Source organism: Lithobates pipiens, unplaced genomic scaffold (genome assembly GCF_037356315.1).
Source record: "Lithobates pipiens isolate NorthernLeopardFrog02 unplaced genomic scaffold, aLitPip1_a1.2 Scaffold_16, whole genome shotgun sequence".
NCBI lineage: Eukaryota > Metazoa > Chordata > Amphibia > Anura > Ranidae > Lithobates > Lithobates pipiens.
Window position 1 is genome coordinate 635,796,801 of NW_027507748.1, and position 281,907 is coordinate 636,078,707.

At 44.1% G+C, this 281,907-nt stretch overlaps 1 protein-coding gene across 4 annotated transcripts; it reads right to left on the minus strand.

Moving 5' to 3' along the window:
• Nucleotides 1–35,297: 35,297 nt before the first annotated feature.
• Nucleotides 35,298–213,673, minus strand: FAM124A (family with sequence similarity 124 member A). 4 transcript variants are annotated; one of them, XM_077484235.1, is made up of 4 exons: nucleotides 213,575–213,673; nucleotides 122,151–122,182; nucleotides 61,993–62,729; nucleotides 35,298–40,668 (listed from the first exon to the last, which is right to left on the minus strand). In XM_077484235.1, exons 1-4 carry the CDS (start codon nucleotides 213,607–213,609, stop codon nucleotides 39,910–39,912), a joined length of 1,563 nt encoding a protein of 520 aa, XP_077340361.1. In that variant the 5' UTR covers nucleotides 213,610–213,673; the 3' UTR covers nucleotides 35,298–39,909. The 4 variants fall into 4 exon arrangements, with proteins under 4 accessions (XP_077340361.1, XP_077340360.1, XP_077340363.1 ...); XM_077484234.1 differs by lacking the exon at nucleotides 213,575–213,673 and adding an exon at nucleotides 180,998–181,169 and having other exon boundaries at nucleotides 35,298–40,665; XM_077484237.1 differs by lacking the exon at nucleotides 213,575–213,673 and adding an exon at nucleotides 180,998–181,162.
• Between the last annotated feature and the right edge of the window lie 68,234 nt (nucleotides 213,674–281,907).

Sequence of the window (281,907 nt, forward strand, 5' to 3'; positions counted from 1 at the left end):
CCCGGCCCTGGTGCTTACTGTTAATGCATAGCTCCCAACTGTCCCTGATTTGGAACACAGTCCCTCATTTGTTCCCTCATTTTGGTCTAATCCATATAGTTGTATATAAAATGCAATTTTTATTTTTCAAAAATTGTTTCCCAGTGTTAAACCTTTCATCCCATTTCTAAATTGCTGCATTTGTAATTTTCAAAAGCCAGTATAAAGGAATAGTAGTGGTACAAAAAAGAAGCACCTGTGGGTTTAACTAATCTTTTTTTTGTTTAATTCTCCTTTAAGGGGGCATGACAGGGATGTGTCCTATGCCTAAATATTTTTGCTAATCTGTGTCCTTCGTTTCCATCTCAAAAAGTTGGGAAGTATGTTACTGCTCAGGCAGAACTGTTGCAGTTCTGTCTCTCCTCTCCCTGCAGCAGATCATTGCTATGGTAATGTAGTTTTGTGTGATTGAGGCAGCAATAGATCACTATTAGAAGTGATCTGTTGCTGCACACCAGCATATGGGGTTCTGAATCTGGTCTTCAATCACCAGATCCAGACCTAAACCCTATTGAGCATCTGTGGGGCATCCTTAAATGGAAGGTGGAGGAGTGCAAGGTCTCTAACATCCACCAGCTCTGTGATGTAGTCATGGAGGAGTGGAAGTAGACTCCAGTGGCAACCTGTGAAGCTCTAGTGAACTCCATGCCAAGAGGGTTAAGGCAGTGCTGGAAAATAATGGTGACCACACAAAATATTGACACTTTGGGCTCAATTTGGACATTTTCACTGAGGGGTGTACTCACTTTTGTTACCAGCAGTTTATACATTAATGGCTGTGTTGAGTTATTTTTAGGGGACAGAAAATGTACACTGTTATACAAGCTTTACACTCAGTACTTTATGTAGTGGCCAATAACCCTTACTGGGCGGCCTTGACTTATTGGGCTTACCAGTTACCTTCTCTTGGCCTGCTCTTCCACGACTAGGGGTTCCCAGGGTTGATACCCAATGACTTGAACACTGGCATGGATAAAGTGCTTTTTAAAAGGTTTTATTTTGCAGTAGTAACATACAATAACTCACTCTCTCACGGGAACAGAGGGCACGGGTGAAGAACTCAGGCACCTTGAACTGCAGGTCTAGCAAAGTCTCTAATTCCACCCAGAGAGTAGCCACTCGCAGCTGGGTACTTCAAGGCTGAACAGATCTCTAGCCAGAGATCATGGCAGTCAGCACGTTGACTCAAAACTTGAAGCAATCCTATGAACGTATACAAGTTGTAACTAAGGGTGAGCAGGAACCTTTTTCCTCAGTAGCTGGAACGTTTCCCATCTCCTCAATGGTACTGGAAAAACATGAATTTGTCACTGTCCTTCCCAACTCAGTAACCAGGCACTTCCCAGGATGCTACTTGCCGGCCCTCCTCCGAAGAGTCCTCCCCGGTCACTTCCAAGCTGAGAGCACACCCGTACACCTTGAATCCTCCCTCAGTTACTGCGCCTCGGACCAGCAAGTTCCGAGACTCGGGAACAGACAGATCCCTACCCCAGACCAGGCAGGTCTATCAGGGGCCTCTAACAGGAACATGTTTCGGGGTGTTGAACACCCCGTGACCGGGACCCCTCACGGAGCTACCCCGGTCCTGGAACCAGAACAGACCCCACGGACCTCACAAACTCCTCTCCCCAAAGAACGTGACCCACACATCTTAAGTACCCCTTCCCAGACTCCCCAGCAGGCCCGGCACTCCCACTGATTGGTTCCGAGAAGGTTGATACTCAAAACGTCCAACCAGACCTGGTTCTGGCCTGTCATGTGCACCTCACTGCTCACATGTCCAGGCAAAACTTCCAACACAGCCCAGCCAGACTGATGTCAAGGCCAACCTACGTAACCTATTAACCCTCAGAACCCCTACTGTTCTGAAGCAAAAACTAAATTTACATGCGCATGACATTTTGTCCAAAATGTCATCCGCTACATTTACATTGTAGCAAGTGTAATTTCTTCAGTGTTGTCACATGAAAAGATATAATAAAATATTTACAAAAATGTTAGGGGTGTACTCACTTTTGTAAGATACTGTACTTGGCACTCAATCACTTTCACCCTGTTCTTCTTCAAAAATACAACAGTGGCCTTAGATGTGTGTTTTGGTTCATTGTCATGTTAGAAAAGTGCATGACGACCAAGGGCACGGAATGATGGTAGCATCTTCTCTTTCAATATAGAGCAGTACATCTTTGAATTCATGATACCATCAATGAAAAACAGCTCCCTGACACCAGCAGCACTCATGTAGCCCCACAGAAGGACACTGCCACCACCATGTTTCACTGTAGGCACCACGCATTTTTCTTTTTTGTACTTCTCCAATTTTGAAACACCATCCAATTTTGAAGCCCTCAGTTCCAAAAACATTTATCTTGGTCTCATCACTTCAGAGTAAAGAGTCTCAGTAGTCTTCTTCATTTTCAGCAAATTCTAGGTGGGCTTTTTTGTGCATGGGCTTTAGGAGAGGCTTCCTTCGTGGACGACACCCATGCATGCCACCTCTGCAGTGTACACCGTATTGTGTCACGGGAAACTATCACTCCAGTTTGGCTTTCTACTTCTTTAGCTGACTGCAGTGAACTTGCATGGCGATTTTCTTCAACCCTTCTCATCAGAAGACGCTCCTGTCGAGGTATTAACTTACATTTATTTTTGATACAGTATTCTGACTGATAAGTAAAGCTTTTCTCTTCCGTGTGGTGCCATTGCTGACAGCATGAAATGGGAGGGGTTTTACTTTAAGTAACACCCTTTTATATCAACTGTCTGCTGGACACCTGTTTAATGAATAATTACTCACTGGTAGTTGAATTCTTGTTAATTAGGATTTTGTTGTCTAAAATATAGCTTTGCTCCTAAGACTTTCATTGGGGTGTATTCATTTTTATTTTTACAACATGGTCTTGAATGAATGAATTTGTTAGGAAAAATACTACACACACACACACACACACACACACACACACACATATATATATATATATATATATATATATATATATATATATATATATATATATATATATATATATATATATATATTGTAGACATGTCACTGGAGAAGTGGTTGAGGGGGTGTACATCTCACCTAGGTTGCTACACAGTGTGAGATGGTAAGTCCAGGATGGATCAGTTTCTCAGCAGCAATATGCTGCTGAGTTGTTATTTAATCTTGCCGGGCCTGGGTTTATATGGAATGGCAGGTAGGTTTGGTAGAGGGACCTGTCATTCCACACCCCCCATCCCTCGTTCCAGTTCTGGGTTTTGGATCAGGTGAGCTTTGATCCTAATTAGCCTGGGAAGGTAAAGGCTCTGCTGGGCCTGCAGGTGTTTGCTCTCAGCCAGGGAAACGAACAGTCTGTGTGTTTGAGGAAGCTGCAAGCACAGCCACTGCTGGAGCTAAAATCCACCCTGCGATATCCAGGCGAAAGACGCTGTGTTTATAAGTGTCAGATAGGTGAGAAGAACCTGTTAGTAAGCGCCCAGCCGGGCTAGGTTGTTTGTTTTTGTTATTATTTTGTTCCTGTTATACACAAGAAGCACGGTGTTGCTGTATATTTTGTTTGTTGGACTGTTTGTACCACGAATAAACGCCAAGGTCTGCTTTATAAAGTCCAAGTCTGCTGTTAACTGTGTCCAAACACACCCTACCCCGGGAAGATCCCTTACAATTGGTGGAGGTAGCGGGCAACACGGTTGCTAGGGGCAACGGTGTGGACAGACTTGGCTACAGCTGCTGATGTCCTGGGTGAAAGCTGCAACTACACTCCAAGAACAGTCCAGCAACATGGAGGAGATGCTGAAGCAGTTTATGCAAGTGAGTTTGCAACAACAGCAGGCTCAGACAGAGGCCAATAGACGACATGAACAGTCCATGGCTGCACAACAGCAGATGCATAAGGAAGAGTTGCAAGCTTTGCGCCAAAGCCAACAACAACTTATCGAGCACCTGATAGTAAATCGAGAGGCGCCTGTGGTTGCTAATCCACCCACAGTGATGGGAGCCGCTCCAGAGATTTTTTTTGGGAGAAGGACTGTGCAGAAAGCGCTGCAAAAGATGACTGCTGAGGACGATGTTGAGGCCTATCTAACAGTATTTGAGCGCGTGGCTGAGCGAGAGAAGTTACCAGCCGCTGAGTGGGCAGAGGTAATTGCGCCCTATTTAACAGGTGAACCTCAAAAGGCCTACTATGACCTCAGTGAGCAAGAGGTTAAGGACTATACTCGGCTAAAAGAGGAGATACTTGCCCGACTAGGAGTTACTACTGCAGTCCGTGCCCGGAGGGTACGCAACTGGAGCTACAGTCTGGACAAATCAGCGAGGTCCCAGATGTATGACCTAATCCATTTGGCAAGAAAGTGGTTGGAGCCAGACACTTCTACTCCTGCACAAATCCTAGAGAAGGTCGTGATGGATCGCTACCTCCGAGCGCTTCCTACTGACCTGCAACGCTGGGTGGGACAAGGTGATCCTAAGAATGCAAACGAACTTGTCAACCTTGTGGAGAGGTTCCAGGCGACTGAGGACTACCTCCGTGATGTTCCTGCAACATCTTCACCTCCCCGGAGCGCCAGATCTGTGCCGTCAGCTGGTAAGAGACTTCCATCTATTGGGGGAGTGTGGAGGGGTGCTGATGGAGGGAAAAGGGCTCAAGTGGTGTCTCAGGGACAAAAGACTGGTGATGGTCCCGGGTGGCTAAGGGGCTCTGAAAAGGACTCCTTGCCAAAGAGACCAGGCCCTATCCAGTGTTGGAGATGCCATGAGGCGGGACACGTGTCGGCCCATTGCCCTCTTACCACTGAACCCATGGAGTGTGACGCTAGCCGGCGTCAGTCGCTGTTTGCGGAACCATCTTGTGCTGCAGTTCCTGGACTAGAGACTGAACCGCAAATCTGCAATATTACCATCAATGACCTTCCCGTTGAGGCGTTAATGGACTCGGGAAGCCTCGTAACCTTGGTGCATGCTAGCCTGGTGGCTGGGGACTTAGAGTCTAAAAAGCATATGAGTGTTGTGTGCATACATGGTGATACAAAAGTGTACCCTATAGTGCTGGCTAAAGTCGGGACTGAACAAGGCACCGTACAATATGAAGTGGGTGTGGTAAAAAACCTCATGCATAATGTAATATTGGGGCGCGATTTTCCATTATTCTGGGCTCTCTGGGAAAAAAGAAAAATCCCCAAAAGGAGTGGGGATACCTCTAAGGGGGTTGCTTTGTCCCCTGTGAATGATAGAAGTGTGCAGGATGAAAATGATTGTTCTCCTTTGCAGGTCCTGGCTGGGGAGGAGGAGGCTCCTCCCACTGAGAAAAATATACTAGACTTAGAGGTGTCTAGGGATAATTTTGGCGCTGCACAATTACAGGACCCCACTCTCAAAAATGCGAGAGAGCAGGTTGCTGTTATGAATGGGGTACCTCAGGAACCAGATGCTGAAAAAAGATTTCCACATTTTTCGGTGACTAATGATCTTTTCTATAGAGTCAATAAGGTTAAGGATGAGATTGTGGAACAGCTTCTGGTACCTAAGTCGTACCGGCGTCAGGTGCTTGACATGGCACATAACCATGTTCTTGGGGGACACTTGGGGACTGACAAAACGCGAGAGAGGGTTCTCCAGAGGTTTTTTTGGCCGGCGATATATGATGACATTAAAAAATACTGCGAGTCGTGCCCCACATGTCAGGTTAGTGCCCCAGTGTCACATTTTCGCAGTCCTTTGGTTTCGCTCCCTATTATAGAGGTGCCTTTTGAGCGTATTGCCATGGATTTAGTGGGTCCCGTGGTAAAGTCAGCTAGAGGACACCAGTATATTTTGGTAGTCATAGATTATGCGACCCGCTATCCTGAGGCTGTACCCTTAAGAAACACTGCATCTAAAACAATTGCACGTGAGTTGTTTTATATGTTCTCTAGGACTGGGATCCCCAAAGAAATCCTAACTGACCAAGGTACGCCATTTATGTCAAAACTGATGAAGGAATTATGCAAACTATTTAAAGTCTCACACATCCGTACCTCTGTATACCACCCCCAGACGGACAGATTGGTGGAGAGATTTAATAAAACTTTGAAACATATGTTGAAGAAAGTGGTGGGAAAAGATGGTCGTGACTGGGATCATTTATTACCCTATCTCATGTTTGCTATTAGGGAGGTGCCCCAAGCATCCACAGGGTTCTCACCATTCGAGTTGGTCTATGGTCGTCACCCTAGGGGTCTACTGGACATTGCAAAAGAGACATGGGAGAGTGAGTCCACCCCATACAAGAGTGTTATTGAGCATGTAGCACAAATGCAGGACCGTATAGCCACTGTAATGCCCCTGGTAAGGGAACACCTCCAGAGAGCTCAAGAGGCCCAAAGTAGAATTTACAACCGGTCCGCAAGAATCAGGACATTCAACCCAGGCGATAGGGTCCTTATACTAGTCCCCACTGTTGAGAGTAAATTCTTAGCGAAGTGGCAAGGTCCTTATGAAATTGTTGAAAAGATCAGTGAGGTGAACTACAAGGTGCACCAACCAGGTAGAAGGAAGCCTTTCCAAGTTTATCACATAAACTTGATCAAGCCCTGGAAAGACAGGGAATCCTTGGTGGCGACAAATACTGTTAATAATTTGTCACCACCAATCCCTCCAGTCAAAGTAGGTGATGCTCTATCAGTGTCACAGAAACAGGAGGCTCTGGAATTTTTACAAAAAAACAAAAACAAGTTCTCTGACCTCCCAGGGCGTACCCACCTCATCCATCATCACATTGAAACTGAGCCTAGAAGCAGAGTAAACCTAAAGCCCTATAGGATACCGGAGGCACGTAGGAAAGCCGTATCTGACGAGGTAAAACGTATGCTTGATCTGGGGGTAATTGAGGTGTCACAGAGTGAATGGTCCAGCCCGATTGTGCTAATCCCAAAGCCCAATGGAGCTTGGAGGTTCTGTAACGATTTCAGAAAGTTGAATGAGATCTCCAAGTTCGATGCTTATCCTATGCCCAGGGTAGATGAGTTGATTGAGAAGTTAGGTAACGCCAGGTACATAACCACCCTCGATCTCACAAAGGGCTACTGGCAGATTCCACTTTCTGGCGAGGCTAAAAAGAAAACTGCATTCTCCACCCCTGATGGGCTATTCCAGTATGTAGTGATGCCATTCGGGTTACATGGAGCGCCTGCAACTTTCCAGAGGTTGATGGACTTGATTCTGCGACCACATCGGGATTACTCAGCCGCCTACCTCGATGATGTGGTCATTTTTAGCCCTGATTGGGAAAGTCACCTCTGTAAGGTACAGGCCGTGTTGGATACCATAAGTGATGCAGGGTTGACCATAAATGCCGAGAAGTGTGCTCTAGCCCTAGAAGAGGCCAAATATCTGGGCTACATTGTTGGGAGAGGATTGATTAAGCCACAGCTAAATAAAATTGAGGCAATACAGAATTGGCCTAGACCCCTGACAAGGAAACAGGTTAGAGCTTTCCTGGGTATTACCGGTTATTACCGTAGATTTGTGCCGAACTTTGCCTCAGTTGCTGCTCCACTAACTGACTTGACAAAGGGCGGAAAGACAGCAATGGTCACGTGGACCCCAGAGGCCGAGAAGGCTTTCCAAAGCCTTAAGTCTGCCTTGTGCCAACCACCTGTGTTAGTTACCCCCAATTTCAGGCGAGAATTTCTGGTCCAGACAGATGCCTCTAACACAGGCTTAGGTGCAGTACTCTCACAAGTAGTGAATGGTGAGGAGCATCCGGTGACGTACTTGAGTAGAAAACTAACCCCGGCCGAGAAAAATTATGCCATTGTGGAGCGAGAATGTTTGGCAGTGAAGTGGGCCCTAGAATCTTTAAAGTATTACTTGCTAGGCAGGAAATTCAAGTTGGTGACAGACCATGCCCCCCTAACATGGATGAAGTTAAACAAGGAGAGAAATGCAAGAGTGACTAGATGGTTTCTGTCCTTACAAAACTTTAATTTCACTGTGGAACACAGGCCAGGGAAATTACAGGCAAATGCTGACGCATTGTCGAGGGTGAGTTGTCTGTGGGGACAAAAGGCTCAGCCCTCCGGTCTGAAAAAGAGGGGGGGGATATGTAGACATGTCACTGGAGAAGTGGTTGAGGGGGTGTACATCTCACCTAGGTTGCTACACAGTGTGAGATGGTAAGTCCAGGATGGATCAGTTTCTCAGCAGCAATATGCTGCTGAGTTGTTATTTAATCTTGCCGGGCCTGGGTTTATATGGAATGGCAGGTAGGTTTGGTAGAGGGACCTGTCATTCCACATCCCTCGTTCCAGTTCTGGGTTTTGGATCAGGTGAGCTTTGATCCTAATTAGCCTGGGAAGGTAAAGGCTCTGCTGGGCCTGCAGGTGTTTGCTCTCAGCCAGGGAAACGAACAGTCTGTGTGTTTGAGGAAGCTGCAAGCACAGCCACTGCTGGAGCTAAAATCCACCCTGCGATATCCAGGCGAAAGACGCTGTGTTTGTAAGTGTCAGATAGGTGAGAAGAACCTGTTAGTAAGCGCCCAGCCGGGCTAGGTTGTTTGTTTTTGTTATTATTTTGTTCCTGTTATACACAAGAAGCACGGTGTTGCTGTATATTTTGTTTGTTGGACTGTTTGTACCACGAATAAACGCCAAGGTCTGCTTTATAAAGTCCAAGTCTGCTGTGAACTGTGTCCAAACACACCCTACCCCGGGAAGATCCCTTACAATATATATCACACACACACACACACCCAAGGTGGGATACATCTGCCATTTGGTTAATAATAATAATTCCTTAAAAAGGATTATATCTGATGTGGCACTCCTTTCTTCCACCAGACATGTATCAAAAATTGGAGAAACAATCTCTGTTTTGGTTGAATTTGTCTTACTACACACATATTACCAAAAGTATTAGGACACCCACCTTTACACGCACATGAAATTTAATTGCATCCCAGTCTTAGTCCGTAGGGTTCAATATTGAGTTGGCTCACCCTTTGTAGCTATAACAGTTTCAACTCTTCTGGGAAGGCTGTCCACAATGTTTAGGAGTGTCTATGGGAATGTTTGACCATTCTTCCAGAAGCACATTTATGAGATCAGGCACTGATGTGGAAGAGAAGGTCTGGCTCGCAGTCTCCATTCAAATTCATCCCAAAGGTGTTCTATTGGGATGAGGTCAGGACTGTGCATGAAACTGTCCAAACTGTCTTGCTATGCTGATGCCTTAAGAGTTCCCTTCACTGGAACAAAGGGGCCAAGCCCAACCCCTGAAAAAAAAACCCACACCATAATCCCTGCCCCCCTCCACCAAATGGTTTGGACCAATGCACAAAGCAAAATCCATAAAGTCATGGACGAGCCTGACCTCAACCTGATAGAACACCTTTGGGATGAATTAGAGTGGAGACTGCGAGCCAGGCCTTCTCGTCCACATCAGTGCCTGACCTCACAAATGCGCTTCTGGAAACCATGTGGATAGCCTTCCCAGAAGAGTTGAAGCTGTTATAGCTGCAAAGGATGGGCCAAATCAATATTGAATATAGCAGGACGGACAGTAATATAATATATATAGAGGAGGACTGTCCCATAAATGTGATTCGTCAAAAGTCTAGATGGGATGGCAATGGGGTTGGGTCTGGATGGTGTATGATTGAAGTATAAAGGGCTGAACGAGTTAGAGAGCTATCTCTTGTCATTTGAGCCCAGCTACCAAAACAAAATCTGGAGGAAAGCATGGTGATAAGCATCTTTGATATTCTTGTATTATATGTTCTGGTGTTATATGCTTTGTAATCTTCCTTTAGTATTTTCATGTTAGCGTTTTCTTAGGAAATAAATAAGACTTTGTTTTATTATGCAGTATGCTTGGTTTCATAGCTAACCTTTTATTATAGTGATAACAGTAACACGTGATCAGAGTTTTAATAGACTAGTTAACTATAGGAACAGACAAGTTAATACATAGGTGCAATAGATAGTAGCAATCCGTAACCACACTTGAATAATATTTATTGTACCAAATACTTGAATAGTACATGAGGGTTGACTACAAAATCTTAGATATAATGTGCAGAACCGAGGCATCACCAAAACAGAATAAAGAAAAAATACCTTTAGAATTCTGGGGATTTAGGGAGAAAAAGCCTTGACACTTAAAGTGGAAGTAAACCCATGGATTTAAACAGTTAAAAAATAAAGGCATGCCGGGAATGCTAACTGCACATTGGCTGTGCTCTCAGCCAAACTATCTAACCATCCAATGGCTGGTGTCACAACGAATCACATGTGCAGCACCATAGCAGATGAAAGTTAAACAGAGGCAAAGATGGCAGCTTCCTTGGCTAAAAACGATAGGGGACTTTACTTCCACTTTGGTATTTTCCTTTTACCCAGCTAGTTTACTTTTTTTTCTGTTTGCCATTTATATTCTGGAACACAATACAGGAAATCGCCCTGGGACTTTAATGCGGTTAGCCAACAATTGACAGGGTAAATGCAGTCTCAAAATTTATTAAAATTGTCATGCAAACATAAACATGAATCATAGCCAAGCCACTGAAATGATACATACAGTAAAAAAAAATGACATTACACATATCATGGTATAAAATGTAAATTGCAAAGTACACAGGCATGAAAAGTAACCAAAACACATTTTGCAAGACCCTGTTCACTTCATCAGGGGTAGATGAATGTGTAGTACATCTGTAGGGGTTTAATGAACCAATTAAGTATCAACACAAAGATGGTAACGTGACAGTTAGTCAAAAGGGTCCATAACGCAAGGCCCTATACTCACCAAAGTCTGGATCAGACTACCAAATTCTGATTACCAGAGGTGGCAGTAATGAACACAAAGGACAAACCAACCCAACAGAGCATAAACGGGGGCAGACATGGCTGGGATGGGGCTGTGTGTCACCAAAGATCTCCCAATATCCATTAATAATGTCAACTGAAACATAAATGCATATGTATCAATAAATGCTGTCATAACAGCACAAGTAAAGTAGTATATATTATATGTATGTATATGCATAAACCACACCGGTTCAATAATGGTATGGGCTTAGAATATAGCAAACAAAAATAAATGGGGTGATAGAGTGTGTGTCCATCACAGAATATATCAAAGTCTATTGTATGTCTGCTAAAATAAGAATATATGTATATCAGTTGGTACTATACCAACAGAGTATTTTAGAGCTGTGGAAATTAAAGACTAATTCCTTGATTAATCGATTAATTTTTTGATCAATCAAAATTCTTTTGATTGGTAATCACCTCTCCGCCAGCTTTTGGGTCTTCAGGGAGTTCTGTCAGAGATCTGGTGACGTCACTGGAGTCCCCCCCCCTTCCAAGTGCCTCCTTCTGTTAATGAAGGGACGTTGAATTTCTGATTGAACGCAACGTGTACGGGGGAGGAGCTATGCATTACGTCACCCGCTGCTACCCTACTGAACTAACCTGATTTTCGGCTTTACATGCTGTGTTTTTATCATCTTTATGTGAGTAGTTTGTGTTTGAACACAAAAATGAAATCTTATACTTATGGGGTGAGCACTTAGATCTTTTCTTTCTACCCGTGACCTGTCGTCCTTGCTGAGATCTAAGGAGACGTGACAGAAGTTTATGGTCTGTGGTAACCCCTTTCATACCCGCTTGCATGACCACCTGTTTGCACAGGGGTCCATGCCATAAGGTGAGAGTGATTAGTTAGACTGGAGGTGGAGGGATTGTCAGCCTACTGTGGAAAAAAAAATACTTACATCAGTGCTACAGTTTCAATTTAAAACGTATTTGTGTGAACTGTGAAGTTAAGTCATGGATTGTGGAAACGAACTAGTGTTAGGTGATTGTATATAGTGTATACCACATTTACCACTGACTAATGCAGAGTTGCAAAGCAAGGAGATCAGCTAAAAGTAGTTGGATCTGTATGTGCGTTATAATTAATTAATCGAAATTAGTTGATTAATCTAAAAAATAAAAAAATAAAAAATTATTGAACACGAAAATTTTAATCAGTAACAGCCCTAATAATTTATATATATATATATATATATATATATATATATATATATATATATATATATATATATAATATATATATATATATATACACACACACACACACACACACACACTCTATTACTTTAAGAATTGATAATGCCCTTTTTTTTACTTTCCCTAGGTGTTTTTTTGTTTTTGTTTCGTTTCAATTCCTGGGAAATCAAAACTGTTGGATATGTTGTGATGACACAAACCCACAAATCTGCTCAAAGCCAACCAGATACTGCTGAAATCTTTTTTTTTGACAGCCACATGATGTAACCACCCAGTTAACTGTCCCCTTGCTACCAAGATGATATGAATGCTGATTGGACTAATCTATATGATCACACCTATAACACGCGTAGACCTTATGCATATTCATATTGTTAAACTTGATGTTTGCAAGTCAGAAACACTTTCACTTTTACTTGCTTATGTTGCAGAGAACTGTGTTGTGTCTCTCCACTGCAGTGTACTGTATGAATAAAGCACCTATTTCTTCTTTACAAAGATCTGGATCTACTATCTCATCTTAATATTTTGTTTTGGAGACTCCCTAACCTCCCTAACCTGATTTTGGAGACTCCCTAACCTGATTTAGGAAAAGGTAGATGGACTTGGAAACTCAGAGACAGTGAAATAAATAAGATGAATATGTAATGGTGTGTGCATGAATGAATCATGTGAGTGAACATAATGTCACACATTATGTTCACTCACATGATTCATTCATGCACACACTGTATATGGCAAATCATGCTAAAGTTAACCGCTTCAGACCTGGAAGATTTGGCTGCCGAATGACCAGGCCGTTTTTTTGCGATTCAGCACTGCGTCGCTTTAACTGAAAATTGCGCGGTCGTGCGACGTTGTACCCAACAAAATTAAGTTACCTTTCCCCCCCACATATAGAGCTTTTTGGTGGTATTTGATCATCTCTGCATTTTTTGCGCTATAAACAAAAAAAGCGACAAATTTGAAAAAAAAATAAAAAAAATTTGGACTACAATAATAAATATAATATTTTTTTTTAAAAGCTAATTTTTAACTCAGTTTAGGGTGGCCAATATGTATTCTTCTACATATTTTTTGTAATTAAAAAAAAAAAAAAAATCGCAATAAACATATATTGATTGGTTTACGCAACATTTATAGTGTCTACAATTTTTACACCATTGGCATTTATACAGCGACCAGTGCTATAAAGATGAATTGATTACTGTAAAAATGTCACTGGAAGGGAAGACGTTAACTACTAGGGGGCAATCAAGGGGTTAACGGTGTTCCCAGCTACATGATCTAACTGAAGGGGGGATGAGACTTGCTAGGGGAAGAGATAGATCGGTGTTCATACTTTGTATGAACACACAATCTGTCTCTTCTCCCCTCAGAGAACCGGGGATTTCTGTGTTTACACACAGAGATCCCGGGTTCTCGCTGTGTCCAGTGGGACGATGTGTAGGTGGCCCCACCTGTCCAGACAGGGCGGGGGCAGCAGGAGGTACAAGAGCCTCCCTTGTACACATCAAAGCTCCCAAGTAGGACGATGACCAACACCAACAGGGAATAGCACAAAGAACCTAGATCAACCCATGGGAGATGTGGTACCCGAGTGTTAGACCAAATGGCTGAAATATTTATATTTATTTATATGAAAAAAATATATATATATTATATATGACAAATTACATTTATTTTATTTAACATCAACGTTTATTGAAAAGAATCAATTAGACAAATTACATTTTAAATACCCTTCTTGTATACCTATATTTTTCTAGAGTTTATTTAACCACTTAAGGACCAGGCCTCTTTTTCAGACTTGGTTTAAAACAGTTTTTTTCAGACATGTTTAAAACAGTTTTTTTTGCTAGAAAATTACTTAGAACCCCCAAACATTTTATATTGTTTTTTTTCTAACACCCTAGAGAATAAAATGGCAGTTATTGAAATACTTTTTTTCACACTGTATTTGCGCAGCGGTCTTACAAGCGCACTTTTTTTGGAAAAAATTCACTTTTTTGAATAAAAAAATAAGACAACAGTAAAATTAGCCCAATTTTTTTTATATTGTGAAAGATAATGGTACGCCGAGTAAATTGATACCCAACATGTCACGTTTCAAAATTGCGCCCGCTCGTGGAATGGCGTCAAACTTTTAGCCTCAAAAATCTCCATTAGCGACATTTAAAAAATTCTACAGGTTGCATTTTTTGCGTTACAGAGGAGGTCTATGGCTAGAATTATTGCTCTCGCTCTACTGATCGCGGGGATACCTCACATGTGTAGTTTGACCACCGTTTTCATATGCGGGCGCTAATCACGTATGCGCTCGCTTCTGTGCGCAAGCTCGTCGTGACGGGGTGTTTTTAAAAAAAATGTTTTTTTTCTTATTTATTTTAATTGATTTTATTTATTTTTACACTGTTTTAAAAAATAAAATAAAATGGATCACTTTTATTCCTATTACAAGGAATGTAAACATCCCTTGTAATAGAAAAAAGCATGACAGGTCCTCTTAAATATGAGATCTGGGGTCAAAAAGTCCTCAGATCTCATATTTGGGCTAAAATGCAAAAAAAATAAATAAATCTGACATTTAAAAAATACCTTTAAGAGGTATGGGCGGAAGTGACGTTTTGACGTCGCTTCCGCCCTCCTATGGTATAGAGACGAGTGGGGGCCATCTTAGCCTCACTTGTCTCTATGCCCAGCAGATGAAAGGACCCGATCGCCTCCGCCGCTACCGACGGCTCCGGTAAGCGGCGGAAGGTGCGGGAGGGCGGCGGGAGGGGGGGTGGCACCTCTACCGCCGCCGATAGCGGTGATCTCGCGGCGAATCCGCCGCGGAGACCACCGTTATCGTACAGCCGACCGCCGCCTGAAGAGATGGATATCTCGGTTGTGGCAGCAGCTGCTGCCGTTACCGAGATATCCCTCTTCAAAAATAGGACGTACATCGTCGTGCGGCGGTCGGCAAGTGGTTAATTTTCCTCATTGTATTTAATTTTAAATATATGTTAAAAAATCCAAGGCTCCATGTTCAGAGCAGCTCCTTGCTATGACATCAGACGTTACATGGGCAACTTTGTCAAGAAGATCATTCTGCCCAACAGTACCTGTGAAAATTGACAGGCTGCTGGCACCCACTGCCCCTCTGCACATAGTTTCCCTCTCGTGTGCAATGAGAAAATAATGCATGCAGGGCCTTCACATTGCAGGGGTTGATTAACGGCAATCAGTGAGCTGTAACTGGCCTACAGGCCGTTGTTTGGGGACCACTGAATTAGAAATACCTAAGCACCTTTGAGCTTTTTAACATTTTAAAAAGGTTTGGAGCTTCCTTTATTCAAGCAGCACTGAATATATATTTTGCACAATAAAGAATAGCTTCAAACCTGGATCGCCTGTGTGCAATCTACATCTTGGAATTGTATGCACCTGTGAGACAAGCCTGCAGATTAGCACCAGAACCAGGATGGAGGCGATGCAATTAGTATGAGGCACATGCATTAATCAAAATCAAGCTCATGCAATTAATGACACTGTGCTATGGAAATGTCATTGAATTGACCTCTTTTGGAAAGTGTATTTATTGCTGTTTCAAATGTTGTGTTATTTGCTCAGCAGCTTCAAAGTACAGTGTAGAGCAGTGATTCTCAACTAGGGTTCCTCCAGGGGTTGCTAGGGATTCCTTCAGCATTGAGCAATTTTTGCCTCTCAGATAAGTTCCCACTCACACCATTGATCTTTTTAGCTATCTGTAAGGAGGTAATTCTTCCCAATGACCACAAGTGTAAGGACCATTCTTCCCACTGACCATCACACTAATGTATCATGAGTTGTATATTTCAAATTTTTAGCAGGGGTTCCCTGAGACTGGAGAACTATGTCAAGGGGTCCTCTGTGTTGAAAAAGGTTGAGAAAAGCTGGTGTAGAGTGTCAACAAAAAGTATACATACCTCCCAACATTTTGAGATGGGAATGAGGGACACCTACTAGCAGATGTATGTAGGCATAGGATACGCCCCCTGCCACACCCCCTTAAAGGAGAAACCAAAAAAAAAGAAGGTTAATTAAATCCACAAATCCTTTTTTTACAACTACTAATCCTTTATATTGGCTTTTAACATTTACAAATGCAGCAATTTAGAATTTGGATGAAAGGTTTTGTACTGGTGTAGCGGCCATAACCCTTTGCAGGGCGGCCTTGACTTTTTGGGCTTATCAGTTACCTCCGCTTGGCTTGTTCTTCCATGTCTAGGGGTTACTAGGGTTGATACCCAATAACTTTGGATGCTGACACCAATAAAGTCCTTTTGAAAAGTTTTATTTTGCAGGGGTAACATCCAACACAGTCTTGTATGGGAACAGAGGGCAAGGGTGAAGAACTCAGGCACCTTGAACTGCAGACATAACAAAGTCTCTAGTACCACCCAGAAAGTAGCCACTCGCAGCTGGGCACTTCAAGGCTGAACAAATCTCTAGCCAGAGCGTATGGAAGTCAGCACTTTGATTCAGAACTTGTAAAATCTCTGACCTTGAACAAGTTGTAACTGAAAGTTAACAGGAAACTTTGTCCTCAGTACCTGGAACGCTCTCAGTCTCCTTGATAGTACTGGAAAAAGCGTGGATTCGTTAATGTCCTTCACAACTCAGTAACCAGGCACTCCTCAGGATGCCAGCTTGTTGGCCCTCCTCCAAAGAGTCCTCCCCCGGTCACATTCACGACCTGTGGTGCCCCTCCAAGCCGAGAGCACACCCGGACACCTTGAATCCTCCCTCAGTTACTGCGCCTTGGACCAGCTGGTTCCGAGACTCGGGAACAGACGGATCCCTACCCCAGACCAGGCGGGTCTATTGGGGTAAACGACAGAAGAATGTTGTCGAACGCTCCGTGACCGGGACCCCTCACAGGGCTACCCTGGTCCAGGAAACAGGAACAGACCGCTAGGGCCTCACGAATGAACCACCCGCAACACGTGACCTCAACATCTTAAGTACCCCTCCCCAGACTCCTCAGCAGGACCCGGCACACCCACTGATTGGCTCAGAGGAAGCCAATACCCAAAACGTCCAACTAGGCCTGGTTCTGGCCGGTCATGTGCACCTCATTGTACACATGACCAGGCAGAACTCTAACACAGCCCAGCCAAACTGATGTCAAAGTTAACCTACATAATTAACCCTCAGAACCCCATTGCCGTTCTGAGGCAAAAACTAAATTTACAATCGAATGACACTTTGTCCAAAATGTCATCTGCTACACTGGGAAACGCTTTTTGAAAGAGAAAAAGTGCATTTTATATACATCTATATAGATCAGACCAAAATGAGGGTCAAATGAGGAGGAAAGAGGGCCAGAGGGACATTGCTCCAAATCAGGGACAGTTGAGAGCTATAAATATGTGAACCCCTTGTAATTAACTGTTCTTGTGCAGTAATTTGCTATAAAATGTGGTCTTATCCTCATCTAAGGCAGCCCATACATTAATCATTTTTTTTCTTTCACCCAGCCAAAACTTACTCTTCCCGTAAGTCTACCATACGTAAACCTTTGAACAGGTAGGGTTTCTATGGCAGAGCACCATGGAGGAAGCCTCTGCTCTCCAAAAATATAAATTGCTGTGTGCCTGAAATTTGCCAAAGGGCACCTTGCAAACCGCAAAGCTACTGGGAAAATGTTTTGTGGACTGATGAAACAAAAGTTGAATTGTTCAGGAAGAGTACTCAGCACTATTTATAGCACAAAAAGGGCACAGCTTACCAACATCAAAACATCTCAATGGTGAATCCTTGCCATCATGGAGGGGAAAATAAATTAGCAAATTTAACAAACTATCCTACAGGTTAATGTTATGCCGCGTATAATTGAGAAAGGAGCACGCTGGCTCCATACGGATTGCGCGCATGCTCAGAAATGTGTTGTGTTCCCCTGCATTTCTGACGTCACACGCTGTCTCCGCGAGCAGCTCTGCAGTCTGTCAGATGCGAGACACAGGCGGGTCTCGCAATCAAAATCATGGGCTCTATTGGCACTCCTGGACACGCTGATGATCACAGCTTTTATTCCTGTTTACGCCCAGCTTTCTGCTTGTCATATGTAAGTGACAGATGTAGCACTAACCCCCGAAGGAGCTGCTGATTAGATTGGGCCTGCACGCTACCAAGAAACCCCACTAACATGACTCAATTCCCTTGGCACAGCTGTGGTGCAATGTAATATAGTACAATATAAAACAATGCAAAGTACCTGTATTGTACCCTCAGGATCCACTGGCTTCACCTGGTGGGAAGAAACAGTACACCACACAACTGGATACTTAACCAGAAATATCTTTACTGCTAAATATTTACACAGGTGATTACAGGAATTGTGCTGTTATCCCAACGTAGGACGACAGCACAATATTATCAGTGTCAGTTGCTCTGCTGTGCCTCCGTGGAACTACAGGTTTCAGTGAGGCCTGTATGTGAGTCTAGCTGCGTGCAAAAGTTAACGGTGGGCCGCAACCCGCTCACCAACCGGATCAGAGTTCCGTGTGATCACTTTGGTCCGGTGGCTGTAGCTTGCCTTTCCGTCAACTGGGCCTGACGCTCTGTATCGCTCCGCTGAATCAATCTGGTTCTCCGATTCTCCGCTGAGTGTCTTTGGACCTTCTCAATCCGGCTACCGTCCTTCAGGCTCCGTCAGGTCACCTCACAAATAGGCTGGCACTCTGCATTGACTGTCGGCCGCTGGCTCAGAGAAACCTCTCCACAGATCCGCACAGGCAGGTAGCATGGTCCCAAGAGACCTAAAATGGACACTCGGGTCTCTTTTATCCACTACACAGCATGCACTGAGTAAAAGAATATGCATGGGTAGGTCACACGGACTCCTGGGTAACAAGGTCAACCTTCAAAACCCAAACAGTCACTTCCTGTACAAGTCTTTAGGTTGTTCTGAGGTGATAATAAACAGGTGTGTTACCCATATTTGGTCACTAGATGGCTCTGGTACGAAACCACAGTAATGTCCATAAACCTTACATTAAGCATACATACCCACATCGATAGGCAAGGATGTCAGCGCTACACAGATATTTGTAATAACATTGAAAACATTTGCAGTAGTTGAACTAAGATTGCTCTGGATTCAACTCCTGTCCTATTGAAGAGTTAAGCTGCCTGTGAATGGTGCCAAGTCAGCAGGATACCATACTATCTGGACAGACTGGGTCTAAGGAGGTACAGTATCTCACAAAATTGAGTGCACCCCTCACATTTCTGGAAATATTTTATTATATCTTTTCATGTGACAGCACTGTAGGAATGACACTTTGCTACAATGTAAAGTAGTGAGTGCGCAGCTTGAATAACAGTGTCAATTTGCTGTCCCCTCAAAATAACTCAACACACAGCCATTCATTTCTAAACCGCTGGCAACAAAAGTGAGTACACCCCTAAGTGAAAATGTCCAAATTGGGCCCAAAGTGTCAATATTTTGTGTGGCCAACATTATTTTCCAGCACTGCCTTAACTCTCTTGGGTATGAAGTTCACCAGAGCTTCACAGGTTGCCCCTGGAGTCTACTTTCACTCCTCCATGACAACATCACAGAGCTGGTGAATGTTAGAGAACTTGAGCTCCTCCATCTTTCATTTGAGGATATCCCACAGATGCTCAATAGGTTTTAAGTCTGGAGATATGCTTGGCCAGTCCATCTTTACCCTCAGCTTCTTAATCAAGGCAGTGGTTGTCTTGGGAGGTGTTTTTGGGGTCGTTATGTTGGAATACTGCCCTGCGGCCTGGTCTCCGAAAGCAGGTGATCATGCTCTGCCTCAGTATGTCACAGTACATGTTGGAATTCATGGTTCCCTGAATGAACTGTAGCTCCCCAGTGCCGGCAGCACTCATACAGCCTCAGACCATGACACTCCCACCACCATGCTTGACTGCTCACCTGGTTGCCACCACACACGCTGGCAGCACTCATACGTCTATTTCCCAAAGACAAGCTCTGGATATGATGCTGAGCACTTGCACTCAACTTCTTTGGTCGACCATGGCAAGGCCTCTTCTGAGTGGTTCCTTTTCTGTCAAACCACTGTTGGTTTTGGCCACCATACTGCAGCTCAGTTTCAGCGTCTTGGCAATCTTCTTATAGCCTAGGCCATCTGTATGAGAGAGTCAGGGCGATAACACCAAATTTAACATACCTGCTCCCCATTCACACCTGAGACCTTGTAACACTAACGAGTCACATGACACCGGGGAGGGAAAATGGCTAATTGGGCCCAACTTGGACTTTTTTTTACGTAGGGGTGTACTCACTTTTGTAACCAGTGGTTTAGACAAATCAATGGCTGTGTGTTGAGTTATTTTGAGGGGACAACAAATTTACACTGTTATACAAGCTGTACACTACTTTACATTGTAGTGTCATTTCTTCAGTGTTGAACTTGTCACATCAAAAGATATAATAAAATATTTACAAAAATGTGAGGGGTGTAAACACTGAGATACTATATGTCTATGCATAAAGCAGCATTTGAAACAGAACACTGGTCATTCCAGTTCCCAAATTGAGCAAACCCAAAAGGAAGCCCAGTTGAAGAGGGAAGCCCCACTCTCCCCCCCCCAATCACCACACTGACACTACAGTGCAGTAGGGTGTCCTTTGACAGGTAAGTCCATCACAATGTGCTAGTATGCAATGCATTGATGCACACATTATGTTATAAAGCTGCAGGGAATCTGGATTTAAAAAAAAAAAACTTGTTTAGTTTTGGATACCTGGAGAGGGACTACAACAACTGTCAGATTTGTATTGCTGTGTGTCTCCTTGTTAGGCTTCATGCACACGAGACGCAGATGCAAACTCTGCTGGACACATGTTTTTAAGTGCTCATACACACGGACGTTTTAAAAAACTGGCTGCAAAGCTAGCTCCGACGCCTGGAAAAATCGTCGTTAAAAACTCGATTTTTACCACGTTTTGCATTGGCGTTTTTGCGCGTTTTTTAGCGTTAGCGTTAAGTAGCGTTTTTAAAGAAACACATCTCTTGGCTTTAGCACTCAGAAAACAAAGAAAATATGTTGCGCGTTTGTGCGCGTTTTCCCGCGATTCGCGTTTTTAGAGCTCTAGCTCCACGCCACGGAACGCACTGGTCCTGGGTTTTTTTTACAGCTTAAAAACGCCTATGCCATTTGCAGCTCAAAAACGCCTAGGTGGGCATGAAGCCATAGACTAACATGGACAGCCGTTTTTAAGCTGCAAAAAAAGCTCAAAAAAGCGGCTGTAAAAACGTCCGTGTGCATGAGGCCTAAAAGCTGAAACCGGCGTTTAGAAACGCGCGTTTTGCCGCGATTATTACCGCGATTTAGCGGCGTTTTACCGCGTTTGCGTCTAGAAGCGTTTAGTTAAGCTAACATCATAGACCCTCCCCAGCTCAAAAAACAGTATTATTAACTATTTCAGCAAATTTGTGAGACCAGAGTGAGTAGCAGCAGCTGTGAGAGCTGCAGTGTACTTGTATTTAGCGTGTCACTTGCCACGGCACCTGCCACAAGTTGTGGATTGTCCACTTGCCACGTCACTTGCCACGTCATCTGCCACAAGTTGTGGATTGTCCAACTGCCACGTCACCTGCCACAAGTTGTGGATTGTCCACTTGCCACGTGACTTGCCACATCACCTGCCACGTCACTTGCCATGTCACCTGCCAAAAGTTTTGGATTGTCCACTTGCCACGTCACTTGCCATGTCACTTGCCACAAGTTGGGGATTGTCCACTTGCCACATCACCTGCCACATCACCTGCCACAAGTTGTGGATTGTCCACTTGCCACGTCACTTGCCACATCACCTGCCACGTCACTTGCCACGAGATGTGGATTGTCCACTTTCCACATCACCTGCCACGTCACCTGCCACAAGTTGTGGATTGTCCACTTGCCACGTCACCAGCCACATCACCTGCCACAAGTTGTGGATTGTCCACTTGCCACGTGACTTGCCACATCACCTGCCACGTCACTTGCCACGTCACCTGCCACAAGTTGTGGATTGTCCACTTGCCATGTGACTTGCCACATCACCTGCCACGTCACTTGCCACATCACCTGCCACAAGTTGTGGATTGTCTACTTGCCACGTCACTTGCCACATCACCTGCCACGTCACTTGCCACGTCACCTGCCACAAGTTGTGGATTGTCCACTTGCCACGTCACCTGCCACGTCACCTGCCACAAGTTTTGGATTGTCCACTTGCCACGTCACTTGCCACGTCATCTGCCACAAGTTGGGGATTGTCCACTAGCCACATCACCTGCCATGTCACTTGCCACATCACCTGCCACAAGTCGTGGATTGTCCACTTGCCACGTCACTTGCCACATCACCTGCCACGTCACTTGCCACAAGATGTGGATTGTCCACTTTCCATGTCACCTGCCATGCCACCTGCCACAAGTTGTGGATTGTCCACTTGCCACGTCACCTGCCACAAGATGTGCCACAAGATGTGGATTGTTCACTTGTCACATCACCTGCCACGTCACTTGCCACATCACCTGCCACGTCACCTGCCACAAGTTGTGGATTGTCCACTTGCCACGTCACTTTCCACATCACCTGCCATGTCACTTGCCACAAGATGTGGATTGTCCACTTTCCACGTCACCTGCCATGCCACCTGCCACAAGTTGTGGATTGTCCACTTGCCACGTCACCAGCCACATCACCTGCCACAAGTTGTGGATTGTCCACTTGCCACACCACTTTCCACGTCACCTGCCACGTCACCTGCCACGTCACCTGCCACAAGTTGTCGATTGTCCACTTGCCACGTCACTAGCCAGATCACCTGCCACAAGTTGTGGATTGTCCACTTTCCACATCACTTTCCACATCACCTGCCACGTCACTTGCCACAAGTTGTGGATTGTCCACTTGCCACGTGCCCTGCCACGTCACCTGCCACAAGTGGATTGTCCACTTGCCACATCACTTGCCACATCACCTGCCACAAGTTGTGGATTGTCCACTTGCCACGTCACTTGCCACGTCACCTGACACAAGTTGTGGATTGTCCACTTGCCACGTCACTTGCCACGTTCCCATGCCACAAGTGGATTGTCCACTTGACACGTCACTTGCCACAAGTGGATTGTCCACTTGCCACATCACTTGCCACGTCACCTGCCACAAGTTATGGATTGTCCACTTGCCACGTCACATGCCAGTCACCTGCCACAAGTTGTGGATTTTCCACTTGCCACGTCACCTGCCAGGTCACTTGCCGCGTCACCTGCCAGGTCACTTGCCACGTCACCTGCCACAAGTTGTGGATTGTCCACTTTCCACGTCACTTGCCACTTCACCTGCCACGTCACTTGCCACAAGTTGTGGATTGTCCACTTGCCACATCACTTGCCACCTGCCATGTCACTTGCCACAAGTTGTGGATTGTCCACTTGCAATTGCAATTGTTTAAAATATTTTTCTAATGGTTTTTCATCATTTGCAATCATTTTTGAGATTTTTAATGTAAAAAAAAAGGTCACCTTTAAAAACGCTTATAAACGAAAACGCGGCAAAACGCGGTAGCGGCGTTTTGCCGCGTTTTGCGTCTGAAACGTGGAAACTTTTGCGTCTGAACCCATTTTTTTGCTTCTGGAAAAACGAGGTTAAACGCAACTGCATAAAAACGGCAAAAAAACTAGACTGTGTGCATGAATACATAGGATAACATTGAATTTGGGAGCAGTTGAAAAAAGTGTCCAACTGCCTCTGAACACGCGTTTAACTGCGTCTCGTGTGCATGAGGCCTTAGGAAGCTTCACTCTCCATTTCTCCAGTTTACTGGGATTGCCAAAAGTGAAAGTGAAGGAAAATAAAGATTTTTGGGTTGTCACCAAAACAGGAATAGAAAAGAAACCTTCCAATGTGGACACTAGTTCTGGTGACAACCAGGGATTCCCTCACTTTGGAGGGATCTCCTTGCACGTCCTGTTTTAGCTATGGGACAGGAAATGAAGAGATATCTCCCCAATGGGACACAGACAGCCAAAAGAAAAAAAAAGAAAACGGATGGGTGTTATAACCCTCCCTTACTCCATACAAAATGTAAAACAACGTTTTAGCTTTTGTTCTACTTCTACATGTTTCTCTTTAGAGTACAGTTCCACTTTAAGCAACACATTTGCCAGACGCAGTTCTGGGTTAGCACGCTGCCCGATGTCCTAATTACCAACGGAAACACCCCTCCCTTTCTCCGTGGTGCCAAGTGTATTAATATTAACATACTTTATACAGTGCTGTAGAGGACGTTGTCTTATTAACTAATAACGATAACAGCAACATCAATATGAAATGAATATACTAAAGAATATGGATTATTTAGGTGTAAGTGTAATTCTGATCTAAAATAAATGAATTGTTGTTTGTTGTGTTTTCAAGAATAATAATTATCCTGTGCCCAGGAACCGCTTGGTGCGATATCACTCCGAGCTTAGAGCAATAGTCTGCTGCAAGCTCTTAATCTGTGCTTGGTGGCTGGCACTGAAGTGTTAAGATGTTCCAGTTTTTCCCTTTCATGTTTTTCCCTTCTCTGCTTCAAGGGGAAATCTTTGCCTAATAAGTTAAGATCTCACAGCATGTGCTCAAATTGTTGTGAATAGTAAGGGCAAAGCCCAGAAGAGGACATGGAAAATGCTACATGACAGGTGACACTTTGTATTTGAAAAAACATTTCAGTTCCCCGAAACATACAATGCTAAGTGATACTTTCATTATTAGAAGATAAACGTGCATTGTACAGAAATGGTCAGGAGTCGATAATGTGAGTGCCAAGCACAAAGACCGAAAATTTGGAAACTGCATCTAAAACCTCGTACACGCGATCTGATTTTCATCCGGGAATTGTGTGATGACAGACAGTTGGCCTAAAATCCGGCCGTTAGTACCAGGGGTCAAGTCCTGGGGAAAAAAGTATGGGAACTCCCACCTTTTTTTTTGGTGAGCTTTTTAGTCAGGAGAGCTAAAGAAGCCAGGTGTAAAGGTTCAAATGGTTGCCCCTGTAAGGCCGAGAGAACCAAATTCAGATCCCATGGACATACCGGAGGTTTAACTGGCGGTTTTGTCCGCATAGCCCCCTGGATAAAAGCCCGTACTAGGGAATGTGATGCAAGCGGTTTTTGAAAAAATACAGACAGGGCCGAAATCTGCACTTTAACTGATCTAAGGCCAGAAATAGCGGTTTTTGCTTTACTGGATCCCTGGGGATCCTTGACCTTAGGAAACAAGAAGGTGGAATCTCCTGAAACTCTAGCTTGTAGCCCAGAGATACTGAAGAGATCACCCACTTGTCCTGGATAGGGCCCTTCGCATGTGAACCAACATGAGAGACAAACGTGATGCTTGTTGGACGGAATCCAAAATCGCATCAATTATGAAACACAGAATGTGAGGCAATTCTGTATAATTTTCTACTTCCTCACTGGGAAGGAGCCCAAGCATCTGTTTAACCTGTTCCTTGAGGAACTGACACAACCCCACGGCTGCGACTGTAGGTTGCACCACAGTGCCAGCCATGGAAAAGGAGGCTTTTAATAAGGTTTCCAGCTTTTTATCAGTTGGATCCTTGAATACCTGCGCATTATCCAAAGGACAAGTTAGGTTCTTATTCACACAAGAAACAGCCGCATCGACAGATGGGACCCCCCACTTCTTGGTGAAACTTTCCTCCACAGGATAATGCATAGAAAACCTTTTAGGAGGAGCAAACAGTTTATCGGGATGTCCCCAATCCTCATACATCAATTTATCCATTAAAGGATGAATTGGGAAGGAATAGGCAGTCTGTGGGGCTTTCCTGACTCCCAGGGAAGAGACAGAGGACGTAGCGACTTCAGCAGCAGGCATTCTGAATGTGGTACGCACCAATTCAGTATAATACTGCACCTGTTTTCTGAGCGCCTGGGAGGAGGGGACTATCTCCTCTTCCTCTGACTCATCCGACTGCTCATGATCCCTATCCAAAGATAGGGATCCCTCCTCATTTTCAGAAGAATCATCTGAGAGAGGGATATCAGCAGAGGGAGGGGATCTACCCCTTTTCCTGCTATCTTTTAGGGAAGCAGAAATAAAATTCATGATTCTCCCTTCAAAACCCTCCAATGTAGCCCTAAGGGAGTCCTCAGTGACATAAACCGGGGCTGCGACATTAGGAGAGGCTGCAAAACCCGACAGGGGCACTGACTCGTCTTGAGAGGCTGGCTCCAGTCTTGCAGGGGGGGATGGTAATTTACAGGCACTTTTGGAACCCCTGACCTAGGCGGTGATTTACCAGTGCCCTTCTTACCTCCCCCTGAGACCCTCTTATGAGGAGACATAGTACTAGGCTACAAAGCAGAGGTACTAGTACAAGTGCAATCACTGTTGTGCTTAAAGTCTCACAATAATATATATGCTTAAATTGCACAACCTGATGCTGAGTAGGTGTCTAGGTTTGCCTGGATCCAATCCCCACGGATGCTTACTGCCCACAGCTCCTGTGTCTCCAATTACAGCCCCCTGACGCTCTGGGCTTTTAAAACTGCCGCCTGGCGCCTGCGCAGTACAGCTCCGTGCACACTGACGTGCACGGCTTGCAACCACACCCCCCTCCTCCATTAGGCCGGGAGCGCGCCCGGCGCGCGTGCACGAGGACCGCGGAATCCAGGGGGGGGAAGGAGAACCCAAAAACGGAGCTGCGTGGGACCCCTGAAGTGTTTACCTTATTTGTGGCAGGGACTGCAATGGAGACGTGAGTTAGCTGGAGAATCAGGCTTTCACTGAGCATGTGTATTGAAAAGGCATGTAAGTATGCATCAGGCTGCTCTTACTCCCTCTAGTGGTGGAAACCAGGTAAGACATACAACTACTCACAATGAAGAAATCCATTCATATAATTAAATATACAGGATAACTTCCCTTACCTGTCCCCGCCGCAGGAATTGCTGAACCAGACAAATTCCAGCCTTCACCCATCACGGCGGGTATTGTTAGCCAACCTTCAGGTATATCTGGGGATCTTTCTCGGAAGAACCTCCCACCTGGGCCATGTAGAAAGCTCTGCCAGAAACTTTCGTGCGCTCTGTATAAACAGTACACCAAGTCTGGTTTTCCCAGAGCCCAGTCTTCCAATGGAGAGGACTTACAGGCAAAACCTCGCTTCTTCGGCTGACGAGGCCCGGGTACCATACCATCTTGGGAGTCAAATATCGGCCCGAGGTATGGATCCTGTTTTATTGTAGCCCTTAGGCCCTCGCAGGGACCTTCATAGAGCTAAAGTTTTACGTGACCATCCCCATAGACACTGGCTAAAAAACTGAGGTGCCTCCCAGATGGGAGGGGTTATATAGGGGAGGAATTCTCCTTAATTGGGGTCAACCAGTGTCCAATCACCAGAGGTGCCTATATAACCCACTATGTAATGAAGCTCCTGTGTCCCGTGATGTATGATCAAGAAATACCTTTACTAATGCCAGCAACATAAGGAATACAAATAGGTAATGTTGATTGAGAGAGTATAATTCTGTTTTAAAGCCTAACTCCATCTTTTATTTCACTTTAAATATTCATTTGGACCAAGGTGACCTAAACAAACTATTGCCTTTACTAATTGCTGTGGCCGCTGTTAGTGCTATATAAACTGTATAGCATCAGCTATTTACATTATACAGTGCTGTGTTCCAGCAACTTCTCATCTGCTGTTAGAATAAAATTAAGTCAGGCGGAACATTGCTCAGGCATTCACAGGAAGCCTTGCATTTTTATCAATGAATAGGCTTCCTTTCACTGGCTGCTTCGAAGAGGCAGGCAGATGACATCACGATCTCTACCTCAGCCAATCAGAGGAAGCCTTTTATTGATAAAATATCTCAGCCAATCAGAGGAAGCCTTGTAAAATACCTTAGTCAATCATAGAAAACCTACCTCAGCCAATCATAGGAAGCCTTGTATTGATAATTATAAAATAGAAGGTTTCCTGCACATGGCTGAGTCTGACTTGATTTTGTTCTGGCAGCAGACAGGAAGTTCCCGTTCTGCTGATGGAACATATTGTTGTATACTGTATGTAGCTGACAGTTGTCACAGGACAATTTCCTCATTGAAAGATTTTTCTAGGAACTCAAAATTTTAGATTTACCCTTACCTTTTTTTACCTGATGACATCAAGGTAAAAAAAATCTTCTGTATGCAGCTCCCCATCAAAGCCCCCTTATATCTACCTGAGCCTCCCTCTGCTCTCTTTCTCTCTCCTCACAGGGCAGATTGATATTGCTATTGGCTCCTGCTGCTGTCAATCAAATCCTGTGAAAAGGGAGTGGGGGCTGAGCACAGTCCAGGATCAAGCCTGCAAGTGTGCTACATTAGGAAACGGCTTCCTGTGGTAGCACACCAAGATGAGGAGCCAGAAGCACAGAGGCTGCTCAATTGTTGGTTAATTACCAGTCATTTATTGTTTCCACATTGACTCACCTGGTTACCATTACCTACCTCATTAGTTCAGCCTACAGCCAGTCCTATTTGGCTATTTAAACAACTTTGTTCATTCTCTCCGTGCCCTCGCTTGGTCAACATTTCCAGTTTGTTCCTGCTGCGTTCCTGTGTATGACTTTGCCTGGCTGACTTCTAATTCCTGCTCCTGATTTTTGGCTCCTGACAACGCTGACTTCTGGTTCCCTGATCCTGACTTTTGGCTCCTGACAACGGTGACTTCTGGTTCCCTAATCCTGATTTTTGGCTCCTGACAACGCTGACTTCTGGTTCCCTAATCCTGATTTTTGGCTCCTGACAACGCTGACTTCTGGTTCCCTGATCCTGACTTTTGGCTCCTGACAACGCTGACTTCTGGTTCCCTAATCCTGATTTTTGGCTCCTGACAACGCTGACTTCTGATTCCCTAATCCTGATTTTTAGCTCCGGACAACACTGACTTCTGGTTCCCTGATCTTGGCTCGTCTGATTACCCTCTCTGGCTTCCAAACCTTGGCTTCTGTTTTTGACTACATTTCTGAACTATTGTTATTTTTGCTATTTTACACTAAAGGTGTGATTTTACCTGTATTGTCTGTTTTTGCCTGGTTTATGGTTCCTGACAGGACCCAAGAAGAGGAGGATCAAGGGCTCATCTGTGCACAGAGCAGGTAAGTATAATATGTTTGTTATTTAAAAAGAATAATAGGTTCACAATCATTATTTATACTTTATTAGATGGTTGAAATTCACACAAAATTACCATGTCTATGGCCAGCTTTAGGCCCTGAACTCATGGGCATTTTTCAGTCTTATCTTTTACATTTTAAGTGTGTCAGATTGGCAGGCGTTTCTGGAGCATTTAGTAAATTCACATGGCTTTCTTGAAACCTTGAACCCCTCTTCAGCTCTGGTCTGGAAGCATTAAATACAAATCCCAGTAGATCAGCCGGCTTTAGTTGTAGGCATCAGAGATACTTTCAATTCCTTGCTTTGGATTCCTGCTGTTTGCACCTCCTCGGTTATGTCTTTCTAATGCATTATTTACTAAGTCTGCTGGTCCCCTGCTCCAATACTCTGTGCCCGACCGAGGACTAGCTATGCTGTATTTCCTTCAGGTACTATTAGAATGTATTTTCGATCCAGACACACATAGCTGATAAACTGTATGAAGGCTGGCCTACTGTTTGTACAGGTTTATGCATATGGTACACAACTGGTGCCAACTGTACTGCACTTTCCCAGGGAGGCACTGCACATACTTGGGATCAAGGCAATGGGATCTAAGGGATTTACTAAAAGAGCAGCTCCCACCTTCATAGCCAAACAGAAATAATAAATAAATTCCATGGCTTTAACTTGATATGCCTTTGTCTAATTCTGCTTGTTTCTGGGATATAGTGCACATTTCTGCTAATTACTAGAAAATCTTTCTGATTATAATAATATGTCAACTTTACAGGATTTTATTCAATCGCTGTGTATAGCTGAGCTATCCCTTATTAATTATCTGTCTGCTTAGAGCTAAGGTTTTCATAGAACTGTTTGTTACAATTTGATCTTTCTTGATAATCCCCATGCACTGACAATAAAATAATTGCTCGTAGAAATGATTCCTGAGGCTGATTGCTAATTTATCAAGCAAAGCTGTTGACAGCTGGAGATAAATCATCCATAAAAGTGAATTCATAGTGTATGTTGTTGTTCTTCGCAGTCCTTAGCCAGAAGCCAAAAAATTAAATATGCCAACTGTCTCCTTTACAAACACCGGAGATCAATCACAATGGTTGAGTGCAAAGGAAGCCTGGACTAAGAGTATATTGACAATTAATTAATCTGAGGCTGTATTATACAGTATTTACATGTAGTGTATAAAACATACCCAAGTGACATTTAATTTCATACAGTTTCAGAAAATCACAGAAGCTGCAGACTGCCTGTGTAAGGTGATTTATTTTGATGTTAATTAAAGTGGTTGTAAACCTCAGACATGAACAAGGCATATACCTCTATAGCAGGGGTCTGAAAGTAGCAGCCCGCGGGCCGGACCCATTACAAATGGCCCGCATGCAGGGCCAATCCTGGGCGGGTGCATGGGGAGCACTGCGCAGTGGCTAGGAGCTTTCTCTCTCTCTCTCGTGTGTCCTCTCCCCTGCATGCTGCTGCAGTCCAGCATGCACAGCAAAGGAAACAGACACAGCACAGGAGAGCAGAGAGAACAGAGCGGAGGGAGGATCCGCCCATCGCCCCGCCCACCTAGGCTCTGATGATCGTTAAGAGCTGTGCTCCCTCGGAGGCTGTGCCCAGATCCAGGGTCCTGCTGCCACCTCAGGGAAGATCATGGCATTCTCGTGGTGCCCTACCACTAGGCCTATGTTGAGCCAGGACCTGACAGGAGGAGAGGACACGGGAGGCAGAAGATCAGGCCACCTAGCTGACTGCCAGGAGGATAGGTAAGTGAGCCATCACAACGGAGGCTGAGCAAAGTCCTTAGTGGGGTGACTGGGGTTGAAATTTGTGAACAGGTGGTATTTGTGAAGTGTTGGGGGGGTATTTGCGGAGTGTAGGGATCAGTACTGAGGGTTAATAGTGCGTCCGCTGACACCAGTGCTGGGGGTTAAAAGTGCGTCTGCTGACACCAATGCTGGGGGTTAATAGTGCGTCCGCTGACACCAGTGCTTGGGGTTAATAGTGCGTCCGCTGACACCAATGCTGGGAGTTAATAGTGCGTCTGCTGATACCAATGCTTTGGGTTAATAGTGCGTCCGCTAATACCAGTGCTTGGGGTTAATAGTGCGTCCACTGACACTAATGCTGGGGGTTAAAAGTACGTCTGCTGACACCAATGCTGGGGGTTAATAGTGCATCCGCTGACACCATTGCTTGGGGTTAATAGTGCGTCTGCTGACACCAATACTGGAGGTTAATAGTGCGTCCACTGACACCAGTGCATGGGATTAATAGTGCGGCCGCTGACACCAATGCTGGGGGTTAATAGTGCATCCGCTGACACCAGTGCTGGGGTTTAATGCTTGCCATTGGATTCCTCTTTCACTCCTCCATGACGACATCACGGAGCTGATGGATTTTGGAGACCTTGCACTCCTCCACCTTCAGTTGGAGGATGCCTTAAAAATACTCAATAGGGTTTAGGTCTTACCCTCAGCTTCTTTAGCAAGGCAGTGGTCATCTTGGAGGTGTGTTTGGCGTCATTATCATGTTGGAATACTACCCTGTTGCCCAGTCTCTGAAGGGAGAGGATCATGCTCTGCTTCAGTATCTCACAGTACATGTTGGCATTCATGGTTCCCTCAATGAACTGTAGCGCCCCAGTGCTGGCAGCACTCATGCAGCCCCAGACCATGACACTCTCACCACCATGCTTGACTGTAGGCAAAGCAAACTTGTCTTTGTACTCCTCTCCTGGTTGTCCCCACACATGCTTGACACCATCTGAACCAAATATTTTATAGTTTAATAGTTTATCTTGGTTTCATCCGACCACAGGACATGGTTCCAGTAATCCATGTCCTTAGTCTACTTGTCTTCAGCACACTGTTTCCAGGCTTTCTCATGCATCCTCTTGAGAAGAGGCTTCCTTCTGGGACGACAGCCATGCAGACCAATTTGATGCAGTGCGTGGCGTATGGTCTGAGCACTGACAGGCTGACCCCCCCCCCCCCCCCCCAACTCCTTCAACCTATGCAGCTATGCCGGCAGCACTCATACGTCTATTTCCCAAAGACAACCTCTGGATATGATGCTGAGCATGTGCACTTAACTTCTTTGGTCGTCCAAGGCGAGGCCTGTTGAGTGGAACCTGTCCTGTTAAACCACTGTATGGTCTTGGCTTAGCTCAGTTTTAGGGTCTTGGCAATCTTCTTATAGCCTATGCCATTTTTATGTAGAGCAACTCTTTTTTTTTTTTTTGGAACCTCAGAGAGTTCTTTGCCATGAGGTGCCATGTTGAACTTCCAATGACCAGTATGAAAGAGTGAGAGCGATAATACCAAATTTAACACACCTGCTCCCCATTTACACCTGAGACCTTGTAACACTAATGAGTCACATGACACCAGGGAGGAAATGTGACTAATTGGGCCCAATTTGGACATTTTCACTTAGAGGTGTACTCGCTTTTGTTGGCAGCGGTTTAGACATTAATGGCTGTGTGTTGAGTTATTTTGAGGGGACAGCAAATTTACTCTGTTATACAAGCTGTACACTCACTACTTTACATTGTAGCAAAGTGTAATTTCTTCAGTATTGTCACATGAAAAGATATATTAATATATTTACAAAAATGTGAGGGGTGTACTCACTTTTCTGAGATACTGTATAGATATCTATACATCTCAAGTATGCTTCACACAAGAGGTATGCAGGCTGTTATTTCTGACCTCTTCTGAAAGTGCTTGTTACCTGGCTGGCACTAACCTGGCACAAGTACAGAGATAAGGAATCCTAACTTTTTATTCGCTGTATGCTGGTTCTCTGGGTCTGTGACTCAGAATTTGTGAAGCCAGACACAGCCAAGCATTTAATATTTTCAGCAGAATGCCAATGTCAGCCCACTACCGAACCCCAGTCCCGTTACTAAGCCCTATCAAGATTTGGTGCCTTTGTTAGTGAAAGTACTGTATTTGAATTATATGTAAAGAAGCTAACACAATGTAAATAGTAAAATAATATTGTGTGAAAATGCCCGATAGAGGGGTCCTGCGTGACTCCAAAATCTTGTCTTTTTTTGTGATCTGATCATGCTTCAATAAAAAACTCTTGGACTCAACCTGAAGATATGTGGTGTGATGGAAAATATCTTCATTGTGGCTTTATGATCCACTCTCCAGCTGGTGGTTGCTACCAGTGGCGACTAGTGCTCCATCAGTCAGGGGGGCGGCACACCATACACCCCCCAAATCGCCCGCTCTTACCTTGTGCTGGCCCGCCAGTGGCGGCTTCCCCCCTTTGTGTCCCAGTCTCCTTGTCTCCCCTCTGCATCTTGAAGCCTACCCTGGCAGGGGATAAGTACAATGGGCACAGCAAACAGCAATTCCCGACTCCGTTTTTAGTTGCAGCTGGAGGGAGATGATAGCCTATAGAGCGCTCCTCCATGGCAGCTGGTGGGTCGTGGGTCTGGCTTCCCCTGCGTGACATCTCCTCTCTCCTCCTCAGCGACCAATCTGACCTCAAGACCAGCTTCCTGAATGGCTGGGAGGAGGTTCAGTGTGGCAATAGCGAATATTCATTGGTTATTGTCACACAACTAGGTGTGCTCGGTGCACAGTGCTGTACACCCCCGAGCCCACCCTTTTTTCGAAGCTTATTAGAGCCTCACTATATAGCAGGGTGATGAGACACCACTTCAAAGTTTTTTGACGTGATGGCTCATCACCCTGCTCACCAGTCTTATGCCCCATACACACGGTCGGAAAAAGTCCAATCGGATTATGTTGTTGGAAAATCTGATCGTGTGTGGGCTCTATCGCACTTTTTCTGTCAGAATTTCCGACGGAAAAAGTTTGAGAGCTGGATCTAAAATTTTCCGACAACAAAATCCGATCTTTTGTGGGCAGGTCCGCTCGTTTGGAAAGTCTGGCGACTTTCTGGCGGTTTGTCCGCCAGACTAAGTCCGCCGGATAGTCTGATCGTGTGTACGCGGCATTAGACTTACTTTAACCGTATGCAAATATATGGCCTCACTGCACTGGGCTTTTTTTTGTGGAACCGCATATTTGCGTATCTTCCTATGTGAGGGTCAAAGGTCAGGGTCAGTATTTTTTTGGACAGGATTTTTTTTTATTAGTATCAGTGTGTTTTAGGTAGGATAAAGAAAAAAGCAAAATGCGCACTATTATTTCTGGGCTGCTACAAACAAAAACAAACACATATGTGGTATCACTGCAAACATCAGGAGCAGGAGAATTTATTTTGGGTTCTTTCTTTGGTGGTAGGTTATGGTAATAACAAGAAATATACAGTTTAATGCAGTTTTATACAGATAATAAAAAAAACAGGAGATATCCATAACTACTTACCACCAAATGAAAGCCCAATTTGTCTTGAAGTAAACAAGGTATAATACACCTGGATACACAAAGTAGTTGTGACGATATGTACGGTTTTACTAACACATGTCAAAGTTGCAAAATTGGGCTTAGGTATTTAGATTTGTTTTATCATTATGCCGCGTACACACGACCGGACTTTCCAGCAGACTAGGTCCGACGGGATCAGTCTGTCACACTATCCAATTGTGTGTGGGCTAATCCGATCGTTTTTCATCTTAAAAATCCGAGGGACCTAGAAATAGAAGATGTTTCAAATCTGTTCGAATGACTCAATTCCTATCAGGAAAACCGTTCGTCTGTATGCTGGTCCGACAGACCAAGTACGACGCAAGGGAAGCTATTGGCTACTGGCTATTGAACTTCCTTTTTTAGTCCCGTCTTACGTCATCACGTTCAAAACTAACGGACTTTCAAACGCACTTAGTCCGTTCATGTGTGGCCAAGTCCGTTCATTCAGAAAGTCCGTCGGAACTCCGCCGAAAGTCCATCAGGAAGAACATCGGACCTAGTCTGCTGGAAAGCCTGGTCGTGTGTACGTGGCATTAAGACCAAAGGGGTTAATTGGTGCATGCGTTTCCTTTACTCATTTCAATATTACAACAAACCAAATTAAATGAATGAAAGAACAATTTACAATTTGGTTTCAGTTTACAATTTTATTAGTAAACATTTTGGTCGCTCCAGTTTCTCATTGCATAATATGAACCCCCAAGTATCTGTGATTATATAGTTCACTCTATTACAAAATCAGCTATACAGCTTCACTGTGCATTGTTACAACAAAATAAAGTACACTTTTATTATTTTTTTTCATTTTCTCACAATAGTATTATAGTATTTACATTGTGTTAGTTACTTTACATACATTTCAAATACTTTCACTAACAAAGGCACCATATCTTGATAGGGCTTAGTAACGGGACTGGGGTTCGGTAGTGGGCTGATATTGTTGGCATTCTGCTGAAAATATGAAATGCTTGGCTTTGTCTGGACCCAGCGCATCATGGATCACGGTGAATGTCGGCCGTTTACCATGTGATCACTGCTTCAAATGACGGAGTGATCACCGGTAAACAAAGCGGCGTTGTGAACGCTTCCTCTCTCTGTACCGATCAAACAGAGAGGGGAGAGATCAGGTGCTGCAGTGCTGTGGGCTGGATGTGTACTTCCCACAGCGCTGATATGTGACAATTCCAGCACTTATCCATCCCAGCAATACTCATCAATACTCATCTATCCATCCCAGCAATACTCATTCAGCCATCCCAGCAATACTCATCCATCCATCCCAGCAATACCCATCCAGCCATCCCAGCAATACCCATCAATACTCATCCATCCATCCCAGAAATTCTCATCAATACCCATCCATCCCAGCGATACTCATCAATACTCATCCAGCCATCCCAGCAATACTCATCAATACTCATTTATCCATCCTTCATCAGCAATACTCATCCAGACATCCCAGCAATACTCATCAATACTCATCCAGCCATCCCAGCAATACTCATCAATACTCATCCAGACATCCCAGCAATACTCATCAATACTCATCCAGCCATCCCAGCAATACTCATCAATACTCATTTATCCATCCATCCTCAGCAATACTCATCCAGACATCCCAGCAATACTCATCAATACTCTACCATCCATCCCAGCAATACTCATCAATACTTATTTATCCATCCATCCTCAGCAATACTCATCCAGACATCCCAGCAATACTCATCCAGCCATCCCAGCAATACTTATCAATATTCATCCATCCATCCCAGCAATACTCATCCATCTCATCAATACTCATCCAGCCATCCCAGCAATACTCATCAATACTCATTCATCCATCCATCCTCAGCAATACTCATCCATCCATACATGCTCAGCCATCCATACTCATCCATGCACAGCAATACTCATCCATCCATGCATACTCAGCCATCTCATCCACACTCAGCCATACCCAGCCTCAGCCATACACATCCAGCCATACCCGACCCAGCCATCCCACCTATACCCAGCCATCTCATCCACACTCAGCCATAACCGACCCAGCCATACTCAGCCATCCCATCCATACCCACGCAGCCATACTCAGCCATACCCAGCCATCCACATTCATGGCTCAACCATGATTAGCCATCCCCATCCACAGCTCATCCATGTCATTACAGTGCATCAAAATGTAATAGGTAGTCAAATTAGATTTGAAATGTATGCCCCTACTTTGAAATCTATGCCCAACACATGTTGGACCTCTGTATGTGGCCAGGCTGTGTAAAAGTCTCACACATGTGGTAATGTGGTATCGCCATACTCAGGAAGAGTAGCAGACAATGTTTTGGGGTGTAATTTTTGCCATGTACATGCTATGCATTAGAAATATTGTATAAATGGACAACTTTGTGTTAAAAAAATGCGTTTTCATTTTCTTTCCACATTTTCCAAAAAACTTGCAGAAAAAAATGTTCAAAAGACTTGATATGTCTCATAGATTATACGTTGGGGTGTTTTCTTTCCATAATGGGGTAATTTTTTGGGCGTTTTTATTGTCCTGGTGCTCCAGGGCCTTCAAAATTATAGAGGTACAGAGGTGGGCGGCACAGTGGTGTAGTGGTTAGCACTCTCACCTAGCAGTAAAAAGGGTCGCTGGTTCAAATCCCAACCACTACACTACCTGCCTGGAGTTTGCATGTTCTCCCTGTGCCTGCATGGGTTTCCTCCGGTTTCCTCCCACACTCCAAAGACATGCAGGTAGGTTAATTGGCTTCTGTCCAAAATTGGCCCTAGTATATGAATGGGGACCTTAGATTGTGGGCTCCTTGAGGGTAGGGACCAATGTGAGTGTGCAATGTACAGGCATAGGGGTAGCCACTCGCTCAGGTTGAACTGGATGGACTGGTGTCTTTATTCAACCTTACGAACTATAAACTATGAACTATGAATTTTATGTGTAATGTATGCTCCTAGAACGTCTGAAGGTGCTCCCTGCATGTTGGGCCTCTGTATTTGGCCACGCTGTGTAAAAGTCTCACACATGTGGTATCACCATACTCAGGAGGAATAATTGAATGTATTTTGGTGTGTAATTTGTGGTATGCATATTCTGTGTGTGAGAAATATCCTGATAATATGACACTTTTGTGAAAAAAAAAAAATCTTGTTTTGCAAAGAATTGTGGGAAAAAATTACAACTTCAAAAGACTCACTATACTTCTTTCTAAATACCTTGGAATGTCTACTTTCCATAAAGGGGTCATTTGGGGGGTATTTGTACTTTCCTGGCTTATTGGGGTCTCAAGAAATTAGATCGGCCGTCAGTACTTCAGGTGTGATCAATTTTCAGAGATTGGCAGTGGCACCATAGCTTGTGGACTCTAACTTTCACAAAGACCAAATAATATACACCAATTTGGATTATTTTTACCAAAGATATAGCAGTATAAAATTCGACCAAAATGTATTATGAAAAATTACTAATTTGCAAAATGTAATAACAGAAACAAAGAAAAATTATTTTTTTTACAGAATTTCCAGTCTTTTTTAATTTATAGCACGAAAAATAAAACACCCTACAGTGATAAAATACCACCAAAAGAAAGCTCTATTTGTGTGAAAAAAGGACACACATTTCATATGGGTACAGTGTTGCATGAGTAATTGTCATTCAAATTGTGAGAGCACTGAAAGCTGAAATTGGTCTGGTTAGGAAGGGGGTATAAGTGCCCAGTGGTCAAGTGGTTAAAGTGGTTATAAACCCTCCCCCACAACTTTGTCCCATGTAAATCAGCATAAAAAACCCTAATGAACACTGCTTGTAGATACCTCCTTACTTGCTTAGTATTGTTGTAATCCTTGTTGTTCTGTGGAATTAAGTCACTGAGCATGCCCAGATCTCCCCTGATTTAAGGCACACTCTCTATGTGCTTTCCTATCTGTTATCAGGACTTCCTACGGCACAGCTCTGAACTATGCTAATCACTCAGAGCTTCCTCCTACATACCATGTGACCTCACATACAGTCTAAACTGCAGCCATTACTGCAGTCTTATCAGCTGAAGCTGATAAGTCTGACAAAGGGAAACATTAGACATCGGCACAAGTAAATACTATGAAATAAACAAGTCAGCTATGAACTGGGAAGCAGGGTTACCATAGAAACATTGGATTGAGAAGGAGGCTTGGTTAACAGTACAGGACGTGCTCAATGTAAGGGCGGAAATACACTCCACTGTGGACTCAGAAAACAATACTTAAGATGGTGCTGCCTAACCCCTGGAAACAAGTTTTTTAAAGTTTCTTTAAACAGTAAGTAATATGTGATTTGGGCTGGATTACAGTGGCTATAGTCTGATAATGACTTATTATAATGGACTAAATGAAAAGAAGCATCAGAGTGGGAGAGTTTACTTCCTCTTTAAAGTAAACCTGTATCTTTAAAAACTTGATTTTCTATAGGAACAAAATGAAGCCACCCAGAGTTTGTTGCTATGGTTTGTTGTCTCCTGTGTGCTTTATCGCATAAGCCTTTAAAGAGGAACTGTAGTCTGTTCACATAATTTGCAATAAAAACATCTTTGTCATTCTGAAGCTTCCCTCCAACCACTTTGCATATTATTTCATATATACTGTGATTCTGTACTTGCCAAATATGCTGCAGAAATCTCCCTCCACTGAGTCTGACTGCATCCATGTTAACTGTGGGCAGCTGAAGCTGCTACCAGTTCACTTCCTGGATTTACACAGAGGCACACCTCCAGCTCTGCAGCTCTCATTGGTCCTCTTATGACTCACCCCCCTCCCTTCCAGGCAAACTCTCAGAGTGAGAGAGAGATCTGTGTATGATGTCATAAGCCTAGGCTTTTTACCAGACAAGAAAGAAGAAGTGGGATGTATAAGGTATTTACTGGCAGACAAAAAGTTTTACTTTCCAACGTTAAAACAACAAGGGCAGAAGATTTAACAGATGAAAAGTTGAAAAAATGACTGAAGGTCCACTTTAAGTTGTATAGGGAGCAGTATGTACACCATACAGTTTCCGATCCATGCTTCACACTGCCATCAATGCAGATGAAGATTTCACATGTGTATAATCTCTATAAAACAATCAATATTTTACATGTAAGACCAAAAATAATACTTTCTTTTTATGATATATGAAATGATCTCTTCATTCCTGGGATTATCTACAATGTATTCAGGACAGTAATACAGTTTATGGTACTATGACCAGGCTTGCCTTGGATCAGATATAAAACTCTTCCTCCTCTGTGCCGCCAGTCTCTGTCCCCTGCTTGGTGATCTCCACAGCACTCCAGCAATGGCTTTCATTGTCTTTCTTGAATTCTGTCAGAGAAGTAGAGCTGGAGATATTGGGGAACGCCGAAGATATCAAAGAACAGGAAGACTTTTCAGAAACGGAGTGGAAAGATTCATAGGAAAGCTCACAGAGCTTATGTTTTACTGTTGGTCCACCCTCACCATGTGAAGGCAGAGAAGGTTCTAAGTCACTGGATAAGCCATCCAGAGGCGAGTAGGCCGACATGACAGACAAGTCTGAGCTGGAAAGCTTCATTCCTGTGTCTACGTCAGTCTCTTGAGCCCCCTCCAGGTCGTCAATGTTGATCCGCGGGCTGCTTCGCCACACTGGCATCTGAAATGTTTGGGGTTCGTTTCTGTAAAACTGAGGGGGCTCGCTAAAGGGAAAGGATTCACATGAGGGGAATGAGCTCAGTGTTGGTAAACACAACAGTGACTTGCTGCGCTGGAACCACTGCGCTGTGCTGCTGCCACTCTTAGAACAAGGTGGCCCAACGTAGGTTTTACAGAAGTCTTGGTTGGAGCCATTGACGCCTGGAACCTGGCCGTTGCTTAGATGAGTCTTGGCTTTCTCATATTTCTGTTTTTGATAGGAAGGAATCACGTTGAATGGCGTCCCGTTACCATTTCTGGATAAGTAGCTTTGATGTTTCCACACAGATTTCCTAGTTAAACTGTGAACCTGCTACAAGAAGACAGAAAATGGTGTACAGTAAATTTAATAGGGGAGAATCAAGAAACATCACTTAAAATGGGTATTTTAAAGGGGTAGTAAAGCCTACCACTTTTTTTTTTAAATGCCCCCCCCCTCTTGCACTGCATACTTGCGCATTAAGGCAGACTTACCTTTCAACCAGTTCTAGTCCTGACCAAATCTGGCATTCATTTCCTACATATAAAAATCTGTTGTTTTTTTTGCTAGAAAACTACTTACAACCCACAAACATTGTATATATTTTTTTTAAGCAGAGACCCTAGAGAATAAAATGGTGGGTGTTGCATATTTGTATGTCCCACAATATTTGCACAGCAGCATTTCAAATGTAATTTAAAAGAAAAATGCACACCAGTGAATTTCAATGCGCAGAAGCACAATATAATACCCAATTGTTTTATAAAAGATTATTTTATGCAGAGCAAATAGATACCAAACTGTGCTTTAAAACTGTGTAGGCTCCTGGAACGGTACCAAACTACAGTTCTCCATAGATGCTTTCAAAGCCTTTACAGTTTACCAGTTTAGAGTTATACACGAGGTCTGGCACTAGAATCAATGCTCTCCCTTTGCCGCTCGTGGCAATACAGTACCTCACATGTGTGGTGCAATGCGCGCCGGACCGACGTTCACGGTCACCTTTGCGCTTGAGCACAAGGAGACAGGGACACTTTTAAAAAAAAATTGTACAAATTTTATTACTTATTTTAGTTACTTTTCTTTAACACTGTACTGTTATTATTATTGTTTATCAACTTTATTGCTATCACAAGGGGTGAACAGCAACCCTTGTGATAGCATTGGCTGTGACAGGTCCTCTTTATGGTGAGATCTGGGGTCTATTAGACCCCATAGTATTCCTCTGGCCTCCAAAAAAACATCAGATCAAACTGAGATTGGTTTGATTTGATGCTTTCATAGGTCGGTAATGTCTTGTTTACATGGAACTGAAACCGAAAGTGATGAAATCCCCGTTGCTTCTGGTTTCTGACGGCACACAGTGGGATGTGCAGTCATAATCCCGGAAAAACCACTTCAACCTTAGGCCGGAGCTCCCATTTTCACCCGGTCTTAATTTAGAGTTCACATTTCTCAGCCAATTGAATGTCCAGGACACGACAATGTAACTCTTGCATATGTGAATGGAGGTCTTCATTGTAGCCTGGTGCTCTGCATTTGAATGCCACAGTGACGTCATCAGCTAAAGATGATAAACATCTCTTAAATGGCACAAGTTTAGGAGATATTCCTTGTAACTACTGGTAAGATTTATTATAAGCTTACCTGTATGTGCAAATTGTAAATCATAGTTTACTGCTGCTTTAATTTTGTATGGTGAATGAAAGGCTGAATGAGGTATGGACTTCTCCCACAAACACCAGGGGCATATTAAACCCACCAGAATTTTCAGCTTGGTCTTAATGCCATGGTGACTGCAAGAAACTGACACCCTTTTTATGACCTTGTAAAAGGGATAATGACTCAGATGCCCAAAACACTGCTGATAAGGACATTGTATTTAACAATGGTAGCTCCTCTAATATTATAAAGCGGTTGTGTTATATATTCGCTTTTGGCACATTATAGATAGAAGCAAATAAGCACAGATCTATGTGTAAGCCCAAGATGATGCATGCCTTGTGCTTATTATGTACCTAGAATGGGGCACCTGCTCCCTCTAGTGGCTGCACATAAATGCAAGTTATCTAAACTGAAGAACAAATTGTAATATATTGCAGGGTCCCTGACAGCTGAGAATCAATGGCGCTAACTACAGCAGAGACCAGGGAGGTGGGAAGGGGGTCTAGTGTTAGGTCACCTTTACGCTTTTTCTTTAAAGTTGTACTAACCCTTTAACAGTCATTAGATGTGTCTGCATTCGTTTTCTTTTTTTTTTTCAGTTTTTTTTTTTCTGATTTTCACCTGGTAATTTTGCCAGTAACACATAAGTTCATTGTTTAGGTATTATGTAGACTTTAAAGCGGTGGTAAGCCCGGGTTAAAAAAAAAAAAACTTTTTCCCTGCAACACAATGTCATAATGTGCTAGTATGCATTGCACACTAGCACAATATGAGACTTACCTTAAAATGTAGCCCTCCAGCTTCGTGCTGTTGCTGCTGACAGGGCTTCCATCTTCTCCCAGTCTTATTTCTGGGTTTGTGGGCTCCGGGCTGTCTGATTGGCTGAGTCCCGATGACGTCACTCCCGCGCATACGCATGGGAGTCACTGTGTACAACACAGGCCTCTGATGGAAAGGCACAGTATGCCGTTCCCTAAAAGTGCATGCACTGGCGATGTCACTGCTGCTCAGTGGAATATCTCCTTACAGCTGTGTGTTTAGGAGATATTCATTTTATCTACAGGTAAGCTTTATTATAAGCTTACCTGTAGGTAAAAAGGGCATATATGACTTTACTACCGCTTTAAATAGGAAGCCTGTTCTAAAAAAAAAAAGCTACATTAGAAGCTCATTACAACTTAACCCCGTCCTGTCCACTCCGGCATCACTTTAACTGGGCTTGTACATGGGGGTTCGAGAAAGTCTGCTTAGTCATCTCTCCACTGTGATTGGCAGTCACAGTAGTCACATGATTGGGAGCTAGTCCTGCCAGTTCTTGATTATTAGTACAGACTGAGAGCTGTCCTTGACCAATCACATTTTTCACTAACCCAATAATGTATGCTAGCACTGCACAGAACTTCCAGCAGGTGGTGCTATATAGTAGGGTCGAAGAAAACTGAAAATTGTATACTTACCTTTCTGTAATTTTCCTTTCCTGGCACATCTTCATGGCAGCACACATTGGGTTGTGACTCCATCTCTACAACCTGACAGGACTGGTTAAACTATAAATTTGAAGGGGAGACACCCTGCTGCATTCTCTGTATATATCACCTTAAAACAGGGTGGGTTTCTGTGTGCTGCCATGAAGATGCCTCAGGAAAGGAAAATTACAGAAAGGTGAGTATACAATTTTCCATTTTCCTGATGCCTTCATGGCAGCGCACACTGGGAAATAACTCGCCAGTTGGGTGGGTGCAAGAAAATAATATTTATTCCTTATAATGCTGAAGAATTGACTCTAACAACTGATCTACCAAACTCTGCCATAGCTAAGTGAGCAGAGTCTGCTCTATAGTGAGTAATTAAAGTGTGTCTGGAGGACCAAGCCGCTGCCCTGCAAATCGTCTCCAGTGAGACCCTGCAATATGCTGCCCAGGAGGTTGCCACTGCCCTGGTCGAGTGAGCCCTGATGTCCTCAGGAATTGCCAGTTGGTGGATGGAGTATGCCTTCTTGATGGATTTGACTAACCAGGAGGCGATAGTACGTGATGTAGCCGCTTGACCTCGTCTGTTTCCGTGAGGGATAAGCATGAGGGAATCCGTCTTCCTAAAAGGCGTTCTAGCCGCAAGGTAACTAATGATGGTTGTTTTAACATCCAGTACATGAGGTTCGCCTTGTTCATTAGTGAAGGATGGAAGGATGATGTCTTGGTTATAATGGAAGGAGGTCGCTACCTTCGGGATGAAGTGCTCTGAAGGTCTTAGTACCACTCTATCAGGGAAAAACACTAAGTAGGGTTCCCTTGCCTTTAGTGCTTGGATCTCAGATACTCTCTTTGCTGATGCAATTGCGATGAGGAAGGATAGTTTCAGAGTTAAATCCCACAGTGAGATTGATTCAAATGGGGTAAAAGGAGGATTTGAAAAGGCATCAAGTACTACTGAGAGGTCCCATAATTGGGAACGTTGGTTTCTTGAGAGGTCTGATCTTCAGACAGGCTTTCAGGAATTGGATTACTTGAGGGTGTAATGCCCATGTAGTGCCTGTTTTGGCAGACAAAGCGCCTGTCAACTCCTGACTGGAGGAATTCTAAAATTTTTTTTTTTTTGCAAATCTGTTTATTGGAATTTCAGACAGTGAACAAGTAACCAAAAGCAAAACAAGACAGACAAAAACAAAAACAAAAACACATACATTGGTCACGATTAGTGTTACAGGCGTGACGTGTAAAGAGTTGCAATATAAGACAGTGCATTACATAAAAAAACATGTCGGAGAATTCAAGGCATCTCACCGGCCACAAAGAGCCGACTCCATGTGCAGTAGGATGACTCAGGACTAAACCATGCTACTCAGACATACAACATTTCCACTAGTGCATATTCCTATTCATTTACAAACGAAAATGCGTTAAGTAGGCTATGGGTCTGAGGCCGTGGAGGCATCCGCCAGCCAGCTGGACCAGACCTTGTCATATTTTTGCGGGCAACCTCTATTAACATAGCAGTCCTTGTAGAGAGGCAGGCTGTCGTTCACCAATTTTTTCCACAGGGAGAGAGGGGGAGGAGTGGGCTTACGCCAGCTGAGCGCAATGGCCTTGCGGGCATAGAAGAGAAGTAGCCCAGCTAGGGTGCGCCGCGCCACAGTGGGAATTAGCTGATCTAGCAGGCCCAGTATGCAAGTTTCTATAGAGAGTGGGAGCGATATGGAGGTGACCTGTGTAATGACCCCTAGTATCTCCTTCCAATAGTCAACAATGGCTGGGCAGGTCCAAAAAATATGAATGAAGTCCCCCGGTATTGTCCCACAACGCCAACATCCCGGCGGGGAGGCGGGGTTCATTTTGTGCAGTCTGTAGGGGGTGAAATATGCTCGGTGGGCCATCTTAAACTGTATCAGCCGATCTCTCAGGGAGACCAGGGATCTGAAGGGGAAGTCCCACATGTCATCCCAATCATCGTTATCAAAGGTGGGAATGTCTCGCATCCACTTATCTCTAAGTTTCCCCAAAGTAGGGAGGGAGGTCATTATCAAATGGGAGTAAAGTGTTGAGGTGGGCTTAGTGTCACAACTGGACTTGAGGAGGCCCTCCAATGCGGATTGGACAACCTGGGGGGGAGAGCTGGAGAACTGGCACCTGAAGGCATGGGAGAGTTGTAGATACCTAAAAAAATAACTCTGCGGGACGTTGAATTCAGAAATCAACTTGGGGAGTGGAGCCAGCGATTGGTCAGAAATCACCTGGTCTACTGTTCTAATATTGAATTTAGTCCAAGCATGGGGTTCAGGCAGTTTGTAAGACTGGAATTCTAAAATTTGAGGAGGTTCTGGCAGAATGGGATTCCATCCCCTCTGCTGTGCCATGGAAAAGAACTTCCCCCAAATTCTTGTGTAAGTGGTGTTGGTGGTAGTTTTCGTGGCCTGCGTCAGAGTCGATATTACGTCCCGAGAACACCCTTGTTCCCTCAGCCTAACCCTTTCAACTTCCAAGCCATCAGATGCAACCTCTCCGCATTGAGATAGGAGATCCAGGGTTATCGGAAGAGGAATTGGAGGCTGAAGACTGAGTTGCAACAGGGTCGTGAACCACGGTCTCCTCGGCCAGAATGGGATTACCACGTTTACTGTAGCTGAAAATCTCCAGAGCCTGGACAGGAACCTTGCAATTAGTGGAATTGGAGGGAATATATACCCCAACTTGAAATTCCCTTGGCTGTCATGTTCTTGACAGGAACCTTCGACACTTGATGTTCACAGGTGTGGCTGCTAAGTCGACCTCTGCCATTCCCCAAGTCTTCATAAGAAGCGAAAATGCCTGGTAGCTCAAGGACCATTTGTTGTTCGACAGCGTCTCTGGCTCAGATAGTCGGCTAACATATTCTGTGCAGCCGAGACGTATACTGCCCTCAGGTCTGTCAGATGTGCCTGTGGCCATTCTAAGATGGGATGGACTTCCTCCATCAGTGTGCGACTCCTGGTACCCCCTTGCTTCTGGATATAGGACACTGCAACTCTGTTGTCCATCCGGATAAGCACATTCTTCCCCCTGAAGAACGGTGCAAATGCCATGAGAGCCTGGAAAGCTGCCCTGAGCTCTATTATATTTGATACTACACCCTGGGCTTGAAAATACCATTGGCCTTGAGCTGCTTTATCTTGACAGTGAGCTCCCCAACTGCTCTGACTGGTATCCAATGTGACTAATTCTGGGCCTGGTGGAACTACCGCTCTGTATTTTCTGAGGTTGATCGAGTGTGTCCACCGCCATACCGATTGTTTCACCAATCTGGGAATGGAAATAGTCTGACGCATTGATACTCCATCCCACTGCCTCAGAAAGGAGATTTGCAGCACTCTCATGTGCCATTGTGACCACTGCACCATGGGTAGAGTCACAAACATGGACCCTAGCACACTCAAGCAGGCTCTGGCTGGTAGATGCCTTGCTGACAATAATTTCCGCATCTTCTGAATAAGAGGCTGCACTTTCTCTTGGGGAAGTTGTATGCTGTTCAATTTGGTATCCAGTTCCACTCCAAGAAACACCATAGTTTGTATGGATTGCAGATTGCTCTTCTTCAGGTTACCAGCCAACCAAAGTTCTGGAGAGTCGTAACATGCTCCAATGACAGAGCAGAGTTTCCCGACTTTCTGCTAAGAGAAAAATATAGTCGAAATTATGGTGTATTCACAGTCCCTTCTCTCTGAGGAAGAATCTTTTGAAAGGCAGGATGAATCAGGATATGTAGATGAGTGTCCGACAAATCTACCGATAGCATCCAGTCTCCCGGGTTCACTGTAGTAGTAGTATGGACTGGAGGCTCTCCATCTTGAAAGCCTCTATTTTGATCTTCTTGTTGAGGTTTTTTAAATCCAGTACTGGCCGTAAGTCTCCTGTCTTCTTTTTTACCAAAAATAAGGGGGAGTAGAACCCCTTCCCCTTTGGTATGATGGAACTTCTAGAATTGCTCCCTTTTGCTTCAATTCTGTTACATATTTTAGTAGTAACTTCCTTTTGTCTAGAGAGGACGGTGGTCTGGTTGATTGGAAGTGATTTTCTGGGAGTCTGCCCATAAACTTCCTCAAAAGTACTTTTGCTGTTCCCCAGCCAGGGTAGTCTTGGACTTCTGCACCCTCAGAAAAGAAGGTAGTGCATTTCTCCATTCTCTTTTAAATTCTCTGCCCGGGCAGTAGGATTTAGCTTCCCTGTATCTATCGGGGAGGTTGTGTATGACCCTTTTGGGCCTTGGGTCTCCTGTCGGAAGGAATCAACCCTGACTTTCCTCCCGTTCCCTTGGAGATAGCAGAGTCCAATTTTGACCAAACAGATTTGAACCATCGTTTGGGATTCTGCACCAATTCGTTTTTGATGCGGTGATGGCTACCCACGGTTTCAGCCATAAGGCCCTTCTTGCCATCACTGAGGCTAGCATTGCTCTTGCTGAAGACTTAATGATATCGACTGAGGCTTCCGCCACAAAGTTGCCTGCCAATTTAATTTCCTGAAGAGAGTATATTATCTTTCCCTGGCCAGTACCATCTTGAAGGGCTCAATCTATACTAGTTGCCCATCCTGAGATGGCACTAGCCACTGCCGCCATGGTAATTGCTGGCCTGCAAGCGCCCCAGCCGTGGAATATGCTTTTTTAATTTCAGATCCATTTTTTGATCGAGAACGTCCCAAAAGGAAACTGTGTCCTCGATTGGCAGCGTGACATGCCTAGCAAGACACATCAAGGAGGGGTCAACGACGGGTGTGTTAATCAAGGAATTGACTTTCGATTATTTTAAGGGGAAAATCTTTGCAAGTCAGTTGGTAAGACTGGACCACTTATCAGATCTTTCCCATTCATCTTTAATTAGATCCTCCAGCTCATCTATAAAAGGGAAGGATTCTGGTTCCTTTTTTAAATTTAGGAAATATTTCAGAATATTTTGAGGTTCCACCTTGTCTTCTTCCCAACTGATTGCTTCTTTAACTGATTTCACAAAAGGCTTGACTAAGGAGAAATCAAACCCTGCAGACACCTCCTACTCTTCATCTCCGGAGGAGGAATCTGACACTAGGGTACAATGAAAGTCTGCCGATTACGTGCTTGGAGCAGGCCTGTCCATTAGAGGTGCCGTTGTCTCCAGTATGGATTCCCACACTGACTCCCTTATGAGCTCTGTAGCCATCCTTGCATCTGATTCCTTCTCCTTTGTTGCCTCATTGAAGCATGAGTGGCAGGCTAACTTATCTGGAAAGGCGGGAGCGTCGCATACCCAGTAAGCATTTGCTGCAGGACGGGTGTGGCGGTTCTGGTCATGGTGCGATGAGGATGACCGTCTGTGGCGTGACCGGCTATGATGGGAGTGGCTGTGGCGTGAGCGGCTATGTCTTGATTGGCGGTAGTGGGAGGAAGATCTTGATCGGCTTCTGTGGGACCTCCTGCTTGAAGCATGACTTGATCTCCGTCTGTGCCTGGAGCTTGCGGCTCTTGACCTGATAGGGCTGCCAGAAACGCAGCGGAAATAAAAGAGAAAAAGGAAAAATAAAGTGTTTTTTTTTTTAAACTGCGAAGGTAAGGATGGGGCCTCAGAAAGCCCTGGGACAGCTGTTTGTAATCCTACCTGAAATTGAAGCAAATCCCAGTCTCCTGTGCAGCGACCAGAAGCATACACAGGAGAAGCTGGGCTTTTGAATCTGCCACCACAGCGAAAATTACACTTGTGCGCATGCGCAGAGGCGTCCTGTCCGTTCCGGCGCCATCTTGGAGAAGAGCAACAGCCTCTGACTGCTGAATTACCTCACTCTGCACATACGCAGAGTGGAGGAGGAGGTGCGGCAGCCATGACGGCTCCACAGGCCAGAGGACAGCAAGGCTCAGCAGCCCCGGAGAAAAATCAGGACAAAGAAACAGGCAAATAAAGAGTGGGACCACTGCAAAATAATGAAGCTTCTTTAAAGCTTACTGTGCCATCATATCTTCCAGATGCCCCCTGAGACCACCAGAATGGGGGTTCCCTCCACAGAAGCTCCTTTAGAGACTGTACAGGAGGGACTTCCAAACAGGCGAGGCTCGAACCTGCTGGGGCGAGTGCGGTAAGAGACCCTTTCCTTGGACTTCCAAATAGGAGAGGCTTTGTCCATCCAATCTGTCAGGTGAGGATAAAAAGGAGAATGTAGCGGGGTGTCTACCCATCAAATTTATAGTTATTTATAGTTAATCCTGTCAGGTTGTGGGGGACGGAGTCAGTGCTGCCACAAAGGTGTCAGGAAAAGAATATGCTACAATACAAAGCTTATATTCTATATCAGCATTTCTTAACCTTTTTAACATAGAGAAACCCTGGAAATACGGTCACCGATACATAATTTTTTTTTTTGTTCAACTAGCAGGGTTAACAAGACTTGTTAAATCATGTTGCTAACACATCAAAATGCATGTTAAAGCAGAGTTCCAGCCTGTAAAAAAAAAAAAATCACACACACAAATACAAATACTGTAGCTGCTGACTGGAAGGACACTTCCCGCGATGTCGGTACCCCAAGCTGATTTGTCAATCGGCTTCGGGTGTAGGCTCTGGCATTGCAATTAAGGGAAACCTTTACTGCCGGGATCCTACTGCGCATGTGTGAGTTGTGCTGTGCTTTCTGAATGGTCCCGTCATATTCTGGGACACCCACAGGTCCACGGGGCAACGGGGGTGGGGGGGGGAGAGAAGGGGCCGATGCAAATGACGGCAAGGTAGGACAGAAGTGCAGCTTCAAAACAACAGAAAAGATACAAAACGAAAAAAAAAAAAAAAAAATATCCAAAAACGTGGTGGGTGGGGTCCTCTATTGTTAAGGACCTAGTTGCATTTTAGCCTGGAACTCCACTTTAATACACTGCAATAGACTGATATGGGCCTCCAAATGGACTAAAACAGAAAAAAATGTTTTTTTTTTTCAAAATTCAGCACTGAGTTGGGAACAGACAACATTTTAATGGGAAGTTGGACACAACTTATTAAAATGCAACTGTGTGAAAAACTAAACTATACATTAACTATACTGTACAACATACAAACTGGTAAATTATTTATATATGTCTCGAATTCAGCTTTAATAATAAAGGGGTTCAACTGCCAAATCAGATTGGAAATGAATATCTGTTTTATTTGAAATCACACCACTGATGATAATGAATGCTAGTTAATGTAAAGGATTTGGTAAGATTAGTGTCATTCAGTAATTGTTAGCTTAATGTCAGTACTCACGGAAGATTATACTGTATATTCCTGCCACAAACACACACAGCACAGTAGTCAGTAGACACCTGCCTTTTGGGCCGTGGGGGGGGGGGGGGGGGGGGGGGGTTGTTATACTAGGCATCAAAGTTTACTTTTTTTAAATGTTATCATCTGCTGCTATATTTATTATGAGTAAAATCAAATGGGCATTTTCAGCTCAATGACTTTTATTTTACATTTACTAATTTTAGATCTACCAGTGCTGTGACATAAGGCTCCATGCACAATGGAGCTCATAAACTGCAGTTTATTGGAGTTTGGGCGTTTTTTTTAAAAGCCCATAAACTCCACTCTATGTTAGCCTATGTGTCCATGCACACATGGACGTTTTTCAGCTTTAATGAGCAGTGGAGTTTATGGGCTTTTTTCTGAACGCCAGAAATTCGCGTTCAAAGTGCCGTTTTTCACCGCCAAAAAACGTCAAACGCTGATAAACGCTCATAAACGCTTATAAACGCTCATAAACGCGCGTTAATTAGTGTTCAGCATTCTATTTTTTCAATGCATTGTGGGAGTTTGGAATGTACTGTGGGATTTTTGGAGTGTCCTCTGTGTATTTTTATTGAAAAAACGCCCATAAACGCTAACGCTAATAAACGCTAGTACAAAACGCTGTTAAAAGCAAGTTTTTCAACCAGCGTTTTCTGCCAGCAATCTGGCATCCAGAAAAAGCTTTTTTGAGCTTCAGTGTGCATGGAGCCTAATACTGGCTAATCAGCTGGGTCATGTATGAAATGCTATTTGTTCCACCTGTGGGGAGTATGTCATACCCTTCTACCATAGGTGTGAAGTGAAGGTGCAGAAGAATAGAGCAGCCAGATCTCAGAAGGTTTAGAGGGAAAAGGCTGGGCAGTAAACAGCACATTAGTAAAATATTGACGCACATATCTAGAGTTGCCAATGAGGCCAACTGAGGTGGCTATATGGGTAACGGATATTCCAAACCATAAGTGCAGCTCAGTAACACAGAGACTGATAAAATCACAGACATAGCCTTACTGATCTTCCTGCCCAGTTACTGCGTGTAAGCAGGTCAGGATCCCCTTAAAGGCTATATCCTTCTCCTGGGTGGAATGATGATGTGGAGTGCTCCTTTATAAGGTGGGAATGATCTGGAGTTCAAGGCTTACTTGGAGCGAATGGTTGACACCACCAGGAAAGGGAGTAAAGCTGAGGGGTTCTTCAGGGGAAGGGCTGTGAAGAACATTGGCCTTAACTTATGGGAACCTAGGCAATGAACTTGAGCTTGGGCGCGAGTAAACATTGCTCTTCCACAGTTTTGCAAGACTCAGTGATCGGACTGACTGACATGTTTTGCCTTACCATTATCTGGAAAGTTGTTACCACTTTTGCAAATAGAAGTCTCTGTGTGAGGCTATCCTGGGAATGAAGTGTTAAGTACACCCAATGTATGGAGTGAAAAGATAGGCACTTTACTGGTGCAAACTTGTGCGGCTCTGGAGTGGGAGGTGATGGAGAAATAGGAGTCCCCACCTGGCAATGATTGACAATCCCCTCATGTACAACAGGATGGTTGGGCTTTTGAAGCTTCTATCTAAACCAAGTAAAACATAGGCCTATGAGAGAGTACTCCACACATGAAGGGGTTGATGTGTACAGTTATCAGGAAGATGAGAAGGAGACATCTAGGAGTAGAATCCGTGCATGTGAACAGTATGTTGGCATGGACAGAACACAAGCATGATGCCCTGCTACAGTACAGGCAGAGCCCAGCTGCACATGTCTGCCATGTAGAAATAAGCTGAGGCCCCCTTTACAAGAGCCTGTGACAAAAAAATGGCCATAGGTTGGACTTGATGGACTTGTGTCTTTTTTCAACCTCACCAACTATGTAACTATGTATGTAACAACATCCACCCGTCACAGCCCTGCACATACCCATATGTTTCATGCAGTGGTGAGCTACTCAAATGCATGCTGGAACTGAGCGCCATCTCCCTCCCCAGTGATCAAAGAAATGTTCCCCCAACACCCCTAATTTCTGGAATATTTAACTGCTTCAGTGGGTGGCTGTCTTCTAAACATTTCCTCCTTTTTAAGAGTGAAGTTTAAAGATCCCTCCCTAGGGCATTTTAATGGCCAATCTCTGCAGACTGGTTGAGATCATGGAAAAATAAAAAGATGTTCTTTGGACTAAACTCTAAAACTGTCAATTGACACTTGCTAGCAGTTGTACACAACTTTTAGTACCATTAATAAAGCACCACCATACGGAAAATACTGGTAACTGTATATGGTTGCTACTTGTAGTTATAGTATAAGTATATTCATTTCTTCTATTTCACGTGACTTTATTTACATATTTTTTTCCCACATTTACAAGAAGTCCAAGCAATCCAGAAAAAGTAACAGTTGCAGGGTTGCACACTATGTTAGCCAGCCTATCATAGTGATGAGCCAATAGAAATACGAGGGAGGGCAGGGGGTAACACAAGTTCCAAGGTGTCACAGCTTCATCCGTCTTTACAGCCTGGCATTCGGCTATGAATCAGGGTATTAGGGACTGTTGCAGGTATGTGCCAGAAGCAGGTTTTTTTTTATGACAGGTTCTCTTTAAATTCTGCTATCTGTACTTTTTTCATGTTCAACTCGACTGTCACACAGTCTAATGCATAGAATAATCAGCTATGATATGCAACTAATTAGACTTTAAATGACCGATATCAGAACACAGAAATACTTTTTTCTGGCTGATGTAATGAGCTAACATACTTTGCACATTATGTACGTATTTTTTTAGGAATTCAACCCTAATACATTAATGGAAACTGTGTAAAAAATGTGCAAGTAGAAGAATGCATGGCCAACTTTTCTTATTAACAGAGGATATGACTTATAAGCACACAAAAAATAAGTAGTTTTCCTAACAGTGTGCTGTCAATATATTTAGCACATTCTAGATGTCCTCTGAACCAGGAGGGTAATTTCTCTAGCAGCCCTCACATACATATAAGAAGATTTGAAATGACTGAATAATTTCCTAAATAATATATTCAGCAGGTGGCTTAATCATATTTGAGCAATTCTCAAAGGCTGCGTAATAATGTATGAAAAGCTAACCAAACAATATGTACTTGGAACGTAGACATCAGTTACAAATATGAGGACACAAGATGTGTCTACCGGCAGTAATCACTATATAAATGAAAAACACAATATCAACAAAGGCGACTGATTTAAAGCGGAACTTTACCCAATAACAACTTAAAAAATAATGTTTCTTAATCGTACATCACAGGACACACAGCCATAGTAGTTACTATGTGGGTTATAGGCCACCTTCAGGTGATGGACACTGGCACACCCCAAGACAGGAAATCCACTCCCTATATAACCCCTCCCACTACTGGGAGTACCTCAGTTTTTTCGCCAGTGTCTTGTTATGGGTGTTGGCCACGAGTAAAGATGTACTGTGCTGAGCTCCACTGGAAGATTTCTTTGCTGGGGCAAGCTATGCAACCGGATCCATTCTAGGCCGAATTGAATGGTACCTGGGCCACGTGTCCGAAGAAACGAGGTTTTGCCTGTAACACTTCTCTTTTTAGAGAGCTGGACCCCGGGATCCAAAGCTTTGGTTTTTTCAGCCATAAAGTTTTACTGGTGGGATGCTTTACAGGTCGAGGAGCGTGGGTTCTCCAAGGGTCCCCGATTCCTGAAGGTTTGATAATGGAGCCCACTGTGAGGGGCGAAGATTAGGTCTGTCAGTTTTACCACAGAAAACCCTGCGGCGGGAAAGGTAAGTGGAGGCTTCTAAGGAATAAAAAAATTTCTTATGAAATGTCTCCTTTAAAAAAGTAAATGTCATGCCTAAGAGTCACCACTGGGGGCTGTATAGAGCACATACCTTGCCATGCTTTCCTCACGTTGAGCTCCTCAAACCTCCGGTAAGGTTGGGGGGGGGGGGTTTCTTCCACTAAATCACCCCCCACCTGGACCAAGCTTCCTCTCTTTTTAGAAAGGAGGAATCCAAAAATGATCAGTGATGCCCCTCCATTTCTTTCACTGCCTCTGCATGGCAGCCTGTCTCAGGTCTCCTCCTTGCCACCCCCCCCCCCCACACACACACACGCAAATGCCGATACTGCCAGATCGGAGGCCCACACACACGTGGGAAAACCTTATTTTGAAAAGAGAGGGGGGTGCAATGTGACAGAAAGGGGAGGGGCTTAGTGCGTCGTTAGTGTGCAGCAACGTCCAGTGTGGGAATATGTTTAAAAGCTCCTTTTTTGCTGGCTGCAAATGTAGGAGAGACACAAGAGCAAAAAGGGGCATATAAGAGGTTGGTAACACAGGCATTCCCATTGACACATTTACTACTAGCATTAGGCTGAGCGTTAATAGCAGTGGAAGTAGCTGAACTATTGCACAAGCAGTGGATGCGATTCTTCTGGTAGTACCTCTGCATTTGTGCATCGGGCTATGGTCAGAAGGGGGGCTAGAAACAGCCCAAAAAAGGGTTCAAGAGGGACTCCTTCAGCCTCAAAAAAGCCTAGAATCATCTCTAAAAAAAAAAAAAATGGCATCTTCCCCTGAGAGGTCTGACGTGGTTGATCAGGGTGAACCATCTGGGCCTTCAGATGTTGCAACTGTTTCCAACACTACAGCCCCTGTCTAAGTTATGGAAGAGTTTTTTTACTTAACCATATTGGGGTTAGAGCAGAAAATAACAGCTTTAAAGGGGTTGTAAAGGTAAATGTTTTTTCACCTTAATGCATTCTATGCATTAAGGTGAAAAAACATCTGACACTGCCTGCGCCCCCAGCCCTCCGTTTTACTTACCTCACCCCTCGAAAGTCCCACGCTTGTCCCCCGACGTCCTTTCCACCATTCAGCCTGGCCGCTGATTGGCTTGCGCTGCTGTCAATCACATCCACTGACGCGGAGCGCCGGGGGCGGGGCCATGTGATACAGCGAGCAGCTATAGCCGCCGTCTGTATCACAGGAGCGCGCATGCAGATGCTTCTCACCATGCGAGGGAGCTCGCATGAACGGGAGAAGCACCTGCGGGAGGAAGCAGAGACACCCGCCGAGGGACCCCAGAAGAGCAGGTTCGGGGCCACTCTGTGCAAAACGAGCTTCACATTGGAGGTAAGTATAACATGTTTGTTGGTTTTAAAAAAAATAAAAAAATCACTTTACAATCCCTTTAATCGCATCCCAGAATGGAACAAAATGCAATAGGTCCCCTTATTTTACCCAGGACCCTCAAACTGAGGAACCTGGGGCAGGAGATGATGAATTTCTCTTAGGGGACCAGGAACAGGCTGCTGACTCCTCTTCTGAGGGGTCAAATGCAGAAGGATCAGGTTTACAATCTGAAAGATTGTTGGTACAATCTCTTACTGAATTGGTCCGCTGCACATTCATGCTACCTTTAACTGAGTCAGTCAATAAGCCTACTTCTTGTTTGTGTTTGCTAAAGCCTCCCCAAGCTGTTTATGCTTTTCCTATCCATTCATTGCTGGAAAAGCTTATGTATTCTGAGTGGGATCACCCAGATAAGCAGTTTTACTTTCCTAAAAATTTTCAATGCTTTATCCTATGGAGGAAAAATGTAATAAAAAATGGGAAATCCCAGCAATTGACGCTGCTATATCCTCTGTGAATAAAAGTTTGACTTGTCCAGTAGACAATGCTCAAATGCTTAAGGATCCAACGGATAAGAAGTTGGAACTCCTGTTAAAAAACGCTTTCTCTGTCAGGGCCTGGCAGCAATTCGTGTATGTCAATCATTAAGAGACCAGTTTAAACAGGTGCTCAAGATTGTTCCTGATCAGCAGGCCCAGGAGTTGGCCGAGCTACCAGAGGCATTATGTTTTACAATAAACGCTATGAGAGATTCTATTCTCCAGGCCTCACGCCTTACGCTTGGGCTGGTGCATATGCGTAAATTATTATGGTTGAAAAATTGGTCAGCCGAAGCACCATGAAAAAAGCTCCTCGCTAGTTTTCCCTTTCGCGGTGAACAGCTGTTTGGGGATGATCTGGATAAAAACATCCAAAGAATTTCTAATGGGAAGAGTGTCCTTTTGCCACTTAGGAAAAGGAATAAGCGTTTTTCATTTAAACAAGCTTCTTCTCCAGTGCCAGGGGTATCAGCCTCCAGGCAGTCTCGACGGCCTCCACCATCAAGTTCAAGAGGTAAACCTCAGAGTCAAACCCAGGGACAAAAAAGGTCCTGGGGAAGGAAGCCTACAAAACAAAATACTAAGGCCTTCTTATGAAGAGGCGCCCCCGATTGCTCGAGTGGGGGGAAGACTTCTGCAGTTCTCAAGGATCTGGCAGGAAGCATGTCGAGACAAATGGGTGGCCTCCTCAATAACTCTAGGGTAAAAACTAGAGTTCCGAGAGCCCCCGTCTCCTCGTTTTCCCAGATCAAACATTCCCAGGGATCCAGAGAAAAAGAGGTCTCTCTTTCAAGCATTGGACCATCATTTGTCTCAAAAGGTGATATCGGTGGTCCCCATGGAAGAGCAGCGATTGGGGTTTTATTCAAACCTTTTCATGGTACCAAAACCGAATGGAGATGTCAGACCCATTCTAGATCTCAAAGATCGAAATCGGTTTCTGAATATCCGAGCTTTTCGTATGGAGTCAATTCGATCAGTAGTCTCCATTCTAAAAGGTGGAGAACTTCTAGCGTCAATCAACATTAAGGATGCTTACCTCCATGTACCTATTTTTCCCATTCACCAGAAATATCTACGCTTCGAGATTAGAAAATCTTAATTTTCAGTGTGTAGCTCTGCCTTTGGGTCTAGCTACTGCACCTCGAGTGTTTACAAAGGTCCTGGCTCCTCCTCTAGCTAGATTAAGGGCTCAAGGTATAATGATTCTAACTTACTTAGACGATCTGCTCTTGATAAACCAGTCGGTAGCGCCTTAGACCAGAGTTTGGTCACCACAGTCAGCTACCTGGAGTACCTAGGTTGGGGTCTTAACCTAGAAAAATCTTCCTTAAAACCATCAAGTAGATTGGAATACTTGGGTCTGATCATGGATAATGCTCAGAAGAGGGTGTTCTTGCCCCAGGCAAAGATCAGTGTCATAAGGGAACTGATTCAGGTGGTCAAAGCAAAGAATAATCCTTCTAATCAACTTTGCATGAGATTGTTGGGAAAGATGGTGGCTTCATTCAAAGCTGTCCAAGGGAAATGGTCCAAATCAAAAATTACCCTGTCCATCAATATTCTAGAGATTCGGGCAGCACACCTGGCCCTGAAGGCCTGGATGCTCAGGCTACAGAATTGTCCTGTCAGGATCCAGTTCAACAATGCCACAGCAGTGGCCTATATCAATCACCAAGGGGGCACGAGAAGTTGTGCAGCCCAGAGAGAGGCAGTCTTCATTCCAGGAATAGAGAATTGGCAGGCGGACTACTTGAGCCGCCAGCAGTTGTTCCTGGGAGAATGGTCTCTTCATCCCGACATCTTTCTGACAATATGTAAAAAATGAAGAATTCCGGATGTGGATCTGTTTGCGTCCAGGTTCAACAAAAAGATTGACAACTTTGTGTCAAGGACAAAGGATCCGCTGGCATGTGGAACAGATGCCTTGGTATTCCTGTGGAATCAGTTTTCACTGATTTATGCATTCCCTCCTGTTATGCTGCTTCTGCGACTTATTCGCAGGATCAAGCAGGAAGGGAAGTTGGTAATTCTTGTGGCCCCAGCGTGGCCCAGGAGATCTTGGTATGCAGAGACCATAAAGATGGCGGTAGGGTCTCTCGAAAGGTCCGATATTCCATCCTACCTTACAAATGCTAAATTTAACGGTTTGGCTATTGAGACCCACATTCTGAAGAAGCGTGGGCTGTCAGGTTCAGTGGTGTCTACCTTGGTTAATGCAAGTAAGCCGGCCTCCAGAGTCATATATTATAGAGTCTGGAAGGCATATGTCTTCTGGTGTGAATCCAGGGATTGGCACCCAAGAAAATATGTCATAGGTAGAATCCTTGACTTTCTACAGATGGGGTTAGAAATAAAGCTGGCCTTGAGTACTATCAAAGGCCAGGTTTCGGCCTTGTCGGTATTATTTCAATGACCACTTGCTTCACATTCTTTGGTTCGTTGCTTTATTCATAGGGTAACACGGCTTAATCCTCTGGTTAGGTCACCCCTGAACCCTTGGGACTTGAATTTAGTTCGGTCAGCATTACAAAAACAGCCTTTTGAGCCAATGCGATAGATTCCCTTGGTCCTCCTGACAAGGAAACTAGTTTTTCTGGTAGGCATATCTTCTGCAAGAATGGTATCAGAGTTGGCTGCTCTTTCTTGTAAAGAGCCCAATTTAATTATTCACAAGGATTAGGTAGTATTGCATCCTCATCCTAATTTTCTACCGAAAGTAGTATCAGGTTTTCATCTAAACCAGGATATTGTCCTGCCTTCCTTTTTCCCAGAACCCTGTTCTGCAGAAGAAAAATCTCTACATTCTCTTGATGTCGTGAGAGCTGTCAAAGTCTATTTGAAAGCAACTGCTCAGATTTGGCTGAAGGTCCTAAAAGAGGACAGCCAGAATCAAAATCTACTATTTCTAAATGCATTGACAAGTAATTGTTCAAGCTTATGGTTTAAAAAGGAAAATTCCAACTTTTCAAATTAAAGTGCACTCTACCAGGGCTGTTAGTGCTTCCTGGGCAGTGCATCACCAAGCTTCCATGGCTCAAATCTGCAAGGCCGCAACTTGGTCTTCTGTCCATACATTTACCAGATTCTATCAAGTATATTTAAAAGGTCATGAGGATATCGGCTTTGGGTGCAGTGTGCTGCAAGCAGCAGTATAAGCCCTCTGATGTCATGGTGCCCTAATTTTGTTGTGTTTCCCTCTCTTCAGTTGGCATTGCTCTGGGACATCCCACCTAGTAACTACTATGGCTCTGTGTCCCGTGATGTACGATTAAGAAAATAGGATTTTTATAACAGTTTACCTGTAAAATCCTTTTCTTTGAAGTACATTGCGGAACACAGAGGTCCCTCCCTTCTTTCTGGTATACACATGTATTGCTTTGCTACAAAAACTGAGGTACTCCCAGTAGTGGGAGGGGTTATATAGGGAGTGGACTTCCTGTCTTGGGGTGTGCCAGTGTCCATCACCTGAAGGTGTCCTATAACCCACATAGTAACTACTATGGCTCTGTGTCCCGTGATGTACTTCAAAGAAAAGGATTTTACAGGTAAGCTGTTGTAAAAATCCTATTTCTTTAGCAAGAAACATACACTCCACATTAATAATTATGCTATTAAAGTTAGTGTGTGCTGTAAATTGCTTACAGCATTGCTCCTGTTTCTGCTTGCTGGAGGCTGCCATTTTGTTGAAGCCTACAACCCCTGAACAGCAGGAAATCTTTATGCTGTCATAAGATCAGTTTCTACAAGTTTGGCACAGTGCCTAAAAATAGAGAGCAACTCAGCATGTGCAGAGCAGGGTGAGATAGTGTATTACTAGATTATAAACAGTACAGACAACTATTTTTAATGTTTTATATACCTGAAAAAGGTGCCAGCCTGAAGTCATCTAGCAGGACTACATTTTCTGATAAAGTTTCACTTTAAGCTGGCAACATACTGATTCAGTTGGTTCAGCAGCAATCTGCTGATTTCTGATCAGTTTGTGACTGTCCCTGCTCAATAGAAGTCGACTGATTGATCATTATCGATAAGGGGCTACAGCTACTGATCACTGTATTCTAACAGCAGTGGGTCCTGCTGTCAGAATACAATCTCCCAGTGAGAGGGATTCCACCATCCACCTTCTTTGATGGAGAAAGAGCAATATATAAACTTTTTACTTTGGGGTTTAGATATGCTTTGAAAGTCTTGCTGCTTCATGTCAAAGAAGATTTGACAACCATGTAAGCATGGAAATGTTGTGTAAAGCACCAATCAGGCCCAGCTACCAAAGGCTACAAGCACAATGAAGGATGGGTTATATTCTAATGTGTACCATGTTCCACCATGCTGCCAAAGGAAAGACTTTAATATCGAAACTCCCTCTGTTACTAGAACATGGGGTGAAGGATACAGCTTAGCAGCAGTAAATTCAGGCAGGAACAAATTAGGGTAGACACCCCTGATGTTCCGTTAACTTCTGCTCCAGATATAACTTTAATCCATATAATTCTTCTCCTGTCTCAAGTTTGACATCCAAGAAAGAAAAAAAAGGTCTGCAATGCAAAGTTTTCTCTATTACCTGTATCGAGGCTGGAGGTTCCAGGGTATTATTTGACAACATTTCTAAGTTTAAATAAAGGGTGGTATAGGGGACAGGAGACAAAGACTCTAAGAAGCTAAACTTGATGGAACATGCATCACCTTTTTTGTAGCTATGTAAAACATCCATCAGAAGACGTCTGAGTTGTTCCCGGAAACAGGAGTCGAATGGACATTTTCAAATGGAGACACTGGTTTTGGTGATAAGAACCTTGCCTTGTCTCCAGGACAGGCAAAGAAAGAAAATCTACCTGATAGGCCACAGACAGAATATCTCTCACCAGAAAATCCACCCAATGGAAGACAGACAATAAATAAATCTCATTTTTTACCACGGGTTTTAGTAGTTATACTATCCTTTCCCTTAAAAGCAACCCCCATCATATAGGTTTTCTTCTACATTAGGATAATAGGCTCATGTATATACTGGGGGAGGAAAACTTCCACTGTATTTCCAGGCCTCTCGGATATAAGCACAGGGCTTATAGATGCAACACTGCAGTCGTGTTTCCAACTCTCCCTTCCTACTTGGCCATTCACAAAGCAATGCCTGGGGCAAATCCTGGCATTGCAGTCCTTATCCTTGTTTATGTATAATTTTATGTGGAAGGATCATTAAAGGAAAAACCTGTGCTGCCATTACTGACCTCCTTATAAAAATGCTGGATGTCTGGACAAAATTCCTGACTTCAACACATTCTGAACCACTTGTCTGAAATAGGGATGCAGAAAATGAAACCAGAATTTAAATAATCAGTGGCTTATAAAGTTCTAAAAAAATTATAGCCAGTCAATTAGCATTTTTAAAAGAAGATGAACATGGCATAATTCAGATTTCTCTCCACTCAAGTTTGCTTTAATTTCACGTGCTTCTATCTGCCAGACATTAGTGCTCCAACATCAGAGTGAATGCTGATGACTATCCAGTATCTCATCAATCTTGTCTCGTGAAATAAGATGCATCTTCCCATTCAACAAGTCTACATTGATATTTACCTGTAAAAGTATTTTATTGCCATCGTGATCTTCAGTTTGCCATCTGCCTTCGCTGATTGGGCTGCACTGATTGGGCAAGAGAGGAATCAATTGTCCAAAGTCTTTTACTCTGAACTCCAACAACGAAGACTCTAAAGGCACCAGCGTTTGTCCCTTGAGAAGTCTTTTTAAAGAAAATTCAATATCAATGTCCATATTGGAGTAGATTGGAAATACACAAAAATCTGCTTTCTTCTTCCACACAGACTTTTTCAGGATCAGCTCATACATTTTCATCATGTCTGCAAAGTTTTCATAGCTGCAATAGATAGTGAAGCGGATGATCTCTTTCCCATAATGCACCTGTCTGATGGCCCACAGTGGGGTGCCGTATGCCAGAGTGAAAAAGTCTTGGTTGCATGGCATGTAAGGTAAAAATCTGCCATGGACTCTCTCTGTGTGATGGAACTGCCAGGGTGGTTTTTTAAAGCAATCATGAAGATGTAAGATTTGCTCTTCTCCATATTCCTCTTGTAAAAATAATATCACAGCAAGGGCAGGCTGGCACGAGAAGCCCTTATTCAGCTTCCTCTTCTTGGAAATCCTTCTTTCTGAAACACGAAACAACTGCAAATCAGGATGAATCCACGCCAAGAGTTTATCAATGGCATCCTGGAGACATTTTGATTCTCCGGGGTCTGTAATAATATGGATACTGACAAGGAAAGGGTCTTGCAAATCATCTACTGACAGCTCACCTATTAAGATAAATAACAAAATGTTAGCGACTTGTCTTCCAGAGTAACATTTAAAGATTGAAGTCTTGCCCTTAAAGTATATCTAGCCCCCCTAATACAAATTTAAATAAACAAATAAATTATATTACAGCTCACCAATCTTTAGAAATGGTGGCTGCATTCCTTTATATTTTTTTCCGCCCTTTTTTCCTTTATTTTTCATTTATTTCCCTTTTATTTGTAGCCTTTCAAAAACACACTTCTTGTCCTAGGGTAAAAATGCCTACTCACTGTACTTTATCTATGGAGCACGCTGCAGTTTTATCTCAAACAATGCTATCAGCAAGTGCGTTAGGACTACAGAATACCTCTCCCTTTCCTTTCATTAAAATAGAAGGGAGATATTCTGTAGCCCCAACTCACTTCCTGATAACACTAGTTGAGATCAGACCGCACACTACAGCAATGGATTTCTGCCAAGATCAACAAGTATTTTATGCATTTAACACAGATACAACATGCTTTCAATGGTATATTAATCAAATAAAACAGATAAAATATAGGAAATTCATTGTTAGGTTTTACATACACTTGAAAACAAATGTACTAGCATTTATCCACTTTATGGCTGTAGATACAGTGGGGAAAATAATTATTTGATCCCCGGCAAATTTTGCAAGTTTGCCTATTTACAAAGAAATGAAGGAACTATAATTTTTATCATATGTGTATTTTAAAAGATAGAGACAGAATATCAACCAAATATCCAGAAAAAAAATAAACACATGATACAGAAGTTATAAATTCAAGTAAAATAAGTATTTAACCCCCTACCAACCAACAATAATTCTGACTGGCTACAGTATGTGCTCATGTGATACACAGATTAGTCCTGTCAGTTTAAGAATGTGTTTGTAACGACAACTTGTTATGTGTACAAAAGGCACCTGTCAACAGAATCTCTTTCTTCCATTCAAACCCACCATCATGGGCAAGACCAAAGAGCTGTCAAAGGACATCAGGGATAAGATTGTAGACCTGCACATGACTGGAATGGGCTACAAGACTGTCAACGAGAAGCTTGGTGAGAAGGAGACAACTTTTGGAGCGATTATTTGCAAATGGAAGAAATACTAAATAACCATCAGTCATCCTCGGTCTGGAGCTCCATGCAAGATTTCGCCTCTTGGGGTAAGGATGATCATGAGAAAAGCGAGGGATCAACCCAGAATTACACGGGAGGAGCTTGTGAATGATCTCAAGGCAGTTAGGACCACAGTCACCAAACAAACCATTGGTAACACAATACGCCGCTATGGATTGAAATCCTCCACAAGGTCCCCCTCCTCAAGAAGGCACATGCACAAGCCAATCTGAAGTTTGACAATGAACATCTAAATGATTCAGAGAAGGATTGGCATCAAGGGCTGTGGTCAGATGAGACCAAAATTGAGACATTAACTTGACTCGCTGTGTTTGGAGGAAGAAAAATGCTGGCTATGACCCTAAGAACACATAGTTACATAGTTAGGTTGAAAAAAAGACACACGTCCATCCAGTTCAACCACAAAAAAATAAATAAAAAATAATAATAATATCATACAATCCCATATACCCAATTCTATACCCACAGTTGATCCAGAGGAAGGCAAAAAAATCCAGCAGAGCATGATCCAATTTGCTAAAGCATGGGAGAGAGGCAATCAGATTTTCCCCAGATCAAATTTACCTATAAATGTTAGTACCCAGTTATATTATGTACACTTAGGAAATAATCCAGGCCCTTCTTAAAGCAATCCACTGAGCTGGCCAGAACCACCTCTGCAGGAAGTCTATTCCACATTTTCACAGCTCTTAGTGTGAAGAAACCTTTCCGTATTTGGAGATGGAATCTCTTTTCCTCTAGACATAAAGAGTGCCCCCTTGTCCTCTTTGTTGACTGTAAAGTGAATAACTCGACACCAAGTTCACTATATGGACCTCTTATATATTTGTACATGTTGATCATATCCCCCTTAATCTCCTCTTATCGAGAGTGAATAAATTCAGTTCCTCTAATCTTTCCTCATAGCTGAGTTCCTCCATGCCTCTTATCAGTTTGGTTGCCCTTCTCTGCACTTTCTCCAGTTCCCCGATATCCTTTTTGAGAACTGGTGCCCAAAATTGAACTGCATATTCCAGAGGAGGTCTTACTAATGATTTGAACAGGGGCAAAATTATATCTCTCTCTCTGGAGTACATACCTCTCTTAATACAGGAAAGGACTTTGCTCGCTTTGGAAACCGCAGCTTGGCATTGCATGCTATTATTGAGCTTATGATCTACCAAAACCCCCAGATCCTTCTGCACTATGGATTCCCCCAGTTGTACTCCCCCCTAGCATGTATGATGCATGCATATTCTTATCCCCCAAGTGCATAACTTTACATTTATCAACATTAAACATCATCTGCCACATAGTCGCCCAATTAGACAGAGCATTGAGGTTGGCTTGTAAATTGGAGACATCCTGTAAGGACATTATTCCACTGCATAGCTTGGTGTCATCTGCAAAGACAGAAATGCTACTTTCCCTACAGTGAAGCACGGAGGTGGAAACATTATGCTTTGGGGCTATTTCTCTGCTAAAGGTACAGGCTGACTTTGCTGCATTGAGAGGCCAATGGATGGGGCTATGTATTGTAAAATCTTGGATGAAAACCTTCTTCCCTCAGCCAGAAAACTGAAGATGGGTTGTGGACGGGTCTTCCAACCTAGCCAGTGTCCAGACCTTTAATCCTATAGACCAATTGACAGCCAAGAAAATTTAGAGAAGATCTGTAAAGAAGAGTGTACCAAAATCCCTTTTTAGATGTGTGCAAATCTGGTAACCAACTACAAGAAACATCTTACCTCTGTGCTTGCCTAAGTTATGTTTTGCTTGGGGATCAAATACTTATTTTACTCACTGAACTGCACTTAATTTATAAAATTTGTATCATGTGTTTTTTCTGGGTTTTTGGTTGACATTTTGTCTCTATCATTTAAAATACACCTATGGTAAAAATTATATACCCTTCATTGTATGCAAGTGGGAAAATGTACAAAATCTGCCGGGGATCAAATAATTATTTTCCCCACTGTATAAGCTGTAGTCCAAAAGACATGATCACCCCAGTGGTCACTCTATAGAAATAAAAGTTGTCTCTTTGACTAGCATCAAACTCCTTTCTGTTAAAGGAGAAATTTGAGATGTGTAAAAAACCAAACATATATACTCACCTCCATGCTGCAGAATTGGTCTCATGCTGCAGTTATCCGCCTCTGGCTCTAAGACCGAGTGATCATATGACTACTGATCTCTCAGTTCTCAGTCAGCTCTGAGCAGAGAGAAGTGACTGTAAGTTACTGCTCTCTGCTCCTCCCCTCCAGCACACACTGAAGCACCAGGCTGGGGAGGGGGAGGGAGCGGCTGTCAGCCATGCGCTGAGCCAGCTGCAGATCAGGCATCTGGTTGGATCATGACAATATTGTTGGGATGCTTCCAGAGCCTAGAGCGGCTCTGTGACATCAACCACAGATGGTTTTAGCCCACTGTTGGCTGATTCCGGGTCACAGGAGAGCACAAGTAAGTACACTTCTGTGACCCACCAGAGAAGTATGACCAAAAAAGCTCAAGCCATACTTCTCTTTTAATCACTTAAAGACCGCCTACTGCCGATGTCTGCCAGCCTCCCACGATGGCTTCCTAGAGAGGCAGAGCAATGATCTGCCTATGTAAAAAGGTAGATTGCCATTCTGACAGGGAAAAAGATAGAGATCTTGTGTTCCTGCTAAGCAGGAACATTGATTTCTGTCATCTAGCCAGACCGTTCCCCACACAGTTAGAAAGCACCTCCTAGGGACACACTTAACCCTTGCCTGCCAGTGTCATTAGCACAGTAACAGTGCATATTTTTAGCACTGATCCCTGTAATAATGTCACTGGTTCCCCAAAAAAGTGTAAAAAGTGTCAGTTAGATTTCCGATTTTCCTGCAATAAAAATGCCATAAATATATCCCATAGTTTGTAGATGCTATAACTTTTGTGCAAACCAAACAATGTACGCTTATTGGGATTTTTTTACCAAAAATATGTAGCAGAATACATACTGGCCTAAATTCGTGAAGACATTTGATTTTTATACATTTTTTTTATTGGGTATGTTTTAGCAGAAAGTAAAAAAGATTTTTTTTTTTCAAAATTTTCACTTTTTTTATTTATAGCACAAAAATTAAAAACCGCAGAGGTGAACAAATACCACCAAAAGAAATCTCTATTTGTGGGGGAAAAAAGACATCAATTTAATTTGGGTGCAATGTCACACGGCCACACAATGGTCAGTTAAAGTAATGCAGTGCTGTATTGCAAAAAAATGGCCTGGTCATTACGGGGGGTAAAACCTTTTGGGGATGAAGTGGTTAAATACTGTTCTTCTGTTAAAGTGGAACTATACGCACCTCCTCTCCAATGATGCAACAACCTCAAGCCAAGGTTTTTGGCAACCTTGACTGGCCGTTTAGGGAGAACATAATCCTTGCACATGCGCAGAAATGAATTCATCCCATTATATATCAAAATTTTACACTGAGCTGCTTAGGTGCACCTCAGTTTACATTGTGAAGAAGACTGCAGATAGGCAGGTAAGAATCCTTTATTGCAAAAGAGACAATTTTTCTGAGCATGTAGCAAACATTTCTAATACCTATCAGACCTGCAAAGCCTCAGAAGAACAATAATAGTGTTTGGTATGTGACTGAACTAAACAGAAATGAATACCACACCTAATAATCAAGCAATTAAATGATTTAAAGCCCAATTCATGTCTTCCACACCCAACCACTACATGTCTAAACTGCAACTGGGCTTTAATATACCCCCACTTCTACATATAATAATAATCATACATAAAAGATCATTTCAGACCGGATTTGCAGATACTCAGCCAACATATTGGAAATGTATGACCCCCCTCCCAACCATTATCTGATTGTAGAGTTTTGCACTGATTGGAAAAAGAAGTTGCACATTTGCTGCATCTCCTCATCTATGAAGTTATCATGGGAATTTATCTTTGTTCTAATAAATGAACATCATTGGGGGTGCTGATTTTTTTTTGTCAGTCCACCTATTTTCCAAATAGAGCTTTTATCTTTCCTGATTAAAAATAAAGAGACAGCAATCTGTATAACATTCGGTCAGTTTGAGTGACATCAGGAGAGGATTGAGATGTAATTGGCACAGACAAGCCTCATAATGTGAGCTCTTATGGTATTTTCACCCTGTCATCTCACTTTCTCGGTGTCTCAGTGTGATCTGCCCCGGGCTGTTTAATAGTATGAAGTAGGATAAAAAACGAATGCTTTGTGAAATCGGTCAGAGACATTAGTATTCTGAGGGAACATCTGAATGTGTCATCGGGCTAGATGGTAAAACAAATAGCTTCAGAAGACCACCGTGGGACTGTACAAAGCCATCATTAGAAGCTAGAGTTACATAGACAGCACAGAAAATCTGCTTTTGTTGGGCCCTGCCAAAACTGAGCTTGGTGCCAAGAATAAAGAGCAGCATAGCTAATCAGCTCGTTAAGTAGAGCACTGTACACTTCACATCATCACAGCCACTTCTCTTGTTTTCCTACCTGCAATTAAGTGACTTTTCTAAGCTTTGTTCTCTTGGTGTGCAAGTCGTGATGAAGGGGCAGAGCCGACTATTCACGTCCTTGCATTCTGGATGTTTACTTATTTGGGGTAGTTCCGAAAGCTTTGAAATCTGTTCACATCAGGGTTTCTGCCTGATTACAGTTAAACTTTTCATTGCGCATTTCCTTGATACAAAAACTTTGCTTCTGACTTCTAATTACAGTTATACAAATAATGGCAAGATAGGCAAAAGTGCAAGTGTAAAGACACACATATTTAGTGCTACTCCTGTAGGAGCCGCAGGATTACTGTCCATGTCTTCCCCATAATCTTCGGCCCACATCCAGGCACACAGGCTCATTCACATGTTTCATCAATGACCAGTCTAGGGGTGTTGTTTTTTTTTCTTCATTTTTTGAGAACTTGGATAGGGTTGAGGGAATTTGTTGGGATACTGTAAAAACAAGCACTATGTACACTTGGGGACTTCTGCAGGACAAGCTATATGAAAGTCAGTGTTTGCAGCAAACAGTTCACTTCAGCTTTAACCTTCTCGCGGCGCCCGTGCTATAGCCAAATGACAGCTACAGCGTGGACCATAATTGCCGGGAAGCCATCAATAGATGTCCTCCTGTGCATGAGCTGCCTGCGCGCCGCCTGCGGGGCGTGCTCTGTGATCACAGAGTCAATGAGACTCGGCTGATCACAGATAGGAGTAAGGGGCCGATACCGGCCCTTTCCACATGATCAGCTGTCAGCCAATGACAGCTGATTACTTAATGTAAGCAGAAGAACGGCAATCGCCTTTTTTCCTGCTCGCACTGACCAATTACCACGGCCACCGGCTTGTGTCAGAGGGACAGCGGTCCCAAAGAAGGTGAAATATCAACTAAGTATCTGCGCCCACTAGTGCTGCCTGCCAGTGCCCACCAGTGCCACCTGCCAGCCAGTGCATAGCAATGCTGCAAATCAGTGCCCACCTGTGCTACTTATCAATGCCCACCTGTGCCACCTATCTATGCCCATCAGTGTTGCCAATCAGTGCCCATCATGATTTATCATCAGCGCCACCTATCAGTGTCCTTCAGTGCCACCTATCAGTGCTGCCTATCAGTGTCAACTAGCAGTACCCATCAGTGCCACCCATCAGTGCCCATCACTGCCACCTATCAGTGCCCTTCAGTGCCACCTGTCAATGCCCTTCAGTGCCACCCATCAGTGCACCTCATCAGTGCCCACCAGTGACTCCTTATCAGTGCCCATCAGTGCAGCCTCATCAGCGCACATCAATGAGAAATATTACCTGTTTTCAAACTTTTATAACAAACTATAAAACTTTTGTTTTTGAAAATGTTTAGTCTTTTTTTTTTCCGCTTTTTAGCAGTGATTAAATACCACCAAAAGAAAGCTTTTCTTTTTGGGTACAGTGTTGCATGACCATGCAATTGTCATTCAAAGAGTGGCAGCGCTGAAAGCTGAAAATTGGCCTGGGCAGGAAGGGGGTTTAAGTGCCCAGTAAGCAAGTGGTTAAGATAGACCCACAGCTGACTTTCTCTAGCTCCAGAGGGGTGGCAAAAGCACAAAAGTCCCCAAGATCTCATAAGCATCTGTACTCACACAAAGCCCAAGAACAGCTCACTGACTCCTTCTAACTTCAGAGTGACAGCTTACTCTGGTGATACCAGACCATATCTTCTGTGGACAGCCTCCGCTCAAGTCAGCTTTCTTTAGTTCCAGGGTCTCAGCATCCAGGCCCTCAGGTCGCCCACCTGAAGCCTCACAACAGCAGACATAACAGCAGCTTTGCCTAGGAGGGTAGCGTGCCCCTCCAGGCTGGACTTATCCATACACATGGGCCGAATGTCAGCCGGCTTCTTTTGAACTGGCCAATACCATCCAGGCTGTGTGTACAGGGCTTAAGTTTAATTATCTAATTTCGAGAACCTATCTATAACACATAGATATAAGAGAGATGATCCAGTTTATTTCAAATGTTGCCTGTGACCTCCATGTGATGCCCCTGCCCAATCTTTTTCAGGGGAATACTGTTTCCCAAGCTAAAGACCAGGAATTTTATTTTTATGAACACTTGTTTCCTATTGCATGAACATGGATAGTTGGGGATGGGAATGAGGTTCAGCCCAAAGCAGGAACTGAACTTTGTATGCTCAGTGCTTGCAGACCAGCCACATAATTGGTTGGTTGGCCAGCCCAACATGCTGCTGCAGAAGTGGCAGGCAGTAATTCAATTATTGTTGGTATTACTGCCACCAATAAAAGACACAAGACTCTGCAAGCCCTGTTTTATTACAGCTAAGTGGTAAGTGGAATACCTTCCATACAATTTGTATGGGTCATTTTGGGTCTCTCTTTTGTTATTGTTAGTTGGTTGCATAAATTACTGCTGATTCTGGATCAGTGGGTTTGTAGGTCCTAATTCTTCTCTTTTGAGTATTTTTTTACAGAACTGAAATCTTTTTTTCTTTGGACACTGGGTGACCACTGATAAAGTAAATCCTGCACATGAGCTCTGGTGTTACATTATCCCACAACTTGGGCTAAATTCTCAGCACACGGCACTGCCCATGCGCCACAGGCTGTGGACAATTAAAATAAAATTTACTGGCACATGAATGAAGGAACTTGGTGACAGCAGGGACATACAATTGCCCTTCTACCAGAAAACCCAACACACTAGCAATTTTTGAATTTTGGTTCCTCTTTAAGGTTTGCAGTACTATTTGCAAGCATCTCCCCAGTGAAAAAAAAATTGTATAGAAACCTAACATTTGGCCTCAACTTCTTTTAAGACTTTCAAGAATAGTGGGGCCCCAACTGCAGGAGCAGAGGGATAGGAATTCTGGGCAATCTCTTCTACAAACTGAATACCATGACTAAGGTCACATATTTAATAATAATAAGTTACAAAATAGCTTGGGTAGCAATTCTGTGTGTCATATAACTGGGGGTTCTCTTTAATGGCCACACAGATAGTCATTGAAAATGTCCACCCACACATACAATTATTAATAGGGTCGTAATATGCTACATCTGAGAAAATATTTTTCGTACATGTAAGGCTAGCTCAGGCACGTTAATATATGAGATGGGATTCAGTGGGCCTCATTCATCAGTGCCTGGGGACAACTGCAGTGTGTGTTGCCCATATCAGCCACTCAAACTCTCTTAATGTAGAACGAGGGAGTTTAAAATATATCTAGTTAATATAGACAACACGTACAACACATAGATACATAAAGCCTTCAATGCCAGGGGGCGCATGCGCGGCTTTCGATGATGGCGGCGGTGGTGTATTTTGGTTTCGTGCTGCCCTAGGCAAGAATAAAATCGGACGCCCCCCCCGCCATCTTAATTTGTCCCACCCCTTCCTTTCACATGAGCAATATGCGCTTGTCCGTTTTTTAGGCGGACCCATTCCACCTGTCTCCACATCCAAGTCTTAGGACCCGGCGTTGGTCAGGCAGAGTGACGTGATAGCCGTGGCTCGCGCATGGAAGTAAAGTCGCTGTAGATCCGAGGGGGACATGCAAGGAAAATAAAAATAACTAATTTTAGCTTGCACATGATTGGATGATAAAATCAGCAGAGCTTCCACTCATTTGAGATCTGCCCCTTAGATTTAGAGCGACTACACTTCCAAGTGTACTTTCAGTGCACTTTCAAGTGCACTTGCAGTGCAAAGTAGATTTGCTTTTCATAACTAACCCCCAAAGTTTACTACCGAAGTCAATGTACGTATCTCGGCTGGCTCCTGTTTGAAAAAGGAGACAACTCTTCAGCGATTATCTCTTCTCACCAAATTACGTAAGCTGAGGAGGTACTGCTTTCTTACCCCACAGTGGCTCGCCTTCGCACTGTCACTTTTCTTCATAATCAAATTAAATCTATGGACATGAAGAAAGTTGCTAAATCTCTCTTATGGGCGAAACTAAATTTTTAGTACTCAAATAAACCTCATAGAATGCTAGTGAATAAACCTCAAACCGAGGCCCTTTGCTTCTCCAGATTTTCTCATACAACCTAATGGGTCTCTCACGTATTGCCCATGTACTATTTCCAAAGTCTTTGGGAGTTTTACCATACCCTGTACAACTGCTTGAATTCTGACCCTGAATATCATTGCTCACAGACTAAATTTGACTCTTTCTTTGACTCCATATGTTTACCTAAGCTTTCCCCTTCCCACCTTTCTTCTTTGTTGCAGTTACCCCAGAAGAATTAGCCAAGGTTGTAAAAAACTTACCAGCTCATAATTCTCCAGGGTCCAGATGGATTACCGTATTCATACTACAAGACTTTTCTCCCAATTCTAAGCCCACATTTACTATCACTCTTTACTTCCTTAATGAAAGGTACCACTCCACACTCAAAATATCTCCATGCTCACATAACAGTTATCCCAAAACCTGGGTAAGACCCCTCTCTACCTGATAATTATCATCCTATAGCTTTATTCAGTTTGACTACAAAATATTTACTAAAATCCTTTGTGCCTACTAGACATGCTGGTGACAACACGAGGCGAACTATTGATCTGATTGACTTGCTAAACAAGACCTCTTCATAGCGGCACTCCGCGCTCTATATTCCCAGCCATAGCTGTATCTATTCGCTGACAACATCCTATTGACATTGACCAGTCCCTTTACTTCTCTTCCCAATCTGCACGACTTATTAACGACCTTTGGTCTTCTATTGGGATACAAGATTAACACTAGCAAGACAGATGCAAGACAGACCACTACATATCCCTCCACCAACACTCGCCATTCTGCAAAAAAACTTCCCATGTCACTGGTGTTCTCAATACCTTAAATATTTGGGGATCCACCTAACCTCCTCATACCCCACTCTTTACCAGGTTAATTTTCCTCCTCTTTTTAGGGAGGTTGATCACATTTTACATCCCCCACTTTCTCTCCTGGGCCAGATCAACATCCTTAAAATGTCTATACTTCCAAAACTCTTGTATTTATTTGAAACACTACCAGTCCCTATTCCAATGAAACAGCTGAAATCTATACAAAGATCTTGTCTTAATTGTATATGGCACGCTAAGTTACATTGCATTGCCAGTTCAGTGGTGTTTGCTCCCCCATTCCTGTGGAGGTCTGGCGGCCCCGGATCTCATTAAATATTATTATGCTACTCACCTCAGGGCGACTGTTTCATTGTCAACTAGAATGGTATCTAGTGGATGGTCCGAGATTGAAGTGAGCGTCACTTGCCCAGTGCATCCTTGTGCTATGTTATGGTCAACCTTGGACACATTGATTACCCAGTTAAGAAGCTTAAGTTTGAATCCAATGTTGTTTACTCTTTCTATATGGAAAAAATGCTCACACCGCTTCTCTCTTCTCCCCTATTCCATTCTGAGACTACAGCGGCTTCCACCGTGTATCTCTGCCCCTCCTCCTAGGCATCCAATGGGAGCGCCTGACCTTTCAGCCAATCGGGAAATGGATAACAGACCCTCGCTTCCTGATTGGCAGAGAGGCGGTTCAGTTTTAGAAAAGCAAACAATGCTTTGCGCTCCAAGTCCATCTTTTAGAGCCTGTGGCTCTAATCAGGTCCTTCAAAAAAACACCCCCGCCGCTGCAATTCAGGTGCCCGCCATCTGAAAAGGGGCCATACGCCTAAATAGGGGATAGCAGCAATGCATGGATCTATCCATTATGCATATAGGGGGTGGCTGCAGAGAGGGAGCAGTGCCCGTGAGCCCTTAATGGATGGACTGCCCTGTCCTGGTCACAAGTTGGTATTTTCCAGTTACGAAATCTGGTGCATCCACTTACCCATAGACTTTATTCCTTTCCAGAGCTTCAACACAAATTTCAGATCTCTAAGCAGCTTTTTTATACATATCTTCAGTTGAGACACTATTTCTCTTCTAAAACCTCTACTTAATCTCTAGATAAACCCACTTTGTTTGAACTACTATGCGCCCAAGACCCTAATCTAGCTCCCCTTATATCATCCATTTACCAATTCTTTCATGACCCCAAGCTGTTTCATAATATTTATCACTTTTATATTAACAAATGATCCCAAATTACTCAACGGGCAATTACACTTCCACATTGGCAAAACATATGGCACTCTAGATCTAGAGCCTCAAGGTGTGTGGAACAGAGAGAAACAGCTTATAATTATATTATATTTTGGTATAGAACTCCAGAGGTTCTTCAAAATTATAATTCTGAGGTTTCCCGGGTGTGTCGGGGGTGCTGTGGGCTCACCTTTTCACATATTTTGGGAATGCCTTATTATCCAATCATTTTGGTCATCCGTTCATTCTTTCATACAAACTCTCCTTGGGTTAACGCTTCCCATGGATCTAATAAATTTCCTCCCAGGCCTGCCTATTCCTGGCGTCTCCAAGCACATCAAGAAGCTGGGCTCCTTTAACCTGTTAACTGCAAAACAAGTCATTCCTTTCGAATGGTTATCAACTTCTACCCCCACACTCTCTCAAATGTTACAAGCTCTAACCCATATCCATAGAATGGAACATCTTCCTGCTATGGTACATGACTCTCTACCCCAATTTTCAAAATTGTGGGATCTATGGGACAATTCTGAGCTTAACCCGGAATCAGTATCCCAATTAACTATTTTTCCTCTACTTCCTTTTATATCACATTATAGGTGTCCATTTATGAAGAAGTGAAATCTATTCACTGCTTCATTCTCCGGCATTCTCAGTGGAGATCTTTCTTTATGAAGCGGAGTAGATCGCTTCACCTTCTGAGGAGTGAAGCTATCTACAAACGCTTCCAACGGTGGAGAACGGCCCCTGATACTGGAATCTCGTGAGACTTTACGAGATTACAGCACCAGAAATTCACCAAAAACACCAATATGTTAGTTTATTAAGCAGTGATAAATTATCAACGCTCAATACACTGACAGACAGCGTGGTTAATGTTAGTAAAATAACTACATTATATATATATATATATATATATATATATATATATATATGTATACACACACACAATATATAATATATATATATATATATATATATATATATACACACATGTATATACACACATATTATATTACATATATATACATATATATATATACACACACACACACATATATATATATATATATATATATATATATATAGATATACACATAAAAATGACAGGGGGACATGGTTACAGTGTTGGGGGGTCTGAACAAGGCATAAGGAAGTTAATTATCTTCCTCTTTCCCCTTCAGATCCCCCCAAGATTCTCTCTTCACTCCCCGATTGTCCACCTCTGAGCTGGTGAATTGGGGAGGGTGAATTCTGACACAGATCACCAGTGAAGTGCCGAGATCGCAGCGTCATAAACTGACAGTTACTGTGTCATTCTATGAGGATTCTCCATGTGTGGAGATAATCGGCAGGAGAACATGTTCAAATGCTTCTCCCCCGATTATCTCTGTTTCATAAACTGTTTATGGGCTGTGATCAGTATAAACGGACACGTGTAGTATGTTAATTTTCTATACTTCACCCCCCACCGTCTACCATGATGTAACCCCTTCCCTCCCCAATTAAATAGTTTTTTGCGGCAAGTTTGATCTTTCTTTTTACTGTTGAATTCAGTAACCTTCTACAGGCTAACCCCTCGAGCCACAATTAGCTTTATGTACTGGTTCATGTTTTCTATACAACTGCTCTATGGGTTGTTACCCTTATATTGTTTACAATATTTTCCATGTAGTTTCTGTCTATGTACATCATCATAACCTCCCCTCCCCAAGTCACTCTGGTGATGTACTGTATCTGATATGTCATGTATTTCAATGTTTTTCTCTTATGTTTGTATTATTCTGGAAATTTCCAATAAAAATACAATTGAAAAAAAAAAAAAAAACCTTCAATGCCGAGATTATGTCCCTCAGTCTATCTGACAGTATTGCAGGGCTGTGCTTTAGAAAATAACTAGAGAACTAAAGAATAACTAAAGAACTAAATTATAGTGCAGCTACTAACAGACTTTCCTCTTCTTGATTAAGTCTGTAGCAGGGAACTGTAAAAAAGATTGACAGAAGGATCAAACGCTCATATTCCACATCAAAGTCTAAAACCACCCCCAACTTCCTGAGGATACATTCATCCATTGTCGCAAGTCTTAAATAGATTTCCAATAATGTTGATGTTTCCCAAAACTGGAGATTTAGCAGATAAACATGAATTTGACACTATAAAATGTGCTTTAAATCTCCAGAATTGAGACAGATTTTCTATACACACGCAAGTGGTTCACAGGGGAACTGCTTAGAAGAACGGGGTGATTTGTATGAGGAAGCGGATTTGGTATCAAAGGTTCACAGTAATAAAAAATTAATCATCCTAAAAAATTATTTGCTATTGGAAAAAATATTAGGAAATGGTTAAAAATAAAAAGAAAGAGAGTTCAATATCTTTAGATGTTATGTTTCTTGTCACCATGCTCCACTGTTTTGCAAGCCCCCTGTCCCCCCTGGCTGGAGTGCGTTCACATGGGATTTTGAGCTCCAGGATTTGCAGGAAGGAATGGTGTTATCAACTATGCCTCCCAGAAGCATCAGAGTATGGTGTCCTTTTATGAAGCAGTGAAATCTATTCACTGCTTCATTCTCCGGCATTCACATAGGAGATCTTTCTCCTCTGTGTGCCACTATATGAAGCGGAGTAGATCGTTTCACCCTTGGAGGTGTGAAGCGATCTACAAACGCTTCTAACACTGGAGAACGGCCCCTAATACTGTAATCTCGTGAGACTTTACGAGATTACAGTACTAGAAATTCACTGATACACAGAGATGTCAATATATTAAGCAGTGATAAATTATCACAGCTCAATACACTGACACGCGGTGTGATTAATGTTAGTGAAATAAAGCGTCCCCCTACATAATATATACATGTATACACACACAGACATTATATATACATGTATATACACACACATTATATATATATATACATATACACATTATATGTATATATGTATATATATGTATACACATACATATGACAGGGGGACATGGTTACAGTGTTGGGGGGTCTGAACGAGGCATAAGGAAGTTAATTATCTTCCTCTTTCCTCCTCAGATCCCCCTGATTCCCTCTTCACTACCCCGGTTCTCCACCTCTGAGTTGGTGAATCGGGGCGTGTGAATTCTGACACAGATCACAAGTGAAGCGCTGAGATCACAGCTTCATAAAGTGACCGTTACTGTGTCAGTCTATGAGGATTCTCAGTGTGTGGAGATAATCGGTGGGAGAACAAGTTCAAACACATCTCCCCCGATTATCTCTGGTTTATATACTGTTTATGGGCTGTGATCAGCGGCGATCCTCTGGATCTCCACTGATCATTGCTTCATAAACGGACACCTAAGTATTCTGAGTATTTTTTTCACTGGAGGTCTGTTCACAAAATGAACTGTGTTTGCAATATGATCCTTTTGTTTGGCATTGAAGGTCTGCTTTAAACAGCTATATTCTAATCTTCACTGGATAAAAAAGTCATGTGGTTACATTAGTGTAGGTAACAGTTATACAATTTTAGTCATAGAGGGCAACAGAAAAATAAAAATATTGTTCATGCTTTTCATTGGCTTAGAATATTTTGTTGTGCTTAGTTCCCAACATCAGGCATGGTTTGATATTGGAATGGCAAACTCCCAGAGAAGCAAATAGTCTAAGGGGAACTGTTGCTGAGCTATAGACTCAAACAATGTGTACCGTATCCAGACAATGGATCTCCTTAGGGTGTTGAGGACAAAGAAATGAGAGCACAAAGGAAGAACCCACTTTCGGAAGAACCGAGGCCTTGTGTTTAAGATGTTCTGCTTCAGCAATCTAAGTGAGATCCCGATAACTGATCCAGTTGTGGTGAGATAGCTAAACTTACAGGTTAGTAGCTTGGCAGACAGTGACACAATCCAAATTACATACTGCAGATCGTAGAAAGCCTTAATTGAACACTTGTGTGTGTCTTTACAGTTGAACATCAAATAGGTAAAAAATGTGTCTAGCTTCAGCAGAATACAGTATGTGTGGTGAATTTAGACTACAGCAAGAAGATGAGTGGGATTACTTACACAGAGCATGTCCTAGCTCCCTTGTTACCTCCTCCCATGCTCGCCCGCCTTCACTTCTCTAAGGCCGCGTACACACGCGCGGACTGTTTGCCCAACCTTGTTCGTCAAACAGTTTCGGCAAACAGTCCGCTCAAAATTTGCATGAGCGGACTTGCCCACACACGAGCGGACTGTTTCAGCGAACTGTTTGCCAAACAGTTCGCTCAACTTTTGAAATGAACGGACTCGCCCACGTAAGGAGGAGGCAAATCCGCCCATTTCGAGCGCGTGTACAGGTAGGCGGGGCCCGCGAAGGAGACGTCGCGGGCTCCGCCGCCTGGAATGGGCTTAAAGGGGAACCCCAACGCCGAAAAAAATCGGCGTGGGGGTTCCCCCAAAGTCCACACCAGACCCTTGTCCGAGCACGCTACCCGGCCGGCCAGGAAAGGGGGGCGAGCGAGCGCGCCCCCCCTCCTGAGCCGTACCAGGCCGCGTGCCCTCAACATGGGGGGGTGCCTTGGGGAAGGGGGGGCCGCGCGGCCCCCCCACCCCAAAGCACCTTGTCCCCATGTTGATGAGGACAAGGGCCTCTTCCCGACAACCCTGGCCGTTGGTTGTCGGGGTCTGCGGGCGGGGGGCTTATCGGAATCCGGGAGCCCCCTTTAAGAAGGGGGCCCCCGGATACCGGCCCCCCACCCTATGTGAATGAGTATGGGGTACAATGTACCCCTACCCATTCACCTGTGAAATAAAGTACAAAAAAAAACACAACACAGGGAAAAAATATTTTATTGCACAGCTCCGGGGGTCTTCCGTCTTCGGGGGTCTTCTCGCCGGACTCCTCCGCTATCTGTGTGTAGCTCTTTTACTAGCGGAGGAGTCCGGCTTTCTTCCTCCCCGCCGCCGGCCTCTTCTCCCGACTTCGGGGGTCTTGTCCCCCTCTTCGGTTCTTCTGCCGGGCCACCGCGCCTTCTTCTAGCTCTTTTACAGGCGGTGGCCCGGTCTTCTGTCGCCGCTGCCTTCCGTTCTTCTGTCGCCGCCTTCGGTTCTTCTGCCGGGCCACCGCGCCTTCTTGTAGCTCTTTTACAGGCGGTGGCCCGGTCTTCTGTCGCCGCTGTCGTCGCCGCCGCCGCCGCCTTCCGTTCTTGTTCTTCTTCTTCTTCTTCTTCTTCTCCTGGAGATGTTGACTCGACGAGCTCTCCGGCCGGAATGCCAGAGCCGCGCTGTGCGGTCACTTATATAGTGACAATGGGGCGGTGTCACATGGTATATGTCACATGGGTTGGTCACATGGTGACCCCGCCCCCTTACGATGTCATAGTCCCCATGTGACATCAACCCATGTGACCAACCCATGTGACATATACCATGTGACACCGCCCCATTGTCACTATATAAGTGGCCGCTCAGCGCGGCTCTGGCATTCCGGCCGGAGAGCTCGTCGAGTCAACATCTCCAGGAGAAGAAGAAGAAGAAGAACAAGAACGGAAGGCGGCGGCGGCGGCGACGACAGCGGCGACAGAAGACCGGGCCACCGCCTGTAAAAGAGCTACAAGAAGGCGTGGTGGCCCGGCAGAAGAACCGAAGGCGGCGACAGAAGAACGGAAGGCAGCGGCGACAGAAGACCGGGCCACCGCCTGTAAAAGAGCTAGAAGAAGGCGCGGTGGCCCGGCAGAAGAACCGAAGAGGGGGACAAGACCCCCGAAGTCGGGAGAAGAGGCCGGCGGCGGGGAGGAAGAAAGCCGGACTCCTCCGCTAGTAAAAGAGCTACACACAGATAGCGGAGGAGTCCGGCGAGAAGACCCCCGAAGACGGAAGACCCCCGGAGCTGTGCAATAAAATATTTTTTCCCTGTGTTTTTTTCGGCGTTGGGGGTTCCCCTTTAAGCCCATTCCAGGCGGCGGAGCCCGCGACGTCTCCTTCGCGGGCCCCGCCTACCTGTACACGCGCTCGAAATGGGCGGACTTTCCGAGCGGGAACAGTCCGCTCATTTCGAAAGTACAGCGGACAGACCCACACACGGGCGGACTGTTCGCTCAAACACAGTTTCAGCGGACAGTTTTTCGGAATTTCCGAAAGACTTTGTACGTCCAACTGTCCACTGAAACTGTCCGCTGAAAGCCCACACACGAGCGGACTGTCCGCCCAAACACTGTTCAGCGGACAAGGTTGGGCAAACAGTCCGCCCGTGTGTACGCGGCCTAAATCCTCTCCCATCCTCTGGAGCTCCCTGCCCCCCGTATGTCCAGTCAGCCCCCACCCTGTCCACCTTTAGGTGATCCCTGAAAATGCATTTATTCAGGGAAGCTTATTCCACACCCACCTAAGAACTGTACCCGAGCCACACCTAACAGACCATCCCCCGCAGCTATTACCTTTTGTACCACCTCCCTATGTAGGTAGGCAAACAAACAGTAAATGTGTAACATGATACAAGACAACCTTCTCTGCGTAGGACAAGAAATGGTTCCTTGTAGGTAAAGGCTGCCAACTCACCCCTCAGAGGTGGTGGCAACAAGGAAGTCAACCTTGTGAGTAATAGTATACAGCTGAATATACCTGATAGGTTCAAATGGCGGTATATGAAAAGCTGACAGAAAAAAGTTGAGATCCTACATTGTCACTGGAGAATGACAGGGAAACTAATGTGCGCGTCACCCTATACAAAGGCCTTCACTAAGGAGTGAGAAACAAGCAGTCCTTAAAATGCTGAATTTGAGATTCAAATCTTTATGGTACTCAAGGTCAAATGCTGATCCAAACTACACTTTAGAAAAAATTGGATTATTTCCACAGTACTTTCTGGGAATTCATTTCTTTGCCTTGCACCACAAGTAATTAGCTTTTTCAGGTGCAATGGTAGACCTTGCGAGAAGTCAATTACCTATCCTTTGAGAGTATATGGATAATCTATCCCTTACGAACTGGGCTTCAACAGCCAAGACATTAGAGTCAGCAACCGAGAAGCAGGGTGGTAAACGGGTCCCTGGGACATAAGATCTCAATGATCTGGGAGAGTCTTCAGGAGTCTGATAAGGTTCGAGTACCACATTCACCTGGGTTTAATGTGATGAGAATCACAAGAATCCTGCAGAACAGGTGAGAAAGTAGTTTTGGAGTAAGAAAACCATATATCAGGTTTAACTGATTTCTCTGAGTCGCCAGGGCATTCATCTTCAATAAACTGGAGGATCTTGGATCTGGAGGCAAACTTGCTCAGTTGGTTGCTGAACCTAGATGACAGAAGGTCCATGTCTGGTGTCCTCTACCTCAATAGATGTCTTAAAGCACCTAAAGGTAAAGAGACTACTCTTGGGAGTCTAGACCCTAATGACTAAGGAAGTCTGTCAAATTGTCATGCCTGGGATGTCTGAAGTGGACAGGACTTAACATAAAGTTCTGCCCAAGCAAGAATCAGATCTGCTTCTCTTTGAACTGCAGGGCATTTGGTTCCTCCCTGACGGCTGATGCATGCCACCGTTGTAGCATTGTCTGTCTGAATTGTGGTCCAATGACCTTGCAATTGGCAGTCCAGCATTAAAGGGATAACACATATCGATCTGAGTTCCAGAATATTGAACAGGAGATGAGCTTCCTCTGGCAACTAAGTCCTTGCACCAAGAAAGCATTGAGGACTCCTTGGCTGGGATCGGTCATGAGACTACTAAAGATTACTAGAAAGAAAGATTTCCCTCACTACACTGCAGCACTGTGATCCACCAAGCCAGGGCAAGCCTGGTATTGTGGGTCAGGTGAATGTGGCAGTCCAGAGAATGAGCCTGCTTGTCCAAAGCTGCCAGAAATTTGGGCTGCAATGTTTAAAATGTTCTTCAGTCTGTTTAAAAAGGTAAATAATTCTTATCAGTATGAAATGGCTTGGGCAAGGAAAATAGGAAAGTGCCAGATGTGTCTATCTGAGAACCCCAATCATCCAGGGATTGAATACTGGCACTGTACAGCAGGTAAAGTAATTACAGATCTAATCTATGTCCTATAATGCTGCAAATGCAAAAGCAATACATCAATGATTAACTTGTGAATCCGAGAGCCCGTAAGAAGGCAATATATAGTCCTGGTTAAAACAGAGACTTGTGTAAATAGATATAGGCAACAATGACCAAGACTTGCACTCTATAACAGATCCACCCAACAGACAATATAATGTACACTCGGACCAGACCACTCCTGAAAAGTCCACCAAGCCTTGTGTAACAAAACACTTGGCTCATATTGCTAGGATTTCATCCACTAAAACTTCATGTGTGTCAGAAACCATGAATCAGACAAAGACAGAAGTACAGTTAAATCACATTTGTTTAATAATAATAATAATAATAAAAAGGTAAACAGAGTAAACATAGTCAAAATATAGCCAGAGTTCAGGAACCAAAAAGGATAGTCAGACAAGCCAAAACGTCAGGGACAGGAACACAGGAGAGCATCTCTAGAGATGTGACCAAGGCTAAGGCAGAGATCGTCTGAGGTGGACAGCTTATGAAGGCAGGACTGACAAGCAGGATATCATCAACAGGTGAATCACTGTGGAGGGAAAGGAGCTGGCAATTAGCCGACAGCTGAGCGGCCAGCTTTGTGAAGTAAGGGCTGAGCCCAGCCCTGACAATGTGTCCATAGTCTAGATCCATCCTTGTTCTCATGCAGGACTCAGACTGCTGTGTCAGTTCACCTGTGTAGCAGTTGTATAGTGGCTAGCGTGGGTTGGCATGCACTCCAGCTTGATGTGGGAGGTGAAGAGGTCTTGAAGGGGTGTGCCCTTTGACATTAACACGTTTTGTTCCTCCTACTCAGAACTTCCTCAGGATAAAAGGGGGAGGCTTTTTCTACTACATCAGACTTTCAATGGTAACCAATCACTTAAAGTGTTACTAATGCCACAACAATAAAATCAGTCTGTATATGCAGTAAAACTTGCTTGTTATACTCACTGTGGAACCTAAGGGGTTAATGATCAGCATTGTGTAAAAAGGCTGTTTGATCCTGTCTTCTCTGATCCTTCCCTTCTTGCACTGTCCCCAATAAGTCTACTGATAGAACAGAGCCTTGGAGGCACTCTGCACATGCTCAGTTTGGTGTGTATTGCTAGAGAGTTCAATCAATCAGCACTGTCCAGACAGAGGGTCAGGGGTAATGCAGTATCATAGGGCAATCAAAGAAGAATGAAAACTCCCCCTACAAGCTTTACCAGTGCTTGGCTGGACACTGATATAAGTCATAAGACTGATATAAAACTGTTCAGGAGAAAAGCAGTTAGCAGTTTCTATTTACTAAAATTATTGCATTTCCATGTTCTATGTACCGTGGGAGACCAGATATAGTGAATGCAGGGTCCTGAGTTTAGTAACACTTTAAAGCAACATCCCTATTCTTTATGTAGCGATACCTAAAAACAACTGGTAAATATCTATTACACTGCTAGATGCATCAAAACACTTGCAAGCATCCCACAAGTAAGAGTGGAGAGTCTGAACTTTGTCCTGTGGAACCTTGGACAGGGCTATATCCAGGACCAGGCCTAAACATTCCAAGCAATGAGTTGGTTCCAGCACTGATTTATGGAGATGCAGGATCAACACTAACCTCTGTAGGATCTGGACAGTCTGAAGCTTATTGGCTGATAGAGCCTGTGGTAGCACCTTGTCAGATGTAGTGGACAGACCAAAGGGAAGGGCAACAAACTGGTAACGATGTGTGCCCACTGCAATAGTGTTGATGAGCCAGGATAATTGTGACACACAAGTAGGCATCCTTAATATCTATGGAGGCCAGAAGGTCTTTTGGATGGAGGCCAGAAGGTCTTTTGGATGGAGAGAAGCAATCTCTAACTTGGCAGATTTCATGCAAAATGTTTGTATCTGAAGAAAGGTGTTGAGCACTGTGAGACCCTGTATGGGATGGATACCCCATTTGGCTTTGGAACATGGAAGAGGTTTAAATAAAACCCTTGGAACCTTTCCCTTTCTGGCACAAGGGCTATAAACTCTTGAGAGAGGTGACTCGCCAAAGCAGCAAGGAGGCCCACCAAACTTTGTGGGGATACTGACAAGCCAGACAATGTGAAGCAGGGTGGAGGCAGAGCCCAAAATTCCAGCTTGTAGCCAATGGATCTCAAGATATGTCCTTGGAGCAGACAAGGTTTGGAAGATGGACATAGCAGCAATAGCAGGTTGCAGGGCAGAGCATGCAAGGGGGAATAAGCCCTTGGAAAGGGCACCTAGCCTTTTGTCTTTACACTGGTATGTGATCCACAGGGACAGTCACAGTAGTGTTGGGACAGAAAATTCCCGGGGTCCAAAACAGGGTTAGTTACCACTAATGGTGTTGAGGAAGAATCTGAGGAGTCTTAGCGGGGACAAGGACAGTGGTCCAGGCTAACAGTGTCAGGTACCTTAGGGTGAACACTGCAAGATCCCTGGCTCTGTTACAGGATCTTAGGCTGGCAAGTCCCCCAGGACCACTGTCCTTGTACTTATGATTTTCTATACTAGGTTGTCAGCTAGATTTAAGGTTCCCAGTAACCAAGATCTGGCTGAATATGCTTAAACCAGGCTAAACAATTCGATTTTATAGCCTAGAAATACTTTTCTACCTAATGTTTGTAAGATAATGCCAAGTGTATAGAACTAAACTTATCACTCAGAAAATGCTTTCAAATGACTGAAGCTCTGCAAGTGGAAAACTTGAGCTATCTGTGCTGTGTGGGAAAGTGACTAATTTCCGGAGGCTATGGAAAAGTGTATGTTATCCATGTATGCTACAATAGTATAACAGACAAACACATGATTAATGCCATGCTATACCCGCTGGCCAAGGGAATGAGCCCATTTAACAAACAAACAGCATGCCACGGTAAAACTACCATTTAAGCTAAATGAAACAATCAGTCCTTTCAGACTTTTTCTTTTGAGTGTCAGAACTCAAGAAGATATATTAACTACTGAGAAGTCCACAATATCTTAATTTAACTTAACATGTGACCCCCCATACAACAATGGCTAATTAATTTTATTTGCACAGTTAGCTCAATGGGCACTGTGTATCTATTTGGCAGCATTCTCACAAGGCCTTCCAACACTTCCTAAAAGCACCCGTAGCGATTTTCTACCAGGCATTTAGGAAGGCTTTTTTCTTCAGATTAATGGCTGTGGCATTTTTCCTATAGATAAATAGGTTACATCTACAGTGTTCATGCATGCCTATGTGTTGAATCAGTGCAAAGAACAATGATGCACAGTAAAGCAAAGCAACCAATGACATTATCCTTTTTAATTGAGCGTAACAATGTAGTTTGACATGTGCTTTGTATCAGATACTAAATGTTGCTTATTGTGTAATGAAACAAACCAGCACAGAGAAGCATCTATCATAGGATTACTGCTTACCATTAAAATGGATGATGCACAATCACACATCAGCAATAAAATTTAGAACTGAATTTGCAGTTCTGATGATTATTCTTTATTATTATGTTCTTATGGTATTGCCCATGGAGAGGAAGTCTGTATCCAATGTCTGTGTGCAGCCATACAGGGAACTTTTACTGTTAACTAGAAAAAGAGAGAGCACAACAAGACGGACTATAATGGTACCTAAGCAGGATTTGCACCAAAGGTTAATTTCTAATAATTTTATTATTAATCAAAAAATATATTAAATACATATGAAAGTTAAAAATGCAGACATATGTTCATTTGCAGCTGAATGATCACAGTTGTACTTCGTGTCATATACGATGGTTGACGCGTTTCGCAGTTAGCTTCTTCAGAACCACACATGTATGACCAGAGAACCTTAAATGTAAGAAAAATATGGGAGAAACAGAAGGTAAGCAAGCAAAGTTATTTAACAGCATAATATGACTTACCTTCTGTTTCTCCCATATTTTTCCTACATTTAAGGTTCTCTGGTCATACATGTGTGGTTCTGAAGAAGCTAACTGTGAAACACATCAACCATCATATATGACATTAAGTACAACTGTGGTCATTCAGCTGCAAATTAACATATGTCTGCATTTTTAACTTTCATATGTATTTAATATATGCTTTGATCAAGAATAAAATTATTAGAAATTAACCTTTGGTGTAAATCCTGTTTAGGTACCATTATAGTTTGTCTTGTTGTGCTCTTTTTCTAGTTAATGTTATATGGGACGAGGTACCCCCTTTGCTTGAATTCTATATTAGGGAACGTATACTGGTTTTATACTTGTTTTCTTTATTTAATATAGTCAGGACTAAAGTAAACCATTTTAAATAATTTATTAGAATAGATTTGGGAGTGTTGGGAGTGTTGGTTGGCGGTCATTGAGAAAAAAACAAATGGAGAAGGCAGTGTTGAGGCCTCATGGATAGATGGTGTCTAAAGTGTATATCCAAAACTCCTCATGCCTGAGTAAACGGTTATATCAAGTGGCATCCCAATGTGGTTTCCAGACCTGTTCTACCCTTTAGACGGGGGCCTTACTCTCTTTATGACTGCATACACCTATATATGCGGCGTCCAGGATGTGGGCTTTAAACCTGGGCCTCTTTGTGCCAGGTTGGGATGCCTCTTTTCTGTATGGGGACGACTCTTTGCTGGATTGTGATGTCTCTCAGATCGCGTCACCGCACCCCCGTGCAATTTGTGCTCTAAAAATTAAGTGTTTTTATCTCTCCAGTCTGTGCTTGTTTTTTTTACAGCTAACATTAAATAAAATTATATTATGGCCACTGCTACCCAGGTGTTTTTTATATGAACATTAGTAATGAGCTCCAAAATGCTTGAGATTATCAGGTCCAGCAGAACATCATTTCGAGTTGGGACAAAATAAAGTATATACATATTGCAAAATAGGGAAATGCCAGGTGGAGAGGGATTATTACTCGTTAGCTCAAACAGAGAAGGAAAGTACTTTTTGTTTAAAAATGCGGTCTGTGTTAGCCTTATCCAGGCCACGGTCGCTCGTTATCTACTGCTGTGCGGTCTGGTCATCAACAGGCCACTCTTCTTATGAGATGCAACCTGGAGGCCCGCGGCCCACTGGGCAAACGTCTGATGTGCCCTATGGCCAGCCTGGGCCTGGGTATATTACTGACATGAACCACAAAGTTTCAAAATGTATATGGTCCAAAGAAATTTAGACAACATAAAAGTAAATAAAGCACCTAGACCAGATGGCTTACACCCAAGGGTCCTCAAACATTTGAACTTTGGTATTTTAAATCCGTTGTTTCTAATTTTAGGCACTCTTCAATGACTGGGGTGGTACCACTGGATTGACGTAAAACCAATGTATTGCTTATATTTAAAAAGGGATTACTAAATAATTACAGACCAGTTAGTTTAAAGTGGTTGTAAACCCTTTACAACCACTTTATACTGCAGGCAAACCTATAATTAGGCTAACCTGTAGCTACACTGGATATCTCCTAAACCTTCATGGTTTAGGAGATATCCCTCTATTTGCATGTGCCGATGTCATCGGTACATGCGCACTTAAGCAAACTGATGTAATGGCACATACGTGCCGTTGCTTCCATTGTACTGTGCCATTACCAGCGGCTCCCGCGAGCATGCCTGGGAGTGACGTCATCGCAGCTTCGGCCAATCACAGCGCCGGAGCTGCGATACCCGGAGGTAACCACCTGGAGAGATGTTGGCCGCCGGAACGGTGAACGAGGACAACTGCAGGGGCTTCGATCTCAAGTAAGTAATTCATAATGAGCTAGTATGCTATGCATACTAGCTCATTATGCCTTTGTCTTGTAGGTTTGTTTGGAGTTTTTTAAAAGGTTTTACAACCACTTTAACTTTTATAGTCAAAAAGATACTTGAGAGCTTAATAAAATAACATATAGAAGTGTTTTTGCTAGAAATAAAATGTTTTAAGCAATAGACAGCATGGATTCATAAAATTCTGAAATTGTCAAACAATTCTGATTTCTTTTTATGAGGAAGTAAGCAAAACTTAGACAAAGGAGTGACTGTGGATATAGTATATACACACACACAGTTCCCCACACACGTTGTCAGGACTAGGGATGAGCTTCGTGTTCGAGTCGAACGCATGTTCGACTCGAACATCGGTCGTTCGTGCGTTCGCCGAATTCCGAACGTTTGGGCCGTTCGCGGCAAAATTCGTGTGGCCCACAATGCACTGCGATGGCGCAATGCATTGCTGTCTCACGATTGGCCAAGCATGCACTGTGACCCCGCATGCTTGGCCAATCGCAGCGCCAGTAGCGGGAAGAGCAATGGTTGGTCACAGGCATCCTGCCTGTGGCCAATCATAGCTCAGACAGTGTAGTGCACGCCCCACACTATATAAAGCTGCCTTTCAGGCGGCCTCGTGTAGTGTTTGTTAGCATCTGAAGCAGTGGGTGTTCTGTGTACCTTCAACACAGTTACACACCAATCGTTTTTGGCTGATTTACTATTTTGCTCTTGTGTAGTGGTTACTGTCTGTGCCCTGACCGCAGTATACACCACTATATTCACCTCACCTATATAGCTAGTGATCTAGCTTTAATAATAGAGCTTGCAGTCAGTAGTGTTAGTGCGTGCTGTCTGCGTGCTCTGTACCCAGTACATACCACTATATACACCTACATAGCTGTTCTCTATTTGAGCCTGATTGTCATTTTCTGGAGTTATTGGAAGTTGTGTGTGCCTCCAGCACAGCACAGTATACAGCTGTATATGCCCCTTTAACTCTGCTGTTTTCTTGTTATTGTCTGCGTGCCCTGACCGCAGTATACACCGTGATATTCACCTCACCTATATAGCTAGTGGTCCATCTTTAACAATAGAGCTTGCAGTTAGCAGTGTCACTCAGGAGATAGTGCGTGCTGTGTGCCTGCTCTGTACCCAGTACATACCGCTATTATCCACCTACATAGCTGTTCTCTATTTGGGCCCGATTGACATCTGCTGGAGTTATTGGAAGTTGTGTGTGCCTCCAGCACAGCACAGTATACAGCTGTATATACCCCTTTAACTCTGCTGTTTTCTTGTTATTGTCTGCGTGCCCTGACCGCAGTATACACCGTGATATTCACCTCACCTATATAGCTAGTGGTCCATCTTTAACAATAGAGCTTGCAGTCAGCAGTGTCACTCAGGAGATAGTGCGTGCTGTGTGCCTGCTCTGTACCCAGTACATACCGCTATTATCCACATGCCCAGCGGTTGAATGCTAGCTTGGCTAAATTGCTAGCACTTCAACTGCTGCCTTTTCAGTTGGTAGATTCGGCCCCCTTCCGTGAGTTTGTACAATGTGCGGTTCCTCAGTGGCAGGTCCCCAAACGCCACTTTTTCTCACGGAAGGCAATTCCGGCTCTCTACCGGCATGTGGAAGGCAATGTCCTTGCCTCGCTGGACAGGGCGGTCAGCGGTAAGGTGCATATTACCGCTGACTCATGGTCCAGCAGGCATGGACAGTGACGTTACCTGTCTTTCACGGCCCATTGGGTCACTCTTCTGGCTGCTGGGAAGGATGCAGGACAAGGTGCAGTAGTATTGGAGGTTGTTCCGCCACCACGCCTCCAAAATGCTACTATTGGTTGTGACACACCTCTCTCCTCCACCCCCTCCTCTTCTTCTTCCTCCACGGCCTCTTCCAGTGCTCTGTCCTCAGAACCAGCGGTGCTCCGTAGGCGTTGCAGGGGCTACGCAAGTACGCAGGCAAAACGATGCCATGCCGTGCTTGCGCTGGTTTGTTTGGGGGACAGGAGCCACACTGGGGCGGATGTTTTGTCAGCTCTGCAGGGGCAGGCCGAGAGGTGGTTGACGCCACGCCAGCTTAAGCCAGGAATGGTGGTTTGCGACAATGGCACCAACCTCCTCTCCGCCCTCCGACAGGGACAACTGACCCATGTGCCCTGTGTAGCTCACGTCCTTAACCTGGTGGTGCAGCGGTTCTTGGGCAGGTACCCCGGCTTACAGGATGTCCTGAAACAGGCCAGGAGAGTCTGTGTGCATTTCCGCCGATCATTTAATGCCTGTGCTCGGCTGGCTGAGCTCCAAAAGGAGTTGAACCTGCCCAAGAACCGCCTTATATGTGACATGCCCACCAGATGGAACTCAACATTGGCCATGCTGCAGCGGCTGCACACGCAGCAGAGGGCCATCAATGAGTACCTGTGCGACTACGGCACCAGGACAGGGTCAGGAGAGCTTGGTTTTTTCTCACCACGCCAGTGGGGCATGATCAGGGATGCATGCACTGTCCTGTCACCGTTTGAGGAGGCCACAAGGATGGTGAGCAGTGACAGTGCATGCATCAGTGACACTATACCTCTTGTCCACCTCTTGGAGCATACGCTGCGTGGAATAATGGACAGGGCACTTGAGGCAGAACAGAGGCAGGAAGAGGAGGACTTCCTTGCCTCTCAAGGCCCCCTTTATCCAGACAGTGTTCCTGCTGTGCCACCCATCACACAGGAAGAGGGTGAGGAGGAGGAAGAGGAGGAGGAGGATGATTGTGTCAGCATGGAGGTGGAGGCTGGCACTCAGCATCAGCAGCAGCAGTCTTATAGGGATGATTTACAGTCCCAAGAAACACGTGGACTTGTACGTGGCTGGGAGGAGGTAGCTGCGGATCATGTTGTCCTTAGTGACCCAGAGGACTCCGGACCGAATGCCTCAGCTAACCTACGCTGCATGGCCTCCCTGATCCTGCAAAGCCTGCGGAAGGATCCTCGTATTCTTCGGATCAAGGAGAGGGACCATTACTGGCTGGCCACTCTCCTTGATCCACGGTACAAGGGTAAGGTTGCCGACCTTATCTTGCCATCGCAGAGGGAGCAGAGGATGAGACATCTCCGGGAGGCCTTGCAGAAAGCTCTGTGCAACGCGTTCCCAGAGACTGGGAGGTCACAAACTCCTGGTCCTGGACAACGTGTTGCTGAGGCATCAGTCAGAAGGAGCGGTGGAGAAGGTGGCCGTCTGACTGATGCGTTCAGACAATTTTTTAGTCCGCAGCCCCAAGGTATGATTGGTTCCAGCACCCATCGCCAGCGTCTAATTTACATGGTGCAGGAATACCTAGGGGCAAGGTCAGACTTGGACACCTTTCCCACTGAAAATCCTCTGGCTTACTGGGTCTTGAGGATGGATCACTGGCCAGAGCTTGCACAGTATGCAATTGAGCTCCTGGCCTGTCCTGCATCCAGCGTTCTTTCGGAACGCACCTTCAGTGCTGCTGGTGGCTTCGTTACCGATCACAGGGTGCGCCTGTCCACCGAATCAGTTGATCGACTGACCTTCATCAAGATGAATCAGTCTTGGATCACCCACAGCTACCAAGCACCTGAAGCTGATGTAACCGAATAATTTTTTTTGAAATACCACATCCCTTCAAGACTGCCTATGCTGATGCTGAGTGACTGTCCTGTTATGTTGATTGTCTATCCTCTTCCTCCTCCGCTGATGTTGGAAGAACATTTTTGGTTCTGGGTGATGCCAGCAGCCCAATTTTTCTGCCCCTGTTTAACAGGGGTGTTTAAGTACAATTTTTGATGCAATGCTTTGCAGCAGGGCTAATTCCTGCAAAAAAACTAGAGTGTATGGCAGAGGTTGCAGTGTGATGGCACCAGTGCCTAAGGCCCAATTTTTCTGCCCCTGTTTAACAGGGGCGTTTAAGTACAATTTTTGATGCAATGCTTTGCAGCAGGGCTAATTCCTGCAATAAAACTAGAGTGTATGGCAGAGGTTGCAGTGTGATGGCACCAGTGCCTAAGGCCCAATTTTTCTGCCCCTGTTTAACAGGGGCGTTTAAGTACAATTTTTGATGCAATGCTTTGCAGCAGGGCTAATTCCTGCAATAAAACTAGAGTGTATGGCAGAGGTTGCAGTGTGATGGCACCAGTGCCTAAGGCCCAATTTTTCTGCCCCTGTTTAACAGGGACATGTAATTACAATTCTTGATATAATATTTCACAGGAGGGCCCCTTCCTGTGCCCACCCAGAGTAACTGTGAGGACTTATAGTGTTGTGGCACCAGCACCACAACCACCAAAGGTCAATTTTTCTACCACTGTTCAACAATGGCATGTAATTACAATTCTTGATATAATCGTTCACAGCAGGGCGCTCCAGCGGCCACCAAGAGTCACTTTGAGGGCTTACAATGTTGTTGCAAAACCAACACCTTGTTCCGCCATTTCTGCAGAGCATATAGGGCAGGCCCCTACTTTCAAACATCCAATTTACAAACATCTCCTACTTGCAAACGGAAGGAGACAACAGCAAGTGAGATGAAAAAAGATGGACGACAAAACAAATTATACAGGGGTGATAACCCTTCCCTATGTTTTCCAAAAAGCTTAAAGATATTTTTTTTGACTGGAGCTACACTTTAAAAATGTACCGCTTGAAAATGACAAACAGATTCAACTTAACACAACAAACCTACACAGTCCCTGTCTTGTTTGCACCGCCTGTATACTGCTGTTCTGAGTATATAGGGCCTGGGGGCCACACGCATTTCCTTTTTTTAATATGGGTACGGGGTTCCCCTTAATATGCGTACAAGACCCAAATAGGCTGGTAATGGGCAGGGAGGGCTACCCATGCCATTTTTCTGAATGATTTTCAACCATATTACAGGAACCAGATATAACATTAAAACCGCAAGCAGTTTTAAATGGTGTTATTTCCGTTTAATGTCATTTTGTGCAGGGACTGTTCTAAACACGGGAAACACGTGGCACTTCACAGGCATACTATAGACACCCCCCAGGCACCATATTTAAAGGAATATTTCACTTTTTTTTTTTCACTTTAATCGTCATTAAAATCAGTGCTCCCGCCAAAACGGTAGTTTTTAAAACTTTTTTTTGCAGTGACCCATGTCCCCTGAGGCAGGAGGCAGATCGCCAAACCCTTTTTAGCACACTATCTTGCATATTAGCCGTTAAAATTAGCACTTTCCAATTCGAACGTTCGACTCCCATAGACTTCAATGGGGTTCTAACGTTCGTGCCGAACGCGGGGGTCGTTCGCAAGTTCTGGTGCGAACCGAACCGGGGGGTGTTCGGCTCATCCCTAGTCAGGACCCTGGTCTGCACCTGCAACCTCTGCTGTGTCTGGTGATGTCTCTTCTTGCTGAGCCACCTGGGATGCTGAACAGGTCAGTGGACAATTCCTTGAATGATCCTGTCTTGAACCTTGTTTCTCTTGAACTTTGAACCCTTTGCTCCTCCCTTGAACTTCCTATGTTGGCCCTGCCTTTGCACTTCCTGTTTGCCACATTATTGTGCTCTCTTCAGCCAATATCTCACTTTTGTCACTCATGCTGCCATCCATATCTTTGCTACCACACGTTACCAGCCCTTGGCTTGTTCCTCAACTATGCTTCTGCCTAATCCCAACCTGCAACTAGTGATGGACGAACTTCCGACGGGACGTTTCGCGAACGCGAAACGCGAACGGACACAAACGTTCGCGAAAACGACCGTTCGCCGCGGGCTCCATTGACTTCAATGGGAGGCGAATTTCGCAAACCTTTAGGTCGAATTTGCGGCCACGGGGTAATTATTAGGGGGTAGCACGTAGTCCCACCACCTGGACAATAGCATAATACATGTATGAGGTGAATTTGGGATCGATAACTACAAGCATTTTTTTTTTATTTGGGAAATTGTTCTGACAATTCAGGACTATGGAGCTAATGAAGGCAATGGAGGAGAGGGAAGGTCAGGGACCAGGGTAGGCAAACAAGAGGGTGCAGGAGATACAGAGCACTGACAGCAGCACCGTAATACAGAGCACTGACATCAGCACCGTGACATACAGCGCTGACAGCAGCTCCGTGACATACAGCGCTGACAGCAGCTCCGTGACATACAGCGCTGACAGCAGCTCCGTGACATACAGCGCTGACAGCAGCTCCGTGACATACAGCGCTGACAGCAGCTCCGTGACATACAGCGCTGACAGCAGCACCGTGACATACAGCGCTGACAGCAGCTCCGTGACATACAGCGCTGACAGCAGCTCCGTGACATACAGCGCTGACAGCAGCTCCGTGACATACAGCGCTGACAGCAGCTCCGTGACATACAGCGCTGACAGCAGCTCCGTGACATACAGCGCTGACAGCAGCACCGTAAGCAGCCCCAGGAGGAAGTCAGCACAGCACAGGGATGGTGTGATCCCCTCATAATAAGAACCCCCAGGAGGAAGTCAGCACAGCACAGGGATGGTGGGAGCCCCTCATAATAAGAACCCCCAGGAGGAAGTCAGCACAGCACAGGGATGGTGGGAGCCCCTCATAATAAGAACACCCAGGAGGAAGTCAGCACAGCACAGGGATGGTGGGAACCCCTCATAATAAGCAGCCCCAGTAGAAATATGACACCGCTCAACCTCTTCAAAGAGGAGGGTAGGGGCATATAGTACGGTGTGCTTTTTTGGGTCAGGGAAGTGAGCCAAATGAATTAAGAAGGTCTGTGTGCTTGATTCCAAAAATTGTTTATAGACATATACATGGTCTACTGATCACATGTGTTGAATTCCTCCGAGATCCATGCCTCATTCATTTTTAGAAATGTGAGGTAGTTAACACTGTCGTGAGCTAGGCGAGTACGCTTATCGGTCACAATCCCCCCTGCTGCGCTGAACGTCCTTTCGGACAGGACACTGGATGAGGGGCAAGCCAACAGTTCGATTGCAAATTGGGCAAGCTCTGGCCAGAGGTCAAGCCTGCCCACCCAGTAGTCTAGGGGTTCATCACTCCTCAGAGCGTCCACATCGGCCGTTAACCCAATGTAGTCGGACACCTGACGGTCTAGGCGTTCCCTGATGCTGGATCCGGATGACACCTGTCGATGGGTCGGCTGAAAGAATGACCTCATATCCGAAGTCACCAACACATCTTCAAACCGGCCTCTTCTTGCAGGCGCTGTTGGATTGGTACCCGCAAATCCTTCTCTGGGAGTGGGAATTGCTCCTCTGCCAGCGCACGCAAAAGCAGAATGCAGCATTTCTCGAAGCAAGGCCTGGAAGTGCTGCATTCTGACAGCCCTCTGCGACGGCGGTAACATTTCCGCCATTTTGTGTTTGTACCGGGGATCTAAGTACGTTGCCACCCAGTACTGGTCCTTGACCCTCATGCTTTTTATACGGGGGTCCCTATTAAAACACTGGAGCATGAAGGCCCCCATTTGCACTCAAGCGGAAGGTATGTGGTGGTGGTGGTGTTGTTGGTGGTAGTGTCTTTGGGGGTGCACATAGCAGAGAGTGAAGAAGAGGGTGCAGATCGAGAGGATGAGGAGGGTGCAGAAGAATAAGGCTGAGTGAGCCACTCAACCAAGTCTGGTGCGTCCTTTAAAGTAATTGAACGCACCTTCTGCAACTTCCCACTTTGGCTCAAGGCTGTTGCTCCTGCCCTACCCCTACCACCCCTGCGGAAGGGCCTGCCTCTTCCTCTGCCTGTCATTTTTTAAATCACCCTGTGACAAAACTCTTAGTCCCTATACCGCTGAAGGACTGCTGCAGTATAGGGCAGCGGTCAGCAGTAGTGCACGTCAACCCTATGTATTGTGGACCGATAGCGGTCCTTACAGAACAGCAGACTGTACTGCACTCAGGCCTATGTACCGTAGCACCCTATACCAAGTTACCAGTCCTTATAAAAACTTTTGTGGACCAAGCAGGTTGTGTGTTAGTGATTAGCAGACTGTACGTCAGTCCCTATACCAATGAAGGACTGCTGCAGTATAGGGCAGCGGTCAGCAGTAGTGCACGGCAACCCTATGTATTGTGGACCGATAGCGGTCCTTACAGAACAGCAGACTGTACTGCACTCAGGCCTATGTACCGTAGCACCCTATACCAAGTTACCAGTCCTTATAAGAACTTTTGTGGACCAAGCAGGTTGTGTGTTAGTGATTAGCAGACTGTACGTCAGTCCCTATACCAATGAAGGACTGCTGCAGTATAGGGCAGCGGTCAGCAGTAGTGCACGTCAACCCTATGTATTGTGGACCGATAGCGGTCCTTACAGAACAGCAGACTGTAACGCACTCAGGCCTATGTACCGTAGCACCCTATACCAAGTTACCAGTCCTTATAAGAACTTTTGTGGACCAAGCAGGTTGTGTATTAGTGTTTAGCAGACTGTGCGTCAGTCCCTATACCGCTGAAGGACTGCTGCAGTATAGGGCAGCGGTCAGCAGTAGTGCACGGCAACCCTATCTATTGTGGACCGATAGCGGTCCTTACAGAACAGCAGACTGTACCGCACCCAAGCCTATGTACCGTAGCACCCTAGACAGACCAAGTTACCAGTCCTGATAAAGAGCTTTGTGGAACAAGTGAGTTGTGAATGATTAGCAGACTGCAGCAGAAGGGCAGCAGTCAAGTATAATATTCTTTCTATATTTGGAAGAAAGAATATTATACGTGTACAAGCCTATTACCGTACCACTGATACCAGTCCTGAAAAGAACCTTTGTGGAACTAATAGTAACAGCAAGTCTTTAAAATTATCCTCACTGCCTGACACACTGCTTCCTGCCTGTCCCTATACAAATTGGCAAAAAAGAGTAGGCTGGAACGATTAGCTGGAACAGCTCTTTTGTGGACCTGATAGTAACAGCTAATGATGATGATGATGATGATGATGAAGAAAGACTAATCTGGCTGAGCTGTCCCTAAAATAGCAGCATACAGCGCTCTGTCCCTTTATCTAAACTGACAAAAGAAACTCAGGCTGCTGACCTAACACCTATACCAGTCCTGAAAAGAACTTTTGTGTACCAAATAGCTAGCGTTTTCTCTGTCCCTACTCCACACAGGATCCTTTCCCTACAGTGACAGAAGAAAGAATGTAAAATGGCCACCGGATCGGGTGTATTTATAGGTTAGGGGGAATGTCCAAGTGTCCATGAGCTGTCATGTCTCAATTGGTTGTCCTGTAACACATGATAAACGTGTCACGAAAGGTTAAAGTTCTTGTATACATTAAACACGTAAGTCCGCCGGGGCGAACGACGGAAAAAGGCGTTCGAACCCGCGGACGGCGAAAGTCGGAAATTCGCCGCGAAACGACCGCCGGGCGAACCGTTCGGCCATCACTACCTGCAACCACTTGTTATCAACCTGTGGCTTGTTTACTCACTATGCTTATTCTTCACTCCTACCTGCTATATGTTCTACTGGACCCTGAGTGAGTTGATCCTGAGGACCATGACCTTGTACTAACATGCAGCAAAACCCATGTCCACCACCAGGAGCTCTAATGAATACCAATTGGTGCTTAGATTTCGCACCTCAGGTGAGCCTGCCTCATGTAATTATCCTGTTGGTTGCTGGGAGCCTCTCAACTCCTATAGCTACATGGCTAATGCATAAGTTAAGGTGGGTACACATGGATTGAAATTCTGTCGGTTCAGCAGGGACTGGCCCAAATTTCGATCTGGTAGATCATCGACTTAATAAAAGTATGCAATTGCAAACTGCAGTATCTAGAAAAATACTTTCTTGTATTGGAAGAGGTAGAGACGCCAGAGAAAGAGAGAGACACCATTTCTCCCTATACAAATCATTAGTAAGACCTCATTTGGAATATGCAGTTCAGTTTTGGGCACCAGTTCACAAAAAGGATATTGGGGATTTGGAGAATGTGCAGAGAAGGGCAACCAAACTGACATGAGGCATGAAGGAGCTCAGCTATGAGGAAAGATTAGCCAAACTGAATTTATTATCTCTCTGAGAAGAGGAGATTGAGGAGGGATAGGACTTCCTACTCTACATACAGTAGGGGGTCCACATAGAGAACTTAGTGTAGAGTTATTCACTTTCATGTCATTACAGAGGACAAGGGGGCATTATTTATGTCTGAAGGAAAGAGATTGACCTTGTTTGTCATGTCTATTAATTAAACTAGAGGAACTAGATGTATTTTTTTAACCTAACTATGTAATTTAGTTTTTTTCATTTTGGTATCTTTTCCTTCTTTCAATTCCCACTGATTGTATGTCATATGTTCTCCATGTGAGAGGCACTCACACAGGAGTTTTTGGAAATTGGCAATTGTTACCAATTTTTAGCAGACCCCAAAGACACTGTGATGTCACAAATGTTTTTGCACATATGTTCACCAGTTTGGTGGGATTTCCTATACTATTACAACTGATGGGTAGGTACTAAGCTGAAAGGCTGTTAGGCAACAACACTGCCACTGCAAATTATTGACCACCCACATGGTATTTCCAGGTTTTGAGGCACATTTGCTTGGTTGTTTATATTGAATATTTCTCTGTATATACGTAATTCTTTCTGCGTAGCATTGCAGCTTTTTTTTTTTAAGATGGGGTTACGTCATTATGACATCACTGGGAGTGGGTGTTTTGTTCTGCATGCTCACATGTACAATGCCTTGAAAAAGTAGTCATACCCCTTGACATTTTCCACATTTTGTCATGTTACAACCAAAAACGTAAATGTATTTTATTGGGATTTTATGTGATAGACCAACACCAAGTGGCACATAATTGTGAAGTGGAAGGAAAACGATCTATGGTTTTCAACATTTTTACAACTAAATATTTGAAAAGTGTGGCTTGTATTTGTATTAAACCCCCTTGAGTCAATACTTTGTAGAACCACCTTTTGCTGCAATTACTGCTGTAAGTCTTTTTGTGTATGTCCCTACAAGCTTTGCACATCTAGAGACTCAAGCTCTGTCAGATTGTATGGCGTGCATCTGTGAACAACAATTTTCAAGTCTTGCCACAGATTCTCAACTGGATTTAGGTCTGGACTTTGACTGGGCAATTCTAACACATGAATATTTCTAGATTGTAAGCTCTAACAAACAGGGCCATCTGATCCCTCCTGTTTTGAACTGTATTGTAACTGTACTGTCTGCCCCAAAGTACTGCGCAAACTGTTGGCACTATATAAATCCTGTATAATAATAATAATAACAATAATAATAATGAATATGCTGTGATCTAAACCATTCCATTGTAGCTCTGGCTGTATGTTTAGGGTCATTGTCCTGCTGGAAGGTAAACCTCTGCCCAGTCTCACGTCTTTTGCAGACCTTAACAGATTTTCTTCTTATGCTGCGTACACACGACTGAACTTTCCGGCAGAATAGGTCTGACGGTCTTCCCGATGTACTTTCAGCGGAGTTCCGTCGGACTTTCCAAATGAACGAACTTGACCACACACAATCACACCAAAGTCTGAGGGATTCGAACGTGATGACGTACGACCGGACTAGAATAAGGAAGTTCATAGCCAGTAGTCAATAGCTGCCCTAGCGTCGGTTTTCGTCCGTCGGACTAGCATACAAACGAGCGGATTTCTACATAGGAACTGGGCCCGGCGGAAATTTTTTAAACATGTTCTATTTCTAAAGTCCATCAGATTTTTGGACAGCAAAGGTCTGATGGAGCCCACACACAATCGAATTGTCTGACGGATTGGTTCCGTCGGACCTTTGCTGTCAAAAAGTCTGGTCGTGTGTACGTGGCAGAGGATTGCCCTGTATTTGGCTCCTTCCATATTCCCATTAACTCTGACCAGCTTCCCTGTCCCTGCTGAAGAAAGCATTCCCACAACATGATGCTGCCTCCATCATGTTACGTGGTGGGGATGGTGTGTTCAGGGTTATGTACAGTGTCAGTTTTCCGCCACACATAGCATTTTGCTTTTAGGACAAAAAGTAAAATTTTGGTCTCATCTGACCAGACATGGCTTCTTGCAAACGGGACTTTTTATGGCTTTCTTTCAACAATGGCTTTCTTCTTGCCACTCTTCCATAAAGGCCAGCTTTGTGGAGTTCACAAATAACAGTTGTCCTGTAGACAGATTCTCCCACCTGAGAATCTCTGCAGCCCCTCCAGAGTTACCATGGGCCTCTTGGCTGCTGCTCTGATTAATGCTCTCCTTGCTCGGTCTGTCAGTTTAATTGGATGGCCATGTCTTGGTAGGTTTGCAGTTGTGCCATACTCTTTCCATTTTCACAGGATGGATTAAACAGTGCTCTGTGAGATGTTTAAAGCTTGGTATTTTTTTTATAACCTAACCCTGCTTTAAACTTCTCCACAACTTTATCCCTGACCTGTCTGGTGTGTCCCCTGGCCTTCATGGTGCTGTTTGTTCACTAAGGTTCTCTAACAAACCTCTGAGGGCTTCACAGAACAGCTGTATTAATACTGAGATTAAATTACACACAGGTGGACTCTATTTATGAATTAGATGGCTTCTGAAGGCAATTCATTCCACTAGATTTTAGTTAGGGGTATCAGTGTAAAGGGGGCTGAATACAAATGCACGCCACACTTTTCAGATATTTATTTTAAAACATGTTGAAAACAATTTATTATTTTCTTTCTACTTCATAATTATTCGCCACTTTGTGTTGGTCTATCATATAAAATCTCAATAAAATACATTTACGTTTTTGGTTGTAACATGACAAAATTTGGAAAATTTCAAGGGGTATGAATACTTTTTCAAGGCACTGTATATACAGTGCATGGTGGTGGGAGTGTCATGTTCTGGGGCTGAAGGAGTGCTGCCGCCACTGGGGAGTTACAGTTCATTGAGGGAACCATGAATGCCAACATATATTGTGACATACTGAAGCAGAGCATGATCCCCTCCCTTCGGAGACTGGGCCACAGGGCAGTATCCCAACATGATAAGGACCCAAAACACACCTCCATGACGACCACTGCCTTGCAAAAGAAGCTGAGGGTAAAGGTGATGGACTGGCCAAGCATGTCTCCAGACCTAAACCCTATTGAGCATCCGTGGGGCATCCTCAAACACAATGTGGAGGAGCACAAGGCCTCTAACATCCACCAGCTCTGTGATGTCATTGTGCAAGAGGACTCCAGTGGCAACCTGTGAAGCTCTGGTGAATTCCATGCCCATGTTAAGGCAATGCTGGAAAATAATGGTGACCACACAAAATATTGAAACTTTGGGCCCAAAATTGACATTTTGACTTAGGGGTGTACTCACTTTTGTTTACACATTATTGGCTGTGTTTTTATTTTGAGGGGACAGCAAATTTACACTGTTGTACACTCACTACTTTACATTGTCACAAAGTGTAATTTCTTCGGTGTTGTCACGTGAAAAGATATAATAAAATATTTACAAAAATGTGAGGGGTGTACTCTATTTTGTGAGATAATGTATACATGTTTCATTGCATTGTCACCTTGAGGAAGGGACCTTTGCGCTGCCCCAAAATGTTTGCTTATTTGACTAATGTGACATTTTACTAATAAATGAGTGTAAATGTTTGCAGCGGAGAGCTGGTGACATCTCATTGTTTTCCTTAGATAATTTGGGTGCTGCAGATGTCCACACATTATGAGCATGTGGCATGAGCATGCATGCTTGCATACATGTTTGTGCACCAAAAATAAAATCCTTATGTGGTTGGATTATGCCCGTGTATCTTATGTCTGTTGGCAGCTTAAGCCTGTAATACCTCCGAATGAGAGGCATTTTTATTGTTTCAGTGTATTTAGCTTCAGTCAGTGAGCAGAATAGACATTTACAAAGATCAGCTTGCAGCTTCCCGGAATTAAACTCTTTTGTCTTCGCCAGCCTGGCTTTTGTAGAAAACTGCAACACTCTTTAATCCCGACAAACGATTTGATGAGGAAGAACTAAGATAATTCCTACTGTTGAAAACCACAGCAGTCAGCACAGTAGTAGCATCACTGAAAGCAGCCTGCCAACTTCAAGCTACATGTGCCTCAACCATCCCCATTCATGTCAGGCCAGAGATAAACCACAGAGAGATAGAACATTACTACACTGGTCAGTAACTCTTACATAGCTACAAGCCACACAATAGGAAGAATCCATTGTAATAAAAGGCATTCCCTGAACATAGGAAGAGCACCACAGTGATTTCTACCATCCACTGTTGGTCATTCATGAACACTAGAGTAAAATGAAGCGGTTGCACACAGCGTTCATTCATGAAATCTGGAGCTAGTTGGGGGACCATATCCACCAATCAAATTCAGTGTATTATTTTCCCAATTTCCCAATTTAAAAGAAAGAACTAAAACCTGGCAAAAGCCTTCAGCTTGTACTGATTCTCATTGGCCAACCTTGGTTGAAAAAACAGAAGCAAAACCCCTTTAGCTTTATTTTCATTTCTCTAGTATTTTATTTTTCCTGGTCTTATATATTCAGGCAAAATAAATGTTGTTGTACATGTTTTCTATGTTAATACCCTATCATTATAGTACAATGATGTGCATAAACTAAATATAAGGAGGGTCATTTACTATGCTCTAACTGAAGCAGCAGCTACCAATCGTGCTAAGTAGCACAACTTTAAAGGAGTATTGCCAAAGCACTCCTATGCCCTGTCAGCTGACGTCACAGAGTTGGTCCAGGTTCTACAGGGATCCCGACAATAATGTTGAGATCATCCCAGATGCCTGACCGGCACCCCTGAAAGCCTGAGCCAGTCGCTCCCGCCTCCCTTACTAGCTTGGCGCTCCAGTAAGCTCTGGTAGGGCAGAGTACAGTCGTCCTGCTCTGTGCCAGCATGGACCCAAGAACTGAGCGATCAGTGGTCTTTGATGGCTCAGTTCTGGGTGTAAAGCTGGCGGGGGACAACTCAATGGTAGATGGAGGAATCCCCCTGCTGAGACATTGCAGCTCCTACTGCTCTCAGAATACACTGATCAGTGGCTCCAGCCGCTGATCAACCAATGTTTACCATGGACTTCTGTTGAGTAGGGACAGCCACAAACTGATTGGAAATTTGGCTGGTTCCTGCTGAAACCGATGAATTTGAATCAGTGTATGGCTAGTCTTACCTGTCTTTGCTACAATATCCATTGACAACATCACAATCTCTGATCATGCCCCAATCTCTCTTGAATTCCTGCTCCCCTTAGCACACTCCATCTAGATGCATTAGTGTCTCAATAACAGTCTTCTTTAATACCCATTGGTTATGGCAGACATCCGTTCACATTTGGGTTGCCCATAAGCCTTTTATCAAGGGCAGGCTGATAAAGCATAACTCCAAGCTCCAGAAGGCCAAACTTATTTATAGTTCAATCTTTTTATTAAAGTTTTCAAGTAACAAACAGGCTCCCCTAGCAAGGGAAAGATAACAGTCTACTTGGACAATAGTGGAATTTGAGTACGGTTAGGACACATAACAGCCATATGAAAAAAAAAATAAAAATCTCATGAGTAATTACTCCAGGGATGCACACCCGAAAATTGATAGGCTGTTACGCGATAAAACTGCATATAGGATCAAGTAGTTATTAATGGGCCAAAATGATTTATCTGCAAAATCTAACTGAGGTTCAATCACTTAAGCTCACCCACAAGCGCACAGAATTGGAGGAAGTTGGAACCAAACTGTTTTAAGCCAGAGACTCTGTCAGGACACTTTACCTGGGGAAGGTGAAAGCCACTTTAACAAAGTGTCGATCAGGGGCGGACTGACCATTTGGCCACACAGGCACTGCCCGAGGGCCCCGGGCCACTAGGGGGGCCCATCAGGGTTGCCAGCCTCAGTAAAAACAGGGACAGTATGTAAAAATCTGTGTTTTTTTTACATCTGTCTCTGAAATGTCCCTTGCCGACATCCTTTTGGTCTAAAAATCCAAAGATTATAGCTGCCCCACCTCTCCAGTACCTTCTCAGCCAATAGAAACATGTCTGTGTATACTGTGTGTATATGTATGTGTATACTGTTTGATTGTATACTGTGTGTGTGTGTATACTGTGTGGCCCCATAATCTCTGATTGCTTGGGGGCCCCATAATCTCCTATTGCCTGGGGGCCCCATGAGTTGTCAGTCCGCCTTGGTGTTGATGCATCTTTTTCGATATGGCATTAATTGTGGCAGGGCATGATTCCAACTCAGAGAACACAAAGTTGTTGTACTTGGTGCCATATAAAGATTGGTATTGGGGGCGTGGCCGAGACCGGCATGTGAGAGGACGTTCATCACGGAGCTCCCGCACCGATCCTGTAAAGATCCTCTTCCCAGCCAGCTAATACACCCGAAATCGGGCTGATCTCAGCACAGGGGATCCCACTGGTGTGCCTGGAACCGCGGCCGCGGTCCGTGGAGAGTATGATGACCCGAAAACACGCGGAGACCGGGACGCCAGATTCCCAACATGGCGCCGCAGCTCCTCTCTCACAGCGTGCTCGTGGCAAGGAGAAGCACAAGGATCCCGGTAAGGCTCCTAAGACCCCTACAAGCACAGCGAAAGACCCCCCGAGGGACATGTTGTACTATGCCCAGAAAATAGTGCCCCAGGCGGCCCAGGGGAGTGGGGAGAACATGTCTGCCACCCCTGCGGTGTTCCATACTCAGCAGGAGGAGGGGAGTGATGCACAGGGCCCTGTGGCGTCCCCCAGCCGGAGCCTTCCTACTATGGAGGAGGAGGATGAGGGAGAGGAAGCAGCTCAGCCATCCTTAGCAGACATACTGAGGGCAGTACAGCGATGCACAGCTTCAGTTCATACTCTGCAGGATCAGTTTGGTGGTCTGAAGGAAGAACTGGGGTTTATTAGGCATGACCTACAGAAAACAAGGGAGCGCATCACCGTGGCAAAAGGCCGCATCAGTGAGATAGAGGACAAGCTGACACCCCTGCTGAGAGACACACAAATTACAGCCAGGATTGCTAGAGCGAATGAACTGAAATCTGACGAAATTGAGAATCGCTTTAGATGGAATAATATCCATATTGTGGGGCTCCCCGAGAAGACGGAGGGTAGGGACCCCACGGACTTTGTTGGACACTGGCTGCTGGAGGTGTTTGGGAAAGAAGTGTTCACACCATTGTACTTGGTTGAATGAGCGCATAGGGTACTGCCATGGCCCCTTCCACCAGGTCACCCGCCCCGCACTATGATAGTAACGTTACTTAACTTTAAAGATAAAGAAATAGTACTGCGCCAGGCAAGAGAGCGACGCAATGTCCAATATAACGGGGCACGCATCTCATTCTATCCTGACTACTCAGCGGAGATACAGAAGCGCAGAGCAAGATTTACTGATGTCAAAAAACGTTTGCAAAGGCTTAGAGCGTCATACGCCATGTTGTTCCCGGCGAAACTGCGGATTACGGCGGGGGGCCAATCCCACTTTTTTGAGGTGGCTGCCGAGGCGTCCGCGTGGCTGGATGCTAATGAACACATTATCAGACAAGCGGGAAGAAATGCGGCGGAAGGAGATTGACCAGACCTCCACTTCAGCATGATTGTATAGCGTTTGTCATTACACCTTTGGGCTGGGAAGCCATTACCTACTGATTTTCCACAAGCGACGTGAGCAAGTGAAGTTATTTTTCACACAGTTAAGCAACACTTTGGTTTGGAACATTCAGTGGTTTAATTGAAGAGCCACTTGGAGTTTTTGGGTATGTTCAACCCAAGTTTTTTTGTACATTTTCTCTCGGTATTCCTCCCTTCTATTGAACGTTGTTTATCCCCTATTTTGCCGCATGGAGGGTCCGCTCTCACTTTTTGGAGAGGGCTACCCTCTCTGCCCCTGCGGGGTCCGGGACAATTTTTGCTTTACAGTTGTGATTTTTATTTTTATGTTTTTGTTCTGTTGTTACCGCAGCTTCAGCTCGAGTAGGAACCGGCAGGCGTACAGGAGGGACTGTGTTCTATGCTGTTTCGCCTTCCATGCCATGGCAAACTCAGTTTATTGGGACTCAGGTATCAAAATTTTGTCACACTTGGCGACCCACACATATGCACGCCCTAAAGCGCCTAGGGCACACACAAAGCCTTACCCTATTATGTTGATGAGTGACTATCTTCATGTGTAATGTACCTTTGTTGTCTTGGAACATTAGGGGCGTTCAGAATCCTCTGAAACGATCTATGGTTTCTACTATCCTTAGGAAATATTCCCCTGCCATTTATGCACTGCAGGAGACTCACTTGGTGCCAGAGATGATCTCCTGCCTGGGATTTTCCTGGGTGGGTAGTGCATTCCATTCCACTCACACCTCGTATTCCAGGGGGGTGAGTGTACTGGTACACCGGGTCATAGCTTTCCAACTGCTGGATAAATTGATAGATACTGAGGGGAGATATGTGATCCTACTGTGTAAAATTTACCAATTGCATTGTATAATTACTGCTGTATATGTGCCACCTCCTTTCACGACAGAGGTGTTGAGGATCATGCTGACGTACCAATTGGGTCACTCGGATGTACCCTTTATTATAGTGGGCGACTTTAATTGTTACATGGATCCAGTCCTGGATAAGCATCCACCTCCGGCGGCCTCCAACACGAGGGCTCGAACGGCACTGCGGAAGTTTACGGAGGAGTTTGGATGGGCTGATCCGTGGCGCAATCGTAATCCACTAGGGGAAACAATTTTCTTGTTTTTCGAAGACCCACCTCTCTCTGTCGAGAATTGATCTGTGTCTCTGTTCGCCTCAGGCGATCCAGTTCTTGGAGGATATTAGGTATTTGGTGAGGGGTATATATGATCATTCGCCCCTATTGGTTTCCTTGGTTGCCAAGCCGGCTACGGATTTGCCGAGGGCACCATAGAAACTCAATGCATTTTGGCTTAATCTATTTCCCTCCCATGACAGGGTGTTGACTGAGATCTCTGAGTTTTGGAGCCGACATGAGGATTACCCTGATTTAAGGCTTGTATGGGAGACATTTAAAGCACATCTTAGGGGACTCCTGATCAATGAGGTGGCGGAAATTAAATCCAATTCACATGCTATCAGGGAACAGACGGAACGACTGGTTAGCCGACTGGAGGCAGACTACATTGCTGACCCCTCTGAGACAGCAAGGGCGGCGTGGCTAGCCGCGCAGGAGGCGGTTACCCGGATCTCCAAGGAGGCGGCTGACAGGAAAAGATTTTTCCACAAGCAGGCCTTCTATGTGGAGGGAGAGCAAACGGGCCGTCTTTTGGCCAAAATTGTTAAGGTCTCCCAGACGTCCCCGTCTATTGGAGCGTTGCGCGCTGAGGGAGGGAGGCTGGTAAACACCCAAGCTAAGGTTATGACAGAATTGGTGGGATTTTACTCAGATTTGTACAAATCCAGGGCGTCTTATTCGACCACTGAATTAGGAGAATACCTGCAGGGAATTGATCTGCCTAAACTTTCTGACTCTCACAGAGCACTCCTGGACTCTCCAATTAGCTTGGAGGAACTGCAAGGGGCTCTTAGCCTCTTCCCGAACTCTAAGGCCCCGGGGGACGACGGTCTCCCAATGGAGGTCTTTAAACAATATGGGGAGGCAATTCTGCCTCGCCTATTGAGAGTTCTTAATTATGCAAGGGAATGCCAATGTCTGCCTGACTCCATGACCAGGGCCAATATTGTTCTCCTTCTAAAACCAGGTAAAGACCCCTTAGACCCGGGCTCATATAGACCGATATCCCTTCTGCAGAGCGATATCAAACTCCTGGCCAAGGTTTTGGCCTTGAGATTGAATGGGGTCATCTCCTCCATTATACACGCGGACCAGGCAGGTTTTATGCCCCAAAAGTCTACAGCCGTTAATGTCCGAAAGCTCTACCTGAATCTTCAAACACAAGGAGAGAATGTGGGTGATCGGGCCTTGCTCTCGCTGGACGCCCACAAGGCGTTTGATAGCGTGGAGTGGGAATACTTATGGGCTGTCATGGGTAAGTTTGGCTTCGGCGAAGGGTTTCCGTCATGGGTGAAGCTCTTATATTGTTCGCCTGAGGCGACTATAAGAGAGGCGGGACATGTTTCCGCCCCATTCTCCCTGCAGAGGGGCACTCGCCAAGGGTGCCCACTGTCGCCCCTCCTTTTTGCCGTGGCCATCGAACCCATGGCATCCTTGATTAGAGCAAATCAGAGGATACGAGGCTTTCAGTATGGGAAATTCCAGGAAAAATCATGCTATATGCAGATGATACCATGCTACTTCTGGGAGACACATCTGATTCCCTGCGGGAGGCTATGGAGACAATAGGAAAGTTTGGTGTGTATTCAGGACTAACTATAAACTGGACCAATCCTCCCTGCTGCTGCTGGATGCTAATCCGGACAGTGATGGTCGGATGATACACGGCGTGCCTGTGTCCACGGGTCTGAAGTACCTGGGTATACAGGTCACGTCGGATCCTCTTGATTATGTCTCCCTTAACCTGACCCCACTTTTAAATAGAATTCGAAATAAAACTAAAATTTGGTGCCGTCTTAAGATGTCACTGGTCGGTAGAGTCAATTTGATAAAGATGATCTTTATGCCCCAACTTTTATATATTTTGCACAATACCCCTATGGTAATCCCTCTGAAATTCTTTTGCGTTATTAACTCCATTTTTAGGGCTTTTATTTGGTTAGACAGACCCCCCCGGATTAAACTGGAACAATTACAACGGTCAAAGGAGGCGGGGGGGCCTCGCCCTCCCTAATCCTTGGGCCTACTACCTGGCAGCACAGGCACAACATATAGCAAGGGGGGACAGGGGAAGAGGAGGAGACCCTATGCTTGGACCCAGTTAAGGCCCTGATGTGCCTGACCTCTGGCCATGGTGATGTACCCTCGGAAATGGAGGCCTTGGCATACGCAAAATCAAATAAACGACTGCCCACCTATGCCCTTATGCAGAAAATTTGGAATAAACTACGACAAATGCAGGGGGTGGAGGGCTTCACTGAGTACAGCCCTATATGGGAGAATAAGCATTACGAGGAGTTGCTACTGCTGGATTGTGGTGCTCGGTGGAGGAGACACGGGGTCACGTACTTGGGCCAAATTTTTACAGCAGGGAGGCTGACTCCCTTCCCCGATTTGAGGGAGAGATTTCACTTGCCGCAGTCTATGCTTTTCTATTACTTGAAACTGCAACATGCAGTGAAGGCTCAAATGGGGGGGGGGGGGGGGGGGCATGGACTCTTTCACCAACCCCGATCTTCCGATCTATGGTTAATGTAACACAGTTTCAGGGTTTTATCTCCAGAACTTATTCCATGGTCCTCGCTGCCTGCCTCGGGGGATTCCCGCAGACGGCACTGAGTAAATGGGAGAGGGATTGTGGTACATTTAAGGAGGAGCAATGGGAGGAGGCCCTACAGGCAGTACAATACTGCTCACTAAATGTGGCCCACCGGCTATCTCAACTATATATTGTGCTCAGAGTTCACTACACGCCGGATAGGATGTTTAGGATGGGGGTGCGACAAGACTCAGATTGCCCTAGGTGTGCCAGGGATCACGGGGATTTGATCCACCTGCTGTGGAGATGCCCCAAACTACACCTATTCTGGACAGGGGTACTGGACACTATTAACAGAGTGTTTCAGATTACCATACCCTCAGACCCAAAACCATGTCTCCTTGGGATCCTGCATGATGTTTCCTTGGGGAACAATAGTGGACAGGCCGTGGCCAGGGCACTGGAAGGCGCCCGAGCCCCTTACACTGGGGGAATGGATCGCTCCAAATGGGGGATACTCTTAGGATGGAAAAGTACATTTTTCAACATAGAGGGCGTCCGGAAAAATTTGAGAAACTCTGGGCGTTTTGGTTGGATACTCCTGGCCTTTCACCGGTTGACTTAGTTCTTGACAGAATGCTGAGATAAGGGCTAGGGGAGTGAAATTAGAATGAGAGGGGCAGTGACTGTTAGACATCCACTGAAAATACATGACTCTGTATGGGTGAATCAGGGAACAGGTGAAATTTAATGCATTAATTGCTGTGGAGGCTGGGGCGCTGAGGCATGTGAAGTGGTGAAATAATTATCTGTATATTCCTTTTGTAAGGATGAACAAGTTTGTACACTGTGCCAAAGATTTGAACTTGAGATGTAAGCTGCAAGTTGTACTCAAATGTTTTGTTGTTACTTAATAAACTTTTCTGATTTAAAAAAAAGATTGGTATTGACAACATAATTCTTCTTCTCTGTACCTATCATGACGTCCCCGTATGCTCCCTGTCATTAAATATGTAATTCGCTCCAACTGCACTGATGGTGGAAATAACACATCTTTCCCACAGGCAACAAGCACAATGAAAAACAGAACCCGATAGTACTTCAATTAAAGAAATGGATGAGGGAACAGGCAGAGAACCGCATGTTCCATATTTTACCTATTATTTCATTTACCTCCAGGAACAGGGATAAAGCATTCAAAACAATGTTAATCTATATTTTATGAGAAGTTCATTTAACATGTGTTGCCTGAGGTGCTAGTTGAGATGTTAACCATTACATAAGAAATTAATATAAAGGCTTGAAAAGATGCAGTGACTTTCTCTCCAAACCCCACCTGCAATTGGATAGAAATGTCCGAAGGAGAAGTCACCAGGATGCCCACTAAGTAGCTGATCAGAATGGGACTACAAGTCCAGCAGACTCCATGAGCTCATTGTTCCACTTTTTCCTGTCAGCTGAAGGCATTCTAGGTAATTGCTCATCTTCAGAGAAGCTAGAACAAATCCCACTAGACAACCATGGCTGGATAAGCTCTATAACCCTGGTATCCTTACAGGACAACGTCTCCAATGCCACTAGTTTCCTCAATACAGTAAGCTTTGCCAACCACCCCAAGGGTATGGAACTTTAGCGCACAGGTATGGGCAGCTCGGCATTAGATTTTTACTGTTTCGGGCTGTAGACAGCAGGGATGCCACAGCTATCAAAGGAAGTAAATTAAGACCTGCAGGGGTGGGGGTTACATCTTATGCCATGTACACACAATCGGAATTATGGTCGGAAAAAGGTCTGATGGTTTTCACGACGGAATTCCACTCAAGCTGTCTTGCCTACACACGATCACACCAAATTCCAACCGCCAAGAACATGGTGACGTACAATACGTATGACGGGACTAGAAAAAGGAAGTTCAATAGCCAGTAGCCAATAGCTTCCGTCTTGTAGTTGAATCTGAGCATGCGTGAGTTTCTGCGCGTTGGAATTGCATACACACGATCGGAATTTCCGAAAGAAAGTTTTTCCGTCAGGAAAATTGAGAACCTGCTCTCAAATTTTTTCTGGGGGGAATTCGGCCAGCTAAATTCCGATGGAGCCTACACACGGTCGCATTTTCCGATGAAAAGCTCTCATCGGTCTTTTGCTGGCCAAAATTCTGATTGTGTGTAAGCGGCATTACTCTATTGATGGGGCCAGGGAGAGGGGCTGGGGGATTTTGCAACAACTGGGGACCTTCTGGAAAGGCCACAGGACACATAGTTTTGCAACTGTACATGTCTGCACTATTTTTACCTTGCAAATTTACACATATTTGCATTACAAATCGTTTTTCTTTAACCACTTTGTTTGCAATATGGCACTGCGTTACTTTAACTGACAATTGCGTGGTCGTGCGACTCTGTACCCAAATAAAATTTGTGTCCTTGTTTTTCCCCACAAATTGAGCTTTCTTTTGGTGATATTTGATCACTTCAGTGGTTTTTATTTTTTGTGCTATAAACAAAAAAAGAGCGTCAATTAAAAAATATATATATATATATATATATATATATATATATATATATATTTTTTTTTTTTTTTTTTTTTTTACTTTCTGCTATAATTCACATTCAATAAAAAAAAAAAAAAAAAATGTCTTCATTAATTTAGAGCAATATCTAAACTGCTACATATTTTTGGTAAACAAAATCCCAATAAGCGTATGTTGATTGGTTTGCGCAAACGTTATCGCGCTTACAAACTATGAGATATTTTTATGGCATTTTTATTTATTTATTTTTTACTAGTAATGGCAACGATTTTTTAGCTGGACTGCGACATTGCGGCAGACAAATTGGACACCTAACTGACACTTTTTGGGGAACCAGTGACATTATTACAGTGATCAGTGCTAAAAATATGTATTGTTATTGTACCAATGACACTGGCTGAGAAAGGGTTAACATCAGGGGCGATCAAAGGGTTAACTGTGTGCCTAGCTGGTGCTTGCTAACTATGTGGGGGATGATCTGACTAGGCAAAGACAGAGATCTTAGCAGGAACACCGATCTCTATCTTCTTCCCTGTCAGAATGGCAATTTACCTTGTTTACATAGGCAGATCACTTTTCTGCCTCTCTTGGGAATGACTGCAAGTGGCCGGCGGACATCAGGTCCACCAGGCCCGCTGATTGGCTCCCCCTCTGTCCAATCTGCGCTAATCGTGCCTCCAGCGGTGCACATGCCCCCTAGTGTCTATTACACTAAATGACGTACAGTTACGTCATTTTGCGCAATAGAGCCAACCTGCCGCAGTACAGGTACGTTACGCGGTCGGCAAGTGGTTAAAGTGAAATTCAAGTCAAAACATTTTTTTCATTATTGACAGTGCGTGCGTGAGGGTCAGTTTTTTTTATTGCTATGCTGTTGTTGGAGAGATTGTCCTAACTTTCTTTTGTGTCACTGTAACATGAAGGAAGACAATTTCTCTCCAACTAGGACAGAGACTTCTATCTGTATCCTTGATGGACAGTTACTTACCTCTTGTTTCTGTGACAAATATCATAATAGAAGTTCCTTTACGGTGGATTTTGTTAGATCCCTCTTGACACATTTGCTGGGGAAATTTTGAGGCCACATACATGCTGTATTCTCTATGATGCCTTTTCTCCTACAGGAGTTTAGCACCGGAAAACGCAGTAAAAATGTTAAGTTATTCTGGCCATTAGAATGTATTAACGCGCATAAATGTGTTTGTTTATGCACTTTTGAGCGTATTTATTGCTCAAAAGCTCCTCTTTTAAACGTAACTTTTGGTGGGGGTTTTTTCTGCCTCAAAACACCCCTGCCTCTAAACTCATGTTAGTACCTTTGGTGTGCATGGACACATAGGCTAACATAGGGGCAGAGAAAAAAAAAACTCTCAAACATCTGTAAAAGCTGTGTTTTTCAAGCTCGGGTGTGCAAAAGTCCTGTTACACTGTTTTAGTCTACTCATATGATATCACTTTAAAGTGGTAGTAAAGTCCCCCTTTTTTACTTGTATGTACAGGTAAGCCTATAAGAAGCCTGTAGCTACAGTAAATATCTCTTAAGTGTCCGCCGTTTAGGAGATATTTACTTTAGAAGCAGGCAGTGACCTAACCGACACATGTGCACTGCACTCTCAATGGACGGTATGTCGTTCTTTGAGATCGCTGTGCAGCGCTTGTCACTTCCGCACGAATTCCAGCCTAACACTAACTATGCTTAAATTGGTCCTTCTCCAGAATTTCCGTGCTTTGTCAAGCACTCTCTCTTCTCCCCTGCAGCTGCCACATACTGACACTTGCTGCTTCAACCTGGTTCCTCCCAGCTAACCCAGAACAACACAGCACTTGCTGGCTTCTTCCGGCTTGACTGCGATTGTCGCGGCAGGTGTACATCTGTGGACTAGAAGTGTTGTGGACTGTTCCCGTGGGTTTCCTTCTCTCAGATGAGCTTACCATCCTTTACCCGATGTGAGTGTTCTTATGTTACTTGCCATTGTACAATAAATATTGCACTTATGCCACGTACACACGATCAAACTATCCGCCCGTGTGTGGGCTCCGGCGGACTTTTTTCCCCCAAAAGTCCGGCGGACTTAGAAAGTAGTTTTAACTCAAAAATTGTCCGCCGGACTACAATCCGTCTGTGTGTGTGCTAGTCCGCCAGACTTTTGAAATGACAGGATTTTCCCGCACACGGAGGAAAGTCCGTTCATTTTGAACGCGGCTCCAGGTAGCCGGGACTAGTGAAGGAAGTCAATCTCACCACCTTCAGCGGCGAGATTGACTCATCGCTGGCCCCGTCACCTGGTATGGATTTAAAGGGGAAGCCCTACACCGAAACAACGGTGTGGGGGTCCCCCCCAAGGTCCATATAAGACCCTTATCTGAGCATGCAGCCTGGCCAGTCAGGAAAGGGGGTGGGGACAAGCGAGCGCCCCCCCAAGCTGTAACAGGCCGCGTGCCCTCAACATGAGGCGTGCTTGGGGGAAAGGGTGCAGCCCACCCACCCCAAAGCACCTTGTCCCCATGTTGATGAGGACAAGGGCCTCTACCCGATAACCCTGGCTGTTGGTTGTTGGGGTCTGCGGGCAGGGGGCTTATCGGAATCCGGGAGCCCCCTTTAATAACAATGTACCCCTACCCATTCACCTGGTTAAAAAAAATGGTGGTATGGCTCAAGGGGGGGGGGGTGCGCTCACTCGTCCCCACCCCGTTTCCTGACCGGCCACGCTGCGTGCTCGGATAAGGGTCTTATATGGACCTTGGGGGGGACCCCCACACCGTTTTTTCGCGTAGGGCTTCCCCTTTAAGTCCATACCAGGTGATGGGGCCAGCGACATGTCAATCTAGCCACCGAAGGCGGCGACATTGACTTCCTTCGCTAGTCCCGGCTACCTGGAGCCGCTTTCAAAATGAACGGACTTTCCTCCATGTGTGGGCAAGTCCGTTCATTTCAAAAGTACGGCGGGCTACATTTCAAAAGTCCAGGTCGTGTGTGGGCAGGTCCACTCGTTCAGAAAGTCCGGCTGTTTGTCCCCCAGACTAAGTCCACCGGATAGTCTGATCGTGTGTACGTGGCATTAGAGGCACTTTTTGTCTTTCCTTTTCATATTGTACCTCATAGTTGGCTTCACTCCAAAGAAAAGCTTTGCCCTTCGTGCTTGTCTTCTACTCAAGAAAACGCTGTCATCATCATCATTAAGACTTTTCATCCCTTTCCCATGGATGTTGTATTTCCCATATTTCCTGCCATGTACTCTTTTTAACCCATTTCCCATTTAGTGTATGTTTGCTATATAAACATCCTGTGCGCTAGCTTTTCCCATATTTTTAGGAGGTACTGATAGGCGGCACTAATGGGCACTGATAGGGGGCACTGTTGAGGCTGCACCGATAATCAGGGCACAGATGATCAGTGTAAATGATGTGCTGACAGCCTTGCCGGTTAAGAGCTATTCTTTACTCCCACAGACACAGCATGGGAGGAAAGGACTGCCAATAACAGGCAAGTTTGTTTACATGTGATCAGCTGTGATTGGACACAGCTAATCACATGGTAAAGGGCTGCTGTGATTGGCCCTTTTTGCCTATTTGGGATAAGCTGTCCGAAGGACACAGTGGTCGCAGAGCGTACCCAATGTGCACTGCAGGAGGCGAGCAGGGGGCAGGGTTCTGGGAGGACATCTATTGATGCCCTCCCACAACTTGGACGACCGCGCTGTAGCCATCTTTTAGCTATAATGTGGCCGGCAAGTGGTTAAACCCTAACTCCAGGCAAAACTCTATTGTTCTGCACAGTGTTGTTAGTCTAAAGCCTTGTACACAAGTTGGGATTTTCCGCAGACAAAATGTCAGACTTTTGTCCGAAGGGCGTTGGCCAGGAACTTGTCTTGCATACAAACAGCGAGGAATTGTTGGCCAACAAACACGAACATAGTGATGTATTAGGCGTACTATGAGACTATAAAGAGGAAGTTCAACTGTCATGCACCACCCTTTGGGCTCCTTCTGCTAATTTCATGTTTGTAGAATATTGCTGAGTGTTGATTCGCACTTTTCATTTTGTGTTTTTGAGTTTGTTTCTGAGCGGCTGTTCGTCAACCAGCCACGTTGTGGAATCGGAGGAGATAACGTGTTATTTATTATTGGCCTTGGAGTTATTGCTTTGACCCAAGTCCAGTCCAGTAACAGAAGGAGGAGGATTTCTTGGACCAGAAATTGGTTGCTTTATTAAACTTGACTAATTATGTCATATGCCTTTGCTGCGGGAGCTCCAGAAGAATAATCTGGATGATTATCGGAATTATCTCCGGATGACGGACCTCTGCTTACACCAACTCTTGGCATTGTTGACCCCCTATATTAAGAAGTAGGACACATGCATGAGGCTTTTATTTTATTTTTTGGTTGAATAATGATTTGATTTGGTATATTTTCTATATTTTTGGATGCATAGAATGCACTTTTTGGTTAAGTTCTATTGGCAGATGTCTAATATTATTTGTTTTCTTTTTTTAATGTACAATAAAAAAAATTGTGGAGAATAATACTTGGCTATGTGTTTTACTTCAAATGATAGTTTGGGAGTAGACTAGAGTAGATTTTAAAAAATACAATGTAAAATTAACAAGGGACACCAACATAGTTGTATCTTTGCTCTTAAAAATAACGGGATAATGGTGTGGTAACTTGCACTAACAAATTAAAAAATAACAAGCATAATAATATTATTCTTGATATCACTAGAAAAAAAAGCCTTTGAAAACTTGTTTGCCATAACTCCATCGGTATCACCAGCAAAGCAGCTTCATTACTAAAGAAGAAAAGAATTCTGCGCTTCATTTCGAGATTTAATAATGTGCCACGTCACAAGCCTACTAAACATTGTGTTATTTTTCCGCTATATTGTTGGTTTTATTTATTGATGTTGATATTATTTGCATCACTTTACTGTTTATTATATTCTCTAGGTCAATTTTATATAGAGAACATATATTTCCCTTATAATTCTGCTTGATTTATACTAAACATTGTGTTATTTTTTCCACTATATTGATGTTGATATTATTTGCATCACTTTACAGTTTATTATATTCTCTAGGTCAATTTTCTATAGAGAACATATATTTCCCTTAGGCCGCGTATACACGGTCGGATTTTCCGACGGGGAATGTTCCATGGGAGCTTGCTGTCAGGAAAGCCTGACCGTGTGTATGCTCCATCAAACATTTGCTGTCAGAATTTCCGCACACAAATGTTTGAGAGCAGGTTCTCAAATTTTCGGACAACGAAACTTGTTATCGGAAAGTCCGATCGTGTGTACACAAGTCTGTCGCACAATATATTTTCTGTGCTTCATTACGAGATTTAATAATGTGCCACGTCACGAATGTTAATTCTCTTGTAAACGCTAGTTTACAAGACCGACCGCTTCCGGCTCGAGAATGTGTGTTTGTACTTTGGACTTTTGTCTGATGGACCTGTGTACACACGATTGGAAAATCTGACAACAGACCGCTGTCCGCGGAAAATTTATAAGCATGCCATCCAACATTTTTCCACGGAAAATCCAACAACAATTGTCCGATGGAGCGTACAAATGGTCGGATTTTAGGCCAACAGTCTGACATCACACAATTTGTGGTGGAAAATCCGATCGTGTGTATGAGGCTTTAGGCTCGCTTCACACAGGGGCTACTTGTCCAGACGACTTCGCCGCCTGACAAGTCGCGCTCCGTTCTGTACAATGGAACCATTTTAATAGGAGCGACTCAAGTCACTCCGACTTAGAAAAAGGTTCCTGCACTACTTCAGGCGACTTGCATTGACTTCTATACAGAAGTCGTTTTGCAAGTCGCCGCTGATCGTGTGCAGGTCGCGGCGCTGCAAGTCGTGCCGCCCCTGTGTGAACCAAGCCTAACACTGCACACATACTTACAGAACAGAGAAGCAAGGTGATGGCCTGATTAATGTGCAGCTGTTCCTTTATTGTCCAATCACAGACAGGTTGGTCTGAGTGTATTTCTTAACTGCTGCAGAGGTCACATCCTACAGTAGCTGCCTGGCAGAAGTACCTGAATGACTCAACTAACTGAACACATAGTTACAAATCATTTGGCAGGTAAAACAGTTCATGTATATGTATTTTAAAAGAGAATTTAGCTTTTTTCCTGCCAAATCTGGACATATTCAATCATTTAGTGTTGTACGACATAAATGAGAAAAACATTACTTCTGGAATCAGCAATAGCCACATCACAAGCGTATGCACGGTTCATACACGTGACAGTCTATCCCTTCCACCACCGCTACTGCCCATCCGTCTGAGATCACATATGTGGCTCGCTGCTTAAAGCACTAAGCCATACGTCAGGTTTCCCCACTGGATATACAAGTCAGACTCTATTTAAGTGGCATTTATTTTTTAAATGACAATTTCTCTCTAAGCAGATTTGTCTATCTTCACTCATTAACTCACAGACCATAATAGGAATTAGCAAGTGAAAACACAAGGCCTGCTTTACTACTTATACAAAACAGGGATTATAATGGTTCATCTGCAATAGGGAATTCTGGGTAATGTCATGTGCTAGGTCAAAAGAACCTTCTGCTTACTGACTATCGTGTTAAAACACCAGCCATGATTTTAACCTTTTGATCTAAAATAGAGGTCCATCTAATGAGAAGATATGATAGACATTCATGTATTGGGAAAGACCCACTCTTTTCTTCCATGGGTGGAGAGTTAGCCATTGACACCGTTCACAGATCACTGGGCCTAAACGTATGCTTGGTGAAAGGAAAAAAACAAAAACAAGCATCTTTTTGTTTGGATGAGAAAAGCTAAATCCCAAACTATGGATAGCATCAGGGTTTGTATACAAGGGTGATCAAGGTTGGTCAATGTCATGTGTTCACCAGACCTTAAAGTATAACTACATTTTTTCATTCTGAATAGAGTGGGTGATAGTTAAAAGCTCTGTTTGTTTGTTTTTGCGCCATTACAAAATCCCTCCAAAATGACGGAACAGTCTTCTTAAGGCCCATACCCATGATCGGACTTTTTGACAACAAACATGCAAATTAGCTGTTTTGGCGCAACATCAGACCGTGTGTACGCTCCATCGGACAAACTTTTTTGCTTTTCATCTGACTTTTGTTGGCTGTGCAAAAGGACAAACTTTTTGACAACATAAAGCCCCATACACACTATCAGATTTTCTGCTGATTTTTGTCTTCAGATTTACCAAAACCATGTAGTAGAAGGGCCTGCCTGATTGCATAAACATTGAAACTCCTAAGGTTTGACCTCATATTATATGGTTTTGGTCAATTTGAAGACAAAAATCTGCAGAAAATCTGATAGTGTGTATGAGGCTTAAGTCTGATGGAGCAAAGCCCGATCGCGTGTACAGAAAACCATAGGACTTTTGTACAAAGTACAAACAGGCTTGCTTAGAACCAATGCAAAAGATCAGACAACAATACAGAAGTTGACCAAAGGTGGCACTGGAGTAATTGAACGTGCTCTTTTGAAGTGTCGTCAGTACGTTGAAACGTCACTACGTTCTTGTTTGTTGCCTAAAAAATCCGATGATGTGTATGCAATACAAACTTACAGCCAAAACCCTTTGTACAAAAGTCAACGGGAAAGTTTGTACAAAGTCCGATCTTGTGTATGAGGCTTTAGACAGTTGTCATTAAAAACAAAATGTGCCCATTGGAAGATTTGCCTCTATTCCTATTCTGGTGGCAACTTGAAACTAGATTTTCTACAGATTAAGACCCCATTCACACCTGAGCGTTTTGTAGCTTGAAGCCTGAAGCTACAAAACGCTGGAGGGGAAAAAATCCATTATTCTCAATGGAGATGGTTCACATCTCACTCCAAAACGCCTAAAGCCGAATGCCTGAAGCGCAAACAAGTTCTGGACCCTTTTTTGTAGCTCGAATCGGGCAGATTTGGGCGTTTTTCTTCTTTTTACATTGGTGACCTTTTGCCCTGCACAAAATTGCGGCAAAAAACGCTGCAAAATCGTGGTAAAAAACGCTGCAAATAACGCTATGCTCAGGTGTGAATGGGGCCTTAGTGTTGGTGACAGTGGTCACTAAGACAAAGGCTTAGGCATATTCTCTAAAGGGTAATGATGCACACTATGTTCCAGATACAGAAAAAAAACAAATAATAAAACAAAAAAAGTCACAAAACCTCTTAGCACAAATTTGGGAGCATGAAATTGTCCAGAAAGTCTTCATATGCTGACGCCTTAAGAGTTCCCTTGACTGGAACCAATGAAAACATACAGTAAAGTAATGCAAATAATATCAACATCGATAATTAAAACCACCATGTCTTTATGTTCCCTGGGGATGTCCCTTGTATAGACAAAATGCGAAGGGAGGAGCTAGTGGCCTATGAGATCATGACACCTGCTGGTGTAGCGCAGTGTGGTGTTTTTGAGCTTTTGTAACCTTGGGGTGATTTAATTACATGAAATAAATTGGTGTTTTTAGCAATATTACACTATGGTCCTTTGTATTTTCCGGTCAATCTTCACGCAGAGAATTGTGCTTTCTGGACAGCAAGCGGAGGACTTGGTGGGTGTGAAGGTTGTTAACATACTCTGGTGTGATTTGCGTTTAGTGTATCCTGCGCTAGTGATCTTGTATACTCTGGAGATCCTGGTAAGGTAATTCATATACACTATATTGTCAAAAGTATTGGGACACCTGCCTTTACATGCTCATGAACTTTAATGGCATCCTAGTCTTAGTCCATAGGGTTCAATATTGAGTTGGCCCACCCTTTGCAGCTATAACAGCTTCAACTCTTCTGGGAAGGCTGTCCACAAGGTTTAGGAGTGTGTCTATGGGAATGTTTAATCATTCTTCCCGGATCACATTTGTGAGGTCAGGCACTGATGTGGACAAGATGTTCTGGCTCGCAGTCTCTGCTCTAAATCATCCCTAGAGGCAACTCAGTTTGCATTGTGCGCTATACAAGTATTTCATTCATTCATTCAATATTAAACCTTACAGAGTAAACCTGGGATGCCATTAAAATTCATGTGCATGTAAAGGCAGGTGTCTCAATACTTTTGACAATATAGTGTATCTATGTCTGAGGTGGTTTGGGACTAAAACACGTGAAATTGTGGCATTTCATTTTCACACAAGATTCTACATCAGCCGCCTATTGGAGTCCTGAAACATTGTTTTGGGTGTAGACTTTTATTTTCACACAAGATTGTTTATAATGTAGTCCTGAATATTCCTTTTTGCGAGTAGACTTTCATTTCAATAATATCATTGTTTGTTTGATTTATACAAAAAATTGTGTTATTTTTCCACTATATTGTTGGTTTTCTTTATTGATGTTGATATTATTTGCGTCACTTTACTGTTTATTATATTCTCTAGGTCAATTTTCTACAGAGAACATATATTTCCCTTATATTTCTGCTTGATTTATACTAAACATTGTGTTATTTTTCCACTATATTGTTGGTTATATTTATTGATGTTGATATTATTTGCATCACTTTACTGTTTATTATATTTTCTAGGTCAATTTTCTATAGAGAACATATATTTTTCTTAGGCCTCGTACACACGGTCGGATTTTCTGACGGGAAATGTTCGATGTGAGCTTGTTGTCAGGAAAGTGCGGCCGTGTGTATGCTCCATCAAACAGCACAAAAATGTTTGAGAGCAGGTTCTCAAATTTTCCGACAACAAAACTTGTTACCGGAAAGTCCGATCGTGTGTACACAAGTCCGTCGCACAAAAGTTCATGCAGAAGGAGCCGCACTGGCTATTGAACTTCCTTTTTCTCGGCTTGTCGTGCGTGTTGTACTTCACCGCAAATTTTTGGCCAACATTTGAGTGATCGTGTGTATGCAAGACAAGTTTGAGCCTACATCCTTCGGGAAAAAAATACACGGTTTTATGTCGGAAAATCTGATCGCGTGTACGGGACATTAAGGATGATACAGATAACAATAAAAACCTAACAGAGCTTCTAATTCCTCAAAAAAAAATCTAGATATAAAATAGAATAAACATCTAAATAAAAGAGTTTTGGTTTCAGATGTTCTCTTGTATCTACTGAGTTTTTAAGCAGTAAATGCTTAATGCATGTGGATAAAAATGAATAGAACAAATGATGTATAAAACAAATGTGATAAAAAGCGTTTATGATTGGTTCTATTGTATCCATATTGACACACAATATACTCACTGCTTGTAGATGACATGCGGCTGTAGTCTGACCTGCAAGGCAAGCAATGAAATCTATCAGAATGGATGGCTTTCACTGAATTATTCAGAGACTGCTAAAATCACACTCACACTTTGAAATGATATTTTTCTTCCAGTGTTAAAATATTCATCTTATGTGTTAAAAAGTTTTATGCACACAATGAAAATACAGGCGCAATCATTCTGAGCTCTTATCTAATATTAGCAAAAGAAACAGTAGTCTATTGATGCTTTATTATCAAGCACATTAGAGATACTGAATGTAAATGACACTGTAAAAGATTTATTTTGTTCATCTTTCCCCAAGAGAAATGTATCCATTTTCACATCCACGCTAAACAGCACGGATTGAGGAATCTTGCCTATAGTATTGAGGCAGACTCAGCACCCACAGCTGCCTTAAAGAGGAGCTCCACCTAAAAGGGGAAGCTCTGCTTGTCTGCCTCCCCCCCACTGCCACATTTGGCACCTTATGGGGGGGGGGGAGCAGGTACCTGGCTTTGAGTTTGGCCCTCGCCACAGCTGGCCGACTGAGAAAGAGCAGCGCCATTCGGACATGCGTAGAAGGCTTCACTGGCGGTTTCCCTTACCTAAGATGGCAGTGCCAATACCAGAGAGCCAATTCAAGAATCAGTTTGGGTGAGGACACCGCGCAATTCCTGCACAGGTAAGTGCCCTAATAGCAAAAGTCAGCAGCTACATTATTTGTAGCTGCTGACTTTTCATTTTTTGGCAGGGGGCTGGAGCTCCTGCCAATTCAGCAGGAATCAGCCAAAATTGTATGGTCGGCTTAAAGGCTAAGTTCACCTTTTCTAGAATATATGCAGTCAAGGAGCCCCAGTAGATATGTAAAACTGTGTAGCTATGTAAAATGGTCATTAACCACTTCAATACTGGACACTTTTAACCCCTTCCTACCCAGGCCAATTTTCAGCTTTAATTGCTGGAAGGCTTTGAATGACAACTGCGCGGTCATGCAAAATATGTACCCATATGACATTTTTAGCATTTTTTTGTAGAGTTTTTCAGTGGTATTTAATAACCACTGGGTTTTTTTATTTTTTTGCTCAATAGAGGAAATTTTTTAAAAAGTGTTTTCTTTTTTATGTTATACGATTTTGCAAATAAATAATCTTCCTTCATAAGTTTGGTCCAAAAGTGTACTGCTATATTTTCTTTGGTGGAAATAACCCAAATCATTAGGTTATAGAAAGTTATAGAGTCCACAAACTATGGTATATATATATATATATATATATATATATATATATATATATATATATACATACGGTATCACACAAGAGTGAGTACACCCCTCACATTTTTGTAAATATTTTATTATATCGTTTCATGTGACAACACTGAAGAAATGACACTTTGCTACAATGTGAAGTAGTGAGTGCACCACTTGTATAACAGTGTAAATTTGCTGTCCCCTCAATATAACTCAACACACAGCCATTAATGTCTAAACCACTGGCAACAAAAGTGAATACACCCCTAAGTGAAAATGTCCAAATTGGGGCCAAAGTGTCAATATTTTGTGTGGCCACCATTATTTTTCAGCACTCTTGGCATGGAGTTCATCAGAGCTTCACAGGTTGCCAATGGAGTCCTCTTCCACTCCTTCATGATGAAATCACGGAGCTGGTGGATGTTAGAGACCTTGCGCTCCTTCACCGTCCATTTAAGGATGCCCCACAAATGCTCAAACGTGTTTAGGTCTGGAGACATGCTTGGCCAGTCCATCACTTTTACCCTCAGCTTCTTTAGCAAGGCAGTGGTCGTCTTGGAGGTGTGTTTGGGCTTGTTATCATGTTGGAATATTACCCTGTGGCCCAGTCTCCAAAGGGAGGGGATCATGCTCTGCTTCAGTATGTCACAGTACATGTTGGCATTCATGGTTCCCTCAATGACCAGCAGCATTCATGCAGCCCCAGACCATGACACTCCCACCACCATGCTTGACTGTATGCAGGGACAGCAAATCACAAAAATCGATCAATTCTGATGTACTGACAAGCTTTCCCTCAAATGGCCCCTTTTTGGAAAGTAGACAGTCCAAGGTATTTAGTAAGAGGCATGGTTTTATGAAATTGTAATTTTTTGTCACAAGTTTTGGAAAATGAAGAAATTAAAAAAAAAATGTTTGTTTTCTCAATGTTGTACATACTGTCATCGGTGCAGTACAGCATCATCATATAACTGGTGTGACAGTGATCAGGGACACTGACTGGTGACAGCATGTAAAAAAATAAAATAATAATAATACTTTTTTTTTTATTCTTTATATACAGGGACCAGAGCAATACAGTGTTACCATAGTAATACTGTACTACTCTGGGCAGGTGATCAGGATATATATATATATATATATATGTATATATATATATTTTACACACAACGATTGCTTATAATTGTGAATTTTTCAGTAATAAGCAACCATTTTTTCTAAATGAAAACTATTCATTTAGTGTTTACTATTGTGATTAGCTGTAATTGGCCCCAGCTAATCACATGGTGCAGATGGACTGATTGTCTGTACAGTGTGATCACTGTGACCAATCACAGAGCTCATCACAATAGTACACAATGAAAGGCATAAATCAAAGCCTTTCATTGTGTACAATTGTATGTGATCTTTTGTGATTGTCCACAACGATCACATGGTACTGGCAGCGGGCCGATACAGTGATCTGTCTTTGGCTGGTGACAGATCGCACTGGAGCCCAGCATGTGAGATGCGATCCTAGGAGGATGTCATAAGATGTCCAGCCAAAACAACAGGGCTCCTACCCAGCTGTCTTTTTTTAATAGGCTGCCTAATGCCCTGTACACACGGTCAGACATTCCGGCGACTAAATCCATCAGATTTTTTCCAACGGATTTTGGCCCAAACTTGTCTTGCATACACAAAGTTGCCGGAAAAATCTGATCGTTCGGAATGAGGTGACGTAAAACACGTACGATGGGACTATAAAGAGGCCAGTAGCCAATATCTTTTGTCTCGTAATTTATTCTGAGCATGCGTGGCACCTTGTGCGTCGGAATTGTCTACACACGATTGGAATTTAAAGGATCGGATTTTGCCGTCAGAAAATTTTAGATCCAGATCTCAAACTTTGTGTGTCAGAAATTCCGACAGAAAAAGTCTGATGGAGCACACACACAATCAGAATTTCTGACAACACAGTCCATTCGCACATTTTCCGTCGGAAAGTCCAACCGCGTGTACAGGACATAAGAAGGGGTAATTCTATCATATATGTAGGCCATCCCCCCGCCCCCCCAGAAGTCTGTCTGAAAAAATCCCAGTAAGCAACCCCCATGTCCTGCCTTATTGCTATGATGTGAAAACCATTTGTTCTTGGCTCTGTAATCCTGGGAGTAAGCGTACAATGTTTTTTTTCCCCATAGCAATAAGGCAGGTGTGGGGGTTGCTAACTGGTAGTTTTTGGAAGGGTCCCATTGACCTACAGGTATTTATTGAATATTTCACAAAGCTGCTCAGTTGCTCAGTTTTTTAATACCTACTGGGGCTCCTTGACTGCATAGGCTATTTCCTCGAAAAGGTGAACTTAGCCTTTAAAGAAATGGTAAGTTAGTACTTCTTTCAGACACTTTCACGTACAGTATGAATCACAAATTGTGTGTAAATGGAAGCAGACATTAAGTAGAATTGTGTACTTCTACCTGTCACTTTGGATCTTTGTGGTTGCCCAATTTAATTTACTTTGTATAAAGAAAATGTATTGATTTGATTTGATTTGATTACATGCTCATCTTTCCCTCTGTTGATTTACATTGTAAAGAGGAAAGCTTTGATATTCTATAATGACAAAACAAGACCACAGTGTCCCCCACCAAACATTTTCCACTCTGGGCTTATTTTCCAAAAATATAGTCATGAATATAAAAAGTACTAAACCAATATTGTATTTAGCAACCCTCATATTTAGTTAAGTATAATTTTGCGTAAAATAGAAAGAGTGAACCAACTAAATACATTTCTTCCATTGCAATACATTTTATTAAGATATAAAGGATCAATAAACACTGCACACATGATATATACATGACGTGTACACCACTTAGAATACAGCAGAACTGGTAAAACAAGATATACTGGTATCGTTCCTGTATTGTACTACCTAACAAACATATCTGGACAACATATAAAGATATATAGAGCTGTCTTATTAGTGGCTCCACTTGGATTATTAACATAATTATTAAAGTAGGTGTCAACTTTAATTGAATGACATTTAAGGCAGCCATGCATGGATCAAATATGGCTGGTTTAGTAGAGACTGACTGTATGGGCAGGCTGGTTGTACACAAGTTGTTTCAGAACCCGAAGTTTGGTGCTTTAAGTATTGCACAGGTTGAATGAAAATTGTTTTAACTAAGGCAGCACCATCCACATGCAGGACAACTATCATTACAAATATATATATATATATATATATATATATATATATATATATATATATATATATATATATTTTACATAGCAGATGTCCAAAAAATTAGGCATTAAGTGCATGGAGAAATACACAGTAACATCTTTGTGACGGACCGCTTGGTACTCCTCTTGGGTGCTTCCGTCGGTATACAGCTTCCTCCAGTCTAGAACCAGGTATTATAGCGGATTATTGCACTCAAGATCTATACAACACTAGCTTAGGTGCAAACTGGAACTGACTTTATTGTAAATTCACACAGAATATATACCATACAAGATCAGGTAAGAGCTTGATTACATTAACATAAACATAAACAGTATGCAAATAAGCCACTAGTCACTTAAAAAAGCCTAGGTGCCCAGACCGTTTGGCACCAGTTTCCAAGTCAGACCCAGTAAGTAAGACCTACGGCTGTCCAAGCCTGTAAAAGGATAAGCAGACAGACAGAAACAATAGGTGAGGCCTAGGAGGCACACAAAGTTCAGCTTTGATGGTCTTCTCTTTTCCACACGACAGTGTTTAGGTATGGTGATTGACTTTTTAAATACTCGGAAAGTGGGATGGAGTAGCAGGGGAGAATGGCAAAGGTGTGTATTGACTAAAAAGTGATAAGAATGTTGTTATTTTCAGAAACACGCTTCAAAGCAATTACAAAAGTATTGAATACTACTACCGTCATCAGTCAAATATTTTTGAACCGGCCTAATATCAAGCTTAGCTATGTACCAATAAAATTATACAGTGCAGGACCAAGCCCATCCTATCTCTCATTTGTCATGCATTTAAAATATCCAGTGGTATGTGGTCAATGCGCGAACTGAAAGTTGGTAGAGTCTGCAAAACCTTTGCCTCTGGTCCTCTCTAATGTAAATCGCCCCTGCTGCCATCCTGCGCTCCTGCCCACTACTGTCGCCCACATCAGAATCATGGGATGCAGAAAGGTCATGATGAGAGCATTTTATTTGAAAATGAAAGAGGACAAGAAAAGGATTCACTATGGTCAGGGAAAGGGGTAAGTGAAGGATACTAAAATCAGAAGAGCTTGGTCAAAGAGGACATCACAGAAAGCACACTACATTATAATCTAGTGCTACAACTTCCCACGTATCCTGGTATTAAGACCTTTCTGACTTCCTTTTTTTGGGATGAGTGCTACAAAATGTATATATGTTACAGATTGTGACAGACCCAACCAGGACAGGGGCTTTTGGAGGGGACTGCAAGGTAGCCTTTTGCCTACTGACTATGGGTCCTGGCTTTTGAGGGGGCTTGGAGGACTCTTGGAGTGGTCTTGCTTCAAATTAAGGTCCATGTCTCCCTGAAACACACAGACTCTGAGAACCTAGGATCTGGATACAGATTTGGAGCCTTTGTACCCATCATCATGGCTGCTTCACCCTCAACTAGACTGTGAGACTCAGAGCAGATGTTAATATACCGTATATACTCGAGTATAAGCCGAGATTTTCAGCCTCTTTTTTGAGGCTGAAAGTGCCCCCCTCGGCTTATACTCGAGTCATCGCTGTCTGCCCGCTCGATCAGCGTGTCGAGCAGACAGACAGCGGCCATTCTATTCAAAAGCCGCGCCTCCGGCTCCGCCTTCGCCTGTGATAGGCGGAACACTGAATTTCCCAGCAGCCTGTGTTCCGCCTATCACGGACATCGTATCATCCTCGTACTACGGACGAGGATGATACGACGTCTGTGATAGGCGGAACACAGGCTGCTGGGAAATTCAGTGTTCCGCCTATCACAGGCGAAGGCGGCGGCGCAGCTTTTGAATTTTACAATGGCCGCCGACGAAGAGGGCACGGGACGGAGGCAAGGCAAGGCACGGCACGGCACGGGACGGGACGGGACGGGGGCAAGGCAAGGCACGACACGGGACGGATGCAAGGCAAGGCACGGCACGGGACGGAGGCAAGGAGGCAAGGCACGGGACGGAGGCTCGGGACAAAGGTAGGCTGGACACACACACACACACACACACACACACACACACACGGATGGAGACACACACAGGGATGGATGGATGGATGGAGACACACACACACAGGGATGGATGGATGGATGGATGGAGACACACACACACAGGGATGGATGGATGGATGGATGGAGACACACACACACAGGGATGGATGGATGGATGGACACACACACACACAGGGATGGATGGACGGACACACAGGGATGGACGGACACACAGGGATGGACGGACACACAGGGATGGACGGACACACAGGGATGGACGGACACACACACAGGGATGGACAGGCATGTCTCACCCTCGGCTTATACACGAGTCAATAAGTTTGCCAGTTTTTTTGGGGGTAAATTGGGGGCCTCGGCTTATATTCGGGTCGGCCTATACTCGAGTATATACGGTAATCAGCTCAAAACAACCTGATGCTAGGGTCTCCTGATATATTTACTAAATTGTCTTTGCCCCATTGTGTGCCTCCTAGGTGTTAAGTAACCTGTTTCTGAATGTCTGCTATACCTTTTAGAGATTTGGACAGCCCTAGGTCTTACTGGGGAACTGGTGCCAAACGGTCTGGGCATCTAGGCTTATTTAAGTGACTAGTGGTTGATTTTGATATTTTATGCAACAGACAGCATGGATTCATGAAAGACAGAAGCTGTCAGACAAATCTGATTTATTTTTATGAGGAGGCAAGTAAAACCTTGGACAGAGGAGTGGCTGTAGCTGTAGTATAAAAAGCATTTGACACAGTTCCCCACACATGGCTAATGTATAAGGTAAAGCCAACGGGCTTTTGTAAATGGATAGAATACTGGCTAAAAGACCAAATTCAGAGTAGAGGTTAATGATTCATACTCTGAATGGTCTAGGATTATCATTGGTGTACCCCAAAGTTCAGTGTTGGGACCCTTACTTTTTAATAAATTATATAGGATCTGGGAGTAAGAGTACCATTTCAGTCTTTGCAGATGACACCAAGTTATGCAGTTATGCAGGATGGTGCCAAACAGTCTGGGCATCTATGCTTGTTTAACTGACTAGTGGTTGATTACAATAAAGTGAGTTCCAGTTTGCACCTAAGCTAGTGTCCGCTAGATCTTTGGTGCAATATTCCGCTATAATATCTGGTTCCAGATTGGAGGAAGCTGAATACTGATGGAAACACACAAGAGGGTGCCTAATTGGATATCTATGCACTATTATTTAATCGCTCCATGGGTACATTGCCTGGAGACATTTTTAGTTGACGTTTTTTGAGCTGCATGTTTTTTTATTCCTTTTCTTCTGTTTTTCTTTTTGTGTCTTTTTGTACTGTGGCCAAGAATTGCTAGCCAACAATATTCAAATAAGAAAAGTTGTATGTATAAAATTCCTTTAATAAAGTATCTGATTAAAAAAAAGGATGGGTCAAAAGATGAAATAAGCCTTTTATAGCATTTTCCTTCTACAAGAACTGCAGGATTGGTGGATTCCAAAAGATATGGACAGCTGAATTTTTATGCAAATCTTAACTTTTTCTGTGACCCCAACTCCTACAATGCCTCCTATTGGTCCTTTCATGTCATAGACAGCCACTGACCAACAGAAAGATTTGGGGCCCAAATTCTGCAGTAATGGTCAAGATTAGCATATAAATTCAGCTGCCTATATATTCCAGGATTGACCAATTTGTTTTCATATGTGGCTTAGGCTTTTACAAAATGGTAGCCTCTGCACAGTGCAAAATTTCAATTATCGAAGTTTGTTTTAAAGCATTTGAATACATTCAGCTGTAAGAAAGAAAGTGCTGTTTTAAAATACATGCATGTTTTCTTTGTTTAATACATGCTCTTCAGTTCCCCATTCTGATGGTATCATTAAGCTTAAATTCACTGAAAGCCGACTGAGAGAGCAGTAATCCTGGTTTTGTATTGCTCGCTAGTCACTGTACTTCACCTCGGAGGAATGTAACTTCTGTGAATGTACTTCACTTTGAATAGATGTCTGTTGGCACATCAGTTTTAGAGTTTCACTCTAAACAATGGCTTGACCGAAAAGACATTTCAAAGCCTTGGTCGCTTGGCTTTATTATGCTCTCTATGTCATGTTCTCATTTCGGAAAGCCGGTATTTCACTGAACAATAGAAAGTTATACATATTCTCCCAATCTCATCATTTCAATCTTTTGCTTAAGCATTTGAATATTATTTGAACATTGGGCTATAACCTTCATCTGTGGAACTCAGCATAGAGCTTAGTGAATTCTGCTGTAGAGATCAAGGATCCCCACTATGATCAAAGTCAAAATAGTGAAATAACGCTAGCACTCAAAAGTTTAGAATGAAAAATATCTTCACAAGCGGCATTATGATATTTCATTATTATCAAGGCTGTTTTAATCCTAAAATTCTAAATTAAAAAGCTATACCTGCTCGTTTCACCCGATTTAACCTTTCTATTGAGAATTTTCACACCATGGAATAATATAAATCTTTTGTGCCAAATTCAAAGACAAAATGCTTCAGAGTTAGTTTCAAAAAATATTTTCTCACCTGAATGCACTTCTAGAAAGGTGCCCAAAGAACAATGACATAAAGCTACAGGACAGGTGGAAGCTGGACACTGGGACCAGATGGGTTTGGAGGAAGAACCTCTTCGTCCTCTGAATGCCAGGGTCTGGGGGAGGGGCAAGCACGCAATTGGCTGCTAGGACATGGGCGGTCCTAGCAACCAAACTTTGGCACAGAGCCAGGCAGCGGTGGATGCTGTCAGCCACCATTCAAGAACAGTTCTGATTGCTGCACAGCCTGTGCTGCTAAAGTAGGGTCGCTGACTGGGTATTTGGATAGGACCCCCGGGGGGGGGGGTTGGGTTGGACCCAGCACAGCAGCAACTGCCTGTGGCTGTGCCCTAGGCAGCAGTGAGCCCTAAACGGCTGCCTAGTTCGCCTAGTGTTGACACCGGCCCTGGTTATGAGTCTAATCATTTGGATACTACTAGTTGTTTCAATCCACCATGTAATGGAGATGAACATAGGCAGACATGTTTTTTCTAAAGTGCAGCCTGTGTAGCAACCATAGCTCCCTCCACAGGTACTATGAAGAAGTGAATGCACAACAAAACAGGACAGGAAGTTTGTTATTTGCAGCATTACCAGGTGGAAATGAAGGGAAAAAAGCCTAAAAAGGAAAATAAATTTGCAGCCACCTCATAGGGCTCGGGGACATGATTTGCTAGCAGCAAGATCCTGCATAAAATCTTGTCCATACACTGTACGCATGTTATGTTTTGTACTAAGGTTTACATGTGTACAAAGTATCCTACAATGTATAGGACATAATATAGGGAACCTGACGCTTCAGCACATGCCGATCAGTGGTTCTCAGCCAATAATTTATGGCTGGCAACCGCGGATCATCGGAAAGCTAGGAGAGAGCTTTGTGTAATGTGCCGATTTTAGTTTCAACACATTCAACCCTTTGATTGTACCGGATGTTAGCCACTTCCCAGCCAGTGTCATTGGCAATTAGTCAGTTTCCACAAAGTTTCAGCTAGTGTCGGTTCACACTGAGGCAGCACAACTTGCAGTGCGACTGCCTCAGGCGACCTGGACACGACTGCTGCGACGACTTGCTAAACGACTTCTCTATAGAAGTCAATGCAAGTCGCCTCAAGCCGGCCCCAAAGTCGTACAGAAACCTTTTTCTAAGTCAGAGTGACTTCTGTCGCTCCGATTAGAACAGGCCCATTGTACAGAACGGGACGCAACTTGTCAGACCACGTTTGGAGGTCAAATGGCACTGTACATCACCCCAAAAACACCCCCATACCAACAGTGAAGTTTGGAGGTGGGAACATGATGGTGTGGGGCTGTTTTTTTTATCATACGGTACTGGCAAACTTTATGTCATTGAAGGAAGGATGAATGGAGAAATGCACCAAGACATTCTTGATAAAAATCTGCTGCCATCTACCAGGATGATGAAAATAAAACAAGAGTGGACATTTCAGCAAGACAATGATCCCAAACACAAAGCCAAAGAAACTCATTTGGTTTCAAAGAAAGAGAATAAAGCTGCTAGAAAGGCCCAGCCAATTATATGACTTGACTTGAATAGAAAATCTATGGAAAAAACTAAAGATCAGAGTTCATAGAAGAGGCCCACAGAACCTTCAAGATTTGTTTGTGTAGAAGAATGGGCCAAATTCACACCTGAGCAATGCATGTGACTAATCTCCCCATACAGGGGGTGTCTTGAAGCTGTCATTACCAACAAAGGATTTTGTATGAAGTATTAACCCCTTCAGCTCTGGAAGGTTTACCCCCTTCATGAGCAGGCCATTTTTTGCGATACGGCACTGCGTTATTTTAACTGACAGTTGCGTGGTCATGTGATGCTGTACTCAAATAAAATGTATGTCCTTTTTTTCACACAAATAGAGCTTTATTTTGGTGGTATTTGATCACATGTGCGGTATTTCTTTTTTGTGCTATAAACAAAAAAAGACTGACAATTTTTGGGGACCAGTGACACCAATACAGTAATCAGTGCTAAAAAAATATGCACTGCCACTGTACTAATGACACTGGCAGGGAAGGGGCGATCAAAGGATTAAATGTGTTCCTAGGGAGTGCTTGCTTAGTGTGAGGGAGGTTTTTGTACTGTGAGAAGGCAGAGATCCGTGTTCCTGCTTAGCAGGAACACAGGATCATAGCCTTCCCTTGTCACAGAACGGCAATCAGCCTTGTTTACACAGGCAGATCGCCATTCTGCCTGCCTCCCGAAAGATCGGTGTGACCCATGCACGCCTCAGACCCGGGAAACTGCAGAATCATGCACAGGTACATGATTCTGCCTAGAGCGGCCACCCTACTGCAGTTAATGTACGTGGGGCAGTCAGCATCTGGTTAAATAAATTACAGTTAGCGTGTTCAATATTTTTTCCCCTTCCCTTTTATTACACATAATTTATTTGTTTTGGTTTCTTTTTATGTATGGATTGCATGGATTGTTACTGACATGTGGTGAACATTTCATGTCAATAGCACCTTTAGAAATGATTACCGGATTTATTGGCATATAATACGCACTTTTTTCCCCTTAAAATCAGGGGAAAATCGCAGGTGCATGTTACACGCCGATCCCCATCGATTCCCCGCTGGTTTTGAGTGGAAGAGCGAGTGGCGCCGATATACATACATAGCCAAGTGTACTCGGCTAGTCTCAGCTCCGCTAACAGTCACGCCCACTCCTGCCCTATGATGGACATAACACAAGGACTGGGCGTGACTGTGAGTGGAGCCAAGGCTAGACGAGTACACTTGGCATGTATGTATGTATATCGGCGCCACTCGGCTCCGCTCACAGTCACGCCCAGTCCTGCCATTGGACCTGTGGTATGTCCATCATAGGGCGGGACTGCAAGAGGAGCCGAGATACACAGGACAGCTCTTTATATTTCGGCGTCGCCATATTTAAACTAAAATAAAGAATGTGATGCGCTGATTTCAAACCATACAATAATCGCAGTAAGCCACAAATGTGCGATTATAAAATTCTATAAAGTGCAACTGTGCGTAAATAAATCGGAAAATGCCTCTGTGCATATATTAAAGTGATAACTAGTGCCTAGACCATAAGGTGACTCTATGTGAAAAAAGACACAAATTTGTCATATAGACCAAAATCCATATATAGGGTGTGTAAACTTATTGCAATGTGTGTATAATGGAGCAAAGGCAAGTATCTGTGCATATATTAAAGTGATAACTAGTGCATAGACCATAAAGTGACTATGTGCAAAAAAACACAAATTTATCATATAGACCAAAATACATATATAGGGTGTATAAACTTATTGCAAAGTGTATAAAATGGAGCAAAAACAGGTATAAAAAAGAAAAACAGGAAAAAATATATATAAAATATTAGATCCAAGTGACCAACGTGATTAAAGGAAAAAATGTCCCATACACAATCAAATCAAATCGTGCAATTCGGTAGACACACTGAATAAACGTGCAACGTGCTGGGCAATCAATCCATCCGTGATGATCCGTGCAGAAAGTGCAAATGCTATGCAATTACCTCACTACTGTGGGTAAACAGCAAAATAAGTGATGGACACCAGGATGATTGCAGAAACGGCTGTGTAACACAATCTTTAGGAGACTTCTCTAACTTCCTCATGGATGGCAGGTAAACTCAAGGAAATGGATTAAAAAGGACCGCCATAGTGTAGTATTTCAAACATGTATCAATTTTATTAAAAAGGTTTAAGACTACTCACAAGCGAAGTAGAGGTAAGCACATATGACAGACAGCATAAAGTAAAACCGGATACGGACGTCACTTCCGGGTTCCTACGCGTTACGTCGTGCAGACTTCAACTGGGATCATTTTTAATAAAATTGATACATGTTTGAAATACTACACTATGGCGGTCCTTTTTAATCCATTTCCTTGAGTTTACCTGCCATCCATGAGGAAGTTAGAGAAGTCTCCTAAAGATTGTGTTACACAGCCGTTTCTGCAATCATCCTGGTGTCCATCACTTATTTTGCTGTTTACCCACAGTAGTGAGGTAATTGCATAGCATTTGCACTTTCTGCACGGATCATCACGGATGGATTGATTGCCCAGCACGTTGCACGTTTATTCAGTGTGTCTACTGAATTGCACGATTTGATTTGATTGTGTATGGGACATTTTTTCCTTTAATCACGTTGGTCACTTGGATCTAATATTTTATATATATTTTTGCCTGTTTTTCTTTTTTATACCTGTTTTTGCTCCATTTTATACACTTTGCAATAAGTTTATACACCCTATATATGTATTTTGGTCTATATGATAAATTTGTGTTTTTTTGCACATAGTCACTTTATGGTCTATGCACTAGTTATCACTTTAATATATGCACAGATACTTGCCTTTGCTCCATTATACACACATTGCAATAAGTTTACACACCCTATATATGGATTTTGGTCTATATGACAAATTTGTGTCTTTTTTCACATAGAGTCACCTTATGGTCTAGGCACTAGTTATCACTTTAATATATGCACAGAGGCATTTTCCGATTTATTTACGCACAGTTGCACTTTATAGAATTTTATAATCGCACATTTGTGGCTTACTGCGATTATTGTATGGTTTGAAATCAGCGCATCACATTCTTTATTTTATTTTTCAGTAGTGAGAGACAACTCATTTAGTGACTGCTGCTTTTTTCACTAGTTATTTTCACCTTTCCATAGAGCGCAGAAGTCTCTAGATAGCCATATTTAAACTGCAGTGACACTGACAAGGCTGCAATGTCACTGAGCAAGGCTAAAATGTCACTGGGCAAGGCTGAAAATGACACTGACAAGGCTGCAAATGGACACTGATAAGGCTGCATTGATGGTCTTTTTTCCTTAAAATTCCCTCTTAAACTTGGGGCGCGTGTTATACACAGATAATTACCGTATTTATTGGCATATAAAACGCACTTTTTACCCTGAAATAGAGGGTAAATCGTGCCTGCATGTTATACGGTATACGTTATATATGTTCTTTTAATAACAGGGGGCGGGGATCACCTGCCCCAGGGTGCCACTTATTGGGAGGGTGTCAGGCCGGCCACCCCGCCTCTCCTGGCCGAGGAACAGAGCTGCTAGTAAGCTCTGGGGGTCAAAGGACATTCCTGCAGTGCCAGCCCTTTGTGGTGTACAGTTCCTCATGTGTAGCTCGATGCAAAACTAAGCCTCTAATTACCATAATGCTGCTCGTTGTGGCTGCTCTCCTCCTCCCGCTCCGCCTCCTCCTGCTCCTCGTGTGTAGCTTTTGATTGGAGGAGGAGAGCGGTCACGTGACTGTCAATGAAACAGAGAAGAGCAGTCACGTGACCGGGTCCATGATAGAAAGCAGCGTTGATAATTAGAGGTATTTTTTGATTTGCAGTGGGTGGCACGGAAGGAGCGGTGTATGGGACGGGGCCGATGGGCTGTGAAGTTTTCTCAAATTTGGAGTGTGCATGCAGCGCTGGAAGTGCAGGGGGTCTTTATAATGAAAGGGGGCTATGTGTGTACTATGCAGGGGGTTTGTGTATTATGCAGAGGGGCTGTGTAAAGTTTTTTTTTCCTGAAACTTCCCTCTTAAATTGGGGTGCGTGTTATACGTTGGCGCGTGTTATACACCGATAAATATGGTAATAATTATTATATTTACCTAGAAATATGATAACGTGTTCAATACTTACTTATACACACACACACACACACACACACACACACACACACACACACACACACGTGTTTATCTTTCTGACAAGGTTAAAAAATTAAGGTATAAGCCAATAAGTAGCTCTCTATTTCTGTACAAATTTAAGTGACAATAAATGTACCATGTGTTTTCCTAGAAGCTGTACGTGCAAAGCTGTACGATGTAAACTAATTGGCTTATTTGTACTTCTTTGTCGCCAGCATTTGAGCCTCCGCTCATTATTCGGGCACTATTTTGGTCTAGTAATCTGCCTGTGGGTTTCACCAGCCGAGGGCATGTGGCAGCTTGAGAGTATGTTATAATGAATGCAGAGTAAGAGGCTGTGCATTTAAATGAATCATTGTCACCTAATAATGGTGAGTTTAAATCCCTGTTGGAAAGAGATGAATGATGTAGTGTCCGTTGAAATGGAAACGGCAACATACATTCACTACTTTTGAATAAAACTAGTTACACTTTTTTAGCATATGATCCTGTTTTATATTTTAAAATAATTATTTTCTTATTTTACTTATTCTATTTTCTTATTTTAATTAATTATACAGTTACGTTGTCCATTAGAAAGATAAAGGTCTTATCCAAGAACTTGAAGCCAGCTGGAATTCATTTATGCACGTTAATGTTTGCTCCCTGGTGTTTAGCTGCTTCTAACACATTGCAGTAGCCAAATGTCACAGACCATCTATAAGGTCTCATAAGTGACAGTGTGTTACTTTGCCCATTTTTCCTTTAATTAGTAGCAGATGGTTGAAAGATCAATGGTCCAACAATACTTTAAAATCACATAGGTTTGGAACAAAGAAAAGTCTCTGCTCACTCAAACGGGGGCAAAGTCTCTACTCCCATATAAGAAAAGTCTCTTCTCGCTCAGACAGGGGCAGCCATATTTGCTAATTATATATCCAGGCTCTGCTTCGTATTTAGTAATTCTGCACAATTGTTGTATTTTTCTGATCCTCTTATCTCACTGAAAATTCACCAGACCAGGATTGTCTGTCTCTATCCATATTCTTATAAACTATTTCTAAACCAGAATTCTGTAGGACCCTAAGGTTCCTCCAGAGGTTGCCACTGCCAGAGGTTCCTTGAGCTGTGAATTCCTATTCCCACTAATCACGAAAGTAATGCCGTGTACACATGACCGGACTTTCCGGCAGAAAAGGTCCGACAGTCTTCCCGTCTGACTTTCAGCGGAGTTCCGACGGACTTTCAGAACGAACGGACTTGGCCACACACGTGATGACGTAAACGGGACTAAAAAAGGAAGTGCAATAGCCAGTACCGTGTTTCCCCGAAAGTAAGACAGTGTCTTACTTTCTTTTTATCCTCAAAAGCCCCACTATGTCTTACTTTTGGGGTATGTCTTATATTGGAAAAAAATTGTCGAATTTTTTGTTTTAACCATAAAATTAACATTTATTAACAACCTGAACAGTATTGTATTCACCACAAAACAGTTTTATAAAAGGAAGTGCCAAGAATATCTTGTTACAACATTGCATAACATGTAAAACAATGAAAAATGGTAAGAACGAACAGTGGAATACTGGAAGATGAAACAGATTTATGTGTGATACAGTACCACCTGCTGTATTTAATCCAGTGTGACACCTGCTGATACCCACTGGGTTACATACAGCAGATGATACCCCAGTATGCCAGTGTGTATGTTTTACTGATGTATGATTAATACTGTGTGCATTACCGTATTTTAAGCAGGAGGCGGCAGTGACAAGTGCAGGGGACGGCGCGGTGACGTATGGAGAGGGGGGCTGCTCAGGCGTGGGCAGGAGGCGGCGCTCATTAAGATCAGAGGGAAATGGCAGACGCGGCGACGTATGGAGAGGGGGACGGTGCGGACGTGGGCAGGAGGCGGCGCGCAGCTAGATGAGAGGGAGGCGGCAATACCCCCGTGTTTCCCCGAAAGTAAGACATATGTCTTACTTTCGGGGTACGGCTTATATTAGCCGACCCCTCTGAAACTCCCGATATGTCTTACAATCGGGGGTGTCTTACTATCGGGGAAACAGGGTAGTCAATAGATTCCCAAAAGGAATTGAGATTTGAAACATATTCTAGGTCTGTCGGAATTTTATAACGAAAAACGATCGGATTAGCCCACACACGATCAGATTGTCCAACGGACAAATACCGTTGGACCTAGTCTGCCGGAAAGTCCGGTCATGTGTACGCGGCATTAGGTTCATTTTAGCAATGCCCCCTGATGGGACTACATTTTCAGCAGGGGTTCCCTGAGACCTGAAGATTATTTCAAAGTTCCTCTGGGGTAAAACGTTTGAAAAAGCCAGCTTTAATATAAGGAAACATTAACTATGTTCCTGGAAGCCAGGCATGGTGTAACCTTTGCCAAGCTTTAGGTCCCATAGGTTGTTTTGGGAGCAGCAGCTTTTATGCAATTAGAAAAAAAGGTACCTTTTGGCTCAAAATAATCAATGGAATTCACAAAGAAAGGTATACAATGTTCTTCATAGTTGCATCATGCCTCTGCAGGACAAATGTTTGTGCTTTGGGGTAACCACTGACATCTGTTTGTGGAGGCACACTGAGGCTAGGGGTGCAATGGATCAAAAAACTCACGGATCGGAACGTTCCTCAGATCAGAGTCACGGATCGGATCATTTTTCGGATCAGCAAATAATAATTGAATTTGCAAAAACCTGTGAAAATTCCACCACCATATAGTCCCCACTGTAATATCTACAATCTCCCCCACTGTAATATTGGCTGAGTATGGCTGGGAAAGGCTGAGCATGGCTGAGTATTGCAGAGTATGGCTGGGTATAGCAGAGTATTGCAGAGTATGGCAGAGTATTGGCTGGGTATGGCAGAGTATTGACTGGGTATGGCAGAGTATTGGCAGGGTATTGCAGAGTATTGGCAGGGTATTGCTGGGTATGGCAGAGTATTGGCAGGGTATGGCAGAGTATTGCTAAGTATTGGCAGGGTATTGCAGAGTATTGCATGGTATTGCAGAGTATGACAGGGTATTGCAGAGTATTACCCCACTGTAATATTCACAATCTCCCCCACTGTAATATTGGCTGAGTATGGCTGGGAACGGCGGAGCATGGCTGAGTATGGCTGGGTATGGCAGAGTATTGCAGAGTATGGCAGAGTATAGCAGAGTATTGGCTGGGTATGGCAGAGTATTGGCTGGGTATGGCAGAGTATTGGCAGGATATTGCAGAGTATTGGCAGGGTATTGCTGGGTATGGCAGAGTAGTGGCAGAATATGGCAGAGTATTGCAGAGTATTGGCAGGGTATTTCAGATTATTGCATGGTATTGCAGAGTATTGGCAGGGTATTGCTGGGTATTGCAGAGTATTGGCAGGGTATTGCAGAGTATTGCTGGGTATTGGCAGGGTATGGAGGGATGGCTGCTTCCATCCGATCTCTCCCCTCCACTGTACAGATTAGTATAGAGAGGGGAGAGAGGAACCGGTGTCATGACATGTCGGAGCGAACACATTGTAACGGCCTGGGTGTAGAAAGAAGGCCACCGCTTCGGAGCTAGACCAAAGCCGCAGCCTTTCCTAAGGTCGAGACTGCGGAGCGCTCCGCGGATCGCGGCATGTGCCGATCCGAGAGGGGTGGCCCGTTCGGATCACAGATCGGTGACGATCCATTGCACCCCTAACTGACGCCCTAGATCAGTGATATTTAGACTAATGCCCTTTGTTTGCCTTTATCCAGCCCTTGGAGCACTCACTATTCATCCCACTGATATAAGAGACTATTCAGCCAACTGAAAACAACAATGGGGCACAATTTCTCCCACTGACACCAACACTAGGGGAACTATTCCTCCCAATGATACCAATGATGAGGCACTATTTTTCTCCCTAATACCAAATGCGGTTATGTTTACTCTCACTAATGCCAGGAATAATTTACACTCCCACTGGCCACAGTCCGGCCCCTCTAAAGTCTGAAGGACCATAAACTGTTTAGAAAGTTTGCAGACCCCTGGTCTAGATTATTAGTTTGTGGAGGAACGCTCTGAATTACTTGTACATGAAGGAATCTGCTAGAACATGAATTCTCAACCAGGGTTCCTCCAGAGGTTGCTAGGGGTTCCTTGAGAAATGACCAATTATTCCTGCCTTTCAGATAAATTACTGCTGACACCATTGAAAACCAGATTTTAAATATTTTTTGATGGCTCGAATATAAATGTGCTGTTGCTTTGAGTCTAGAGCAGTGATTCTCAACTAGGGTTCCTCCAGAGGTTGCTAGGGGTTCCTTCAGCATTTGGCAATTTTTGCCTCTCAGATAAGTTCCCACTCACACTATTGATCATTTTAGCTATCTGTAAGGAGAAATTCTTCCCACTGACCATCACACTAATGTATCATGAGTTGTAAATATAGTAATTATTAGTAGGGGTTCCCTGAAAGCTCTTTCAAGCGTTACACTGAAAAGTTTGAGAAAGGCTGTGCTAGAAGATCAGTTTATAATCACATCATTTCAGTGATTATAGATTGTAGCAAATCTTTCATGGTTGAGGTAAGGGAGCAGGTGAATAGCTTTCTTCTTCTGGGTAGCATGCATGAGAGACTGAGCACTTTACAAAGGTGCTGATACTAGCAGACCAACCAGCACTACAAAATACATTAGTTCTAGTTAGAGATGTGAGAGTGGAAAGACATACTTTATATGTAGAATAGGACACTACTTTCTGTTAGAGGTAAAAATATGGAAAACAATTTGTACATGTCAGCTAGCAGTAAACTAACATCTTCTGGGACCTGTGTTGTGTCTCAGAAGATCGCTGGCAGGGAGGGGCTGCCTAGGGATAGAGGAGGAGTCGCCTAGGCGGCTTAGAACAGGAAGGAGAAATAACTTATTAAACAGATATAACAGGTATAGTCCCACAAGTTTGATATGTGTATGGTTACATTGGTCCAAGCTTCAAAAGATGCCATACCTAGAATTCTTCTTTAAAACGTTATTTTACTTTATTTAATGACTTTTTGATATTGGTAACGTACTGTGAGCTGTATGTGGGCGGGGCCCCTTAGCCCTGCGCATAGCGGTACCTTTTGCCATGAACGTGCTCACCAATACCTGGGACTTGGCAGAAACCACAGTTATGTGAAAATCTAACATTAAGGCAATTCTCCCACTTAGAGATGAGCCATAACACTGTGTACAGTAATTAAATCCAGACTTTCCTTGTAAGTGCTGTCCCATGTCACTACTCACACAGTAACCTAATGTATGTTGCCTTAGGAGGCACGCTGCTAAGTCTGTGTCCACTCCACCTGTCCAGCGTTAATTCACTCCCAGTAACAGAATGGAGTCCCACCGTGCACCTAGTGTGGACCTCATGTGTGCACTGGCTAATTCCTTCACTCTTGTACCCATGTGACCAGGTCGTGGATCGCTATAACGTGGGTTTGGTTCCAGTTGTTACTGGAAACAACCACTATGGAGGGATCCAGAACATTGACACCCTCACTACCAGAGGACCTGTCACTTGTACTAGGTACCACGCCTAACGACTAATTGATTTGAGCCTTGACCTAGTGCTTGGTTACTAATAGCAACTACACTGCTTCTCTTGCCTGACTTGCCAAGTAGACCTTCTGAGCTTCATACCTTACATGTGCCTTACAGACCCTGGTTCTATTGATATGCCAGAAACAACATGCACCCCTTTAAATAACTTCAGATCAGGCTCAGAACAGCAAATTTATTAAACAGCTTCATAGTCAGGGCCGGTGCACCCACTAGGCGGATTAGGCAGCCGCCTAGGGCGCACTGCCGCCTAGGGGCGCAGCCGACCCTTGCCTCCCCTTTCTTCCTCTTCTCCCACCCCCAAGCTCCCGGCAGAGCCACTGACAGGGGACCCGGGGAGCAAGGAGTTCAGTGCGGCGGGAGGGTGGTAGCCGAGCGCTGTAGTGTGCAGCTTCTCCCCTCTCCCTCCCAGGATTTCACAATGCTGGAGGGAGAGGGACGTCTGTGTAACAAGGCAGGGAGCCAATAGCGCTCCTCTTCTGAGTGGGAGGGCGTGGCTGCTGAGTTGCTCCGCCTCCCACTAACTCCTTAGCCAATCGTATTGTCCAGCCCGCCACATTTGACCAGAAGATGTTGGTCAGAGCAGGGAGGGATGGAGAGGACCCGACATACCTGAGCATGGGGAAGGTATGAGATAAAACCTGTCACAATGCTGGCTGCAGAAACGTATCAGTGTTCTCCTTCTCCTGTGCTGTGTTTAGGATATGCAGAGATCACACTGATCGGGATGACTTCCCCTTGTCTTCTCAAGCTGCTGCTTATCTGTGGTTTTATTTATTTACACTGAACACAGGACAGGAGAATGCTGATTAGACTTCTGCAAGACCTGCAATGACTGCTGTTTCTATAGCTATATGTGTCCATCCATGATTTGTTTGACCTTTTATTTATCTTTGAAGGAATTAGGTTGGTCAGGCCGGAGCGTCTCAGACCTGTTAACCATTTACTGTCCTCCTGTGCTTAAGAAATGACTGTTAGTTTTTTTTGTTTTTTTGGCACATTGTTATATCTTGTAAACTCCTGTTTACACATATTGCAGTGATCAATGTTTTTCCACACTGGTCACTGCTAGCCTAGGAAACGCTTGTACTATGTCCCCAGTCTCTGACCCTCTCCTGTACCCTGTCTGCAGTCTCTGACCCTCTCCTGTACCCTGTCTGCAGTCTCTGACCCTCTCCTGTACCCTGTCGGCAGTCTCTGACCCTCTCCTGTACCCTGTCTGCAGTCTCTGACCCTCTCCTGTACCCTGTCGGCAGTCTCTGACCCTCTCCTGTACCCTGTCGGCAGTCTCTGACCCTCTTCTGTACCCTGTCCGCAGTCCCTGACCCTCTTCTGTACCCTGTCCGCAGTCCCTGACCCTCTCCTGTACCCTGTCTGCAGTCTCTGACCCTCTCCTGTACCCTGTCTGCAGTCTCTGACCCTCTCCTGTACCCTGTCTGCAGTCTCTGACCCTCTCCTGTACCCTGTCTGCAGTCTCTGACCCTCTCCTGTACCCTGTCGGCAGTCTCTGACCCTCTCCTGTACCCTGTCGGCAGTCTCTGACCCTCTCCTGTACCCTGTCGGCAGTCTCTGACCCTCTCCTGTACCCTGTCGGCAGTCTCTGACCCTCTCCTGTACCCTGTCCGCAGTCTCTGACCCTCTCCTGTACCCTGTCCGCAGTCTCTGACCCTCTCCTGTACCCTGTCCGCAGTCTCTGACCCTCTCCTGTACCCTGTCGGCAGTCTCTGACCCTCTTCTGTACCCTGTCCGCAGTCTCTGACCCTCTTCTGTACCCTGTTGGCAGTCTCTGACCCTCTCCTGTGCCCTGTCCGCAGTCTCTGACCCTCTCCTGTACTCTGTCGGCAGTCTCTGACCCTCTCCTGTAGCACGTTTTGCAGTCTTTGACCCTCTCCTGTACCCTGTCGGCAGTCTCTGACCCTCTCCTGTAGTATTTCTGCAATCAAGGGGGGCTATAGGTATGTTGGGCGGTGAGGGAAGAGGGCTGTGGGCGCAGTGGGTGGTAAAGCAAGGGAGGCTGCAGGCACAGCAGATGATGGGGTCCCAGATGCAGTGGGTGGGGATGAAAGGCATGCCTAGGCACAAGTGATGGTTAAGGCGGGCCTGTAAAGAAAAATGTAATGTATAATTCAGGGCAAGGGGCTTCATAATCCAGAGCCCACCAAAATCTTCAGCACCAGGCCCATGATGCTCGTAATCCAGGCTGAGCAGTCGCACTTGCAATTGGCCCTGGTGTTCACAGTGAAATAATTAAAACTGACAGATTGTCACACAATACACACTGGGATCTGTGATCAAAGAGTGTGTTGTGCTATTATTTAATGACACTTCACAAAGCCATGCAGGGCATGTTTTTTTTTTGTTTTGTTTTTTGGGGGGGGCGCAAGTAGCTGGTCTTGCCTAGGGTGCAAAATAGTCTAGCACCGGCCCTGTTCATAGTACAGTCCAGCATGAATAGTAATACCATAGTGTCCATAACTACCTCTAACTGGCTGCCCAGACGTACCTTAAAAAGGTAGTAGTCCATCTTGGCATTCTCCATGCCTTGGTTGTTCTACGGAACCATGGTGCCTCTGACAGACTGCAAAGCGTAGCACTCCTTACAGCATGTCTCTTCCAATGTGGCCCATCTGAACCCGGCCTTCTCCCACATTTATATCACTGGTGAGTAGCCTGTATCCAAAAAACCCAGGAACTGAAGCACACACGTTTAACTCTCCCCCCCCCCCCCCCCCCAGCTTGGGCCAGCCACTAACTATCTAAAAAATCTGTAGGCAAACTGCTTACAAGTAATTATAATCATATTTAGCAGTGGTCCCCAGTGCTCCAAAATCTTCAGCTTTCTTATTCTCTCACAGCCCCCTGATCCTGTTTGGGGCCACATCACCTCCCAATGACAGTCAGTACAATGATCTCAGATCACACGCCACTCACCTTCTTCAGTCTCACAGCTTTATTAAGATATGTGGCAGAGATACTCCATCCTGTTCTTCCCCTCTCACGTTTCATCCCTCTGCTGGAGCTTAAACTGGTCTTACACTTGTACAATTTTGTTCAATTGTTAAAACATGAAAGTATAAAAATCACTCGACTGACCGTTCTATGATGCCTTCATGGACTCGACTAATTTAATTTCAATGTCTCAATTTTTGTAGAACCAAGAGTCCACTTTTGGGTTAACTTCCTCAAATGCATGCACATAAGACTTGTTACGATTTTTCTTAGCCGGGAGTGAATTTAGCGAATTAGAAATTTGTTCATTCCTATTAGATTCAACAAAAATTTTCCATCCTTGCTCTCGATTTTTATTTTTACTCTGGTTGAAACTTAAAGTGCTACTAAACCCAGGACCCTGGATTTACTATATCTGGTCAGTACACAGAACATGGAAATGCAATTATTTTTGTAACTATAAGCTGCTAAATGCCTTTTCTCATCAGCATTATATAGCAGTCTTGTGACTTCTATCAGTGTTCGGCTGAGCACTGGTTAAAGCTCAGAGGAGGAGTTTTCATTCTCCTCTTACTGTTCTATTAAAACTGCCTGACTCCTGACCCTCTGTCTGGACAGCATTGATTGGCCCTGTGCTGATCACATGCACCCTCCCAAAAAATAAAATAAAACACTCTCTAGCAATACACACCAAACTGAGCATGTGCAGAGTGCACCCAAGTCTCTGTACTATTAGCAGATGGATTGGGGACTGTGGAAGAAGGGGATTCGCAGGATGAACCCCTTAGGTTCCACAGTGAGTATAACAAGCATGCTTTACTGCATATACAGACTGATTTTACTGTTGTGGGTTTAGTAATACTTTAACTGTTAGATGATTAAATGAATGTTTGAAAAGGGACATCTTTTGAGCAAAATCCTACATGTGTCAGGCCAGCTTTAGTCTTAAGCCTAGTACACATGGGCTGAATGTCGGGAGGCATAGGCCAGTTCAATAGAAACCAGCCAACATTTGGTCTGTGTGTACGGCAGTTGGTCCGACAGAAGGGACATGACCGAAGATTATCTGCCGATCGGCATTCAATCAGCACTCTCAGAACTGATTGGTACATTCTGGTGGAGGGGCTCTACACAATAGCTGTAGAGATCACTGTACTAGCATTGCAGAGTTAGTGCAGAGGCTCCTCCTGAGCTGTCAGATTTTTTTCGTTCAAAAAAAAAAAAAAAAAAAAAAAAAAGCTAGTAGTGTCTACCAGGCTTTAGGGTGAATGAAGGTGAGCGGTATGTGGCGCAACATAGTTTTAGGGGTTCCTCCTGGGTAAGAAGGTTGAGAAAACCTGTTGTAAGTGCACTGACTATCCTATACAGTATTTCAAAACATACTGGACCAATATACTGCAGTTGAAGGTGAAAGGGAAGGAGAGAAAGAGATAGGACAGGTAAGAACAAGAAAAGAGGAGAGAGGGAGGATAAATGAAAGAGACAAAATGAATATAACAATATGCTATTCTATGTAAATACAGTGCCTTGCGAAAGTATTCGGCCCCCTTGAACTTTTCAACCTTTTGCCACATTTCAGGCTTCAAACATAAAGATATAAAATTTTTATTTTTTGTGAAGAATCACCAACAAGTGGGACACAATTGTGAAGTGGAACGAAATCTATTGGATTTTTGAAACTTTTTTAACTAATAAAAAAATGAAAAGTGGGGCGTGCAAAATTATTCGGCCCCCTTGCGTTAATACTTTGTAGAGCCACCTTTTGCTGTGATTACAGCTGCAAGTCGCTTGGGGTATGTCTCTATCAGTTTTGCACATCGAGAGACTGAAATTCTTGCCCATTCTTCCTTGCAAAACAGCTCGAGCTCAGTGAGGTTGGATGGAGAGCGTTTGTGAACAGCAGTTTTCAGCTCTTTCCACAGATTCTCGATTGGATTCAGGTCTGGACTTTGACTTGGCCATTCTAACACCTGGATACGTTTATTTGTGAACCATACCTTTGTAGATTTTGCTGTATGTTTGGGATCATTGTCTTGTTGGAAGATAAATCTCCATCCCAGTTTCAGGTCTTTTGCAGACTCCAACAGGTTTTCATCCAGAATGGTCCTGTATTTGGCTGCATCCATCTTCCCCTCAATTTTAACCATCTTCCCTGTCCCTGCTGAAGAAAAGCAGGCCCAAACCATGATGCTGCCACCACCATGTTTGACAGTGGGGATGGTGTGTTGAGGGTGATGAGCTGTGTTGCTTTTATGCCAAACATATCGTTTTGCATTGTGGGCAAAAAGTTGGATTTTGGTTTCATCTGACCAGAGCACCTTCTTCCACGTTTGGTGTGTCTCCCAGGTGGTTGGGGCAAACTTTAGACGAGACTTTTTATGGATATCTTTGAGAAATGGCTTTCTTCTTGCCACTCTTCCATAAAGGTCAGATTTGTGCAGTGTATGACTGATTGTTGTCCTATGGACAGACTCTCCCACCTCAGCTGTAGTTCTCTGCAGTTCATCCAGAGTGATCATGGGCCTCTTGGCTGCATCTCTGATCAGTCTTCTCCTTGTCTGAGCTGAAAGTTTAGAGGGACGGCCAGGTCTTGGTAGATTTGCAGTGGTCTGATACTCCTTCCATTTCAAAATGATCGCTTGCACAGTGCTCCTTGGGATGTTTAAAGCTTGGGAAATCTTTTTGTATCCAAATCCGGCTTTAAACTTCTCCAAACAGTATTACGGACCTGCCTGGTGTGTTCCTTGGTCTTCATGATGCTCTCTGCGCTTTCAACAGAACCCTGAGACTATCACAGAGCAGGTGCATTTATACAGAAACTTGATTACACACAGGTGGATTCTATTTATCACCATCAGTCATTTAGGACAACATTGGATCATTCAGAGATCCTCGCTGAACTTCTGGAGTGAGTTTGCTGCACTGAAAGTAAAGGGGCCGAATAATTTTGCACGCACCACTTTTCAGTTTTTTATTTGCTAAAAAAGTTTAAAATATCCAATAAATTTCGTTCCACTTCACAATTGTGTCCCACTTGTTGGTGATTCTTCACAAAAAATTAAAATTTTATATCTTTATGTTTGAAGCCTGAAATGTGGCAAAAGGTTGAAAAGTTCAAGGGGGCCGAATACTTTCGCAAGGCACTGTATAACTAATGCCGTGTACACACGAGCGGACTGTATGGCGTACTTAGTCCGTCATACAATCCGATGGACAGTCCGTCATACTTTCGACTGAACGGACTTGACCACACACGGATGCACAAACAGTCCGTCGAAAGCTTGCACGGTGACGTGTACAGCACGTACGACGGGACTAGAAATAAGAAGTCCAATACACAGAAAAGCACCCTTCCGCCGTGTAAATTCTTTCTGGGCATGCGCCATTCTTAGTCCGTCGAACTAGCATACTGACGAGCGGATTGTCCGCTGAAACCAAAGTATGACGGACACAATTTTGAAAAATCCGAAATACTTAGTACGCCAGACTGCACGCTGAAAAAGTCCGCTGAAGCCCACACACGAGCGGACTGTCCGCTGAAATGTGTTTCGACGGACTAAGTACGCCATACAGTCCGCCCGTGTGTACGCGGCATAATAAACCGTCTCTTGGCTTATGCATTACTAAAATAATAAAATTGCTCAGTATGTTCTACATTATTGATACCCAGATCTTCAGTACATGGGCCACCCTTTGAGCATAAGACTAAAACGGCATTGTGATCATCAGCAAAAACTCTGAATTTAATAGATCATCTAATTAAGAAGCCGACCCTTCCGTATCATTTTTGGCCCATTTTCTAAGATATACACTGCCTGCTCTTTTTTTCCTCCCAAGGACAAATAAATTTGTCTGTGAGCAGTCTTTTTTCGCAAAACTCATTCAGCATCTGTTCTCCTGGATAATATGATATAGCAGTATGCTCTTCCCATCATGGGAATCCCCAAACAATGTCATCAGCAACCATGGTGGTCCTCTGTCCATGTTATAGAGCACGCTAATGACTGTGATAAAAAGAATCTAGCGGTGTTTATTCTTCCCACTTCCCACTGTCCGGGTACCGCTGGACGCAGGTGTTTTATATCACGCACTGCTCTCCTATTGGATGTGGGCTCAGCAGTCCATCAATCACTGGTGCCCCGATGCCCCTTTCCAATCATTAGTGAGTAGTTACAAGCAACTGCAGAAGATATCCCTTCAGTAAATAAACAAATGACTCACTATGTAGTGTTTATGGGCCGCTCAACTTGTTCACAGCCTGATAACGGTGAGGAATGTTATTGTAACATCTGGACAATAAAACATCACGCATACCTCCTAGCTGTAGAGAAACACAATCAAATATTTATATCCTGGCCTTTATTCTTTATTGGAACTGTTTTGCCTCTAGAAATCATTTCAGCTAGAATTGAGGACGGGCGCGTGTGTTTTACTTATTTCTAATAAAGGTAGAGAGAAGTATTACCAGTCAGGTTATGGTATGGTAGACCAAATGTCATTTGCCAAACCTCTATGAAGGACGGCAACCTCTTCTTAGAAAAACACAATAACTGATAATCCAGAACAAGTATTCAGATATAAACTTCTGACATTATTCAGATTTTCCTAATCTGGATACTTGTTCCAGGTCAGTAACTCAGAAAGTATTGAAGCTTAAAGTTTGGCATAATAGCCAGGCAACTAGGATTTCCAGAAGGAGATAAACACCACCAGCCACAACGTTTCAGAAAAAAACGTCTTTAAAGCTGATCCCTGGGAATTAGCCAAATATATCTTCTATTCTATAAAAACAAAAAACAAACATGGTATTAGAGCTGCACAATTAATCGTTAAAAAATCATGATCTCGATTCAACCACTTTGAGATCTCTATTGCAGAGTTTGCCGATTCTTTCATATAACCGGAGAGACTTATCTGCTCACTCAGCTGTCAAAAGAAAAGTTTTTAAAATGAAACATTGTAACTAACTCTTCCTTCTTAGATCAAAGGGATAAATTTCTGTGTGTAAAGAAAAAATCCAGGCAGTCTGCCAAGTTTTTAAACAAAGTGTAAATGCAGGAAGTTTAACTACTTAAAGTCTAAATCTTTTTCTGACACTTGTTTCTTAAGTTAAAATTAATATTGTTTGCTAGAAAATTACTTGGAACCCCCAAACATTATATATATTTTAGCAGAGACCCTAAGGAATAAAATGTTAATTGCTGCAATATTTTATGTCACACTGTATTTTCCCAGCGGTCTTTCAAATGCAATTTGTTTGGGAAAAAATACACTTCAATGAATAATAAAACAAAAAAAAAAAAAAAAACAGTAAAGATAGCCCAATTTTTTTTGTTTTAATGTGAAAGATGATGTTACGCCACGAGAATCGTGATCTATCTTTTAAGCAAAAAAAATAGTGATTCTCATTTTAGCCACAATCATACAACTCTACATGGTATACTTACCTGATCCGTGCAATGGTTTTGCACAGAGCAGTCCCGATTCTCTTGTTCTGGGATCCCCCGCTGGCGCTCCTGGCTCCTTCTCTTTGACAAGTTCCCCCCATGGAAAGTCGCTTTCCATGGGGACACCAGTGCTTGCTCGCTCTCGAATTGCCCTGTCTGTGCCTATTGGCCGCTCGGCCCACAATTTGATTGACGGCGGCAGGAGCAAATGGCTCCCACTGCTATCCATCTGCCCAGGGAGGAGGGATACAGCGGATATATTACTTACCTTATCCCTGCTCCAGCTGGCTCTGGTGCTCTCCTTCCTCTCCCAGAAGACCCTAGACTTAAAGCGTTTGTAAAGGCTTGTTTAAAAAAAAAAAAAAATAACAAACATGTTATACTTGCCTACTCTCTGCAGGTGGTTTTACACAGAGCATCCTGGATCCTCCTCCTCTCGGGTCCCTCTTTGCTCCTCCTAGCCCCTCCCTCCTTTGAGTGCCCTTCAGCCAGCAGCTTGCTACAGTGTACACTGTGTATCTATTCAGACACTGAGCCCCGACCTGGCCCCGCCCCCTCTCTCCCCTGTTTGACTGACTTTGATTAAGAGCCGTGGGAGCCAATGACGCTGCTCTGTCTCAGCCAATCAGGAGGAGCAACTGGATGGCTGAGGGGATTATGTACATCGTTGGAGAGAGAAGGAGCTCGGGTAGGTAATTGGGGGGTGCTGGGGAGGCTGCTACACACAGAAGGTTTTTTTATCTTAATGCATAGAATGCATTAAGATAAAAATAACTTTCTGCGTTCTGCCTTTACCTTTACAACTCTGCCTTCTGCCTTTACAACTCCTTTAACGAGCAGTTAACCCTTGCAGTGCTGGGAGTGGGGGGGGGGGTACTGCAAGGGTAGATTTTGGCTAATTCTTAAAGTTTATGTTTACAGCTGAACTCCAAGAAAAGCAAATAATATCTAAATATAGCAGGCATGTGCATTCTTACTTGCATCTTGGTATTTATTGTGTATATAGTTTATTGTGATCTGTCAAGTAATCCAGTGTGAAACTTTGTCTCTGTGCAGGAGCTTCCTGTAATAAAGACCAGTCAGTGCTGCTCTCTCTCCTTGTGCCAGGGTGACTGGTTTTGTCTCCGCCCCCTCCAGCCTGTAGTAGGTGGAGCTGCAGGGCTCTGCTTTCTGCACAAACCATGTGCAGCACAGTGATGATGTCACCACTGTTTTTGTGAGGTACTGACTGGGTTTGCAATGGCATTTTTGTGCACACAAAGTGGATTTATACCCTTTGTGGCTATTGAGGAATAATGTACATTTCAATTAAAAGTTCAGTTCCCAGTTCAGTCAGTCTATGACTGACAGTGCATGGCAATTGTTAGCAACAGCATTATCAGCCTGCCATGCTTTCAGTTCACCATCAGATAGAACTGAAAGGAGGCCTAAGGGTGCATTCACACCTGCGAATTCATGCACACTGCCAGGGACTGCATGTGAACTAAAAAATAAATTAGCTTAAAGTACAAGTAAAATCTCCTGTATGAAAGCCTAAACAAGTACAGAATCCAGTTACTATGCAATGCACAGACATCACAAAGTAAACAAAAAACTTTCTTAAGCTTTCCTGAGACAAATCCTCCCTCATTTGTGTCTCAACCCCCCCCCCCCCCCCCCCCACCGTCCCAGACATTGCAGCTGGGAGGGGGGGGGGGGGGGTAACACCAGAGGCAGTGCCATAGATCCCTACTCTCTCTTATTTCAAGGGACTGTCTCTGATTTTAAATAAAGTCCCTCTGTCCCTCTTTCCCCCTTATTTGTCCTTCATTTAAGTCTGATCTATAGAGTTGTATATAAAATGCACTATTTATCAATCAAAAGTGTTGTGCGGGGTTAAATCTTTTATCCAATTCTAAATAACTGCATTTGTAAATTCCATAAGCCAATATAAAGGACTAGTAGTGGTAAAAAAAAGCACTTGTGGGTTTGACTAATCATTTTTTTGTGCAATTCTCTTTTAAGGGGTGTGGCAGGGGGTGTGTCCTATGCCTAATAGGCGTCCCTCATTCCCAGGGCCAGTTGGGAGGTATGGTAATGCTATCCAGGGCTATTGATAAGGCAGTACAACCAGCCCTCCTGTACTGGGCCCAGGCCTCATCAGTTCAAAAGGGGGGCCCCAGGCATCTGAAGAGCAGGAGGGCCGGTAGTGCTGCCTTATTGCTGACTGTCTTGTGCAGTGCTGCCTTATTGCTGACTGTCTTGTGCAGTGCTGCTGGCTTCTATATATTTTTTTCTCCCTCCAGCTGCACTGCAGGGATATCTAGTCTTGTCTGCGCTCCCAGCTGTCTGTGACCCCTGTGTGCCTCTTTCCTCACAGTGCTGCCAGTTTCACACAGGGAGGTCATTACGGATGGTGAGCAGGGGGGCTCACCATCCCGAACAAACACATCATCCTGAATGAACACAGTGAGCGATTATTACCGATAGCTCACTTTGGAGGTGTAGATATTGCCTCTGTGCCACTAGTCACTTGAATGGGTCTTGTTCGACTTATTCGGGGTATAATTTCTTCCATGGCTGCAATTCATAGCGTCACAGCCATTGCATTTTAGCATTAATGTCATTTGATATTTGCACAGGAGAGAGGCCCTGTCAGGTAGGCTGTAGGGAGCCCTGTGATTTCTATCAGCAGCTCTGGTGCTGACAATGAAAAGCTACAGGCTTGTTAATGAGCAGTGACAATCCTAATAGCCACAAACCCTGCAATATCTTCTCCCCTTGTAGTGCAAGCAGACACAGCCTATACCAGAGTGGCAACTCTACTCTGAATTCAGGAGCAATGCAGCATCGTTGCCACATCACAGGAAGCTGCATTAGGTGGGCTTCACTGGCAAGATTAACAAGTATTTGTGCAGGGAGACGAAGAATAAACCATAAGTGCAAATGCACTGATAATTAATTGCTGCAGGACATATACATACCTCCCAACATTTTGAGATGGGAATGAGGGACACCTACTAGCAAACGTATCTAGGTATAGGACACGCCCCCTGCCACACCCTCTTAAAGGAGAATTAACCAAAACAAAAAGGTTAAATAAATCCACAAGTGCTTTTTTTACCATTACTATTCCTTTATATTGGCTTTTAAAGTGGTTGTAAACCCTTACAAACCACTTTGACCTACAGGTAAGCCTATATTAAGGCTTATCTGTAGGTCCAAGAAATATCTCCTAAACCTACACGGTTTAGGAGATATTTATAAAAGACAGTGACAGCTGTCTACGGCGCATGCGTGCAGGCACACTAACGCCATTAACAGCATGCCGCTGCTTACGGCGATATACCGTTAGTGGCGGCTCCCGTGCGCATGCGCGGGAGTGATGTCATAGCTGCTCTGGCGCTGTGAGTGGCCCAGAGCAGCAATACCCAGAAGAAGATGGATGCTCCGGACTACAGGGGACAGCGGTGACATTGCTGGCTCCTGTGTCAGGTAATGACACATAATGGGCTACTATGCGATGCATAGTAGCCCATTATGCTTTACCTTTGCAGGGAGACAAAGAGGAAGTAAACCCATCAGTGTTTACTTCCTCTTTAAAATTTACAAATGCACCAATTTAGTATTTGCATAAAAGGTTTAGGACTGGGAAACAGATAAAAAGTGCATTTTATATACAACTATATAGGTCAGACCAAAATGAGGGACAAATGAGGAGGAAAGAGGGACAGAGGGACTTTGCTCCAAATCAGGGACAGTCCCTCCAAATCAGGGACAGTTGGGAGCTATGGATATATTTAGTTGTGAAGCCACAGTCCTACTTGAAAATAAAACTGTATACAGTGAGGCATTATGCAAAACATAATAAATAAATTAATAGATTTACAGTTTACATACACTTAATAGCAAACTGTGTAGTGCAAGGATTTCTTTATCAAGGCAAAAGTCACATATGTCTTGGTCAAGGAACCCCACTTCGTTCCCAAACGTCATACTGCAGTGTTTGTGATTTCTCCATGGTACAATAAACAATCCTTTCAAAGAGGAAGGTGTGCTGGCAAACATATCACATTGCAGAATGTCTCACTCCAGTGCCTCCTAGGCTTACATCAAGTATGACTATTTCCTAACAATGGAGTCTAAGCATGTCACACCGCCATCCCGTACTATAAAGCCCAGTGCCCGAGCAACCTACAGTAATGCATGGTTCCACATAGGAGTTAGAATATATCTCTGCTTATATAAAGAGTTTGAGCGAGCTTTTGGAGGGTTTCAGGTAATGTCGGAGTGAATTATTCTGATGTGAGAAGTATATGATGAAAACCTATGCTGTCTGATGAGAGAAGTATGATGAAAACTTATGCTGTCAGTTTCCTATTGCTAAATATTGGAGTAATTTTACTCTATCCACACGCTCACTTTAATAAAAGAGTGTACAGATGGGACCAGCCCCAAGGACAAATGTTATATAAAATTAGGAAAAACATTATGAACTTGGGTGATTTTACCCAGATGTCATTTTCTAACCAGCAGCGGAAAACAGCAGCAAGGATTCCCCAGAGTCCAGGATACAGTACTCCAAATCTCAACATTCACTGTAGTTCAGTTAAGCTCATACAGGAGCAATGCAGGTTTCATGTATTTCATATATTCTACTACAAGATGTTTCACATCTTACTATTAGAAAACCGCTGCTGGAATCTTATTGACTGTTTGCTGTAGGCCAGTGGCAGTCCACTTTTTGTTGGTATGCTGGGCCTTACATGGGGACGTTTTTACAGCCTTTCCTGAACGATTTAAAGAGGAAGTAAAGCCTCTGAAAAAAAAAAAATACACCCTGCAAGACAAATGCATAATGAGCTAGTATGCATAGTATACTAGCTCATTATGAATTACTCACCTCAGATCAAAGCCCATGCATCAGCCCTCGTTCACCTCCTCCGACGCCGCCATCTATCCTAGAGTGACTTCCGGGTATCGCGGCTCCGGCACTATGGCTGGCTGGAGCTGGCTGGTGCCGCCACTGCATAGTAGTCCATTATGCTTTGCCTTTGCAGGGAAGGAAAGAGGAAGTCATCAGGGTTTACTTCCTCTTTAATGTAGGCTTACCTGTAGGTTAAAGAGGTTGTAATGGGTGTACAACCACTTTAACTTGACAGATAATAACCCACGTTTATAACGTACATTTTGCTGCGTTTACATGCCGCGTTTAGCAGCATTTTTCCGTGTTTGCATTTAGAAGCGTTTGAAAAAAAAAGTATTAATTTTTTTTCAAAGTAGCCAAAAATGAAAAACACCTGTAAACGAAATGCGGCAAAGTGCGAGTTACCATGTTTAGCTGCGTTTAGAAGCGTTTGGGGCTTGAAATGCCTCCAAACTCAGCGTCTGAATTCATTTTTTTTTTTGCTTTCCAAAAAAGGCCTCTAAACTCAACTGTCTAGAAACTACTATAAACGGCCCTGTGTACATGTACTGATAAGATTACATAGAGGAGAGTTCAGGAGCAGTTGAAAAAAAATGCCCAACTGCCCCTAAACGTCCATTTGGCAGCAGCAGTGTACATGAGGCCTTATAAGTGTGGCCCCTGAAATCACCAAAGGACCGCACATAATATTCAGTGAATGTAATGCTGCAGCAGCTTTTAGAGACTTCAGATATGCCATAGGAGATGGTCAAAGACTACGGGCTTGCATCAGGAGATAAACAGAGACTGCAGACATTCTGCCGGAGATGGTCAAAGACGACAGGCTTGCCACTAGAGATAATCAAAGACTGCAGACATGCCACACGAGATGGTCAAAGACTACGGGCTTGCCACAAGAGATAATCAGAGACTGCAGACATGCTGCAGAAGATGGTCAATGACTACAGGCTTGCAAACGGAGAGAGTCAGAGACTACAGACATGCAACAGAAGATGGTCAAAAACTACGGGCTTGCCTCAAGAGATAGTTGGAGACTGCAGACATGCCTGCCAATGACTACAGGCTTGTCACAAGAGATAGTCAGAGACTGCAGACATACTACAGGAGATGGTCAGAGACTGCAGACATACTACAGGAGATGGTCAGAGACTGCAGACATACTACAGGAGATGGTCAGAGACTGCAGACATGCTACAAAGATGGTTAATGACTATTGGCTTGCAACAAGAGATATTCAGGAACTGTAGACATGCTGCAGAAGGTCAATCACCATGGTCAATAACTACAGGCTTGCCATAAGAGATAGAGACTACAGACATGCTGCCGGAGATCGTCAAACACCTCAGGCTTGTCACAATAGATAGTCAGATACTGCAGACATGCTGCAAGAGATGGTTAATGACTATAGGCTGGTTACAAGAGAAAGTCAGAGACTGCAGACATGTAACAGATGATGGTCAAAGCTCTGGTCAGGAAGGGGGTAAAATATTCCGGGGCTGAAGTGGGTAGACATGCAACAGGAGATGGTGAACCACTATGGGCTTGCTACAAGAGATAGTCAGAGACTTTAGACATGTTACAGGAGATGGTGAACCACTATGGGCTTGCTACAAGAGATAGTCAGACTGCAGACATGCTACATGAGATGGATGAAGACGGCAGACATGCTGCAGGAGATGGTCAATGACTATGGGCTTGCTACAAGAGATAGTCAGAGACTGCAGATATGCTGCAGAAGACTGTCAGAGACTGCAGGAGATTTTCAGAGACTGAGATCATTTAGTGCAGGAATGGTCAGTCTTCAGCTTGGTGAATCCCATCACAGGAAAGGTGATTATGCATACACAAGGTTAAGCTTACACAAGGGAGAGCTAATGTTATGGGAATTATGAAACCACAATTTGGCCTTTTGGTTTGGTTTTTTAATAAAATACTTGTTTTTCTTTTTTTTTTTCATCCTTGCTGATCTCCTGCATCCTTTATGAATCCACTTCTTTCTTATATGTATTTTCTCCAGTGATGGCTTTTTCAGATTTCTCAGGTTGGTTTTCGGCGACTACAGAATGTCTGCATAATATGTAGTGAAATAGTCACTTGTCATCTCCAGCAGTACCCCGCTCATGTGACAGGGTGACAACACAGCAGCACAAGTGGGAGACAGGAATAGTGTGATCAGCCTATTAGAGGAAACTAATGAACAAGACCCTTCATAGCAGGATCATTGGGTATTATTAAAAGCTACAGTTACTGGGGACATCCATGTGGTCCCAAATGTGTCGCACGGCGTTATTACATAGGTGCAGCGCACAGCCCGCTGCCAGCAGCCTATCGAAGGCAACAATAGGTTGAAATGTGCAGAAGCTGTACGCTGATATCTGCACATCCATGTGCTACTTGTGAGCCATATGTGCAGTTTTATTACCTTTTATAGCTTTCACTAGATCTGGTATTTTTTCACTTCCTCTAATAGGGTGACAACGCTGTTTGTTCTTCAGTGAAATTGCGTTAAAAACAAAACTGCATTGTTATTGCTAGTCATGGGCCACATTATATATGTCTTTCTTTTTAATTTGGCCATAGTTCCACTTTAACTGTGTCTTATTTCATCTTTAGAATTTTTACATTCATGCTTTCAGTTACATAGGGAGTTTTTCCGCAGGGAATTCAAAGCTCTGGAAAGATTATGAAAGCCCCACGGTTCACGGTTACCACAGCAATGTGACAACTGACAGTTGGCAAGAGATTAACAATACCCGACTTGCCCTAACAGTCAAATAAAAGCAACGTACATCACTCAGAGCAAGCAATAAAAAAAAAAAAAAAAGAAATAACGAAAAAGGAAAAAAAAATAATAATAGAAAAAAACTAAAACAAAACAGATACTACATAATCAACCATTCTATCTTGAAGGAAGGAAATCAGTGACTCAGCAATGTTCTGAAAAATGCTACATTAGACACATGACTAACTTGAGGTAAGTACATTTATTTAAACAATATACATTTATTAAACACAATCCATGGAATTAAATAAATTCTATGCACCATTATAAAGACACGCAGGATACTGTCAGAAGTGGCATGCGCCACATTAACTAAGTGAAAATAGAAAATTAAAATTGAAAATAAAAAACTGAAATAGAAACTGACGCAGGTGGAGCGGACAGTCCTGAAAAACAGGTCTATCTGCACCATCTGCACCAGTTTCTATTTCAGAGTGAAAAATAAACTAGTGCAGATGTGCGCCCAATTCACATAGGGAATGCAGCAGTTTTCCCATCTAGAAAACTGCTGCAGATTGCGACCTTGGTCGTACAGTATGTGGGATGTCAGCAGACAGGTCACATTTCTCTCTGCCCGTGTACTCATCACACTACACAAGCAGAGCTTGTCAGGTTAAAGTGGTAGTAACCCCTGGAATTTTATTTTTACCTACAGTCAAGCTTATAATAAAGCTTACCTGTAGGTATAATGAATATCTCCTAAACATGCACCGTTTAGAGATATTCTTGTGAGCTGCAGCCAGTGGCGTCACCGGCGCATGTGCTCTGCCGTTCCTTTAGAGCTGCATGCCCGGGAGTGACGTCGTCTGAGCTCGGCCAGTCAGATGCCCGGAGTGACTCAACCCAAATGGACGACCAGGTGAAGATGGAAGACTCTGCAGTGGTGACAGCGTGCCATTAGAGGGCTTTGTTTTAAGGTCTTTCATAATGTGCTAGTATGCTGTGCATACTAGCACATTATAATATTGCCTTACAGGTGGAAGCTTTTTTTTTTTTTTTTACAGAGTTTACTACTGCTTTAATATGCTCCTCTGCCCTCCACTCTGAGTGGAGCAGAACTCAGACAAGAACAGAGAGATTGGAGCATGCAGCTCCAGCTTTCCATTCTCAGTGCTGTGTGCTCTCTGTCACAGCCCAAGCACAGATAATTGTTATCTGCTCCGTTTTTTATGTTTAGAAGAGTGGTGCAAGCACTGTGCTTGTACCATGCTTTGTTACCCCCCCCCCCCCCCCCAATATGGTCATGTTTAGGAAGTGTTAAACACTACTAGAAATCCTTATTGTTAATTTGAATACAATTCACAGTTAAAATGGAACTTCACCCTAAAGGGGAAGGTCCGCTTTATGCCTCCTTACTTCCCTTCTATTATTTCCACTTGTTTCGGGGGGGGGGGCAGGCACTCCCTCTCATTTCCAGGGGGCAATCAACCGGGAGTTTTTCTCCACCCCCAACAGGTCCCAATAAAGTTGTGGGACTATTCACAAAGCACAGCTCTCGCATACCCAGTGGGCAGCCGGCTATGAAGCCACAAGGAATCACAGCCGGCTGCCCATCGTAAACGTACTGGCGCCAGGGACCTAAAGACTGGTGAAGAAGTGGTTTGAATAAGCACAGAGCTGACCCCTGGACAGGTGAATGTCCTTTTAATAAAAGTCTACAGTATTTGTAGTTGCTAACTTTAAATTCTTTTTCAAAAAGACTGAAGAACCGCTTTGTGTAAAAAGGGCTATCCCCAATCTATCTCCTCATAAGACGGAGCCTTTGTAGTCATGCTGCACATGCTCAGTTTGGTGTGTATTACTAGAGAGTTTTTTTTTTTTTTCTTGGGATGGTGCATGTGATCAGGACAGGGCCAATCAGTACTGTTCAGACAGAGGATCAGGGGTCATGCAGCCTCATAGGACAGTCAGAATAGAATAAAAACTCCTCCTACAAGCTTTAACCAGTGCTCGTCCGAACACTGATAGAAGTCACAAGACTGCTATATACTGCTGATGAGAAAAGGTATTTAGCAGTTTATATTTACTAAAATAATTGTATTTCCATGTTCTGTGTACTGTGGGAGAGCAGATATAGTGAATGCAGGGTCCTGGGTTTAGTAACACTTTAAGGTGATACAATACCCCACCTTTTTGATTCTGTCTCCCCATTGCTCGCTATTGTCCCACATACATTTTAGCATACATTTCAAGAAAAATATATTTTTTTAAATGTTTTTCTATGTGATCATGTAACTGCAAAGCTTTAGTTCCTCTGTATAATGTAGGAGGCAGACAATGGGGCAAAATAACACATAGCAGTGATGTCACCCATCAGCGTCCATATCTCTGTCAGCAGTTATCTCCCACCAGCCATGAGGCTTTGCAGTCACATGACCACATAGAAAAACTTGAAAAAATATATTTATGCTAGAATGTATGCAGGCCTTGGTGATCAATGGAGAGGCGTCATTTAAAACATGGGTGCTCAACCTGTGGCCCTCCAACTGTTGCAGAACTACAAGTCCCATGAGGCATTGCGAGGCTGACAGGTACAACCATGACTCCCAAAGGCAGAGGCATGATGGGACTTGTAGTTTCGCAACAGCTGGAGGGCCACAGGTTCATCAACCATGATTTAAAAGGTGAAACTAAACCCATGTTTCCCAAAAGAGCTACATTCAAGACATTCTGTAAATAACAACGGTCAAGCCATGAAATGCCTGGTGTCATATCTGATTACATGCGCATGGCAACTGCAGATCAAACAGAGGCCAAGATGACAGCTTCCTCGGCTGTAAAGGATGGGAGGGTTTAGTTCCACTTCAACAGCTGCTTTTATTTAGAGTGATACAAACATAATTGGTTTAGTTTTTAAACTGGGCCTGACCTCTAAGAGAATTGCTATCTTTGAAGGAAAAACATGTAGAAATGTTAAAGTGTTATCTAGACCCAAAAACAAAATGTAATATAGTGCAGGTTACCAGTTCTTACATGTGGTGGCTGCATTAGGCTTTTTTCCTAATCATTTTCAGGTGGAAATCCTACAAATAACACACTTCCTATCGCTGTGCGTCTGTTTTTTTTTCCTTTGTATCTATTAGGGCAGCCATGGTTGTCACTCAGACTGGACTTCACACATTCCTTTCTTTCTCCATCTCCATTACAAAGTGGATTGATAGGACTGGTAGTTTACACAATAAAGACAATGAAGGGGTTTGTAAACCTTTGTGTTTTTTTACCTTAATGTATCCTATGCATTAAGGTGAAAAAACACCGGGCAGTGACCGGCCCCTCAGCCCCCCCCCCCCCCATTTTACTTACCTGAGCCCTGGAACTTGACCCGCCATCTCTCAGGGTTTTCGGCTCTTGATTGGATAGATCGACAGCAGCGCAGCCATTGGCTCCCACTGCTGTCAATCAAATCCAATGACACGGCGCCAGGGGGATGGGCCAAGTCATACATTCGGCGGCTACGGACCCCGAATGCTGGGCTCGGGAGCGCGCCCGCAAGGTAACCCCTTAGGGGAAGTGCTTCCCTTAGCCTAGGAAGTTATCTGATGCGGGGAGGAGTCGGGGACCCCAAAACAGCAGGTCCGGGGCCAATCTGTGCAAAACGAGCGGTGCACAGTGGAGGTAATTATGATATGTGTGTTATTTTAAATAAAATAATAAAGAACCCTTACAATCACTTTAAGCTCACAGGAAGTGACATGGACACTGCATTTCTGCCAAAATCAAGTATTTTCTGTGCTTCCTTAGAGCTTATTTCACTGTAAAATAATATGTAGTACATCTATTCAGTACCGTACATGCATATTTTCCTTCACTCAACATCACCATGGTAGTTCATCGAGAACTACAAGCCGACAGCTGCAAAGGTTGTCAGTACTTGTAGTTCACTAATTCACAGGGATTTGTGAATCAATCTCGTGGTCATGTGGGCAGAGCCGCCCACAGCCTCACTCTCTTTGAATTGTGGGAGCAATTTTGGGGGATGATCCCTGGTCCTGGTGCTACAAGGGGGGGAGGGGTCTGACACTGTACATGTTATACCCTAAATATGGGTGCAACATGTGACGTATTCAGAAACGTGAGCTTATCCTTTAAAGTGGTTCTAAAGGTAAAATTTATTTTTACCTTAAAGAGGTTGTGAATCTTCGTGTTTTTTCACCTTAATGCATCCTGCCAGAATCAAGGGGTCCCACGCGCTTGCCCGGGAGGGAACGTCATCGCGGCTCCGGCCACTCACAGTGCCGCAGCCCGCGATCCCAGAAGAAAGGATGGGAGAAGATGTCAACCCTCTCAGCGGTGACCAGGAGCCGCTGAGAGGGCTTTGTTCTAAGGTAAGTATTTCATAATGTGCTAGTTTGCGATGCATACTAGCACATCATGCCTTATCTTGTAGGTTTTTTTTTCTTCCTGCGGTTTACAACTTATTTAACCACTTCAACCCTGGACCATTTGGCTGCCCAAAAAAACACAATATTTTTACTTTTTGCTATAATAAATATCCCCAAAAAATATATAAATAAAATTGTTTTTTTTCCATCAGTTTAGGCCGATACGTATTCTTCTACATATTTTTGGTAAAAAAATCGCAATAACCATTTATTGATTGGTTTGTGCAAAAGTTATAGCGGCTACAAAATAGGGGATAGTTTTATGGCATTTTTATTGATATTTTTTTTTACTAGCAATGGCGGCAATCTGTGATTTTTATCATCCCTGCAACATTATGGCAGACAGATCGGATACTTTTGGCGCAATTTTGGGACCATTCACATTTATACAGCGATCAGTGCGATTAAAAATCCACTGATTACTGTGTACATGTGACTGGCAGTGAAGGAGTGAAGGGGTTAAACACTAGGTGGCGCTATAGGGATTAAGTGTGTCTTAGGGAGTGATTCTAACTGTGGGGGGAGGGGTTGTGTGTGACACGACACTGATCACCGCTCTCGATTACAGGGAGCAGTGATCAGTGTCACTAGGCAGAACGGGGAAATGCTTGTTTACATCAAAATTTCCCAGTTCTTCCTCTCCGTAAGACATTGAGTCCACGGGACCTGCGATCACACTCACGGAGCTTACGGCGGGCACACGCCCACAATGCCGCATTTTCATTCTGCACTGACTGTCCTATGAGGATGCAGGGCTCATGACCCTCTGTCTGGACAGTGCTGATTGGCCCTGTGCTGATCACACGCACTCCCAAGAAAAACTAAATATTCTCTAGCCATACACACCAAACTGAGCATGCGTAGCTTGACCCCTAGCTCTGTACTATCAGGAAACATATTGGGTACAATGGAAAAAGGGGAGGATCAAACAGCCTTTTTACACAATGCAGATGATTGACACCTTTGGGCCCACAGTGAATATAACAGGCATGCTTTACTGCATATACAGACTGATTTTACTGTTGTGGATTTAGTAACACTTTAAGGTAAAAAATGTTTTGCCTTGTAGTTCATCGCGTTATAGGGCATAGAGCTAAGAAATATATAGTATATTTGTTGGAATGTATCATTAGGTCCATACTTCTATTACCTTGATGTATCCTTTGGTCTACTGAAATACCTATTCTATGTTAAAAATTGAATATGTACATTTTCAATAAAAATTATTAGAAAAGAAAAATGTTTTACCATTTGCTGTGCCCTTCCCACTTCAAATACTTACCTGAGCCCTGTATCAATCCAGCGCTGTGCCCATCTTCCTGTCTTCTCTCCTCTCTCCCCGCTCTCACAAAATTTGGCTCGACAGCAGGAGTCAGTCAGTCAAATCCTGTGAGTTGAGAGCAGGGGCTGAGCTGGGCTGTGTGTGTCAATAGGCGTGCACAGCCCAGCTCAAGACCGAGCCTGCACATCTGCCTCCATAACAAGAGCTTGCTATAGAGAAGACACAGAAGAAGAGGAGAAGCCAAGATCGCCAGCGGAGGACTCCAGAAGAGGAGGTTTGAGTCTGAATATTTCCGATTATGCGCTATAAAAGCATATATAAGGGGGCATAATGTGTACTGAAAACAAGGAGAAAAAAAATGCCACCTCTAATTTTCTCACATTTCCTACAATTTGAAGTTACTAAACAGGTAAAAGACAGTTAAAGTGGAGTTCCGCCGTTTTTTAAATTTTTTATTTAAAGTCAGCAGCTACAAATACTGCAGCTGCTGACTTTTAAAATAAGAACACTTACCTGTCCAGGGTACCCGCGATGTTGGCCTCCGAAGCCGATCTATCCCTCGGCTGTCGGGTGCTGCCGCCTTCATCCTCAGTAAGGGAACCAGGAAGTGAACACGGGGTGGGGGGTGGGGGAGGGCAACCGGAAAAGCGGAAGTTCCATTTTGATTTTTGGGTGGAATCTGCTTTAACCCTTTCATGACTAAGCCTATTTTTGGAATATGGTGTTTACAAGTTAAAATCCATATTTTTTGCTAGAAAATTACTTGGAACCCCCAAACATTATATATATATTTTTTTTAGCAGAGTCTCTAGAGAATAAAACGGCGATTGTTGCAATATTTTATGTCACATGGTATTTGCGCAACTTTTTGGGAAAAGGGACACATTCATGAATTAAAAGAAAAACGAACCAGTAAAATTAGCCCAATTTTTTAGCATAATGTGAAAGATAATGTTACGCCGAGTAAATAGATACCAAACATGTCACACTTTATAATTGCGCGCACTCGTTGATTGACAACAAAGTACGGTACCTAAAAATCTCAATAGGCGACGCTTTAAAAAAAAAAATTTCCGGTTACCAGGTTAGCGTTACAGAGGAGGTCTAGTGCTAGAATTATTGCTCTTGCTCTGACGATCGCTGCGATACCTCACATGTGTGATTTGAAGACCGTTTACATATGCGGGCGCGACTTCCGTATGCGTTTTCTTTGCTTCGCGTGCTCATGGGGACGGCGGGCGCTTTAAAAATTTTTATTTTTTTATTTTATTTATTTTAAAATGACTAAATTGTTTAAAAAAAAAAAAAAAATGGATCACTTTTATTGCTGTCACAAGGAATGTAAACATCCCTTGTGACAGTAATAGGCGGTGACAGGTACTCTTTATGGAGGGATCGGGGGTCTACACTTCAATGTATTTAGATCGCCGAAAACGGCGATTCTGAATACCGTATATTTTTTAAAAACCGGCACCATAGGCGGCCGAGTAAACGGGAAGTGACGTCATGACGGCTTCGTTCCAGTTCCTCCCCAGCAGCCGGAGGCAGCGGATGTGGTATCGGTGCTCCCGATCGAGCGGGAGCACAAGTAACAGCGGCAGGAGGAGGCAGGAGGGGGGGGGGGCGTCTTTTAGCCGCATCGGTTGTTATGGCTGGATAGCCGATCGCCCGCTGAAAAAAACGGTACCGGATGATGCCTGCAGGTGCGGACATCATCCCGGTATAAACCCCGGAAGCCGAGTACAGAGATCTGCGTACGCTCGGCGGGAAGGGGTTAAAGTAACTCTGGGTTGCCCCCAAAATCTAAACTGACACTCACCTGCACAACAGCTTTGCTCCCCTATATAACCCCTAGGTAACCCCCAAAACCTACGCCCCTTTGTAACTCAACCAGTGATGCTCCTATGTTCATCTTGCCAATCCCAATCAGACTTTCCACCTCACTACTGGCTAGTGAGTTATGCCACGTACACACGACCGGACTTTTCAATGGACTAGGTCCGATGGTCTTCCTGACTGACTTTCAGCGGAGTTCCGATGGACTTTCCAAATGAACGGACTTGGCCACACACAATCACACCAAAGTCAGACGGATTTGAACGTGATGACGTATGACCAGACTAGAATAAGGAAGTTCATAGCCAGTAGCCAATATCTGCCCTAGCGTCGGTTTTTGTCCATCGGACTAGCATACAGACGAACATATTTCTGGATAGAAACTGGGTCCGGCGGAGTTCTGGCCAAAAAATGTGAAACTTGTTCTATTTCTAAAGTCCGTCAGATTTTTGGACAGTAAAGGTCCAATGGAGCCCACACACAATCGAACCTTTGCTGTCAAAAAGTCAGATCGTGTGTACATGGCATTAGGCTTTATGTACTTGGGACGTTTCTCAACCTCTCCTGAACGCTGGAACATCACAGCTAGTAATCCACGTTTAAAAATGCGTGTTTAGCAGCGTTTACAAGCCGCATTTAGCTGCATTTGCATTCAGGAGCGTTTACTAAAGATAACCTCAGGAGACCCTTCAAAAGTATGAGAAAGCACTAAAAACAAGTATTTAACTATTTCAGCCATTCTGTGAGAGAACAGTGTGAGTAGCAGTTGAGAAAGTAGTGTGCATGTAACTAGCTGTTATTTTATGGTTGGTTTGTTAATATGGATCCCATGATGAGCATGTGTGAGGAAATGCTCCTGATGTTGCTTTTGTTGAGGCTCCAAAGACATAGAAAATTGCGTGACAGGACCAGAGTTTTCGCTACCGGACACATCCATTGATGGCTCAACGCATGTCAACAGGATACTTTCTAATATGTATGTTCAGCTGTGTAATTACCCAGAGATTTTTTTAAATTTTACATGCATGTCGATTGCCACCTTTGACGTTCTCTTGGAAAATGTTAGACCCAGTCTAGTTCGCATGGACACCAACATGAGGAAAAGCGTGCCACCAGAGGAACACCTGTTGGTGACTCTCAGGTATGTGTATATATTTATCAATCTCTCTCCATATATTTCTCTCCTTACTCTCTATAATACTTTTTCCTAGGGATGCACCGAAATTTCGACCGCCGAAACATATCGGGTGAAAATGGCCTTTTCGGCATTTTGCCACAAGAGAATTCTTGCCGATAATGGCGCCGAAAATCGCAGTAGGGGTGGGAGCACCAGCAGGTGATGCCACTCGTTGTGTGGGCGGCGTGCACATTCCTTGAGATTAAGACATCGCACTCGTAAGCACTTTCCCTGCTGAGACGCTGGCACCTTCCCCGCAGACGCTCCTCGTGCTTGTGAGGCGCTGCTGGGACCCGAGAGCCGCTACTGGGACCTGAAAGGCGCTGCTGGGACCTGAGAGGCGCTGCTGGGACCTGGGATCTTTTAAAGCTGCCTCCCGGAGTTTAGCTATAAAAAATCATTCTATGCTATTATTCTGAGTTACCAGCAAAGGTGGACCATGTCTGCAGTGTGGAAATATTTTAAAGTTTCTGATAAAGACCCCAAATTTGCAATCTGTAGTCTTTGCTCAGCTGAAATTTCACAAGGGGGTACAGTGCCAAGGCATTTTTTCAACAAGAAAGCAGTGCCCCTTCCAAAAAGTGCCTCAGGCTCAACACCATCTGTGGCCACAGTCTTTAAAAAGGTTAAAAAATTTGCAAGTGACTGTCCAAAGCTCGTGCCATTACAGATAAAATTATGTAATTTATTGCATTAGATGACCAGCCATTCTCTGTTGTGAAGGACATTGAAATCCGTAGGCTCATGCAACATATTGAGCCATGTTACTCACTACCAAGCAGACGCTACTTTGCAGATACCTGTCTACCTGAATTGTTTTGCAGTGTTAGAAAACACGTTCATGAGTTCATGACTACCGACATCATAGCAATCAGTTTTACTACCTACATTTGGAGTTCAGACGTCAGTCCAACGAGCATGCTTAGCCTGACAGAGCAGTGGATAGATGACAAATTTCAATTGCAAAACATCCTGCTTAACGTACGTGAGTTTGTTGGATCACATACTGCAGCAGCAATATCTGATGCTTTAAATCCACGTTTGACACTTGGCACATTGAGAAGTCTAAAGTGCATTTGATTGTCCGAGATAATGTGCAGAACATGGCAAAGGCAATGGAGGACAGTGAACTTAAAAGCATACCGTGTATGGCACACACGCTGCAATTGGCTATGAATTTCTGAGTGGATTTCTGAGTCAGCGCAGCATATCTTTTATCGCATCAAAAGGAAGAAAAATTGTGGGTCACTTTAAGCATTCTCTGCTTGCTTATTCCAGATTACAAGCTTTGCAGATGCAGTTTGGAATGCCACCAAAAAAAAACTGCAGCAAGATGTAGCCACTCGTTGGAACAGCACCTACTATATGCTGCAAAGTCTTTTTGAACAAAAGCGTGTTTTAGCTGCATACATTGCAGATTACGAGCTGCCGGTGTCTTGTCATATAAAGTCCCCCATCCGATAGTGTCCGCTGTGTACTGCGCATGCGCAGTACACAGCAACACAGATTCCGAAAATTGCAGAGGATGAACGGCGCCTGCGCTGTGAGTCCAGTTTCCATCCCCACTATCCAAGTGGACATAGAGTAGGAATATAAAAGAGCCGAGCGCAGCGAGGCCGAGCCCGAATCGTGGCGAGCGAAGCTTGCCCGCAAGGGGCCCTCTAATATTCACAACCCTATGTCCGCTTGGATGGTGGGGCCACCACCTCCACTCACGGCGCAGGCGCCGTTCAACTTCGGAGATTTTCCGAAGCTTCGTCTGCTCCGTACTGCGCATGCGCAGTACGGGGCGGACGCTATATGATGGCCGGCCACTATATGGCACAACACCGGCAACACTGAGCGCACATCAGTGGATGTTAGTTGAAAATAGTTTGTCTCTTCTATCTCCATTTGAACAGTTAACAAAAGAAATAAGCTCAACTAATGCTTCAATTTCTGAAGTTATTCCCTTGATTGCTGCACTGAAGCATCTGCTAGAAAAAGAGATAGAAACAGACCATGGCATAAAAACAGCTAAAACCACTCTACTGGAGGCCGTTACCAACCAGTTTCAAGACACCGAGTCCAACCCTCTGTACTGCATTGCAACAGTTCTAGATCCTTGATTTAAAGAGCATTATTTGAATGTGGAGAAAAAGCAGCGTGCACGGGAAATAATACAGGCACAAATGGAGGTGGTGGAAGCATCTGGTGAAGAAGTTTCGAGGTGTACCACAGAGGAAAGTGTGAAGAGGAACACACTCCCTCCATATCTGATATGTTTGAAGAAATTTTACATGAATGCACCCTGGTCCATAGCAGTGCCACAACAAGTGCAGCTACCCAACAGATGGACATTTATTTAGCTGAACAGCCTATCACCAGAAGTGACAATCTCCTTGAGTACTGGCGCATCAACAAACAACGTTTTCCTTTGCTTGCACAGGTTGCACACAGATATTTATCTGCCCCAAGCACCAGTACAGAGAGTGCGTGACAGTATTCAGTCTACCATCTCATATTATTGATGAGAAGAGAAACCATCTTTCCTGTGAGAAAGCTGAACAACGTTTGTTCTTAAAGCAAAATCTGCCACTTTTACTGAAATAGATTTATAAATCCATAGCATTGACCAATTCATTTACCATGATGAACATAGTAAATTAATTTGTATTGGACTGTGCTATTGAACAATTGGAACATACAACATAGTAAGACTGACTACCAGTATGTTCCAATTGTCTAGTTGTGCCATTTTTTGATTGTTCGTTGTAGTTCTTCTACAGTTTTTTGCACTTCTTCAATTTAAAGCGGGAGTCCACCGGGACTCCGCGTTTTTTTTTTTTTTTAAAAGCCAGCAGCTACAAATACTGCAGCTGCTGACTTTTAAAATAGTGACACTTACCTGTCCAGCGCGCCCGCGATGTCGGCACCCGAAGCCGATCGCTAGGTCGTCTGTCGGGTCCTGCCGCCGCCATCTTGGGTATGGGAATCAGGAAATGGAGCCTTTCGGCTTCATTTCCCGGTTCCCTACTGCGCATGCGCGAATTGCGCTGCGCAATAAGGACGCTCCCCGCTGCCTCTGGGAGCTGTGTGTTTCCCAGCAGGCAGCGGGGCACTTGCGGGAAGGGGCGGGCACTTGCGGAAAGGGGCGTAAGTTACGCCCCTTTCCGCAGAGAGCTGTCCCGGAAGTGGGTGCAGTTACCTGGATTATCCAGGTAACTGCACCCCCCTCCCCCCTGAAAGGTGCCGATTGTGGCACCGGAGGGGGGGAGGGTTCCGATGAGCGGAAGGTCCACTTTAGGGTGGACCTCCGCTTTAAGAGAGAACTCCAGCTTTTAAACTATGTACTGTACATACATAGTTTGTTGCTGTTGGGCCAAACTATGTCTCTCCGTAAGCTGTCATGTGCAAATGCAAAACTGTATGTTCTGTATCTGTGGCTGTCTACATACTCCAGTACTATACACTCAGGGCTGGACTTACCATTGGGCTTGACTGGGCTCAAGCCCATGGGCCCTGCCCAACAGGGGGCCCCTGCGGGCCCCACCGAGATACATAGCCAAGTGTACTTGGCTCGGCTCCGCTCACAGTCACTCCCAGGCCCGCCCTACGATGGACATAATACAGGGACTGGGCGTGACTGTAAGCCAAGCCGAGTACACCAGGTTACTCTTGGCTCCGCTCGGGACTGCGAGAGGACCCGAGAGCCGCCGAGATACACAGGACTCTGTATCTCCACGGCTCCATTTTTAAACTTCAAGACTGCAATGACAAGGCTACAAATGACAAGGCTACACTGACAAGGCTGCAAATTACACTGGACAAGGCTGCAGATGGATAGGCAAGGCTGCAGATGGACACTGATAAGGCTGCATTGATGGGCATTTAAATGAAAGTTTTTTCCTTAAACTTCCCTCCTAAACTTGGGGTGCGTGTTATGCGCCGATAAATACGGTAATGTATAGAAGGTAGGGCCCGAAAGTGACTCAAGCCCAGGGGCCCCCACCACCCTAAGTCCTGCCCTGTATACACTATACCACACTGTGTCCCGGATATGGGCGGAGACTTCTAGAAACACAGACTAGTATACATTGCTTGCTGTGATTGGCTGAGCACCGCTGCTGTAGACTAGTCTGTGTTCCGGGAAGTCTCCTTTCATACCCGGGGGCCAGAACACAGTGCGGCCTTCTGTATGACTATGTATGTAACTCGCAGCTACATACATACACTTTTATCGCACATGGAGCAGCTGACACCTTAGAGAGAGAACTTAGGGAAAAAATTACTAGTTCTCAAGTTGGAAATAGATAAAAAATTTATTATAGCAGTAGCATATGTTAAACTTATATTTACAGAAAATGAAACAGAATAACGGCCTTCTGCCATATTTATGTTATGCTTAGTTGTTCTTTATACTTAGTTATACATAGTTTGTTGTTGGGCCAAACTATGTCAGTCATTGTCTCTCCCTAAGCTGTCAGCCCGCTGCATGTGCAAATCTGTATGTTCTGTATCTGTGGCTGTCTACATACTCCAGTACTATACACTATACCACACTGTGTTCCAGGTATGGTCTACATTGCTTGCTGTGATTGGCTAAGCACCGCTGCTGTAGACCAGAATGTAGACTATTCTGATGTCTCCGCTCATACCCGGGGGCACGGACTAGTCACTAGTGCGGTCTACTGTATGACTATGTATATAACCCGCAACTACATACATACACTTTCATCGCACGTACAGCCACTGACACTTTAGGGAGAGAGAACTGAATTACTAGTTCTGATTTAAGTTGAAAATTAATAAAATAAAAATAAAGTCTTCTTAGCCCTTGTACACATGGTCGGAGATTCCAACGGAATGTGTCCTATCGGACCGTTTTGTCGGATATTCCGACTGTGTGTGGTCTGCATCGGACTGTTTCCATCGGAATATCCGACGGACCAACTTTTCCAACTTGTCTGTAAAATTTTCCGAAAAAATGCTCAGATCGGACATACTCCGATCATGTGTAGCCTACTATGACGGACAAAGTGCCACGCATGCTCAGATCAAATTCCTAGACCAAAGCTATTGGCTACTAGCCTGAGCGTAGTCCCGTCCTTACGAAATAACGTCATCACGTTATGTACAATCGGATTTTCCGACAACTTAGTCCGACCAAGTGTATGCAACATCACTTCTGGACCTCTTCTGGAATGAATCCGTCGGAATTACTCCGACGGATTTGGTTGTCGGAATCTCCGACCGTGTGTACAAGGGCTTAGACTTAGTCTTAGGCCGCGTACACACGCGGGGACTGTTCGCCCAACTTTGTCCGTCAAACAGTTTCAGCAAACAGTCCGCTCAAAATTAGCATGGACGGACATGGCCACACACGACGAACGAACAGTTTGCTGAAACCGTGCGCGATGACGTGAACGGCACGTACGACGGGACGAAAAATACGACGTCCTATACACTGCATTATAACTTTCGGCGTGTAAATCCTTTCTGAGCATGCGCGGAACTTAGTTTGACGAACAAGCCTACACACGAGGGGACTGTTCGCTGAAACAAAGTTTCAGCGGACAGTTTTTCGGAAATTCCGAAAAACCTTGTTCAGCGGACTGTTCGCTGAAACTGTCCGCTGAAAGCCCACACACGAGCGGACTGTCCGCCGAAACACTGTTCAGCGGACAAAGTTGGGCGAACAGTCCCCGCGTGTGTACGCGGCCTTAGGCATTTTTATATTATTTATTTATTATTTTCTATGCCTGTTTTTTTATTATTTTTTGTTGTTGTTATGGTTCAATGTACACTGACTGCAGTCTGCACTGCAGGATATGCTGTAGTTACTTATAATTTATTATAATTTTGTATTTTATTTGATTTGATTTTCTGTGTCCACTGTTCAATTTAGTTGGGTTGCTTTTTATTAAAGTACTTATTTACATTACTGGATTGCACTATTCTTTTATTCATAAAGTTAATGATTAAGTTGAATATGAATAATATAATGAATATAACACAATTTTATATGTCAAATAATTTTTTTGTTTAATATATATAAAAAAGCAATTTTCGGTATTGGTCAGTTTCGGTATCGGTTTTCGGCCTAGTGTATTTTTCATTTTGAGTTTTTGGTGTGTTTTTAGCATTTTCCAGGCTCAAAAGTAATAAATAAAATGTTTCCCTTTAAAAATGATACTAGACAAAAAATGCGCCTAAACGCGGGTAGCCGCGCTTGGCATGTGAAATGCCTCTAAACACAGCTCCTGAACACATTTTTTGGCTTCCAAAAAAAGCCTCTAAACCCAACTGCCTAGAAACGACTACAAACGACCCTGTGTACATGAGATTACAGAGGAGAGTTCAGGAGCAGTTTAAAAAAAATGCCCAACTGCTCCTAAACGTCCGTTTACCAGCAGCTGTGTACATGAAGCCTTAGCCATCAAAGTCACTGTTGTATTTTAACAGGTATCCTCTGTTGCCCATTAAAGAAGCTTGCATCATAATTAAGAACACATTTTGTTCAATTCTTGTGACCAATCTCACACTTAGATGAAATTGCACAGGAGCCATTGTGTGAACACAACTGGGCTAATAGAACATACGTAGAAAATAGACAATGAGCCAAGTATAGGCAAACAGTAGAGATTTCGAAACCTAACAAGCACCTTCCCCAAGTGCTACTGACTATTTACACAGAGGTGCTAATTCTACAGAATTGTACTTAAAGAGGAACTTCACCCTCCTGTGTTATTTTTTTTAATCCCTCCTGCCTTGTTTCCTGGGTTACTCTCAAACACATATTTACACGTCCAGCAAATCAAGTGTTGCCCTGCTGTAATCTACTGCACGCCGGGTCCCATGCCACCATCTGCCTTGCTTATGTCATGCGAATTCGATTGTCTCTTACAGGTTCCTGCAGCTGGCCTCCCGTTGACATGTCATTGCGCATGCGTAATATGTTCTACAGAGGCGTAGCTTGAAACTTGTGGGCCCTGATGTAAAAGTTGTTCTGGGGTCCCCCACTACTACACAGCGTGCCAAGATATTCCAATTAGGTGCCAAGATACCCCAAGTGGCTAAAGAGTTATTTCAGAGATTTATGTACATATTGAGAGAATAATTCAAAATATTTTGTAGAAACCAACCTAGCAATCACATGACCTTGCCCCCTTTCCACATCCTAGTAATGATATGACTCCCCCCCATCTTAGTAATGACCTGACCTTGTCCCACCCCCCCAACCTATTAATGACATGACCTTGCCTCCCCTCATCCTAGTAATGACATGACCTCGCCCCCTCCCCCCATCCTAGTAATGACATGACCTCACCCCATCCCCCCATCCTTGTAATGACATGTCCCCAGTCAATGAGAGCAGAGGAAGGCTTTGGACTGGGGAGAGGGCAAACAACTGGAAGCTGATTACTGGATTATAGAACTTGGCTGGAGTACTGGGGGTCACAAGGCAGATTGGAGCTGGACTCCAGCTCTGGGATTTTGTGGAGGAAATCAAATGTAATATGACAGCAGGGAACAGAGCTGTGGGCCCCCTGCAGCTAGGGGCAGGGTCACAATTGAAACCCCTGAGACCCCTGATGCTACACCCATGATAGCCTTGAAGCCTTCTGGGACGCATGATGCATATATCCCAGGAGGCTTCTGCTAGCTGGGGTAATTCACTCTCGCCTAGGTAAGATGTCCCAAAAGTTGGGGCACCTTTGCAAAAAAAGATTCAGCAATTGTGTGAAAGGAGGGGAATTGTGTGAAAGGAGGGGGGGAGGAGCATTTTTATGAAAAGTGGGTGAGGAGGGTGAAAGTTTGCTTTCAATGGGAAAGAACTGTGTATAGGTATCGCCAATACCTAGAAAAGACAAAAAGAACTTATCTTTGCTTTCAAACTGATATCCTTAACGTGGCACATCACCAAAAAGGGTAAGTTCCGTTCTCCCTCCCCCATTCTTCCTTTACATTTGGCACATAATTTTTTTTTTTTTGAGGTGGGGAGCGAGTACCTGATTTTGACAGGTACGCTACCCATTTCTAGTCGGATCGCCATGGCAATCTGAGCAGAAGTTCCCCCCCACTCCTTTCCCCGCAGCTTTCTGGGCCACAGTATAGTTCCAGAAGCCTGTGGGACCAATCACAAAGTGCAGCACAGCAGCTTGTGCATGTACAGTTTCAAGCCAGCTGTGAAGCTGCAAGGCTTTATTGGCGGTTTTCCTTAGTCAAGGTGACAGTGCTTGCACCCGAAGCCTATTGTAGAATCGGCTCGGGTGAGGACCGCGCTGGATCCCTGGACAGGTAATGTCGCGTACACACGATTGGACATTCCGACAACAAAACTGTAGATTTTTTTCCAAAGAATGTTGGCTCCAACTTGTCTTGCATACAAACAGTCACACAAATGTTGTTGGAAATTCCAACCGTGAGAACACGTACGACGAGCCGAGAAAAAGGAAGTTCAATAGCCATTGCGGATCCTTCTGCTTGATTCTGAGCATGTGTGAGCTTTTGTGCGACGGACTTGTGTACACACGGTCGGAATGTCCGTCAACAAGTGACGTTGGCAGAAAATTTGAGAACCTGCCCTCAAACATTTGTGGCCAAAAATTCCGTCAGCAAATATTCGATGGAGTATACACACGCACATTTCCCCGTCGGAAAGTCCCACCGTGTGTACACGGCAACAGTGTCCTTATATTAAAAGTCAGCAGCTACAGTATTTGTAGCTGCTGACTTTTCATTTTTTTTCGGGAAGACTCTAGCTCCGCTTTCAACACCTTTAACAATTCCCCGAGCTGCCTAGCTTTCAGTATACTGTCTGCTTTCTATTCCAAACCACAATTATACAATAATACAACCGAAAGACATAATCACCATGTAAAGTCACAGTAGCATGACAATGATGATAAACAATCATTATTGCAGTTTTTGTAATGTATATGTGTGTGTATATATATATATATATATATATATATATATATATATATATATATAATTTTTTTCAAGTCCCATTCCAAAGCCAGGAACAGGGAAAGCCTCCAATCTCTTTTCAGGGACTCAGTAAAGGGCATGAATCTTCCACACTGACAGAATCCTTTTTACTTTCTTTGAGACTAATAAAAAAAAAAAACTGTAGTGACAATTACAGGGAAAAAAATTCTGAATTACTGACATTTTGATGAAACTTTTAGACAGATTATTTTAAAATAAATGGGCAATGCACATCTTTGAAGAAATCCTAATTATTATATCTAAATTATTTTATACAAGGAATCCATTTAGTGCATAGCATACTAATGACTGTCATACTAATATCAATATAATATAAACACCTATTAGCACAGTTTTTTTTTTTTTAACTAGAGGTCCCCCTGAGGTTGTTGGGCGTTTCTTGAGCAATGAGAAAAGTTGAATAGGTTTCCCACCTGCTTTGACCACCAATGTAAGGCTACACCGTAGACGGATCGAAATTCTGCAGGAACCAGATGAATTTTGATCCATCTATGGGCAGGCTGGTTGTACTATCGATCGACTTCAGTACATCCAGCCTGTCGGGTTTTTAACATGAGGTCACTGCTGGCAACTATAACCGCCAGCAGTGATCACTGCATTCTGACGGTGGGGAAACTTCCCATGTTAAAATTGAATAGTGCAGTGGGAGGGATTTCCCGATCAATACTAAGAATCTGTTTACATCAATGCAACCCAGCACAGAGCAGTTTTTAAAAAGGTTCCTGTACTACTTTGGTGCGATTCCAGCAGGATTTAGGCAACACAGAATATACAAGCCTTATCAAAGTCCTATCAAGGTACCACCAATGTAACAGGACACTTCTACACCTACCACCCAATGTAAGGGGAAACTTCTACACCTACCAACAATGTAGGGGAATGCTTCTAAACTGACTAACCACCAATGTAGGGAAGCACATCTACACTGACCACCAATGCAAGGGAACACTTCTACACTGACCACCAATGTAAGGGAACACTTCTACACTGACCACCAATGTAAGGGAACACTTCTACACTGACCACCAATGTAAGGGAACACTTCTACACTGACCACCAATGTAAGGGAACACGTCTACACTGACCACCAATGTAAGGGAACACGTCTACACTGACCACCAATGTAAGGGAACACGTCTACACTGACCACCAATGTAAGGGAACACGTCTACACTGACCACCAATGTAAGGGAACACGTCTACACTGGCCACCAATGTAAGGGAACACTTCTACACTGACCACCAATGTAAGGGAACACGTCTACACTGGCCACCAATGTAAGGGAACACTTCTACACTGACCACCAATGTAAGGGAACACTTCTACACTGACCACCAATGTACGGGAACACGTCTACACTGACCACCAATGTAAGGGAACACGTCTGCACTGGCCACCAATGTAAGGGAACACTTCTACACTGACCACCAATGTAAGGGAATGCTTCTACACTGACCATCAATGTAATGGGGCATTTCTATACTGACTATCCATGTAAGTGGACACTTCTACACTAACCACCAATATAAAGGAGCACAACTACTTTGACCACCAATGTAAGGGGATATTTCCACACTGACTACCATTACAAGGGGTCACTTCCACACTGACCACCAATGTAAGGGATCACTTTTACACTGACTACCAATGTGAGGAGGTATACATAGACAGAGTCCACTGCTGCTCAGCCTCCCACACTCTCCTTCAATCCAGGTGCCCAGCTCCCAGAGCGGCTTGTAAACAGAGAAGGGATGATCCGGATGGCTGCACTCCAGTAATAAGACCACCTTTTTTGCAGTAAATTCCAAGAAACACAACACTCACATGCACAGATATCACAGTGGGGGACAAACTAGCCACCAATATAAGGGAGCACTTCTACGCTGACCACCAATATAAGGGGGCACTTCTACACTGATCACCAATATAAGGGGGCACTTCTACCCTGACCACCAATATAAGGGGGCAATTCTACACTGACCACCAATATAATATAAGGGGGCACTTGTACACTGACCACCATTATAAGGGGGCACTTCTACACTGATCACCAATATAAGTGGGCACTTTTACCCTGAACATCAATATAAGGGGAACTTCTACCCTGGCCACCAATATAAGGGGGTGATTCTACCCTGACCACCAAGATAAGGGGGCACCTCTACCCTGACCACCAATGTAAGGGGCCATGTCTACACTGATCATCAATATAAGGGGGCACTTCTGCACTGACCACCAATATAAAGGGCCTCTTCCAAACTGACCACCAATATAAGGGGGCACTTCTCCACTGACTACCAATATAAAGGGGCACTTCTACCCTGACCACCAATATAAAGGTCCACTTCCACACTGACCACCATTATGGGGGGGCACTTCTACACCGATTGGAGATGTAAGGGGGCACTTCTACATTGATCACCAATATAAGGGGGCACTTCTACCCTGACCATCAATGTAAGGGGGCACGTCTACACTGATCATCAATATAAGGGGGCACCTCTACACTGACCACCAATATAAGGGGGCACGTCTACCCTGACCACCAATGTAAGGGGGCATTTCTACACTGATCATCAATATAAGGGGGCACTTCTCTGCTGACTACCAATATAAGGGGGCACTTCTAACTTGACCACCAATATAAGGGGGCACTTCTACCCTGACCATAATTGTAAGGGGGCAGTTTTACACTGACCACCAATGTAAAGGGTAATTTCTACACTAACCACCAATGTATAGGATCACTGCTACACTGACCACTTATCTAAGGAGATGCAATTTTTACTGTCTGTGTTTTATTTCTGTTATTATCAGTCATTTAATTTCATATTTTTAATTTTACTTCTGAATTTTTACAGAAAATTATTTTGATGTAAAAAACAAGAAAGTGTTAAAAAATGATATGCCCTGGGGTGTCAAATACGGTACTTATGGCACTTTACTTTTTTTTAAAAAACCTTTATGTAACTTATTAATGATCCCGCTCACGGTTCATTTTGAATTGGCTGCCTAACGCAGCACATGTTAATGTGTGAAAAAATAAAAGTGAGTGCTTTAACGCACAACACTTTTGTGGTTAGATGTGAACATCTAAGCATAAGCATAGCATAAACAACTGAAAAACACTTTATTTGTGTAGGCTGCAATCATATCTAGTGTTTGTTAGGTGCACTTTTTTTTTTGTCATGTTTTTTGTGCGACACACATGGGGGCAACCCATTCATTAGAATAGACTGTCCGACGTGCAATAAAGGAGCTCCTGCATCTTTTTTAAGCATAGAGCTTTGGTGCGTTTTTTTTTTAACGTAATATTTTAGCTTTTTTGTTGCGTGTTTTGCCATGTACAAAAATGCACATTTGCAGGTCGTGTTTGGAGTGCCAGATATATATTGAGTCTGAGATTGACAGGCCAGTGTGACAATAGTACAATATTGGCCAAGGGATTGGCAGTAGCAGACCTATTCATATGAGTTACAATGTTTCAATCGAGATGTCATCAGGTGTTGACTGTCTGGCTCATATAGTGCGGTATACAATGCAGTTACTACGGTAAGTACATAATCAGTGTTAGATGCCTTGCTCAAGGGGGGGGGGGGGGGGTGATGAGTTGGTCAACAGTAAGCCCCCAATCACACCTGAATGATTGGTCCTGTGTCTCCAGAAGCACAACAATGCTTAACAATAGGATTTACATTTTATTCTATAGGGTCCATTCCGTGGGCCATGTGCTGCCATTTGTTGTACCAAAGATGTACGGGTGCTTCGTTAGGGCAAGATCACATGTTTTTGGCCCCATAGACTCCAATGGGAGTACCTGAAAAATACAGGTAACACGTTTTGCAAGAATAACAATACATTTTCCCCTCCTAGTAACCTGCTTTCCATTGGCCAAAAGAAAAAAAAAATGCTTATGCTTGAAAACCTGTGAAAAAGCACAAAAAAAAAAAAGAGGAAGCTGACGCTCGGGTAGAAACCGCAAATTCACACATAAGACAATCACAGATCTATACTTAAAGCATAAAATAATTTAAAAAAAAGGAGAAAAGCGCAGAGAGGATGGACCACTGGTGTTTTTCTGCCACTTCTATTTTCTTCAAACTGGAGACATTTTTTATTATTATTATTTTTACATCCTTTTTGTAATCACCAGACTATATCATGCAGCATATTGTAAATAAATAACTATAAATAAAATAAGAATAAATGCATGTTAAATAAATAATAATAAAAGAAAGAAAAAAATAATAATAAATAATAATTAAAAAAAAGGAAAAAAAAGAGGTGCAAAGGGAACGGAGCATTGGGCATTTTCTGCTGTCATTACTCTGTTTCCATCATGCAGAAGTAAAAAATAATTACTATATTTATTATTATTATCATCTTTGTAATCACTGAACGATAACATCCAGCATATTGTAAAACCCACAACTATAAATGGAATAAAAATAAATAAATAAAAATAATAAATAAAGATAAAAAATAAATAAATAAATAAAATGAATAATAAGTAATTGAAGAAAGAATACAAATATAAAAGTCGCAGAAGGGACGGCGCATTGGACTTTTTCTGCACATCACACTATTTATTATAATTATTACATCCTTTTTGTAATCACTGAACTATGACCTCCAGAATATTGTAAATGCAGAAGTATAAATAGAATAAAATGTGGATTTCATCTGATAGAAGAGGACAATTCCAGGGACATAAAGTGAGGAGAGGAGAGGAGAGGTGTGTCCCTGGAAAGGAGCCCCGATCAGGAGTCCATGTAGTGGGTGATCCCCGTGCTGAGTACAGAGGGGGTGGGGGATGGAGAGAACACTCACCCCCCGGTCTCCGCTCCCGAGTCCTCGCACTCATCGTCCGCAGTACTCTTCTTCTCCATGGCCGCCGGGATCACGGAGCCCCCATGGCCGGCCGGCTGTGCTGTAGATGTGGCCGGGCTGTCCGGCTCTCTCCGCCTTCTGACCTTCTCCTGGATGTGACACCCCCCCCCCCCCCCCCGCACGAGCGGCACCGCCCCCCGATCCTTTGTATGGCCGGAGAATGAGGACACCTAATCCCCCCCCCCCCCCCAGGAGGATCGCAGCCTTCTCCTTCTATGAGACCCGGGAGGACCTGACCCACCTACAGGGGGCGAGCACTCCCTCCTACATCACACACAGTACAAGAGCACCCTCCTACATCACTTACCTCTGACACCACCCTCCTACATCACTTACCTCTGACACCACCCTCCTACATCACTTACCTCTGACACCACCCTCCTACATCACTTACCTCTGACACCACCCTCCTACATCACTTACCATTGACACCACCCTCCTACATCACTTACCATTGACAGCACCCTCCTACATCACTTACCTCTGACAGCACCCTCCTACATCACTTACCTCTGACACCACCCTCCTACATCACTTACCTCTGACACCACCCTCCTACATCACTTACCTCTGACAGCACCCTCCTACATCACTTACCTCTGACAGCACCCTCCTACATCACTTACCTCTGACAGCACCCTCCTACATCACTTACCTCTGACAGCACCCTTCTACATCACTTACCTCTGACACCACCCTTCTACATCACTTACCTCTGACACCACCCTCCTACATCACTTACCTCTGACACCACCCTCCTACATCACTTACCTCTGACACCACCCTCCTACATCACTTACCTCTGACACCACCCTCCTACATCACTTACCTCTGACACCACCCTCCTACATCACTTACCATTGACAGCACCCTCCTACATCACTTACCATTGACAGCACCCTCCTACATCACTTACCTCTGACACCACCCTTCTACATCACTTACCTCTGACACCACCCTCCTACATCACTTACCTCCGACACCACCCTCCTACATCACTTACCTCTGACAGCACCCTTCTACATCACTTACCTCTGACACCACCCTCCTACATCACTTACCTCTGACACCACCCTCCTACATCACTTACCTCTGACACCACCCTCCTACATCACTTACCTCTGACAGCACCCTTCTACATCACTTACCTCTGACACCACCCTCCTACATCACTTACCTCTGACAGCACCCTTCTACATCACTTACCTCTGACACCACCCTTCTACATCACTTACCTCTGACACCACCCTTCTACATAGCTTACCTCTGACACCACCCTTCTACATCACTTACCTCTGACAGCACCCTCCTACATCACTTACCTCTGACACCACCCTCCTACATCACTTACCTCTGACACCACCCTCCTACATCACTTACCTCTGACAGCACCCTTCTACATCACTTACCTCTGACACCACCCTCCTACATCACTTACCTCTGACAGCACCCTTCTACATCACCCTTCTACATCACTTACCTCTGACACCACCCTTCTACATCACTTACCTCTGACACCACCCTCCTACATCACTTACCTCTGACACCACCCTTCTACATCACTTACCTCTGACACCACCCTTCTACATCACTTACCTCTGACACCACCCTTCTACATCACTTACCTCTGACAGCACCCTTCTACATCACTTACCATTGACAGCACCCTTCTACATCACTTACCTCTGACACCACCCTTCTACATCACTTACCTCTGACACCACCCTTCTACATCACTTACCTCTGACACCACCCTTCTACATCACTTACCTCTGACAGCACCCTTCTACATCACTTACCTCTGACACCACCCTTCTACATAGCTTACCTCTGACACCACCCTCCTACATCACTTACCTCTGACACCACCCTTCTACATCACTTACCATTGACAGCACCCTCCTACATCACTTACCTCTGACACCACCCTTCTACATAGCTTACCTCTGACACCACCCTTCTACATCACTTACCTCTGACACCACCCTTCTACATCACTTACCTCTGACAGCACCCTTCTACATCACTTACCTCTGACACCACCCTTCTACATAGCTTACCTCTGACACCACCCTCCTACATCACTTACCTCTGACACCACCCTTCTACATCACTTACCTCTGACAGCACCCTTCTACATCACTTACCTCTGACACCACCCTTCTACATAGCTTACCTCTGACACCACCCTCCTACATCACTTACCTCTGACACCACCCTTCTACATCACTTACCATTGACAGCACCCTCCTACATCACTTACCTCTGACACCACCCTTCTACATAGCTTACCTCTGACACCACCCTTCTACATCACTTACCATTGACAGCACCCTCCTACATCACTTACCTCTGACACCACCCTTCTACATCACTTACCTCTGACACCACCCTCCTACATCACTTACCTCTGACACCACCCTTCTACATCACTTACCTCTGACACCACCCTTCTACATCACTTACCATTGACAGCACCCTCCTACATCACTTACCTCTGACACCACCCTCCTACATCACTTACCTCTGACACCACCCTTCTACATCACTTACCTCTGACAGCACCCTCCTACATCACTTACCTCTGACAGCACCCTCCTACATCACTTACCTCTGACACCACCCTCCTACATCACTTACCTCTGACAGCACCCTTCTACATCACTTACCTCTGACACCACCCTTCTACATCACTTACCTCTGACACCACCCTTCTACATAGCTTACCTCTGACACCACCCTCCTACATCACTTACCATTGACAGCACCCTCCTACATCACTTACCTCTGACACCACCCTCCTACATCACTTACCTCTGACAGCACCCTCCTACATCACTTACCTCTGACAGCACCCTCCTACATCACTTACCTCTGACACCACCCTCCTACATCACTTACCTCTGACAGCACCCTTCTACATCACTTACCTCTGACACCACCCTCCTACATCACTTACCTCTGACAGCACCCTTCTACATCACTTACCTCTGACAGCACCCTTCTACATCACTTACCTCTGACACCACCCTTCTACATAGCTTACCTCTGACACCACCCTCCTACATCACTTACCTCTGACACCACCCTTCTACATCACTTACCATTGACAGCACCCTCCTACATCACTTACCTCTGACACCACCCTTCTACATCACTTACCTCTGACACCACCCTTCTACATCACTTACCATTGACAGCACCCTTCTACATCACTTACCTCTGACACCACCCTCCTACATCACTTACCTCTGACACCACCCTTCTACATCACTTACCTCTGACACCACCCTTCTACATCACTTACCATTGACAGCACCCTTCTACATCACTTACCTCTGACACCACCCTCCTACATCACTTACCTCTGACACCACCCTTCTACATAGCTTACCTCTGACACCACCCTTCTACATCACTTACCATTGACAGCACCCTCCTACATCACTTACCTCTGACACCACCCTTCTACATCACTTACCTCTGACACCACCCTTCTACATCACTTACCTCTGACACCACCCTCCTACATCACTTACCTCTGACACCACCCTTCTACATCACTTACCTCTGACACCACCCTTCTACATCACTTACCTCTGACACCACCCTTCTACATCACTTACCTCTGACACCACCCTTCTACATCACTTACCTCTGACAGCACCCTCCTACATCACTTACCTCTGACAGCACCCTCCTACATCACTTACCTCTGACACCACCCTTCTACATCACTTACCTCTGACACCACCCTTCTACATCACTTACCTCTGACACCACCCTTCTACATCACTTACCTCTGACAACACCCTCCTCCATCACTTACCTCTGACAGCACCCTCCTACATCACTTACCTCTGACACCACCCTTCTACATCACTTACCTCTGACAGCACCCTCCTACATCACTTACCTCTGACAACACCCTCCTCCATCACTTACCTATGACAGTACCCTCCTACATCACTTACCTCTGACAGCACCCTCCTCCATCACTTACCTCTGACAGCAACCTCCTCCATCACTTACCTCTGACGGCACCCTCCTACATCACTTACCTCGGACAGCACCCTCCTACATCACTTACCTCTGACATCACCCTTCTACATCACTTACCTCTGACACCACCCTTCTACATCACTTACCTCTGACAGCACCCTCCTACATCACTTACCTCTGACAACACCCTCCTCCATCACTTACCTATGACAGTACCCTCCTACATCACTTACCTCTGACAGCAACCTCCTCCATCACTTACCTCTGACGGCACCCTCCTACATCACTTACCTCGGACAGCATGACAACACCCTCCTTCATCACTTATGTCTGACAGTGCAGCATGAGGACACTCTCCTCCATCACTTACCTCCGACAGCATGAGGACACCCTCCTCCATCATTTACCTCTGACAGCATGACAACACCCTTGTCCATCACTTACCTCTGACAGTATAAGGCCACACTCCTCCATCACTTACCACATTGACGATATAAGAGCACCCTCCTTCATCACTTCCCCCTAACAGTATGAGAGCTTCCTCCTCCATCACTTACCTCTGACAGAATACAGTAAGAGCCCCTCCTCCACCACTTACCCCTGACAAGTATAAAAGCCCCAGTGCTGGAGGAAAGAACACCCAGATTTGTGTCACAATTTGCAGGTATGCTTTGCACACTTCCACGTTATGGCAACTTCTGGCTACCTCCACTATATTTTACTTCCACTGTATGTCCAAAATCACAGTCAGAGCTCACACAGGGATCATAGGCATGCGCACGGGGTGTGGCAGGGGTGCCTGGGCACACCCTAATCACTCCATGTGTGTGGCGCACAGTCCCCCGTTTTAATCCCTGGTATTTCACCAAAGCCCTCCTAAAACAAAATAGTAAAATAAATAAATAAATACTTAATAATTTAAATTAAAATAACTAATAAATACATTTTAATAAATGAAAAAATAAAATAATAAAAAATACTGACATCGTCCACTGCTCTACTGACACCATCAGTTTATATACACACACACACACATGCATGTGTGTTTGAGCTTTGGGGTGCACACCCTAATGCAACAGGCTGCACACACCTATGACGGGGATGATGATTGGACACTCAGATACCATTGTGAGAGGCAGTGGAGAGCATCATGTGCTCCCCCATAGTACCCTTACATTTCAGTCTATTCTAATTATCGGTGTTTAGAGGATAAACTGGCAATGGGGGAGTGAGTTGAAGGTAAGTACAAGTAGTAGATGATAGCTGCAATCCAGTGAACCTCGTATTTTAACCACTTGCCTATTGGGCACTTAAACACCCTTCCTGCCCAGACCAATTTTCAGCTTTCGGTGCTCTCACACTTTGAATGACAATTACTCAGTCATGCAACACTGTACCCAAATGAATTTTTTGTCCTTTTTTTCCCACAAATAGAGCTTTCTTTTGGTGGTATTTGATCACCTCTGGGGTTTTTATTTTTTGCGCTATAAATGAATAAAAGACCAAAAAAAAAAAAAACGCATATTTCTTTGCTTCTGTGACAAAATTATGCAAATCATTAATTTTTCTTCATATATTTTGGACACAATTTATACTGCTACATATCTTTGGTAAAAATAACCCAAATTAGTGGATATTATTTGGTCTTTGTGAAAGTTAGAGAGTCTACAAGCTGTGGTGCGAATCGCACAAAATTGATCACATCTGATGTACTGGTGGCCTATCTCATTTCTTGTGACCCAAACAAGCCGGGAAAGTACAAATACCCCCCAAATGGACCCTTTTTGGAAAGTAGACATCCCAAGGTATTTAGTAAGAGACATAGTGAGCTTTTTGATGTTGTCATTTTTTCCCGCAGTTCTTTGCAAAATTAAAAAAAAAATGTCCACAAAATTGTCATTGTAATAGGTTATTTCTCTCACATGGCATGTGTATACCACAAATGACACCCCCAAAAAGATTCTGCTACTCCTCCTGAGTATTACAATACCATATGTGTGGGACTTTTCACAGCCTGGCCACATAAAGAGGCCCAACATGCAGGGAGCGCCATCACGTGTTTTAGGAGCATAAATTATACATCTAACTTGTTGACTACTTATTACACTTTTGAAGGCCCTGGAGCACCAGGACAATGACACGTGACACTGATGACAGATGGCACTGATACGTGGCACTGATGACACGTGGCACTGATGACAGATGACACTAATATGTGGCACTGATCACAGTTGGCACTTATACGTGGCACTGATGACACGTGGCACTAATACGTGGCACTGATGACAGATGGCACTAATACGTGGCACTGAGGACAGATGGCACTAATACGTGGCACTAATATGTGGCACCAATGACAGATGGCACTAATACGTGGCACTGATGACTCGTGACACTGATGACAGATGGCACTGATAAGTGGCATTGATGACACGTGACACTGACAACAGATGGCACATGACACTGACAGGTGGCACTGATGACAAATGGCACTGATACGTGGCACTGATGACAGATGGCACTAATATGTGGCACTGATGACAGATGGCACTATGTGGCACTGATGACACGTGGCACTGATGACAGATGGCACTTATATGTGGCACTGATGACAGATGGCACTGGGGACAAATGGCACTGGGGACAGGTGGCACTGGGGACAGATAGCACTAACAGGTGGCACTGGGGGCAGGTAGCACTGGGGAGGATGGCACTGGGGAGGATGGCACTGGGCAGGATGGCACTGGGGGAGGATGGCACTGGGGCGGATGGCACTTTTTTTTACTTTTTATTTTTTTTAACTTACGGCCGCTGCAGCCGTTCATCTCTCCCTTCTCACACGCTGTCTGTGTGAGGAGGGAGAGCGGCGCTGAGAGATGATCTCATATGTTTACATATGAGATCAACTCTCATTGGACACGCCGATCGCCCTGTAAATGGCCGCTGTGATTGGCCGTTTACAGCGATCTGTGACTGGCTGTGTCCGAGGGACCCAGCCAGCACAGAACTTCCCCGATGCGCGCCTGTGGCGGCGCGCAGAGGGGAACTAAACAGGAGGACGTCCAGGGACGGCCTCCCGGCAGTTAGCGTCCGCTCTGTAGCCGTCTTTCGGCTATAGGGCGGACGCGAAGCAGTTAAAATGAACGCATTTTAAATTTAAAGGAAACCTGCACTGAGGATATTGGAGCCTGCCAATGCTGTCCTTCACTTCTAAAAATACCAATGCCCTGGCAGTAATTCTGATCCAGTGGCTTCACTTTGTTTTTTGGTTACTGAACTGGAACAAGTATGCAAGTTAGTAGCTCTGAGTTTATTATTATTATTGATATTTTTATTTCCGATTATACAGAATTTATATAGCGCAAACAGTTTGCACAGTGCTTTACAACATGAGGGCAGACAGTACAGTTACAATACAATTCAATGCAGGAGGAATCAGAGGGCCCTGCTTGTTAGAGCTTACAATCCAAAAGAGAGGGTCAAATGGTACAAAAGGTAATAACTGTAGGGGATGAGCTGATGTAGAAAATAAAAGTACAGTTGTTAGGTGGAGGCAGAATAGGTTTTTCTAAAAAGAGTTTTCAGGGATCACCTAAAAGTGGTCAGAGTAGGAGATAGTTGGACAGACTGGGGTAAGGAGTTGAGGATGGAAGAGGCTCTTGAGAAGTCCTGAAGGGGAGCATTGGAAGGGTTGATGAGAGAGCAGGAGGTCTTGGGAGAAGCAAATAAAACAATTAGGTTGGTATTTTGAGATAAGGTTAGTGATGTAGCTGGGGCAGAATTGTGGATGGCTTTTAGGACTGTACTTGTAATTGTATTCATTGGGTGAGCAGAAGCCAATGGAGGGATCGGCAGAGAGGGGTAGCAGACACTGAACGGTTGGTAAGGTGGATGAGTCTTTCATGGTTTTCATGCTTGTATTGGGAACTGTACCAGAAAGTATTAGAGCCAGAGAAAGGCAAGTAATTACTATTTCGAGAAGGAGGTCAGCAATGGCAGCCTCTATATCCTTCTCAGTATAGGCTTCCTTTAAGTCAGTTTTTACCATCTCAAGACATTTTTGGTGGAGAGATATAAAGGCCCAAGTTCTCCAGTCAGTACACCTGTCACACAGAGGGGTTCCCAATTTTTTATTGGACTTTCAGGAATTCAGTTTTTAACAAATGCAGAACAAGTATGAATACTCCAGGCTGAACATTCACATTTAGCTTTCTACATACTTTGATCAACAATTGAATTATTTTCCAATCCATCTCTCTGGATAGGAACAATCTATCTATAGTTGACAGCCCCGATCAATTTATTTGCCACATAAGAGTTGGAAGATGTGATTATAAATTATCGATCACATCTCTGTTTCCTCCATGCAATCTCACAATACCTTCAATTGAAGTGTAATCAGATTCATGACCAAAGCATCTCAGTGCTGTCAATTGATGCAAAACCAAGTCTACCCAAGTGGAGGACTTCAGCTGCTGGGACAAATATAAGCATATGAAGGACACACTCCCAAACAAAATCTCACAGGGAGAGAGTCCAATATCCCCTTAGGCATACCTCCCAACCACCCCGGATTCACCGGGACCGTCCCAGGATTTGATGTAAGTCCCGAAGTCCCAGCGAATTAAGGCTGAGTCCTGGAGTCCTTCTCTGGTGGAGGCACACTAGCATGGGCTCCTGTCACTGCCTGCACTTAGCACAAGTGCTCTACTTCCCAAAACTACCCCCCCCCAGCACATGCCTGGAGCTTGGGTTTTGTTTAACCATGCCCCTTAAGCCCCTCCCACTGCAAAGATTGGCCACATCCATTTTGCGCTGCGGCGCCCTTTGCGTGCTGCAGACTTCTACCTCCCTCAAATGTCCCTCATTCTCAAGTTTGAAAGTGGGGAGGTATGCCTTAGGGCAGCCGTCATCAAATGGCGGCCCGCGGTCCGAGTCCGGACCGAGCGGGGCTTCCGCCCGGACCGCTATGCCGCCAGCATATTAAATGACAGCAATCACTGGTTTGCTGGGACCGCGGGTTTCCCTAGCAACCAGTGACGCTGTGCGCATGCGCCCGCCCCCTGCTCCTGGCCGCGTCTCGGAGCTGAAGACACGCACGCTCACAGATAGTAGGGGGTGTGACGTCACGTGCGCGCTCCGCCCCCCATGCTGCCCGCGGTTCCGAATTCCCGGGTCCTGGCTCTCCGACTCCTTGAGGCAGCTTCTGTTGTGCCCTCCTGCAGTTGAGGTATGTGGGCACATAGTGATCATGACTGTATTTGTATATTGGTAATTTGCAAAATGCTGGGCTTTTTTGTAAGGGGCATGGTGATGGGTATATTTGTCATTTGCACAAGGCTGGGCTTTTTTTGTAAGGGGCATGCTGATGGGTATATTTGTAATTTGCACAATGCTGGGCTTTTTTTGTAAGGGGCATGCTGATGGGTATATTTGTAATTTGCACAATGCTGGGCTTTTTTTGTAAGGGGCATGCTGATGGGTATATTTTTTATGTGCACACTGATTTGCATGTTTTGTTAAGGTGCGCCTTAACAAAATATGCCCATCAGTGTGCACTTAAAAATATATCCATCAGCGTGCCCCTTACAAAAAAAGCACAGCATTGTGCAAATTACAAATATACCCATCAGCATGCCCCTTAAAATAAAATGTGTTCATCAGAGTGCCCTTTAGCATAAAATAAGGGTCACGCTGATGGGCACCTTTTATGTTAAGGGGTACTCTGATGGACAAATTTAATTTTACGGGGCACGCTGATGGGTATATTTTTAATGTGCACATCGATGGGCATATTTTGTTAAGGGGCACAACAAAATGTGCCTTACAAAATATGCCCATCGATGTGCACATTAAAAATATACCCACCAGCATGCCCCTTAAAATAAAATTTGTCCATCAGAGTGCCTCCTAACATAATAGGCGCCCATCAGTGTGACCCTTATTTCATGTTAAGGGGCACGCTGATGGGCATATTTTATTTTAAGAGCAACACTGATGGGTACATTTTATATTAAAAGGGCCACTTTGATGGGCAAATTTTAAGTTAAGGGGCACATTTTGTTGTCCATCAGAGTGCCCCTTAATATAAAATGTGCCCATCAGCATGACCCTTATTTTATGTTAAGGGACACCCTGATGTGCACATTTTGTTAAGGGGCACTGTGATGGGGACACCCGATGTAAAGGGGCACTGTGATGGGGACGACTGATGTAAAGGGGCACTGTGATGGGGGCACCCGATGTAAAGGGGCACTGTGATGGGGGCACCCGATGTAAAGGGGCACTGTAATGGGGACACCCGATGTAAAGGGGCACTGTGATGGGGACACCCGATGTAAAGGGGCACTGTGGTTGGGACACCCGATGTAAAGGGGCACTGTGATGGGGACACCCGATTTAAAGGGGCACTATGATGGGGACGACTGATGTAAAGGGGCACTGTGATGGGGACACCCGATGTAAAGGGGCACTGTGATGGGGACACCCGATGTAAAGGGGCACTGTGATGGGGACACCCGATGTAAAGGGGCACTGTGATGGGGACACCCGATGTAAAGGGGCACTGGGATGGGGACACCCGATGTAAAGGGGCGCTGTGATGGGGACACCCGATGTAAAGGGGCACTGTGATGGGGACACCCGATGTAAAGGGGCACTGTGATGGGGACACCCGATGTAAAGGGGCACTGTGATGGGGACACCCAATGTAAAGGGACACTGGGATGGGGATACCCGATGTAAAGGGGCACTGGGATGGGGACACCGATGTAAAGGGGCACTGTGATGGGGACACTTGATGTAAAGGGGCACTGTGATGGGGACACCCGATGTAAAGGGGCACTGTGATGGGGACACCCGATGTAAAGGGGCACTGTGATGGGGACACCCGATGTAAAGGGGCACTGTGATGGGGACACCAGATGTAAAGGGGCACTGCGATTGGGACACCCGATGTAAAGGGGCACTGTGATTGGGACACCCGATGTAAAGGGGCACTGTGATGAGGACACTTGATTTAAAGAAGCACTGTGATGGGGACATCTGATGTAAAGGGGCACTGTGATGGGGGCACCTGATGTAAAGGGGCACTGTGATGGGGCACCCAATGTAAAGGGGCACTGTGATGGGGACACCCGATGTAAAGGGGCACTGTGATGGGGACACCAGATGTAAAGGGGCACTGTGATGGGGACACCCGATGTAAAGGGGCACTGTGATGGGGACACCCGATGTAAAGGGGCACTGTGATGGGGACACCCGATGTAAAGGGGCACTGTGATGGGGACACCCGATGTAAAGGGGCACTGGGATGGGGACACCCGATGTAAAGGGGCGCTGTGATGGGGACACCCGATGTAAAGGGGCACTGTGATGGGGACACCCGATGTAAAGGGGCACTGTGATGGGGACACCCGATGTAAAGGGGCACTGTGATGGGGACACCCAATGTAAAGGGACACTGGGATGGGGATACCCGATGTAAAGGGGCACTGGGATGGGGACACCGATGTAAAGGGGCACTGTGATGGGGACACTTGATGTAAAGGGGCACTGTGATGGGGACACCCGATGTAAAGGGGCACTGTGATGGGGACACCCGATGTAAAGGGGCACTGTGATGGGGACACCCGATGTAAAGGGGCACTGTGATGGGGACACCAGATGTAAAGGGGCACTGCGATTGGGACACCCGATGTAAAGGGGCACTGTGATTGGGACACCCGATGTAAAGGGGCACTGTGATGAGGACACTTGATTTAAAGAAGCACTGTGATGGGGACATCTGATGTAAAGGGGCACTGTGATGGGGGCACCTGATGTAAAGGGGCACTGTGATGGGGCACCCAATGTAAAGGGGCACTGTGATGGGGACACCCGATGTAAAGGGGCACTGTGATGGGGACACCAGATGTAAAGGGGCACTGTGATTGGGACACCCGATGTAAAGGGGCACTGTGATTGGGACACCCGATGTAAAGGGGCACTGTGATTGGGACACCCGATGTAAAGGGGCACTGTGATGAGGACACTTGATTTAAAGAAGCACTGTGATGGGGACATCTGATGTAAAGGGGCACTGTGATGGGGGCACCTGATGTAAAGGGGCACTGTGATGGGGCACCCGATGTAAAGGGGCACTGTGATGGGGACACCCGATGTAAAGGGGCACTGTGATGGGGACACCCGATGTAAAGGGGCACTGTGATGGGGACACCCGATGTAAAGGGGCACTGTGGTTGGGACACCCGATGTAAAGGGGCACTGTGATGGGGACACCCGATTTAAAGGGGCACTATGATGGGGACGACTGATGTAAAGGGGCACTGTGATGGGGGCACCTGATGTAAAGGGGCACTGTGATGGGGACACCCGATGTAAAGGGGCACTGTGGTGGGGACACCAGATGTAAAGGGGCACTGTGATTGGGACACCCGATGTAAAGGGGCACTGTGATTGGGACACCCGATGTAAAGGGGCACTGTGATGAGGACACTTGATTTAAAGAAGCACTGTGATGGGGACATCTGATGTAAAGGGGCACTGTGATGGGGGCACCTGATGTAAAGGGGCACTGTGATGGGGACACCCGATGTAAAGGGGCACTGTGATGGGGACACCCGATGTAAAGGGGCACTGTGATGGGGACACCCGATGTAAAGGGGCACTGTGATGGGGACACCCGATGTAAAGGGGCGACACCCGATGTAAAGGGACACTGTGATGGGGACTCCTGATTTAAAGAAGCACTGTGATGGGGACATCTGATGTAAAGGGGCACTGTGATGGGAACGACTGATGTAAAGGGGCACTGTGATGGGGGCACCTGATGTAAGAGCACGGTGATGGGGACAATTGATGTAAAGGGGCACTGTGAAGAACACACCTAATTTAAAGTGCAATCAGATGGGCACATCTGATCTGGTGGGGACACCTGATGTAAGGAGGCACACGTATGGTGACATCTAATGTAAGGGGGCACGCTGATGTGGACACCCTATGTAAGAGGGCACCTTTATATAATGGGGCACTCTGATGGTGACAAATTGTATAAGGGGGCACACTGATGGGAGACACCAGCTGTAAGGGGGCTTTCCATTGCAGAAACCTGATGTAAGTGGGCACTCTGACAAGAATGCCTGATATAAGAGAGTAGTCTGCCTTTGGCAACTTATTTTGGGGGTAGTCTGATGGGGCAATGAATTAATGAATTAGGCTGCGTACACACGGGCGGATTATCCGCCCAACTAAGTTCGTCAGACAATCCGACAGACAGTCCGTTCAACTTTTGAATGAACGGACTTGACCACACACGATGAACAGACAGTCCGCTGAAAGCTTGCGCGATGACGTGTACGGCATGTACGACGGGACGAGAAATTCGACGTCCAATACACTGCAATGCAACCTTCGCCGTGTAAATCCTTTCTGAGCATGTGCCAAACTTAGTCCGTCGAACTAGCCTACTCACGAGCGGATTGTCCGCTGAAACCAAGTTTGGACGGACAAAATTACGGAAATTCCGAAAGACTTAGTCCGTCAGACTGTCCGCTGAAAAAGTCCGCTGAAGCCCACACACGAGCGGATTGTCCGCTGAAACACGGTTCAGCGGACTAAGTTGGACAGACAATCCGCCCGTGTGTACGCGGCCTTACTCTAATAGGGGCAACTGATGTAAGAGGGAAAACTAATAGGGACATTTACATTTACAGAATATTACCAAAGTGTGTGGAGGAAACCGTAGCAAAAGTGACCGAGAGCATGGCTTGTGCCAAGAAAAGGAAGGTAGACACTGAAAACCGAGTCTTCAAAGATGAATGGACAGACCAATATATGTTCATTCTTCCTGTGGGAAGTTTAAAACCAGTTTGTCTGATTTGTTGCGAAACCGTGGCATTAATAAAAAGTAGCAATGTGAAGCGTCACTACGAAACAAAACACAGCTCGTTTGCGCAAACATATCCACAGCATTCTGAGGTAAGGGCACGTAAAATAACGGAACTGAAAGCCCAGTATGACAGATCTACCAAAGTCCTCTCACATTCATTTACAGCCCAGCAGCGTGCAAATGAATGTTCACTTAAAGTAGCATGGATTTTGGGGCAACACAAAAGACCATTTACCGATGGTACATTTGTAAAGGAGTGTTTGAATGCTGTTGCTGAAACTTTACTTGAGGGTAAACAAAAAGATGAGCTGTGTGGAAAAATCAACCAGATCCCACTGTCGGCGTCAACAGCAACAAAAAAGACTGAAATATTAACAGAGGATGTTTTGGGACAACTTGATGCAGCGATTCAGAGTGCAGTATGCATTTCTTTAGCCATTGATGAATCAACGGATATAACTGATAATGCCCAGCTTTTGGTGTATGTAAGATTTTTTCACAAAGAAACAAAAGAACTTTGTGAGGACCTGTTAGGTGTAACACCACTTGAGACGCACACAAGAGGACAAGACATATACGAGGCCATTAAGGAGATTCTGAGAAAGAGGAAGATCGATCTGAAAAAGGTGGTCTCGGTTACCACAGATGGTGCCCCTGCCATGGTAGGAAAGGAGAGAGGAGCTGTGGCACGACTGAAAGAGGACAACCCTGACCTTATTTCTTACCACTGCATTATTCACCAGACTGTCCTGTGTGCCATTCTATCGGACAAGTTTGCAGAAATCATGGACACGATGATGAAACTCATCAACTTCCTCAGAGTATCCTCATCCCATCAACATCGTTTACTAAGAGAGTTTCTTAAAGAAGTTGAGGCAAATGCAAATGACCTTTTACTTCACAACAATGTTAGATGGCTAAGTAAAGGCAATGTATTGGAACGCTTTTGGTCCATTCGAACTGAAGTAGCAGCTTTCTTAGTGCAACTCAAAAGTCAGAAAGCAAGACAGTTTTCACTGTTTTTACAAGATGAAAGCACAATGGAAAATATCGCTTTCCTAGTGGACATAACATCACACCTTAATGAACTCAATGTAAAGCTCCAAGGCAAGAACAATTCCATCTGTGATTTGATGACCGCTGTCCGCTCCTTCCAGAGAAAACTGGATTTGTTCAAGGAAGATCTGCAAGGAGAGTGCTTGCATTTCACAAAGGTGAAAGAACAGATTCAAGGAAAGAGAGATGTTTCTTCTTTTGTTGACTTCATAAATAAACTCATTGGAAACTTCAGTAAAAGGTTTGATAGCTTCAGTCTTGGACATCAGATCCTCCTGTTCATTCACAATCCATTCCTCATTAAAGATGTCAGAGTGTTTTCAAAGGAGGTGATGCAGACCTTCAAGTGGGCACATGAGGGATCTCTACAGACAGAAATGATTGACCTGCAAACAAATGTCGCACTAAGAGAGCACTTTGAAGGAACTGATCCGGCTAACTTCTGGCTACAGACTGTGCCTGAGACTGATTTCCCTTGTCTAATCAAGGTAGCACTACACACCTTGACCATGTTTGGATCTACATACAGCTGTGAGTCAGCTTTCTCTACTATGAACATTATTAAAACAAAGTATCGTTCCAGGCTCACCAATGAGCACCTACATATGTGCATGAGAATGGCAGTAACTCAATTTAAGCCAAGATTCAAACTACTGGCAGGACAATCAAAATCCCATTTTTCTCACTAGACAGGAAAGTTTTTTGGGTGTTAAAAAAATTGAAATAAAGTCAGAAGGTGCTTCTTTTACTTGAAAAATGGATGTGCTTTTTATGTTTTATTAAAGAGTTATGGATTTGCTTCCATGTTTTTTTTGTTAAAAATAGTTGTTTGTTTTCCTTACAAAGACAAGAGCAAATGTAAAGCTATCCTAGTTCCAGCTGTCCACATGTTTAATATTGTAACTGAAACTTGACAATAAATATTGTTGAAATGCTAAGGAAATTGTCCATTTCTCATGTTTTTGATAGATATACAGTGACTACAATCTTTCTGAGTCATAGCGCAGACTTCAGATTCGGACCTCGGCCCAAAGAAAATTTTGGCGACCGGACCTCCTTGAATTTTAATTCATTACCCCTGCCTTAGGGGATTCAAAGACTAGAAAAATATAGCCTGAATGTCTTTATATATATTTTTAAGCCCTAAGGGGATATTGGACTCCCTCCCTGTGAGATTTTGTTTGGGAGTGTTTTGCTTACTTGCTTATATTTTGTCTCAGCAGCTGAAGCCCTCCACTTGGCTCTCACAGAGAATGCTGCTGATCTTTTAAGGTTTTTGACAAACTCATTTATGTGTTTTTCTCCCCAATTCCAGATCCTAAAAGTTTGGAAAGGTCCCATAAACTAAAGTCAGATGACTTGTGGATTGTTAAGAGACATTTATATATAAAGAAATGTTTGGAGACACAATACATATATTTCAAGTACAGTTGACAAAACTTGAAGGAAAAGTCACCTGGATCCACACTAAACACTGCAAAAATGACAGAATGAAAGTATCTCTATGTTTGATTTGTTTTCCTCTTGGAATCACAGTCTGGGGTACTATTTATTCACATGCTTTAATTGTAAGGGATATAAATATATATACAGTATCTCACAAAAGTGAGTACACTGCTTACATTTTTGTAAATATTTTATTATATCTTTTCATGTGACAACACTGAAAAAATTACACTTTACTACACTGTAAATTAGTGAGTGTACAGCTTGTACAATGACTTGTACACACGGTTGGACATTCCGACAACAAAATCCATCATATTTTTTCCGACGGATTTTGTGCCAAACTTGTCTTGCATACACACGGTCAGACAAAGTTGCGGAAAATCCGATTGTTCTTAACGAGGTGACGTACAACACGTACGTCGAGATTATAAACGGGCTAGTAGCCAATAGCTGTGTTCTCTTCATTTATTCTGAGCATGCGTGGCACTTTGTCGGTCGGAATTGTCTACACACGATCGTAATTTAAGCGATCGGATTTTGTTGTCGGAAAATTTTAGATCCTGCTCTCAAACTTTGTGTGTCGGAAATACCCATGGAAAAAGTCAGATGGAACCCACACACGATCGGATTTTCCGACAACGCTATCCGATCGCACATTTTCCGTCTGAACGTCCGACCATGTGTACAGGGCATTACAGTGTAAATTTGCTGTCCCCTTAAAATAACTCAACACAGCCATTAATGTCCAACTGCTGGCAACAAAAGTGAGCACACTCCTAAGTGAAAATGTCCAAATTGGGCCACTATTATTTTTCAGAGCTTCACAGGTTGCCACTGGAGTCCTCTTCCACTCCTCCATGACGATATCACGGAGCTGGTGGATGTAAGAGACCTTGTGCTCCTCCACCTCAATAGTGTTTAGGTCTGGAGACATGCTTGGCCAGTCCATCACCTTTACCCTCAGCTTCTTTAGCAAGGCAGTGGTCATCTTGGAGGTGTGTTTGGAGTCGTTATCATGTTGGAATATTGCCCTGCGGCCCAGTCTCTAAAGGGAGGGGATCATGCTCTCCTTCAGTATGTCCCAGTACATGTTGGCATTTATGGTTCCCTCAATAAACTGTAGCTTCCCAGTTCCGGCAGCACTCACGCAGCCCCAGACCATGACACTCCCACCACCATGCTTGACTGTAGGCAAGACACACTTGTCTTTGTACTCCTCACCTGGTTGCCACCACACACGCTTGATGCCATCTAAACCAAATAAGGTTATCTTGGTCTCATCAGCCCACAGGACATAGTTCCAGTAATCCATGTCCTTAGTCTGCTTGTCTTCAGCAAACTGTTTGCGGGCTTTCTTGTGCATCATCTTTAGAAGAGGCTTGCTTCTGGGATGACAGCCATGCAGACCAATTTGATGCAGTGTGCGGTGTATGGTCTGAACACTGACAGGCTCGTTCATAATTGTTGGCCAACAATTGTTGGGCTGTGTGTATGCAAGACAAGTTTGGGGCAAAAGTCCACGGTTTTGTTGGCGAACAATCCGATCGTGTGTGCGCGAGGCTTTACACTGTGAACATGCTTACAGGAGGGGAGAGAACAGGGATGATCAGTATGCTTTTATATTGCCTAATTAGCTGGCTGGATGAGTAATGGAAGCAGAAATTCAGTAACCATCTTTTCCTAGCTGGATGCCTGAACCTGTAAGATAATATATTTGGGATCCTAATATTAATACTAAATTGACTTAGCCTGGAGTTTTGCTGTAAAGATCTCCATATCCATGATTAGCTGATGGTTGCCCAATTTAGGAAATCTCAGGGCTGGGACTGGGTGATGGTTGTAATGTCCTTATTGTAAAAAGCCTCATATGATAGGAGTACGTATTTTTGTGTTGCAAAAGCTTATTTGGTAGTTGGACTAGCCATGTACTTTCAGCAGCTATCTAATGCCCAGCAGAGCACTTCTCTAATAACAGTAATTATTTCCTGAAAAGAACACCTGCACTTGCGCAAGACACAGGTCAGTGGCAGCACAACAGATGGTTAATATGGAATGCAGATGGCTTCCCATTCCCAATCCATTATAGCTATACACAGGAACCTATTGCTTCTACATTTAAAAATAACATTTTTAATTAACCTTCAGTGACAAAGATGCTTTGCATATATTTATCGGCTGTCCCTTATTCAGAAACCAGTCCACGCTTAAAGATTGCGATTTTTTTCCATTAGGAATGTCCAAATTTAGAATAAGGGCCAATTCACTAAGCTGTATAAATTATTGTATAGAATATATATTTTTTCCCCGTGAAATAGCAGCTTCTAATCCAACAATGTTCTCGTACATCGCTGGATAGGAAGGGTGATATCTCGGGAATCACTGCAGTTACAGCAATGACCAATATATATTTTTTTAGGGCCGATAATTCCCTTCTCTAAAAGTAATCCTAGCAGCTATAGAGCAGCTGGATTACTTTTACAGGCAGCGGAAGGGGGTTTCACTCCTCTCCCACCTGTATGCAACACCTAACGCCACTGATCAAGGGTCGTCTTCAGCCAACCCTCTGGTAGTTACTCCTACTGTGGTGATGCCCCTTCCGGAACCACAAGTACCAACACCAGAACGCTTCTCTGGTGGCTGCCTTGCTCTCCCGAATGATTTGGTAGCGCGGTAAGGATGCAACTGGCGGCATCTGGTTCTTGGGACACAGTGAGAGGAGCTGATGTTGTTCTTCCCACTGTGTGACATCAGAAATCAGATACCTGACTATTACCAGCCAGAGAAGCAGCCGATCAGACCAATCTGTGTCTGATCGGCTGCACTGGAGGCCAGAGAAAGATCTGGGGTCTAATAGACTCCATATTTCACCATAAAGAGGACCAGTCATGGCCCACGCTATCACAAGGGATGTTGTCAGGGGAGGGCTGGGCCAGGGGGCAGGGATGCAATTGCCCCCTGGGCTGCTCTGATATGCGGTGGCAAAGGCTGCTGTGTCGTCAGCTCAAAACCGCAACATGCACAGTTCTTGAGCTGGCCAAGTCCAGTACTGTGAGCCAGCGATGTCTTCATGTCAGGGCTGACAGTCTGTGTTACACAGCACAGCCCCGCCCAGCCCTCCCTACTCCACACCATTGGCTGGCAGAGGCTGGACCTGCTCTCTGCTCAATCTGAGCAGTTGGCTGGAATCCAGTGAGGCTCCTGGGAGGCTGGGACCATCCAAGTAAGTGAGCTCCTCCTCTCTCCTCCTCCCTGCAGCCAAAGAGTTTTTTTCTAGCAGCCTGTGTCAGTACCTTGCGCTCCTAGGGCTAGGTGGTATGATGAGGGCTCTCACTGACATGCTGCAGTTTGGCTGCAGTGCTGGTGTACTGGCAGTCATCCTGCATGTTGCCCCTGGGACATAGAGGATGCACATTTTTACTGCATGTTCTGAAAGTGCACAAAACGTCCTGCATGCTGCATGTTTGGTGCACTTTCAGAACATGCAGCAACAATGAGTAACCTAAAAGAAGTCTGAGGGGGTGTGACACCCGCCAGTACACCCGCACTGCAGCCAAACCACAGCACACCACTGTGAGCCTAAATGCTTGTATTCACTTGCAGCAGCCACTGCCACTCCTCTGAAAAGTGATCCATGCTCAGGTCACTTTTCAGAAGCATTTGACAGGCAGTGAATAGTTGATATCACATTTCATCCCTGCCTGCTTTAAGCCCCCTAAATGCCAATCCCTGCAGGTAATGACACAGTTCACTTTGAACTCCACCTTATTTCCATTACTCTCTGTAGGTATTAGATGTGGTCTCACCTTTTTGTTTGCACATCTAATACCAAAGGGTACTTTCACACTGGGGCGATGGGGGCGGTAGTGGTACAGCGCTGCTCGTTTTAGTGGCGTTTTATCATTGTTTTAGTGGCGCTAGCGGGGCACTTTTAACCCCCACTAGTGGCCAAAGAAAGTGTTAAAAAGGGCCGTGTTGCATTCATTTCAATAGGCTGGGCGAGGTGCCCCAATAATGCTGCTTGCTGGACTTTTCAGAATGTCCTTCAAGCGCACCTCCCCAGTGCGAAACCTGGGGTGGCATAAGAAGCGCTTTACAGGTGCTATTTTTAGCACTAAAACGCCTGTACAGCGCCTTCAGTGTTAAAGGACCCTAAAGAGAGTTCTGGAAATAAGGTGGAGTTCAAAGTGAATTTCTACACCTAAGTGGAGCCCCACTTTCAGAAGATTTGAGGATATTATTAAACCCAGAGACTGGTGGACTTAGGCCACAATAGACAGATTGAAATTCTGCCGGTTCAGCAGACATTTCAATCTATCTCTGTGCAGACTGGTTGTACAGAATTTGACTCCATCAACTGACACTACAACCAGCATGTCTTTATGTTTTTTTAGCGATCAGTGCTGGCTGCTATAGCTGCCAGCAGTGATCACTGTATTCTGATGGCTTGGAAACTTTCACCTCAGAGCACACACCGACACACGGCTCTTACGGAAGCTTGGTAATTCAAGTTCTGGGCTTCCCTAACATTACAGCTCTGTGGGGCTGTGACCAAGTCTGGGCAAGAGCTGGGATATGACATTACTTACCTCATATCCCTGCCACTCCTAAACCTGCTCCACTGCAGCACCAGGCCCATAATGCCCTTAATCTGGCCTGTGCTCCGGCATGCGCCTGCATGTGCATTTCTTACTATCCGCAATTGAGACAGGAGGAACCTGCACCCTGGTGAATCTGGTGTTAATGCCGGGGAGACAGCAGGACTTGCGTGTTTAGCCTGCTGCGCTCACTGTGACTCTCAGCTACTCTGCTTGCTTGGCTTTCCCAGTGGTGTGGTGCTCACTCACCAGAGAAGCTCCGGACTCCACAGGTAGTGCTTAGTGTGGTGGCAGTGACAGCACAGTCTTTAGTCTTCATCTTCCTGCAGTCTCATTGGTCTGTGTACTGGGTGTGGGGAAGGGGCCAGCTCTTTTTCTCAGTCTCTCTGGGGGCAATCATGCTGTCTCTTTCTGAGAGACTGCTCCATTCTCTGAGAGACTGCTCCACTTCACTCTGCCTGTACAGAGACTGACTGCTTCACAGTGCCTGCACAGAAAGTGACTGCTCTCTCTGTGCAGACAGTGTGAAGCGAAGTCTGTGCAGGCAGTGTGAAGCAGGGTCTCTCTCTATGATGGCAGTGTGAAGCGGGGTCTCTCTCTGTGCAGGCAGTGTGAAGCGGTCTCTCTCTGTGCAGGCAGTGTGAAGCGGTCTCTCTCTGTGCAGGCAGTGTGAAGCGGTCTCTCTCTGTGCAGGCAGTGTGAAGCGGTCTCTCTCTGTGCAGGCAGTGTGAAGCGGTCTCTCTCTGTGCAGGCAGTGTGAAGCGGTCTCTCTCTGTGCAGGCAGTGTGAAGCGGTCTCTCTCTGTGCAGGCAGTGTGAAGCAGTCTCTCTCTGTGCAGGCAGTGTGAAGCGGTCTCTATCTGTACAGGCAGTGTCAAGCAGTCTCTCTCTCTTTGGGGCAATGTGGAGCAGTCTCCCTCTCTCTCTGTACAGGGAATATGGTGAGCTGATTCAGTGGTTCAATGGGCCACTTGACTGGACTTGCCCCCCAGGCCTAAGGCCGCCAGCCCTCCCCTGGATGTTGTTCATCTTTTGGGATAGCTATAAAAGTGATTAAAAAATAAATAAAATAAAGAGACAGTGTAAAAAAAAAAAGTAAAAGAAAAAAGATAATATTACAAAAAACAAAATGAAAGGCCCCTTGCTTGCACGCAAATGCGAACACATACATCGGTCCTTCAGTCATATGTAAATGGTGATCACACCACATCTGTGAGGTATCACCGCGAACAACAGAGTGAGAGCAATTATTCCAGCACCAGACCTCCTGTGTAACTCTAAACTGGTGACCCGTAAAGCCTTTTTTTTTCTAATATGTTTATTTGGCTTTCAAATGGTAACAAGTACATCAATGGCAATGCGGTTGCAGCCACTTTGATAAAATAATACCAGTATAGGTAACTATATAAGTGTAAACATAGTAAAACTATCTTCTTACTAATATAGTGGAATGTTCCAAGTATAGAGAATACAATACAATTACATAGAGGCTACTGATATGGGTGTAAAGGAAAGTACAAGGCATTAACAGATTTTTTTTTATCAGAGAAGGGTGTATATATCAAGCTTAAGGCATACATTGGAGTCACTTGGTTACTTGGTTGGGACACATTATTAGTATTAGTGTGACATGTTTGGTATCTATTTACTAAGCATAACATCATTGTTTAACATTGGGTATCATTTTGTGTTTTTGTGCATTAAAATTAATTAAAGCGTGTTTTCTCCAAAACATTTGCATTTCTAAAACCTCTGCGCAAATCCTGTGACATAAAAATATGAAATACCAACCATTTAATTATCTGAGGTATCTGCTTAAAATATTATATAATGTCTGGGGCTTCTAGGTAGTTTTCTAGCAAACAAAAAAAAAAAGAAAGAGGGATGTCAGAATTAGCCCGGACTTTATTTCCTATAAATTGTTACTGTAGCACCATCTAGAATGGCTCCTTTTCTGCACTCCTCAACAGAAAATTCACAGAATATAACTTTGGCCAGAATGTAGCAGTATTTTAAGGAACAATAACCTGTGCAATGATCTTTGTGAATTTACATGAAAAATACTGCAAAATTCCATAATACAATATTAAAGAATATTTTCCTCCACTGGTCTGAGTAAGCACCTAGGTAACATAAAAATATACTACTGTCTGCATGGGCTCAGAGGGTCACACAATAAGTACAAAAAGGGCCACATGCAGCCCCTAGGCCATGGGCTGGGAACCAGGGTAATACAGTATAATCTAGTGTAATTAAAGCGAAAGTAAAGTTGGAAAAATAAATAAAAAAAAGACTTAGTTAGACTTACCGGTAACGGTATTTCTAGGAGCCTTTCAGGACATCCTTGGAGAGAGTGCAGCTCCGCCCATTTTCCAGGAAACACATGCCGTCTTTAAATCCCTCCTCTTCCATCATGGCCTAAGTTATTGTGTGGTCTCAGACAAACTGGAAAACAAAGCAAAAAAAACCACCAAACAACCATGATAGATACTTAAACCACTTCTAAGATAAAAGGGAGGGAAATAACGGTTGTCCTGAAAGGCTCTTAGAAATACCATCACCAGTAAGTCTAACTAAGCCTTTCTCAAATTGCCCTTCAGGACAACCTTGGAGAGGATAACTAAGAAACTTACCCTAGGGTGGGACTACTGCTTGCAGTACCTTCCTGCCGAAGGCTTGATCTGCAGCGGACAGTGGGTCCAACCTATAATGTTGGAGAAATGTTGAGTAGTTGGACCAAGTGGCAGCCTTGCAAATTTGCTCAGCAATTTGTAGCACCGGCCTTTTCCACCCAGGAAACTGCCATTGATCTTGTAGTATGAGCAGCAATACCTGAAGGGGGTATTTCTCCCTTAGCTTTGTAGGCCTCCGAGATTGCTCATTTAAGCCACCTTTGCTTTTGGAAGCTTTTTCCCCTTTATGTGAATCTTAGAATATCACGAAGAGAGCATTTGATTTTCTAAACTCTTTGGTGACTGTTAGAAAGTGTAGCAGGCATCTCCTTACATCCAGTGTGTGGAAAGCTTCTTCTCCTGGATTGGCAGGAGCTGAGGAAAAAGTGGGCAGGACTATTTCCTGTGAATGGTGAAAAGTTCAAGAAACCTTCAGTAGAAAGGCTGGATCTGTTTAAAGGATTACCCGATCTGAATTTTTTTTAGAAAGGGTTCTGTGACCACCAGGGCCTGAAGCTTGCTGACTCTTCTTACCGAAGTAATGGCTACCAGAAAAGCTGTTTTCAGAACTAAGTTTTTTAAGGATGCTTCCTGAAAGGGTTCAAACTGAGCTTCCCTGAGACTCTGTAAAACAACAGACAAATCCCAACTGGTCTATTCGGTGCAAGTGCCCTAAAAAATCTTGAAATGAAGACTTCTCTGGATAGAGTCTTTGCAAAAAAAACTGATAGAGCCACAACGTAGGTTGAAACGGATCGATCTGTTTAGGATTTTTCAGTTTAGAATCAACCGATACTTTCCCGAAGGCTTTTTCACCAAGAAGATGTGGGAATAGAAGCCCCGGCCCTCCTGATGTTTTGGGACCCGGATAATCACCTCCTGTTGAATCAGATCCTGCAGCAGGTTCATCATTGCGGAAGCTTTTTCTTGGTCCTTTGGAAGAGCTGTAACATAAAATCTGCTTAGGGGGGTTCTGAAAATTCCAGCCTGTATCCCTGGGAGATGACATTTTTCATGAACGGGCTTGCAGTTGTTTTGTTCCACTGTAGGTGAAAGGCAGACAGTCTTCCTCCTACTGGAGTAAGATTGTCATTTGTTCTTAGGGGGCTGGTCTGGGAGAGATCTGAAGAGAACTCCTGCTCTTCCCTTACCCTTTTTGACCCTTGATACCTATTCTTGTGAGGTTGTTGAACAGTACAAAAATTTGTTTTTGATCGGTTGTTTCTTTTTGGAAGGTAGAGCCTTTTTCTTGTCGGCTGCCCTGTCCAAGACTGTTTCAAGGTCTATCCCAAAAAGAAGATCACCTGAAAAAGGTAGGCTACATCATTTTATCTTGGAAGTTGTGTCACCGGACCATGTTTTTAGCCAGACAGCACGTCTGGCTGAGTTCACCAGCACTGACGACCTTGCTGACATCTTTACTGATTCAGCTGATGCATCAGCCATTTATTTTACTGCCTTCAGTATCAACGAAAAGGACTCTAGAAGTTCTTTCTGTGACGTACCTGCCTCTATGTTGCTTTTCAGCTTTTCTACCCAGCACTCTAGGTTCCTTGCGACAACCGTGGAAGCCATAGCGGGTTTGAGGCTGGCTGATGTGGAATCCCATGCTTTTTTCAAGAGGGAGCAGACTCTTTTATCCATCGCATCCTTCAGCACACCCATGTCCTTGAATGCTAGGTCTGTGCGATCGGAAACCTGCGAGAATACAGCATTTACCCAGGGTTTTCTATTCCATACCTCTGACTCCTTATCTTCGAACGGAAATCTTCTCCTAATGCCGTGTACACACGGTCGAACTGTTTGACGTACTTAGTCCCTCATACAATCCGACGTACAATCCGGCGTACTTTCCACTGAACGGACTTGACCACACACGGATACCCAAACAGTCCGACGAAAGCTTGCGCGATGACGTACAGCACGTACGACGGGACTAGAAATAGGAAGTCCAAGACACAGCAAAGCCCTGTAAATCCTTTCTGGGCATGCGCCATTCTTAGTCCGTCGGTCTAGCATACTGACGACCGTATTGTCCGCTGAAACCAAAGTACGACGGACAGATTTTTGGAAAAACCGAAATTCTTAGTACTCCGGACTGCACGCTGAAAAAGTCAGCTGAAGCCCACACACGAGCGGATTGTCCGCTGAAATGTGTTTCAACGGACTAAGTACGTCAAACAGTTTGACCGTGTGTACGCAGCATAAGAGTCTTGGAAAAGAAGAGGCCTCTCTCAGGGTCCTACCATTCTTTCTTCACTGTGTCCAAGAGGATTCTATTGACTGGAAACACTTTATGTTTAGTGTCATCTAGTCCTTGGTACATTTTAGTAGTGTAGTGTAGATCACTCTCAAAAGGTCATCCACTTCCTCCAGTAATAGTTTGTACCTAGAGGCTCGGCTATCATCTTCCTCTTCTTCCTCGTTTGAATCCCTGAGGGAGGGAAGAGTACTTGTCCCCTCATGCCCTGAGTCAATGACCTCTGCTGCTCTAGAGGTGGATGCCCTAGGGCTGGATGGTGGATGGTGGGGCTCAACCTGGCCTGCCGGGCCCTGTACCAGCATGGATTTGACCGAACTCAAGGAATTTGTAAGCTCTCGTACTGAAGAGAACAAGTCCTTGTATCGCTGGGACGTTTCCTCTTGAACCAAGTCCTTAATACTTAATACCAAGTCCTGCACATTGCCTTCTGCCATGAATCTCTGAGGGGGTTCTTGCAGGAAGGGCATTTCCTCTGACTTGGTGGGTTTGAATCCTTGGTTTTTCCTAAAGCTTTTTCCTGCAATGAGAATAAATGAAAACTCACCTAAGGGTCCCTGAAAAAATTCCTATCCTTAGTGCACGAATAGACCACCACCAGACAGAAGGGAATAGTGCCCAGAGCAGTGCAATCCCCAGCCAGCAACTACCAAGTCCAGAATGCAGGGTCCGAGTGGAGTTACCACTGACCGTGCAGCCACAGGCTCCCTGCAGGGAGGATCACAAAGATAAGCAACAACATAAGCTCATATGGACAAGAATTAAGGTACCACTGTGCCCCTCTTACCCTGGCCTGACCGTTGCCTGGGGTGCCTGTTTCCGCTGTAGCTGTCAGTCTCTCCTCCATCCTAGCAGAGAGCTCAGTGGGGTACTGAAAAGAACAACCCATCTGGTTATGAATGTAAATTGGAGGGATTTGAAGGCTGGCGTTCCAAAGGGCTTCAATATATAGCTCCTTTCAGGATCTGCAAGAATCCTTTCAGCTGCCTCATAGTAATTTTTTAAAAATATTTACAATTACGACATGAGGTTCAATCTCAGTTTAAAGGGGAAAAGAGAGCGGCAAAACCAATGCCACTTTTAACCTCATTAGCAGTGGTGACAAAGAAAAACTGCATCATTTTATCTCTATATGGCCAACTCTTGAGGCCATATCGAGATAATGGTGTCAGCCTGGGTAGAAGAGGGTGAGAGCCTAGGGGACATTTCAGATAATACCTGGCAGACAATTTTAGTCTCATTATCACCAGCACAATGTTTGACGCAATTATTCATAATATACAGAGTATATAGAACACCGGTAATGTTATTTAGATGATGCCAAAAATCCCCCGCTGATTAATAATAATACATTTATTGCGGAAATGTTCTAAACTGGCTAGATACTGGCGAGAGGTGGTGAATACAATTAATGAAACTTTTAACTCACATATCGATTTGGATCCTAAGACGTGCTTACTGGGCTATCTCAATGAAGAGCTTTTGCCCACTGAGCTATTGATATCAGTTAGCAGATTATTGTTTATAGCACGAAAGCCAATCACCATAAAGTGGATATCTCCAAGTGTACCCTCATTTGAGGAATGGAGATTTCAAGTAAATGATAACCTTCTAAAGGAACAACAAATCTAAATTAAATTAAACTGTGGAAACAATGGATATCAGCCCCACGGTTGGCCCCATCTTCATTGGATCTTGTTGTTCCTTTGTAGGGTGGTCAAATGTAGCGTGTGATAGTAAGTACGGTATCAGAAGGAAAATGGGGATGGAGGGCCACACTAGTGGGCAGAAAAGAAGGTAATGAAATAAGCCACCAGCAGTATTAACTCTTATTAAAGTTATAGACATACAGCTCACTACATTAGGCGAGGATTGGATTAGCTGCTTGATCTATTTAAATTATTTTTTTGTTTGTTGTTTAGTTTCTGTATGTTTGTGTATATGTGGATATTATATGTAGATGTTTATATGCTAGCTATGTTGTATAGATGACATTTGCAAGGAAAAAGAAAGAAAAATTTCAGAATTTGCTTTGGACTGACCTTACGTGAGGTTTTGGAAATAAGGAAATTATGTATTAGTTTAATAATGAGATAAGTATTTATATTTTCCAATAAGAATGTATTCTGGTCTGTATTGATGAAAGATTTATAGTAAAGAAATATAATTTAAAAAAAAATGGTTTTGAATCACCCGGTCTCAGCATCATCAACGAGGGCCGGAACCGGAAGCGCGGGTCGACGGCACCACCCCGCCCCCTAGCATCTGCATTCCAGGCGACTGGAACCACTTGCACCACACCCCCACAGGAACCTATGTCACTGGACGTGACGTCACCCGCCAGCCGGGACCCCAAACTGACATGCGGGACACGCCACTGACCGGCAGCGGAATTCCACCTGGCCACCTGGACCATGCTAGCGGACCCGGGCGCACAGATGCCAAAGCCTCCTGCAGGCCATTGCTTCCCCTGAGCTGGAGAGACTGGAGACTCCAGAACACCCCCGCCCGTACTGGGGGGGGGGGTTCTGGGATGGTCACTGCACACCAGACGGACACACCACAAGCTAAGCCTTCTCCCACCACCTTGGAGAGAGCACAGCTCCCTGGTTCCACCATGCGCTTCCACCATGGTGGAGGAAACACAATACCTGAGGCCATGGTGGAAGAGGAGGGATTTAAAGACGGCATGTGTTTCCTACAAAATGGGCGGAGCTGCACTCTCTCCAAGGTTATCCTGAAAGGCGATTTGAGAAAAACCTTCTTCCTGCAAGGTAAAGTAATAATGTGCTAGCGGCGGTCACCACTGACGGCTTCCATCTTCAACCAATCTTTCTTCCGGGTTTGCAATCTGCTGTCCTCTGAATGGCCATGCCACAATGAAGTAACTGTTCACTGCACAGGGCTCTGAAGGAACGGCATGGGTATGGCGTTCTTTCAGAACGCATGCGCCGGTGACGTTACCGGCTGCAGGGACACTGAATATCTCCTAAACGGTGAATGCTTAGGAGATATTATTTGTACCTACAGGTAAGCTTTATTATAAGAGACTTTAATTTAGATGCTAGTCAAACCAGTATTGAAAATTACAGTGAATTAATAGCCGCCACTCTTTTGGGAAGGCTTTCCACAAGATTTTTGAATGTCTGTTGGAATTGGTGAACATGCAGCCAAGAGAGCATCTGTGTGGTCAAATGCTGATGTTGGATGGATGAGAAGACCTGGATTGCAATCAGCATTCCAGTTTATTTCAAAGGGGTCCAGTTGAGCGAAGTCAGGGTTCTGTGAAGATCACTCAAGGTCTTCCACACCACACTTATCCTTGGAGCTGGCTATGTAAACAGGGGCATGGTCAGGACCGGGGATAAAGCAGTACAGCAAGACCTGTTGTACTGGGCCCAGGTCTCATCAGTTAAACAGGGGAGCCTGGAGCAGCTTTAGTGTTCATTTCTGCCTAAATTAATACATTGATTTTACTAGACCACACCCCCACTCCTAGTTGCTTACCAGGGGTTACATTACATTTCCCTGGGCCCTATCCCATCAACAGAGGTGCCTAGAAGGTGGGAGCAGAGGAGGTCTTTATTGTTTATTTTTCATTTTCAGGGTGAAGGTAGATAAAGTCAGTGTCACTGTTCTGCTACACCTCAGAGGGTGCAGGCGGGGTGGGGGCTGTACAGGGACCCATTATTTTTAACAGCAGCCCTGGGCATGATCATGTGAACAGAAAAGTCTTCATCAAGCTGGTGTGGCAAGGGTAAAAAAGCATATTGTCCAAAATGCCTTGATATTGTTACGCTACCCTTCCTGGCAATACGTGAACTCAATCATTTGGATGTGAAAGTCACAATAGTTTTGTCCATATTGAGAGATGTGATGGTCAGGTGTCCAAAAACCTTTGGCCATATAGTATACTTCAATGGTGTTATGCAGATGACAGTTCTGGGCTGCCCTTGACCTGCTTTGCATTTGGTTTGACACAGTAAGTCATACTGAGATGCATTTGTATGCTGTACAAAGCAGGTCAATGGCAGCCATTTGCTGCATTTAGATGCATATACTGCACTTGAGCAATTCTGCACTCAAATGCAAAAGGCAGTGTTTAACAGCAACATTTTTCTACATGAGCCCTTAAGATGCCCACAAGCATTACAATCTGATTATATAATTGTTGTGGAATCTTTGTTAGATTTAACAATAGCTATATAGAACCTGTTGAATGGATATCCAAACGGTAGATCCTTGTGCTAGATAATTGTTAGTAAAGCTAAAGAAGGTAGTACAATCAGGTTGTAACGTGACAACTGACAGACAAGCTATGGTCTGTATATTACTAAAGCTTCAACAAAGGCATTGAGACAAAATTAACGTATTGAAGTTGAGTGGTTATTCAGAAATAAGTTCCCTGGCCAGATTAATTACTAGTTTACCGTCTGCAACATCTGCTCATCAACTCACTACAGTGGACAAACTGCTCAGAAGTGAAATGTACTCAACAGGTGGTTCCCGCTTTATACAGACATTGAAAGGAACAGCCTTGTGGCTGCAAATTAATATATGTCATATTATTACATGCTTAAAAACATGGTTTACCACCTGTTTATGATCTAGAACAGGGGTCTCCAAACTTTCTAAGCAGAAGGCCAGTTCACTATTCTTCAGACTTTAGTAGGGCCAAACTGTGGCCAGTGAGAGTAGAAAATGCCCCAGACCCTTACTTACTGAACTCAGCGAAGGCGTTATACCTCGAAGGTGAAAAACCCAAGATACCCCATCAATGAAAGAGTGGGTTGAGAGGGTAGAATGGATAAGAAATATTCAATCAGTCAGTACAGTACAGTACAGTACAGTACAGAGTCAATACATAAGATAGAGGAAGCAGAGGAGAAACAACAAAAAATATGGCAGCAATGGCTACTGTTTAGAAAAACTGAAAGTTATCTGGGGTTACTGTAAAGTGAGGGGGCATAGAGAAGGAAGGGGCAAGCGAGAGGGGGCAGGAGGGCTGTTGAAGCCTTTCCTTTTTTTTGTTTTGCTTTTTTGTTTTGTGGAGGGGAGGGGGGGGGGGGGGGGTAAGGGAAAATCAATTAATAATTGTAATGGTAATATTTAATGTATAGGATTTATGTCTGTAATAGTGGAAAAAAATTTTGGGAAAATAAAGAATATAAAAAAAAAAAGAAAATGCCCCAGCATCAGTGGGAGTAACCAATGCCTAATGCCCCATACACACGATGAAATTATCAGATGAATAATCGTTGTTTTTTTTGTTTTGATCTGATGAGTTTACTAAAGTCACGAAAATTCCTGTATGACAGAAAAAAAAATCGGAAGTGATGTCATGTGTTGTATTGCATTTTTATTCATTCATTTTTGAAGGAAAGCTGTACTGATTAAACGAAAATCGTACAATCTGGCATCGTACGAGAAAAAATTTAGTGCGCGTCCGATAAAATAATATTGGATGAACTGTCATGATCGGCTCTGGAAAGCTCTGTACTAATGATCCAATTATCATACGATCGCTTCGAAATCGGTATGTTCCATACGATTTTCTGATCATGTGTATGGGGCATTAGGCTTTGTGGTCATTGCATGTAAAAACGTACATAAATTCTGTGGTCAGTAGGAGGAAAAATAGTGCCCCTTCGTTAGTGTCAGTAGGGGGTAATAAAGCCACATCATAAGTGTCAGTGAAAGAGGCAATGCCAATTTATGGTGTCAATGGAAGGAATAGTGCACCATCATCAGTGTCAGTGGGAGGAACAGTGCCCCATCATTGGTGTCAGTAAGAGGAAGAGAGCCCCATCATCGGTGTGAGAAACAAGTGCCAATCATTGGTATCAGTGGAATCAATAATGATCCATTGTTGGTGTCAGTGAAATAAATAGTGCACCATCATTGGTATCAGTCAGAAGAATAGTGTTCCATCGTTTATAAAATCGTAGTAATTATGCCCTATTGTTGGTGTCAGCGGAAGGAATAGTGCACCATCATTAATGTCAATGGGAGTAATAGTGCCCCATTGTTGGTTTTAATGATAGGAATAGTGCCCAATCATTGGTATCAGTGAAAGGAATATTGCACCATCATTGATGTCAGCGGTAGTAATAGTGCCCCATTGTTGGTTTTAATGATAGGAATAGTGCCCAATCATTGGTATCAGTGAAAGGAATATTGCACCATCATTGATGTCAGCGGTAGTAATAGTGCCCGATTGTTGGTTTTAATGATAGGAATAGTGCCCTATCATTGGTATCAGTGGAAGGAATAGTGCACCATCATTGATGTCTATGGAAACAATAGTGAGTGCCACATTGTTGGTGTCAGTGGAAGGAATAGCATCCTATAATTGGAGTCAGTGTAGGGAATGGGGTTCCATCATTCTATCATTTGATGGAAATATGCCCCATCGTTGGAGTCAGTGGAAGGAACGGAGCCAGTAGGAGGAATAGTGAGGGCCAGAAAAAATACAAGCAAAGGGATGTATCTGGTCCTTAGCCACAGTTTGGAGACCACTGTACTGATCTAGAAAAACAGAAATATGACATCAATTCTCCTATTTCCTATGTAAATAAAGTTCACATTGTCTCACCTGATACCCCCTGTACTTGCTCTGTGTACTCTCATGTTTTCTTGCTGGCTGTGTTAATGAAGTCAGATGAGAATACAGCATTCGGTAATGGTCTCAGGTCCTCTCCTATCTTCTCAGATCACGGGCCAGATTGTTCCTTGTGTAAAACAGAAGAGGAAATGAGTGTCAGATAAGCAAATATACAGTACCCATGTACCGTTAACTAATCTAAATCCTGTTAATTACGTTATGAGATTGAATTTAAAGTGGATTTAAAAAGATTTAGAGTGGTAGTGTTCACTTTACAAACTAACTGAAATAGTTATTAAAAATAAAAGGTCAAAATGCCAGGTCTGCTTATTTTTTAGCCCCCTCACCCAGCAATGTAAAAATCAGTCAATAAATCTTCCAAAGCACACACATAAGGAACAAAATAGACATTTTTACCTTGTCCCGGCTTCCTTCTTCAGCTTCCAGGCAAGAATGCATCAGTCCGTCTTTCGACAAATTTAGAAAAATGATGAGGATCCTGAAACTCGCAAGTAGATTTTACAGCATTTGGACAATTAAAAGAAAAACTATCAACAAAACATTTTTTTAGATTTGGACAGAGTGGTGAGGAGGACCACTGTCAGGTTTTTATTGCTGTCTGTGTCCCTATTAGGCAGATTTATTCTCTCCAAACTGTCCTGATCACCAAGATTTTAACTTCAATAGTTTTTATTGGTATAAAGATGGGTTCATACAATAAACATCGCAATTTACATCACAGTAAACATTTAAGTGTTTGTATAGCACCTCATTCACTGCTTGATCACCAAGATTTTGAGTTGCGGAATAGAGGGGAAACCGTCCACTGGCAACACTTGTTCCAATGGAAACAGTCTGCGACAATGTGTTTCCCTCACATAATAGAAAATAGTCTCACTTCCTGTTTAGTCTTCAAGACAGGAAGTGAAGGAAAATCTCTCTAATGACACACAGGTGACAAACAAAACAGGCAGGAATTTTAACCCTCTCCTACGTATTCAAAATGGAAAAAAAAGTTTTGCTTTTAAAAATACCTTCCTAGGATCTTGATAAAAAGGCCCAGTGACATCACACTTTGCCTATACTCTCCATGGAGCACAATCCACTAGAGATAGATGATGTATCCGCCGCCATCCAGATTTCTCCGCCAGTATTACATATATACCAAAAAATAAAAATAATTCATGCCCATAGTAAAGTATATGAAAACTGGATTTATTCAAAAAAACGATCAAAGCATAAAAAAACAATGGACACAACCTCTTTGGAAGATGTTGAATCAGCAACTATGACAAGCTGAAAGAAAATATAGCAGCGTCGCATACCAACGCTGGTGACACTTTTAGTGTAGCAGGCTAAAATCGTTGCACCGAGCTCCAGATGGCAGGTGTGCGTGATGATGTCATGGCGTAGCTACGCCCTATGAATTTCATCAAGAAATGGCGTCATGGGGGGTTTGGCTGGACCAGTCATCCTCTGTGGAGAGTGTTTGAGCGTTTATGACCATTTATAACTTGATGGTCCACACTGTCCGGTAAGAGGCCTTTCCATTTGGTGTCACTTGGTGGTGAAGCGCATTCTTTGTAACAGGAAGTATGAATGTGGGGACATGGTAGTAATATATATATATATATATATATATAATATAGCATTGATATGCAATTAGCGGACCTCCAGCTGTTGCTAAACTACAAGTCCCATCATGCCTCTGCCTCTGGCTGTCATGCTTGTGGCGGTCAGAGTCTTGCTATGCCTCGTGGGAATTGTAGTTCTGCAACAGCTGGAGGTCCGCTAATTGCATATCCCTGCAATATAGTATATAATATAGTAATATATTGGTGGTCACATTAATCATCAGTTCTCACAGATTGCAACTTGGATTGTTTTTTTCACTTTATATGGTCACATTCATGCAGTATGTGAGCCTTTATTATTTATCAGGGACTATTTTTTTATTTACTAATTATTGCAAATTGTTTGCATTTATGTTACCATGCTTATGAATTGTGTTTTGCTCTCAATTGATATTTTTGGATAGTCATTTATCTGTTATAATTCTTTGGTATTCAGCACTGCTTTATCACAATTTTTACATTAGCCTTTGGTATTACAATTGCTTAGTAGCAGCTTTATCCTGTCAGGTATTTATATCACAGCACAGATTTTTATTTTAGTCTATATAAATAAATACAAGCTGATAATTTTAATCAGTCCTGCCAATGTTAGGTTGGTCTCTTCTATGTAAACTGTTACATTCTGCTGGAGAGCTGGAGTTTTTGAAAAACAACAGACCTGCTGGCTGGATAAAAATAGAAGAAATAAAGCCTACAAAGGGAAACTTATACAGCCATCACGTCTAAGCATTAGTAAACTTATGGAAAGGGACATCTGCGGCCATGCACGCAGGGAGCGGAGCATGCTCAATAATGCCCAGAAACCAGGGCCGGACTGGCCTACCGGGATACGGGTAAATTTCCCAATAGGCCGCCTGTCCTTGGGCCACTTTGAGTGGCGACTGCTGCACTCCTCTCCCTTTGTCCTCCGGCGCTCGTATGTCACGGAGTAGGGTCTGTGTGTGCAAAGTCTTACCCCCCTAGAAAGGCTCGTGTGATAGTCTTTTAGATGGAACACTGATTGAATCAGTGTTCCGCCTATCACACGAGCTGGTCTAGCTAGGGGGGGCGGGACCTTGCACACAGACCCAGCTCCATGACATACGAGTGCTGGAGGACAGAGGAAGGGGAGAGCTGTGTGTTATCCAGAAATAGGTGAGGCTGAAATTAGTGGGCACAGAGGCTGCAATTAGTGGGCACAGAGGCTGCAATTGGTGGGCACAGAGGCTGCAATTGGTGGGCACAGAGGCTGCAATTGGTGGGTACACAGAGGCTGCAATTGGTGGGCACAGAGGCTGCAGTTGGTGGGCACACAGAGGCTGCAATTGGTGGGCACACAGAGGCTGTAATTGGTGGGTACAGAGGCTGCAATTGGTTGGCACAGAGGCTGCAATTAGTGGGCACAGAGGCTGCAATTGGTGGGCACACAGGGGCTGCAATTGGTGGGCACAGAGGCTGCAACTGGTGGGCACAGGGGCTGCAATTGGTGGTCACATAGAGGCTGAAATTGGTGGGCACACTGAGGCTGCAATTGGTGGGAACAGAGAGGCTGCAATTGGTGGACAGAGAGGCTGCAATTGGTGGGCACACAGAGACTGCAATTGGTGGGCACACAGAGGCTGCAATTGGTGGGCACAGAGAGGCTGAAATTGGTAGGCACACAGAAGCTGCAATTGGTGGGCACAGAGAGTATGCAATTGGTGAGCACAGTGAGGCTGCATTCATGGGCACAGAGAAGCTACATTGGTGGGCACATCAAAGTAGCATTGGTGGGCACAGAGAGGCTGCATTGGTGGACACAGTGAGGCAGAATTGGTGGGCACAGAGAGACTGCACTGATGGGCACAGTGAGGCTGCATTGATGGGCACAATGAGGCTGCAATGATGAGCACAGAGAGGCTGCAATGATTGCACAGTGAGACTGTGTTGATGGACACAGTGAGACTGCATTTGTGGGCACAGGAAGGCTGGATTGGTGGGCACAGGGAGGCTGGATTGGTGGGTACAGTGAGACTGCATTCATGGGCACCATAAAGCTGCATTTGATGGGCACAGTGAGGCTGAAATGATGGGCACAGTGAGGCTGCAATGATGGGCGCAGTGAGGCTGCATCGGTGGGCACAGCAAGGCTGCATTAATGGGCATGGCGAGGCTGCATTGATGGGCACAGTAAGGCTGCATTTAATGGGCACTGATGAGGCTGCACTGATCTCTTGTATCCTGTCTGCAGTCTCTGACCATCTTTAGTAGGATGTCCTCAGTCTCTAACCATCTCCTGTACCATGCCCGCAGCCTCTGACACCTCCTGTATCATGTCTGCTGCCTCTGACATCTACTGTATCATGCCTGCAGCCTGTGACCATCTCCTGTACCATGCCCGCAGCCTCTGACACCTCCTGTATCATGTCTGCTGCCTCTGACCATCTCTTGTATCATGTCCGCAGCCTCTGACCATCTCATGTATCATGTTCTCAGTCTCCACCCATCTCTTGTATCCTGTCCTCAGTCTCTAGCCATCTCTTGTATTCTGTCCTCAGTCTCTAAACATCACTTGTATCATGTCCTCAGTCTCTAACCATCTCTTGTATTATGTCTGCAACCTCTGACCATCTCTTGTCTTATATTATGTCTGCAGTCTTTGAGGGGAGTCTGGAAAGGAGTTAAGAGTGTGAATGCTGCCAGGATGGGGGTCATGGGAAAAGTCAGATGTGTGTGGACTGTGGAGAGGAGACTATAGGCTATAGCGGGGTCACTGATGTAAGGGGGAGGTGCCCCTTGATGATGAACCAATTTTACAATTTTTAACTGGAATTTGGTTTTATATATATATATATATATATATATATATATATATAAAGCCCTATGTACTGTTGGAACCAGGTGGAGAATGCAGTCATGTGAAAAATCTAACATTAAGGTGCATCCCCGACTTAAAGACAAGCCTTCATTATGCACAGTAATTAAAGTACAGAGTTCTTCACCATTTATCCCATGTAGTGGTGGCTGGTGCTCAATATTTTTTTGGGGGGGGGGGCAAACAAACCTGACCCCCTCACTCACACTACCGCCCCCTCAGGATTGGTCAGACGGGAAGGTGGCGATCCATGGCCTTACCTTGGGAGGACGATGATGAGGTAGTGGTGCTAGAAATAAAAGGCAAAACATTTTTGTATAGATAAATAAAAAAACAACCCCTTTTCCCTTTTTTTTTTATAAGTAATCACATTCCCTCTGTGCTCATCTGCATAAGAGATGGGAGGGGGGAGGAGAAGCAGCTTCCCAGGGATTAGCTGTGCAGTGGGGGTGTATCGGGACAAGTCTGGTCATTGGAGGAGAGCAGGCTGAGTTCTCAGCAGAGCTGGGGTGTTCTCTTGCTCAATGTGGTCAGTTTTTAACAGGCAAGCAGAGGGACTGGCAGGAAGACCAGGGATTTTACACAAAGAAAGCAATTCAAAGAGAACAGCAGACTTTCTCATACAAGTACATGGTATAGCAGGCACATATCAGGAATATGAAATGCTGGGGTAACAAACACTTTAAATAACTAACATAAATCTAGAGGGTGGAGGTTGGTAAATGACTGGTAAATGTCATGGAATCCCCCCATTTTTTTTAGGATTATTTCACATTAATATTTATTTTGGTGTTGTTTATCCACTATGTATACTGTATAAATTACTGGAAATGGAATTGTGTATTCTATCAAGAGACCTGGATGCAATATGAAGATGCAATACTGTAGTTGTGGCATGTTATGGCATGACCTTTCAGCTTGGCTTAGTGAGGAAATTAAAGTGGTTGTAAAGTAAATTTTTTTACTTTTACCTACAGCAAAGCCTATAATAAGGCTTACCTGTAGGTAAAAAAAATACCTGTATGGTTTAGGAGATATTCCCCTTGCAATGCGCCACTGCCTGCAGCGGCACATGTGCACAGTGGATTCTTGGCTGGAAGCCCGGCAGACGCCGGACCCTGCCGGGAAAAAATCTCCCGTGCGCCTGCGTGGGAGTGACGATATTGTGGCTCTGGCCACTCCCAGAACCAGAGCCGCGATACCCGGAAGAAACGCAGACGGAACATGTCAGCTCCCTCGGCGTGGATCGGGCCAGATGTTGGGGCCTCGTTCTAAGGTAAGTATTTCATAATGAGCTAGTATGCGGTGCATACTAGCTCATTATGCCTTTTCCTTTGCAGGTGAGTAAAAAAATAATAATAATTCAGCGGGCTTACAACCGCTTTAAGCAAAGTGATTACTGATAATCACTCCTTTCATTATAGCCATTCATCAATTGTGCATGGAAGTTAGATGACATATACAGCACCCATATACTTTTTGCCAGGGTAGAGAGTGAAAGACAGAACAGAGGGAGATTTTTTATGGCAGGGGGATCTCATTGTTGCAGTATCCAAGAAATATTAAAATAACAGAGGCAGACTCAGTCCACCAGACTCCACATGGATCGAAAATTATAGCTTGAAAGAACTGGATCTTATCTACTCACAAATTTTCACACCATAATGGTGGGCTTTTTATTTATCTTGGCCCTCTTGCCAGAAAAAAAAAACTCCAATAAAATTATATGTGCATTTATTTTATTTTATGCACAATTTTTCATGTAAAAGTCTTCCTAAAGCCCCATACACACTATCGGATTTTCTGCTTATTTTTTCCTTCAGATTTATCAAAACCATATAATATGAGGTCAAACCTTAGGAGTTTCAATTTGTATGCAATTTGTAGGTCCTTGTACTACATGGTTTAGTAAATCTGAAGACAAAAATCAGCAGAAAATCTGATGGTGTATGGCGCTTAAGACCTCTTTCACACTGAGGTGTTTTTCAGGCGTTTTTTGGCTAAAAATAGCACCTGTAAAGCACCTGAAAAACGGCTCCCCTGCAGTCTCAGTGTCAAAGCAGGAGTTTTTTTAACGTCCCTCCAGCGCATCCCCTCAGTGTGAAAGCCCTCGGAAAAAAGGGCTAAAACAGCCCACAAAGTGCCACTGCAGAGCTGCCCATTAATTTCAATTGCAGCATCTTTAGAGTGTATACACCGCTCCTGCCCTTTGAAATGAATGGGCAGCACTGCAGCTGCACTTTGCGGGCCGCTTTAACCCTTTTTCAGACGATAGTGGGGGTTAAAAATAGTGGAGCTTTACTGCCGACGGCGCCAACGCCCCAGTGTGAAAGGGGCATGGGTCATCTGCCCGCTCTGTTCCGATAAGCACGGGATCTGTGAGCGGATCCCCTGATGATTTAAACAGAATCCCCCTGCTTATCAGGACAGAGCGGGCAGATAAAATGTCCGTGTCCACTGAGTTCCTGCAGAGTGCTCAATGGACGACTGGGAGTAAACGGACTCTGCTGTCTGTGTACACCTGACTACCCACCAATCCAATCCGTCCAAATAGAAGAGGAAGGATCCCCTTTCGTGTTTTTTTTTTTTTTTTAGCAGACCGGATTGGGCCCTGAGATAGGTGAGTGTAAAAAGCAAACAATTTAATTTACCCCCCACCTATCCATAGGAATTCATGGATGATACGATCAAGTCTGCCTGAAAATCTGACAGGCGGACCTGATCAGATCGCCTGTATGAAAGGGGCCTTAGTGAATGTTCTCCAATCGGGAGAAACTGAATATTGAACTTAGGTAGTAGTATGTGTAAATAAAGCCTAATGCGCCGTACACACGATCGGAAATTCCTCCAGAAAAAGTCTGATGAGAGCTTTTGGTCGGAAATTCCGACCGTGCGTATTCTCCATCGGACTTTTGCTGGCGGAATTTCTGCCAGAAAAAGATTGAGAGCAGGTTCTCTATTTTTCCAACGGAAAAAGGTTTAATCGGAAATTCCAATCGTCTGTAGCAATTCCGACACGCAAAATTCCTACGTATGCTCGGAAACAATTTGACACATGCTTGGAAGCATTGAACGTCATTTTCTTGGCCCGTCATAGTGTTCGTCACCGCGTTCTTGATGGGCGAAAGTTCAGAGAACTTTTGTGTGACCGTGTGTAAGCAAGCCAAGCTTGAGCGGAATTCTGTTGGAAAAAAACATCCAAGATCTTTCAGACGGAAATTCCGCTCGTGTGTACAGGGCATAACAGTAGTCATTTTTTGGGGAGTTTGGACAGAGTGGGGAAAACCTTAAGCTAGTCAAACAAAGAACTAGAGTCCAACTATTTGGGATGTTTAGGGTACTAAATAGAGGTCTGGCTCGCCGCCTCGGCTCTAATTCATCCCAAATGTGTTCTATCGGGTTGAGGGCAGGCCAGTCAAGTTCCTTCACCTTCAACTCTTCTGGGGAGGCTGTCCACCAGGTGGAGGAACTTGACTGGCCTGCACAGAGTCCTGGCTTCAGCCTTCGGGAGGAATAAGAGCAGAGACTGCGAGCCAGGCCTTCTCATCCAACATCAGGGCCTGACCTCACAAATGCGCTTCTGGAAGAATGGTCAAACATTCCCATAGACACACTCCTAAACCTTGTGGACAGCCTTCCCAGAAGAGTTGAAGCTGCTATAGCTGCAAAGGGTGGGCCAACTCAATATTGAACCCACAGACTAAGACTGGGATGTCATTAACCACTTAACAACCGCCGCATGCCATTGTACGTCATCACAATGGTATGTACAGGCACAAGCACGTACATGTACGTGCTTGCCTTCCAGCGGGTGGGGGGTCCGATCGGACCCCCTCCCGCTGGATGCGGCGGTCCGTTTCGCTTCAGGAGCGATCTGGGATGAGGGGATGGCCGTTGGTTTCTAGCCATCCCCTCTCGATCGCTCCTGGCGAATGAGAAGCTTCCTCCCACTGTGTATTGTATACACAGGCAGGGAGGAAGTGATGTCATTCTCCTCGGGGCGGTCTTTTTGACCGGACTACAAGGAGAAGACTAAAAGTAAGTGTGCACCAACACTACACTGACATGTAGGCACACATAGGCACACAAACCTCCCCCCGTCAGGTTTTTATATAGCGTCAGGGACCCCCATATACTACCTAATAAAGATTTGAACCCCCTGATTGCCCCTAGTTAACCCTTTCACCAGTGATCACCGTATAAGTGTTAGGCCGCGTACACACGCGGGGACTGTTCGCCCAACTTTGTCCGCTGAACAGTGTTTCGGCGGACAGTCCGCCCGTGTGTGGGCTTTCAGCGGACAGTTTCAGCGAACAGTCTGCTGAACAAAGTTTTTCGGAAATTCCGAAAAACTGTCCCCTCGTGTGTAGGCTTGTTCGTCAAACTAAGTTCCGCGCATGCTCAGAAAGGATTTACACGCCGAAAGTTGTAATGCAGTGTATAGGACGTCGTATTTTCCGTCCCGTCGTACGTGCCGTTCACGTCATCGCGCACGGTTTCAGCAAACTGTTCGTTCGTCGTGTGTGGGCAAGTCCGTCCATGCTAATTTTGAGCGGACTGTTTGCTGAAACTGTTTGACGGACAAAGTTGAGCGAACAGTCCCCGCGTGTGTACGCGGCCTCACAGGTGACTCTGGTTAGTTAGTTTGCTTTTTATAGCATCAGGGCACCCACCATTTATTACCCAATAAAGGTTTAACCCCCTGATCACCCGGCGGGTGATATCAATTAGGTTTTAGGGTCAGGGTCTGCGTCGCCCCAGGCAGCGCTAGGTTAGTGCTAGTACCACTAACACCCACACGCAAAGCATACACCTCCCGTAGTGGTATAGAATCTGAACAGATCAATATCTGATCTGATCAGATCTATACTAGCATCCCCAGCAGTTTAGGGTTCCAAAAAAACGCATTGTTAGTGGGATCAGCCTAGATACCTGCTAGCACCTGCGTTTTGCCCCTCTGCCCAGCCCACCCAAGTGCAGTATCGATCGATCGCTGTCACTTACAAAACACTAAACACATAACTACAGCGATCGCAGAGTCAGGCCTGATCCCTGCGATCGCTAACAGTTTTTTTTGGTAGCGTTTTATATTTAAATCCGGAAGGCAGTGCTTGGTTTTCGGGGTCCCGTACGTGGCTAGGCTCCCAAAAAGTCCCCCACATGTGGTATCCCCGTACTCGGGAGAAGCAGCTGAATTTATTTTGGGGTTTAATTTGACTTATGCCCATAGCATGTGTGAGCAATATATCATTTAGTGATATATTGAAAAATGTGAAAAATTGTAATATTCCTGCAACTTGTGGCAAAATATAAAATATTTCATGGACTCAACATGCCTCTCAGTAAATAGCTTGGGGTGTCTACTTTCCAAATTGGGGTCATTTGGGGGGGGGATTTGTGTTATTTTGGCATTTTATGGCCTTCGAAACTATGATAGGTAGTGAGGAGTGAAATCAAAATTTGCACCCTTAGAAACCCTGAAGGCAGTGATTGGTTTTCGGGGTGCCGTACGCAGCTAGACTCCCAAAAAGTCCCACATATTTGGTATCCCCGTACTCAGGAGAAGCAGCAGAATATATTTTGGGGTGCAATTCCACATATAACTATGGCATGTGTGAGCAATATATCATTTAGTGACAACTTTTTGTAAACTTTTTTTTTTTTTTTGTGTCATTATTCAATCACTTGGGACAACAAAAAAAAATATTCAATGGGCTCAACATGCCCCTCAGCAATTTCCTTGGGGTGTCTACTTTCCAAAATGGGGTCATTTGGGGGGGGGGGCGGTGTCAGGACAAGTCTGATCATTGGAGCAGAGCAGGCTGACCATGTCCATACTGTGCAGAGGCACTGGCAGGAACACCAGGGATTTCACACAAAGGAAGTATTACAAAGAGAACAGGATATTCCTCATACAAGTACACAGTACATTAGGCACATAGCATGACCTGCGTAGCCCAAATGTCCCCTTTCTTTTAACCCACTGCCACCTCAACCTTCTTATCAACCTTACTAATAATGAGACCACACCTTCTCTTTGGAGTAAACTGGCCACAACAGCCTTTATTAACACAACCAAAACTTTTTACTCACTCCAAAGATATATATATAAATATATAAATATATAAACATGTATATCAAACCATAAACAACATTTTTAAACTAAATTCCAGTCTGGCGGTGACCCACTTTAAACCAAAACACCAACCTCACTGCGGTACCTTTAACATACCAGGCCTCCAGCTGTGACCGCTCAGAGACAACCAATTCCTGCAGTGAAAAACATCCCAGTATTCCGTCCACCATTCAGGAATACACCGGAGGGGCCCATATTACCGATGAGCCCCCACCCCTTTTTGATCACCTCCGTTTACTGCCACCGTCAAAGACCACCAGAAAGATACCGCTGCAGCCCCCCAAAGGGCCGTTTTCCACTGTTGTGACGACCAGCCATCTGCCCCTGCAAGAAAGAACAGAAACGAAAAAACAAAACAAAACACCAACCAGATACAAAACACCCCCGCACTAAAGAACAACCCCACAGTAGGGAGGGAGGGTGGGAAAGCTGCCTCCTCCGATGAATTTCCTCGTGCACTGGCGCCCGCTATAGCTCCGCCCCCTTTTATACTGCTCCTCCCCTTCTTCTTTTTCCTAACCTACCACTCCCTCTTCTATCTTCCTGGTTCCTAAGGCACCAGGTCATGCCCGCCCCTCCATTACCCCTCCCCTTTGGGGCGGATCATTACGGGGCTCCCTGGAATATGAAATGTTGGGTTTACATATTCTTTAAAGACTGGCATTCTGCAATGCATTACATGTTTAGATATTTTTAGATCCAACCATAGACATGAAAGAATGGGCACCCAATCCCACCAGTCTGATATCCCAAGTACACTGAACAAAATGTGTGTTTGTTATACAGAATGACATCAATGCTGTTCACAAGAGATACAGAATTCTTTGATTATATAACACAAATACATTGTAGATGTGATCATCCTTGGAGATGTGAGTACCATTGAGTGACATCTAGCTGGCCTATTAGTTCTAGGTTATCTAGCCTGGCACAAACAATTCATTGTGTATTGGAAACATGATATAATGCTTCATTATTGAAGGTAAAACTGTTTGTTAAAGAAGTTTTATATGGATATTTCTCATGAAGACTTGAAAAAAAAAAAAAACGATTTTTCCGCATATTTAGCTCATTGCTTCACGGTATACAATTTTTTGTTTTGTTTTGTTTTTTAAAGCAAATAGCTTTTTTAGAGTAACAACACTTCCTGTTACACGCTAACAACACTAAGCCAATTAGCAGCATAGTTGTCACCTTGCCGAGTGAACATCTTCATCTTGGCAGCCCCACATCTTTTGATAGGCAGCCCAACGCCCAATTCAAGGGGCTCACACAGCAGGCTGACAACACTGCTGCCAACTCTGCGGCAGCGGCCTAACGCTGTCACCCAGCAAAAGGAAGTGCTGTAACTTTTTTTTTTTTTTACTCCAGGTAAAAAACTTGGTCACCAGGACAAATAGACAGGTTAACATGTTACTAAAAATGCTTGTTATACTCACTGTGGAGCCTAAGGGGTTAATCCTTTACATTGTGTGAAAAAGGCTGTTTGATCCTGTCTTCTCTGATCCTCCCTTTTTTTTTTCCACAGATCCCAAACCATCTCCTTATAGAACAGAGCCTTGGAGGCAAAATGGTTATTCTCAGTTTGGTGTGTATTCCTAAGACCCCTTTCACACTGCCAGCACCCGGGCGTCAGCAGGAAGGCTGCGCTATTTTTTAGCGGCGCTTTACCGCCATTTTTAACGGTGCTATTCGGCCGCTAGCGGGCTGAGAAAGGTTTAAAAAACAGCCGCGAAAGGGTTACAACCAGTGCAAAGTTCTGCTACAGCAGCGCTATCCCGGTGGTATAGCCGTGCTGCCCCATTGATTTCAATGGCCAGGAGCGGTGAAGGAGTGGTGTATACACCGCTCCTTCACCACTCCAAAGATGCTGCTAGCAGAACTTTTTTTAGCGTCCTGCCAGCACACCGCTCCAGTTTGAAAGCCCGCGGGGCTTTCACATTGGAGACACAGCAGCGGCTGTTTCAGGCGCTATTTTTAGTGCTGTAGCGCCTGCAAAGCTCCCCAGTGTGAAAGGGGTCTAAAGAGGTTTTTTTTCTTGGGAGGGTGCATGTGATCAGCACAGGGCCAATCAGCACTGTCCAGACAGAGGGTCAGGGGTCCTGCAGCCTCATAGGACAATCAGGGGAGAATGAAAACTTCTCCTAGAAGCTTTAACTAGTGCTCTGCTGGACACTGATAGAAGTTACAAGACTGCTCTAACTGCTGATGTGAAAGGAAATTTAGCAGTTTATATTTACTAAAACGATTGCATTTCCATGTTCTGTGTATTGTGGGAGACAAGATGCAGGTGAATGCACGTTCTGGGTTTAGTAACACTTTAAATCTCCCTAACAGGGACACAGACAGGAAATAAAACATGACATGTATTCTAATCCTATTCCACTCTATAACTGTATCGCTTGCCTTCAGTTATATTTTAACCACTTGCCGACCAGCCGCCGCAGTTTTACTGCAGCAGAATGGGGCACGGCTGGGCGAAAAGACGTGGCCCCTGGAGCCGATGTGAGTGCCCAGCGGTCATGATCACCACCGGGCTCCCGCAAAATCGCTGCTGACACACCGAGAACTGGGATCTGTGTGTGTAAACACAGTTTCTGGGTTCTCAAAGGGGAGAAGAGACAGATTGTCTATTCATACAAAGCATGAACAGCATCTGTCATCTCCCCTAGACAGTCCCCTCCCCCCTTCAGTTAGAACACAGAGAGGGAACACAATCAACCCCTTGATCGTCCCCTAGTGGTTAACCCCATTCCCTGCCAGTGACATTTTTACAGTAATCAATGCATTTTTATAGCACTGATCACTGTATTAATGTCAATAGTCCCAAAAATGTGTCAAAAGTGTCCGACATTTCCGCAATAATGTCGTTGTCCCCATAAAAATTGCAAATCGCCGCCATTACTAGTAAAAAGAAAAAAAAATGCCATAAAACTATCTACAATTTTGTAGACGCTACAACTTTTGCGCAAACCAATCAATATACGGTTATTGCAATTTTTTTTACCAAAAATATGTAGAAGAATACGTATCGGCCTAAACTGAGGAAAATAAATATTTTTAGGGGATATTTAATTTAGCAAAAAGTCAAAAATATTGAATTTTTTTCAAAATTGTCGCTTTTTAATTTGTTTATAGCGCAAAAAATAAAAACCGCAGAGGAGATCAAATATCACCAAAAGTAATCTCTATTTGTGGGAAAAAAGGACAATTTTGTTTGGGTGCCACATCGCACAACTGTGTAATTGTCAGTTAAAGCAACGCAGTACCAAATCGCAAAAATTGTCCTGGTCAGGAAGGGGGGTAACATTTTCTGGGGCTGAAGTGGTTAAAGCAGACTTCACTAAATGGCAGACCCTAGTCTGGATCCAGACCGAGTCACTGTTCCATCTGGACTTGCCGCGGTTACGCCATTTCGCAGCTGGTTCTTCCCCTCAGCTTGCGCTGCCAACTTTGAATTTGACAGTGGATTTTAATTGGCCTGCAATTAGATGTTTGTCCCCATTGGCACCACACGGCTCGGCAAACTTCCATATAAAGCCTGGTGGAAAAATGTTGGCTGAACAATGACTGCAACCAATCAGATGCAGTCACTTTTCTGGTATTTTGGAAGTCATGAGCACCACAAAGATCGAAGAAAATCTATGTAAGTGTGGCCGGCTTAACTCCAGCCACAACCTTTTAAAAATCTTTTTACTAGAATAGAAAAGGATTGGAACATGCCAGGCCTAATTGCCCTGTCCTCCTCATTTCTGTGTTGCTTACACTTTGTCACACCCTAACATGCAGGGTCTTGCTGGCAGAGGCGGCCCTTTAATTAGGCAAATTAGGCGATTGCCTTAGGCCTCGCCCACAGAAAGGGCCTCGCCGTCGCGCGATTGCCTAATTTGCATATTGCATTTACGGTTGTTGTGTGACAGTGTGTCTGTGTGTTGACTCACTGTCATCATCATCATCATTATGTAACTGGGCGGCACTCGCAAGCGGCAGGGTGAGCGGGCGGCGGGCGCTCTGCGCATGGTGAGCTGACTCGTGCACGGTGCTTTCTGGCGTGCCACCGCCGCGATCCGCGGCGGCAGACGAGGCGGGACTACAATCTATCATGGTGGATGGTGGTGCTGGGCATGGCTCAAGCTGCCTGCATCCAATAGCAGGCTCCACTGCCACAGCGCCGTCCTCCAGCCTTTCCCCAAGTCAGCGATGGCGGCCCCAATGCATGGCGGGAGTTGTAGTTCTCCAACAGAGCACAGCACACAGACTTCAATAGGGCCATCTGGTGCCTGTGCTCTGCAGAGACAGTGAGACTACAACTCCCAGATTGCACTGCTGCAAGCAGAGAGAGAACATCGTGTATTGCTCCTCCCTGTCCTGCTGGCTTTAGCAGGGGACCGAGGCGAGGAGCAGGAGCAGGTATTCTAACTATAAATTAATATTAATATTTATATATATATATATATATATATATATATATATATATATATATATATATATATATATATATATATATATATATATATATATATATATATATATATATATATATATATATAAGGAACTTAGGAAGCACTTTGCCATGAATGCAGAAAACAATTTAAACTCCTCCAATAATTCATAATAGGACTTGTGGATGCATTGCTGTAGTTTTTTTTCACACGCACACACACACACACACACACATATATGTATATATATATATATATATATATATATATATATATATATATATATATATATATATATATATATATATATATATATATATATGTATGTGTGTGTATATATATATATATATATATATATATATATGTATATATATATATATATATATATACATATATGTGTGTGTGTGTGTGCGTGTGAAAAAAACTACAGCAATGCATCCACAAGTCCTATTATGAATTATTGGAGGAGTTTAAATTGTTTTCTGCATTCATGGCAAAGTGCTTCTTTTCTGAAATGAATCTTTTGAAAATGTTGACCTATTCATTCATGTATCTTTAACCGCTTGAGATCCGCGCTATAGCCGAATGACGGCTACAGCGTGGACCTGCTTTCCCGGGACCACGTCTATTGACGTCGTCCCGTGCACGAGCGGCCTGTGTGCCCCCTGAGGGGCGCGCGTGGCGAGCTCTGTGATCGGCGAGTCTATGAGACTCGCCTGATCACGGATCGGAGCAAGGGGCCGATCCCGACCCCTTACCACGTGATCAGCTGTCAGCCAATGACAGCTGATCATGTGATCACAACAGAGCCAGTAAAAAAAAAAGCCGATCACCGGCGGCCATGATCGGCCCCGATCACGGCCAAGTTATCAGTACCCACCTGCCCCCTGCCAGTGCAACCTAATTAAAGTAAAAGTGCCACCCATCAGTACCGGCCCTTAGTGCCTGTAGTGCCACCCATCAGTGCCCATAGTGCCACCTATCAGTGCCCATAGTGCCACCTATCAGTGCCCACAGTGCCACCTATCAGTGCCCACAATCTGCCTCAACAACACTGCTGCACCTCATATGCCACATATCCGTGCCCATCAGCGTCATCTAACAGTGCCCATCAGTGCTGCCCCTCAGTGCCCAGCAGTGCCACCTATCAGTGCCACCTATCAGTGCCCATCAGTCCCATCTATCAGTGGTACCTATCCGTGCCCATCCGTGCCACCCATCCGTGCCATCTTATCTGTGCCCATTTTGCCCATCAGTGCCGCCTTATCTGTGCCCATCAGTGCTGCCTTTTCTGTGCCTATCAGTATCGCCTTATCTGTGCCTATTGGTGCCACCTTAACCGTGCCTATCAGTGCCCACCAGTGCTGCCTCATCAGTGCATTTCAATGAAGGAGAAAAATGACCTGTTTGCAAAATTTTATAACAAACTATTAAACATGATTTATTGTAATTTTTATTAGTAAAAAATAAAACTCCGAGCTGTAACTAAATACCACCAAAAGAAAGCTCTATTTGTGGGAAAAAAATGATAAAAATTTCATTTGGGTACAGTGTTGTATGACCGCGCAATTGTCATTCAAAGCGCATCAGCGCTGAAAGCTGAAAATTGGTCTGGGCAGGAGGGGGGTTTAAGTGCCCAGTAAGCAAGTGATTAACAAGACACTTTTATTTTCCCCCCCAAAAAAAAAAGAATAACTTGTCATCTGCTTTACTGAGGTTTTGGTATGCCTTTTGCTAGATCAATAGAATTAGCCCTGGTGTTGCATACACACGGTCGGACAAAGTTGTTGGAAAATCCGATTGTTCGGAACGTGATGACGTTCGATCGTTGCGACAGGACTACGTTGCGGCTAGTAGCCAATAGCTTTGATCTCGTAATTTGATCTGGGCACTTTGTCCAATCGGAATTCTCTACAAACGATTGGACCAAGTCCGATCGGATCATGTTGTCGGAAAATTTTATATCCAGCTGTTAAACTTTGTTGGTCGGACATTCCGACAGAAAAAGTCAGATGAAACCCACACACGGTCGGATTATCCAACAACGCAGTCCGATCGGACATTTTCAGTCGGTGTGTACAGGGGCTTAGAATAGTTCCACCATACTGAAGGTTGGTTCTCTATGAACCTTAGTAGCTAATGGGCCCATCATGGCACAAGCCATATCTTTATCCATTTCCTGTAACATGATCCACAATGTGCGAGTCAGCAAAAGCTTAGTATTATGGGTGACTCTTCCTTTCTGGATCATATTCACCTTTTCCTAACTTTCCTATCCAATACTTCCATTACTTTTTATTAGCTTCCATTACACTCCATCCTTTCCGTCTTAGACATGCTGTCTGTCTGTACTGTACCCAATCTCTGTCTATTGGTCTCATCATCGTTGTCTGTACTGTACCCTGTCACAGTGACAACTATTGATGAGCTCAGTGGCTGCGTTTTATGGCACAGTGGCTGCATTTGATGGGCTTGGTGACTGTGTTTTATGGCACAGTGGCTGCAATTGATGGCACAGTGGCTGCAATTGATGACACAGTGGCTGTGTTTGATGGGCACAGTGAGCCTGCAATTGCTGCTTTTTTTTCAGTTTGCACCCCCCCAAAAAAAATTTGAGCACCAGCCACCACTGGATGGGATCATCATTGTGCCCTTCTCCTTACTTGTTGAATGACAGGCTGAGGGCATGTACATTCCAGTTGAATGCCGTTGAATGAGGCTGGCTGTCATTCAAACTGGAGGGATTATTTTCTTTTTCATTTTAATTATTTTAATTCATTATCTTGCTGCAGTTCTGCTTTCACACACATATTCACACACATATGTGAAATGTTTCCTCCACCAAAAGATTTATAATTCTGTGCAGCTATTTTTGTGATTCATATTCCTCTGCCAGACAGTACAGAATGGTGTGACAGTACCACCTTTTTTATTACAATTAAGTAATACAGCAGTTTTATTTACCCTCTCCCTAAACCTGCTGACGATGAAGAAGCATTACACTGATAAGTTATCAATTATGCTCATTCTGTTATCATAGCCGCGCAGTCTCTGACCGTCTCCTGTATCATTGTCCGCACAGTCTCTGACCATTTCCTGTATCTTTGTGGTGTGATTGTCTGTCAGCTCCCTGTCTGTGGCTCCAACTTTTCATACCGTGTTGGCAAGGTAAGAGTTTGCTTGTCATTACCATAATAAAACTGTCTCCTGTATCATTTTCTGCACAGTCTCTGACCGTCTCCTGTATCATGGCCACACAGTCTCTGACCGTCTCCTGTATCATGGCCGCACAGTTTCTGACCGTCTCCTGTATCATGGCCACACAGTCTCTGATTGCCTCCTGTATCATGGCCGCACAGTCTCTGACCATCTCCTGTATCATTGTCCACATACAGTCTCTGACCATCTCCTGTATCATTGTCCACACACAGTCTCTGACCATCTCCTGTATCATGGCTGTGCAGTCTCTGACCATCTCCTGTATAATTTTCCGCACAGTCTATGACCATCTCCTGCATCTTTCTGGGGTGATTGTCTGTCAGCTCCCTGTCTGTGGCTCCAACGTTTGATATCGTGTTAACCAGGTAAGAGTTTGCTTGTCATTACCATAATAAAACCATCTCCTGTATCATTGTCCGCACTGACCATCGTCTGTAGCACTGTCTGCACAATCTCTGACCATCTCCTGTATTATTGTCTGCATAGTCTCTCACCATCTCCTGTATTATTGTCTGCATAGTCTCTCACCATCTCCTGTATTATTGTCTGCATAGTCTCTCACCATCTCCTGTATCATTGTCGACACACAGTCTCCGACCATCTCCTGTATCATTGTCCATACACAGTCTCCGACCATCTCCTGTATCATTGTTCATACACAGTCTCTGACCTTCTCTTGTGTCATGGTTTGGACTGTCCCTCAGGTGGGCTTAGCTGTCCCTTAGCTGGGACTGTACCTTTTCTGGATTGGATGGGTTGGACTATGTCCCTCACCTGGGTTGGACTATGTCCCTCAGCTGGGTCAGACTATGACTATATCCCTTAGCTGATTTGGACTGTCCCTTAGGTGTACTGGATTGTCGCAGTCCCATAGCTGAACTGAACTGTAACACTCCTATAGCTGAATTTGGCTGTCCCTCAGCTGGATTGGACTGTCGCTTAGCTGGGACTGTCCCTTAGCTGGATTTGACTATTCCTTAGGTGAATTGGATTGTCGCAGTCCCATACCTGGATTGAACTGTGACACTCCCATAGCTGTATTGGGCTGTCCCTTAGCTGGTTTGGACTGTCCCTTAGGTGGATTGGATTGTCACAGTCCCTCAGCTGGATTGGACTGTCCCTCAGCTGGGTTGGACTGTCCCTCAGCTGGGACTGTCCCTTAGGTGGATTGGATTGTCACACTCCCATAGCTGGATTGGCCTGTCCCTCATCTGATTGGACTGACCCTTGACTGGATTGGACTGTCCCTTAGATGGGTCACACTGTCCCTTAACTGAGTAGGACTGTGTATTGGGTGGATTGGATTGTCACAGTCCCATAGCTGGATTGAACTGTCACACTCCCATAGCTAGATTGGCCTGACCCTCAGCTGGATTGGACTGTCCCTCAGCTGGATTGGACTGTCCCTCAGCTGGATTGGACTGTCCCTCAGCTGGGTCGGACTGTCCCTCAGCTGGGTCGGACTGTCCCTCAGCTGGGTCGGACTGTCCCTTAGGTGGATTGGATTGTCACACTCCCATAGCTGGATTGGCCTGTCCCTCATCTGATTGGACTGACCCTTGACTGGATTGGACTGTCTCTCAGGTGGATTGGATTGTCACAGTCCCATAGCTGGATTGAACTGTCACATTCCCATAGCTAGATTGGCCTGACCCTCAGCTGGATTGGACTGTCCCTCAGCTGGATTGGACTGTCCCTCAGCTGGATTGGACTGTCCCTCAGCTGGGTCGGACTGTCCCTCAGCTGGGTCGGACTGTCCCTCAGCTGGGTCGGACTGTCCCTTAGGTGGATTGGATTGTCACACTCCCATAGCTGGATTGGCCTGTCCCTCATCTGATTGGACTGACCCTTGACTGGATTGGACTGTCCCTTAGATGGGTCACACTGTCCCTAACTGAGTAGGACTGTGTATTGGGTGGATTGGATTGTCACAGTCCCATAGCTGGATTGAACTGTCACACTCCCTTAGCTGGATTGGACTATCCCTTAGTTGGATTGGACTGTCTGTTAGGTGGATTGGATTGTCACAGTCCCATAGCTGGATTGAACTGCCGCACTCCCATAGCTGGATTGGCCTGTCCCTCAACTGGATTGGACTGTCCCTCAGCTGGATTGACTGTCCCTTAAATGGGTCAGATTGTCCATTATCTGGGAATGTCCTTTAGCTGAATTGGACTGTCTCTTGGGTGGATTGGATTGTCACAGTCCCATAGCTGGATTGAACTGTCGCACTCCCTTAGCTGGATTGGACTATCCCTCAGCCGGATTGGACTATCCCTCAGCCGGATTGGACTATCCCTCAGCCGGATTGGACTATCCCTCAGCCGGATTGGACTATCCCTCAGCTGGATTGGACTGTTTGTTAGGTGGATTGGATTGTCACAGTCCCATAGCTGGATTGAACTGCCGCACTCCCATAGCTTGATTGGCCTGTCCCCCATCTGATTGGACTGTCCCTCGGCTATATTGGACTGTCCCTCAGCTGGGTCAGGCTGTCCCTTATCTGTTACTGTCCCTTAGCTGGGCCGGACTGTCCCTTAGCTGGGCCGGACTGTCCCTTATCTGGGTCGGACTGTCCCTTATCTGGGTCGGACTGTCCCTTATCTGGGACTTTCCCTTAGCTGGATTGGACTGTCTCTTAGGTGGATTGGATTGTCACAGTCCCATAGCTGGATTGAACTGTCGCACTCCCTTAGCTGGATTGGACTATCCCTCAGCTGGATTTGACTATCCCTCAGCTGGATTTGACTATCCCTCATGGGTTTGGCTGTCCCTCAGCTGGGTTTGGCTGTCCCTCAGCTGGGTTTGACTGTCCCTCAGCTGGGTTTGGCTGTCCCTCAGCTGGGTTTGGCTGTCCCTCAGCTGGGTTTGGCTGTCCCTCAGCTGGGTTTGACTGTCCCTCAGCTGGGTTTGACTGTCCCACAGATCGGACTACCTCTTAACTGGATTGGACTGCCTCTTAGCTTTTTGTCAGATATACACTGAAAAACTCATTATGCAAGTACCCTTGTTAACCAGTGAATTTGTTTGCTTATAAAGGGTGTGACAACAGCAAGTGATTTAGCATGAAAACAGTTTGACCAATTGAGAGACCAGAAGCAGAAATCACTTCAATCAATTAAATTCTGTTCCAGCATTGGTCTTTTTACCATTTTGTTTATTTTGTTCTAAAATTGTGTGTTAGTACACTGTGTGTAATTACTAGATTAGCAGAATTTACTTTAGTTTTCCATAAATTTAAAACAAATATGCAAAAAGGTGGAAGAGAACGTGACAAAGGGCGAAAATTTGAATCTGGTCACCAAAAAAGAAAAAAGAATATTGCTTTTGAGGAATGCAAACAAGAGCTACGTGGCTCTATGCATAAGTTTTTGAAGACAGGCAAGATAAATACAAGTCAAGAGGTGCCTGAGCATCAACACGAGACGATGGAATCAGTTTTGACTGAAATAGAAGATGATTCACAGCCAAGCACTTCTGTTGAATCTGAATCGTATGCCATTTGGGGTAGCGCAGAAGAAGGAATTCAAGAAAGACCTAGTGTTCCTGATTCTGAGCAATCAGAGTCTACATATCAGCCTCTAAGTTATGATCCTGGAGAATGGACTTTTCCAGTGGAAGATAAAGACCGAATCTGTTTTATACAGAAAGGACCAGTAAGGGAAGAAAATTTAACTTTTCCATTAGACAGTGGAAAAAGACATTTTTCTACCTTTCATTACACCAGGGTTCTAAGCAACAAGGAAACACAAGACCGGCGCTGGTTAGTTTATTCCAAAAGCAAGGACTGTGTTTTCTGTTTTGCCTGTCGTTTGTTCTCACCATTAGGGAGCGCTTTAGTGTCTAATGGCTGCAATGACTGGAAGAACCTGAGCAATCGTCTTGGTTTGCATGAACACAGTTCTGACCACTTAAAGAACATCATCACATGGATGGAAACTGAGAAAAGATTTAGATGTGGGAAAACTATTGATGCATCGGTGCAAAAGCAAATACTCCTGGAAAAGCAACGTTGGCATGAAATTCTGGAAAGGCTTATAGCCACTGTTCAATTCTTGTCATGCCATAACTTGCCATTTCGAGGACACAGAGATAATTTAGAGGAAGAGAATAGTGGCAATTTTATCGATCTAATAAAGCTTTGTGCAAGGTTTGATCCTGTTCTTCGTGAACACTTGCAACGAATTGAAGCGAAACGTATTCACAACCATTACTTGGGAAAAAACATACAAAATGAACTAATTTCATTGATGGCCAAACTTGTCAAGCAAAAAGTAATTGAAAAAATTCTTCAAGCTAAATATTATTCCATAATTCTGGATTGCACTAGGGATGTGAGCCACATTGAACAGATGACTGTGGTATTACGACATGTTGATGAAATATCTGGAGATGTTGAAGAGCATTTTATTGGATTTTTACCAGTTGAGAAAACGACAGCTGAAGAGTTAACTAAAACCATACTGCTGGAAATTGAGGAATCAGGTTTGGACATCAAAAATTGCCGTGGTCAAGGATATGACAATGGAGCAAACATGCGAGGGGAGAAAAGTGGTGTAAAAACTAGGATATTAAATATCAATCCTTTAGCTTTTTTTACACCCTGTGGTTGCCATAGTTGGAATTTGGTTCTGGGTGATGCAGCAGCATCTTGTGTAAAAGCCAAATTATTTTTTGGCGTTTTGCAAAGACTTTACACATTGTTTTCTGGCTCATCCAATAGATGGGCAATTTTAAAAGAGAAGGTAAATATTACCCTCAAGCCATTGTCAGAAACCAGATGGGAGTGCAGAGTCGAGAGTGTAAAGGCTGTCCGTTACCAGCTAAAAGAAATTGCTGAGTGCCTGGAAGAGATGACACAGATGAATGCTGATCCTGCTTTCTGTAGTGAATGTAATTCACTAAAAGAAGAAATTTTGTCATACGAGTTTGTTCTGTCATTAATTGTATGGTATGAGATTTTAGTAAAAATCAACCTTATCAGCAAGGTGTGGCAAAAGTCTTGTATGCAGCTGGACACTGCAGTAAAACATTTGGAGGCCTTCCTGTGCTGGCTGAAAGAATATCGCCAACATGGCTTTAATTCTGCCATTGTTACTGCCAGAGAAATTGCTGAAGAAATGGACATTCCAAAAGAATTTCGACAGTGCAGGATACGCAGGACCAAAAGAATGTTTGATTATGAGTGTCCAGATGAAGCAGTTGTTAACCCTGCAGACAGGTTTAGAGCAGAATATTTCAATGTTATTGTCGACAAGATTCGTGCTAGTGCTGAGCCTCGCTTTGAAGGTTTAAAAAGCTATGTCAGCAATTTTGGATTTTTATATGATATCTCCTCTTTATGCATGAAATCTGAGAAAGACTTATTAGAAGACTGCAAAGAACTTGAAGCCCTACTTACTTTACCTAATTCTTCTGATTCTGACATAAGAGGTCTGGAATTGTATGAAGAGCTACGAATGTGTATGCGTACTGTACCTCCAAAATTGAATATGTCCGATTCCTTGAAATATCTCATTGATAACAATTTAACTGACGTTTATCCAAACATCTATATTGCATTGAGAGTCATCTTAACAATTCCAGTTACTGTTGCATCAGCTGAGAGGAGCTTTTCAAAACTAAAATTAATAAAAACTTACTTAAGATCAACTATGAGCCAAGAGAGATTATCTGCCTTAGCAGTTTTGTCCATTGAACGTGATCTGGCTTCAAAATTAAATTATTCATCTGTGATAGATGAATTTACAACTGCCAAATGTAGGAGAATGTTTTGAAACTTCTGATATTGAAACATTAAAAAAAAATGTATTACTGTTAAAACTTTCCAGGGGATTTGTGTATGAGCCCCAACTATAGTTAGCACATGTATTGTGGCATTGTATATTGAAACAAAGTTTTTTTTTGTTTGTTTTTGTTTTGATTGACTTTCAGTAAGTGCCTGAGAATTCTAATAGGGCACTCTTACACCAGGCTGTTTTCCTGCAGGCACCGTAAATAGACACGTGTACAGAATTGACAGGCATTTATTGGAGCAGCACCATGGTAGCTGCAGATCAAACAGAAGCAGCTTCCTTGGCTGTATAGGATAGGAGAGTTTAATGTCACTTTAAGGCTGTCAGCAGATTGGCCTCTACAAACTCAACAGTGTCTAAAAATGGAGAGCAACTAAGGAAGTGCAAAGTGGGGTGAGACAGTGTACTACTACTACTACATTTTAAACAGTATAGACACTAAATCTACCAGGACTTAATTTTCTGACAAAACTTCCAATTTAAGGTTTTTTTTATATTTTATTGATGTTTTGCTAAAGAAAACAAGAAACTGAGTTATTTTCTTACTTGAGAAATATTGCACTTTACACCTATTATGTTCCATGCACTACTGAGCAAATATGCCAAGTTACATATTTCTATGTTTTTATGTTTTCCATTTTTGTAAAAAAAATCACTTGTTGCATCCTTGTTGCATTAAACAGGTTATATGCAAGAATAAGTTTGTTGACACATTTATTTTACATTTACAAGACAGACAGCACAGAGAATAATAAGTAGGCAGCTGCACAATTTGATCTATATCTGTGTGCGTGTAACATATATATATATATATATATCTATATATATATATATATCTATATATATATATCTATATATATATATATATATATATGTATATATATATATATATATATATATATATATATATATATATATATATATATATATATATATAATCATACCTACCCACCCACCCTATGTTATGATAGTTGATTAAAAAATAATTGGTTAGAGAAATTTATAGCAACTGTGAATTCATAGGATTTAAGTTAATATATGCATTTATACAGTTAATTTTTAATAGTTTTTTAAAATATTTTTGCCATTATGGGTGTGAGTGGGGCCTCATGTCTAAGTTTTGCCTAAGGCCTCACAAAGTCTAGAGCCGCCTCTGCTTGCTGGGACAGAAAGTAAGGGAGTATTTCCCTAATGGGGACACACATACATACACTATATTGTCAAAAGTATTGGGACACCTGCCTTTACACGCACATGAACTTTATTGACATCCCAATCTTAGTCCGTAGGGTTTAACCACTTCAATACCGGGCACTTATACACCTTCCTGCCGAGACGAATTTTGAGCTTTCAGTGCTGTCGCACTTTGAATGACAATTGCGCGGTCATGCTACACTGTACTCAAACTAAATTTTTATAATTTTTTTCACACAAATAGAGCTTTCTTTGGTGGTATTTGATCGCCTCTGGGATTTTTATTTTCTGCTAAACAAATAAAAAAAGATAGAAAATTTTGAAAAAAACATGTTTTTTTTGTTTCAGTTAAAAAACTTTGTAAATAATTAAGTTTTCTCCTTCACTGATGGGCACTGACGGGGCTGCAGTGACAGGCACTGATAAGGCGGCACTGATGGGCACCAATGATGTGGCATCAATGAAGTGGCACTGATAGGCGGCACTGATATGCGACACAGACACTGATAGGTGGCACAAATAGGCACTGATAGGTGGCACGGATTGGCATGGATGGGTGGTATGGATAGGTGGCATGGATGGGCATGGATAGGCGGCACGGATGGGCACTGATAGGCGGCATGGATGGGCACTGATAGGCGGCATGGATGGGCACTGATAGGTGGCACAGATGGGCACTGATAGGCAGCACAGATGGGCATTGTAGTGTACAGTATTGTAGGGATGGATGCCAATCAGTGCCAAACAATAATGCATGGCAATCAGTGATGCCCATTGTGGGCACTGATTGGCATCCATTATGGGCATTGATTGGCATCCATTGTGGGCACTGACCGGCATCCCTGGTGGTCTAGAGGGGCATACCTGGTGCTGGGCATCCCTGGTGGTCTGGTGGCATCCCTGGTGGTCCAGTGAGGGCATCCTCGGGGGGCTGTGCTGATAATCGATCAGCACAGACCCCCCCCCCCTGTCAGAAGAGCAGCCGATCGGCTCTCCTATACTCGGGCCTGACAGACGCGAGTGAGGAAAAGCCGGTCACAGGCTCTTCCTATTTACACTGTGATCAGCCGTGATTGGACACGGCTGGTCACATGGTAAAGAGTCTCTGTCAGAAACTCTTTACAGAGATCGTAGTTGCGGTGTGTCAGACTGACACACCGCAACAACGATCGCCACGATGCGCGCCCCCGGGGGCGCGCATCAGCTTAATATCCTGATCACCACATATGACGTCCGGTCAGGATATTAAAACCACTTTGCCACCGTCATTTTGCTATATGGCGGGCGGCAAGTGGTTAATATTGAGTTGGCCCTATAATCGCTTCAACTCTTCTGGGAAGGCTGTCCACAAGGTTTAGGAGTGTGTCTATGGGAATGTTTGACCATTCTTCCAGTAGCGCATTTGTGAGGTACTGATGTGTAGCTTCTGCTTTAATTCATCCCAAAGGTGTTCTGTCGGGTTGAGGTCAGGACTCCGTGCAGGCCAGTCAAATTCCTCCACCCCAAACTCACTCATCCATGTCTTTATGGACCTTGTTTTGTGCACTGGTCCAAATCATTTGGTGGAGGGGGATTATGGTGTGGGGTTGTTTTTCAGGGGTTTTTCAAGACATTCTGGACAATTTCATGCTCCGAACTTTGTGGAAACAGTTTGGGGATGGCCCCTTCCTGTTCCAACATGACTGCACACCAGTGCACAAAGAAAGGTCCATAAAGACACAGATGAGTGAGTTTGGGGTGGAGGAACTGTCAGTCTCTGCTCTAATTCTTCCCGAAGGTTGAAGCCAGGACTCTGTGCAGGCCACTCAATTTTCTCCACCTTGTGAACAGCCTCCCCAGAAGAGTTGAAGGTGGAGAAACTTGACTGGCCTGCACAGAGTCCTGACCTCAACCCGATAGAACACCTATGGGATGAATCTGAGCGGAGACTGCGAGCCAGGTCTTCTTGTCCAACATCAGTGCCTGACCTCACAAATTTGCTTCTGGAAGAATGGTCAAACATTCCCATATATACACTCCTAACCCTTGTGGACAGCCTTCCCAGAAGAATTTAAGCTGTTATAGCTGCAAAGAGTTAAACCCTACAGACTAATACTGGGATGCCATTAAAGTTCATGTGCGTGTAAAGGCAGGTGTACCAATACTTTTGACAATACAGTGTAAGTAAAAACTAAACCAACCTTTTTTCTGCTCAATAGATTTTTAATTGGGATACAATCAAATGAGTCACCGTATGTAAACATGAGTTACAATAAGTAGGAAAGTCAGCATACCAACTGCCTGACTCAACCAAGGTGCCAACACAGTCAGGGCACATGGTAGGTGTACAATGGGGTCGCTATAAGATATGCAGAGGCCCAGGGTGGGGAGTGGTAAGGTGGTGCTGGCCAGGGTCTAACTATTTACATATTGCAAGGGGGACAAAGGGAATGACTTGAGGGTTGGAGGGGATGGTACAGGAAAGGGAAAAGTGTGTGGGGGGGGGGGGGAGAAAGAAGCAAGAAGGTGGAGGGGCCTCCCTCCGTGGTGCAACATGGGGGATTAAAAATGAGAATGGTTAACAGTTTCATGACATTTCTTTGAAAGGTTGGCGGAAAGCAGTAAACCAGACTTTTTTAACTCTTCCCATGGATTTTAATAAAACACAGACTAGTTTATCATTGGAGTAAAACTCCAAAGTCACAAATTAGAGAATTAGCAACAATCACAACTCAGGGCTGGTTCACACTAGATGCAGTCCAGTGCGTTTTTAATCTGCATCAAAAATGCATGCACAGTGTTTTCCCATGTATTCATATGGCCACAGTTCACGCCAGCGCAGTCAGTTCCAGTGCAGTCAACAAAAGCAGAACTTGCTGCATTTTTTTTTCTGTATGGAATGCATCTGAAAAACAGCAAAACGCATGTAATCGCACTGGAATGCATCTATTCACACTAAAAAAGCTGAATGCGCATTGTCCTGAGGTTTTTCAGGTGCTAAAATAAAAAAAGAAGGAAAAAAACACACCGCAATGCATTGATAATGCACCAAAATGCATATAAAATGCGTGTAAAGGCATATGCAAAAAAATAAAAAACATTTGGAATAGTTGTAGTGCGAACCGGCCCTGAAACAAGATCATTAATGTCTGAATGAGAACTTTTATGATATTACAAATACACCCATATGTAATTTGTATTTGGGTTTGTTAGTGAATTAATGCAAAAAGATTTTTGTAAGAGCATTAAAGGGTCACTTGTGGGCTCCAGTATGCAGATGTATGGCACGCCTGCTGCTGATGCAGTAACAAGATTCCTGAACTATTGCTCCTTGGCTAATGACAGCTTAAGCTGTCACACAGCAAACATGGCGGATGTGGCGAAACGTGTTTGCTAAGCCAAGTCTGGATGGAGAAGGAATAATGCTGATATTTGCAATCTCGAATTTCTGAAAATAGTTTGAGTGTTTTAAATGAATTTGACTGTGCTTTAACATACTGATGTATAGTGACAGTGTCATGATGATGTGTTGTGACATTGCTGAGATAGGCCAGGGTGAAATATTCCTTTTTCCGTCATTTTTCACAGTTCAGTGATCGGACATGCTTTTGCTAATACCTATCATCTCTCCTTAGCTTTGCGCTGTCTAATCTGAGTGTTAGTTTTCTCCTTACAGGGCTGTATTCTCTATAATGACACTTGTAAACAAGTGCTTAGGGCAGCAGGGTTAGAGGGGGCATCACCAAGCCTTAAAATGTACAAATTGTGTAATTTTTTTTTGTCTATATTGTGTTCCTTCTATTGGCCACCTCTGGCAATTTTGTGGTTAAATGCAACAAGAAAACAGGGGATATTGAGAAGAATCACCAGACTCTTAACAGTTCAGAAAATATGAAATCATCTTTCCTTTCTCTTGTTTGCAGCTCTGCACAGATGAAAAGTAGCTCTGTCTATAAAGCAAACTGTGTGATGTTTCCAATAGCGCATACTATTATAGCCACCCTGTCCAGTAAACAGGTGACTATTAAAATGTAAAAAAGAAAAAAGTGAGCTCTATTTGTTTAGCAGCTAGCATACAAAAGGTGAACATACAACCTTCAAATGATCATAAAACAATAAAAGACATTCAGCGCTTCCTGTGATATTGTAAATCAATAAATAACAATCATATAATGTAAATAAAGTCCTGATATATAAGAATCCATTACTTGACTTAACCAAATCTTCAGTGTAACTCGAAATAATTCCAATGATGAGCTTGATAAGTCTAACCACTCACCAGAAAGTGGGAAAAATCCAGCATGAGATAAACATCATCATTGTGCCTGGGAACTATTTGTCACACACATGCACCTCCACCAATCTGTACACTCACCAGATAATAAATGATAATGCACCTTAGGTTAGTACTCTGAAGTGTAGAGACATCTCTCCCTGGTTTATTGGTAGGACGGTGGTCCCCGATAGGATTAGGCATTGGCCTCTCGTAGGGTGGAGACCAGCAACCAGCAGTTGTTCCAAAAAAAATCAAAGCAGGCTGGGGCTTCTGGTTTTGTATTTCTGCACTCCGCACTGCACACCACACACTGCACTCCACACTTACACACTACACACACCTTATTGGCCATAAAGAGGGAACCTGGGGAGTGTAGAAATACAACACCAGAAGCCCCAGCCTGCTTTCATTTTTTTTGGAACTGCTGGTTGAAAAAAATGCGATTGATGGGCTTTTTTCAGAATTTTTCAGTTTTTTTGCACCCTCCCCAAAAAAAATTTTTTGACCACCAGCCACCACTGATTGCTAGATTGCAGCCAGCGCTGCACCTCATTTTTGTTGGTTGCTTTTTTTTACTTTGATATTTCATAGTAAAATTACAGTTTTTGTTCAATGTTTTGGCTGCCCATATTTTGTCCTTATATTTAGCTCTGGGCACTTGGTGGTTTATATATTATTACTGGTACACTCTTTTTTCTGTGGTCTGAACTTTGAGACCCGGGTGTCTTTCCCTTCCCTATACCACCAAGTGCAACTCTCTGACCTTTTCACACACTGCCATATTCACTGTTATCGTATTAAAAAGTGACGGTGGGTTTTGGGACTTTAAATGAAATCATGGTCTGGTAAGGCCACGTTTTTTCATCCTTGTCAATGTGACAAAAAACTACAAATCAGGTTCGGCTAAATTTTATTAGAATCCTGATCTATGAATCCGTGACTTGACTTCCCCAAATCTTCAGTGTAACACAAAATAATTCCAATGATGAGCTTGATAAATCTAACCACTCACCAGAAAGTGGAAAAAATCCAGTATAAGATAAACATCACCTAATGCGCCTCGGAACTATTGGTCACACACATGCACCTCCAACAATCTGTACACTCACCAGATAATAAATGATAATGCACCTTACGTTATTAATCTGAAGTGGAGAGGGCCTCTCGTAGAGTGGAGACCATCAACCAACAGTAGTTCCAAAAAAATGAAAGCCGGCAGGAGCTTCTGGCGTTGTACTTCTGCAGTCCCCAGATGCCCCTTTATGGCCAATGAAGGCTTCCACACTACCCACACTGCTACCTCATTGGCCATAAAGGGGACACCTGGTAGTATTAGGCATTGCGAGATGGGTGACTCACAGGCAGCATCATTGAGACCTTCCCCTATTTCTAGAATGTGCTGGAACCTTCTAGAAAGATGAGGGGGTGGGAGTAAGGTGGAGCTGCCTGGAGTATTCTGAGGGCCCTGACCAATCCCTAATTTGGGTTGGGGATTGGTCAGATACTCAAATACTCTGGGTCAGCCCATCTGGGGAGAGTTCAGGTGGAAGCTGGAGATGGAGGGTTAGGCTGTCATGGCCTTGGAGGGAGCTCCCCAGTCTAGAGGGGTGACCTTGGACCTGGGCTTGGGTGTGGAAGGGACCTTCCTAAAACCATGGAGGTGTCCTGGCCAAAAGGCACTGGGAGTAAGGAGAGGACAGCCAGAGAACACTGCTGGGCAAGTCTCTAGGAGCAACAGGAACAGCCAAGAGAGCTGGTGAGTGACATGCAGTCAAGAGGACTGGGAGGCATGCCTGAGAGGACTGGGATGGAGCAGTCTGGGATGGGTGCAAAACCAATCAGGAGATCTGTGGTGGCACGTGCAGTGGAAAGGGGAAGCTGCAGCCAGGAGGGCTAGCAGTGCCTGAAGAGGTGGTACTGGGAGCAGTAGCCACATATAGGCAGCTAGCACCAAGGACTTCTATTCTGCTACACCATAGGGGCCCGCGGTCCCTGCCTGACCTAGATTGTGCTGGGCCTGAAACCTGTGTTAGCTGGTCCTGGGAGTGATAGTCTGCAAGCAAGTGTATGTGCTGGAGGTTAAGGAGAGATATTCTGTATATACCAAAATGTATACAGTTAAGTCCCTACCAAATTTTCTTCAACTCCCGAAGTGGTCCTCAGAAGCTGTTTTGCCTGGCCAAGGAGGAAGCTGAACCATGATTGAGACCCAGGAGGAGGACCTTGCTGGAGGAAGGAGCCTGGAAGAGGCTGATTTTCTTGCAAGGGCCTGTGGATTCTTTTGGGATGATGACTGGAGGTTTGGAAAGATGCACAGAAGTATGGGAACAAGTACAGAGAATGAAGTCTACTAACCAGCCAGAAGTGCTGTCTATAACAGTTAAGGATAAGCCGAACACCCCCTGTTTGGTTTGCACCAGAACCTGCGAACAGACCTAAACTCCTTGTGAACTTTAGAACCCTATTAAAGTCTATGGAACTCAAACGTTCAAAATCTAAAGTGCTAATTTTAAAGGTTAATATGCAAGCTATTGTCCTAAAAAGTCCCGTCACTGGATCAGATCAGCCATCGCTGGACCCCGGAGAAATTTTCATCCATCGCTGGATAGCAAGAGTGGATTAGCACCACTGGAATCTTTTTAAAAAAAAATTTTTTTAAAAAAAAAGGAATTTTTCAAAAGTGTGTTTGTCTTATTTAACCATTTTTTACACTTTCTTTGTGAAATGGTAGGGGTACTTTTGTACTCCCTTACCATTTCAAACAGGGGGGGCCGGGATCTGGGGGTCGCCTTGTTAAAGGGGGCTTCCAGATTCTGATAAGACCCCTGCCCGCAGACCCCCACAACCACCGGCCAGAGTTGTGGGGATGAGGCCCTTGTCCCCATCAACATGGGGACATGGTGCTTTGAGGGGTCACAGACTTAGACTAAATTTAGCAATTTAGATTTCTCTCATAGACTTGTATAGGGTGTTCTGGCTTTTCGAATTTGCGACGAACAGCCCAAATTGTTCACTGTTCGCTGAACAGGCGAACAGGCAATGTTCGAGTCGAACATGAGTCCGACTCGAACTCGAAGCTCATCCCTAATAACAGTGCTACCGGTCTCGCCTTACAGGCCCTTTACATTGTACAACCTGGATGTGGATCTAGAATCTATAAGTAAGTGTTTCTTGGGTTATCTGCAGCCCTTATCTATCTAGCACCCCTGCCCTGGGCTGGCAACATTTTGTAAATAGCTCTACTGTAGCTAGATGAACTGCAAATAATTTTTCAGGCCTGCTCAGGCTTTCCTTAAAGTGGAAGTAAACCCTTTTTTTGGTACTTGTACCTACAGGTAAGCTTATAATAAAGCTTACCTGTAGGTACAGTGAATATCTCCAAAACCTACATGGTTTAGGAGATATTCATACTGCATGCAGCCAATGATATCACCTGCTAATGCGCTCTGAACGGATGGTATGCCTATGCCGTCCTTTCAGAGCTCTGTGCCGCGACTCCCACATGCATGCGCGGGAGTGACTTCATCGCAGAGCGGCCAATCAGACAGCCGGAGAACACAAACCCGGAAGGAAGACCGGGAGAAGATGGTGCCTGTCATTGGAGACAACGTGGCGCTGGAGGGCTTTGCTCTAAGGTAAGTATTTCATAATGTGCTAGTATGTGATGCATACTAGCACATTATGCCTCTACCTTGCAGGGTTTAAAAAATAATAATTGGTGCTGTTTACTACAGCTTTAAATCTGGTGGCTGATTGCTCCTGTTTGCTTCTTGAAGAATATTTCAGGAATATAGTGAGAGGATCAATCACTGTGGTTAGGAATAGTTATCTGACCCTTGCCAATTCCTGGACATCTAACACAGAAGGAGTGGCTGGAAAGAAGAAAAATACAGGCAGTCCCCTACTTACAAACATCCGATTTACAAACAACTCCTACTTACAAACAGAGGGAGACAACAAGAAGTGGGAGGAAATCTACCCCTAGGGAGGGAAATTCACTCCTGTAAGAGTTAATAAGGGAGAAAGGTGTCTCCAATGATGCCTCATCACCAGTGCATGTTTCCCTAACAGCCCAAATTTTTCAAAATCCAATTGTCATTGGGACTGAAAATGAGGTGAAATTCAAAACAAACATTACAGGGGTAATAACCCTTCCCTATGCTATCCAAAAAGCTTAAAAATAGATTTTTGGCTGGAGCTACACTCAGGGCCGCTGATAGAAATCATGGGGCCCTGTACAGCCTACCTGATGGGGCCCCCTTCAGCTCCACCCTGGCCCTGCCCCTGGTCCCTCCTTCAGCCCCACCCCTGGCCCCACCCATTGCCCCTCCCCAGACCCCGCCTTGAAACAATTGGCGGGGTATGTATTGCAGAGTATTGGCGGGGTATGTATTGCAGAGTATTGGCAGGGTATGTATTGCAGAGTATTGGCAGGCTATGTATTGCAGAGTATTGGCAGGGTATGTATTGCAGAGTATTGGCGGGGTATGTATTGCAGAGTATTGGCAGGGTAAGTATTACAGAGTATTGGCGGGGTAAGTATTGCAGAGTATTGGCGGGGTATGTATTGCAGAGTATTGGCGGGGTAAGTATTGCAGAGTATTGGCGGGGTAAGTATTGCAGAGTATTGGCGGGGTAAGTATTGCAGAGTATTGGCGGGGTAAGTATTGCAGAGTATTGGCAGGGTAAGTATTGCAGAGTATTGGCAGGGTATGCATTGCAGAGTATTGGCGGGGTAAGTATTGCAGAGTATTGGCAGGGTAAGTATTGCAGAGTATTGGCGGGGTATGCATTGCAGAGTATTGGCGGGGTATGCATTGCAGAGTATTGGCGGGGTAAGTATTGCAGAGTATTGGCAGGGTAAGTATTGCAGAGTATTGGCAGGGTATGTATTGCAGAGTATTGGCAGGGTATGTATTGCAGAGTATTGGCAGGGTATGTATTGCAGAGTATTGGCAGGGTATTGGCAGGGTAAGTATTGCAGAGTATTGGCAGGGTATTGGCAGGGTATGTATTGCAGAGTATTGGCAGGGTATTGGCAGGGTATGTATTGCAGAGTATTGGGTATTGGCAGGGTATTGGCAGGGTATGTATTGCATTTGCAGATGTTGAACTTCAAGCCCCCCCAAGCAAGCATACACCTCACCTTGTAACCTGTAATTGTCCACAAGATCTCGACTCGATCGATTCGCCCGGCCTCTGCTCTCTCTGCTCGCCTGAGTCGCCTCTCACTCTGCAACTGTTAAGTACCTGGGAGGTGAGCCTGACTTGGTGGAGAAGACTTCTCTTACGACTCTGGTTCAGGGTCCACTGGAGTGAGACAGTGGACCCGTGAGCGCAGCGGGGTAAGAGTATCTGAGCCGGAAGCAGCAGTTGATGTAGGCCATGGGTAAAGTCCTATAGCGTTATGGCGATCACTGATCGGTGGAGGAGGAACTTTTTTTTTATATATACATAGAATTTTGCAGTTCAGGTTGCCCGGGCCCCCCTGCTGATCAGGCCCGGTACAGCAGGGCCAGTTGTACTGGCCTATCAGCGGCCCTGGCTACACTTAAAAAATAGACCTCTTCTGACTTACAAACAGATTCAACTTAAAGCGGTTGTATAGTCTTTTTTTAAAACTTTTACCTACAGGTAAGCCTATAATAAGGCTTACCTATAAGTAAAAAAAAAATCTCCTAAACCTGTACGGTTTAGGAGATATTCCCCTCGCAATGTGCCGCTGACTGCAGCGGGGCATGCGCACAGGGGATTCTTGGCTGAAAGTCCGGCAGACTTCGGACCCTGCCAGAAAGAAATCTCCCATGCGCATGCTTGGGAGTGACGATATCGGGGCTCCGGCCACTCACATCGCCGGAGCCGCAATACCCTGAAGACACACCAAGGGAACGTGTCAGCTCCCTCAGCATGGATCGGGTGAGATGCCGGGGCCTCGTTCTAAGGTAAGTATTTCATAATGAGCTAGTATGTGGTGCATACTAGCTCATTATGCCTTTTCCCTTGCAGGTATGGGAAAAAAAAACTCAGCGGGTTTTCTACCGCTTTAAGAACAAACCTACAGTCCCTGTCTTGTTTGTAACCTGGGGAGTCGGACTGCCTGTATTGGGAGGTTCTGATCAGTTTCTCTTTCCCCTGAGTCTTACCCCCTGGGAGGAAGCATGTGTGTGAGTTCCACAGAATCTACTACAACTAGGTCTCAGCAGGTGCTATGCACTGAGAGACTAGGAGAAATTTCTCTGAAGGAAACTTGTCTTTGCAAGCTGGGCTTGAGAGGGAAACATTTCACTGAAGAACAGAAGCTGCACCTGGACATTGTAAGTAAGACCCTTTGCCTGAAGTTCTAAGTATGGAAGTAATTCTTAATGGTAGATGCCAGAAGTTTCTGACTATGACTGCTCACATAAAGTCACAGATTTTCTGGCTGTAGGGTTGTCACCTCACCCCTTTAAAGCCAAACACATATTAATTACACAGGTTATGTGGTTGATTAAGGTGGTAACTAAACTCACTTGGTGCCTTATCTGCCCTAAATTAGCCTCAGAACCTGTGTAATAAAGGGATGAGTTGGCAACCCTAGCTGGCTCTACCCTCTTCTATCATCATTATTTTTGAGGCTGCTGCTACAGGGTCTAATACTGCTGAAACAAGATATTTAGGAAGCTGTCATCCAAGATTTGTAAGTGCAGTGGGCATCGCTGCGACTGTGCCATCAAACGATGCGACTGTGCCCATTAAACGCTGCCACTGTGCCCATCAAATGCTCCCACTCTGCCCATCAAATGCTGCCCCTGTGCCATCAAATGCTCCCACTGTGCCCATCAAATGCTCCCACTGTGCCCATCAAATGCTGCCATTGTGCCATCAAATGCTCCAACTATGCCCATCAAATGCTGCCACTGTGCCCATCAAATGCTGACACTATGCCCATCAAATGCTCCCACTGTGCCCATCAAATGCTGCCACTGTGTCATCAAAGGCTCCCACTGTAGCATCAAATGCTGCCACTGTAACACCCCCCACCCGCCTGCCCGGCACTTACCCATGTCTTCTCCCATCCTCTCGTATAGGAGAAAATCACAGCAAAACAAATACTCTTGCGCACGAATGTGTTAGCCAGGCAGTCCAAAGTTCAAAGTGGACAATAACTTTTGGCCTTGCTGCCCTCGAGGATAGGGATATCCTAGTAGTCAAACAAAAAACAGAAAAGAGAGGGCGCACCATCCTTGTGCATTATCCTTTAATACATTTATTCAGAAGAAACATTATTAAAAACTACTCACACCCCCCGGGGCTGCTTCGGGATTTACAATCCAATTTCCGCTTTAGATGGACGAACACCGCGCTTAAATATCTGGGCACTTACATTCCACCGGACGTTGCACACACGTTCAAGCTGAACTTCCCTCCCATGCTTACTAGAACACCCACTTTGCTTCAAAAGTGGCATTCTGGCCTCCACTCCACATTCGGGAGATGTAATCTGATAAAAATGAACATACTCCCTAAATTTAACTACCTTTTTCAGGCTCTACCCATCAAGATCCCGCCTCCATTCTTTAAACAGGCACAATCTGTGCTCACGCAATTCGTATGGGCGCACAAGAAAACCAGACTTCGCTGGTCACAGTTGACCCTCTCTAAACAACAGGGGGGATTGGCGCTACCTGACATACGGCGCTATTATATGGCCTCACATCTTGGAAGGATTTTGGACTGGAATTGCAATAGCTCTACCAAACTCTGGGTGCAAGTGGAACAATCTCAATCCCGCATCCCGCTGAGAAGTGCCATGTGGTGCTTCCGGGCGTTGCCGGCAGAACTGAAATCGCATCCTACCATAGGGGTATCTCTAAGAGTGGGATTCCTGAATGCTTCCCAGAACAAAATCACATCGTTGTCCTCCCCCTTGTACCCTATTTTAGGCCACCCACACTTTGACCCAGGGATCTATCCAGGAGACTATAAACTACTTAGTGAACTACACGTGGACCATGCGTCTAGATTTGTTATCGACGGGAAATGGCCTTCTATCGTCGACCTGACCGACCAGGCAGGTTTGTTTTGCCTCCCTTTCTGGAAAGCGGTGCGTTTACATCACTTTTTGCACTCCATCCCCAACCCTCATGCCTTTGCAGGTCCCCTTACGGAGTTTGAGACTCTGTGTAGGGGTGAGGGCCCTTTGGCCCACATCCTCTCTCGGACTTACACTCTCCTGAATGGGCAGCTGGACCACCCTCATTTGACCTGTGTGTCCAAGTGGGAAAGGGATCTTGGCTGTTCGTTTTCCCCGACACAGAGTCAGCGCATTATTACCCTAGCTCTTACAACTTTGTTGTGTACTAAGATACAGGAGTCGAATTTTAATCTCCTAACTAGGTGGTATATGACGAAACTGCATAAGTGCTTTCCATCCGTTTCCGATAGATGCTGGCAGTGTGGAGAGGAGGAGGGCACGTTGCTTCATGTTTTCTGGTCTTCCCCCGGTCTGACGGACTTCTGGACAGAGGTCCGCCGTATAACACAAACATTCACGGACTATCCCATACCGGAGGGGCCCGCCTTTTTCCTTCTACACCGCTCATGGATCCCAATAAAATGATATAAAAAGTCACTTCTGCGGCATTTGGTAAATGCGGCGAAGTCATGCATTCCTCTCTACTGGAAACAGCGCACTCCTCCTACGGTTACACACTGGGTTAGGAGAATTGAGGATATCAGGAAGATGGAGGACCTGATTCTAACATCTCAGAACAAACAAGAAACCTTCAAACAGACGTGAGACGCTTGGTGTGTTTTTCGATTCTCGTTGGAGGGCCGTCGACTGTTGGCGCTATAGTGATGTGGTTCGACATGGCGTCCTGCCATGTCTCTTCCTCCTTTCTCTGTTCTTTCTCTCTCCCCCCCCCTTCTGCCCCCCCTCTTTTCTTTCCCCCCCCACCTCCCCCCCCCTTACTCTTAGAAAAGAGTGAAAATTGGGAATGATGGCCCCCTTTGGGCTGCAGGCGGATGCCGGCAGTGCAGAGTGTGGAGATGACCACGGATTTCGGTCTTATATTGTTTTATGTGCTGCAGAATTTTCGTGGTGTTGCAAGACTGAATCTGGTGCTTTGTATACTCATGTTAAGTTTTTCCTGCTGCCTTCCGCTCTGATTTACTTTGTTTACTATGTACCGTGGGACCTGCATTCCCCCGTTTGGAGTTGAATAAAGTTATATTTGCAAAAAAAAAACGACTCACAAGGGTAGAAGGAAAATCACACTTGTAACAATCTTTGACTTGTGACAGTCTGTCTACTGATAGCAGTCTCCAGATCCTGAAGAGAAGACGTGCGAACCGCTGCTTTCTAACGCGTTTCGAAGGCTCGGAGGAAGAAGGTAATCCTTTAAAATGCGTCAGCCAGCAGCGGTTTGCACATCCTCTCTTCAGGATCTGGAGACTGCTATCAGTAGACAGACTGTCACAAGTTAAAGATTTTTACAAGTGTGATTTTCCTTCTACCCTTGTGAGTAGTTTTTAATAATGTTTCTTCTGAATAAATGTATTAAAGGATAATGCACAAGGCTGGTGCGCCCTCTCTTTTCAATTTTTTGTCCAATCACAGCGCCTGTCATTTCAGACAATCAGGTAATGGGTAACAGACCCAAGCACCTGATTGGCGGAGAGGCGCTTCACTGTTAGGAAAGCGAATATTATTTTGCTTTTCTAACACACCTGGGTGAACTGTCAATGCCAAGCATGGCACTCGCAGGTCACCTTTTTGACGCCTATTAGAGCCTATGGCTCTAATTAGGTGATTCAAAAACATCCCCCGCTGCTGTAATTCAGGTGCCCGGCGCTTGAAAAGGGACCGGGCGGCTGAATAGGGGGTGGCAGCAGCGGCCATGGCTAGATTCAGGAAATGCATGAATCTATCTATTAGTGATAGAGGGGGTGGCTGGAGAGAGGGGGCGGTGCCTGTGCGCCCTTATGGACGCACCGCCACTGCTAGAGCCTGAATTTGTTGGTGCGCATCTGGAAATAGGGCGGGCAGCCTCTGAACAGGTACTGTAAAGGAGATGGGACGATACACACATGCTTTTGCACAGATTATTTTTTAAATTAGTGACTGTTTGAAGGATAGCACTGGATATAGTGGAGAGATTTACAGCCAGCAGCATCTTTGTTTTATATGTAAGTGCACTGATTTAAAATAAAAACGACTGAGACCATACTACACCATGAGGAGTCTCCCTGTTTTTTACTCATTTTAACTCTGAGGAGTCATCCATCCATCCCATCTAAGATGGTGAGCTGGATCCTCTTGTCACCAGGTGAGGTGGTGAGGCTGGCGGGGAACATTTCCGGATTTCCATCAGAGGATCAGAGATCTCAATAAGGGCTGAATGATCTTCCTGAGTAAGGAAGATCGCTGGTGGTCTGGTAAGCCCCCATCGGATTTATGGTGAAGGTGTCACAATGGTAAATGTCTGAGCACTGCGCCCTCAGGATCGATGTATCCAGTGTGGGACACTGGCATGCACGAAATGTTTGCACAGGAGCAATTTAGTGATCAATTTATGAACTTTTCACTTTATGAATATAATATATTTTGCACTTTTGCATAAGGACATTTTTGGATTGAATAATATTTTCATTGGATTTTCTGTTCACTTTAAAGGTTTTGCACTATGTCATATATGGTGTTTTGCGCTGCACTTTTAGGACATACACCATAAGGGGGACCCATCATATTTTCGGACTAGGGTATCATGACATTCTAATTAGGGATGAGGGTCGTGTTCGTTGCTATCATGGATTGGTGGCATATCATCAGGACCAAAGTTGTGAATTACAAAGTTATGGCTCACAACAGCCATATTGTGAGTGTGTGTGTTGGATAGCTTGAGGAGAGCTGTCAGCTCTGCGTAGGCAGAGGTATTTTTAAAAATGTTTTTACATTTTCTTAAAGTGGTTGTAAAGGTTAATTAAAAAACAAAAAAACAAACATACTTATACGTGCCCCCATCCTCTTCTGGGGTCTCCCACTACCGCTTCAGAAACAGCCTTTGGAATACAGAGTAAAAATAAATAAACAATATCAATAAAAATTTTTACATTTTCACAGGCACAGGCTGTATAACGCTCCTCCACCTTGTGTCTTACAATAAGAGGGAGGTGATTCCTTCATCAATCTACATGTAATATCCTACTTCCATTGTGTTTAGCTGGTTAGTGGGCATGGAAGGGGGGAGTGGGCTATCATTTACCACTGTGCATACAATGCCTTGACAAACTATTCCTACCCCTTTAAATTTTCAAAATTTTGTCATGTTACAACCAAAAACGTAAATGTATTTTATTGGGATTTTATGTGATAGACCAACACAAAGTGGCACATAATTGTGAAGTGAAAGGAAAATGATAAATGGTTTTTCAGAATTTTTTACAAATACATTTATGAAAAGTTTGGAGTGCATTTCTATTCAGCCCCCTTTACTCTGATACCCCTTAATAAAATTTAGTGGAACCAATTGCCTTGAGAAGTCTCCTAAATAGTAAATAGAGTCCATCTGTGTGTAATTTAATCTCAGTATAAATACAGCTGTTCTGTGAAGCCCCCAGAGGTTTGTTAGACAACCATAGTTAACAAACAGCATTATGAAGGCCAAGAAAAACATCAGACAGGTCAGGGGTAAAGTTATGCAGAAGTTTAAAGTAGGGTTAGGTTATAAAAAAAAAATCCCAAGCTTTGAACATCTCATGGAGCACTGTCTTCCGGAGCAATCCATCATCCGAAAATGGAAAGAGTATGGCACTGTAAACCTACCAAGACATAGCCGTCCACCTAAATTGACAGGCCGGGCAAGGAGAGCATTAATCAGAGAAGCAGCCAAGAGGCCCATGGTAACTCTGGAGGAGCTGCAGAGTTCCACAGCTCAGATGGGAGAATCTGTACACAGGACAACTATTAGTCGTGCAATCCACAAATCTGACCTTTATGGAAGAGTGGCAAGAAGAAAGAAATTGTTGTAAGAAGTCCCATTGGCAGTTTGTGAGAAGCCATGTGGGGGACACAGCAAACATGTGGGAGAAGGTGCTCCGGTCAGATGAGCCCAAAACTGACCTTTTTTGGCCTAACAGCAAAATGCTATGTGTGATGGAAAACTAACACTGCACATTACTCTAACATACCCTCCCCACTGTGAAACATGGTGGTGGCAGCAACATGTTGTAAGGATGCTTTTCTTCAGCAAGGACAAGGAAGCTGTTCAGAGATGATGGGAAGATGGATGGAGCCAAATACAATGCAAACTTAGAAGAAAACCTGTTAGAGTCTGCAAGACTTGAGACTGGGGTTCATCTTCCACCAATGACCCTAAACATACAGCCAGAGCTACAATGGAATGGTTTAGCTCAAAGTACAGTATATTCAGGTGTTAGAATGACCCAGTCAAAGTCCAGACCTAAATACAATTGAGAATCTGTGGCAAGACTTAAAAATTGCTGTTCAGACGCTCTCCATCCAATCTGACAGAGCTTGAGCTATTTTGCAAAAAAGAATGGGTAAAAATGTCACTCTCTAGCTGTGCAAAGCTGGTAGAGACGTCCCCAAAAAGACTTGCAACTGTAATTGCAGTGAAAGGTGGTTCTACAAAATATTCACTCAGGGGGGCTGAATACAAACGCACGCCACACTTTTCACATATTTATTTGTAAAAAAAATTGAAAGCCATTTATCATTTTACTTCCACTGCACAATTATGTACCACTTTGTGTTGGTCTATCACATAAAATCCCAATAAATTACATTTACATTTTTTTGGTTGTAACATGACCAAAATGTGGACAGTTTCAAGGGGTATGAATACTTCTTCAAGGCACTGTATACCCACATGTGTGACTTCTGCTGCTCAGATGTGATAGGGAGGACGAGGACAGCACAGAAACTCACTGAAAACTGAGCATATGCAGAGCTGCCAACACTGCTCTGCAAAATCCCAAGCTGAATTGGGGACTTGGACAGAAGGGGGAGATAGAAAACAGCAGGGTCAAGCAGTTTTTTTTTTGCAGAATACAGAAAACTAATCTCATAGTCATAGTAGACATGTGCGAGTAGTTTCGTACGCATCGAAAATTCGTACGAATTTCCGTAAATTCATACATTCGGAAGCATCCGAAATACGAATTTCTATGCTTCTGAATTGTATACGAAATACGAGATTTCATTGACGAATTTCGGATCCAAATTCCTTTACAACGGAAACGTGACTGGTGTTTTGTTGACCAATCAGAGGTTTTCTTCTGCTGCTGAGTGAGGGTTGGGAAAATTACCTTTTTTAATATGGGACTGGGAGACTGGTACTGGTAGTCATTGGGAGATTCAGAATTGGACAAAATAAGAATTTTCCTTAATTACGATTATTCGTTATGATGAAGTTAAAAACCCAGCAAGTCAACACTAATATATTTAAAAGAGAATGATTTTTTTTTCACACCAGGTAAAGATACTTTAGGAGGGAATTGGATAAAAAGTGAAAATGTTCAACTGAGACACATAATACATAGAGGGAAAATAAGCACTCTGGAAAAACTAAAGATGGAAAAATAATTGTTTGATTTGAATGATTGGCGATACCTCCAGCTTAGACATTTTGTTTCAGTCTTACCACGGCCGCTGAGAGGCGGAGAAGAACTGACTGCTTTTGAGCATATATGTGAGGGAAAAACAGCACAGACAGGGATCTCACAGATATAGAGGGTAGAGGTGGGATGAGGGAAATAGGGAACATTAAATAAATAAAGTAAAGAATTGGTATAGGTTGTTTTTTTGCATGTGATGCCTTGTAATAGGGTGGGGCATGATTGCTCCCCCCCTTATCTTTTTTACATGTGATGCCTTGTAATAGGGTGGGGCATGATTGCTCCCCCCCTTATCTTTTTTACATGTGATGCCTTGTAATAGGGTGGGGGCATGATTGCTCCCCCCTTATCTTTTTTACCTTTGATCTTTCCCCCTTTTGTAATGATACAATTTGGAAATAAATAAAGAATAAAAAAAACAAAAAAAAAACAGCAAGTCAGCACAGCACAGGATGGTGGGAGCCCCTCATAATGAGCACCGTACAGGGAAGGTGGGAGCCCCTCATAATGAGCACCACACAGGGATGGTGGGAGCCCCTCATAATGAGCACCGTACAGGGAAGGTGGGAGCCCCTCATAATGAGCACCACACAGGGATGGTGGGAGCCCCTCATAATGAGCACCTCACAGGGAAGGTGGGAGCCCCTCATAATGAGCACTGCACAGGGATGGTGGGAGCCCCTCATAATGAGCACCGCACAGAGATGGTGGGAGCCCCTCATAATGAGCACCGCACAGGGATGGTGGGAGCCCCTCATAATGAGCACCGCACAGGGATAGTGGGAGCCCCTCATAATGAGCACAGCACAGGGATGGTGGGAGCCCCTCATAATGAGCACCGCACAGGGATGGTGGGAGCCCCTCATAATGAGCACCGCACAGGGATAGTGGGAGCCCCTCATAATGAGCACCGCACAGGGATGGTGGGAGCCCCTCATAATGAGCACCGCACAGGGAAGGTGGGAGCCCCTCATAATGAGCACCTCACAGGGAAGGTGGGAGCCCCTCATAATGAGCACCGCACAGGGAAGGTGGGAGCCCCTCATAATGAGCACCTCACAGGGAAGGTGGGAGCCCCTCATAATGAGCACCGCACAGGGAAGGTGGGAGCCCCTCATAATGAGCACCGCACAGGGAAGGTGGGAGCCCCTCATAATGAGCACCGCACAGGGAAGGTGGGAGCCCCTCATAATGAGCACAGCACAGGGATGGTGGGAGCCCCTCATAATGATAAATTCATCATAACAAACGTTCGTAATTGTTAAAAAAAGTTAACGAACCTAACGAAAATTCGTATTTCGTACGAATCCAAATTGAATTTCGGACACGAATTTACGAAGTACGAATTAGCGGCTGATATGAAACGGAACGGAACAAAACAAAATGAATTTATTGACGGCGCACATGTCTATCTCATAGTGACTGAGTATGAACAGCATATAATACACCATTTATCGATAGTTTTTTTTTATGCTGGGGGGTTTAGTGACACTTTAATCTGAAAAATAATGCAGGCACCACGTTTCCTTTAGATAGCCTCTCAGTGATTCTCCGACACTCGCTAAGCAGTTAGATAACTACCCTTTTACCCATGATAACTGGCCAGTTAGCAGAACATATAGCTGCTCAAAAAAAACATTAGAAGAAAAAAAATACAAATTTTCTAAAAATAGTGTTGAGTATTTTCTGCACATCTTCATATTTGATTAGTGGTTTTCCTTGTGTCGCTCTCTTCCTCTTGGTCGTCTAAAATAAGAAGGGTTATCAGGGAAGCCGTGGTGGATAGGACAGACAAAAGTCATGTACGTTGTACAGAACATTTCTATGTGGAGTGATGTCTCAGCACACAAACATCCAGAACACACTCAGCAGTTTTTGTGAACACACGGGGACACTTGGATGGATTATCAAACAAGCTGTGTCTTGCTTTAATTTACCAGGAAACAAACAAAGCTGTAACTTCAGAGTATATTCCAGAGGTTCCATGTAAGGAAAACAAGACAAATCCCATTCTCCTCTGGGGGTCTACGCTTGGCTTTAGCTATGCTTACTCTGGAACCAGCATTCCATACTCATCCATACTCATCCCTACCAGTAATAAAACATAGCTCCCAACTGTCCCTGATTTGGAGCAATGTCCCTCTGTCCCTCATTCCCCCTCATTTGTCCCTCATTTTGGTCTGATCTATATAGATGTATATAAAATGCACTTTTTATTTTTCAAAAAGTGTTTCCCAGTGCTAAACCTTCCATTCAATTTCTAAATTGCTGCATTCGTACATTTTAAAAGCCAATATAAAGGAATAGTAGTTGTAAAAAAAAGTCCTTGTGGATTTAATTAATCTTTTTTTTTTTGGTTAATTCTCCTTTAACCACTTCCCGACCAGCGCACGACGATGTACGTCGACAGAATGGCACGGGCAGGCATATTGGCGTACATGTACGTCCAATATTCGATGCCGCCCTGCCATCGGGAGCGCGCCGGCGGCGGCGCGCTCCCGCGCTGGTCGGGACCCCCGTGAGTCCGGTCGCGGGACCCGCGGACTCGATCGCCGCGGGCATCCCCGCGATCGTCTCACGGAGCGGCCGAATGGATGAAATGCTGTATAAACAACATTTTTCCATTCTGCCTAGCAACTAGTGACGCTGATCTCTGCTCCATGTGATTGGAGCAGAGATCAGTGTACACTAAATGAAAGCCCAACCCCCCCACAGTTAGTAACACACCCCTAGGAACACTTAACCCCTACACTGCCACCCACTGGTTAACCCTTTCACTGCCAGTGTCATTTACACAGGAACCACTGCATTTATATAGCAGTGATTACTGTATAAATGACAATGGTCCCAAAAATGTGTCAAAAATGTCCGATGGGTCCTCGACAATGTCGCAGTCACAATAAAAATCGCAGATCGCCGCCATTACTAGTAAAAAAAAAAATAATAAAAAATTATTAATAAAAATGCTATAAAACTATCCCTATTTTGTAAACGCTATAACTTTTGCGCAAACCAATCAATAATCGCTTATTGCGATTTTTTTTACCAAAAATATGTAGAAGAATACGTATCGGCCTAAATTGAGGGAAAAAAATGTTTTTTTATATATTTTTGGGGGATATTTATTATAACAAAAAGTAAAAAATAATGCGTTTTTTTCAAAATTGTCGCTCTATTTTTGTTTATAGCGCAAAAAATAAAAACCGCAGGGGTGATCAAATACCACCAAAAAAAAGCTCTATTTGTGGGAAAAAAAGGACGTCAATTTTGTTTGGGAGCCACGTCGCACGACCGCGCAATTGTCAGTTAAAGCGACGCAGTGCCGAATCGCAAAAAGTGGTCTGGTCTTTGACCAGCAAATTGGTCCGGTCTGAAAGTGGTTAAGGGGGCATGGCAGGATATGTGTCCTATGCCTACATATATTTGTTAGTAGGTGTCCCTCATTCCCATCTCAGTTGTTTGATAAAGGAGTGCTGCCGTGCTTCCATCCACGACTCGTATATTTGGAAACGCGTCGCATAACCTCTGACGTCATCAACTTTGCGCCGCGGTGCGCTCCACGGTGCGTTCCAAGCCTCATTCAGGATCCCCCATTCATGGCTATTATTCATCTGCCTATAGAGACTGAATGAGTGCTGTTTGAACGGCATGGAAGTGTTTTCACCCACAAAGATGAGCGTCAGCCCCTCTCCCTGAACCCACAGCCGGTCACATATATCTCACTGTGTTGATCCAGCTGATGATATACTTCTTTATGCAGCTTATCCGGAGAAGTTTTTTCCTTACTACCTAGCAGCTGCTGTCACCCAGGATTGGAGACAAAGTCTTCTTACTATACAAGAGACTGGCTGGGACTAGTAGTTCTTCCCTGTGAATGCTTCGCTGCAATCCTTCATGTGAGTTGATATTTTGTTTTTAATAAATTGTTTATTGATATATACTCAGACAGGAGAAAAGAGGGGAAAAACTGCGCTACGGGAAAAAAACAAATGATGTTGAACGGAAGCTGCAATTCAAATGTATACCAAAAATACACCAAACAGAAATAGAAAGAAAAAGAACTGCGCTAGCCACAAAATACCCAATATGATTAGGGTATATGAAAGTGCTAGACCCGCACTGTGGGTTTTAGTATCTAGTGTCTCAAAAGACCACCTCCAAGCGTGGTATAAACCATATACAGATAAGTGCAATTGAATTCAAAAAACAAAAAAATAAATGTGTATCAATAATGTGAATTCCCCGAGCTCAATATATGTGTATCAAACTCTGTGTATAAACCCCTAAACCATAAAGGTAAGGATATAAAGCATATATATTCACTATTAAGCATAAATGACCTATCGAAGAAATAGTAAATCTGTGTTCAGAAACACTCTATGTAATGTCCATACAGTCATATATCAAAAATTGAAAAATTGAATTAAAATAAAATAAAAATAAAAAGTAAATGTCCATATAGTGAATGAACACCAGTGGTACAAAACTTCAAATGAGGTACGGCAGTAAAGAAAAATTCCAAACGGCTAAACTGCAAATACAGGAATTGAAAATCTTCTCCAAAGATGTGGTGTGCTTATCCCATCACCGAAATGAATGAATCAGCTCCTTACCAGATCCAGACGACCCCCCATTACAGAGGGTCACCACAAGCAGTAGCAGTCAAAAGGATATCCGGATAGCGCCTCCTCCTCAGATGATCACGAATCTTCCACGCGATGGGGTTATGGCTGTTACTCACTCCCAACTCGACGTGGTGTCACATAAGGGAAAACATAGGCTCCAGATAGTGTAAAACCAAATGACTTTAATTCTTAAAAGCGAACGTAAACACTTACATAAAAGACTTTAAAAGCAGGTTCAAAACAGAGACGTGCACCGGCCGGATACACGCCAACGCAAAGACCAACCCGTCCTTCCTGGTCCACAAAGAACGAACACGACTTGGGGTGACGTCGACACGTTCGCACCGCCCTACGCGTTTCGTAATAATTTACGTCGTCCAGGGGCACGGGCGGCGTGCGACGTCACCCCTTTTATAACCATATATTTAACCAAGCCTCACTTTGGGTCAGCGGCCATCTTAGACGTCACAAACATTAGTAATCAAAGGAACGTAGGCCAAGCCTCACTATCACTCACGAACGTCAGATGTACGTATCCGCAACGAACGTCCTATGGTTGCGGGCCAAACCTCGTTTACATATGAAAGTTATAGGATCATAAGCCAAGCCTCGCTTCCAGGTATTGGCCCTATCGGCAGAGTGACGTGGCAAATGTCTTCACGTTAAGGTGCGCCTCCTGAACCCCGAAACAGGGTACAGTGTGGATCACCAAAACCGGGGGGTAGAATAAATTTAAAATCAATAAGATAAAAAGGATAATAATAGTGAATTAGAGAAATTGAATAAAGCATCACAAATAGGAACAAGAATGCATCAGAAATTCTACGCTTCCTGGTGCATTCATACGGCCATCAGGTCCCATTACGTATGGGCAAATAGGTGTAGAGGTGCCTCAAAAATAGTGCGTTTACCCGGTGTATTTATATAGCAATCAAATTCAGCTAGAAAATGAGATTACTATAGACATGTGTTTCAAGTGCCTTGTTGTCTCGCGTATTCCCCAGGGACTATTCTGGAACGCCCCAAACAACGTCGAGGGATAGACCTAACGGTAACCTAAAAGGCCGCCAGACCCAAAGCCAGGCCTATCACACAAGAGTATGTTCTACAGTGATAAACACCAAAGTAAACAGCAAGAAAAAATAATAATGAAAACAGGTGGTTTTTCACGGTAACTAATACAGTACAAACGTTGTAGGGAAACATTGCATCAAACGGGTCACCTCATGAGTTATTAATGAAGGCATTTACATCGGTGTCCACATTGAGGCCAAACGGAGTATAAGTTTTTAATTTATGAATCCAGGCCATTTCGAGCTTGGATATCTCCCTAACCAAGGACCCTCCCCTCCAGTGGGGCTTATATTTGTCTAGGCCAACAAATAGGGTACCTGATGGGTCTCTCTTGTGTATCTGGTCGTAATGCCTGGACACAGGGTGTTTGTCAAACCCCCGTCTGATATTGCCAATGTGTTCGTTCACCCTGACCCGAAATGCCCTCTTGGTCCGCCCAATATACTGGAGGCCACAGGGGCACTGTAGAAGGTAAACCACAGCCTCCGAGGAGCAGGTAATAAAGGACTCTATGTCATATGTCCTAGAGGTGCTCGAAGATACGATACTTGAAATCTTAGAGCCCCTATACGAATTCAGGGTACAGACCTGACAGTTCTTACATTTATAATAGCCAACTAGATTTTGAAAAAAACATCTATTGGCCTTAGGCGGGTCTTGTACACTGGGGGCAATTTTGTTTCCCAGTGAAGAGGCCCCTTTAAAAATTATTTGGGGTTTAACAGGCAGAACTGGATTCAAAACATGGTCACTAGTAAGTAAGTGCCAATGTTTCTGAATCAGATTTCTCACACCACGGTGCTGGACTGAGAAAGTCGTGATAAACGGTACACCACCCTGTGTGCCAGCCCTGGCACTTTGTCTGTCTGCCAGTAGTGAGGGTCTGTCTCTAGTCCGGGCAATCTCCATAGTTTCACCAAGGGAAACGGGATCATATCCCTTTTCCAGGAATCTACCTGCCAAAATCGCTGCCTGTTCATCATATTTTACTATATCCGAACAGTTCCGTCTGAGGCGTAGAAATTGCCCCAGGGGAACAGCTTTTAGCCAAGGTTGAAAATGGCAACTATCGGTAGGGATGTACGAGTTCCTGTCTGTTGATTTGAAATATGTAGATGTAATGAACTCATTACCAACCCTCCTGATGTTAAGATCAAGAAAGTTGACCTCATCCTGGCTAGCCTCAAAGCTAAATTTAATTCCTCTATTGTTTTCGTTTAGACCAGCCATGAACGACCGCAAGTCTGACTCTGTTCCTTCCCAAAGGAGGAGGACGTCGTCGATATACCTTGCCCACAGGACTATCTCAGACCTTCTAGGGGCATCGACGACGTCCTCCTCCCATTTGGCCATAAAAAGGTTGGCCAGGCTGGGGGCATATTTAGCCCCCATGGCCACACCCCTATCCTGGCGATAAAACTGCTGGTCAAACCAGAAATAGTTATGTCCGGCCGCATATTCCAACAGTTCTATTAGAAAGTCAATCTGAGGTGAAGGAAGGTCTGATCCCCTCTCTAGGAATAATCTCACTGCCTCGACCCCTAAGGAATGGGGAATGATGGTATACAGTGAATTCACGTCTGCCGTGACCAACCAAAGGCCATCTCCAGGGGTGATACCGGACAGGAGATTGATTACGTGTTTGGTGTCCTTGACATAAGACGGAACCTTTTGGACCAAAGGTTGCAGATAATGATCTATATACTTGCCCACCCGGGACGTAACCGAGTCGATACCACTGACTATGGGTCGTCCCGGGGGGCAAGATTGATTCTTGTGTAGCTTCGGGAGGTAGTAGATAACAGGTGTACGGGGGGCACAAGGTATCAAAAAAAGTTTTTCTTTATCATTTAGAATGCCCCTCCGATGACCTCCCTCCACGATCCTACCCAATTCTTTCTTATACTTGTCCACTGGATCCCGATTCAGGATGGTGTATGTTTCCCTATCTTCCAAGATGCGATACATCTCTTTCATGTAGTCACAACGGTCTAGTACCACAATCCCCCCCCCTTTATCGGCAGGTCTGATGACCAGGGACTTATTATTACACAAGGTGTCTAGGCCCATCTCCAGATCTCTCCGCATTTTAACTTTCTTTACCCTAATATCCTCCAGGTCACGTAGTACCACATCCCTGAACACCTTAATACTGGGTGCAAGGGATCCTGGGGGGTTAAAAAGGGAAGCATTTGAGAGGTTGGAGTGTTGAAACTCCGTAATTCTCGTAGTGCTCTCTCTGATGGGATTACCCAGCATGTATCGTTTTATGTTTAACTTGCGGACGAATTTGTGTACGTCCATATAAGTTTGAAACTTGCTCAGGCATCTGGGCGGAGCAAATTTCAAACCTTTGTCTAGTATTTTGGTTTCAGAGGTCGTGAGTACCTGTTTGCTAAGGTTAAAGATTCCAGTTCCTATGGCCTCTTTCTTTTTTGTTGATTGGGCTCGCCTCCCCCCTGGTCTTTGCGTTGGCGTGTATCCGGCCGGTGCACGTCTCTGTTTTGAACCTGCTTTTAAAGTCTTTTATGTAAGTGTTTACGTTCGCTTTTAAGAATTAAAGTCATTTGGTTTTACACTATCTGGAGCCTATGTTTTCCCTTATGTGACACCACGTCGAGTTGGGAGTGAGTAACAGCCATAACCCCATCGCGTGGAAGATTCGTGATCATCTGAGGAGGAGGCGCTATCCGGATATCCTTTTGACTGCTACTGCTTGTGGTGACCCTCTGTAATGGGGGGTCGTCTGGATCTGGTAAGGAGCTGATTCATTCATTTCGGTGATGGGATAAGCACACCACATCTTTGGAGAAGATTTTCAATTCGTGTATTTGCAGTTTAGCCGTTTGGAATTTTTCTTTACTGCCGTACCTCATTTGAAGTTTTGTACCACTGGTGTTCATTCACTATATGGACATTTACTTTTTATTTTTATTTTATTTTAATTCAATTTTTCAATTTTTGATATATGACTGTATGGACATTACATAGAGTGTTTCTGAACACAGATTTACTATTTCTTCGATAGGTCATTTATGCTTAATAGTGAATATATATGCTTTATATCCTTACCTTTATGGTTTAGGGGTTTATACACAGAGTTTGATACACATATATTGAGCTCGGGGAATTCACATTATTGATACACATTTATTTTTTTGTTTTTTGAATTCAATTGCACTTATCTGTATATGGTTTATACCACGCTTGGAGGTGGTCTTTTGAGACACTAGATACTAAAACCCACAGTGCGGGTCTGGCACTTTCATATACCCTAATCATATTGGGTATTTTGTGGCTAGCGCAGTTCTTTTTCTTTCTATATATACTCAGACGCCTGTCTTTTCCTGTTTTTGTTCTCAGCTTCTACTGGACTTGGCTTCTGGTCCTGCTCACGGCAGCCCTGACTGATCACTATATGTGTATGGGCCACACAGACATTGTTTCCCATACCATATTGTTTCTTACACCATATTGGACTATATAAGGAACTTTTTTTAAATATTAAGGTACTGTGGCATTTGCGCCTTTTTCACTTGTTACTCATTCCCATCTCAAAAAATGTTGTGAATTATGATAGAATACATCAAAAGCACATCACCGACACGGATTTTGCTGCATACAGCTTGCTGGGTTCCTTGATGCCTCCTCTAGAATCCTCCAGAGGCTTTAGTAAACCATTTATTTCCAATTCAAATATAAAGACTTCCCTCCAGCTTTACAAACAGACCATCCTCTCCAGACACCCTCATGGGGCACATGATCTTTACCTTCTCTAAAGCATATCAGCTCACCCAAATGTAGCACTGACCCCCGAAGGAGCTGCTGGTTTGATTGGGCTTACCGTTACCTTCTTCTCCTACATTTGCACCTAGGGGTTTCCCATGGTAGATGGCCCAGTAACTTTAGAGACTAACGACAGATCCGCTTAAAGGGATATTTTATTTGCAAAAACATAGTTAATGAACAGTCTCTTAAAATAGGATCAGAGGGTTAGGAGGAAAGTTCAGGTACTCTTAGTGTCAAAGTCAATAATGAAGAACACTCTTACTTTGACTAAATCCAGAGAATAGCCATTCACAGCTGGATGTTCACTCAAGTTGGATAGTCCCTCTCTCACAAGGCCTAGCAGCCAACAAGGTGCTTAAATCAGGAACAAGTCTCTGCCACAGACGTTGTTGAAGAACATGTCGGAATAAGTCTCTGCCACAGACTTTGTTGTAGAACATGTAGGAAACTAAGACTTGAAGAACACTCTTGTAATACCTGGATCTTTCAGCCGAGATTGGATTCACTTAGGCCCCTTAGCCTCACCAGGCTCTTGCTAATAAGCCAACCCGTACGTGGCCTTCTTCTGAAGAGTCCTCCCCTGGATAGCTACGAAGTTGCTGGGCCTCTCCACGAAGAGGTTTCCTTCCCTCGGGCTAGCCAGCCCGAGACATAAAGTTGGGTGTATCCGCACCCCAGGCCATAGCCTTCCTGGGGGCTGGTCAAGAGAACCAGGACCATTCAGTCAGAACATACTTTCTGGACCGGAACCCCAAACCACGTGACATCCACATCTTAAGTACCCTCTCCCAGAAAGCACAACAAGAGTGACGCTCCCACTGGATGGGCTCCGAGAGAAAGTAACCTTAAAGCACCCAACCAGACTGTGTTTCCATGCCTGCCAGAAGAGACAGTGCCCCCGGTGGCCAGGCTGAACACCCTATAGTCCAGTCAGACTGATGCTGAGGTCAAAATTTGTAATAATTATACCCAAACCAAACGGCAGTTCAGGTTTAACCTTAAATTTCAAAAACATAGGACTGCGACAGAATGCGGCAGACAGATCGAACACCTAACTAACATTTTTGACACTTTTTTGGGAACCTGTGGCATTATTACAGTAATCAGTGCTAATAATATGCACTATTATTGTATTATTGACAAAGGCAGGGAAGGGGTTAACACTAGGGGCGATCAAGGGGGTAAATGTGTTCCCTGAGTGTGTTTACTAACTGTATGGGGACTGTGTGACTGGGAAAATACACAGATCCGCATAGCAGAAAGACAGGATCTGTGTGATCTCCCCTGTCAGAACGGAGATCTGCCTTGTTTACACAGGAAGATCCCTGCTCTGTCACTGCTGGGATTGATCGCGGGTGGCTGGCGAACATTGAGCCTGCCTCACCAGCTGATTGGCCCACCCACTGGCCAGTGGGCACGTGCGCCTGCAAATCGACATGTACGAGCTGATGTACAATGAGGGTGATTTGTGGGAAGCAGCCACATTGCCCTAGTACAACTGCGGCAGCTGGTCTTTAAGAGGTTAATTATTACACGTATTTATAACGCTACATTCACGCGCCTGCACAGGGACAGCTGCCGGTGAGAATCAGTAGATTCATTCTGTGTGCGAACAGTTGCAACTGTCAGTGCCAGCTGTCAGATTTGTATTCTGCTCAAATCAACGCCAGTCGCCACCACTGTTTGCATGAAACCATCCATCTGAGCAGTTACATGTGAACAGAACCTCCGGCCGAACCTGGACATAAGACAGTATGCATCCAGGGTCAGTGTTTCTGTGAAGTTCTAGCTGCACACAGACTGGCCTCAGCTACTCAGTCAGTTTGTATGTGGCCATAGGTTAGAGTGCTTTTAGCCACCTCTGAACGCAGCAAACTACACTATATTACCAAAAGTATTGGGCCACCTACCTTTACACTCAGATGAACTTTATTGGCATTCCAGTCTTAGTTTGTAGGGTTCAATATTGCGTTGGCCCACCCTTTGCAGCTGTAACAGCTTTAACTCTTCTGGGAAGGCTGTCCACAAGGTTTAGGAGTGTCTATGGGAATGTTTGACCATTCTTCCACAAGCGCATTTATGAGGTCAGGCACTGATGTTAGACGAGAAGGCCTGGCTTCCAGTCTCCACTCGAATTCATCGCAAAGGTGTTCTATCAGGTTGAAGTCAGGACTCTGTGCAGGCCAGTTAAGTTCCTCCACCCCAAACTCACTCATCCATGTCTTTATGGACAATTGGGTGACCCAGTAATTGGGATGCATTCTCCAAGGTAGGTGCCCCTGGGGAATCCTGTGATCTGTACGCTCATGTTATATTGCTATTGAAAAAAGTGCCTTGTTGACAGATAATACCTTTCTGCTTGAAGAAGTGTGGAACCCACAACATATGTGGTACCATTTCTGTAAACTACCTTATTTCTGTGATTATTCAATTTCTATGTTATAAAGTAAAGTGATTCTATGGTCACAGCATACTTTTGCTCCATTCTGACAGGGGGGAAGAGATGGATTTTAAAATACATCTATTCCACTAGTAAAAGCAGCACAAGTTGTACAGTAAAACACTGGTTAGGCACACAGTTAACTCCTTGATTGCCCTAGATGTTTAACCCCTTCCCAGCCAGTGCCATTAGTACAGTGACAGTGCATATTTTTAGCAACGATCACTGTATTAGTGTCACCGGTTCCCAAAAAGTGTCAATTAATGTCATAATGTGCGCTGCAATATTGCAGTCCCGCTATAGGTCACTGATCGCCGACCATTACTAGTAAGAAAAAAATAAAATCTAAATTTCAGTATATCCCATAGTTTGTACACGCTAAAATGCCCTGTACACACGGTCGGACTTTTCGACGGAAAAAGTACGATGTTGTTGGAAATTCCAATCCTGTGTGGGCTCCATCGGACTTTTTCCATTGGAATTTCCGACACACAAATTATGAGATCTGGATCTAAAATTTTCCGACAACAAAATCCGATCATATAAATTCCGACTATGTGTAGACAATTCCGACGCACAAAGCGCCACACATGCTCAGAATAAATTACGAGACAAAAGCAATTGGCTACTGGCCTCTTTAAAAAGTCCTGTCGTGCATGGTTTACGTCACCTTGTTCTGAACGATCGGATTGTCTGACAACTTTGTGCGACCGTTTGTATGCAAGACAAGTTTGGGCCAAAATCCATCGGAAAAAATATTTTTTGGAATGCCTGACTGTGTACAGATAACTCTTGCGCAAACCAATCACTATATGCTTATTGTTTTGTTTTGTTTTTTACCAAAAATATGTAGCAGAATACATAATCTTGAACACTACTTATAAAAATCTTGTTTTAGTAAATGGCATTTGTATCAAAAAATGTCCCGTTTACAAACAGCGTCCCGTGCTGTGAATCAGTGCTTGCCCTATAAAGTATTCCTTTACCGTACCCCACACTGAGCTCAGCTGTTATACATTATCTTCATGGTACGGCACATGGGAACACAATGTAATATGCAGAAGATTGAGGGGCCATGCACACTTGTGTGTTGTGGCATTAATGCACATTGCCACAGTGTATGTCAGTTCCCCTGCTATATATGTTGTGTCGTTCATTGTGAATGGCATACCCAAAGCATTGTCCAGTAGAGTACAACACATTGCATGCATACACATGCATACGCCGTGTATTGTGGTGGGCTGCTTTAAAAAAAAAGGATTGTGAAATATTCACTTCCTGTAAAGGGGTCCTGATGTCACCGGCTCTGCCCCTTACGTGGCTTCCTGAAAGTTTTGGTTCAGTTATGTTGTGTAATAGTCATCCCACCAAAGGAGTCACTGTGGTTGAATTTGCATGCTGTAGACTTGCAGAGCTCTTGCTGTAGACTCACCACTGCAACTTTGCTCTCGCTAGAGACTTGCCATGCAAATTTGCTACAAATTGGAAAAGTTTCAACTTGTGCTTTAAGTGCTGTACAAGTATAGAACTTGCTAGTGAAAATGTGCAGCAAGTTAACACACTTACAATTCAATACTGCCACAAATTTGTGGCATGTTATCCTTGGATGTCGCACCACTTCCTTAAACTAAATCTCTCTAAAACTGAGCTATTAATATTCCCCCTGCACATGCCCCCCTCCATGACTTTTGCATCAAAATCAACAATGCAACCATCAGGCCCTCCCCTTGCGCCAGGGTACTCAGTGTAATCCTAGACTGTGACTTGTCATTTCAGCCCCAAGTCCAATCATTGTCAAAAGTTTGTAGAATTCACCTCCGTAACATCTCTAAAATTCGCCCCTTTTTAACAAATTAACACACCAAGCTCCTCATTCACTCCCTTGTTATCTCTCGCCTTGACTATTGCAACTCCCTTCTCATTGGCCTGCCTCTGCACAGGCTATCTCCTCTTCAGTCTATCATGAATGCTGCTGCCACACTTATCCACCTTACCAACCGCTCAGTGTCTGCCAACCCTCTCCTCCAATCCCTACACTGGCTCCCAATCACCCAGCGAATTAAATTCAAAATACAAACCACAACATAAAAAGCCATTCACAACTCTGCCCCGAGCTACATCACCAATCTTGTCTCCAAATATCACCCAAACCGTCCCCTCCGTTCTTCTCAAGACCTCCTACTCTCAAGCTCCCTCATCTCCTCCTCCCATGCTCGTCTCCAGGATTTCTCCAGAGACTCTCCCATCCTCTGGAACTCGCTACCTCCACTGGTCCGGCTATCCCCTACTCTTGCTACAATTTAGGCAATCCCTGAAAACTCATCTCTTCAGGGAAGCCTATCATGTCTCCAACTAATCTCCTACCACTTCCATCAGCTCATTCCCCACAGTTATAACCTTTTGTACCACCTGCCCCACCCTATTAGATTGTAAGCTCTTCTGAGCAGGGCCCTCTTAATCCTCTTGTATTTTATTGTATTGTAACTGTATTGTCTCCTTTTTATATTGTAAAGTGCTGTGTAAATTGCTGGTGCAATATAAATCCTGAATAATAATCATTTATTTCATTGTTATTTATTAGTGTAGTAGCACTTCCATAGACAAAGGTATGATATTAATTAAGGTCTAGAGCAGTGGTTCCAAACCTTATTGAGACCAGGTAAATTCTTCTGAAACCTTCCATGCCCCAACAGTTATTCATTTATATAGGTTATAAATATATAATTAGTTTTCTGGAAAGAACTGGGGGAAACTGTGGGGATGGGCTCACATTAGGAGGCTTAGGGCTTTGCATGGGGCACTGTGGGGAAGTGTAGGGCCCTCAGAGGGCTTAAGGAAGACTGTTGGAGGTTGGGTGCCCCATGAGGCAGCTAGAGGTCCTGCAGTAAGCTAGAGGCAGAGAAGGGTGCTGGGTAGCACTGTGGGGGGTTGGTGGGCCCTGTGGGTGCTGATGACTCTCACGGGGTGAGGGGCACTGCGGGCCACTATAGGAAGTTTGGGGGCACTATGGGAGCCACTGTGGAAAGTTAGTAGATCTGCAGCTTGCTGGAAGCCTGGAAGGAGGAAGGCCGTGGCTCAGCTGTGGGCAATGACTTGGTGGTTGAAAACTACTGCTCTAGAAGGTATATATAGGCCAGTAGCGACTTCAGCTGACAAAGAATAATGAGTAAACTTTTCAACAAAAGGGCACTAAGACACTGTCTCTTGCCTCCCTAGCAAGATAGTAATCTCAAACATGACTGCAGCGTGCCCCAATTCAACGCTTTTTTCACAACCACACACTTAAATTCATCTCTTCAGAGTTGGCCAAGCTTGTTTAGTGATCCCACATCAGCTTGCAGAAGGCCATTTCTTCGGTCACAGCGTACAACCCTATACTGATCTACAAAGGCTCACTGTTAATGTTCGGCACAGTATTTTGGCCTTGAGAACATAAACAACTCCACATTTCAGAGCAGACCATGGCTAAGTTCCTTAGGCAGGCAAGCAAGCAACCAGGATGAGGAGGCTTCAAGTCTTTTTTTAACTGCAGAGGGCTGGCAATGGTGCATTAGTGTACCTTCAATCCATCATTTGAAGGGCATGGCAAAATTGGGATCAGGGTAACAAATTGCCTACTAAAGTGGTTGTAGACTCTTACATATACCCAGTGAAATGACTAGCTTCAAGTGATACACAGAGATTAACTAAATTCTCCTCCATAGGTTGTACCTGTTTATCTGAAGAGACCTGTCCTGTTAATCCATTCAAAGTGCAGAATTTACATAAAAAAGCACTGGGCGGAGAACTGAAGATACACACTTCAGAGCTCACTGAGTAGAGCTCTGGCAGCTGATTGAAGGGAAGGGACACACCCCCTTCACACAGCACACAGGAACAGAGCTAAGATTGTCAATCATAGGCTGTGTGCTGGAGATCCCTCCTCTGTCACCCTTTAACCTCTTGGTGTCATGAAAACTTGACCGAAGTGACTCATGCAGATAGCAGAAGAACGAAACAACAGACAAAAATTACACTTAGTGCTCTGGATTGAGACAACTACACAATATAGGGATATGCTTTATGCATATTTCATGTCAGTGGTTTACAACCACTTTCAGTAACGCGTACTCTCATTTTATGTGCTGTAGTTGTGCAATAATAAATTGCATATCTAAAAAGAAAATTAAAAAAGGCTCATAGATAATTTAAATATAGTGGCGATATGGACCACTCACATTTAATATTTCGATGCCTGGGTGTACAGATACTGCAATGAAAGTTTTGGAGACATGCAGAGAAACTTAAGAACAAAATGGGCCTATGGGGGGCCATTAATGCAGCCCAGTGAAGGATCCACTTCTTATTTAAGTGGCCATCCTAACTCCTGTTGATGAACGTCTCGAGGCTTCTAAACATTTTCTTGTAAAATAACAATCATGTTGCTTAGCGTGTTGAGCTATAAATAAAGCAAGACATGAGGAATGTAAGAACATAAAGAATGTATTGTATAATGGTAAGGAATGTAAATGAGGGACCCTGGTGGGCTGGATGGATGTGCTCTGCATGCTGCCATGTTGTTTTCTCTGCGGGCTCCCGCTCTGCTCCAGCAGCATTCCTCAGCATCAGTTATGACTTCTCCTGACAGAGACCATTGGAAAGCAGCTTGTTTATAAGGCTACCAGTGTCCCATCCAGAAATGAATGATGAGCAGGGCCGTCAGGGGTTTTTATGTGTGAATTTTCAGTAGTATTTTTTTTCTCTTCCGCTCTCTTTCCTAAGTTCTTTCTATCCATTATTCCCAAATATTGAGTTGCTTCTTGACATTTTCAAATAAACTTTTTGGACATTAGCTGTTTTTATAAATTCAGGGATATCAAATACTCTTTCAGAGATAAAAATCTTACATCTGCTTTTTTCCACATCCACACATTATAAATGTCATTAGAGGCCGAGGTCAATGAAAACATTGCATTGTTTACATTCAACGTGTCTGCAATCTGTCAGATACAAATTGTGAACAATGAAGACATCTCCTGTATACACGTCCAAGGCAATCTGGGGATTTAAACAAAGTCATGACAACACTTTTCTGGTGGTAGGTCCCTTTAGAACTGGGGTTCTTGTGTCTGTATTGTGTCTTGTGCATGTATCTTGTGCTGGGAAGGTGTCATGTACACTATATTACCAAAAGTATTGGGACACCTGCCTTTACACGCACATGAACTTTAATGGCATCCCAGTCTTAGCCCCTGTACACACGGTCGGACATTCTGCCAACCAAATCCGTCTGATTTTGTCCGACGGATTGTGTCCGAAACTGTTGCATAAACACAGTCGGACCAAGTTGTCAGAAAATCCGATCATTCAGAACGTGATGACGTTATTTAGTTACGATGGGACTACGTTCAGGCTAGTAGCCAATAGCTTTGGTCTAGGAATTTGATCTGAGCATGCGTGGCACTTGGTCCGATCTGAATTCTCTACACATGATCGGAGTATGTCCGATCGGACCAGTTGGTCGGAAAATATTTCCAACATGTTGGAAAATTGGGTCCGACGGATATTCCGACGGAATCAGTCTGATGCATACCACACACAATCGGAATTATCCGATGACACGGTCCGATAGGACACATTCCAACGGATTCTCCGATCGTGTGTACAAGGGCTAAGTCCATAGGGTTCAATATTGAGTTGGCCCACCCTAGGCATCTATAACAGCTTCAACTCTTCTGGGAAGGCTGTCCGCAAGGTTTAGCAATATGTCTATGGGAATGTTTTCATGTTTTTTCAAGAATAATGGAAATCTCTTATATTAATCTGTGTAGTACCATGGAGATCATTCAGCCTCCCACAATACCTGTTCCTTTGTTTCTTAAATTACTTAGGAAACTGGACTAGTGCCATGTTATGGTTCTCGTATTAAGTTGTGTATTTTATGACTGTGCTGTGATGCCAGATGTTATCAGCTGATGGTGTATTTATTTTCAGGGTAGTTAGGGTTTCAATAGTGAAAGTAGTCCTAAAATAAATTAATTGGATAGTTTAGGTCAATGGTTCTCCACCCTGTCCTCAAGTACCCCCAAAATGACATGTTTGCAGGTTTTCCTTTATCTTGCACATGTGCTTTAAATCAGAGTCAATGGCTTGGTATTTTGCACAGCTATTTTATCTAAGAGAAATTTGCAAAACATGGCCTGTTGGGGGTACTAGAGGACAGGGTTGAGAACCACTGGTTTAGATAAGTGGTTCAAGGCTGTGGGCCGCTGTTGGACCATGATCTTCCTCCTCCTGGGTCTCCAGCTGCAGATCAACTAAGCTTCCACAGTGTCACCTAACCATCCATAATGGCCCTCAACCTCACTCAGTACCTCCAAGATCTTTCAGAGCCTTCAGCCTTCATAATGTCAACAATCTCCCAAAGTATCGCCATGCCCTCTGAGAGCCCTCAGCCCCCACAGCGCCCTGCAATCTCCCACAATTCCAGCCCTCTGCAGTGCCCCCTAACTTGCCGTAGAGCCTCCAGCCCGACATTATTTATTTTTTTAGAAAATTCTCCATACCCCTAAGATTATTATCAACACTAGTAGGGCCTCTTCACATTTAACAAGACCTCTTTTACTTGCTGTACATGTATGTAGCTGTTATTCATTTGAGATTTCTGGTATTATACGTCTATTATAAATGCCCTAAAAATTACTTCTTGCATGTCTTTGGCCTATTGTGAGACATTGCTGCTTTGTATTGCACTGCTTTGTTGGATGCTTTATTTCTATAAATAAAGAATTTGAAATGTAAATCTCCCGATCAACCCAATATCCTGTTTTTCCATTAGCCTGGATTTTATTTCTTGGCTCTATTTTGATGTCCTTGCTTCCATGTCCTCTTCATTTCAGAAGCTGGTGATTATAATGAAGCGTTTCCTTCTCAGAACTTTCTATCAGAAGCGCCTGTGGTGATAATCACTCCTCATTATGTACATCACAACGGTAAATTAAACACTGGATGCTAGCAAGCCACATTCTTATGTGGGTAGTGATGAGCTCATTGTTTATTTGGTTCTAGGTGGTGAAATCCTTGGGGATGCAACATGCAGTATCCAGGCCTGGGAAATATCCACAGAGCAAGCATTAGAAAGACACCAAATCAATACACAGGAGTCTAATTGACTTCCACTGTGCAAACAAATCTGATGTTCAGTTACCCATAGCTAGACAATTTTTTATGGTGTATGTATTTTTAACAGTCAATCTTTAAAAAAAGAAAAAGTTCCCTTTCCCCAAACAATAAATGGACCCATCACACGTATAGGCTAGTATCACCAAACAAGGGGCCGTTTGTGAACCCCTGTTTCCAAGTAGTAGTTTGTTTACCCACCGACATCAGGCGGGTATTCAACCAATGAAGATAGTTTAACCACTTCAGGATCTCCCACTGCACTTATACTGCAGCAGGGCGGCCCTTCAGCTCTGGATCACGTAGATTTTGTAGTTCAGGGTAGGGAGTGCACGTGCACGTGTGTATGCCTGCCACCCCGGGTTGTGCAGTCATTTGCTACAGTACAAGCCGATCAGCGGGTCCCGGCCAATGATTTATGCCCCAAACCCACTGATCAGCGGAGCGAATCACAGAAGAGAGCTCTGGGTAAACAACAGAGGTCTCTCAACAGACAGCAGCAATGTGCTAGTTTGTTCTGCCTGCAAACGGAGTGTAAACCAGAACATTGCTTAGTAAAAATTGCACACAGTAAATATTGTTAGGCACACAGTTAACCCATTAATTGCTCCTAAATGTTAACTCCTTCCCAGCCAGTGTCATTAGTACAGTGACAGTGTAAATTATTTGCACTGATCATTGTATTATTGTCACTGGTGATGTCAGTGTGAGTTATTCAGTTCCCCCCAGCGTCACTTAGTGTCAGATTGTCCGACGAACTATTGCAGTCCCACTATAAGTCGCTGATCACCGCTATTACTAGTAGAAAAAAACAAATAAAAAGTCTAATATCTCGACCCAAACCTTAGCTCATGCCTACTAAAACATGAACTCACTGAAAAAAACTATATTTTTTCCATTATATACTACAAAATGTCAGACTCCTTAATCCGTACTCTCCAAGCCTTGGCATCCCTTTAAAGCCAGGTTTACATATGTGCAACCGCAGTTCCCAGCAGGGGGTCCAGTGCGTCCCTGTTCACCGGTTCAGGTGCGAATCAGGTCTGAATGTTTGCCTGGATTCACATCTGAATCGGACCCAAAGACGCACAGGATCCTTTTGAAATGCGGACCGTGGCCGCCCTGGACTTGTGTGACTTGTATGTCATGCGAATTGGATGCGGAAAAACCCGCACCCAGGTTGCACATATGTGAACCCTGCAATGTCGCAGTCCCGCTAAAAATCGCTGATCACCACCATTACTAGTAAAAAAAAGGATTAATAATAAAAATGCCATAAATCTATCCCTTATTTTGTAGACGCGATAACTTTTGCGCAAACCAATCAATATATAGTTATTGCAATTTTTAAAAAATTTTTTATCAAAAATATGTAGAAGAATACATATTGGCCTAAATTTGTAAAAAAATTAGTTTTAAAAAAAAAAAAATTGGATATCATTGGATATCATAGCAAAAATGTAAAAATATTGTTTTTTTTTTTTTTCAAAATTGTCGCTATTTTTTTGTTTATAGCGAAAGCATTAAAAACCGCAGAGGTGGTCAAATACCACCAAAAGAAAGCTCTATTTGTGGGAAAAAAAGTACATAAATTTTGTTTGGGTACAGCGTCACACGACCGCACAATTGTCAGTTAAAGTGACGCAGTGCTGTATCGCAAAAAATGGCATGGTTATTAAGGGGGGAAATCCTTCCGGTCTTTAAGTAGTTAAACAGGTATAAACTATTGGCTTTTTCAATAGACTGAAAATACAATACAGTCAGGCCTTTTCAGATAAATAGCAAATAAAATGCAGCACCTTCAAGAATTCACAGTTTCTTGAAGGCGCCTTATCACCTAAAAAACAAAACAAAAAACTATGTGATTAGGCTTTGATGGAAGCAGCTGATCTTCTGTTCATGTTGTTTTCTATTTCTAGGCAGGGATGAGTGAGATCCTTCCATGAAAATCAACACAAATGCAACTGGTATATTGTTGCTACAGGGTCTCTTTAAGAAATAATTAAGACATATCATTGTCATCTATCACCATCTAGTGGACATGTATTAGTATTTCAAGTGACAGAATAAGATCTCAATGTATAATGCAGGTTTTCTCAACCAGGGTTTCAGATCATAGGCAGGTGATGGGATCATGGGAAGATTGTTTTCCCACCTAGCCGACACTCTATCATGAAATGTTCCTTCCCCACAAGCAGAGGGGCGCAGGAAAGCAACATCCTTGTAGCTCCATTCACGCTTAAAGTGTTACTAAACCCATTACCCTGCATTCACTTTATCTGGTCCCCACAGTACACAGAACATGGAAATGCATTCGTTTTAGTAAATATAAACTTCTAAATACCTTTTTTCATCAGCAGTTATAGCAGTGTTGTGCCTTCTATCAGTGTCTGGTTAAAGCTTGTAGGAAGAGTTTTAATTCTCCCATTACGGTCCTATATGGCTGCAGGACCCCTTGGACAGTGCTGATTGGCCCTGTGCTGATCACATACACATACCTCCCAACTTTTTGAGATGGGAATGAGGGACACCTATCAGCAAAAGTATGCAGGCATAGGACACACCCCTTGCCACGCCACCCTTAAAGGAGAATTGTACAAATAACAATAACAATAAACCCACAGGTGCTTTTTTTTACCACTACTATTCCTTTATATTGTTTTTTGGAATTTACAAATGCAGCAATTTAGAAATCAGATGAAAGGCTTAGCACTGGAAAACACCTTTTGATAGATAAAACATGCATTTTATGTACATCTATATAGATCAGCCCAAAATGAGGACACTGCTCCAAATCAGGGACAGTCCCTCGAAATCAGGGACAGTTGGGAGCTATGCATGCACCCTCCCAAGTAAAAATAAAACTCTCTAGCAATACACACCAAACTGAGCATGTGCATCTTGTCCTCTAGCCTCTGTTCTATCCAGAGATAGATTGGGGACTGTGGAAGAAGATGAGGCTCAGAGAAGACAGGATGCTGGAGGCTGATTTTGTGTTGTATCCATCCAGGCTGAAAAGGCACAATAGGTAAGTGTTACTACACTGTGTAGCTCACTGTTTGTTATATTTCTGTCACTCCTGTGTGGAAATCAGAGATACCTGTTAGAAGCATCTCTGATTCACTGAAACTTTCGATTTGCATACAGCAATATACTTGGGCTATTCTCAAGTGTATGAGAGCAAAGCTCATTTGATTATAACCTATTAAGGGACTGGTTAGTGTTGAAGTGGATATCTGCCCCTTCATTATTTAAAGCAACAGTGTCACTTTTTGGTCTGGGGGGTTCCTATGTAGTATTAGCCTAGGGAACAGTTAACAGCTCAGGGTAGTGACAGGATAGGGTTCCGATGGTCATTTAGATAGGTAGAGGCCCGGTAGCATTGACAGCCTATAGTCAGGTTAGGGACCAAGAGATAAACTAGATATGCCTGATTTTTCTTGCAGGTGGCGCGTTCCAGACTTCTTCACCGCCGGTGTGTTTGTCTGTACAAGCGTCCCCAGGAAGCCACCGCTCCACAGATGCATCAGTGTTCGTCCTTTCAAGCCGGATTGTGTTACGCCTTGCAAGTCAGCTCTTCAGGGGCCCCTGCAACTGGAACAATGTAAATGAAACAGTGTGTGTTTAGTATCACTTTAAGGCACTTCCTGGTTTGGCTGTCACTTTTCAAGACCACTGCGGCCTGGCCAGGGGAGAAGCTAATGGAGTACGATCTGTGCACCATTAACTTCAGTGGAGGGCAAGTGAGACATCAGGCCCCCAATGTCTCAATAAAGAGAACCTGTCATAGAAAAATGCCATCACATGGGGGTCTTTTGGTCCCCTATGTGATAACAATAAAGTAAAAAAAAATTCAAGTTACACCTGAGCACTTAACCCCCCCTTCAAAAAAGTGAGCCTTTCCATCCCTACATTCATGCATATATGAGCGTAAACATGTGTTGGGACACAAAAGTACAAAGAAATTGATTTCGCTAAACATTTTCTATATTGTTAAACACGTCAGTGTGGGAGCGAAATTTTCTGACTTTTACTCATGGTTAACGCCAAGGCTCCGTTCATATCTTGGCATTCTGGATCGTAGGCAGAATCGCCGCAATTCTGCCCATGATCCCGAATCATGGCAAAACATGTGACGCCTGTGCGATCACCGTCACTTCCCATGGCTCCCTGATCGTGGTGTGATTTTAACGCGTTTCGTCAGGTGACAATCACAATAAAATCATGCAAACAGAATCACAGGACGCCTGTTGCCCAAAAGAACTTGTTGTACTTTCTTTTGGGTGACAGGCATCCCGTGATTCTGATTGCGTGATTTTACCGTGAATCATCAGGCGGCAATCGTGGCAAAATCGAGGCACGATCGGGGTGCCATTGGAAGTGACAAGGATTACACAGGCGTCCCGTTATTTGCCGTGATTAGGGATCCGGAACGCCAAGATGTGAACAGAGCCTAAACTGAGGACCTATAGGCTATGGGAAATTTTGGATTCGTCATTGTTTTAAGGTCTGACATATTTGGTGTCTACTACTTTGCGCAACCTCATTTATATTTTACCAAAAAAATCAAATAAAATATTATGTTTGTGATATCAACATTTATTAATGTGTGTAACGCTCCAAGTGTTATTGCTGTTGAAGCTGTTAACTTATATGGAAAATTTAGTTTGGGCTCACACTGTTATAATAGTGTATAGCTGTCAACTTTTGGACTGAAATGTATAATGACTGCACACTCTTCTTTCAATCTAATAAACACATTGAACAAGAAAATAATGTTTGTGTGCTCTAAAATTTATTTTATTGTATTTTTTATTTATTTGTTCTGAAAAAGATGTGCTTATATTGTATGACAAAAATGTGGATCTATCACCAATTTATTCTTCAAGGTGTCTGCTTTCAGCAAATAACTAATATTTGGGGGTTGTAATTAATCTTCAGTCCAAAATGATTTTTAAACACGGGTGCAAAAAATGCAAAAACAGCTTTGGCAGTAAAAGTGTTAAAAGCCCCATGTGAATGTGAACATGTAAATGAGCAGTTTCATGTAAATGAGTCCATTTCTTCTCTGTCTACATGAATTATATAGTGACATCATGATTACAGGACTCTCAGTGACTGGCTTTGTTCTTTCATTGTATACTTGATAAATGATGTAGGCTGTAGCTGAAGCCTGCCTGTATGCAGCCAAATACGTATGGCTATGAAATCAGAAAGAATTCCCACAATAAATGGATTGTACTTTGTGTATGTGCATGGCAGAAATACATGACAAACAGACACATAGCAGGGTGCATCTACCATAACTAGAGGTCAAATAACCTAAAGCCTGGGCATTGGGTCCCATGACTGGCTACTGTTACCTGCGGGGCAGTGGCATCTCTAGGGTTGGTGTCACCTGGTGTGGTAAAACATGGTATCATTCATCCCCCCAGGCTCAGCATAGAATGTACAATGTTAGTATGTGTTGGTTGGGGGGGGGGGGGGGGGGGGGCGGAGATTGGGTTTGATGTACGGAATGTAATATGTCAGTATGTTTGGGGGGGGGATTGATGAAATATATCATGTCAATGTAGCACCCTCTACCATAGGTTGGTGCTAGCATAGGATTTTTTGCTAGGGAAAACTGTCAGCACAGGTAAATTTAGGCAGGCCTATGCTTTGAGCTAGGCCTATCTGTTTTGATCTGGGGGCAGGGAGTGGTTAGAGTAGCAGTGGGTGTGACCACCTTTGCTCTAGTTCTGAGGCGCCTCCCCTGCTTCCAGGGAGAAAGTTCTGGAAGAGGGGCAGGGCCTAAAACTGGAGTGGCAGGCAGCTAATGTGGGAGCCCTGACCAATCCCCAACTGGTATTGTCAGGGGGTGGGTTCTGCAGCAGCAGGAAGCCATCCCCATCTGGGGGGGGGGGGGGGGTTCTGATCACAGGAGGAGCCCGGGAGAGCTGTGAGGGAACTTCTCCTTTACACCATCATTGGTGAAGTCTGCATCATTACACAGTCATTGATTTGCAATTCCTGGAGCAGAGGGGCAGGCGAAGCTGTCGGAATGTATGGTCCGGTTAAGTTCTTCATCATGGACTCGTAGAGAGAGGGTAGAGAAAGGTCGGTGAGTG

Coding starts and splice junctions, on each gene's coding strand:
- FAM124A (XM_077484237.1), bottom strand. CDS start 181,056: ATGGAGAAGAAGAGTACTGCGGACGATGAGTGCGAGGACTCGGGAGCG. Junction 122,183..180,997: donor TCGGGAGCGGAGACCGGGGG/GTGAGTGTTCTC, acceptor CTTGCCTTGCAG/GTCAGACTACAGCCGCATGT. Junction 40,669..61,992: donor GCAATAAAATACTTTTACAG/GTAAATATCAAT, acceptor GTCTTCTTGTAG/CAGGTTCACAGTTTAACTAG.